We start from the raw sequence: 204,536 nt of genomic DNA, 5'->3' as shown, positions 1-204,536 counted from the left end.
TAGAGAAACGATAGTTTTGTATTTTACACAATTTAAAAAGTTAAATTACCATTTCCACTCTGAAGTGCTGCTTAAGGGGGCAGCTTTCACAGTGATGGGGGATATATTAAACATTATAAATTGCATTTTCTTCTTAATATAATTTCTTCACTTACAAAACTTAAAATTCAAACAAATTATTATGATTCCAAATAATTATAGGTACATAATACAAATGATATTTATTATGATGAAATCAATGTGGGAGTGCAGTCTCCATTTTATTCAAACCTATAGATTTTTATTGTATAAACACTAGAACATTACACATATAGTACAATAGGTAGCAATATGCGCTAGTATTAATATTTTTGTAGAATAATGATGATGCTTTGTAATAATAATTTGAAATAAAATATTTTTATTATATTAATATAACTTCTTTTTCTTCACTGCACAATTTTTATATATTTTTGGGATAAAAACTTAAATACTAATAGGTAGTGGGTACATCAAGTCTTTGTATGCCTACATATAAATACTTTGTTTAGAGATTCATTAATATAGTATGACTGTGGCTTGAATAAATAAGTACTCTCTTATCAGCCAACAATAATATTTATATGAGAAATGTACTATAAATGCTTTTTATCCATATTACCTATGAAAGATTAAGATAAACAAATTTATGTTCAGACTGGGACAGAAGGTATATGTCGTGTACTTGAGGGCCTCTGCAGAAAAGAAGTGTTATCCTGAAATCTTTGTTCTAAGAGAAATAGTGACTAAACATTTCAGTTGATTACATATCGAGAATATACTATTTTACACATATGATTATTAAATGCAAAAAGATTATTTTATCAATGGATTATAAAGACACAAAAAGAAATTATTGATATCATTTGTTTATAAAACATGTTTTTCGTTTAAAAAAAATATTTATTTAAAAACAAATACTTATTTCTGAAAGTGTTGTCGCGATAAATCTATATTTCACACAGAGGGGCCGAATTATTCATTTAAGAGAAATAAACAGAAATAGTGCCAACACATGTAGTAAGATTTATCAGAAGTAACTTTACTACATTAAGATTTTTAAGTATTTTACATCATACAATGTTTAGGAACATAACATAATAAAAAGTAAATTGGCAGACAGTTCAGTGCTATTTTACAATAAAACATAAAAAAATCATTCATTTATTGAAATTATGAGCTGTATTGTAACAAATAAATTTAAGTACTTTCATATTCAGTCTAAATTATTAAGTATTTAAAACATAATATATTGATTTAATATTGAGTGATAAAAATGCCATGGTGGGATAACGTCGCTATAGGAGTGGTTTGTCGAAATCGACCTTTTAATGCAGAATGATTTTTTGTATCTAAATGGACCAGAACCATCCTTTTCTTTAAATTCCTTTGTAATGAATACAGCATTCACATGCTGTAAAAACAATTTAAATACCTCCATGTATTTGAATATAGGATAATGAAATTTGTTTTTCGTTTCCTGAACATTTGACATTTGTTCTATTCGACAAACCAATCCTACTGCGACGATAAGTCAACAAATTTACGAAAGAATGTATAAATCTATCAAAAGTAATCGTCGGCAGGGTTATTACAGTAGCATAGGTATTACATAATTGATTTTTTTGGTAACAAATAAAACTAACAAAACTGAACTATAAAAAATATTTTAGGTATGTTGTGCTATTTAGGGGTGTGGAACCTTTTCATGTGAGAAAGTCACATCAAGTTAACTGTAACCAAATGCGGCCGCATTCAAGAAACTTAGATGGACTTCGAAATGTACACTATTTTGAAAAAATCTAATTACGATGTACTATGGATTTTTGGTTTAGGACTAATAAATACATAAATTAGTTTTTGCCTATGTTTATAATAATTATTAGTCATGTAATTATTACTACATAGTAACAGGATAATATTAATTAATTCCAATGTTAATTAACATTTAAATGATTGCTTTTTGTAGGAAATTGTTAAGATATATTTGGTTGCAGCACGTCAGCTGATCCTCTAGATGGGTGTCCATCATTTTTATCCTTAAGGACATCTCAATTTGACGTAGAAGGACATAGATTCGCAATAATAAGTAGTTGAAAAACAAGAAAGTATTTATCGTGCATGTTCCCAGAGGGGTGGGTATTTTATTGCATTTTCCATGTTTCAATTGAATTTTTCTTAGCGTCAAATATAGTTTTTAGGAACCTTGGAGACATCAACCATTACTAGTTATGATTTTCAGTCACTGAACCTGTCACTGTGTTCACAAATTAATAAATCTATAACAGTAAACTTTGAATTCATTCAAAAGGCCATACTAATCAATGGCCTACAAGACCACATGTGGTCTTAAGGCCATAAGTTCCACACACCTGTACTATGCTATTTATATAATAGAATAAGCCACAGAATTTTTTAAATTATTAATTCTAAGATACAATAGGAATACATATAACTTATTTTGTAAAACAAATTTAAAATTGAACACTGCAGCCCTATGTTCTAACTAGTGATATGAATACATATAACTTATTTTGTAAAACAAATTTAAAATTGAACACTGCAGCCCTATGTTCTAACTAGTGATATGAAGTCACCCGACGACATGACCTAATTGTGACGTCAGCCAATACACGCTCGAGGCAAGCCGTCCAACGCACACAGCTCACCATAGATATTATTATGCTGAAACACCTATTTGTGTATGGGGACAATGGATAACGCCCCTATTTTGGTAGCGTTATTTACTCTAATGCTATTATCACTCCGGTAGTACGTCACAATGATGTCATATGACGTCATGTCGACCGGGCGACTACAACTCGCAAGTTCTATCATAAGGCCCCTGGACTCTAAATATTATGATTAAAATTTAACTTATCTGCTATTGACATTCTGTTATTAATATTCAAATATATTTCAATGAGAGGTATATAAAATATGAATACAAATAAAAGGTGTTACAAAATGACTATGAATTATAATTATATAGTTGAGTTGTAAAAATATATTAAATTAATGTGTGCATGAGTATCACAATGGTATGTAATGAGCATTAACGGCACACCTGAATCCGAGGTTTCCTGCCGAGCTGTCAGCAGTATTTTGAGAGCGAGCTGCGCATCGATAACGATAGCAATAAGATTCATGACATAAGTATGATCCACCCTTCTTCACTCGTTCCGTGGTCTGAAAAATAAATATTGGTATATTTCTGTTGAGATGTCTGTGAAACTGAATATGTCACCTATTGTATCAATAAATAAGTCTTAATATTTATGAAGTCTTAAAAGCATAAATAAGCAAAGAATAATTTTGGAGGGGTGTAAATCGATCAATAATGATTCATTAGATGAAATTGAAATGAGTACATACCCTATCATCAACCCAATAATCACTTGTCCATTCCCAAACATTTCCTGCCATATTGTATAACCCGTATTTGTTTGGTGGAAATTCTGTCACTGGACACGTACCCAAATAACCATCACTGCCCAGGTTTTCATCAGGAAATTTACCTTGCCATATATTTGTCCTTAAATGATAAACAATAAAGTTATAATAGAACAAAATGAAATAATAAAAGACATTTTCTAGAAAGAAAGTAACAATCATCATGTTGCTATAATAATTACCAGTGTTTTCCTTGGGGCATGAGTTTATCACCCCATGGGAAAAGTTTATCCTTCCTTCCACCCCTACAGGCAGCCTCCCACTCAGCTTCAGTTGGTAGACGTCCTCTGTTAATTTTCCATTTGCAGTATGCGACAGCATCATTCCATGACACGTGGACCACCGGGTGAGACATACGATCTTAACATAAAACAATCTTATTTTAATCTTTGCAACTTTAAAAAACTATACGCCTCGAAGGATCCGAGTGAAAATATGTAAGTATATTGTGGATACCAGAGTTGAGGCGTCTAATTCCAAAAAGCGATAAGTCCACATTTGGTCAATATCGAGAAAAAATATGCACGTATTCTTTGTATAATTTTATACAATATGTATTGATCTATAAATTCCAAAACGCTACATAACCCTACGAAAAAAAATATTTTACGTCTCGATCTATTAGAAAAAGCGCCAAGTCCGTGTTTCATATTATTTAAAGCTTGGATTGTTCAATATTGGAAAGGGCGTCTCCTATGCTGTAACATCTGGTAAGCTCATGATAGTGCCACGGAAATATGTGCCTTTTGCGGAATAAATTAAAAAGTGAAGTAGAAGTAGCGCTACGTCCAATTTTATTTTGCCTATATTTGTTACATTTAAGAGTTTATCGGCTGAAACAAATTGCCATTTGGTTCTAATTTCGACATAGAATACAACGGAAAAAATAATCTCACGTTAAAACAAATAATTGAAGCTTGAAACATAAAAACGTTGTTACCCGAAAATATTCAATTGTGGACTTGTCGCTTTTTGTAATTAGATGCCTCAGTTAAAAAATGAGTTGCTTGTAACGGTTTGACACATTGTGCAATAAGGCTGAATAAATTAATTTGGATAGTTCATGTATTATTTGGTTGTACAACAGATTTGGGTAAAAAATAAGCCTGCACAACAGATGAGTGAGGGTGACTCAATTATATGTTGTAGATTGCACGTCATGTATGTGTTAAATTATAATAATTAATTGATATAAGAAAGCAATAGTCGATAAATTTGTGGTAAATCCATTATATTAAAATCATATAGGACAAAAAGTATAATTGAATCAATGTTCAAGGCGTTGGTGATCTGATGTGAATGTCACAAGATAGGAGATAACTGGGATTTGATCTCCAGTCCGATAAAAAACGGTACCCAAAGAAGATATTAATAAAGAGGAGTTTCATCACCTTAGATGAACATTGTCAACTCGTGAAAGAAAACCAATCAGTAAAATGGTTACCAAAGCATACAATTTTATAACAACTACTACTGCCACATACATACATCCTTATTTGATACCTAATAAGAGCATTACAATATTTATATAGATATTCAATTATTTGATTACATAATCTGGAAGCAGTTATTTACCAGAGATTGAAGAATCTTTGCCTTCCGGCTGTTTCCAGTGGGCCCCGGGAATTTTATACCACCATAGTGCGTGGGCAGCTCTAAAGTCTTTGTACTCTGCCTGCGTTTCAGCATTTAAGAAGGACGCAAACACAAAACTATCGCCGAAAGATTCTGCTTCAGTTTCATAGTTGGTTTGATCAATGAATTCCGCGAAATTTTCATTTGAAACTTCGTACCTGTCAATGTAGAAAGGTTTCAAATCTACTTTGCGAGATGGGCTTTCTCGATCAGCATCTATTACGGGCTTATCAGTGCCAATTGTGTATTCACCTCCAAGGATCAGAACCATTTTCGATTCCTTGGTGTTTCGACTATCAGGTCGATCTTCATTGAAACTTTTTGGTTTTTCTGGTCGAGAGCACTGGCCATTTTGATCGTTATTTGAATCAGTACACGTTTTGATATCACTTGAACGATCAACAGAACAGCCACATGACGAATCTTCTGTGCTCACATTAAAAATGCACAAAACCACAACAATTATACTTAAAGTATTATACATTTTCAAATCCCAATAAACTGGTTTATTTCTGAAAAATATATCACCAAATTAGGCGATAAAGAAGTACCAAAAATAATGAAACAGATATGTACAGACTATTATCATTAAGTTTATACATTTATAAGTAGATATGTATAATATTATTTATTATAAATTCGGCACCGTCCAATCTCTTTGGATCTAATCTTACTTTATTGTTGACGTCAATAGGTACGTTTTTTTGACATTTGACATTTGACGTTCATGCCGCGCGAACTTCACTAGTATCATAACTTCGTAACCAAAATATATTTTCAAATAAACCAGTGTTGCCAACCGTATTATATTTATAGTATTTGTACTATAATTTTGGTCCGCGTACTATGTAGATATAAAACAGGTATAGTACACCCAAAATATTATAATTTTGAATATCGGAAAAAATATGTAAAAAGCACTAAAATTTCAATACTTCTGTTCAATAAATTAGTGAAAAGTGCTATTATTTCGCAATATAAGAAGATTTGGAGAACTTGGAAAAAAAATTGTTTTAAAAACGTAAAACAATCCCGTGACTGGTTTAAAAGGAAATTTCTTGAAATCTTCGGTATGCATTTTTGGTCGGATAAGGTACCTAAATAAAAGGGGTCTTGGAGTTTCTGAAATTCTACGTTATTTTTTTTTCTGAGAAACAAAAACCTGGTACATTTTCTACAGATGACAACGCGTACTATATGTTTTTCTCAAATACTATAATTTTGTAGGCTCTGTACTATAATTTTACTTTGAAAAGATGGCAACACTGAAATAAACAAAAAATGTCTATGGTTTGCTGGCAACAGGAGTGGCAACCGGCAAGCCGTCATAATATTGATTTTTACCGCGTTCTGTCATAGTAGCGAGTAGTTTTTAAATGTGATTTTTAAATGATATATGACAGAAACATATAGTATTTTTATATCAATTCGCTTAAACTTAGTACAGTGCTATTAAGGATGACTGAAACGACCAAAAATGGTGTGACTAAGAACAAATTTACATCAACATTAGATGCCGAAAATGATGTCAAGTCAACGCCGACATCGCCTTTGACATCTCGATGGAAATTCCATTTAAACGGAGTAGATACGATAAAAAATTCAACTTCAGAACCAAATGTGTCTGTAAATAATGAAACTACTAAGACTGCTGCTGAAGATAAAACGTCGAAGCCGAAAAGAAACTCAAAATCTGAAGACTGCTTATTAGAATTAGATAAGTCTAGTGATAATCTAATAAACACTACTTGCCAAGTACAATCATCATGCGAAGAAACGAAGGTAGGATGAATTCACAAAATAATATATTTTTAAACACCTAGCCTATTACACAAATTACCATGATGCGGTAAGATGAATATCATTGGGAAATACTTACCACAACACAGTGACGTCCCTAGACAAAATGCCGCCCCTGGGCAATGCCAAAATAACGCCCCATTTTGTATACAGTATTTTTTATCATCCGTGCACGTGTCATTTCTGGTCACCATGGACGTCAAAGGGCAACGGAAGTAAACTAGACATCGCGAACCCGACAAAAAAATACAGCCATGTTAAACCTGTTATGTTAATTAATACATTTTGCTTCCAACCAGTGAACTGGATTTTTTTATGAAAAGATATTTTCGTTATTACGTACTAAGTTTAGGTAGCTATTTCTGTATCTATCAAATGATTCTCTTCGATTTTCCGCCCTTTGAGTACCTGCCGCCCCCAAGCGACGCTCAATCTGCCTACCCCTATGGGACGTCACTGCCACAACATAAAATTAACAGCTACGTATAGTTTAATTAACAAAACATCAAAAACATGTCATATTATGTGTAGGTACTTACTTCATGGCCCCCACAAAGGGGTGCTGACAGGGCTCTAGCCTGGGGACCCGGGCTCAGGAAGGGTCCAGCGTGGTGAATTGACCAGATAAGTGGTTTAAACACACATCATAAATTCTCTCGAATAGTATAAAAAAGTCGCCTGCGCTATTTATCTTTAATAATATTATTATTTTAAATTATGTGGTTGTATGATACAATTTTTAATTGTGTATCGATACTCGACAACTCCATAATTCAAATAGATGAATTCAAATATATAAAAAACACTAAATATACTTAGGTACACATTAATTTTACTGCGTACACCATTTGGAAACCGCTACTATAGAGCATCATACTGCCTTTATCTTTAGCGATAGGTAGGGGGACCGTCAAAAATCATAACCTGGGGGCCCGCTTCAGGATGTGGGTGCCATGACTTACTTACCTACTCAATTAATGTATCTAGTATGTATATCATGAAATACATGATGAAATACTACATGTATATCATGTAGTCTGGTATATCATGAAAAGATTACTTACAATATAAAAAAACAATCAGCACCTCTATAAATGCTTCAAAAAAATAATAATTCCAGCGTAAGGCTCAACGTTTAGAATTTATCACATTTCCCAACGTCAATTACTCTGTATTACTCAGTACATACATCATGCACCATTCCTCTGGAGTCTGGACCGGGTCTAGGACGATTTGGCACCGCGAACTGGCCTCCGCCGATTGGCCTCCGGTAATTGGCCGCCGGTACAATCGGACGCCGGCCCAATTGGACGCCGACCCAATTCGACGCCGACCCAATTGGCCTCCGGGAGGATTGGACGCCGCACAGTTGAATTAAATGCGCAAAGGAATAAACGTACGTTACGATTTGTTGGAGTAAATAAGCAAGTCAGTTTAATATGCTTCTATCTTCTCAGTAGTTGTACCTTATACATTTCACGCTTGACACATTTTTAATATAGATTGAGAATAATTATTATGTCTTATGATGTTTATTAAAAGAAAATAATTCTTCCCTCGTTAAAACTTAAAGATGTACAAAATCAATTAATCTATTGTCTATACATGGGTACTTATTTATATTTACAAAAAATATTAAAATAATGTTAGATGTTAGAATGAAAATTACATTATATTTCAGCGTCTTATTGACTTAATATTATAATAAAGCTTAAACATGTATATTATTATGTTTTTAAGTTTTAGCGAGGGAAGAATTATTTTCTTATAATAAACATCATAAGGCATAATAATTATTCTCAATCTATATTAAAAATGTGTCAAGCGCAAAATGTATAAGGTACAACTACTGAGAAGATAGAATCATATTAAACTGACTTGCTTATTTACTCCAACAAATCGTAACGTACGTCTATTCCTTTGCGCATTTAATTCAACTGTGCGGCGTCCAATCCTCCCGGAGGCCAATTGGGTCGGCGTCCAATTGGGCCGGCGTCCGATTGTACCGGCGGCCAATTACCGGAGGCCAATCGGCGGAGGCCAGTTCGCGGTGCCAAATCGTCCCATTCCCGTCTGGACCACCTCCCCCGTATAGATTATCAAAATAAAATACGACAATGTCTTCAAGGATGGTGAAATGGATCACTAACCTAACAATATATTTTTATGAACACAGGTATTCGCGAATTTAAATATTTTATTGCATATCCAACGCATATTCAGTAGAATAAAAATATGTTTATTCTCTGGTTATTTTTTCGCTCTCTTACTATGGTTTTATTCGGACAATACGTACCTCTACCTATGTAAATAGATACGTAATAATGCAAAAATAAAAATGGGTTACACCTAGTAGGTAAGTAGGGTGAGTAATGCCGTGAATTATTTGAGCAACGTGTTATTGTAATGTAATGTGTGTATACTATCTCACAATGAAACTACCTGCGACATCTGGTCAGATTTTTTTAAAATAATTTTAATATACTTAAACAACCAAGTTCTATCTATCAGTGGCGAAGACTCCATACTAGGCTATATTAAAGCTTACCTTTTAAGAAAAATATTGTTTAATTGCCTATTAAGTAACGTAGGTATTTCAAAAATAACTTCATTATTCTACAAAAAAATATATTGTTTGCCAACGATGTATATTCGTAGGCAACGCATAATACATTGATTGTCCATGCAATGCAAAATCCAATGCAATAAAAAAATGGCTGCAAATCATTTCGAATATTTCATGCACACAACACATACATTCGTATTGTAAAAAACACACACACAATGTCCAAACCAGTGCCATAATAGCACGTGATCTGAGGATGTAGATATTTAAGCCTAACGGGCCCTCCGCTGCTTACGGCGGTGTAATTTTTATAAATATATAGGTACATTCATTTCGACCCGCTGGACTCTATGCCAAATAATTACTCATTATTTTTAATGTGTTTAAAGCGCGAAAAGTCACTAATTTGTCTCTCCTGTACATTTGTCAATATGGACATACTATAATTTTCCTCTCGCATATAATATCATGAAATACCACCAAGTACCTAAACGCTCTTATTCTTTCTGTACCTTTCCATTATCGGACGTCTGCTACGATTTCGTTTAGACTATTTTTCCTGTCTGTCGCTAAATAGAGATGGAATATTGAGCTCAAACCGGTCTTTAAGACGTTCTTCTTCTTCCAGGGCCTTGCTTGCTGAAGACTTTCCTTTGAACGTCGAATGTTATTAATTATTATTTGATACATATTTTACCAGCGCAGTGTTCCACAAAATAATATGGTTGTTGGGAATCAAAATATGTCATAAGAATGATATAAGTACCTATAAATAATTTATATTTTATTCAGTATCTTATACACTTGCGCCACGATCGCGCAGATTTTAATGACTCAGTAGTTTTTTTCCTATTTATAATTATGACGATTCGGACCAACTCAAAGTCATGTATTTCATTACTATTTGGTACCTATCACAGATACAAATTTAATATTTACATTGATACACACGTGAGTAAAAAAAACCACATTCAATCAATTTATGTTATCATGTTAATTAGATTTTCTTTATATTTTTTACAGGCCTTGCAATTAAAAATAAGATTCAATTAATAAGAATATAGTTATAGTTTGGTAGGTACTAACTGATCTAGAAACCTACAAGTGTGTTTGCGACATAATTAATTAAAGGATTTCAAAGTCAAAAAATGTCAACGGCACACCATTATTCTCCGCAAAGGGTGCAGCTTATCGCGATAATAAATTGGAAACTGCGATTGGAAAAAGCAATTTCTCGCTAACAAGAAACTTCGACTACCTATCTCGAGTATATTCTATCGAGTTCGAGGTATTTTTTCGTGGTCAAACCTGCTAGCTTACTGGCCGCAGTACATACGAAGTTGCAACTATCTCCTGTAATTTTACTTGATATCAACTTATATTCTTTAGCACCCAACGATAATTTTATGACAGATAATGTCAGGTTCAAACATTTCAAGTGTTGTACAGTTGTACTATTCCAATTGAGGCGTTTTTTTGCGACCCGGGTTTCGCCTTTCGGCACGTTCAGGCACTAAGCGCATGCACTCGCATTGGTTAGGTACATGTAAATTGTACGTGAAATATTTGACCGTGGCACAGTTTGCCGTTAGCTTTCTTATCGGAAAGAGATGACCGTATACTATACGGTCTCCAATTTTATTAGATTCAATATTAACATAGCTGATTTTGACAAAATTCATGAATTCAAGAATGAAAACATAACCTAACCTCACCCAACCCTACAAATAATCCAGTATACCTATTCACTATTTTCAAAATTTGTTTGCTGCTGGCTTCGCTGGCTGGAAGGTATAAACCGACAAGAACCGTGTTTTATTTAGACATGAATTATATGTCAGTAGGTAGATACTATACAATCCAAAGAGGTTGGACGGTCTTTAATATACGGCCATATATTTCCGATACGACATTTCACAGTGAAGTGTGATACGGCAAACTGCTTACGTAGAAGTTTCCGGACACGACTCGGATTGGTGAATGGCCACATGAAATCACTTTGCAACGGTGTTAGTGTAATGAAATTTGAAAGTACACTATTCTACCTTTGAAATCTTCGCCTGGATAGAAAAAGAAACATCTGAGAAAATAATCCGTCAAAAAATATACTGTGTTGCGATGTATTGGTATTTGGTACCATATCAATATTTTCTTTCAGTATCGATCAATACAGATATTTTGAGATTTTTTCGAAAAATAATCCTCGCAGGCAGGTATCAATAATTAATACAGATTATATGGATAATATTATAACCAATTTTATTATTGTTGATTATGCTCAGAGACTAATATACTTATTATGCTGTATTATTGTGTAGGTACCTCTACACGTCATATAATATACATATCAACAACATGTGGGTGGTCGAAATGGTTGTTTACTCATTGCTCATAATTGGTTAAAGGTAAAAGAGTGAAGATATCCAGTTTATTCTGCACGTGCTTTCCTGATAACACGATTGTCAACTTTCCGTTTATTGTAAACCTGACCCCGAGACCCTCAGATTGTTTATGCGTCAATTAGATATATTATAATGATTAAATTTACAATAATGTAAACATTCACCTTGTCTAATTCAAGAACTTCTTCAATAACTTCAGGTGTGTAAGATTGAAAGTCAAGTAAAATAGTACCTAGGTATATCTCTATATCCACTACTACTTTATTATAGTCTATCAGCATGTCTAAACTCTAAAGAATATGTACTTTTGTATAAAAGTCATGCTGAATACTAATTTGAAGTGTGACAATTAGAAGCTTATAAAATACCAAGATGGTGGCAAAATTTAAAACATGCGATTTGATTGATTTCTAAACAGTGGCGGCTCTAAAAGTGCGGCCACACCGAAAACAAGTTGCGCGACAACTCGTTAAATTTTACGATAAGCATGATAATTATCGTAAAATTTAACGAGTTGTCGCGCGACTTGTTGCCGGTGTGGCCCCGGCATAACGCTTTTCAGATGATGGGTCCGCCATTAATACATTTTGTATTCTGCGTATTGTTATTATATTAAATGAGTATATACCTATTATCCGAACTTCATTTAAGTATATAAAAATAATATGTTAACATACCGAATTAAAGACATACTTACCCACGTAAGTAATGCTATTAAATATGCATAGGTACTATTTATTTTATAACGTGATAGGTCCACAACACCTAATGTAGTTACATATTTTTAAAATAATACTAAATTATTTATACTATATTTGTAATAAATACACATCATTTTAAGATTTTTGTATATTTCAATAATTGCATGACTGATTTGAGCTATGCGAAGGCCCTTCTTAAATCTTATGACGAATCAGCAAATATATAGACCAGGCTCCCATAGACTATTCGTACACACAATATTCGGAACGCGTTCTGACAATAAATCGAGATAGGTTCTAGGGGTCACAAAGATATATTATAATATCGATGTTTCCAGGAAATATTAGTAGTCAATTTTTTTTATTGAGTAAAAAAAGAATATAATAAAAACCAACCAAAAATTGTTCTGAGTTCTTCAATTAAAGTAAGACCGAAGCACGGATCGATTGGAAATGCGATAATTTTTACCATGCCATCAGCACCGTCGCAGGACGATTCGTCCCTTTGGAAAAATAAAATAGTCGGTAGTAGGTACAATGTGTTCAAAATTATCGATTCTTGGGATCATTCTTGGATTCAATTGCCTAATTTAGTAGTATGTGTAGATAATAACTCAATTTGATTTTTTTTACCACATCTATAAAATTACATTAGTTTTAGTAAAATGGTTAACCCAGAAATAGTGTAGGTTGCATGCATAGGTATAAGGTAGGTGAGTAAATGAATCAACGATAACTACACCAAGTACACAATTATTTAAAAAAAAAAAAAACAACAACAACAAACGAGCAAGTGTTCAAACTGCTTCAGTTCTTTACCACTAATATTTCCTGGAAACATCGATATTATAATAGGTAACTATATCTTTGTGACCTAGAATCTATATCAATTTTGTCAGAATGCGTTCCGCATAATATGTATACCACAGTGGCGAAGGCTCCATACTAAGCGATTATTTAAAGCCTACCTTCTAAGAAAACTATATCTTCAAGTATTTATTTCAAATTGCAATAAAAAAATATATAGAAAATTTTAAAATATTAAGAGTCATCTATTGTGTGAATTTGAATGTAGACTATGTAAATTAGCCGAGTTTAGAATCAAACAAAAAATTACAAGCGAGTGACGACATCTGTTGTTTTTCTTTGAATGACGATTGTCGATTATTGACTTCATAATCGAAAATGGTTTTCTATACCTTATATGACTCATGTCTTCGAGCAAGTCTACAAATTTTATCACGTCTTGGAAGCGTTCGAGTGACCGCCTTCCAACTCTTTTTGCAAAGTTTATTGTCTATGCCTGCCGCTTTAAATAATAATAAATAAATAAGATGATTTAAAAAAATAATGTCTATTGGGTTCAATCAGATATAATTATTAATTGATTTTAAAAATAACAAATAATTGTATCTCGTGATAATTATTTAGATTAGTTCAGTCATAGACAAACATAATTTATATCGTTTTAATTCAGTCAGATTGTTGTTCAAAACATGGTGGTATAGTTTTATTTTGTGAGACAATTCTGTGATTTATTGTATTCTGAATGTGGATAGATTATCTTTTTTTGTACCCTAAGTCATTCGTCAGTGCTTCAAATACAAATTATTTGTAAAAATGTCTAGTTTTCCAACTGAAATTGGTCATTGCTGTAGTACAGATCAAATTTTAAAAATATCATTTTCAAGTTTGACGTTTAACCAAAAATCAGAAATTATCAAAGCTGGAAGATCAACCGTTCATTTAAATTTGCATACAGCAAAAAAAACTTATGTTAGACATTTCCACAACAATTTATATGACAAATATTCGTTTTTGACTGGCAGTTGTCAATTAAATAAACTATATTGTTGGCCATGTATGCTATTTGCCACAGATAAGTCTGCGTGGAATTATTCTGGTATAAGTGATTTAAATAATTTGACAAATTCAGTGGTAAAACATGTGACTACAGAAAAACATTTACATTCAATCGTAAATCTGGAATCTTTTGGTAAAACTAGAATCGAATTTGCCGTTGATAAACAACAAAAGGCAATTGCTAGAGTACACAATGAGAAAGTCGACAGAAATCTTAATATAATGCGTAGATTGATAGATACAACAATTTTTTTGGGTAAACAAGAATTATCTTTTCGAGCACACGATGAAAGTGAATCATCAAATAATCGTGGAAATTTCATAGAATCTCTTCAATTTTTATCATCTTACGATTCTGTAATTGAAGGACATTTTAATTCATTAAAATCTTCGTGCGCCTTTTCTGGATTATCAGGTGAGATTCAGAATGATTTAATTTCGTCAATATCATCCGTAATTATTTCAGAAATTAAGGCTGAAATTGCAGAAGCTAGTTTTGTTTCTATAATGATAGATGAAACACCAGATTGATATTAGTCGCCGTGAACAGTTAACAACCATTTTGCGATACGTTTCAAATAATTCTGTAGAAGAACGATTTTTAGGTTATGTAGACGTAAGTTCAGAGAGAACTGCCATTGTTTTGAGTTCACATGTATTCTCCATATTAGAAAAGTTTAATTGTAGTGAAAAATTGGTAGCGCAAAGTTATGATGGGGCTGCAGTAATGTCTTCAGAATTAAACGGAGTTCAATCAAAAGTTCGAGAAAAATGTTCTATGGCCATATTTGTACCGTGCCATGCTCATATTTTAAATTTAGTTTTATCTAGATCCGTTGAAAATGTTGCGGAATGTAAAAAATTTTTTGGACACATTAATAAATTAGTGAGTTTTTTTAATACATCTACAAAGAGAAGTGCATTGCTCAATGAAATAATGGATCGCCGTCTTCCAAGTGTTGCATCGACCAGGTGGCACTACCACTCTCGTATACTTAATGTAATACATGACAATAGATCTGATTTCATAACGACATTCGAGACAATACAGAATAATTCTTCTAAATGGGATGAAGATTCTTTAACCTTTGCAGATGCTTATGATAGTAAATTTAAAGAATTTGAATTTAACTTTTACTTAGGAATATTCTCCGAAATCTATGCCCGAACGGATATTTTATTTAAAATTATTCAAAGTAGAACTGTAAACATTTATTATTCCATTAAAAAAATTAACGAATTTAAAAAATGGTTAGAGACCGACTTCCAAAATAGTTTTAGTAATTTATATAATAAATATAAAAACCTCTGTGAACCACCAAAAAAACGTCGCAGAAATGAATTAAATGATGAGCAATATTTTAAAATCATTTTTAAGGAGGTTTGCGATAACATTTTAATGCAAATGAACGATAGATTTGTTTCATTTGAAAAATTAAATTTTTTAGAATTACTTGAACCGACGCTATTTAAATCGTTTAAACGAAAATTTCCAGATAAACTATTTGAATCCCTGAAAAACAGTTATTCTGGTATTTTTGATTCAAGTCAATTGAAAAACGAACTTAAAGTCATTTATTCTTTACCAGAATTTCAAGATTCAAATTTAAGAGAGTTGTTCGAATATTTTAAAAACAAAAAATGTCTAGTGGAAGCTTTCTCACAGACTTATAAACTAGTCAAATTATTTTTAACGCTACCGACCACGACAGCGACGGCAGAAAGGAGTTTTTCTACTCTAAAACGTGTCCACACATATTGTCGAAATACTCAAAATCAAACTAGATTATCGAATCTTTCAATTATAGCTATTGAAAAAGAATTATTAATTAAATTAAAACGTGGGCAAACATTTTATGATGATGTTTTAAAAAAATTTCTGCAGAAAAACAGACGAATTGACTTAGAGTACAAATGATCATATAGTAAGCCTTTATATTAATTACCTACTGAAATATCTTGAAGTGTTTTGAATGGCAAAATGACAACAACGGCTTTTTTCAAAGCCACCAATGATATATTTTTGGGCGTATGTTACGTGTATGAATGTTTATGAAAATACATAATTTAAACTCATCGCTCAATTTTATACCGTCGGTGAGCTATTGAAATTTCAACGATTCAGTGTGGCGTTGTCATTAGTGTGCACATATTATTATTCATCAGTACTAATATCGTAAGTATTATCTTCTTATTTCCTGTAAGTATACCTTACAAGTGTGCTATTTTTCTCTGATCTCTACAGCTTACCTCTTCCCAAAAGTCACCCTTCGCCACTGGTATACCATACCAAAAGTGTATGGGAGCCTGCACTAATAGCCTCTTTAGTGTTATATTATAATAATGGTAGAAAATTGGTAAGTGGAGCACGATCTACATGAGAGACGACCCTTGAGTTCAAAGAGATTGCATACCCTTGTCGACCTTGATATATAATGAATACGGTGTCTCAATGCCCACTATAGTCAGACCGTGACACAAAAATACAAACATCGATGGTAGTGGTAGTTATTGCTCATACTACGAATGCAATATGGTTAATTACTATTTGTGGAAAATGATAATGGTTGCATATTAAAAAATAATAATTTGAACGAAATATGCAATCGAAAATCTTAATTACCGCATTACATTCGAAGATAATCAATAACTTGCACTACCATCGTATTTCTCAATTCAGTGCAACGGCTTGCATATATTATATTCGGCCTTGGCGGTGACCGTATCCTAAGCGATAGCGCTCATAGAACGCGTCGAGCGGGCGAAGTCGGCGAATACAGTGTTTATTCATAACCATAATCACACGTCTCTTCCCGCGCATTACCCTTCACCTATGTAATAAGCGGCCCAAGCAGCACAAAATAATTATTTTTACAGTGTCTCTCATAACAAAGCAATAAAAATATTATATTATTTCGAGGCTTGTCATTAATATTTACGACGACATTATTCAACCAGCGATAAACTGAACACGCAATAAAATTAAACAATGACTTCTCTGTAATTAAATAATTGCTTTTCGCCCGTCGATCGACGAGGCCTCAAGCAGTGTAATTTTGGTAGCCGTGTTCAATGAATGGACTTCTTTGTATTTTCATTAAATCGTATCGCCGAGAAGCGAAAAACGGTGACTCATGCGGCACGCGGGGCGCAAGGCATCGTGAAGTCCAGTGGGCGCTGGCGTATTTGATTACGTTGTATTTTTGATGATTTACGCGTAGAAATTTTGCGCGAGCGCCGCACTCGCTGCGTCAATGGGCTTTATGCCTAAGTAAAAATAATATACGTTATTAGGAGTTTTCTCAAGATTATTGAGTGTCCTTTTTTATATTACGTTCTAAGCAGCCAATTGAAAATTTTCTCTTCAAAATCAAATTCAATAATCTTTGTTGTCCTCTAAAATACAGACTAATGTTCGTAATCGTAAGTATGAGTCGACTCAGACATATCTGTTTATTTTAATACTTAATATCATTTGGCAATCTTCCACTTGCTGGATAAATGCTTCATACAGAAGTACTCGGTATTTTGTACAATAAATAAGCAGTCTGACATCTCATCCGCTAATGATGATCATTGAACTGATTGTACTCAATCAAAGATTCAGGCGATCCGATGATAACATCAAATTGAATACAATGCAGACATTATATTACAGTTTCCTTGAAATGGTTACACCAAACGGATGTTTTTTCGTGAACCGTCATTATATCATCTTCTTTTGTCTTAAGAATCGCATTGCATGTGAATTTTAAAACATTCCCGCAGCAGTTAAGCATATACATACTTATATAACTACTGATACCCATATACTTACTAATTTGAAACGTACCATCAAAGAATATTCATACGTCTTATATCGAAGGTTGGCGACCAAATTATTGCAGTAGATACATCTTCAGCGTTGCCAATTTAACGTTTTTCTTCCAGATCTAGAATTTTTCGATAGGCTTTCGATAATCTACATTGCAAAAAACGCATCTGGCTTGTGGCGTTTTTGATGCCTCTAACAGCTTTAAATGTGTTGAAAACACGCTAGATATTTATTTTATTTATTTTCATCCGCATCAAATTTCTGACTATCAGATATTTAATACAGGTAGGACGGTACCTATTTTAATCAGAAATAAAACAAGATAAAACAATTTCATGCATTATTTAATGTTTTTGTATATTACTCCGAATTTCCACGTATGTATATAAAATAATAATTTAACAATTATTCATATAAAAGGTATGTTCTTTAATTCTCTATCTCTGTCCTACAAGAAAGATGGTCTCGTTTTCAAAGCGAAATTGTTTGTTGTTAATTTTGAAATTGGTTTTTACACATAATGACATTTTTTGGATTTTTGCCCTTTTTCCGATACCCGAAAGGCAAAAGTAAAGGTATTGACTTCGTTCTTAGTAGAATTAGTAAATTTACTTGCAATGTTATTTTCACAAAACTAGCGTTTTTTCATGCCAAATAGCTTGTTTTCATACCCCGTCTGGCATACTTTTGACAGCCACAGTTGGCAACACTGCACATCTCAGCAGTTTTGCCAACTTATCGTATTCTCAAATTTACAAAATAAGTGTTTTCGATACCACAAACAGCATAAAATGTATCATAAATAATGTTAGAATATTACTCAAAACTACATATTATCCAGCACTTATTTAGGTATATTTACTTATTTTTAGAGTTTCAAGCAATTCCTGACGATAATTATTTTTGTGTGCAACAAAAACAGTTTCTAAAACGGTATACATGTTGTCCCAGTGTTGCATTTTATGTATACAGATCGTAGACATGTTTATTATCATGGTTACGTTACGATCGAGTGCACATGTTCACTGTGACTTGATCACGAGGTGTTGATATTTTTTTCTTAATGTATTTATCATACTAACAAGTTATACCTATTCATACGATGATGGTTTACTTGAGGAAACTTTCTGTAAACACGAACATTTGTGAAAATGCTCATGCTTTCATCGATGGGTCATCACACTTACTATGAATTAGCATTTTCTCGATCCATGTATCTATCAATCTTATTTAATACTTTGGACGCTGAAGACGCACATGCGCGTAATGATCAGGCGGCCGATCGATGTAATTAACGTGCATTTTAAAGGTGATAATTAAAAAATCATTATATAGTCAGCAGCGAATGAGACATTTTACTTACATGAAATTAATTAAATATTATTTTGAATCCGACAATTCAATATTATCTAAGATCGCTCCGCACATTACGACGGCTGGACACAGCCACAAAACGCAGGAAGTGGTATCAAGGTATTACAATATCCTAGGGATGGTCCGGACATGGGGCTATTACGGGGGTGATGCGGCGTGTCTCACGCCTATATTTTATCTGCGACGTGATCAAAATTACTGCAAATTGATGGCGCAGCCGCGGAGGGTAATCAAAATAGGTACTTGAGATTCTAATCGATTTAAAATACCTTCGGTCGATAGTTAAATTTAAGAATATTAAACATACTTGAGATTGAAAATGAGTGCATCGCCTACCAAAAAAATGTAATGCTTGCAATTTGAGACAAATTTTATTGATAATGTACATTTTTAAAGTGTTTTCGATTTTTGAAATGTGTATACTTAATTTGAAATCCCGTTTTCGAATCTAATTCAGTTCGTTTGATATACTTAAATAAAAAGGATTCAAGTTATACCTATACATTTTTATGTTCTTAGAAAAATAAATGTTTTAAAATCATCAATAAATAACAAACTTTTACTGGTAGGCGGACCATTCATTTATTAAAATTAAAATTAGTACATAATTTAATATACGTAGACATTAAAATAATAATTTATTCGAAATATGGACCTAAACGCGGAATTTTTTCTAACTGCGTGACCAGTATGTTTTTCTGTTCATATTCTAATGTGTAAAAGAATACTATTGAAATTCTAAAGTTAACTATGTATGATGAATGATGATAGTGCCAGTATAAATAGAATCATATCATATACTTTTTTCCATACAATCACAGAACAGATTAGGTCATGGTTTCCCAAACTATGGGTCGCGACCCACCAGTGGGTCGCGAGCGAATATTGAGTGGGCCCTCGCCACTTTTGGGGAAGAGATGAAAAAGTTTGATTCGTTGCGTTGGATTTGTAACCCATTTCAAGACGACTTACCAACTAGTATGTCAACAAAAGCAAGTGAAGAACTCATTGATTTATCAGAAGATACGTCACTGAAAAATAGTTTCAATCGTAAACAGTTAACGTAATTCTGGCTCTCAGTTGCTGATAATTATCCTTGCCTGTTCGATGAAGCTATGAAAATCCTCCTCCTCTTTACTACCTCATATCTATGTGAGGTCGGATTTTCGGCTATGGTTAACATTAAAACTAAATACCGAAATAAATTGGATATATCAAACTCACTGCGATTAAAAGTAACTAAAGTTGAAGTTGATGCTAAAACTGTAATGAAGAAAAATAAGAAACAAATACATCCTTCCCATTGAAATAACTTTGTAAAAAAACCTTGCAGGTGTAGGTATTTAAGTAATATTTTTTTTAATTTAAGTTGTGTTTCTTATTTCAACAGCCTTTCATTCATATTGGTAACACTTATAAAAAATATATTTTTTTATTTCAATTAGAACAAATAAAACAGTATTAAGTAGTTCCACGACTCGCCACTAGGGAATCTGAGCATTAGCAATATTTATGCCCTCTTTTCTCTAAGACAGCTAAGAGGTGGGTCCCAAGATTGGAAATTTTTGTTAGATGGGTCGGAGTCCAGTCAACTTTGGGAACCACTGGATTAGGTAATAATCTGTGCTTCCTGCATACAATGAATTCAAGACACTTCTTGTGAAAAAAATATTTATTCACCGAGGAAATCTGCAAACGAGAGTGAAAATATTTAAATTGCTTATTTATTTTCCACGTATAAGCAGATCTCTGTTAAATTTTAAGACGATAACATAATTGATAATAATATTATCGTACTTGTAAAATGTACATTCGTATATGAAAACATATTATTGTAATTGGCAATCTCAATTTCACAGAAGACTGATTTTAATTTGGCAGACGAGAGATCACATTCATAACCATACGCTGAAACGACAAATCCCACAGCATTTCGTGTCCGTTCTTCATACAGCAAACGATAGCTGAGTAAAAAATAAATATCATAATCCTTTTGAACGATTGACACATTCTCATGTATGATATATAAGTTGTCGTTGAGGTGTTATAACTCCGATGTGACAATTTTGGAATTTTAAAGGATATTAAGTACTTATATAAAAAAAACTGTCTATAAAAATGAAAGTCGACTTTCATTTTTTTTATAATCTCTGAATCCAGATGATTTATTTAAATAACACGTAATGGGTGGCTCCTAATTATCGATTATTTCTAATAGCTCCAATTTTATGAATACGTACATTGGAAGTATTACTGTCTTACTAAAATCAGACATTTTAAAGCGGAGATTTCTATAATTTATTAAAATATTTTAATTTTGGTTGAATATTATAGATTACAGTGGTTCTCACGTGAAATTTAACTGTGGCCGCACAATTGACACTGGCAGTTCTATGGAAACGTCTGGTGGCCGTACCAAATTTCACTTTAGTTGAGATTGAAAAAATTAAAGCTAAATTTTATTTACTTAAAAAATTGATCAATTTATTTATAGACAAGTCCATTTAATAAATGACATTTAAACATATTAGTACATAGGTATATATTTATTTAAAAATAATCCAAATGTAAATTCCTCAATACTCCTTTTTCTAATGCGAGCCGCATGACTGCTCCTAGTTTACATCTGTCAACTGGCTTCGATATTTGTTTTTTTATAAAGTGCATTACACTGAATAATCTTTCACAGTATACAGTAGTAGGAAAAATCGACAATATTAATAAAGCAATTGTTACCAATTCTTTGAATTGACTTGATTCTTGGTCAACGTATAACTTCGACCAAAATTGTTCAACTGTGGTATTATTAAAATGGTTTTTAAGTACTCGGTCATGACTCATTTCCAATAACGCAGATTTAACGTTAGCCCAGTTAATTAAATTAAATACTGAATAATTATAAGATAAAAAGAACTTTTTATATACAACGTTTTTAAATTTTCTGTGGAATCATATAAATTTGACTTGCTAGCTTAAACGATCAAAAAAAATTGTACTTGATAGAAATAATAGATACTGAAATTTCATTTTGATTTCCATAGTAACGCACGTATATATTAATAATTTAGTTGCTAGGACCCCAGACCCCTACCAACCAATAATAGTGGATTGGATTACGGATTTCTTCCGAAATAACTTTTCATACAAAACAGAATTAACTGAAAATGAATTCAATTCTACTTAAAGATGGCTAAAAGTATTAAAACATTCATTGGCATCGTGTTCTGATATATTCTAAAAGTTTCAAATGTCTAGCTAGTCGGGAAGTTAGTTAAAAATCGATTGCAAGATTTGTACCGGACAAAGAACCACCGGACAAATAAGAATACGAGCTAAGAAAAACATTGTAATAATAAAATGATGTTGGTGGCCGCATCAAAATCCTCTAGTGTCCGCACATGAGAATCACTGTTATAGAACATTGACGGTTTTACTAAACTAAGCACTAAATAAATTAACAGAAAACAAATTAAAAACCCCATTTTTATAAAATTATCATATCGAAGTTTTCAGCAGTTGAATTCAATATTATTTTGAATAATGTTTTCAAATTCTAGAGATTTTTAAAACGTCCGAATACTGAAATATTTTAACCTAAATACCACACATTTATCACCAATTGCTACCTACCTATTTTGACCACATAAATAAAATATTTACTGTCATTTTAAGGGGTTCCGGTTCATGGTTTTAAACATTCGAAAGCATTGGTTCCAGTTCCAGATTAATTAAAGGGTTTCCAGAATTCTAGAGATCGGTCCCGATTCCATTTCCAGTTCTGATTTACAAGCCGTGATAGTTCAATATTTTGCTACGACATTCTGACTTGTTTGTCCTAGCAATGTCGCTTTAGCAACAATATCGGGCAACTCTATAATACTCGTAACTTCACAAATAATAATATACACTAGCTGAGCCAGCTGGCTCTCGCCAGTCTGTCTCTCGCCAGTCTGTCTCGCTAGGTCTTGCAGACAGCTTTTCGTCATAGTGACTTGGTGTTGGATTTTAATATAATAATTGTAAAGTGTGTATAGACGGCGCCATAGTTTTCCCTTCGGGATGGATTTTCATTCACGTCAGACAATTGAAAATTTATCTGATTTGTCAGTTTTACGATATGCATGTCGTCACTGCCAATACAAATTTGGAGTCATGTGCGTAGTCTATTCTGGAGTCTGGCCTTCTCAATATCATCTGACACCATGTCAGGCTGCTAAGCCTAGCAGAACAGCTGGCAATCGCCGATTGCTACCACTGTCATTTTAATTTTAATACAATATATGTGTGTAGGTATGTGCATTTAAATATGATAAATAATTATACATCTCAATCGTGATTATCATAAATAGCGATCCAATATAACGCGAATATTAATCTCTTACGGGTCCCATTTACATAATAGAAAAAGGTTAGCAGCATAAAAAATAAATTTAAACATTATTTTGTTCTATAAAAAATAAATGCTTGGAGCCACAGAATAATATTTTAAAAATCATATTTTGTTTTATAAATTAACCTTAAACAATATAGTTTCCCGGTGCGGGACATTCATATCGAGACAAATGTTGATAAATAATGAAGCAATACATATCATATCTGATAAGAATAGGAATTTATAAGACCTAAAGATGTGGAATCAGCTTAAAAAGACCTTCATCCAGCAGTGGATTGATACAGGTTGATGACGATAATGACGATATAAATGGGTAGGTATATAAAATCACAACGTTTAAAAAAGATTGCAGTTTATATGACCAAGAAGAGTAGAATTAGGTTGGGATAACCTTCATCCAGCAGTGGATTAATCTTGGTTGATGATGATAATGACGATATTATGAATGGGAAAATATAATATCAGCAATTTTGATAAATATAGCAATTCATATGACCGACAGAAATTTAAACAACTTAGAGAGGCCTTCATCCACCGGTGGATTGATTCAGGCTCATAATGATAATGGAAATATAAATAGATATAATATCGTCACCGTTCAGGCAAAAGTCACCAACCCTGAAAATGGCAGTTTTGAGTTGAGTATGTCACCCGAAGCGTAAAATTATGTTCTTTAAGATACAAAACTCACCTCGGTACATTAGTTAGTAAAATTTTGCTTTAATCCGAATTATTTGTTTTTCACTAAATGACTTTCGATAAAATCTTAAAAAGCAAAAGTCATTATAGGTGAATAGACATTATTGACTCTATAAAAAAAAAAATCCTTCGTTATAAATATACAAGCAAAAGTCACTATACTATGGATGGTGAGTTTTATTGATCCTTCTTTTGGCTAACATTGTTCAGATTATTAACAAGCAAAAGTCACCAAACCATAATTTGAGCTACCTTGCCTCCTTCAAAACCTTCCAGATGTTTTAATTAGAATCAAAAAGTAAAAGTACCTTAAAGAAATTATTAAGAAGACATGAGAAAATAATTTAATGTAGATAAAACCTTAAAAACATTAAAATCTGATTTTTCCTGCATTTTCAAACTTTCAAATTGCGATATCTCAAAACTATGTTTTTAGGTTTGGTGACTTTTGCCTGAACGGTGACGATATAATATCACCGATTTTGACAAATACAGCCATTCAAATGACAGAAAGGAGTAGAATCAGGCATGGGAGGCCTTTATCCAGCAGTAGATGGGTTCAGGTCAATGATGATAAGGACGATAGAAATAGGTATAATATAGTAGTAGAATCAGGTTGCGGAACTCTTCATCCAGCAGTGAATTGATCCTGGTTGATGATGATGACGATATGAATATGTAGATAAATGTAATATCACCGATTTTGATAAATACAGAAATTCATATGACAGAAAGGAGTAAAATCAGGCTAGCGAGGTCTTTATTAAGCAGTGGATTGTTTCAGGTCGATGATGATGATAATGATGACGATATGAATATGTAGATAAATATAAAATAACCGATTTTGATAAATACAGCAATTCATATGACAGAAAGGAGTAGAATCAAGATAGGGAGGTCTTTATTAAGCAGTGGATTGGTTCAGGTCGATGATAATGATGATGACGATATGAATATGTAGATAAATATAATATCTCCGATTTTGATAAATACAGCAATTCATATGACAGAAAGGAGTAGATTCGGGCTAGGGAGGCCATTATCCTACAGTGGATTGGTTCAAATCGATGATGATAAGATGGATAGAAATATGTATAATATCACAAATTCATGTTATATTCATCATCACGTTATCTATGAAATGGCGAACAGTGGCGTACCCCGCTGTCAAAAGATATTATACGTAGTGAATTGTACCAAGATTATTGTTTTTTCACCGGAAAGAAGTGGGCCAATGCCTACATTACGATATTTGAATAAAAATAATCGAATCCGTTTGTCAAATAAAGGATTATAAAGTCTTAAGCGACGAAGACGTCATTCTGTGAGGCGTAAACAGTAAATATGGCGATTGTATACGGTGTGTAAGAAAATATCGGATATAAACGTCACTTACATGTAAAATCATGGAAAATTTCTGAAATGTGTTCAATTCAATCGGGAGATGAATCGGTAGCGCACATATCGAAGTGAAGATGTAAAAATAACAATAAAATGTCGCTTAAATGAGCTGTTAGTGCATTTTCCAAAATCTCTTAGGATAATAATATATAGGAGATACTTATCTACTAGATAGGTACCTACTAGTCACTTTAAATTTGTTTTAAGAGTGGCGAAATTTTTCTGTCAAAATTGCATCACTATTTTTTATCCTAATTTGTATGCATTCGCACGACTCATGGGACACCTGGATTGCATATCAAATGACTTGCATAATGACGGTGCTATGTTTTATGCACATCCATGTGATATAATAACTAGCTAGGTAGTTATAAACAAAAGTATTATTATTACATAGGTAATAATTACAACGTCTCTAATAAATAATATTTTATTCCACACTACTAGGTACCTACTAATAATCTGTCTGTTCACTCTGATGTGGCAAAAATTTTCACAGTCTGAGGTGCAATATTTTTCATGTGCGAATAGTAAAATATAATGCATACCTATATTTTGATATACTTATCTATTAATTGAATATTATGGAACACTAGCGATCATCCGTGGCTTCGTCCGCGTGCTATACGGAAATAAAAAGTAGACAGATATACAGGATGGAGAAATATACCGATTCGATTTGAATGCAATTGATCAGCTATATGTGTGCCCATCTATTCGCATATCACATCACCACTCTATCGCTGCTAACTATCTATTTCACTTACTCGTGATGAATTGTTTTCAAGAAGTTATATCTTAACTTCGTAATCTTTTACGATATCGAGATGAATTGGTAATAACAATGTAGCCTATAAGCTGTGCAAATTTCATCAATATTGGTCCATTATTCAGTAGCGGTACAAAAGCAGGTAAATATTTAAAAATCACAGACAGACACTTAATAGTATAGGTATTTATCTGTTTATAGATATATACTATATTATAATATACTTAGGTACCTGTCTACTTACTGGTATTTGCAAATTTCAAATTTCTCCCTAGATGTGTATAATAATTTGCTTAGAGCTCGTCAATATCAATTATTATTGATAATATTGCAAAGATAACAACAAAACATGCATACTATTCAAATGTTTCAATAATTATACGTACTTATAAAAAATAATTAATGATAATTCAACGATCTGAGTAGGTACCTACCTACATACAAGGCTTAAATTAAAATATTCGATACAAGTTTTTGTCGTTTATTATTTATTAATTTATGAAGATAAAGACTAAATACCTGACGATTGCAAAGACAATCATCTTAAAATTTTCTTCCATAGTTTATGGATCTCGAATACGATTTCAGTTTTTAGAGAAATTATTCCAACACCAAACTTTCAAGCGAAATCGATAACTAGTCGAAATACGCAAACAAGACGAATTTAAAATTCCAATATAAATAATATATTTTTTGAAGCCGATATGAAAATTTCAATGTTAGTAGGTAATTATAACTCAAAAACTAATAATGTCAACTCCACCGTCGCTGAAGAAAGCCTTCTCTCTATTTAGATATATCAGGGATGGCGAACCTGTGGCACGAGAATGTTTCATTTTGAAGAGAAAAGAAATTACTACTATATTATATTACATATAAAAAATAATGACGACATAAGCATGTGTATTTTCTTCGGTTTTTCATATTATGTTTACCAAACTATGCGCAAACGTAAACGACGAAATCATGCATAAATGACAAATCGCATTGTATAAAAAATAGCAGGCAAATCCTGTTCAAGAATAATCTTTACGTTTAATGTAAATTGTAAATAGTATACAATTGCATAGGTCGGTTCCTAGGATCGGGCAATTAAAAATAAAAATATTCAATCAACAAACCTTATGAAATTATTAATTATCGACATTCATTCAAATAATAACTGCTTGTTATTTTGCCTCAAACATAATCTCTAAAAATGGAAAACCGTTCAGTGATGGAATCGATGTGATAGAATATAATATTATGAAAGAAGAGTGTTTTAAATGCTTCCACGATATCTTCGAGAATGTTGAAAACAAGGAAAAGATATTCAAATAATAAAAGTTATGCATTCGGCTAGAAATACGGTGAAAGGTATAATATCAAGAACTCAATTGTACCTACTGTTTAAACTTTTTTAATAGAATTCTTAAAAACTGGTTTTTTAGAAAACTTGCAAAAATCTCTGTTTCGCCATTAAAAAATGCTTGGCACGTCAGACAGTCGAAAAATATTATTTGGGAAATTTTGGCACGCGTACGTAAAAAGGTTCGCCATCCTTGAGATAGATGAAGCATACATACTTAAAAGAGTAAAGCCAATAATTTAGTTAGCTGCAAGATATTTCGTATTGTACCTCCTACATTCAATTATTGTAGTAAACCGCACACTGTTATCGCCCGCGTCTGCCTAAAACTGCAACAATTTCAAAATAATTTTATATGGACTCTTATCAGTAATTTCCATGAATTGTTATATTATGTACCTACATACTTACAGAATATTGCGAAGATAAACCCAGAACTTAAATTTGTTAATCGATGCAGTCAAACATACCGACCCTACATTATCTTGAATATTTAGATGAACAATCACATATATCATGCGTACTGACGTAGTGTTATTTTAATTTAAAATTATTTGGTCAATCGGATTATTCTCAGTGTTAAAATGAAAGTTGATTACGATGATACAAATTTCATGGTATTGCTTACGGACAAACATGTTTTCATCGACTGAATATTATGCGGTAATGACTGTATCCAATCGGATGTCATTAAATACAATTATTATAATTAATAAACACTTATTTACAATAATTATTAACGTCCCACACAACAACATTATGTATGTACAGAAAAAATATAATGTTTATAATTAACGAGTAATAAATTATGCATTTTTTCATCATCATAAGCCTGGATCAAAACACTGCTGGATAGTAGTCTATCTCCACTGATTCTATTCCACTATACATTGTGCATTGTACTTGTAATGACACTCAGATGGGCTTATCACGTTGTTCAATGCTAGATATCTCCATAAAGCTTATGAAAGAACCGATGTAGTCACTTGGGCTGTGGCCCGGCCCCGGAGAAGATGGGCGGATAGTGTCAAAAGGGACGCAGAGAGGTTGAGTATGACCGACTGGATAGAGAGAGTTCAGGATAGAGATTCCTGGAGGACGTTTGTGGTATAGTCTGTAGCGTCAGGTTAAGTAAGTACCAAAAATTGACAGTAAAGTTTATATATTCCACCTACGTGAGGACGAGTATAGGTTGACGTTGTTTTATAAATTCTTAAAATAGGGTCTGCTTAGCTCATTCGGTGTACTTCCTTGTATCCAATTTATATTATTTTTTTTGTATTTACACTTTCTACTGTTTTAACTTAATACTGATCTATTTCTTTTTACAATGTCTTTCTTAGGACGTATTCTTATTTGTCCGGTGGTTGTTTGTCCGGTACAAATCTTGCAATCGATTGTTAACTAACTTCCCAACTAGCTAGTTATTTGAAACTTTTAGAATATATCAGAACACGATGCCAATGCTTTTTTTAATACTTTTAGCCATCTTTAAGTAGAATTGAATTCATTTTTAGTTAATTCTGTGTTGTATGAAAAGTTATTTCGATACCATTATTGGTTGCTAGGGGGTCCTATCAACTAAATTATTAAATAATAGGTATATACGTGCTTTACTATGGAAATCAATATGAAATGACATTTCATTATTCAGTATTTCTATCAAGTACAATTTTTTTTGATCGTTTAAGCTAGTCAAGTCAAGTTTATATGATTCAACAGAAAATTTAAATAAATGAGTTGTATATAAAAAGTTATTTTTACCTTGTAATTATTTATATAATACCTACTGTTTTAATAATATTTCTTTGTTTCCAAATGTCATATTGTGAACTTCTTAAATTAATAATTAAGTTTGAAAAAATTTGAAATCATTTCAGATTAATTCTCCCATGAACTAAGGTGATATTATAAAGTAGGTAGTAACTAATATTTGATAATTCTGCATGTTGTGAACATACTTACCCATACTTGTTTACCGATGAAAAATAAAACAGCAAATATAGACCAGACTACTGTGCTGTATTAGCTAAACATGGCGTAAGTAAAGTCACAAGGTACTACAGCAGTGAAATAAAGACGTAATAACGCATCTTATCTGAAATAAAAACTCGTTCCAATGTAAATTTGCCCTTTGGCCATGAAACGATGTCATTGAAAAGTTTCCATGCAAACAGAAAAGGGACTTGACATTGTGTTTATGGCGGGAAATAAGGTTGCCAGATGCGAGCTGGATTCATTATTTTTATTTGTACTTATCTCTTATTGCGTTCAATTTATAAATGGTAGCTTTTGTTCATTCAATAATTCAACGTCATGTCTGAGAAACGCAGATGTCACCACAGAGATCGCAGGAAAGCACTGAACCTGATAATATTACACATTGTGTATTCAGTCATAATAATATGGCGATATTTTATCAATGCCAAAGAAACAGAAACGCAGAAGAAAACTTTGATAGAAAACACACACCAAATCACGGCAGTCAAGACTGTGGTTCATTTTTGTATTACTTTTTATTACATCGCGTATTTCTGTTTATACTATAAAGTATACATGTTGTTTTTTTCAATGTGTAGTTGTTAATAAAGAGCAAGGGCGTAATAGGCTACCGTCCGTTCCCTGTAAAAATATTAACCATTAAATATAACCTTCAATCACCATAATGTCCATAATATTATTGTGATGTTAATTTGTTTTTTTTATCACCGTATTTTTTATTCAACGAATAAATCACAAGATTTAAGGATGTAACATTCCAATCATTGAACATACATAATTTTGAAAACACTTCTGAGAAAGTACCTATATTGTAACCAATAGAAAAAATCTTTTTGAAAAAAGTAAGTAACTCAGCAGGATCGAACCTGTATCTTTCGGGTATCGCGCCCATGCATATATATATAATTAAAAATTATTAGCAAGTTGAGAAGTCTCAGAAGTGTTTTCAAAATTATGTATTTTCAACCTCCGGTTCATTACTGAATGTCATTTATTTTAAATTCTTCTAGATGCCGGATTGTCGAATCGGAAATATTCCCCAAAATACCGGATAATATTGACCTATAAGTACCGGATAAAAATGTATTCTACTAACGTACAACCCTGTTTCAAATAGAGGTCAAACGAGGTGAAGGACTTGCCCTTGAGAACGGTCTGATGCCACATCTAGGCTGGCCTTCACCTGCCTCCGCAAACAGGGGGAGGAAAGCGTCCCTCCATCCCGATTATTAGATCCGCGCGTGCGCGAGGGATGCTGCACATCTACGACGCAGTAATTGCGGGACAAAGCCTACTTACCGACAGGGGAGCGAAACAATGAAAACCGGTTTATGGGACTCTTTGTTGTGAGATTAAATGAGATAACGGCAATACGGACTTTTCTGCTAACGGTTTTAGAGACTAATTTTAACGTCCCGGTGCGTCCGTTAAATTTTCAATCTAATATAAATGTAAAATTAAATAAATTGACGCAATAGACAAATTTGGTGCCAGGTCAATTATTGTTAGGTCACGTAGCAATACATTATAATATATATTATTATCTACTTGTTGAGTTGTTTTTAAATAATTCAGATTACATTGTCTGCAATGATTCTTTATAGAAAGAATTTCATATTTAAATAATGGCCATATTATAATTTACAAGTTAGGGTTAGTTAAGTAGTAATTTATTTTCTGAGATTAATAATATAACAGATTAATCAAGATATCATTTACTGTATCGCAAGATGATTGACATACATCACAACATTTTCGTTTGTAGCAACATTACCAAGACTATAATAATAAAAGATTTGTCCTTGCCTTTATTTTTTACATACAGAAAGAGACAAGATCTTCTTTATTATTCACGATAGTAATTATTGCAAACATAATACCAGTATTCCGGAAACCTTAGTAAACATTGAAATAGCTTATTATATATTGTTTACCGGAATTGATAGCTTTCTGTGGCATCGTGCATTTGCTATTATTAATCAGTAGGTCAAATAAAAACAACTATGGCGGAATCAAAATATTATTACCCACTTGACAATATTAATTATTGCCATTTTATTATCGTGAATGTGTTTATTTTTATTATTACACGATAGTTAAAGTATAGTCTACAGATGGTGTTAGGATTTATCGTCATCACGATAATTAATTCATCAGTATCAATCCATTATATCATAATTATTTTTTATCTCCTTGCACGCATGTATCTCAAAATTAGGGAAATGAAAATCTGTGGCGTTATTAATTATAATGTCATATTATAGGTATCACAAATGGACGGATTTACCAGTAGGTATTCTGGGCACGTGGAGGAGTAGGGCCATGCGCTGCCAAGGGGTCAAAAAAAATATTTAGCAAAAAATACTAGGTAAGTACTTAATAATGAAATTCTTGGCAAAAAACGTTTGAAGTTTTTTATAGATTGTCCTTGAGTAGATCAATGCAAAATCAATTGGTTATGTATATTAATATCTTCTCTCAAAATATCTATTGTCGAAATAAAAAATGATATTTTTAGTTATAAAGTTGCACTCTTTATAGGGTATACCTCGCATTACGACTGAGATATTATTATGTTCCTATAAAGTCGGAAATATAACGAAATCTATACTTAACAAAAATTATTTCAACTTCCATCGATCGGTTGCAATTTTAAAATATCGAAGCCTTTTGTTGAGATTTCATTTTATAGTCTTTACAAAAATAAATGCCTACTTTGTCAGGATCAATTTGAAGTATGATGTCCATTCCATGTTCGAAATGAGTAAGCGCTTTTGACAAATCCTTCGAGGTTAACTTTACTGCCGGCAGAGTATTTATTGCCACGTCTTAGTTGGTGAATTTTATTATGCAGGTGTTCATGGTTCATTATTGTACTGCATCAGGACGAAATATTTCCATCTCATATATTTTACGGGTATTTGAACAATGGGCCTTAAATCGAAGTTGCGCCAGAAAAGGCGATTACCTACCTTCTACCTTTATTTTGCATTTTATGACGTTACAATACTTCTTGGTCGTAACCTCATGGCTGAGGATTGTGACCATCTTTGAATTTTGCCATCCTTTGAACGACCAAGACTGTCCACCCCCCTCGATCTTCCGCTTCTCTCAGAGCAGAATGAATCCTGTCCCCAGTCAGCTCCTTCACTTGGTAGCTCCAGTGCGCCGACGCTCTTTCTCTGTTTCGCCTTCCCAGGATGCAACGCAAAACCACCATTCTCTCCAAGTTGTCCGCTCCGCGTCGGACAATATGTCAAAAAAACTGCAGAAGCGTCTCAGATATATTGTCGTTATAATACAATTGTTCAAAAATGCATAAAAATAAAAATCCACAAGTATAACTTTTTTAATTGGCTGTAAAGTAGAATTATTAAAAATTATGAAGGATATAGCTAAATCCGGATTATGAAACAGTATTTGTTGGGAAATCATGACGATTATAATTTTCTTCAATATATTGTAGGTAACCTAACCGACCCAAAAGTTCTTTTAATATGGTTATAAATAAATCTACCACGCGGGTAATAATTATTGACCGGCTATATTGTGTTTATTTACGTTTACAGTTTTATACGATTTAAATCTATACGAGATTCTAATTAGAATCTCATTGGAGAAATAATAATAGCATACTATGTACCTACTACCTAATCGAGTTTTGCACTCCTAACCGCGACATAGCCAATAGTTTACTTTTGTTTACATGTGAGGTGCAACATCAACGCACTTTTGTTGTTTTGGTCGATTTGAACATTTTTTGTGTCTGTGCATGATTCCACCGGCAGCGCAAAACCGTATAAAATGTGTTAAAATTCGCCTACCTTAATGCAAAAGCTACCATGGTATTATTAGAGTAATAATTCAGCATCTTCGATCTCGATTACATATTATTATTCTCATTTATTTTTCAATTTGTGCAAAAATTGATAACCCTTCCCGGAGACACTATTGATATGTGCATTTTTTGTGGCATCATCTCTAGTGTACTGTATCACATCAAGTTACAATACTTTATTAAATTGTATATGTACCGAGTGAGTGTTGCATATTGTTGTAGTTTCTACTTAATGTATATTTTCTTCTTCAATACTTCGGAAACTATTAATTTAAGTAAAATTACTTTTAAAAAGTTGATATGGACGTCCCCTAGCTAAAAAGCTTCTGCTTATTGATTAATAAACCGACCTGTATAATTTAATATATTTTATACTTACTTATTATTATTTTATAAAATGGATTGTTATGTAGGTACCTAATTATCAAATGAATGGTAATTTTCTTCATTTATTGTTTACGTTTATACTCTACGACAATAGTAACCACACTATTACTATGGCAAATAATAATACTTCACGTAGAATTCAATACATAACATTAAGATAAAGTATGGTGAGCGTTGCACATATATATTCATTATAGTATCCAATATACACTAATTTTGGAAGTCTTATATTTCCTTACCGTTCGAATGATTACGCTTATAAATACAATTGTTTTATGGTAATCATACTTACCTACAGTTTTATCCATCTGCTCAGAACTTGCAATCATAAATGTTGATAACTAGTATTCAGCGAGCGGCGCACGTTTCCAATCTCTATTTTAGCAGTAGTAGGTATTCAGTTTCAGTAACTAGAAGCCGTTGGGTCGCGCGGTTGCGTTCGCTCTCTGAATTGGAACGTTTTTGAACAATAATAATATTGCAGTTATATCAACGAAACAGGTGCGTGATTTTGACAGTTCCAAATTCAAACAGTTCTGTTTAAAAGTTTTGTGCACTATCTGGGATATCGTCACATCGCTTCCATTACGGAGCAGAAATTCCACCTGGAACAGTGGTATGATCTTTTTATTCATATTTAAATTATTTTGTAAACACGCACATTATGTACAACTTTTACTTTTTACTGGGTAGGTATATGACGTTTAACGTATTTTATACAAATATATCAATAAAGAAGTCAGGTTTATAATTTATAATTATAGATACCTAGATGTTTTGTCCAGTGTTTATATGTTAGATAGGGAATATTATTATGACATCAGCCCGGATCTATTCTTTGATGGATGGAGGCATCTCCAATCTGATTCCACTCGTCTAGGTCCTGTGCATTACGTTACCACGTATTTATGCAGAACTCGTACCTATATCTAATATCTTCTAAATAATCTAAATGTTAATATGGAGTTATTAATTAATACAAATATTGTATTTGAAGTATAGTTTTATGCTTTTTTAATGTTATATATTTGGCAGTTACTATTTGTAATGTTTATAGTAGGCAGTTAAAATAGTGTGTATTTTTTAGTAAACAGTAAAATAAACCCAGCGGTAAAATAAATTTAATTGCGTAACACCGTTTATAAAAATGAAGATTATCTGAATAAAGCAAGGGTAAAATTGCAATGGAGACTGCGCCGTTGCATTTTGAGTGACGTCATAAAACAGTTTTACGTTTTTATACGTTTTCTGACGACTTCTCGATTATCTGCTATTTTGTTAGGTGTTTTCTAAATACTCACTTATTGCAGTCGTTTAACTGCATAACACCGTATTATGCTACCACATTATTATTTATTTTAATCCTTACTAGGTAGTAACTCTGTCCACATGGCAATTATTGTATCAAAATGCTGTGACAGTCTTCTTGTCTATTATGAAATATTATATTTCTTTTTAGCATTTTTGTTAGGTACTTTAAGTTTTGGATATTTAGCGCAAACACGGTGTACCTACAATAATACTATAAAATTAATGATGAATCATACGTTACTGAGGAGTAGGGAATCCAATCCCGAGCCAAAATTCTGATCCCGGTATTTCAGGATTACAATTTGACAATCCCGGGATTCCGGGACTGGTCCCAGGATTGGCATTTTTTCCATAGTTAATATAATTTTTTTATATTTACAAATATCATTGATAAAATCGGTCAAAAATAAATCTAGTACTTATAATTAATACTATTTAAGACATTTTTATTGTTAATATTGTGTACGTTCAATCTTGAAAATACATAAGTTTAATGGAGTAAATAATATTATAATATAAATAATAATGTGAATTTAATATGAGATTGCTGTTTCTGATAGTAAAGACTTAATGAATGGGTTAGCGAGATTTAAAATAGTAAAGCAAATCGTGGTTATGGCCTTTCCGCTTCATAAATCTAATTAGTCAGCCAAATATGAAACTGCCGTAAAAATTATGAGATCATGGTGGATTTACTTTGTTAATAGTGCGAAGCATTGTTTTTTCCAATCTTTCGCATTTTTATTAATTTATGTGAAAAAATAAAATGAATCGGCAACTTACATATGGGTATAAATCAAACTTCACTCAAACTCAGTTTATTTCTAATTTAGTTATTTGTTATTAAAAGTCTTTTTTCTGTTATATTTTCGTTTTTATTTTATTTTCCATAAAAATTGATAAAAAAATCAATCCCGAAATCTTCTAGATTATGTTCACCAATCCCGGGATTCATAGGTATCGAAAATAGTTCGGGATCCCGGGATTGGAATCCCTACTGAAGAGTGAGGACGTAAGAAGTTTTAGTGCATGGTTGAGTAATTTGACTTCATAACTTTTTTAGACATAATCCAAATAAGGCTAATAGAAAATATTGACATTATTTTGTTTGTTAGTGTTTTAGGGTCGCAAAATTAATTATTATAATAATTAGACAGGTGATACAAGCGAGGCTAAAACTATACATTTCTATGAACATAAAACACTTCCTTCATTCATAGGGAGGTCGTGGAGGAAATCAATGTTACTAATGAATAAATCACATGGTTGTAAACATACCACATTAGCGTGAATTTCGCCAAATTTGACAGACAGCTATATAACGTAGTTAGAGCGACGCCGAGCGAGAGAAAACGATGCAATAGGCTTCATGTAAGAGCAGTCGGAAATAATATCGGTAACAATAATCAAACTTACTCTACGTAATTCGTGCGCAGTAGAAGAAATTGCAATCTGCGCAATTTCGAGGTTAAGTCGTTCCACTATACCTATATTATATTGCACTAATAATATTGTCGCCGCTGTGCTCTAATGAGTGTACGAATTATGCTCAAATTAGCTTACACCTAGGGGTACTACATATTATATTATAACATTACATTAAAAGCAGTTCCACACGCGTATCCTTTTTCCGAGTACAATTAAAATTATTCCAATATCCACCAATAAAGTGATAAATTCATTCCTTTTACCACGTTTTTATTAGCTCGTATTCTTGTTTGTCCGGTACAGATTTTTTCTTGTGCAGTACAAATATTTTCTTGTTTGTCCAAGATTTTTAACTAACTTCCCGACTAGCTGGATATTTGACACTTTTAGAATATATCAGAACACGGCGACAATGCTTGATACTTTTGGCCATCTTTAAGCAGAATTGAATTAATTTTCAGTTAATTCTGTTTTGTATGTTTCGGAAAAAAATCGTTAAAAGTAATATTTACTACTCACTATTATTGGTTGCTAAATGGGTCCTAGCAACTAAATTATTGATATATACGTGCGTTACTATGGAAATCAATATGAAATGCCAAAATGACATTTCTGTATTCTGTAATATTTATTCAGTATTTTTATCAAGTACAATAAAAAGTTTGTATTAATACATAGAATTATCAAGTTTATATGATTCAACAGAAAATTTAAAAACGTGGTATATAAAAAATTCTTTTTATCTTGCTCGTATTATATATTTACATGCACATTTACAAATCACAAGTTGGTGTTCAGAATATGTCAAGAAATATATAAACAATAGAAAAATATTTTAACAATGAATATATAAAAAAACAGTTATATAAAAATATGTGTAGTTATCTAGTGGCGTAAATAATAATTAGTATCTTACTTGTCACGTGTACCCCAGCGTCTTTAGCCCCTCAAATTATCGTTGATACGTATTTTTTTGATATCGCAATATTGCGTGTTGTTGTTTTTGTATTTTTTTTATAATATTGCAAAATAATGGTAACAAATCGTGACATAAACGATTCAGCCAACTTGCGTTTTCACTAAAGAATATGCAAAAAATGCTTCGCGAACCGGTTCGGCGGCGTGCGCGACATGCTCTTCTTATGAATATGTGTAAGTATTGAAATTTAATGCACATCATTATGCCACGCATCTACATAACATTGCGTATTATAAAAATTGTGAGGAGTTTTTTTCTCTCCTATTCGCATTGCATTTTTATGCAAGATGCGGTGTGAAATTATACCATAAAATTATTCAAATATTCTGCTATTCCTTATATGGCTTGTTATATAAGAAATTATTACCTATTCTTTCGTTTACGTAGCCACAATAACATTTATCGATCTAAATTATTTTTTTATTTATTTGACAGTTAATTGACTATATCTAATGAATATATTATATATAACCTATGAATATATCTATTATGTATATATATATCTATCTATGATTGTTTATGTAATATTAATTATTATTATTTTTTATATTTTGTATAATACATAATATATATATTAAGATGTTTTATTTTGTATATAATATTATTAGATAATGTTTATAAATTAAACAGTGATATATAATTAGTTTGTTTGGTTTGTAAGAACCCCTCTTCGGGTGAAGGCCTCCTCCAAAGAGTCCCACTGGACTGTTTTTGGCTATTTGTAGCCAATTTGGGCCCGCTGTCTTTATGATGTCGTCTTGCCATCTCGCATGGGGTCTTCCTCTATAGCGTTTCCCTTTTGGGCCGTTCCATGAAGTAATTATTTTTGTCCACCTCTCATCTTGTAGTCGCGCTACATAACCCGCCCATTTCCATTTAAGCCTTTGAGCATGGATTAGAGCGTCTGTGGCTTTTGAAATATTTTTTATTTTTGTGTGTCTTATTTTTTGTCTTTTGTTGATATTTAGCATACTACGTTCCATACCGCGTTGGCAGCTGGTGATTTTGTTCTTTACTATGCTAGAGTATCTCCAGGTCTGACAGGCATAAGTTAAGCATGGTTGGAGACATGAGTTCATCACTCTAGTTTTTATCTTTGCTGTCATATCGCCTTTAAATGTTACCTTTGATAGATATATAGATATAATTGGTAGCTATGTAATTATTAGACTTTCATTTAGTTATAATTAGGCTTAGGATTCTTAGGTATTTAAATATATTTTTTTGAGTGGCCCCACAACAAAATATCAAAAATATCTATCTGTTTCAGACAATTTTAAAACATTTAAGCCCTATTTGTTAGCACCTATTTTTAAATATTTTGGGATAATTACATATTTTTACATATTTTAGGTTTAAGCACATATTTTCACATAAACACAAAATTAATTAACACAATACATAACACTAGTAAGCACAATTGAAATGTTAGAATCATCTACAAAGTCACTAAGTAGTGGAGCAAATTAATATTTTAAACAAACAATACTGCTGCTAAAATAAAAAAATAATGTTCCTGGACCAATTGGAATAAAAATAAGTACAAAATTAAATAGTGTTTTAAATAAAAATATTCTTCAAACGCTGCAGAATAAAGCTGTTTTGGAAAATCCATCAGATGCCTCAGATGTTTCAATTTTTTCTACTTCAGAAATAGTTTAATTTATATACGCAATAATAACATCTGTAGAAGTGGAAAGAAGTTTTTCCATGTGTAAAAAATTTGCTATGATCAAAAAATCGTCAAAGATTCAATTTCGAAAATTTTAAGCATTATTTTATTATTTATTGTGATAAAGCGTTTTCTGTTTGCGAATAAATAATAAATTAAACTGTTGGAGTATAATATACTATGATTTATTGTAACACTTAAATTTTTAGCACCTATTTTTGTTTTTTACCACACAATTATGAAATTTTATTAACATATTTTCCAACTATATCTACATATTTTAGGTACCTATTATTCATTTTTTAGCACCTAAAAATCCTAAGCCTAGTTATAATATAAAACTTTCACGGGGTGTTAAAGTCATGTCAAATGAAATACTCGTATCAAAAGTTTTATGTCGACTATAGTACTATGTAAGTATATCGCAGTACATCGATGCATAATATTATGTGAAACGGTTCCGTTCTTGATTCACTTATAAGATAAAACACCGAGATGAGTGATGAATACTGTCAAAAATCACAAAAAATTTGCAAGATTTTTTCAAAATTAAAAAAAAAATTACCAATCAGCATTTCGTAATAATTATCAACATTGTTTTCACGACAATTTGCAATATAGATCGAAGAATGTTGCATTATATAAGGTATACAAGGCCAACATGTTGTTTTTCAAACATTTTTTATAGCATTTTTATTAAAAGTTATAAGTTTTTTGTGCTATCGAAAAACTTTATATTTTACGCTATACGTCAGATACGGATTTTGCAAGCTAGAAGCATGATTATTAAAAAATCTGGATCTGGCAAGTAAAGCGCTAAGTTGGCAACGCTAAACGAGACATTATAATTTATATTGCAATTTTCCCGGACTAGTTACCATGATGTATATCCGTTTCCGGTTATGCTGCGACTTTATGTTTATATCATCATCATCATCAGCCGGGGTCAATCCACTGCTGGATGAAGGCCTCCCCAAGCTTTCTCCAACTCTCTCGGTCCTGTGTCGTTCGCTGCCACGTATTTCCGCCGAACTTTACCAGTTCGTCAATCCAGCGGCTTTTAGGGCGACCCTGTGGCCGTTTCGTACCCCTTGGGTACCATTGGATGACGGCATTTGTCCAGCGGCCGTCCTTTCGGCGAGCAATGTGCCCCGCCCATCTCCATTTCAGCTGTTTGGCAACGTGTATTACATCGCGTACTCTTGTCTGCTTCCTAACCCATTCGTTTCTCTTACGGTCCTTTCGCGTGATGCCCAACATGCACCTCTCCATGCCTCGCTGTGTGACTCTTAACTTTTGGACATCTCTCGTGTTGAGGGTCCACGTCTCGCAGCCATACGTGAGCACGGGTAGCACACATTGGTTGAACACCCTACGCTTAAGACATAATGGTAGGTCACTCTTGAAGATACTATTCAGACATCCGAAAGCACTCCATCCCAGCTTTGTTCTTCGAGCAATTTCATCGTGCATGCTTCCGTCTATGGACACCTGCTGTCCGAGATAGATGTAGCTGCTGACTTGTTCGAGTTGGGTGCCAGAAATACAGATAATCGCAGGGTCCGAAAAACAGTTCCTCATCACTTTTGTCTTTGAGACATTTATCTATAGACCGACCGTTTGACTGACATCCGCGAGTTCTTGCATTCTACCTTGGAGGTCTTTCGGGTCTTGTGAGAGTATAACAATATCATCTGCAAAGCGCAGGTGACTGAGGTGCTCTCCGTTAATTGGAACACCTTTTTCCTCCCAATCAAGTTTCCTAAATAAGTCATCAAGACGCAGTCGGAAGCCAACAGCGGTGGAGTGAGGTTGTACAACTTCGCTTGCGTATTCGGGACGCTATTCGCCTGGTTACTCGCGAACGGTTATAAATACGGGATACAACAAAAATAATATTGTTTGTAAATGAATTTGACAATAAACTCAACATGTGTGGTCCCATGTGATTTTGACAATCAGTGCCAGTGCTTGAGAAAAAGTGAAAAATATTTATTGTTGCACGGATAGTGCACTTTGTGTGGGGAGTGCGTCAAACGCTGTGAAGCGAGGGGTTGTCCACACTGTTTTTTGTTCACACTGTTGCGCGAATTCCAAGACCGCGTGAACGGCAAAAGCAATAAAATGGAAAACACCACGATGGAAGTGAATGAAACCAAAAAAACGAAGAAGAAAAGAAACGATGATGAAGAGGAAGTGGTTGGAGAAAAAGAAGAAGAATGGCAGACGGTGACCTCTGGAAAAAAACCCAGAAGAGACTCTGGGGTCACTCCAAAGGGAAACCAAAACATCGTCATGATAGCGACGGGAAGTAAAATTCCATTAAAATTGAAAATAGCGCAGATGCTGCATAAGGCAGGAGTAAAAGTACAGAAAATTTACAATAAAAATTTAAAGACGTACATCCAAGTAGAAGACGAAAAAGAAGCAGATAAAGTGAAACAAGCTGGAGAACTCAAAGATCTCGGTTTTGTGACCAAAGAGAATGACTCCTGCTCTTATGGAGTAATAAGAAAAGTCGATATTGATATGGACCTCCAAGAACTGCAAATGGAAATCAAAAGTGATGCAAAAGTAATCAACCTTAAGAGGTTGACAAGAAAAGGTGATACAGGAGAGCTGACAAAGACCTCGTCAGTCAGTATTAAATTTGGGGAGAAAATATTGCCGAGAACAATTTACATATATGGAGTCTCTTTTGCTGTAGAACCGTATGTATTCAGGGTTATGCAATGCTACAAATGCTGGCGATATGGGCATATCGCGAACAATTGCGGACGTACAGTAGAAACGTGCCCTAAGTGTGGTGAAAACCACAAAACCTGCGAAAAAAATGAGGAAATTACGTGCATCAATTGCAAAGGTAACCACGCGGCAAACAGCCAAAAATGCCCAAAGTGGCAAGAGGAAAAGAATTGCAAAGAAGCAATGAAAAAAATGAACATACCTTTCAAGGAAGCAAAAAAAAATATGTTAAATAATAGCTATGCTGACATATTAAAACAAAAAAAAATCGTAGGAAGAGATGAAAGCGAAACAATTCAAAAAACTAAGGAAAACAAAAAGAAAGAAGAAGCGGTGGTAGAAGCTTCAGGCTCAACAATAATATCTACAGGTAGTAGCGTAAAGCCTACAAAAAATAAAAAAAATTCAAAGGGGAAGATTAACGCGATGGGAGAAATTATGAAAGTCTTGCTGAAAGGGGGAGACTGGCAGCAGATCATTAAACAACTAATAATTAAAGCAGTGGACTGGGTATGCAAACAATTCAAAGAAGGACACTTAAAGGAAATTCTAGGGGAGGTTCTGGAGCAAAATGGATAATAAAAAACAAATTAGGATTTTACAATGGAATGCCAGAAGTATGAAGCAAAAAAAGGATGATATAGAACTCTACTTAATAAGACAAAAAATTTCAATAGCATTAATCTCAGAGACTTGGCTGAGGTCTGAATTAGACTATCTGAAATTCAATGATTACACGATGTATCGAAAATACAGAAGGGATGGATACGGAGGAGAGCGATTCTGGTGCATAAAACACTGGCGTCTAAAGAAGAAAGAAAGAAAGACGGAAGAGCTAGACAAAATAACTATAAAGCCATTTAACAGAATAGGAGTGAGGACCTGATCGAAGGATCCCCTTCTAGAAGAGAAGAGGCGATATGACAGCGAGTCGCAGTCAAAGCCTCGGTAAAATCACAAAAAAAAAAAAAAAAAAGTCATCAAGAGTAGCGGTGAATAGTTTAGGTGAAATGGTATCACCTTGCCGGACACCTTTGTTAATGGGGAATTTACACGACCGTTTGTGGAGTTTCACGCATGCTGTGGCATCACTGTATATACTGTTCAATATATTTATGTAGCGCCTGGAAATTCCTTGGTTGCTAAGGGCGTCTATAATTGAGAATTTTTTGATGGAATCAAACGCCTTTTCATAGTCTATAAAACCAAGATATAATGGCAGTTTGTATTCCTGGTAGCGCTCTATGATTTCCCTGACTACCTGTATATGATCCATAGTACTGTAGCCTCTTCTGAATCCGGCTTGCTCTCTTGGTTGGTTCTCGTCTAGAATTGTTTCGAGACGGTTTGAGAGTAATTTCGTGAAAACCTTATACAGAATTGGCAGTAGACTAATAGGTCGATAGTTTTTCAGATCTTCAGTGTCTCCTTTCTTATGTATTATATTATATTATAAATGTGTTATGTGCCATTAAAATTCTGTAACTGTTAGTGAGTCAGCCAGTGGATTCGACCGGCTGAAATAATGAGTTCATTATTATTTTTACATGTTAAATCTTGTTCATTTCTTAAGTTTGTTGCATCATCTTTATTGTTCCTTTTTAGTAGTATTCCAGTATATAAAACACTCTTCAGCCGGACTTCTAACAAGAAACACACATTGTACCTAGTAATATTCAACCTTATATTAGTATACCAGTAATAATATGTTTGTGATTTTGTGTTATAAATCGGAAATAAAGGACAACATTAAATATAATTTATAATATCTTTTAATAATTCCAACCCATAACAAATGCAGTGCCCCGGTCCAGTTTAGTAGTAGGACACTTACCTACTCGACTTCTCATTTTCATGCCTTCTATTGTAAATATAACATATTAAAATATCTCAAAAACCATTCCGCAAACATTTGTCTCAGCACGTAAAAACCGATAAGAAAGAGCGATTAATTTAGATTTAGTAGATAAAAAATATTGATGTTTTACATTTACACTATGCCAGCGTGGTATGTATCGCTTTTGTATATATATAATTATTATGCAAACGCTAACTGGTAATGCACACGCATTTGTGACAGATATGAGGCGCAATTTAAAAAAAACCGATAAGTCCAATTTTCAATATTTATTTTTTGATAAAAGACGCTTTCGTGTGTCAATCGCAACTGGTAGGTTTTACATAGTTTTGTATTTTTAAATTACAATATTCCCATTTTTGGTTTAAGGGTTTTCAAGTCATACCTATTATAGAATGTGTAGCTACGTATTTTTTATTAGATTTTGATCATGCGTGGCGACCTATCGATTTTTCGAAATTAAACGCCTTTTATTAAATAATATGCGCCTAAACGCATATTAATTTTTCGGATTAGGTAATATTATATTGATTATGACTTCATAAATGACTGTTTTAATTACGCTGTGCGGCATTGTTGTGAAAATAAAATTGTATTTAATACAATATACTTAAATAGGAATTTATAATCAACTGTTCATTCATCATAGATAGCATTCATAGCTATAATAAATACATAATAATTGAGCATTCATTGAATACCTTTTATTGTATATTCTAATCTAATAATAGCTATGACCTTACAAAATAAAATAACCAATATTACGAGTTGGTATATATATAGTAGCATCAATGGTAGGTAGGTTCAGATACCTAGATACATTATGCTTACCAAACCACTTTATGTAGCCCATTATTCATTGTTTTAGTGGTAGTGATTTGATGATAACATTGTAAGCTGTTATGTGCTGTAGATATATACCTATTAAGTAAATTACAAAGTATATGTAAATTATTACCTACGTATTTATTGGTAAATATACTTAATTTGGACAATATGCATACCAGGTAGGTATATTGCAACTATTTTCCGTATACTGATAAAATAATAATGGGTACTTGTGTATTATACCGACACATGCAGTTATCTAGCAATTCATCTGTTTTACCTACATATTTCTTATTTAATATATACGAGTAGGTACGTATTCATAGTTTAAGACAGGTTGTATTTGATTTTGGTTTGAATTTAAGTTTCAAATTACATTCCATTGTAGTTTCGCACATAATAATTATTATAAAAAAATAATAATTTCAATAATATATTGCGAGCTTGAACACCGCAGGCACTGCAACAATTTTTGAAGTAGGTAGGTACCTACCTGCATACTTATCATAAAACAGGTTTAAAATTTGATAGGTATGGAATTTATAAAGGAATTTTGCTGAGTTTACCTTTTGTAGCACACTTGCATATTTTAACGATTTGTGTCATACCAGGCTCATCGAAATATTTTCCACAATAATTCAGTTGCGTTCAGGGACACCAACACTAAATTATTTTATAAAAAAATAATTTAATAATTATAAATTTGTATTATTTACCAAGAAACATCCTTGGTAATTTAAGTTAATTCCTTTGAAAAATAGGGAACTGTTTTAAATTAATAATATCTAATACTAAGCATGTAGGTACCTACTTAACCGTTTATTCAAATAATCATAAAATGTACTTTTAAGAGTCATAAATGCATTAGATTTGTATTTTATTATGTATCTTTGTATGATTATTTACTGTTAATTTACAATTTTACAATAATACCCCTTCACACGTGCATGGATTTACTGCTGACAGTACATATTATTATCGCGGCCATAACAAGAAAATGTACATGTAAACATATTAATATCATCATCATGCAAGTTGCAAGATTGCATGCATTTGCATGCACGAATCAAAAAACTTTGGAAGCTTCTGAATTTTCACGTGACAGTTAGTAGTATAACGATAGTGGCGAACCTACCAATAAAAAAACGAACTACACCGCACAGGGACAGATTTTTGAGGTTAACTGATTTTCATCACCTGTCAAATAGTACTATAAAATGACAACATCGCGTCTCGCTTACTCTTTAGAGCAGGGGGGGGGCAAACTGCGGCCCGCGGGCCGCATGTGGCCCGCCGGGTATTTTTTTGCGGCCCGCCATCATTAATTGTACTTCTGATTACGAATAACTTTTTTATAATTTTTTAAGAAATATTGACAATAGATTAAAATTTGAAGAATTTGTTGTTTCGTAAATGTGTTATCTCAGTAGGTACGTCTTCCTTGCGTCTCGTCTCACACTATGTAACCAATATTTTCGACGTTGAACATCGTGACATATTTAAATACTTTTAACTCCGCGTTGCAAGGAAAAAAAATATATGCCCATGATATGGTAAAAAGTTTGATTGGATTTCAATTAAAACTCAAGTTAATCCTTCGACAAATATCGAATAACAACGTGGACCACTTTCCAACTTTGAAGTTGCTGAATATACCAGAATATAAATTTGAATAATATGGTAAAATTATTAAAGCTCTGAATGACGATTTTTCACAAAGATTTGGTGACTTCCAAAAAATTGAGACAAGTTTAGCAATAGTACGCAATCCATTTTCAATAGATATTGATAGTGTACCGCATGGCCCCCACAAGGGGGGAGCTGACAGGGCTCTAGCCTAGGGGCCCGGGCTCAGGGGGGGCCCAGCGTGACGGGTCGACCAGATAAATGAGATAAACACACATCTTAATTTTGCTCTAATAGCAAAAAAAAGTCTACTTACTCTAGTACTAAAAGCTTACTTCTAACTTATTACCATTTTAAAACATATAGTTGTTGGGACGTGTTGAGAAATACTGTGTTAAAAAATCGCTAAATTACACTGAATTTTATTTGACCTCGAACACCATTTGAAAAACAATACTGGAGAGCGTCAGACTGCCTTTAACCATAGCGATAGGTAGGGGGCCCGCCCAAGACCCTGGCTTCGGGGCCCGCGTCAAGATGTGGGGGGCATGGTGTACCGACAGAGCTACAACTTAAGATTATTGATCTGCAGTGTGACACTGATTTAAGAGAATTGCATCGTCGTGAAGAAATCTCCAAATTTTACAAAGCCCTTAATTCAGACAAATTCGACCAACTTAAAGATTATGCAAGAAAAATGTTCGTTATTTTTGGATCAACCTATATCTATATGTGAACAAACATTTTCGATCATGAACCTCAATAAAAATTCTTTACGATCAAATATCTCCGATGCCCATTTACAAGCAGTTTTGAGAATATCAACTACAAAATTAACACCTGAATTTAAAAAATGTTAAAAAAAACAGTTTCGTTCTTCTAATTATTTTTTTTGTAATGTTTATTTTTCGTGATAATAAATAGTGTATATCTAAAAATGGTATTTTACTTGCGGCCCGCCACTCATTTTGAATTCTTGAATTTGGCCCTCCATCCAAAAAGTTTGCCCCCCCCTGCTTTAGAGAATGAGATTGGCGAGACATTCAGAATTTTTACGTGTAAACAGTTATTACCGCGACAGTTTAAAACACACACTATTGCTGCAGGTAAATCCATGCACGTATACAGGCGCTATAAAATTATCAAGATTAAATCTCTATCTTCTTTGATTGTCACCTAATCTTTGAGGTTCTTTATTTCTAAAGGTGGTATTGTATTGCAATCAACGCCCGGTATGTCAGGAATAAAATTAATTGACGACATGTCGAAAAAAGTAAAAACAATTTATATACTTACTTATTAAATTCTCGTATTTATTGCAAATTGAGTGAACTGTAAAAAAAAGGACAGTATGTACGTTTTGCAGGCGCCTAATAATATCTGTTTTCCCACCGTAAATTATCATTGAAAAATGATAATAATTATTTAAGTAAGTAGGGTACATAATAGTATACACATTGTTCGTGTACAAATCTATTTTATATTTTCGGAATCAATTTTCTTGCTACCTACCGGAAATAATAATTAGGGAGCGGATTTATATGCAACAAAAACATGATTATAATATGTATGCACATATGCACTTAAAATCAATAAAATATGCGCTAAAACCGAAGAAATATGCAGTTAAAAATTGTCATTTTTGTGAGAAAAAATTGTAAATACCCACTTTACCCAACATTACTGACAAAAAATTTAGTTAATAATTTTTCAACATAATACGATAGCAGAACAAAAGAACACAGACAATGAATATAAAGTTAATCAATTACAATTTTCAAAATAGTTTTTTCACAAGTACAAATAATTGAATAATAAATGCAATGTAAACCTAACATACTTAAATTAAAAAATAAAAACGACACTTAACTATTCTTAAATAAGTAGGTACTATTTTCTGATTTTTGCCTGAAAAAAAAATTACAATATTTTTTTCATTATGCTCTGGCATTACATTTTTCCGCATAGGTATCTGTCAGTATTTTGTTTATATGCGGAAAACGACCTCTCAACGTCCACAGAGGCGATTGGGCAAACTTTAAATAAAAGTGCCCGACTTGACTTCACTTTTTCTGATAAATTCACAGCTTGGAGATGGCATTAAAAATGCAAGTGTATCTAAATTATCTACCTTCCTAACTTAGTTATATTTCGATAAAATAATTTAAAAAAACTAAAATTATAAATTCAAAAGCTCTAAAATATGCAGTTATTTATGAAATATGCACAATAAAATTTTATTTTTTGATTCTGTGTCTTTCAAAACAGATTTCTGTGCAACTCTCATAGCTGTGCATACACCCTAACAAAACATGCATTAGCATATAAATCCGGGCCCTAATAATAATATATGAACGAATACATGCCGCTTTGTATTGTTCACTGCAATGAAATACATACATATAAGGTACACGTAATATGTAGAATAATAGTACTACATATTAAAATATGGTTTGGTAATAGGAATTCATAATATTTAATCAGTTCTCACGCTATATTGTTACACAATTAATTTTGTTTTCAAAATAATAATAAAAACGTACTGTTTGAATGTTGCATTACAATGATTAAAAAAATTATAATTGAAATGTTTTCGCCGGCGGGTATCAAATTATTTCAAATATTTTCTAAGAAAATTAAATAGCAATAATTTTAAAAATTGTAAGTATCACTCGCATTTTATTGCCTTACGTGTAAATTTCTCACGTTTTTTTCACACTGGCAACGTAATAATAATTATTATCAACACAGCAAAAGTAATAGACGAATTTTATTAACGATTATTTTCTACTTCTGTCTTATTTGGCAATACAATTATTATAAACATGCAACTGAAATATTTTTACAAAAACAATTTTAATGTCTACAATGTCTACATTATTGAGACCTGAGACATGCGTATAATTATTAGTTATGCCAATAGTTTCTATGTCAAGGGCTCGTGGAGGCAGTGTTGCCATCTTTTCAAAGTAGAATTATAGTACAGAGCCTCCAAAATTATAGTAGGTATTTGGGGAAAAAAATATAGTACGCGTTGTCATCTGTTGAAAATGTACAGGTTTTTTGTTTTTCAGAAAAAAAAATAACAGAGAATTTGAGAAACTCCGAGACTCCTTTTTATTTAGGTACCTCTTCCGACCAAAAATGCTTACCGAAGAATTCAAGAAATTTCATTTTAAACCAAAGTCAAGGGATTTTTTTACGTTTTTCGAGCAATTTTTTTCAAAGTTTTCCAAATCTTAGTAATTATATTAAGTATGGTAATTATAGTAATATTAGAAATTATAGTACTTGGCACCAATTTATCGAACGAAAATATTGAAATTTACATATTTTTTCCGATATTCAAAATTATAGTATTTTGGGCGTACTATACCTGTTTTATATCGTACATAGTACGCGGACCAAAATTATAGTACAAATACTATAATTATAGTACGGTTGGCAACATCGCGTGGAGGCTAAACAAGAGAGAGATAGCGAGCGCTATGCAGCGGAGCCTCACGTTAAATTTGTCGGTCTCTAGGAGATATCACGGAGCGAAATAGGCTTTCGAGATGTCGCTATATAGACGTACCCTCAAAATTCCTTGAACTAATATTTATGTACTTGCTTTTCCCTCCACTACCCGCCACGTTTCCACACCTTTTAGGCAGGCGTATACTGTGGCGTAACGAACGTTAGGCACGCTTCAAAGTTGTGCTGAGATTGTCCTAGAAGCAACTTCCTAAGACCTTGGTTGGCGTGCATTGAAGTGTGCGTGATTCCTGCTTTCGGTCAATTTTCGATGAGAAAAGACCTTCTCGCCCGCCGTAAAATACCGCAAAGTTTTTGAAAGGTATTTTACGGCGCAAATGCCCGACTGGTCTAACCGAGGGTCGGACCGACTGATAGACTAACAAAACATGTTGTCTTCAAAGAAATGGAAATCGGCCGAGAAGTTCTGCGTAACATCAAAACCAGAAATCTACAGTATGTTGACCACATTATGAGAAGTTAACCCCAACTCGTTATCCAAGGAAAAAATCAATGGTTAACATAGCAGAAGACGACATCGTATTTCGTGGCTTAAGAACCTTTGTGGTTAGTACGACTGCAGCTCCACCAAACTGTTGTGTAGCAGACAATAAAGCAAACATTGCTCTAACGGTGGCCGAGAAGAAGAATTAAGTATCTTATAGTGATGGTTTTACGTACCTACCTACGTAGAGTAGAGGCCCGTAGCGCTCAGAGGCTTGGATAACACCATTGAGCATTGAGTGTTAAAACAGTAGTTATTTTGCCAGTTTGCAATTCAGATTGTGTAAAATGCTCATCTTTTAAAAATGTTCTACAACGTTTTTTTACAACGTTTTTCTTAGCTCGTATTCTTATTTGTCCGGTACAAATCTTGCAATCGATTTTTAACTAACTTCCCGACTAGCTAGACATTTGAAACTTTTGGAAAACTTTCTGGTTCTGAAACATCAGAACACGATGCCAATGCATTTTTTAAATACTTTTAGCCATCTTTAAGTAGAATTGAATTAATTTTCAGTAAATTCTATTTTGTATGAAAAGTTATTTCGGAAGAAATTCGTAATCCAATCCACTGTTATTGGTTGCTAGGGGTCTGGGGTCCTAGCAACTAAATTATTAATATATACGTGCTTTACTATAGAAATCAATTTGAAATGTCAAAATGACATTTCAGTATTATTTCTATCAAGTATAAATTTTTGATCGTTTAAGCTAGTCAAGTCAAGTTTATATGATTCAACAGAAAATTTAAAAATGCTGTATATGAAAAGTTCTTTTTATCTTGTAATTATGTATTATTTATGTAGGTATATATTAAACTTATTTCTATATATGTCGATGTTATAATAATAATATACACATCCTATCCAACCGACTGCGATAAAATTTCACTTTCATTGAAGTGTTTGCGAAAGTAGTGGATTCTTGTTAAATTTTAATAGTTTAGTTTGTGTTTATCTTTACTTACCTGCTCAATATCAATAACTGGTTAGTTTACTTCACTCTATAAAATGTTAACATTACTTATTATGTATTGCTATTGTAAATAATAATGTAACATTGATTATCTTGTAGAATTTTAGTTTAGTCTGTCCTATAAAATTAATTACTAATATGCATAGATTTATCATACCGGTATACAATATTTACGTATTATTATTATACCAATGCTTACTAAATAATTGCTGTTTTATTGTTTATCTTGTTATATTTTTTAAATACCAAAGTTCACAAACAATAAAATATTGCAATGTAAACTATTCCACCCGTAAGTAATGAAAGTATTATAACGTGAGGAATTATCGACACTTATAAATTGTATAGAATTATTGGTCTATAAGCCCAACATTCCTAACACAAATTTGCATGTAAACAATTAACGGCGCACCGTGAAGATAAAAGATAGACTGAGAAGATTACATACAAAAATAATAATCAAAATAAACATATTAATATGGATGGTACAATCACTTGTGACTCAGGAATCCTCCTTACTTTTACGATAAAAGGAACCATGACTTTTTAAGGTGTTCCAATTGGGAATCAACGGTTCCAATTCTATAATAATCAATTTGTTTCACGGTTCGGTGCCAGTTTCATATCCACCTCTGATTCCAACAGACTGGTCATTGGCCACGCGTTATTCATATGCATACATAATAATATAAGATATTTTTTATTTTTTTTAATTTTATTTGTTAAGGAAACAAACAGTTACATATTGATTACAAAAATTTTAAATATAGCAATGAAAAGTTATTGCAACCAGCAAAGTTTCCATGTATACATTATAATAATATAGTTAAGCCTAACAAGATAGAGAGTAAGAATAACATAAATATAAAGAAATTACAAAAGAAAATTACATGAGAAAAATGAGGAAGAATGAATGAAGAATAAATAATTAAAAAAGTAACATAAAAATATATATATAAGTATATATATCTATTTATAGATACAAAATTTTGGAGATAGCGCGTTTAAATGAAATATGTGAATTATTAAAAGGATCGACGGTGGAGAAATACATATTATAATTTATTTAAACAGGAACGCCGAATAAGAGAGTTTTGTGTATAATTAGAATCGCTACGACTGACATGGTACTAAGTTTGGTTTCGCGTAAATCTTTATGGGCAATGGAATGGTGGGTACCCTTTCGAGTGAATTTGGCGAGTCAACAAAACCATTGATAATTTTAAAAAGAAAATATTGATCAGATATAGAACGTCGACTTTCCAAAGATGGTACCATAAAAGTTGCAGTGGTCGAAATAGAATTAGATAAATCATATTCATAACCATAACCATAAGATATACCTACTACCTCCAATACGTGGCCAATTCAATATATCGAAGAGTTATGTCTAGATCGGCATATTATATTTTATAAATATTTATATGACGGCTTATTTATCTAAATCTAAACATCCTTTTTGAATTGCCAGAAATACCTATGTCGTGATTCAGTATTTAAAAAATGACTCAAGCCGATACCTATCTACGCGAAGATGATCTATCGATTGTAAAAAATATAGAATTTTAAATGACTTCAATCATTTGTGTCAGATGATTACATAATAAAAAAAGTGATAAGTACGTAGGTTTAGTAATCACCATCATTAGTCGGGGTTGATGAAGGCCTCCCCTATTGCTCTTCTCGTTTACCATATGGGTTGTTTGAAAACAGCACACACACATCTTTATTGTTTTCTATACAAGCATGAATTATGGTATAAATATTTGACATATTTAGGTAGGTATATAATTTGGAAACCCCAAAAATATACGGGTACCGAGACTGACTGCATATGTTTCTCATCGTGTTTTAATCGTGCTCCAGCACAGTGTTTCTCAACCGACGGTCAGCAGAAATTTTCTGGTGGTCCGCGAATTTTTGGCGCCCAAATGCCTATGCTAAAAATTTCAATAAAATCTTCAAAACCCGTGCATCCGGTGCAAGTATTTGTGCATTGTGTTTTTTGTCCTTAAAATAGATAAATGTTTTTACGTGACGAAATAAACCTCAATCAAACGTTATTAAACGTTACGGCTCGTCTTAGGTAAGCGCAACTCAAACGTATAACCGTATAAACGTATAACCAAAAAAAGACTTTGTCTACGTCTACTTTGTCCACGGTTATTCGTTTGAGTTGCGCGCGCCGCTCAACGCTTCGCTTACTTCGCCCACGTAAGACGCCCAGTAACAATATATATATTATATTTTTTATTTCTGTCAGTGGTCAACAAAACGTTTCTCCTATTTTCAGTGGTCCGCATAACAATATACGTAAACATTAGTCGTAAAAATGAATTCATTACAAGTTTTTTTGTTGCATTCATTACTATAATATATGTAATATAATTATAATTGAGAGCCTTATTAATTTTGTAGATTCTGCAGAGCATTTGCGAACTTTAATCGTGCCGTTTCCAAAACACGTAGGTACATCATGAATTTTGATCCCAGTCTTTACCCACGATTAGCTCAAAACTAATAATACACCTCGTCGTACTATCTGAGGAGACAAGGTATCTGCGAGAACCCTTCATGTAATATTTAAATAAGTAAACGTTATTAATAATGTGCTGGACTTTTTTGTAGATCAATAATAATTTATCTCTCCATCAAAACACATGTAACGAATATGTTCATCTTACATACTAATTTAAACGAATTAAAAATAGTAGGTACTACATATCTATTTGTGATTTTTTTTTGCGAATGCTTTCTACTACCTACGTGCAGCAGTACACAATTAAATTATCGTTATAGGTATGTATTTTAATCCCACTGAACACTAATGAAACCAAATTTCAATCTCGATTGCCTATTGCATCCGTGATGTGATTTTTCTGGTGTATAAATAAATATAATTGCAATTTCAGCGGGAATAATTTCTCGGAAAAGTGATTCCATCTCATTTCGATAATACAATTCCAAACGAAGAATCGCTAACGTAGAAATAATTTACCATCTCTTTTGATGGCTTGTTCGATTTCAATTTATATGACTAACGAAAGTTTTGACAATTGATCGTTACTTCAAAATATTATGTATTATTTTTTAATGAGTTGAAATCCATAGAGCATGAGTTTTTTTGTCTGTGATTACTGATTAGTGATTACTTACCTACCTAGCAGTTTTCTTTTTGATCTCAACACAATTCAGTGACGAACAATAATATACGATTGACTTCTTTGTAATTATTTTGTGCTGCGTAGCTCTATGGCGAGATTATTTAGTTATAAATTAGTGAATGAAATGACATACTTGTTTTGTTTTAGAAATTCTCTTTTATATTGCAAATTTTAAAATAATATACTTACTTAAAATCTTTTTAAATTTTCGAATAGTTACTACTTATCGTTATATGTGTCAAGCCAATGGATATGAGTACATAATACCTATCTTTTTAATGAAACCAGTGGCGTCCCGTGGGGGTAGGCAGATTAAGCGTCGCTTGGGGGGCGGCAGTTACTCGAAGGGCGCAAATCGAGGACAATCGTTGGGTATATATAGAAATAGCTACCTAAACTTAGTAATAACGGAAATATCCTTTAATTAAAAAATCAGCTCACTGGTTGGAAACAAAATGTATTAATTAACATACATGATTTAGTTTTGGGTTCGCGATGTCTAGTTTACTTCCGTTGTCCTTGGAGGTGACGTCCTTGATGACCAGCAATGACACGTGGAGATTTTTGAATTATAGGTAGGTACACACTTGCCTAATTTTATCCAAATATTTTTGCCAGTCACTCGCGAATTTTGGAAGTTGTCAGGTGTATTTTTAAATGTATCTGAAACCGTAGACTCACAATATTTCTATTGGAGCAGAGATGGCATTTAAATTTGATTTAGTAGGTAGTTATTTTGTCGGTAATGTATCTATACAACACATTTCTTAGATATTTTAGTCATGAAAGAATAATGAAAAATAGGTACTGTATAAAAAAATGGGTCGGCATTTTGGCGCTGCCTAGGGGCGGCATTTTGTCTAGGGACGTCACTGAATGAAACTACCTATTCATGTTTTTATTTATCGTGGTGCGATAATAAGCTGCCATGGTGTAGAAGAGTTAATTGTGTAGAATTGTAGATAATATTTTCATCATCTAGTAATTAATATAGGTATTATTCTAAATGTATTATAGATAATTGAGTGTGGTAATGCTATAATAACTTGCACTCTACGGAAACCCATATGCTACACTTAAAACCGAATATTGTAAGTAATTTAATGATTAATGACTAACTTGATAAATACATCCTACTTTTTTGTAAGTAATATTATAAACTAATAAAGGCCAAACTGTAGGTACCAGTGTGTACCTATACAATTATGCTTTGTGTTTTAAATAAATCACGTTTCCAGAGTAGGTAAATTGATTTTTCTGCATTAAGTATAACAATGCTACCATTTTTTCTACTTTTAGTTTGATGTGATAATATGCAGCTTGCGCCTTATTTAATTCGACATGGAACATGAAAATAAATTATAAACATACCACATAAGCATGAAGTTCGATAGTTATGACGGAAAATATAACGTAGTTAGAGCGACGCCGAGCGAGAGAAAACGATGCAATAGGCTTCATCTTAGAGCACTCGGAAATAATAATTGTAACAATAATAAAATTTACCATATGTAAATCGTGCGCAGTAGAAGTAATCACAATCTGCGCAATTTCCAGGTTAAGTTGTTCCACTATAAAATATATATATAAAATTTTATTTTATATAAATATATAAAATAAAATTAGTAATAAACACTGTTGTGTTAGGTTCAACTATGATGGCCTAACAGTAACGTGTCGGCTTATAATGTGTTAGTGTTTTACGAGTTCGAATCCCGGGTCAGACTACTTCACACGTTGTTTTTCAATGTGTGTTGGGACCCAAAGTATGGACCTAACAGGTTGATTAAGTAGCTTATATTCATTTATCGTAAAAACAAAATTTTAATACAACCTTAACTCGGTGAAAGGCCATATTATGATCCTCACAGGATGGTGAAGTAAGTAAGTTAAGTTTTGGTTTATTTTTTGACCCACGTCGAATGAAACCTAGACATCACAGTGCACTCAAACTAAGAAATCCAATACTATTAATTATTATTATCGATTGATGACAATACTTTTCCAATAGTTTTACTTTATTAAACTTCACATTCTACAATATATATAGAATAATATTTTTAATATAACGATTTGTTTTTAGATGTTAGCTGCGACATTCTTTTATTGTGTTGCCTGTATCAAAACAACAATTTATTTAGCATAGTTCTTGGTGAAATTGCTTGTTTTGTTTACCGTCATATATTTCAAATTAATTATTTATCCAAGTATACATATTATGGTAAAGATGCAATCCTGCGATCGGCGTTGTATGCAAAATCGAAAGCGGAACAGAGATCTCCCTCCCACCCATTTTGAAACATGGAACACAGAAAAACGTTGGCGATATAAACAATTCAATAATAATCGACTGGCCGCGTGCACTATGCCAAACAAAACGACTTTCATGCTTTCCTTTTGGCGGGAAACGGCGACGTGAGACAAGCCATCTGACAGCTCGAACCGATCGCGACCTACACAACCTTTCGATTCAAGTGTGTGCTGCTGTTTACGCGCCTATTCGGACTCCACAATAAGAATATATTATTAATTTATGTGTTGGTCATCTTGTAACATCGCAACAAATTGAAAATATAATATTATGTAGGTACATTAAGCACGATTTAGGTAGTAATAATATTTGATAATTTAATTAATTACGGTGGCTTAGGTTAGCAGAAACTTTTTGTTTATAGCACACTAAGTATTATCAATTTTTCTATACATACTTATTGAAAGATGTAGGTATATATATGATATTTTTTTTAATAGTTAGTCATAGCATTTTCATCTTTCTATATTATAATATTATATTATGTACCTACTCAATGAAAGAATTAATTTTTTAAACATACTCCAGTAAACATTGTAATGTGATAATAAAATTATTTCTATTGACTCAACATGAGATATTATGAGAATGAGTGGTTAAATTCTATAGTTTATTAATTACAATGAAACCAAATATATTATGTAACTTGAAACTGTTCCGGAGACATACATATTGGAAAAATCCTAGAACAAATCTTGGACCGACTGGGATTCGAACATAATATAACGTTCGCTTGCCGGGCGAGTGCTAAAGAATCTCATATGTTCAATAAAATACATTTTTAAATCGTTAGTATATTCTGTATTGAATAAAAATTAATTAAATATATTGTATATTCTTCTTCTTCCACCCTGTCACGTCCCAACATTGGGGCATAATAGGGCAAGCACAAGTTCGCGCCATTTCCCTTGGTCCATCGCCAACTCTTGCGCCTCCCGCCATGCCCGCAGTACGTAGGTCGCTCCTGTAGCACCGCTGCAGGTTGAGGGAGGGCCGGCCACGGCGACGAAACCCTTGAGGCTGTGCTGTTGCACAAGGGTACGAAATGTCGCACTCTTTGGCGGCATCCGGAATACGTGTCCCAGCCACGTAAAGCGTCTCTTCGTGATAACCTCAATCACCGAAGGCTGCGTCTGCTCACGAACTCGGGTGTTTTTAACGCGGTCGTACCAATGTACCCCTAAGATTCGGCGGAGACATCGATTCTCAAAGCTCAAAGTATATTATAGGCACCTGAACTGAAATTACCTTCAGCTATTTTTGTAGGGAAATCACAGAAGGTTCCATATTATGTAAGAAGATTCGACATGTTTGGATTTCTGCAATATTCCATTTCAATTTCTGTGCCCGATTGGACCATATTTACGGCGGACAATTTTTCTTTCAAAAATTTTAGGGTTCGTTGATTTTGCAAGGTTTTCGACGCATTATTGAACACAACACAGCCTTTACAAGTGTGATTTTAGTTCGACGAGATAGTACCTAGTATGTAATAATGATAGGGACCGATTTCGTTCAGTCGCATGGAGGTACCTACATTGCCAAATGATACAACATAATATATTTTGTTTTATTTTAATTAATATTGGTTAAGATATTTCCACCAAGAACTTACAGTCAACACCATTAAAGTCAGAATTATTATGGTCATATTTCATGTTACTATAATGTATTTATTATAATGTTTAATAATATAATTCAAAATGGTTGTAAGAATGTGACTTTCCATTTTCTTTTGAATAACATTGGTATCTGAGCCATCATCGAATGGATAATATTTGCGTAAAGCCGTAAAACAATAGAAAAAAATGCAACGGTGAATCGTTTAAAAGTCACATCATTACAAATAGCTTTTTAAATAATAAGTGTACAAGTATTACTTAAGTTCACAGAAGACAATGATGAATCATGCTTATCCGACATTAAAATTAATGATTTAAAAAGTTCAGTTAGATTGTATCGTAAATAATATTATATTATATATAATAATGATGGGCGAAGCTTGCTTTCGATAAATTTTGCGGTACAATAGCAGAGAGTTGAAAATCCCGCTGTTTTCCAGTGCAATTTATTTATTATCTCCTAATAATGCAGCTGTGTGACTGAGTGCAAGTAATCGTATCTAAACATAGTGTTTTGCTAGTGAAACTGGTTGCGTGACATCTACCGTCGGCCTACGCAAACTAAAAATAATAATTATTTACACTACGTGAACTTGCCGAGGCGTTGCACCCACTAAAACCACTTCGCTATGTTGTTATAATTTTAATAAGCAACTTTTCTGCCAAGAGCTTCGTTTATAAATAGATATTGTATAAATTTGTGTACCTACGCAAACTGGTATGAAAACATAGCTTTGGATTCTAAGCTGGCGGTTTTTCAGTATCTCGTGACGAAAAGAAAGAATAGAAAATTTTCAACTGCAAATGAAAATCGTGATAATATAATTGCAAATAATTACGTGCGTCGCACAGTTTTATTATACGAGTATACATATTTATTCTAGTGAATGTTTATAACTCGCTTTTCCCTCCACCACCCGCCACGTCTCCATACCCGTTATACAGGCGTATACCGTGGCGTAACGAACGTTGGGTTCTCTTCAAATTTGTGCCGAAAGTGTCCCAAGAGCAACTTCCCAAGACCTTGGTTGGCGTGCACTAGAGTGTGCGTGATTCCTACTTCGATATACATAATGTATTACGGTCAATTCTCGATGAAAAAAGACCTTCTCGCTCGCCGTAAAATGCTGCAAACTTTTTAAAAGCTGAGAAATTTTTCCTCGTAGATACCAATTCGCAATGGCCGACTGGTTCAACTGAAGTTCGGACCGACTTGTGAAGCTCTTCCCTTTCAACCGAAATATGGGGACACTTCCAGATGATGTGATCGGCATCCTGCAATTCGCCACATAAGCAAGTCAGAGATTCTATTAGGCCAAGCTGAATAACTATCAGTTTTTAGTTAATTACTTATATGAGATTCAATTTAAAGTTAATAATTGATCTATAATTTTATGTGTCTAGTACATTACTGACCACGTTACTTTGGCTTCGTATCCTTTCAACAGGACACATCCTGCAGTAAAACAATTTTCAATTTGTTGCTAGGTTTGTCCCAGGACCAATTTACCAAAGGCTATTTTTTTCGGTGACAGCACTGTGTTTAAAACTGTATTGATATTGGTACGAGCACTGGTACTGATACGAGTACGTTTACTGGTTATGGTACTGATAATGGCACCGGTGTGGGGGCTGATAACAGTAACTGCCAAAGACTTTCCTTTAATATTTTCCGACGTGTTAAATTCTAGTTAAATAGTTTACTATTATTATTATATTTCGTTTTCCCGTACCTAAAACCGATTACTACGAAGTAGTAATAAACTCTCAATTTAAATATAATTACCACCATGTACCGTCTATTTGTAGATAATACTTCTTTTACATCATACTATGAATTTTAGAACTATACATAAATCGATACAATCAGTTTTCGCCGCGTTATGTTATTCATATCGAGCGCTGCTCCAATAAATCTATTCATTGCACTATCGGAGTGTTGCTAATGGTAGAAAACGTTGGATCTCATCATCATTTCGCTTTATTTTATCACTTTCCCTTTTAGCGCCGCGATACTGGGTTCGAGTCCGAGCCAGATATACTTGCAATGCAGTTATTGGCAACCTGTTTATGGATACTGCTTATTTGCTTCGGGTCAATGATTCTATCTTATAACAATTATTTATTGTCTGTATTATACCGGATTGTGAACTATGACCAATATGAACCCTTACAAATACACGGATACCAGTGTGAAAGTAATATCGGAATGTTCCATTAGAACCCTTAAAAACCTTTATCGGTGTCTACTAATGTTCGTGTGGTTCTTCTTAAGCTAATTCTAAAATTGACATATGTATAAGGTTTTTAAATGTTTTTCTAAAAGAAAATAATATGACGTATGTTTGATATATGTGTAATAAAACGCAATGTTTCTTATCACTGTTTCGATAAGTGATGTTAGTCAACTGAGCAGTTGCACCACTGCATGTCCAGCAATTTAAAGGTTGTCACTCTGTGTACAATTAAATTGATCAATGATTCATACAAGCGTGCATATTCGTACATGAGATGATGGGAATTTTCACAGTGATTAGGTTACATTGTTAAATATATAAAATTTGTTTCTATATACATACTATATTAAGTAGTATGAGTGAAGAGTATGTCATTTATCACGTTGTATGTCGTAAGATACACTGTACTCTCTGGGCACATGCTCTGTGGCTTAATTGATAATTTACACATGTCATTTTGGTCCACACTTTTAATGCATGTAGATTGTCTATGCATAGTCATAATTATTTTTTATTGGTTTGATGTTATATCGATTTAATGACATGTTTTATTATTGTGTCATACGTAATAAAGAAATTATGAAAAATCTCATAAAATGAGAAACTATTAATTTTATTCAAAGCAATTTTACATAATTATTTTGTCAGGATCCCATAAAAAGTTAATAAAAGTTGCTACGACATTAAAAACAGAATCACAATCATGGATTGCTATGTCGAATCTGCTACCGATTTGGAAAACCAAAAACACAACCGTTCCTATTACTAAAATGCGTATATTTAGATATCAGGAGGTATTTTTCGAAAGTGGTCAAACTCAAATGAAAAAAATATTATAGAGAAAGTTTCTTAAGAGTGCTTGACATTATATTGTGATATTCTGAACTGAAATCATCTTTTAAAAAACCCAATTAATATGGGATTAATTGTCAATAATGAACCTGCCTGGGGTTTACTCAGTGACGTCCCGTGGGGGTAGGCAGATTGAGCGTCGCTTGGGGGCGGCAATTACTCGAATGGCGGCAAATCGAGGAGAATCATTTGGTATATGTAGACATAAAGACTAAAATTATTTTCTTTACATGTTGTACCTACAATAATAGCATGCTAAAAATGGTATGGAACTAATAAATCTGTGTATTGCTAAATGGTACAAACCAAATATGTTAGAATATCAACCACATAGAACCTCAGACTGATAATTTGGGTAAGTATATTTATTCGCTTTTTATATCTAAATTTTGTATGTTTTAGTAGTACCTAAGTATATATTTTGTTAGTAATGTATCCATACAACACATTTATTAGAGTCGTGAAAGGATGATAAAAATACTGTATAAAAGAATGGGGCGGCATTTTGGCGCTGTCTAGGGGCGGCATTTTGTCTAGGGACGTCACTGGGTTTACTTTCAAACAACATCAAATACATTTCAACCAATGACGTCGTCGCAGTGGCAGACGTCTTGCTGAATGCCGTACATTATAAAAATGATCACTGATCAGAGAAACGGCGTGTATGTTTTGTTGTGAGTAAACACAAACTTTTCAGGAGGGAGGATTGAAAATATCTCATTGTCAGAAAATGGATTTGACCAAATTTGGAAACCACATCATGATATTTGGTTTCTTGTATATGCATTGTACTTATACCTGATAGTTTTAGAAGGTAAAGTCAAGAGAAAAATATAAAATATATGCATTTGATCAGTATCTACGTTACTGAAGCCGAATGCTGAGAATCTCACGGCTAATTAACAAGTCTAACATCCGCGACAGACTCCTTGGATAATCGGTGCTGGACTTGACAGCTTGGAAAGATCGTGGTATTTGGTCAGGTCGAAGGTCAGAGAGGACGATGAAGATCCAATGAGTGCGCACATGTTTTCCACGAACGCAAGCTTAGACGTGACGTTAATTGCGGAGAGACGTGGAGTTTGACCGTGTACAATGCTAATTATTGATGACCGAATCACCAGGGGCCCGATTTCCTAACTATCGTCTAGTGTGGCACCAGACGATAGTTAGGAAATCGGGCTGCAGAGTCGTGATCCACAGTCATGACATGACTATGACGTTCCGATGAAGAATTTAATTGATCATTTAACTTAACCCATTCAATGACAGGTGTAATCCAAACGTAGAATACCACAAAACGATAATAGAAGATCTATATAATATTTCGAGACCATGAAAGGCATGCAGATACTTTCATTTTTCAGAAAGCATATAGGCACACGTGACATAAAAGGCTTTTATGCTGGTAAATTAAAAAGTATATTCAAAATAATCTTAATATCACTGAGATTTTATTTTTGAAGATTTTTATGATGTTCTGTGCGTTTTAAATCCGTAATAAAACCTGAGAGCTTTTATGTGTGGTACTCTAAAATTTCTCTGCAAATGGCAACATTAAACTAAGCTTCGAAATATTGGTTTATTTTGGTACTTTCAATTCCATTTTGTAGTGAAACTGGCCATCTGTATTGTAGACGAAAATAAATCTTACATTAATTAAATTATTTTTTTGCTGACTATTTCCAATAATAATTATTGACTCACAACTCGGGAATTTGCAATAACGATACTGTTTTTAATAATAATCTTGTAACAAAACTATCTGATTTCGATTTAGATTCGTCATGCTGACTCGCATTCAACGATAAAATATATTTCAATTTTTAATATTTTTTTACCTGGCCTACAATATGATTTTTTATGTTTCTATGAGTGAGCTATAAAAAATATTAAATTTCATTTAATCTATCGAAAATTTAGTAGTATTGTCAACGGTCGGGATCAATCCACTGCTCTCCCCTACCACATCCCTCCCCCCAGCTCTAAGCTTTTCGCCACCCCAAAATTAATTCGTTGGTTCGCAGCTTTTAACTGTTACGTACTTATGCCTTTTTACTATGATTATCTACTCGTCGAATGACATGTCCAGCCAATTTTAGATTTCTTAGTGACGTTCAATTTAATAAATCGTCTATGTAATCCTGTTTACTTTCTCTGGCAATTGTGTCTTTTATTGAACTTCCGCGTTACATGCACCACAATACACTTCTCCACACCGTTCGACTTAGGCCCTCCGCCGACGCAGCAACTAAAATCCGCCAGAATTGAAACTCCAGTATCTAGAAACTGGCCTATGGGAGTGCTTCGCACACAGCGCTCTGATACTCTAATATCATAACCTCAAACTGTCAAACTGGGCCATCAGCTGTTTTGTACACGATGCCGGTGTTGCAAATCGTACAAAAAATCCGACAACACGCACGCTGACGCAATTACTGTAATACATCACTCTCTTTAGTTTATTATCCTATCCATCGAATATTTAATAAATAATGTCTTCGAGCGGGTCAAGTGATGACGAGGTTTTGGTACTATACCAATATTACAGATACAGGGCCCCGATTTCCTAACTATCGACTCGTGTGGCACCAGACGACATGACGTAATTGTGACGTCAGCCAATCCACGCTCGAGGCATGCCGCCCGCTCGCAGTGCGCACCGTAGATAATTATTACGATGAAACACCTATATGTGTATGGTGACAATGAATAGCGCCGCTGTCTGAGTAGCGTGATTTTCTCGAGTGCTATTATCACTCCGGTAGTACGTCACAATGATGTCATATGACGTCATGTCGACCGGGAAGCTTGCACTCGCAAGTTCTAACATAGGGCCCCAGGAGACAAAATAAAAGAAGATTTTGGATACATCTATTTTTCTATAATCTAAGGATACATCCTTATATTGTTGCCTTCTTTGATGTCTTGGTTTGTAATCTTGTATCTTGGTGGTTTATGTTTATGGCATGACGTTGTTAGAAGTGCTACCAATTTTGGTAAGAAAATATGATTTTTTTCATCGAATCTACTGATATTGGTACCACTGTTTAATGGATGACTGGCAACTGAGAGATTGGGAGCCTAGCATGTCGCGTTTCCTCAAGTTCAGTTGCAGATACTTTGAAACTGATAGACTCCAGTCTTACCGTCAGCGAGCCGCCATTGAAATACATGAGCTAGATACTGGAGTTTCAGTTCCGGCGGAGTTTAGTTGCTGCGTCGGCGGAGGGCACTCGGTAAAAATCTCTGCTATCTTAGAAATCTGGAACATCAGTTGTTTGTTCTCCCAAGATGCAGCACTACCCTGCCCACTGGTGATGCTTATTGGGAGGGCAATAATTTGCCCAACCGAATTGCTTCGGATATTGATATATTCCACCTACGTAAGAATGAGAACAGGATAGGTGGATGTTGTTTTATAAATTCTTAAAATATGGCCTACATAGCTAATTCGGCTTACTTCCATGTACCTATTTTATAATTTTTGTAAAGAATTTCTCGGACTATACGTATATACTATTTTTTTCCGACCATGTCCGATCCTAATAGAATCATATAGGCCTCCACAGAGTAGAGGTTTGTATTAACAGATTTTGTTTTTTTTTTTACGAGAAATGGATGTCAGCCACTTGCTCAACCTATTAGGTCCACACCCTGACTCACACATAAATTGAAAAACAATATGTGTACTTGCCAGACCCAGGATTCGAACCTGGGACCCACGGCTTTATAGTCCAACGCATAAGCCGCGCGCCCACCGTGGTGGTTACCGTGATAGGTATATACTATTATATAATATATATTGTTGATTAATTTAATAAAACGCAATTTTTTTTAATACTTATTCCACTTAACCGGTTTTGTCCACCTCAGAAGGACATTTTCAACAGAAAAAAAATATTTGCGTTTTTTTAAATTAATCAATAATACAATGCAGTTCCACCATGAATTGACAGTTAATACAATAATATATATTTACATATCGGTCCTTTAAACTACTTTTCACATATTTTCCGTATACCCAGACAGGTGCTAATGCGGTGATAATACAGTAAATTCGGGGGTGGTTTGGCACTCAAACATGGAGTCTCCTTATAACGTTCTAATGTTCGAATGTTCTACGTTCTAACGGTTCTATTGATCTTAACTATTTACTAATAGATTACTCGTGGATAGTTTCCTAATAAAAATGTAAAACAATGGGTGTCGATCTACTTTTAAAGATATTGGAACATTGCATTATTTGGCTACTAGGTTGTTCACTCGTTGATGATTGTTTTAATATTAAATGGTGGTTATTATAGTAAATACCTACCTGTTACAACACAGTGTCTTTTTATAAATTTATAAATGCTACTTAGCTGGTTCAACTTTCATTATCGTATTTACGTCACACTGACGTTTCTTTCCTTTGGACACCTTACAAAAGCCTCAAGTTTCTTTTATTGTTTTTTTTTTAATTATAATAATTCAACAACCGCAATTTATAGCATTATTTATATAGATAGCCGTTACAGTTTCCTGCACAAAAACTGGCTCTCGATTTTGCGGTCGGATATTGATTTAACCTAGTCTTGAAGTTTTTTTTTGTCTGACCACGTCCGATGAAAGCGAAAATTTTAACACTGTAATACATCGAAGTGTGAAACAATATTCAGCCTGCACTGAGAATGGGATTATTTTTATTACGGCGAAAGTATGTGGTTTCTTAAAACTTAATCATTTAGTTTTCATTTTATTCAATAGTGACTATAAACCTATACTTATTTAGTTATACAATTACCAATAGAAACACTGTTGGCTGTCCGACAAGTAATTTTAGTCATATTTAAACCATGGTCTAGTACAGCGATATCAAAACTGGGGCGCGGAGTGTTACGAAGGGAGGTACGAAAAGTCTCACACAATTAATGTAGCCACAGGTTTGCAGTTTGCAAATGCTTATTTTATAAAATGGCCGCTAGATATAAACTACATAAAACAGTCCTATAAATCCTTGCAAACCTGTCTGAAAATATGGAGACTAATTTTATAATACCTCACTTCTATAGTATATTATTAAGCGCGCTGGCTATCTCGTGAAAAACGAAATAAAAGGGTCAAATCATAATGTTGAAATTTGTGGAAAAATTGTTTAGGAACGATAATTTTGTTGTTAAACTTGTCTATTTGGTTTAACTTTTAAAAAAATGAGTGAATAAATCAATGCAATGACCACTAATGCATTCACTGATTTAAAAAGACGAAGTGAAGGCATTCATAAAATATTGGAGCTTTGGAAAACAAAATTACAAAAAAAAAAAAAAAGTTCGCCATGTTTCCACTTTTAAATGATTTGTGTGCCAGATACCTACATTGAAGCAAACAAAAATCTATTTACTGAGTTCTTGGTTAGTTTGCTAATGCGCTTTTCACGTTATTTTATTAATAGTAAAAAAAAGTCTAAAATATGTGGTTATGCGTTGCAATTTGATGTGCTACCTCTATGATGATAAAGATAATTTTTGATATATGATGATATTTAAAAAGGTGTCTGTATTATTTAATGAAATAAAGGGAGGGGGGAGGCGCCAAGATTAGATTTTTTTAAAAAGGAGGTGTAGTAACATAAAGTTTGGAAACCACTGGTCTAGTATTAATAAATTCATAAATACTGTTTGAACTATATTATGGTAACATAAGTGGAACGTTTAAAATGTGATACGAGTAGAATTGGTAGCCACAATATTTTGTAAGTTGGCGCCTTGAAACATGACGATATTGTTTATAATCGCGATGTTGACATTTCGGTAATATGTTTACGACGTATGCGATGTTTCTTGGTTGTTCATTTAAATTTATAAATTTTAAACTAATCTAAACAATTATTATAGTTCATCCCTTCAACCAGCTTGATATAATTCACTTCAATGGTCTTAACTATCCATTTTCAGTGGAAGAATATCAAATTTATTAATATAAAACACAATATTATATAGCATGCATTTCTCATTTATTAATAATGATTAGGGCGTTAGGCGACTCATTTGAGCGTGTCTTGAAGCGGGCGAAACCGGTCCTGTTCATCATTAAATTATCTGGAATACACGCAATATAATATTAATATGTTTTATTTTAACGAATATTTGATACAATAATTTATTGTATTATATCGTATGTATAGTTTGCCGTAACCTCAGTGGAGTAGTAAAAAAGAGCGTCCACTCACGACCCTCTAAATCTGAAAGAATGGCCAACAGTATTCTGTCTATTAACACAACCTCCCTTTTGTGGAGCCCTACGTTCTTCCTCCCCTAGAGAAAACATGGTAATTTACTTATAAAGTATGGAATAAACCTTTCCTACGGATCAGAACTACTCAGAATTTATCAGTATAATATCGTATACATAACAATAGTTTATGGTCAATATAAGAAACCACCTAATTACTTAGCTTTTTCTTTAATCTCTTATACCTATTGTAATTAAGTTAATTATTTCAATGAGTGATTTTTGTGAGACGATCTTCATACATATTATTCTAATAAAAATCGCGACCCAATCCATCTGTAAAAACATTCTGAACAGTTTTTATTTAAAGGTATAATAATATGTTGTTTCATAATTTATAATAATAAACTAATCTTAAATTACACATCACACACGAATCTACTTGAAATAGGGAATATTAATACAATATATTCTTCATGGCCCCCACATCTTGAAGCGGGCTTTGGCGGGCCTCCCTACCCATCGCTAGGCATAAAGCCCATTGACGCAGCGAGTGCGGCGCTCGCGCAAAATTTTTACAAGTGGCGCGTAAATCATCAAAAATACAACGTAATCAAATACGCCAGCGCCCACTGGACTTGACGATGCCTTGCGCCCCGCTTGCCGCATGAGTCACCGTTTTTCGCTTCTCGGCGATACGATTTAATGAAAATACAAAGAAGTCCATTCATTGAACACGGCTACCAAAATTACGCTGCTCGAGGCGTCGTCGATCGACGGGCGAAAAGCAATTATTTAATAACAGAGAACCCATTGTTTTATTTTATTCCGTGTCATTATATTTCGCTGGTTGAATAATGTCGTCGTAAATATTTATTACAAGCCCCGAAATAATATAATATTTTTATTGCTTTGTTATGAGAGACGCTGTAAAAATAATTGTTTTGTGCTGCTTGGGCCGCTTATTACATAGGTGAAGGGTAATGCGCGGCGAGAGACGTGTGATTATGGTTATGAATAAACACTTAATACGCCGACTTCGCCCGCTCGACGCGTTCTATGGGCACCATCGCCTAGGGTTAAAGGCAGTGGGACGCTTTACAGAACCGTTATATAAAGAATACAGTCAGGTAAAATTAAGGGTATTCGGTGAATTTTTAGCATTTTTTTGTATTGTTGAATAAGCTCACTTGAATTATGGAGTTGTCGAATATCGATACACGGTAATCAAAAATTGCATCACCCAACTATAAACTTTAATATGTTAAGACTCTATAAATAAAATAGCACCGCCGGCGACTTTTTATCCGTTACGGTAAATTTCTGATCGTATTTTGTCAACCCGTCACGACGCCCCCCCCCCCCCCCCCCCCTTGTGGGGGGCATGATATTCTTACTTCAGAAAGTAACCAACAAACTTTATTTCCAGTTAATTAAGTGATATTACTTGCATTACAATGTATTAACTATTAAAATAATATCCAGCCTATACACGTGTCAAATGCAAGTCCTTAATAGGCATTCATACTAAAATACATTTTATTACTTGGTGCAATAATAATTGTTATCGCCGGACAAATGATATTTTTACGATGCCATTCACCGGTTGCGGTTTTACCACAGTATCGGGCATTTAACTACGTTTCTAGCAAGTAAATGCAATTTCTAACTCCGTTTATACCGTCCAATGCGGGGGTGCTACTTACTGGTTGGGTGTTTCTGTTAGGTATTACTATCTACTGTTTCACTACTAGGTACTACACTATTGTTATTTCCAGTTGTAGTTTTAAAAAGATAAGAAAAATCCTTTCCCAACTGATAATAGATGTAAAATAATCTGGACGAATATAATACGAATATAGTCCGTAATATCTTTTTAAAATATTAGAGATGTGATACGTTATGCTGGTATTATTACGGGTAATCTGTTTTCTTTTATATAATCATTTTATACGGCCGTTGTGCTGGGAAAATAATTGAAGCCCAACACTTCCGCATGTAATCAATAGTGTAACCAATCCATATTATAAAGACGCAGTGCATGAATAAAAAAGTACCTTCTTAGTAATTGAAGATGGTTGCATCATGTGTATTTAATAGCACGTATGTGACACACAACGATGTAACAGTAAGTTGTAATTAATTTTTCTGTTGCATATTACGAAGTATTAAATTTAATATTATTTGGAGACGTCTCCACTCACCTCTGTCTGCCGCAAACTCCCTTCACTGCCAGAGTGTTTTTCTACTCAACCGCCGTAGCTTAGATACCCTGATCCTCCTCAGGTGAAGATGAACTTCTTGGCTCATTAAATGTTTTATATCCTCGAGAGATATCGTACCCATAGTAACGTAGTTGTCCCATGTCCATTTGTGAGGCGATAGTTCATCCTACATATCCCAATATTATCTTGTATATCTAAAAATATGTAGGAATATCAGTTGTATGGGTCTGGTGAATGTTTAAACAGGAATTTATTATCACTAGCTATCATCATTCATATAAATCGTCCAATATCGACCGTACAAACTCTGGTGTTCCTCAAGGCTCAAATCTTGGTCCAATTTTGATAATGATAATAAAAAGAATTTTCCGAATCGTTTTCTTTTGGATCAATGCAACCCTTGTCCACCCGAAGAGCGTTTGCTCTTTTAAAGCATTTCTTATACTTCTTCGTGGGTTCATTTACCAATACGTATATACTGGCAAATAATATTAATTTTCATGTTCCCACCAATTAATAGGTATCACCTTGTAACTCTGCGGTCTTCATGATACTCCGTCGCAGTACGGGTGTGATGTTTTATGATGCTGTCTATCGTACGATTAACCTGTTTGATAGCACCATACAGGTTAATTTATTTTTTTGAACTAAGTACCTATATAATATTCGTGGATGTGTTAAATAGGTTAAATTTATAATTGTTTTTATAATTTTACTTTAATTTTTACATAAAAACATACTTTCCCTTCTATTTTTTTTTTGTAATTTGTAATTAAATCTTTTATATATTTTATATTTATTGGCCAATCTCTGTATTAGCATAATACACATTTTTTTCTAGATAAATAAACAAATAAGTACAGGCATCTGTTAGTCCCATCACACGTTTTGTATCAGCTTTTGGTTGTCACGTGAGTTTTTACTTCCTCGAAGGACATCGATTTCTAGTTGAAACATGTCTCTCTATAAAACGATTAAAACCGTTTAATTATTCAAACTAATAGTGAAACTAGGAAATGTTTAAAAGTCAAAACAGCAATTATTCATTATTTGAACGAGTATGAAAACTAACAATCTGTTCAGGAATTCTAATTTCTTAATGGTTCTTTTGACAGTGATTAATTATGCGACCTGTCCCTCTGTGAGTGTCTGTGGTAAACTGTGATGTATTGTTAACATAAACGATTCGTAAAGTTCTGAGATGATTCATTGTTGGGCAATAATAATTATTATCAATTTGCGGCAGGCCAAGCCAATATTTGCAGTAAATTAACTTGGCACGTCGAAAAACCGCGCCTACAATGCGCTATTTCGTAATCATGAATGAAGTTGAAGAGCATAATAAACTGATTCCTAGAATCTTCGCAAAACTTTCAACATAACGGGGTAATAATTAATTAATCATGAAAATTCAGAAATAAAACGTACGTATTGTAGGTACTCATTCCGCTTTAATGGTAAGAGTGAACGTCTTGAATTTGTTTAGTTCACTATACTTAAGTAAATAAATAAATTTGAAAATAAATCTGTGAATGAAATGACATATTTCTTCAGTGTTAGTATAAATATAGTGTAATCATCTTATAAAGTAGCGTCTTCAACCCGCCGACCGTGTCCGCAAACTAGTTTCTCGCTTAAATTTTGCTACTGCGCACTAGAAGATTGAGTACCTGTGTAGGTGGTATACAAATCCATATACTTGACAATATAGGTATTTAGAGATATTAATTTATTATGATTTAGAAGAGAAACGTTTTATAGTTACACCCACGGTGGCCGCGTGGCTTAAGCGTTGGACTATCACGCCGTGGGTCTCAGGTTCGAATCCTGGGTCTGGCAAGCACACATATTGTTTTTCAATTTATGTGTGAGTAGGGTGTGGACCTAATAGGTTGAGCAAGTGGCTGACATCTATTTCTCGTAAAAAAAAAATCTGTTAATACAAACCTCTACTCTGTGGAGACCCATATGATCCTATTAGGATCGGGCATGGTCGGGAAAAAAATAGTATATACGTATAGTCCGAGAAATTATTTACAAAAATTATAAAGTAGGTACATGGAAGTAAGCCGAATTAACTATGTAGGCCATATTTTAAGAATTTATAAAACAACATCCACCTATCCTCATCCTTACGTAGGTGGAATATATCAATATCCGAAGCAATTTGGTTGGGCAAGTTATTGCCCTCCAAATTAGCATCACCAGTAGGCAGGCTAGTTCTGCACCTTGGGAGAACAAACAACTGACGTCCCTCTAAGTTTCTAAGATAGCAGAGATTTTTACCGAGTATCAGGCCCTCCGCCGACGCATCAACCAAAATCCGCCGGAACTGAAACTCCAGTATCTAGCTCATGTATTTCAATGGCGGCTCGCTGACGATAAGACTGGAGTCTCTCAGTTTCAAAGTATCCGCAACTGAACTTGAGGAAACGCGACATGCTAGGCTCCCAGTCTCTCAGTTGCCAGTCATCCATTAAACAGTGGTACCAATATCAATAGATTCGAAATTGGTAGCAATTCTATCAACGTCATGCCATAAACAAAAACCACCAAGATACAAGATTACAAACCAAGACGTCAAAGAAGGCAACAATATAAGGATGTATCCAAAATCTTCTTTTATTTTATCTCCTGTATCTGTAATATTGGTATCCCACCCTATCCCGCTCGAAGACATTATTTATTAAATATTCGATGGACAGGATAATAAACTAAAGTAATAAACTAAAGTAAACTAAACTAAAGAATTTGTGTTTGAGTCCAGGGTATGGACCTAATAGGTTTAGCAAGTGGCTGACATCCATTTCTCGTAAAAAACAAAATCTGTTGATACAAAACCTCTATTCTGTGGAGGCCCATATGATCCTATTAGGATCGGACATGGTCGAAAAAAAAAATATAAATACCTACATACTACGTTTAATTCAAAGCTGTTTTCGAAATATTAAAAAAAACCTTAAGCTATAAGCTAATAATGTCTGCTAAGTTTTTTTAAATATGTAGGTATATAACAAAGGCAATTTTAATTACAACCATAATCTCACAAAGTTTTAAATACTTATGCTAAATCCCGCGATACTTTTCCATCAATATTAATTTATAATCACCCAAATTTAATTATATCGCAGTTTCCATGGATATCAATATTTATTTTTATTTAGAAGCTGCCACTTTCTATAAATAATATTTTCAATCCGCGGATGTTGTAATAAAAAAATCGAGCGAGATCTCTAGGTTACTTCTTCGGATAGGATTAGATTAGAGTGATTAGACGGTGGTGTGAATCAAAATTAACGTATTATTTTTAACTATTTCTTTTATTCAACGAATAATTCACAAGATTTAAGAATGTACCATTCTAATTATTGAACATACATAATTTTAAAGAACACTTCTGAGAAAATTTATATTATAACCAATAGAAAAAATCTGTGCTTATCTAGTAAGCTAGCGTAGCTTGATTTGGAAGAACGCTGATGAGCAGGTATTAAAAGGCCAATAGTTAAAGTTTGTCGTCATTAGTACGTCACCTCGTAGCATAGTGGATAATGCGCGGATTGGAGCGTAAACCCAGGAGATGCAGGTTCGATTCCTGCCGGGTGTCTTACTTTTTTCAAAAAGATTTTTTCTATTGGTTATACTATATTTTCTCAGAAGTGTTTTTCAAAATGATGTAAGTATGTTTAACGTAAGATAACACCCTCAGCACATGGTAGAAGTGATATGTACTAAATGTGTTTCATTATGTTGTGATACCTTTTCTTTCAATACTCTATTACATGTGTTTTTATCACGCAATAGGGGCTTCTTATTTATTAAACTACCTTGTAACAATGGCTTTTACAGATTTACTGCCGTATTGTAAATCAGAAATGCACATAACTTGTGGTTAATTCATCAGCTGATGCATTATTACAAACGTTCACGCCTCTCTTTCACACGCCTTATTCGGGAAAGTCGTGGTATTCGATAACTTCCTCTTACGATAATGATCAAATCGTGATTTTAAATGAAACACAATCAATCAAAGTGCACAACGAGATTAATAGATAGTTAGCTACTATGAGTATCAATAACGATTGTCTCTCAATCGTTCGTTTTAGTATGCAGTCAGTAAGCAATAATACCTGCTTACTTCAATAGAATTTAAATTTCAGTAGAAGGCAAATTAATTTAAAGAAATATTTTTTGTACCTACTCGTAACTTTAAGAGATAGAAAATATAATTATTAAAAAAAAGGCATAGTTCAGTATTTCTAATGTTTATTTCTATAATATCAATCATAAATGTACAACACAAACTACAAAAATCTTTATGTACCTACCTAAATATAAAAATAATTACTATGATTAGTACTATAATTATTATATTCGAGTTTCAGTATTGGGACTAAACCTTAATAAGATTTGATATAAATAAAAAGAATTCCAAGTTATACATTTTTAAATTTTTATAAAAATCGATGTTATTTAAAATAAATATAAAAAATATTAAAACTACGAATTAGTCAAAAATCTCTTCATGACATTATAGAAAACTTAATAAACTAAATTGTAATAATAAATATGACCATAAAATAATATTTAGTAATAAGATGGTATCCTTTAACAAATGCACATTTTATATATTTTTTTTAATTGTAAGCTTATCTTTGATTTAAAATAAAAATTATTTTTCTTTTTAATGTTTTCATATACATATTTATTAATTAATACAGTTTAAATTGTAAATTATCAAAAAAAAATGTCTCAGATTGCAAGCTTCGTATTTTCCCACTAGGTGACTCTGGTAGGTAGAGACTTGACCTTAAAGGAATATTTCACCAACTTTGACATTTATTTCATTACGCACATTCCTATTCAATATGCGTCTTCCCATGTTATTTGCGACGGTTGTTTATTGACTGAAGTAATTCCAGTCCCTTCGAATTAGAGGTTCAAAGTTTATACAATCGTCAACGGTTTGATCGTAGACTCGTAGACATAAATATACGTATATGGCTTGATCAACGAATTCACACTGTACACAGAACGGGTTATATTATTTTATTTATTTTTTCACCACCATCTGCGACGCTTAAAGCCAAGTGATCATGTATACATTGTATAGTGTATACCAAATTATAATTAGTAATGTAATGTCTGGCTACTGTTTTGCAGCTGCGTGGTGTAAAAATGCATCGCCACACATGCACATGCGCTTCGAACTGCATCAGCGCATTGTTTTGGGTGTTAATGACAGGAAGTTGCTAATAACACTTGTTCCATCCCGCAGATCGACCCGACCGGAAGCTTCTTTTGTTTCATTTTTATATTCGTGGTTCAGCCGGGGGAAAGGGTGGCTGCTGATTAATTGTATCATGATTTTTAGACACGCTATCTCTTTGCGCAACAACTCTTATTGTACTAACAAATCCGTTATCATTTTGTTAATGTTATATTAAGATACACTTAATCACACCTTTGCACGTATTATTTAATTAATACACCTGTCAACATTGTTTCATGTTGCAATATTCTGGTATTGCACTGTAAGCATCTGTCTAACTATTATGAGAATATCCTATTATGTGTTTTCTTTCACGACCCGATTAAAATATACGATTACTTTATTTTTCAAATTTAGAATTTGCGCTTACGCACCTTACTCATTTTTATACGTCTTCTCCCTGTCCCGTTCTCTCCCACACTTTTTCGTGCGAAACAGATAATATGTAATAATTATCAGTTCTGGCAATACTACGAAAATATATTTATTGCTGGAGTGTGTGAACCAATGACTCAAAAATAGTCCCGAAGGTTTTTTATGGTACATACATATTATAAGGTAATATTTTTGATAGATTAAGGGTTTATTTGGCAACACATAATTTTTCAAAAATTAAATTCTATACCTTATTAAATTGGGTAAATATTATGAAATCTAAGTGCTTATAAACCAATACACCCCTAGACAACCGTGTAACATCTTAATATTCCGTGTATACAACGTGATAGCTCTGTATGGATGTAAGACCTGGAGCCTAACGGAGGAATAAGAAAAGACAGTTCATTACATATCTAACTATTCTGAAATATATTTTTTCGAAGGTTACCTACTCGGATTGGTAAATAAAAAAACCAAAGGTGGCGCAGCCGTAATGCAAAGGTGTTCGAGCATTTTAAATCCAAAGTTATTAATATGTTTAGGAATCGGATGAGAATAATTAGGAATCAGATGAGCAGGCCACGCTGTTGCATGCAATAGATCTAGAGTCAAGCGATGTCACCTGCCTGTACCCTTTTTGACATATGGTTCTTCGTCCAAGTCTTAGATAAGTACACCCCCGGAATTCAGCGGCATGGATTTAAAAACGATGGCACTCCTAATTTCGTCAACCATCTGTAGGGCGTAAATTTCAAATGACCATAATCATGGCCCCACACGGGGGGGGGGGGGCTGACAGGGTTCCAGCCTGGGGGCCCGGCGTGGCGGATAGACCATATAATTGAGATAAACATACATCACAAATTTGCTCTAATAGTAAAAAAAAGTCGTCTGCGGCGCTACTTTACTTCTCGATCATTAAATTTTTAAAATAATTACGTGACGGTGCGTTATAAGTAATTTTTGATTATTGTGTGTCGATTCTCGACAAGTCCACAATTCAAGATGATGCATTAAAATACAAAAATCGCTAATAATACACTGAATATCCTTAATTTTAACTTAAACACCATTGTAGAGTGTCACACTGCGATAGGTAGGGGCCCGCTAAAGAACCTAGCCTGAAGGCCCGCTTCAGGGTGTGTGGGGGCCATGACCATAATATTCAATTTCGTGTTTAATGTTGGGTACCAAATACTATGCGTTATAACTTTATAATATAGTGTAAGTACAATAAAATATTTATTACACCTATCTATTTGTAAATTAAGCCACACAAGGAAATAACTTAAAAAAATATGATTTCGTTTTTATGGGTCGAAAATATGTTTGCCGTCATATGATACCATTGTTTATGTTTGCTGTTCTAGTCAAATATGCCGCAATCCTATAAGATTTATTTTTATCACAAGATTAATCCACATGAAAAATGATACTATTTTTCTTATTTACCTTTCACGACTATACAAATATACTTACAAGTTACAAAAGACTATTTACGAATAAACTCAAGATAAAAAAAAGTTTATTCCATGTATTGGATTAGGCACACTATTTTGTAATTCGTATTATTCACGGGACAAGGAAGAAGATAAAATTTGGTTTGTTGAGAAATTAGAACGGCTTTGTCTCGGTGTATAGACTTTGCATATTTGTTTAGAATTAATTCTACATTTTATAATCTCATTGAGGTACTTGAAAACTTGTATATATATATATATATATAATTATATGTCAATGGTTTTCAAACATTTTTATTTTATTGTCTAAAGATTTTTTATGACATCCTAAAAATAATTGTCAATTAGTGGGAGAGCCTTTTGTTCATTATTACGAGGTATCTCAAAACTTTAAATCAAAAATAAGGGAAGTAAAGTTATATCCGATATCTACCTACCCCAAGGGCAATATAATGCGTTTGTGATCGCCTGCATTTGAATTTTGTTATTGCCTGAACTAAACAGCCATAGAAATATGCGAATTTATCTTTGTAACTGTGCATCAACACATTTATTTCAGATTACTTGGAATAGTTAAAAAAAAAATCGAATACCACGGTGCGCCTCAGGGCACTGAGCTACACAGTTTCAAAAAGTTTACAACACTTCAAATCAATTTAGTTGAACACAGCTATTACACTCTAATATATAGCGACAATGTGCGGGTTTATGTTACAGAAAAGAAGAATACATAATAATTAATTGGTTCTTCCGATAAAAAAATAGTGTGTGTAATCTCGATATGTGTAAATAATTCGCAGCAATCAGCTAGGCCCTAGGGCGTAAGATAACAGGCAAGACATATGACGTGCTCGCTGATTAATTGAGTTGGTGATGTTTCCGGATGCTTGGGGTATCGAACTGGAGAACGCCTACTCTAAACAGACACAAATGGGAAGAGTTGTTGGTAAATACCAAGACCCTTTAATCTGGGTAGTGGCGATCCTGGTGACCTTTAAAGTCTGATTAAAATATATGGTATGCATTATGACATTCTATTGTCTAAGTCGAATCATTGCTCCAGGCTTCACATAGTGGAGGCGTTTTAACAGAATATATTAATTTACTTAATGGTTTATCGTGGTCTATAATGTAATAAGTATGATTCTATAGGCAATACTTGTACCTACGTTAGGTAAATATAAATATTATTTGGGATTAATATATGAGTAAGTAGGTATTAAGTAAACATTACTTTCAAAATATATACAACTAAACTACTTACCAATACGAAGGTACATAATAAGTCTTTTTGCGTGGGTGTCGTGAGACTTTTGAAATTTATATCTTTGATATGGTAATTCTAGATCATTTTTTAATTCCAAGATACTTTTTCTTGATACTTACTGAATTTGCTGATTATTTTGTCATTCAATATTATCCTATCAGCAGAAGTCAAATAGGCAGTAAATTTTATCAATTTAAAATCGGAGATTGCCGCGTAAAGTTGTGACAGCAAAATCGATTCCGCTGAATTCATTTGACGCGATTACAAGCGCCTCGTGTTTCCGCGACGTGAACGAGTGTGATTTTTATTGAAAATGGCGCGCAATGTCACTTCCGCCCGCTGTTTTCACGCGGCGCTGCCCCTCAGGAAGCTGGGAGTTGGCGCGAGATTACATCGACTCTATTCCAAATCTGAATAAAAAATTAAACAGCATTATTCAGCGTAATGATAGAATACCGTAACTGAATTAATTACGTCTCGATTTGATACGACTAGTTCTGTAAATGCGCGGCAATAATAATTTATTATTTGTTGGTTTTATCATTGGCTATACGCTTTTTTATATTTCTTTTGGTGAAATTATACATAAACATTTACTTTTTTACATTTAATCCATCTCAATCGACCGTGCGAAGAGTGTTAAAAATACATAAACACAAATATGTCAATTCATTTAACATTATGTATGCTCTGTAACGATAATTCAACGGTTTACTCACGTGTATTTTAAATTTATCTTACAATATGTAAACATACTAAAAAGATTTACGAGGCAATAGTAAATATTTATATCGCTGGATAATATTTCCATCAGACTCACGTCATATCGTTTCACTTCTGATTTGATATATTTATTATCCATTGTCCATAATATCATATTATACAAAACCAACCGCATGTACCTATATTTATCTACATTCGGTGTTTTGGATTGTCGTATTTTTCCGTATTCTTTCTTAATCTGTTGGAACCCGTATGCTTTTAAAGCTCAGTTCCAGTGGAAAAATCGCGTAGGGGTTGGTTCTGTTGAATTAGACGTGTTTAGCAGTCTGGTTCTCAAGAGACGGAATCGAGGGTTCTGGTTTCGTTTACAGCGCTGATTCTAACTATTGATACATAATATTATTATTATACTACCATAGGTACACCTAACTGCTATAGTCTGTATGTTCTTTCCTGTATTCTCTGGTATTTATCCACGTGTATTGTGTTATTACTCCTATTCTCACTACAGTTGGGTCTCTTCAGATCTCTCTTGAGTTTCTTGAGCTTGAAACGTCGGGAACGGAGGGAGAACATAGTAGGTACCATAGAGGGGGGGGGGTTGACAGGGCCCTGGGGGGCTCGATGTGGCGAGTCCACCTGATAAGTGACATAAACACACTTCACAAATTTGCACTAATGGGAAAAAAGTCGCATATGTCGCTACTTTACTTGAATAGTATTAATAATTTAAAATATGTAGTTGCTTGATGCATTTTTTATTATTGTGTGTCGATTTTCTACAACTCCATAATTAAGTGGATTTAATAAACAATACAAAACATCGTTAAAGATGCACCGAATATCCTTAATTTTACTTGAAATACCATTTATAAAACGCTTCTGTAGAGCGTCCCACTGCCGCTAACCCGAGCGATGAGTATGGGGGCCCTCTTCAAGATGTGGAGGCCATGGTAGCTACATAGTGAATATAACATAATTAAAAGACAATATAATATAATATTATATTGGTTTAAGCTTAAAATTTTGCACCCATTTCGTTATTACAAATTTCCGTTAGTTCTTACCTAATGAATTTTAAGACGTATAGGCAAGATTAGTATCAAAAACATACTGATACAATCTTCAACTCCACTGAATTGATTACCTTTTACTCGTAAAGAGAAATAGATTATAACCTTCTTATTTTATATCTAATACCAGACCGAAATATTCTTAATTGGGTATATATAAAAAACAGGGAAAATAATCTAATTCTTAAATAATATTGATCGCATCGAAAGTTTTTATGTGCTTTTCACTTTTCTTTACTATTATAAAAAAAGTCTAGATAAGAATTAACGCATGACTAAACAATTCGAGTAAAGAGCACGCCTATGAATAGTAATAATAAATACTATTAAATTATAATATTTATTAATAATAATTTATTTCTGTGAAAATGATCGACGTAATGGTGAGTTAGAGCTTTATCGGCCCACTTTCACTGAGTTCTACTTTGCTTCGTTTCGTTTTCTCTGGTTCAGGTGTTTTTTGTTCAACTTTAATCTCTGCTTAATTAGCCGCTGCTATTATTGTGCAACTCCTTATGCAAGACACTTGTAATAGTGTCGGTAATCGATTATTTTGCAAAATCTCACCTGACTTAATTTAAAATGCGAAATGATAATTATTATTGGCCGCTGCATTGAAACTTATCGGTAATTAAGTAGACATTTATTTGTACCCAAAAGAGAAATTATCTGACTTTATGACTTTATTTTCCCGTTTTAATAAGGCAGTTTCTTTATTCAGTGTATTTGCAAAAAGTCAATCTAAAATGTGGCAGTCTTCGTAATAAGTTTAAACTCAAATTATATAATAAGTTTCTTTCATTTTAATTGGTAAGTAAAGTTTCATTGTATAATAATTGTATAAAGAAAATGTTAGTCTTTCTTAATCATACTAAATAAAATTGAAGTCTCTGTGATTTTGAAATATTTGTCATTTGGTCAGCATTTTGAATATTTCCATGATATCCAGCATTTACATTTAGGTACTGCATACAGTTTTCTTCTTATTTTTTGTATATTTGTCTATTTCCTCCAGTATAACACAAAAACTACCAGACCAATATTGATGAAACTTGCACAGATTAGGTACTTAGAGGTATAGGAACTTAATACATTGTTGGTACCATTTTTCATCGCAATATCACAAAAGTTTGCTAAGTAAAAATTTAAAATTCTAAAAAAAAACACCCTTACAATAATTCATCAATTCGAGTTGGTAAAGTGGGCAAATAGCAGTGGTGGAGTGGTGAGGTGAGGTGCGGGTAGATGAGCTCTCGTATAGATGCAACCGTTATATATATAGCTGGATAAATTAATTAAAAATCGTTTTTAAAATTTCTTCACACTTTATATTGTCTAATTTTTATTTCCGTTTTTTAAGTCGCGGGCTAACGTTAGTCTTCGATGTAGTTGAAATGGTTTTCGCCGCCTGAATAATAATGCCTGCAAAAGTGGCGTCCTATTACGTCGAAGACGTTAGGTGTTCAACCATTGTCTACTTCCCCTAATCTTATATATTATATATGCGTTAAATACCCTTCGTAAAAGAGAGCCTTAAGTAACTTATAGTTGAAACTGTCACACCGAAAGAAAAAATTGTCAATACTTGGTATCGGTATCTTATGGATACCAAAATATCGAAATATCGGTCATAAAGCATGGAGGACAACAAATATACAAGGGAATCAACAGTGGAAACAGCCTTACATGGAAATGGATGAATACACAGCTCGATGAAAAGACAATTCATTGCTGGGTAAATGTAATCATCTAGTTTTACCCAATAGGTATATAACGTTCAAGAAGGTATATTTATACCCCGTTTACACGTGTGTGGATATACTGCTGACAGTAAGTATTATCGCGGCCATAACAAAGAATGCATGTATTATCGTGCAAATTGCAAGATTGCATGCATGGATCAAAAAAGTTCAGAAGCTTCTGAATTTTCACGCGACAATTGGACCGTGCAATATCTACGCCTGCGCAGTAGAACTATAGTAGCGAAGCTGCTGGTAAAAAAACAAACTACACCGCGCAGAGACTCATTTTGAGGTTAACCAATTTTCACGACCTGTCAAATAGTACGATAATATGACAACATCGCGTCTCGCTTACTCTTGAAGAATGCGATTGGCGAGACAGTCCGCATAGTTATTATCGTGATAGTTTAAAATACACAGTATTGGTGCAAATAAATCCATGCAGGTGTACAGGAGCTATTAGAGACCGTTGGATATACGAGATAGTTAAGTTATGCGGAAGTACGAATTAACGACCGAATTAAACTTAAAGCGGTATTCATCGAGCAGTCGATTGGACCAGACTGACAATGATGATGATGATGTATAATAATTTTTCCAACTTTCTGATAAGTATAATTATTAATGACAGGTTATTGCATTTTCATGTTTTTCCTTTATCAGAGTTGTTTTGCATAAATTGTAATGCCTGGTCCACACCGAAAACAAGTCGCGCGACAACTCGTTAAATTTTACGATAATTATCATAATTGCTTAAGAAATTTTACGATAATTATCATGCTTATCGTACAATTTAACGAGTTGTCGCGCGACTTGTTTTCGGTGTGGACCAGGCATAATATGTACTTCTTCGCAGGCTTTGTTATAGGTATCTATCCAATTATTTATGATTATTCAAGTGTGTACTATAGATAAAGTTAAATAGCAAATCTTTTATCACTATTGAATCATTTAATCAATTAGCTATTTTGAATTCCATTTAGTTTATATTATATTATTTTGATTTCTAATAAAAAATATTTAAATGCCACGTGGCCCGGGAATGGGACGATTTGGCACCGCGAACTGGCCTCCGGCGATTGGCCTCCGGTAATTGGCCGCCGGTACAATCGGACGCCGGCCCAATTGGACGACGACCCAATTCGACGCCGACCCAATTGGCCTCCGGGAGGATTGGACGCCGCACAGTTGAATTAAATGCGCAAAGGAATAGACGTACGTTACGATTTGTTGGGAGTAAATAAGCAAGTCAGTTTAATATGCTTCTATCTTCTCAGTAGTTGTACCCTATACATTTCGCGCTTGACACATTTTTAATATAGATTGAGAATAATTATTATGCCTTATGATGTTTATTAAAAGAAAATAATTCTTCCCTCGCTAAAACTGTGCCGGACGAAATCCCGAAGGCATTGAGGCAAGGAATTCAATGATAATTTTGATTTTAAATAATTAATAGGTACATAGGTATCTAATAACATTTAAAGTAATTTTAAAACCGTATTTTTTGGAAGGTAGATTATTATTAGTTCATCGTATTCTATAGTATTATACTTTAATCAATAAAATAGAGTTTGATAGGCTTTACGATTACCTACACATTATAAAGATTTCGCCAAAAGAAAAAACCAAACTATATTTTAACATTTAAAATATTTATAAAATACGAAGTAGGTATTCAAAGTACTTAGACTTTCAAAAAACGTATATTTATGTTTTTTTTAATTTGAGAGTTTTTTATTTATCTATAAAAATGTGTTTTTAGACGTATATTGATTATTTACAATGAAAGTTACCAGTCACGAGTAAATGTATTAATTTGCAGGTTGTGCTAAAAAGGTTACTATCTACCTTAATTTAAGGGTTTTTTAAATACGCAATATTTATAATTTATGAAATCATTATTTGAATGCAAATATATTACTCGATATTGTATCTATATTGCATCTAATAAAGCTCTCGTGGATAGAATCGTTCGATACCTACCGAACTAATAGCGCCTGTACATGTGCGTGGATTTATAGTATAGGGCATAGGCAATAGTGTATATTATTTTAAACGATCGCGATGATAACTGTTTAGACGTAAAAGTGCGGACTGTCTCTCCAATATCATTCTTCAAGCGTAAGAGAGACGCGATGTTGTCATCGTGTAGTGCTATTCGACAGATTTAGACAGGTTCGGACAAGTTCATATATAATCGATAAACGTCAAAATATTCTGTGCGGTGTAGTTCGTATTTCTTCCAACAGGTTCGCTATTATCGTTCTACTGTGCATGCGCACCTACCATTCAAATACCAATTATTATGTGAAAATTCAGAAGCTTCCGAACTTATTTTAACCATGCATGCAATCTTGCAACTAGCACGATAATACGTGTTTACACGTGCATTTACATACTGTCAGTAATAAATATATGCACGTGTAAACGGGGTATAATAATTGTAAGTACCTATCGATAATTTTGCCGGATACCTCACGACATAATCTACTATACCGGCATTGAATCATACGATATTTTTTCTTCAATAAGGAAATCTGTTTCAAAAGGTTCTACAAGATTTTTTCATGTGAACGACATTATTTAAAGATCTAGCGAGATTTTTTTCTGTTGTGTAAGCAATGATGTTTTTCCTGTGATAGGTACAACATAATAACAACTAGGTATTGGTATTTTATGACATCCTTGAAAGCGATCAACTAATGATTGGCTACCGTACTCTGACGAGAACCGTAATTGTATTGTTTTTACTATTATCACGGCTAATTTCGATCACTATTATTTTATTAATGAACATAAAATGTCGATTAGTCAGCTTAGTGCACATTTAATCCATCAATAAACTGCAGCAATAATGGTTAGTGATTGTCTACTATAAATCGGTTATTAACACTCACTTTCTTGGCGATCGCGATGGTGTAATCATGTTGCTTTTATAACGGTTGATTAAGATTAGTTGCCACTTGCTAATTGTATGCAAAACTTTCTGCCATTCCGGAGCGTACGACCTATAGTAACATAGTTTGAATCCGTAAATGTATTTTGAGGAATTAAATTAAAGACAGAGGGTCACCCGATAAACTGTGCCGGATGCATGCTATTTGTCGATTCAGTAATAAATGAATAGTAAGTTGGTTTATGGTTGCCTAAAGCCAATTATGTAGGTATAGTGCACCGGTGATTTTTGTGTGAATGTGCTATAATTTGTTAAACTACAGTATCTAAGGATGTTACGAATGATTTATTGGTGAGTTGCCTATTCTCATAATCTTACCGCAACGTTCTAAATCCATGGGTCGCGAATCCTTGGGGGGGTCGACAGGTATTTTTTACATGTTCTCCAACTAGGTATTACCTAAACTAAATAGTAACCTGACACAATATTCAGAATGATGCTAGATTAATTATCAAAAAGTTACATTAAATACTTGTAGATAAGTATGTTGATGTTTAAATAATATAGACCGTCTTAGGACGAAATCTGATATTTATATTTATTTATGTGAAATCGACATCCGATTAAACTCATCTGCAAAATTCAGGTTATTCGGCAGAAAAGGGGGGAAAAATCTTTATAAATTTAATAATAGTACATCGGCAATTATGTAGGTACTCAAATAAAACACTCAGTTATCGGTGGAAAAGAAAAGAAAACAGATATGTTTGCGAATTCACATGTACGCACATAGGTATACAAAATAAGAGCGTCGTATGTCCCAGGTTCGATTCCTGGGTCTGGCAAGTACACATATTGTTTTTCAATTTTTGTGTATGAGTCAGAGTATGGACCTAATAGGTTGAACAAGTGGCTGACATCCATTTCTCGTAAAAACAAAAATCTGTAAATTCAAACCCCCACTCTGTGGAGGCCCATATGATCCTATTAGGATCGGACATGGTCGGAAATGAAATGAAATTGAGTTAAATGAATTTTATGCAAATGTGGCGGGGGTCGGCGATTTCTTGACTATATAAAAGAGGAAAAGAGGAAATATTTGGGAACAATGTGACCGAGAAATTGAGAACCATCAGTGGCAGGTGTGATTATATAACAATGAAAATGACAGGCAAGGTATATTATTAATTATTTTAGTGACTTGTTTTTGTTTTTCATTACACACTGTACTTAAATACCGTCACAAGCTTTCTTTTAGATATACCGTTGTGTAACAGCAGAATATAATACAAAAATGAATACAATTTAATTGGCATGAAATAATAATAAATTGATGGGTGACTTTTATTGTTTTATACTAATCGAGGTTCACTTGTTTTGGTGATAGTTGTCACGAGTTTCCCTCAAGTTTAATTAATAATATTATTGTTGTAATGTTGCTTTTCTTATACGCAGTCGAAACAATGCACCACTTTGTACGAAGCCATTTTCATTACTTTTCCGAAGCAACTGCGATCCATTGTTTGCGCAACGATTACGTTCAAACTGTGTTTACAATAATTTACAATAGTTAATTATTTATTGTACGCGATGTCTTCTCGCAATCTTAATATAGCTAGTGAGTATTTCGTAAGAATGCAATCTTGATTTTAAATTACGTCTAAACGGCTCATTTATATTGTGCAAACAATGTAATGTGTGCTCTTCTACTTAACCGAAAAACTAAAAAACTTTAGCTTTTATAATTTAATTACTTATAACGCGAACGTCGAAATACCAGCTAAATGCGTAGGTATATGAAGTTAGTTTTCTTCTATAAGACACGTACGTCCACCGAACTTTATGAGTTGGTCTATCCAGGGGGTTTTAGGACGTCCTTGTAGTCGTTTAGTGCTCATAGAGCATCACCGTATGTCACCATACTCGCCGAGTGACATTTTTTGCACCCCAGAACTGAGTAACTATATTAATTAAAATAAAACATTAATCTAAGTTTTATACTATTCCGTTTGAGTCGTTTTTTTGCGACCCGGGTTTCGCCTTTCGGCATCTTCAGGCACTGTCAGTGTATGGTTGCCTCTTCGTCGCTGTAGGATTGGTTTGTCGAATAGACCAAATGTCAAATGTTCAGGAGACGAAAAATAAATTTGAATATCTATATTTAAATACATACAGGTATTTAAATTGTTGTTTTTACAGCATATGAATGCTGTTTTCATTACAAAGCAATTTAAAGAAAAGGATGGTTCTGGTCCATTCAGATACAAAAAAATCATTCTACATTAAAGGTCGATTTCGACAAAATTGGATATTCGACAAACCACTCTATAGCGATGTTTTGGTGAGTGCACATAGTGCCTGAAGATGCCGAAAGGCAAAACCCAGTTCCCAAAAAAAAAACACTCAAACGGAATAGTACAAAACTTAAATCCATTAGAATTTAAATTAAAATTCCATCAAGTACACACCCTCGGTCGATAGTATTAATTGTATTATATTATGTAGTTAGTACTTATTTCGCATAGTTTTATAATACTGATGACCGGTTTCTTCCGTTTCAATAATATATTGTCAACTGACACAAGTATGATATTATTCTTCTTTGTTGTTCCCTCGTGGCTGAGGATCGTGACCACCTTTAAATTAATGATGGCATCTTTTAAACCACCCAAGACTTTCCACCCCTCTCGACCATCTGCTCCTCTCAAGCAAGAGTGAAGTGCCCCCAGTCAGCTCCTCCGAGAGACGCAGGTTCGATCCTGCCGGGTGTCTTTTTTTTTTCGAAAAAGATTTTTTCTATTGGCGTTTTAGTGTTTTCAGAATTATGTAGGTTTGTTCAATATTATAGTTGCTTAGAGATCCAGAAACAGAGTAGCACAACGTGGTATGAAGAGGTGCATGCTGGGCATAACGCGAAAGGACAGAAAGAGGAATGAGTGGATAAGGAAGCAGACAAGGGTTTGCGATGTAATATAGTTTATTAAAAGCCTTAAATGGAGATGGGTTGGACACATAGCTCGGAGAAGAGACAATCGTTGGACAAATCTAGTCATCCAGTGGTATCCAAGAAGTACAAAACGTCCGCAAGGTAGACCTAGAGGCCGCTGGATCGATGAAATGAACAGAAGTTCTGCGGAAGGACGTGGCAACGCAATTCACAGGACCGAGAGAAGTGGAAGCAGCTTGAAGAGGCCTTCATCCAGCAGTGGATAGATTCAGGCTGACGATGATGATGATATATTTTGTATCAGTTGACAATGCTTCATTGAAACTAATCAAATCGGTCCTTATTATGGAATAAATACTGCAGGTATATTGTATTTTACCAAGAATTAATCGTTAACACAATTAAACGAGCTCGGTATATAATATTGTGTTTTATGTTATTTATTATAAAAGCTTTCCACCGACAGTTGGGTACACAATTAAAATGTTACTCTTGTCAGAATTTTTATAAACCGGGGGAAAGTGGTCTCTTATTCAAAGTTATTTAGTTGTCCCTATTTACGTGAGCACATAACATTGCATCGCGTTGTTTATCCTCTCCCGTGATTCTTTTTGTATCGCATTACCAGCTTTTGAGTGCTGAGGTGTTTTGTCCTGCAGCCAGCCTCGTGCGAGTGCCTCATTAGGTAATGACGAATGCATATTGCACGGCATAAGTGTTTTTAATAACACACTGCAAATATGAAGGTAGGAAACATGGTGACGAAAACATCACAGAATAAAGGTATATGCCAACGTTGGTGAACATTTTTACATACGCGTGCCAAAATTTCCCAAATATTATTTTTTGACTGTCTGACGTGCCGAGCAGCTTTTCATGGAGAAAACAATGGTTTCTAAGAATCATATTAAAAATATATGATGTTCTAGAATCTAGATATTAGTCATAGCACATAGCATTTCGGTACACTAATTTTGAAACTGTCTGCCAGAAGTACCTACTACTACAAGCGCCACCCAGTTTTTGTTTATTATTTGGTACACCCATTTTCTGGATAGAAATGATTTTAATGTATTACTTAGTATGATTCTTTGCGCTCAAATTGACACCAGAATTGATCCCATGAGATCAGGTATTCTCACGCTACAGTGGTCTTAAACTTTTTTTTTTTTTTGTTAACTGTCAATTCATGGTGGGACTGCATTGTAATGTTGTTTTTATTTAATGTCCCACGGACGGACGACACGGACGAAACCGGTCCTAATATATTAATTAAAAGTGGAATAAGTATTATTAAATAAAAACAACAATAGTGGTCTTAAACATTGTAAATCGATCAAAATCAGAGGTTCGCGGCGTGGTTTCCCCCGCTTCCTGCCTGATGAGGCTAGTGCGATAATACTATATGTGACGTATAAAGCCTAAGAACCGACCTATCCAATTATATATTTACATTAGACGTTATGCGTATTGTCCAAGAGTATTTACCTGCTATTTTTATACAATGCGATCTGTCATTTATTGAAAATATAGGTATTTTTTCTCTTCAACATAAAACCTTCGCGTGTCATGCAAAATCATCTCGCATGCCAGTAGTGACACGCGTTCCATAGGTTCGCCACTACTGGTATATTATGCAATGGTTGTTTTTTTTACAAAAACTCCGCTACATTTTTAGGTGGATTTTTAGGCCGTGTTTTAATCACTTGACATATTATTTCTGTTTGTCTAGATGTGAATGATTTCTGAAACTTGATAAAAATTTTGATATATACAGAATTTTCTTATAATATGTACCTATATTATCTTAAATCTTTGACAATGAGAAGAATCTCTGCACCTTAACATTAGTTTTCCCCTGGATTCTACGCAAGGAGTATTTTTGCCGTATCTGTAGCTTAGGTAGGAATGTCATCCTGGCGCTCACTCAGATAAATGTTTTGAGGGAGTCCGTTTTGAAAAAATATTTCCATATTTTTTTATAGATTTTTAAAGATTCGGGAGGGAGCTAATGGTGTTCGCCTACGAGTCATTGTGACCTATCGCATCCACAAGTGTAAATAAATAAATATTTGGGATCGTTATTGTCCTTTTGTGTCGTCCGTGCTGTCTTGTCTTTTAGACATGATGAGTACCACGGGTTTTCCAGTCGCCACAGACCTTGCATGTCGTATTATGCCGAGATGGTTGAGGCCAACCACAATATGAGAGGTAAATCATCCGGGTCATGTTCCTCAGCTATGAGGTCCTAACTAAAACTAAGAAGAAGTAGTATTACATTTTTATAAATCACTTGTATATTTTCTATCGTATCGATACTGACAACGTATAGAAACAATTTATACTTGCATAACCTATTTATATAGGTACCTACGCCTACTAAAGTATTGAATAATCTATTAAAAGAATCAATACTTGATTTGATACTTGATACAATGATATCCCATTTCGCTGGACATGGGCATCCACTGCCTCGGCAGTTTTAGATAAATATTATGCTTATAGTGCAGGATCCCATAGACTTGTCGTATACATAATATGCGGAACGCATTCTGACAATTGGAATAGGTTTTAGGGGTCACCAAGATATATAATGTCGATGTTGCCAGGCGATATTAGTGGTAAATTTTTTTTTATTGAGGTTTTAATTTTTTTTTCTTATAACCCACCAAAAATTGTTCTGAGTTCTTCAATAAAACCAAGACCGAATCAGGGATTGATTGAAAATGCAATAATTGTACCATGCCATCAGCACGGTAGTAGGACGGTTCGTCCCATTTGAAAAAATAAAAATAGCGGGTAGTGCAATGTGTTCAAAATTATCGATTCTTAGGATCCTCCTTGGCTTCAATTATTTTATTTAGTAGCATTTTTGTATAGAATCACACAGATTGCTTTCTTTACCATATTATATGCATATGACATTAGTTTTAGTATTATGGTTAATACAGGAACAGTGTAGGTTGCACATATAGGTAGGTGAATAAATGAAATAACGATAACGACTAACCACACTAAGCACACATGTATTAAAAAAAAGAAACAAGTCAAATGTTCAAACTGCTTTAAGTATTATGATCACAGTTTTTACAAACACTACTTACACATTTGCACAATGATATACATGTCAAAGCCGATTTCTTATAATTCGTTCCGCATATTATGTATACGAAAAGTCTATGGGATCCTGCACTATTAATTAAAAGTTGTGCAGTGACGTAGTAATACTATAATATAATATTATGTACATATTTAACAATAAGCACGTTTTAACACTGAATTAAATAAAAACAAGTTATTATAACTCCTTAGATAGAAAAACAATAACTAAATTCAGTGGAGTATACGCTTACCCAAAAAAATCGCCTCAACAATAACAATACACAATACAATTAAAATAATAATTTTACGACAAAATTAGATTTAATTCTTCTGATCTGGTATAATAGTAACTACTTACTTTGGCTCTTTTGTATATGGCAAGATTCATTTTTTTTAAATTAGCTAATAATATTGTGAACCGTCAGGCACGCAGACATAATCTTGATTGTAGTGTCTCCTTTATACATTAACTTCCTTTACCTGGAAAAAAGACTTTCTTATCGATGAAATACCTGTGCACATTCCACTACATCGTCGCAAGCTTCGGGCTCCATAATGTTTCTCTTCGCAGTATCCTACTAATAAATAACATTCATTGATAAGGTGATACCGATGACATAGATAATAATTTTAATTACTTTGTTATCATTTCAGTCAGTATTCAGCTTATCACAATTTACGCCCAAAATATTTTAATGAAAAGTCATTATTTTTGACATTGTCATTTATTTATTTATTTAGATAATATTGTTGTGGCCATTTTTACCTTACTATACATTGGTATGTCAATTTCAATCAGGTGTTGAAAAAAAAACTTTATTCTATATCAGCGATGGAAAATACGTGGCATGCGTGCCCAACTTGGCACGATAAAAAATTTCAACGGCACGCCAAAAAAATAAATTGCTTTTATTTTTACATATTCAAAACGTTTATAGCGGAAAAATATAAAATCAAAGCTGGACAGTTGATGTTCTATTTATTGAATCATGTATATTCAAATTCAAAAATTCTAGAAATGGGTTGATAAAGGAAGATTAAGCAGCATGTATTAATTTTCAATCATCGACATATCAACCTGAAAATCTCGCAAATAACATGAAACAAAAAACCTCAAACAAAAATTAGTGTTATTAAATGTTTTTATATTTCCTTATTTTCTTTCATTTTATGCGTACTTATCATTTTTTTTATATTTTTAATAAACAATATAACAATATGTACGATTGGAACACATGAATGTAAAATTCGGCTTTGAAAATATATTTCCTCATCAATTTTGGTTACATGTAAGTTGTACGTATGCAGTTCATCGTGGGACACTTATTCGTGCGCCGCAGTACGTGAAACATGACTTCGTATAACATTTTATCAAATGACGAGTTCTTCGTTGAACATTTCACCGTGGAATACATTTGTACGTATCCTACAAAATGCGGCGATAGTTTGCAAATAGTACTGTTCCAATTAGATTAACCCTAACCTAACCTAGTAAAGACATCTCCACATGTTGTAGCATATGTACACATATACTCCACGTTGAAATGTTCAACGAAGAACTCGTCATTTGATTAAATCTTTTACGAACTCATGTTTCACGTACTGCGGCGCACGAATAAGTGTCTTGCGGTGAACTGTTTACGTACAAATTTCCGGATACGATCATTTTTATCTAGGCAGCGAAAAGGGATACAATAACCGTTATTTGAAAGATAAATAATACCGATAAATTCGTACGTAGGTTATATAAACACAGCGATAGATTTCAAACCAGAACTCGAGCTGCTATTTTGTTTTTGAAGCTGCCAATAGAAGAAGAAAATAATATGAATTTGTTACCAATACAAACACACGTGCAATAGTTCGATTCGAAAATCAAATTGGGTTAAAAATACCTAATATGGAATATTTCTACAGTCTATTGAGTCTAAATTTTTTGTTTCCAACTGTCTACAACTACAATTTTGTTATCTCTATACCAATGTGTACTTTTTTATATTTTATATTACAAGTGAGCAAATATATTGTTTAAGCAATGCGCTGTTATTATTATTCACTCTATCGAAGTCGGGAGATTTAGATATTGTCATTTCCACTTTTGGACATATTTATTGAGTAGGTATCTCTTTTTATGGCCCCCACATCATGAAGCGGGCCCCCAGACCACGATGCTTGACGGGCCCCTAACCTATCGCTAAGGTTACGGGCAGTGTAATGTTCTACAGTAGTGTTTCCTAAATGTTCCGTGTAAAATAAAGATTATTCCGTGTATTTTTAGCGATTTTTGGTATTTTTAAATAAATCCGCTTGAATTGTCGGCACTCAGCATCATATTATGAAGCAGTGATGGCGATCCTCCTTTATGATAGTCAAGTAGCATGCGATCCTCCGCCATGTAGGATAAATAGTCATTTTTATCAGTCAGGAAACACGCTAAAAGTAATTAAAATATAAAATTCTACTCGTTAAGTAGCGACAAATCAAAAAATGTATGGCGTAATGTATTTTAAAATATCAATATTCTTGAACTAAAATAGCCCCGCAGCCGACTTTTTTTTACTATTAGGGCAAATTTGTGGTGTGTATTTATCTCACTTAACTGGTTGACCTATCACGCCGGGCCCCTCCTAAGCCCGGACCCCAGTGCTAGAGACCTATAAGCCCTCCCTTGTGGGGACCATGATTGTGGTTTGTGATCATGTTTTTGTGTAATTTTGTATATTTATCGTTTACAATTTACACCCTGCCGAAGACTAATGAAATAATAGTCCATTGCATAAACAAGTAATATCACAATTTGATTTAAAATGTTAGACTAACAAAAAATATGTACTTATATGATTTAGCCGAATAAATAAATATGATTTATAAATAATAACATATTGACATCACGGAAGCTTCTTGAATATGTTTCTTGTTACCTAATAACATTTATAACAATTACTAATATTGTGAAAGACGCTAATAAAAATTCAGCAAACTTTCACCAATTTTGGCCTAACCTTATTATCCCGTGATTAATAATTCTGTCCAGGATTATAAGTCCTAATAAGGTACCACTTTGTCCCCCCCCCTTTCTGTCAATATTAATTATAACGGGTATATTTTCTATTATGAATCATTTTATATTAAATTATTTTGTTGACCGTTCATTAATTTTATATAATAATTCGTAGTGGTTCTTGTCCACACTGTGTACGTTATCACAACAAACATTGCCTCTCAGCTGTGCGCTGCGCCAGTTGGCTATTGTATCCCGGCCATTACGCTCGCGTGGTAGTCGGCAGTCGCCCTGTACAATAATAAGCTATCTCTAATAGATGATTCTATTGTAATTGTTACTTCTCGCGAATTAACCGAGACGTTAAAACGCACGAAGAATCACTTCATTTCGATCTGTCAAAGTCACGGAGAGTTACCTCTGTCAAACAGAATAACGCTGTATTGCTATATAATACTAGCGTTAAGTTATTACCGCTGAAGTCAAATTCACGGTTCAATAATTGCCTCAATTGCTGTTAGCGAATCGATCTAATTAGAATTGATTTAACTCTTCGAATACCTACTATAATTAACACCAGTTATTGCATGCTTAATAACAATTGTATAACATCAAACAGGTGTGTGTTGAAAAATTACAACAGTTTTAAAAAGTGAACAAGTTTTTCGCGCTGTTTCCAACGAGGATATTGGAATAGAACCAGTGGTTTTTTTGTGAGTAAATGTTTTCAATTAAAATCTTTTAATGGTTTCCTGATATAAATCGTAATATATCATTAATGTTATATTGCTACGGTATGAGTATAATCATTAATTTTATTATAAATAGTAAGTAAAAAATGCAAAAAAACCTTGAATTAGTTCCTTGTCCAGCTTATACTGAAATAAAATTATAGTATGTTAATATATTACTATTATATAGCCGTTGATTCTTGGTAGCACATACACAAATTCAAGATAACAATTACCTAAGTATATTTTTATCATATACTTAAACCAAATGTGATGTATAGATATTACACCGATGTATACAAACAACATCACATGACAAAAATAATGCCGCTAACGGCTAAATAGTGTATGGTACTTTTGAGTATAATATTAATTATCAATAATGTAATCATTTGAAATTTTCATAGAAAAAAATATACTTGAGCGTTCATGTTTTACAATAATATATGAAAAAATGTAAAGTTAGCTACGAAGGTAAGTACAGTTACCGATTTTTAAAAAATCCGTATGTATTTATAAACCTTTATTACCTTTATTTTATTTGACAGAGTTCTTGTAAGAACTTCAATAATTCTAAAGAATATTTTAATAATACTTAGTTATTTTATAATCTCCGCATTAAATATTCTGATTTAAAAAATATTAAAACCTATGAGTAGGGACGTCATATCGAAATAAAAATATATCGTTATCAAATGATACTTGTCCGCGAGGGATTTATTTCTGAAGAAATATCTCAAAATCAGTGTCGTATCCAAATACCAAAGTATCGAAGTATCGGGTAAAGAGTATCAATTTTTTTTGACGTATCTACCTATACAAGCAAATGCAACACAATCCGACTTTACTGTATTTCGAAAAATGACAAAAACTCTCCGGGGAATATTTATTGTCTGCTAACGCATTATTTTGAATATTTTTTAAGTGGAATTATCAAACTTGTTTATTCACTGATTTTGTCGTTTACTGAAGTGGTAGATATTAATATTATCAATGTAATAATTCGGAATGTTGGCATTTCGTTGAACGGATGAACTTTGAAACCAATATTCCGTGACTTTTTAATATTAATTGCAACCATGCTTATTTTAGAATGAATCATAATTAAATAAATAATAAAAAAACTATCAAAAAACGACTGAAGACGTAATTTCGATGGTGCTGGTGCGTTTGTTTTTACTACCTTCACATGTCTTTTACTTAGTCTGAGCCGTAATTCTTGCAACTTGGCTATTTTTAGCAATTGAGTTAAAGCACGGTCTTTCAATGCATCTTCCCAAATAACCGATCGACTCTAATTAGATTCTGCGTACTAATTATTATTTCCATTGTCATACTGTATCTATTATACCCGATTGTCTGCACAACATTCTACCTCACCGGGCTGTTTCAAGTTTGAGAACTTCCCGAAGAAGCGTTTTCTTGTGATGCCCCAGTTTTCCACGCGCCGCTAAATTGAAAACTCTCCATTATCTCAATGAGAAATGTGCCTCCCTCTTGTGTGAAAAATGTAAACTTTTGAGACTTTTCAATGATCAATGTTTATGTTTTTTTTTCTCTTACTCCGAGTGTTTTCAGTTCGTGTTTTTTTGTTCTTGAAAAGGCTTTACAATTTTTAAAAGTCCCACCTGCTTGTGACGATAAAGGTAATGCTAAAACTGGATATATATTTGACAAGAGACGTATTTCAAAACATTTACAATAAAATTGAAAAACAATCAGCTTCTTTCTTCGTTGAATTACATAATACTTTTAAAAAAAAAAAATGAAATCTTCTATAACAAACCACATTGCTTAGAATTTTTGAAATGCTTTGAATTCTTTGCAGAGGTACCTAAGATATATTAATTAATTTAACTGGCATTTACGTGGTATAACTCCTTTAAAACGGTTTTAAAACTAATTAATGTTGTCAATTCTTCGTCAAATGAGTCATTTATGTTGACGTTTACGACTATAAATAGTGAAAGTAGTATAATTATCTTGTTATGGAGATGTGCATGCTGAACACATCGCGTTAAAATATAGATAATAATTTCGATAAGGAAACAAACGAGGCTCTGTGATGTAAGGATAGCTAAAAATCTTAAACGGAAATAGGCAGTATACAAATCTAGTATCCTAGTTGTTCAGTGATATCCAGAAGATAGAAAATAGACTAGAGGGGGCTAGAACGGTGAAATAGTTGTTCTGCGGAAATGTGTGGCAACGCAATACGCGTGACCAAGAGGAATTCTACCAGTAGGGATTGAATTTCCATACCTCCTCCATTCCATATAAATAAAAGATATTTAAGGGGATCCTATATGCCAACAAAGAACCTAGCGGAAAAATACGAAGCTTGCAATTTGAGAATAATTATTTTTGATAATTTACAATTTCAACTGCATTAATTAATAAATATTTACATGAAAACATTAAAAAGATTTTTTTAAGTCAAAGATAAACTTACAATTGTAAAAAAATGTGAATATTTTCACATATTTGGTACATAGGTTACGTTATTATTATATTATTTTTATGGTTATATTTCTTATTACAATTTAGTTTAAGTTTTAATTTTTTTACCGTTTAGATTTTTGACTAATTCATAGTTTTAATATTTTTTATATCTATTTTTAGAAAAAACATCGATTTTTATAAAAAATATAAATGTGTATAACTTGAAATCCTTTTTATTCAATCGTCTTAAATTAAAAGTTCTGATTACTGTGCATTTTATAGTGCCAACTATTTTCTGAGATGCATGCATGCAAAAAAAAAAGTATAATGTAACCGAATCGTTTTAAAAATCTGTTGAGAAAAATATTATTATATTGTATTATTACACTCTCGTAACAGAAATGACAAGATTCCGTAACACGGTGCACGACTCAAACCTGTAAAAGCTAGTAAAAGTGCATAAAAACTCTCGTTTTTTCAAAACCATAAAATTTGTTACTTAATGAGATTTTACTGCGTCAGTTTTATATTTTTCAGATTTCTCTTGTAATTTGATTCGCGATTATAAACAACTAAACGTTAATAATTGCAGATAAACGAAAACAATATTTTATTAATTATCCAATCTAACTGTTAATCGTTAGAATAATAATATAAATAGTATTTTTAACAAAATATATTGCAATTTCTTACCTTATGCCAAATGACTTATACAGAGAGGTAGAATGGTTAGCTTATTCAGAATGACATCTCCACCGTCTTAAAATGTCATTGGCAAGAGCTATTTTTTCATGATAATCTTAGAAACTATTTTTGATGGTGTATTATAGAAAAAAATATATATAACGCTTATTTTAAATCACTCGCAAGAGTAATGCTTCACTTACGGTGTTTTGGCTTATCAAACTCGATTTTTGAAGGTAAATTGAAACAGTACAGTACAGTAGGTACGTAACAAATATAATTAATCTGTATCATTATGCATGCGATATCACATGGCGGCATATTGTCAAATACAAAATAAACAGAAACAAAATCTACATCGGTAAAACTTGATGTGTTCGATATTTTTGCTCCATTATGGATCTCCGTAGTGTCGAAGTTATATTAACAGATTAATACGAGTAATGGTTGTTAGACTTTCGCCCAATCCATTTAGCCAGTGTTCTGGATCAAACACACTTTATAAAAACAACATGTAATATTTGCCCGACGCAAGATTCGAACAAATACCCATGAATTGAGCGCTCCACCGAGTATTTCACCGTTAAGTGAATGTTACCTATTTCTTATTTCATCAATGTGTGTATTTCACATTACTAGAAGCTTAACAATTTTCATTCTGTCAAATCTGAAAAATATTTGAAACACTACTTTCGCATATTTTTTAATCATTGCAGTCCATGGTGCACCTATGTCACGATATCAGTATCTTAAAGAATCACAATATGTATTAAGTATACTTACATATAATTTTTTTCGTGTTTTAGAATTTTAAATTTATGTATGCTGTCATATAGTTAAAATGTCCCAGATTTTTTTATGCATGATTTAGGAATGGTTAAAAAATAAATGAATACACCATACCGTACTAAGAAGTATATATTAATGCTAAATTAAGTAGTAATGAGGGTTCATTACAATGTACCTCATGCATCCCTTAAAAATAACATGGCTATGGTGGAACGTGGCGCGACATGTTTAGGTCCATGCTGAGTCAGATTTTTGAAACTTTATAGCTTTAAAAAGTTAAGAGTTAAGTCGTCTTTGCGTATGTGATGGATAAAAAGATTGACATGGAAACATAATAATAATATACTGTACCGTTAGTATGTACTTCATAACCTGTGGCCGAATGTAACTTAAATGAGTAGGTAACTTAAATGAATATTTCATTATAAATTGTACACCAGCATTTACTTACCAACGCACAACAGTGCACATACGCGATGATGGGTGACAGATTCGTTCGGGTAAAGGCTCGATAGTTGGGTTTCCGGGAGTATTAATTTTGTATAAAATTTATGAATCTCTTTATCCGTAGTGTGGTGTTAGTTTATTTTTATGGCTCGTCAATCCACGTCTATTTTGTTAGCCATGACCAGCAAAACATAAAAGCAACTAAAAAATCCGGGTTCACCAAATTTCTCGTAGACTTCGTTTTCATTCTCAGTAGACCTAATAAATTAACCGACATAATATCGTCACTGTTCTGGCAGAAGACACTAATTCAAAAAATGACATTGAGTTAGTTATACCAAAATGTTCCTTATTTCAAACTTTACCGTCTGGAAACCTTCTTAATAAATAAACAGTCTTTATTTTAAAGTCATCTTTTTTATGATTACTTGATAAACTCACATGATAGACCATTTCAAACATTTTAACAACTTCAAAGTCAAATTACTCAAAACTAGTATTCTCCAGTTGTGTGTTCTGCCAGAACAGAGACGATATTATGACTGATCTTTTTAGTCATTCTTCGTTTTGATTTTCGGTTTTAGAAACTTCTCATGAGTGAAGTGATCAGTCGAAGACATGAATCTTCATTTTGTAATATTATTATGTAGTCATAAATTAGACTACAAATTATAATATAATTAATTTATCTCATTCATTATTAATTATAATTATTACATATTGCACCTTCGGACGTTGAAAAAACCCTTCTTTACATATAAATATGTAACTAGATACATATATGTAAGTGAAGCTGAAAACAATGACGAATGAAAAACGTTTAATTTTGCTTTGCGAATTAATTTATAGAAAACTTTACAAAAGTATTGCCCACATGAAACGCAGTTTTTAATTCACCCAAACAGTCAATTACCTAAAACATTACTGCAAATAATTACAAGATAAAAAAAACTTTTTATATACAACGTTTTTAAATTTTCTGTTGAATCATATAAACTTGACTTGACTAGCTTAAATGATCAAAAACTTTCTTAATACCGAAAATACCGGTATTTTGGATTTTTAAACCGGTATTTATCAATAAATAATTGAATGCCGGTTTTGAAATACCGGCATTGCAATCCCTAGAAAAGACAAACCACGTAAAATATCGTAGATGTATAGAAAGACAAACGAACACACTGAAATATATTTATTTAGAATATTTAGTTTAGTGGCTACTAATGCTGCACTAAAATAGTTCCAGAATGTCATCGGATGATCTAGTAGGTATGTATTAAAAGTTCACAAGGCTTTCTATGGTATTTATTTATTTTAAAAAGACACATTGAGCACATAACAAATTATTAATTCAAGACGTTCATATGACATTTAGCATAAAAAGTACAAGTTAATCAACTAGAGAAAAAAGGTAGAGAAAAAAACAAAGCAAAAAATAATTTTATAGAAAAGAAATAAAATAAAAAAACAATAATTAAAAAAAAAATACAAATTAAATAGTACCTAAGTCCAAGGTCTATGCTTGCGTACTTATAAATACCATATTATTGTGTCTAGATAAATTGCACTGAAAGTCTTTATCATGTTTATCTGCACAAGGGAAAGTTGTTAAGTTCGTTTATCATTTCGTTTATTTTGTATGAAAATCACGTTTGCCAGAGTGTCTGTGCACCGAGCCACGAAACTGACTCGGTCGTCCGGTTCGACTCCCTACAAGGCGATTCCAAACTGACGAGCGGAACTGGACCCTTATAAGGCCACAAATACAGACGAGAATCGCTTGGCCCGCGACGCAAAAACAATATTTTGGGGCTTGCTTATATCGCTGGATGATTAATTAGCTGAAACGGCGGCTTTGATCTTTACCTAATCAATAATCATTCACCTAATCACTAATCAGTCATTATTTTCTGTGATGGCGGCAGGTGTAAATAAATAAAAAATAAATAATACATACCACTTTCTTGATACTGCAATACAGTACTTTTTAGATTTTTTTTATTTACATTAACATTATTTTGTCATCCAGTCAGTCTACGGAATTTTGAGGATACGTATATACAACCTTATTTCTAGTTACAATTCTTCGTAATATTTCCTTCTTAAGTGCAATAGAAAAGGATTAACGTGATATAACAACGAACCGGATGCAGTCTCAGGTCCAAGTTGTGGTCTCCATTACTAGGGATTCATCTTATTTTCAGAATGGCACTCCTATAATACCTCCACCACATTCTCGACCATGTCCGAACCTAATAAGATCATATGGGCCTTTACAGAGTGGAAGTTCGTAATAACAGATTTTTGTTTGTACGAGAAATGGATGTCAGCCACTTTTGCTCAACCTAATAGGTCCATACTCTGACGTGTACATAAATTGAAAAAAACAATATGTGTACTTGCCAGACCCAGGATTCGAACCTGGGACCCACGACGCTTTAGGGCTTTAGGCCGATGCTTAAGCCGCGCGGCCATCATTATGACAGGACAAAAATAAAAAAAGATTCTACCATCCAAGTATTCAAGGAAAGATTAACGGTAAACATAGCAGAGAATGACTCCGCATTTCGTAGCTAAATAAACCCCCGTGATTGTTATATGGACAGCTCCACTAAACTGATCTGCGTAACATAATATAACAATCACTATATACCTAAATATTTTTTAAACACTTTAACATGGAATGACGCCCAGTTACAGTAGTGTAGTGAAATAGTAATTTAGTAGTATAAGTAAAACAATCAAACACCTAGGTCCGAGGCTTTGAGAACATCACAGTATATTGTGACCTCACCAGAAATCAAACCCGAAGCCTCCGGATGAAAGGCTAGTCTTACGCACTGAACTACAAGGGTCGCCGTTAAGCAAAAGCAAAGATCATACTGATGGTGGCCGACCTCTGATAGGGGATGTTGTGGGCCGAAAATATTAGTAGGGAGTATGTGCAGGTGGTGAACTTTGCTTTAACGATAAATCCTACTGCAAGAATAGGGCCACTAGTTGTAAACTTAATATAAAGTAGTGTCACGTGGGTCAAACATATCTTTCTAAGGTCACTGATGTGTTCTATAGCGCTGTTAAAAATTGACCTGTTGAATTTAGCGGATGTTACTATCAACATTTAGCGTAAAATTTAAAATTCGGTTCGCCGGTCAGGAAATGAAAGGAGAGTATCACAATAAATCAAACGAAGCTATTTTTATAGCGGTTTTTACAATCTGTATGAAATACTACTTTTTAAAAACAGTTTTACGGTATCTCACGTTTTATTTAACGCGCATCTCATTCAAATATAAGTACCTACTTAGTGAACAGAATACATCTGGCATGCGTATTATTTTTATTGTATGTCATATGACGCTTTAAAATACTTTTGACCAGATAGTTAGGTTTGTAAACGTTTAGTTAAACACAATATTATATTATATTTGGATGAGGGCATTCAAATAATAACGTTTGTTTTGATTTTCACCATCACATAGCATACTAAATTTCTTATTCATCGTGAAAATAATAAGTTTTGGGCACTGTCATATTCTATCAAGAGCATACTGCACGACGGTAAGGGGAACTACGCCTCAGTTTAAAAAGTGTGGGTATTCACATATTCTATAGGTATATCTCACTCTTGCGACAGGCTGTGAGTCATGTACTTAATACGAATTAAGTGATACGACGAGTTCAAGCGGGCTACCTAATGCCTGGTCCACACCGGCAACAAGTCGCGCGACAACTCGTTAAATTTTACGATAATTATCATGCTTATCGTAAAATTTCTTAAGCAATTATGATAATTATCGTAAAATTTAACGAGTTGTCGCGCGACTTGTTGCCGGTGTGGACCAGGCATAATGGTTAATTTGAAAATGAGTTTTACATAAGCTGATTAAAAAAAAAAATAGGAACGGTTAATGCCTTGTCTTCAAAATCTCGATAAACGTGTTTTAAATTTTCTAATAATTTTAAAGTTTTAAAACAATTTCTTTATTAATTTAATATCTACTCCGAAGTTGATTTTAAGTCGCAAAACTGAGCACAACCTTATTTTCAACACGCTAATTTCCAAAATTTGTCGCCAAAATAAATATTTGATTTTACCTTTATTTACACAGTGCGTTCAATTTCATCGTTGGCCTTCATACTAAAATAGTATTCATACCGTACTTAACTTCTATCAATATTTACCACGTTTTATAAGATTTTTTGCTATACCTATAATATTTCATGCGTTTTTGATTAACCTTGATAATATGTATCTATGTACATTATATTATAAATAATATTGTATTAAGTGTGTGAAACCGGTCTTGATCTTAATTAAATTAAGTGGATTAAATACTAAGTAAGTATATACTATTGTAATATATTTTATTGAATATTTTCACCGAGAATTTACAGTTGGCACCATCATTACGTTCGACTACTGACATGTTAAATACCTCCATTCAGTTAATGAAGCGATACAGTTTATATTTTTTTTTTTTGCTGGTACTTAACCTACCTTCTATATTTTCATTATTTCTAATCATAATATCTCATCATGGTATCAGCCACTTTCGATCCACTGTTGGATAAAGGCATCTCTTTATTGTCATACGTGTGGAGTCAGAGTCCGACCTACCCTCGGGGATAAAATAAATATCAAAAGATAATGGCCAGTCTCCCACCCGACACAAGCGTGAGAAGGAGGACACATTCACCGCACAGTATAAAAAACATAATGTCAAAACATAGATATAACAAAAGGAGAAAAGTATAAAAGAATAAATACTTCTCGATTGTATTGTATCGTTGGGGTTATGCCAATCTATTCTAAAATATCACTTAACATCAAAAAATAGCTAATTATGATAAATATATCGCATTTATCACTTTATGTATTCTGGGGGTTAATTATGAAAAATAAGTTAACCGTCTGAACTGTCAAAATGTGATATATTAATTAGCCCCTCTTTTGGCCGTGCTAACTTTGAGAACGAGACAGAGTACGCCATTTTTACATATTGAAAATTGAGATGCAAGACCGACTGTTTTGCTGCAATCGCAATGACATGACTAATAAAATTGTAGGTTATGTTGATATGTCTGACGTGTCAATACAAAATTCTTGTGTTCGGCTCATTACCGACTAGATGGCGCTGATTCGGCTTTTCCGCTAGTATTCGGTCTTATCCGATTGGGTTCGGCAGCACGAACATAATTATATCCGAATTTGACTGACCTAAATTCTCGCTGTATATATATCGCCGCCGATAATCGTTTAGTGTATAGAATCCCATCGGTGTTAATTTGTAACAATGAAAATAACGGAAACGTGCTAAAGTGTTAACCGCTAAGAATAGACCTGCAGAGACCTCCATCATCACAACGTACTGTCACGAAACAATCTGAATCTTGACATCACCATGTATTTTTGTAATTAATTTAAACCAAGCTTCAAGCTTAATCACCGCCCACACTACATATGAAGAAGATTAAAGGCCTAGGCTTAATGCTCCATAATATTAAAAAGAAAGCAATATAATAACTAAAAAAACTGAAACTACTCTATTCTTGATCATTTTTTGTAGACTTAATTATCTTCGATTTAGTGGATCTTTAAATACATTTCAGGCGTCATTGGATGATTTGATTTGTCCAGCGATTAGATGTTCTTTCGCACTTTTGTATTTGGGATGTAATACATAACTTATTTTTAAATATCAGAGCTTTGACATTAAAAACATACGAATTATTAATAAATCACTTTTAGGCTAAATTTTTATTATGTTTAAAATAAATAGTTTTATCTTTTTCTTCAAATGCCATCTTGTCTGCCATGGTATGCTATCATCAAGGCAATCTTCACTTTCATGACCGTTGACCGGAACAACGAGGTCGTATTATGTACTCCTATTATTTTACATTCTTTTATTTGGATTCTTCTGCCATGACATTCTTCTACTTCCATTCTTCCTGACTCCTTTATCTGTTGTAATCTTATACGTTATGCCGGTTTCCGAAAACACAGGTATGTCCCAGATTTCTGCATAGTTACCCACATTTTTTTAAATCTTTTATACGTATACTTACTTAATTAATGAAAATAAAACAATATATTACTATTATTGTAAATCAGAGCTAGGTATATAACTATTATTAAATCTAGCGGTTGTATCCATTCAGGGTACCAGATATATTGTTAAAGGAGATAAATTTAGCTAATTTCGCAAACATTTATGCATTCACTGTTTTTGACATTTACGACTGATTTTGACATACTATGTTTTATTGCGTAAGATAACAGGGTCGCCCACGCGATGTGCAGCCAATGGGATATTTTATTTCACTATTGTGCAGCTATCTTCATGAATGACTAAACTGAAAGTGGTCAAGAGTCAAGGTTCCAGATTAAGCCTTATGTGGTTTTCGTAAAAAATATAGTACTTCCTAATTTGACAGTATATATGGAAATTAGTACAGCGTTCCCCGAGATCCTTTTTATTTCCGTTTTTATAGAAGAAAGTTGTCTTCAATATATAAAATTTCATTTTACCCACCCGTTATATACCATACAATATACATAATAATAATTTATAGGAGGACCAAATAAAGTTGAGTGACTTAATGCAATACCAAATATTGGATCTCAGAACTGTAAAAACTATTAAAACAACTAAATTTTATAAAAATTTAAAACTTTTTTTTTCTCTTGCTGTAATTTGTGTGAATAATACCTAATATGCCACTATCATTTACAAAATCAAAATCGAGGTTCACCATTCGTTTAAGAATTATTGTCAAAATCGCATATTTTATATTTTAGGATTGTCAATTAGTATTATTATGGAAGTATCATATAGTTGCCTTCAAAATATCGATATATTATAGACGTAACATCAAAAATTCCTCAGACTAGGAAACCGTACCAAAATAATGTTAACGTCTCAAAATAAATTGAAAAGACCGACTTCAAAGTATTAAGAGCATACTTCAGTGAAACGGCAAATAATTTTCAGCAATAGGTGGGACGTAATTTCGCAAGCGTTGCCAATCGTAGAGCGATAGTCGACTTGTGAGCACGTCAATTTGTTTTGTGATGGGGTCGGAGGAATTAATTCTTAAATCGTGTAAAGATGACTAAAAAAAGTTACGTATTTACTCGAAAAACAAAACATGTCAATGAATATATTATTAGTATAGCTTAAATAACAATAAACATATTATTAAATGGACGCATGTTGAATTTTTGTGACAAATTATGTTTTTTTCGTTTGCACAATCTGCGCGTCGCGTAGTCACGATCGTTTTAGACCATTCCTCAGCTGAAGTATAGCCTTAATAGTTGGAAACGGACCGCATTATGACAGTACGAAAGTATAGCATTCTCATCAACCAGTGGCGAAGTGTGGAGGTAGGCTGTTGATATCTGACATAAATAGTGCACACTAAACTTTATCAGTCGAACGTATTTGTTTTCATCGAACTAGATAGTGTTTGTTAATTATTTAAATTCTATTGAAACTTCCCTAATCCAAACCATAGTAGATAACAGTCAAAAAATATTTGTTTATATATACTTAAAATATTTATATATATTTTATAGATATTATAATATACTATATAATAATATATAATAAACTACCCAAAACCATCTGTAATATTAGATATGTATTCTTAATTAAATGAAAACAAATAAGTATGACTGACAAAGTTTAGTATGCTCTATTTATGTCGAATTTTAACAGCCTACCTCCACCCCTCGCTACTGTCATCAACGGTATACGTGGTAGAGGAGCATCTTAGGAGCATACTATATGTTGTGTTTCATAATCTCTGTGTCTAGTACGAGTACAGTTCCACCGTACTGTTCCTGACAGCAGTAAATACGGTTAAGATCGCCTTGATGGTAGCTGATCTTCTATAGGGCATGGTACAAGAACGAGAATCTATTTTTTTTTTCAAAGTGGTTTATCTTAAAATATAAATGATCCACCCAGAATTTACGCCCAGCGGACGGATACAGGGTTTCGACCTCAACTTTCTTTATATTAATTTGATTAGTAATATTTACGGATTCAATCCGGGCGTCTCAAATCATTAGTGAAATTCATTCATGCCTAGACACAGATGTGGTTAGGTCAAACCAGTGTGCGTGTATTATTATTTGATTGTCTGATAATGATAAAACACCCTCGGGCGATAATTCTCGAATGTGTGCCAATACGAATGACCAGATATAATTCGCAGCTTTGTTTTTCGTTAAAACAAAATCGACAGGTTGTTTTTTGTTCGAAAGTGAAATCAATTTGTTTATTATTAATATGAAATTTATTCAAAGCCGCTAAAATAGATTTTCATTCGGACCGCTTTATTCTCCTTACCCATTAAACGCAGTCTTTTTTCGCTTTGCGGCGAAATAATCGAACTTTCCATATTCGTGAACCGAACGAGCGATTGATTAACTTTCTATTAAGCGTGGCTCCTCAGCACAATAAAACCAAAGTACATATTCTCTTAATAGCCACCGAACCGTATTCTGCTCAATATTTCGCATTAATATGATATTTATGTCTAGAATAAAACAATCACATATCTTCATGAGAATCTCAATACAGTACCAACATGAAGGTTTCTTTTAATATGGATGCCGTTTTTCTTCCAATATTGTCTTAACGTTAGTTGTTGTGACAGTGACTATATTGTGGTTTACACAAAATCGTTAACCGCTAAAAACCAGTAACCTTTGGACACATATTCCTAAAAATGTATTTTCATAATATGTAGGTAAGCATCTTCTTTTAATGAATTTTTTTTGTATGTATACACGCGTGCGATTAACGTGGCATTTACCTGGTTACTAATGCAATATGATTCCCTACTCATTAAACGAAAAACACCTGATATCTCTCAGTAGAGGCAGAAAGATAATAATGAATTGTATATTTCAATGCGGTGCCGTAAATGAACATTTTGTGTTGAGTAATTGACTTTTGCCATCTTTTTTTATCTAATTGTAATTATTACCTATTTTCTTTTACTTTATTATTTTTTTACGTCTGATTACTAATATTTTATTTATTTACCTAAACGCGAAAAGTAGTTATTAAACTTAACTGTAGTCATCATTGTTATCAGCCTGAATCTATCCACTGCTGGACGAAGGCCTCTCCAATCGGATTCCACTTACCTCGGTCCTGTGCGTTGCGTTGCCACGTACTTCCACAGAACTTAACCATTTCATCCTAGCTCTACCTTGCGGACGTTTTGTACCTCTTAGGTACCACTGGATTACTATATTTGTCCAGAAATTGTCTCTTCTTCGAGATATGTGTCCAGCCCATTTCCATTTGAGGTTCTTAGCGAACTCTATTACATTGCTAACCCTTACCTGTTTTCTTATCCAATCATTCCGCTTTTCGTTCTTTCACGTTATGCTCAGCTTCACTTCTCCTTACCACGCTGTACTACTCTAAGTTTCTGGATCTCTCTACTTAGGGTCACACGCATAATATGATTACGGGAAGCACATACTGGTTGAACAGTTTGCGCTTTAGGCACAATGAGAGTATTTCACTGTATTATTTTTATTATTATGTTGATTGCTAATATTTTTTTTATAAATAACTCTTAACTATGTAAACTTTTATTATAAGGTACCATTTGTCAATAAACAAATAAAATCGAAGTTTGACATATTTTCCCACCGCCATACGAGTACGTATAGTTCAATTTAAACGATCGTGAACTCCTAGTCTACGTCTATACCAATAATATTATTTATTCTTATTTTATAAATTCATACTGATAATTGTTTCGCTCATATAATTTGTCATTTTTGTATGATGCAATCTGAAGTTCGTGTGATATTGTTTATATTGATAACCCAAGTCTGCCTTGATATAACTGTTATTCTCTTCTTGATCGTTCCCCCATGGCTGAGGATCGTTACCACCCTGAAATTCAGCCATCTTCTGAGCGACCAAAATTTTTCACTCCTCTCGGTCTTATGTTTCTCTCAGGGTAGAATGAAGGCTGTCTCCAATAAGCTTCCTCTGCTTCGCCTTCCCTAAAGGCTGCCCTAAACCACCAGTCTCTCCAAGTTATCTAGATGGTCCGAGCCGAATAATATGCACAAAAACCTGCAGAATCATCTCATTGTTCCTTTATTTAAAGTAGGTATCTGGATGATTGTCTGGTTCGTCCTGTGCTTTGTCCAAGAAATAAAAAGTACCTATTCGTCGCCGACACTGCATTTAAAAGCTTTGATTGAAAGATTGCCTTTCCCTCTCCCTTGCCCTCATGACTCGACATCGTACAAAAATATGGAGAACACTAATGTTTGCCAGCATCATTTTTATGGATGAATATAATTAAAATTCTTAGATCCTTCCATACAATGGTAACCCGTATCATTGCAATTTTCGCAATCTCTGTGCGTCTTATTGTTTCTGCTTCACATCCGCCTTTTCCACTAATGGTCGTTCCCAGATCTCTATATTAATTAATTATATAATTATATTAATATAAAGGTACTTAATTATATAATACTAAAATTGTATTACCTTATATTTACCAATATATGCAAATAAATGCCTATTGCAATATTGAAACGTAATTATCTGCTGGATTCAAGTAGATTTATTAGTTCACAGTTAGCTTTTAAATAAGTATACCTACAGATATTTCGATTTAAAAATTTCTATAAATTGAATTTCTTAATAAGTACCTAGTAAATTTTATGAAACATGGATACGAAATATAGTTTTTAGAATTCCACTGCGATTTTTATTTGATTTCCCAATTCGATGATGTTCTGTTCGAAATATTCGAATGGAAAGTTAAGATTTTGATGGCATTCCGATTCGTTGAGAATGCAATCATTGTGCCGATGATAGCCGCCTTCGCCTTCGTAAGCGGATTAAACAACTTGACTTCGCGAAGTCAATTCAAATTTTGAATAATTCATCAAAGTACTTTAACGAGAATTATTTGTACTTGATAGTATAATTGAGATTGCATTATACAATCCAGTGATTTTACCGTTGGAGTTGGCACACACATAATAATGTACCCACTTACTACGTGAAATAATTGGTTAATGAATAATTTGTACGCATTTTGATTCGTTGTTATATTTCGTCAGTATAAAAAAATCCAATTTAATCAGGTACGTCATATCTACCACCGACAACTATATTGTAAACTTACACTAAAATAATGTCATTAATATTAATCCCAGCAGAGTGGCAAACAATAATATTATATAGGTATACCACTGAATGAAATATCATTTCGATTCACACGATGATAATGAGTAATGACATTTCACAATTTTACTAAATTAATTACTGACATTCTCTGACATCGTCCGCGTGCAATACGAAAAAAAAATATTTAGATATACAAAATGAAAAATTAGGCTCGTTCGATTTATTAATTTAATTATTACGTATTCGTTTCAATCAATGAGATCTACAACGGTTGAATTTAGGTACGCGCCCTTTACCTCAACTCACGACTCCACCTCTGCTATCTGATCAACCTACTCGCGGTGCATTTATTGTTGCAGGCTTGTGCATACGTTGCATTGCGTAATTTCGATTTTTTTTTTATTCTGAAATGAAGCTTTACTAAATTGGTTCCTATCAATAATGTAGTTTACTGTTATTTTTTTAAATTAATATTGATTAAGACAGATAACTCCTTCTCTTCCTTTTATCATCTCGTCTTTTTGTAGATATTCTTTTAAGTTTTATTAAAACTTTGTAGATAAACCGTATTGCTAGAATACCTGCAACCATTAAATAATATTTTTCTTAATTAACGCCGTGACAGACCACACGGGTACTGTCGACAGAATATAGTGAATATAGTGAAGTGAAACAGTCACAAAAACAGCCAGGCTTAAAAATAAAATATATACGTACCTATGTATAACTTACCTTACGGAGAATCGAACATGGAACCCCTAGTGTGCGAATCCAATTCTTTACGCATTGGTATAGGAAGGTCGCTAACTATAATACAAATTAAAAATAAAAACTACTAACCGGGCGGAAATCGCTGTATAGGTAAATGGGATAACATAACAATCTTCCATGTTCTGTATCCAATATGCAAATTGTGTGAAAATAAATGTATATTTTACCCATTCGACACCAATCGAAAAGGATATATCTGGCAGTAGCGAAGGGTATAGGTAGGCTGCTAATACCCGCCATAAATGTTACAAATTCAACTTTATTAGTCATACGTACTTGTTTTTATTGAACTAAGACAACAATTTACAGATGGTATTGGTTAGTTTTTAAAAATCAATTAAACCCGCCTAAACCAAACTACTCGTATAATAGTTTTGGTATTGTGCACAATTTTTCATTCATACTTATTTGTTTTCGTTGGATTAAGAATACATATTACACACATTTTTGTTTAAATTCATTACGCCCTGCCTAAATCAAACTATAATAGATAAAAAATATTATTCTATCAAAATGTTTGTATGATTTATTGCATAATTTTAGATATTTTATAGATAGACGAGTATTTTTTAACTGATATTTATTATGGCTTGGTTTCGCAGGGTTTCATTGATTTTTAAAAACTAACCAACACCGTCTGTAAATTGTAGTCTTATTTCAATGACTGCCAAAGTTTAGTGTGCACTATTTATGGCTGATCTTAATAGCCTACCTCCACCCTTCGCCACTGATATCTGGTATACGAACATCGTGGTATATTAGGGCTAGACTACGACATATTTAGGAAGAAGGGCGGTGGTGGGTTTGTTTCTATATGTGAATAAGTACATAATTATACCGTTAATATCGAGAGAAAATCGCTGCATTTTCTCCAATCTATTGCTGTGGTACAGCGGGAGACAAAATTATAGAATTTGAAAAAATCCTATAAAATTATGTTATGGTCCAATAGTTTTAAACTTCAATCGAAATTTTTATTATTAAAATAATCGATATTGAACGGTCGGTACGTAGTAAAATTAATCGAGAAAGTTATCCGATTAAAACTATTCGAATAAATTGGCTTTCTGTCGTTTTATTCAGACAAATCCTTGGCAGGTCGTAATTTTTTTTTAGATCTTAGTCGGCAGTCATGAGATAAAAATGTATGATTTCATAGTTCACAACAATAACCTTCTACTAAATAAAAAATAACGATTTAATTGGTATGTAGCTAACTCACGATGTGTACACAATTTTTATATTACATATTGCGTTGCAATTATCTTGATACTTTTTGTATAGATAATAATAATATGTTGTATATTATTAAATTTATTGTATTTATATACGTACATACACGTATAGAATAATTTGTTTTTTTTTTAAACTAAAATACGTAATGTATGTAACATGTTTATTGACACCACAAAAATGAACTTAATGTACGTATGTTCAAAACTCAATGTTATACCTACATACAGTTCTCTAGATCAGGGTTGGCGAACCTTTTTACGTACGCGTGCCAAAATTTCCTAAATAATATTTTTCGACTTTCTGACGTACCAAGCAGTTTTTCATGGCGAAAGAAAAGTTTTCTAAAAAAATGGTTTTTAAGAATTCTATTAAAAAAGTATAAAAATTACAATTGAGTTCTTGATTTTCTATCTTTCACCGTATTTCTAGTCTAAGGCATATCTTCTATTCTTTGATTTTTTTCCTTGTTTTCAAATTAGTCAAAGAGATCGCGGAAGAATTTAAACCACTCTTATTATATTCTCCATCACTGAACGGTTTTCCATTTTTAGAGATTATGTTTCAGGCAAAATAAAAAGCAGTTATTATATTTGAATGACTGCCGATAATTAATTTCATAAAGTTTGTTGATTGAATATTTTTTATTTTTAATTACCCGATCCTAAGGACCGACCTATGCAATTGTATATTTACATTAAACGTAATGATTATTCTTGAAAAGGATTTACCTGCAATTTTTAATACAATGCAATTTGTCATTTATGTATGAATTTCGTCGTTTCCGTTTGCGCATCGATTGGTGAACATAATATGAAAAATCGAAGTAATCTCTGCATGGCTATGTCATTATTATTTTTAAATATTATATAAGAAATTACATATAAGTATATTTATTTGTAAAATCTTTATATAAAAAAACGTTTTGTTAAATATATATAAAATAGTAATTTATTTTCTCTTCAAAATTAAAACATTCGCGTGCCATAGGTTCGCCACCCCTGCTCTAGATTTTAGGTTCAATATTTTCTATATTGGAAATTACGTAATTTATTAAAATCATACAAATACTAGGTATATTGCCATGAATGTCCACAACACTATATCATGGCGGTGAGAATATTTTACATACAACATTTTAAATAACTCCAGGAACATACATATTTATTAGAAAAATATGTATGTATTGAATGTCACTTGAACCCACATCCGTCGTAATCCGCACAAATATACATACTACCTATAAGTACATAAATTTCCTAACCGTGGCATTTGAGGTTTACGGAAATATTTTACTTGTTATTTATTGTACATACAATATTGTATTAATTTCTTCTTGTAAAACAATAACTTATTTTTTTAAGTTTCTGTTCAACAGAAACTTTGTTGAAACAAGAGGTTTCAGAAACAGAATTATGTGTATCATAAGTAGGTATCTATGCCAATCTTTGACATCACTTTTTTGTAAAATATTTTTTAACGTTTTCATTTAAGTACTTTATTTCTTTTTAATAACGTCACGCTAGTTTTTATTTTTCAGTTCATACATGCGCTAACAATTATGACTGGAAAATGCACACAATATGATCAAAGATAGAAACAAACAATTATTGCACCAAAAGTTAAGTGAGTGAAAGCTCATTTGTATAATATGTCATGTAGATAAACAATGTATATTTATAATAAAACCAGACGTGTGCTAAGCGCATTCAGTTATTCCTTATCTCTTACGTGGACGTTTTTATCGACTTCTGTTTATTACCATAATCTTTAATCTGCTTATGTGGATTTTGCGTAGTCCGATAACTTTGCCGGCGTTAATCCCTACTTTGTATTCCGACTTATTCAAACGAAGCGTCCCCATTTGCAAATCCCTACATAAATATAATACATAATATCGCACGCACTCTTATTATGTACCTACTAAAGTATTGCAATCATATTATTTTTCACGAAATTCATCTTTGTTGATATAACTATGCATGGCCCCCACACCCTGAAGAGGGCCCCCAGGCTACGGTGTTTGGTGGGTCCCCCAACATATCGTTAAGGCTAAGGGCAGTTGGATAATGTTCTGCAGTCATCTACAGTAATGTTCATGGCCCCCACATCCTGAAGCGGGCCCCCCTACCTATCCCTAGGGTTAAAGGTAGTGTGATGCTCTACAGAAGCGTTTTCCAAGTAATGGTTTTCCAGGTAAAAGCATTTTTTTATATTTTTGAATAAATGCACTTGAATTATGGAGTATTTGAATATCAACACACAATAATCAAAATTTATATCACACAACCACATGTTTTAAAATGTTAATATTTTTTAAGGAAAATAGCGCCGCAGGTAACTTTTACCATTGGAGCAAATTTATGATGTGTGTTTATCTCACTATTAGGTCGACCCGTCACGCCGGCCCCCCCCCCCTAACCCCGGGCTCTCAGGCTAGAGCCCTGTCAGTCCCCCCCTTTATGGGGGCCATGGTAGTGTTTCGCGGAAATTCAGGGTTACGTGTAAAAATAAAGTGTATTCCGTATATGTTTAGTATTTTTTGGTATTTTTAAATAAATCCACTTGAATTAGCGGCACTCGGTATCATAATAATAATATTATGAAGCACTGATCGCCACCCCCTTTTGTGATGATAGTCGAGAAACATGCCACCCTTCGCCATATTGGATAAATAGTCATTTTTATTAGTCAGGAAACGCACTAAAAATAATAATAAAATACAATTCTACATGGATGATAGCGCCGCGCGACTTTTTTACTATTAGAGAAAAATTCTGGTGTGTTTATCTCACTTAATCGCCACGCCGGGCCCCCAGGCTAGAGCCCTGTCAGCAACCTCTTATAGGGGCCATCTAACTAGGGACCTACTAGTTGGACTCTGCCACCTTGGCCACATTCGGTCTGGGGACTTCGTAATTTCGTGATCACTGTTATACTGTTAAGTATTTTATTAGTAGAGTTTTACAAAGTGTACGATAGAAGTTTCATTGGTTTACAGACAAACATTAAAGGTTCAAGCTCTTCTAATGAAAAATAACAGTTTTTCACTTATAAATTTACCAAGATCTGTCATTTACTTACACGTGTCAGAACTAGAATACCCGCTAGTAATTCCGCGCGTGAATACCGCAGCTATATTTTCTAAGTGTGTTTGGATCCAGACGAAATGAGTAGGTACAGTTAAGAATAGGGAATCCAGTCCCGGGCTATTTTCGATACCTATGAATCCCGGGATTGATAAACATAATCCCGGGATTTCGGGATTGATTTTTTTATCAATTTTTATGGAAAATATAACAGAAAAAAAACTTTTAATACAAAATAACTACATTAGAAATAAACTGAGTTTGAATGAAATTTGATGTGTAGGTTGCCGATTCATTTTATTTTTTCACATAGATTATTAAAAATGAGAAAGATTGGTAAAAAAACAATGCTTCGCACTTTTAACAAAGTAATTCCACCATGATATCATACGTTTTACGGCAGTTTCATATTTGGCTGACTAATTAGATTTATGAAGCGGAAAGGCCATAAGTACGCCATGATTATTTGCTTTACTATTTTAAATCTCACTGATCTATTCATTATGTCTTTACTATCAGAAATAGCAATCTCATATTAAATTCACATTATTATTTATATTACAATATTATTTACTCCATTAAACTTGTGTATTTCCAAGATTGAACGTATACAATATTAACAATAAATGTCTTAAATAGTATAAATTATACTAGATTTATTTTTGACCGATTTTATCAATGTTATTTGTAAATATAAAAATTTTATATTAACAATGGAAAAAAATCCCAATCCCGGGATTGTCAAATTGTAATCCCGAAATCCCGGGATCAGAATTTTGGCTCGGGATTGGATTCCCTAGTTAAGAACCATTCCTAGTAAAACGTCTGTAAAAATATATTTTCAATTCTGTGGAGTACGATATTATGTCCTACTTGTAATTTGCTTTTAACCCATGCATTTCATTACTGAATATTATATTCTATTTTTAACGTATCTTTAAAGGCAGACAGGTCACTTTGAATCTATGACGTTCAGACTGTTGACAATCTATCTGAAGAAGGTACACCAATTTACTTAGCTATCGCTAATACAAATAATTAGGTTATTATGTTTGTCTATAATTGCCCACATTATTAGCATCCATTTTTCTTCGTGTTTATGAATAGATTTTAATAGAAGAAGACACTCGTGTATATGTTGGCATGTTTCATGAATTCGAGGTCAGCACCGCGATTTCCTAACTCTCGTCTCGTGTGGCACCAGACGAGATGACGTAATTGTGACGTCACGCTCGAGGCATGCCGACCGCGCACAGAATAACCATAGAAAATTTTATTATGATACACCTATATGTGTATGGTGACAATGAATAGCGCCGCTGTCTGACCACTCGCTATTTTCTCGAATGCTATTATCACTCCGGTAGTACGTCATAATGATGTCATATGACGTCATCTCGACCGGGAAGCTTGCACTCGCAAGTTCTAACATAGAGCCCCAGGTTCGGTATACGACTTCCAGAAAACAATGCAACGGCATACTAATATGACATAACAACCAATTAGCGAAATAGTTGAAAAAAACCACTTTAATTGCTTGTTCGTTAGGCAAGACGGTATAAACAATTAACACTTTGTTTTTGTTTTAAGATTACGATTTTTTTTAAATAACCGGCGTCTCATCAGAGTTAATAAATTTAATTTACCACTCCGTTAAAATTAATTTTAACTTAGGTAGTGAGAACTAGGGATTGCATGACCGGTTATCTGGTTAACCATACTAAAATTAATCGGTAATTTATAAATATAAAATCTACTTGGTTTCCAACTATTTTTCAGAAGCTATTTTCCTCCGATTTTTACGGTCCTTGAATATTAAATTTACAATACTCTGATTGCGTCCACTCTGTTATAAACTATCTTATCTTCCACACCCTTGTGCGTGTTATTTTTGCTCATTGATTATACAAAAAATAATGATGGAGTATAATATACGCCCACGGTGGCCGCGCGGCATAAGCGTTGGACTATCATGCCGTGGGTCCCAGGTTCGAATCCTGTGTCTGGCATAACATATTGTTTTTCAATTTGTGTGTGAGTGAGGGTATGGACCTAATAGGTTGAGCAAGTGGCTGACATCCATTTCTCGTAAAAACAAAATCTGTTAATACAAACCTCTACTCTGTGGAGGCCCATATGATCCTATTAGGATCAGACATGGTCGGAAAAAAATATACTATGAGATTTGTTGTGCACCCAGGATACTTATTACCAGATACTACGCTTTTGCTGGAAATGTTGTATTGATAAACACAAAAATAATAATATGTTGTTCGGTTTTCATAATATTATACGAAGTTACATAGGAGTAGGGGAGCAAGGGGGAATTGGAGCCTACTAAAGAAATTGTTGAAAAAAAGTAACAAAATGTTCTAATCGTTTATTATTAAGACTTGAAATGAGTCCTTTGGTTACATAGTAATAATATTACTGCAATTTCCACTCAAAAATTATATAACTAAGGTACAAAAAAAACGTTTTCCCAAAAAACACATTTGGCTCCAATTACCCCACATGTAGGGTAATGAGAGCCAAAAATTTACCAAATATGTAATGGGAGCTTCATATTTTAATATGCTTACAAACACTTATACACATTATTACAGACATAGGTACAATAAAATGTTAAATATTTACTAATGTAATTCAACAAAAATATGCTCTAGTACTAAAAATATCAAAAGAATCAACACGTCATGTTATGGAACTAAGCAAAAAACTCAAATATAATCTTTCTGGTTTCGGAGGGGTTTTTCCAACGAAGTCACCGTCCAACCAGCCTTGAAAGTCGTCAGCTTTCTATTTCTGGGCATCTGGAACAATTAAAATCTTGTCTACTAGTAAAAGAGGTGTGAAATTTATATAGGGGTAATGGGAGCCACCTAGGCTCCAATTACCCGAATGTTAACCACTTTGAAGGTTTATAAATAACGTAACCAAACCATTTTAAACCTTGATTCTGAAACTACTAAACAAAAATACATGTATCTGGCTATACAATGGATACAAAATATGATGAAATAAGTAATATTTTAAGTACTTACGTTGATGTTTATGTATTGTAAATTGATATAAGCACCTAGCCCAAAACACACTTCCACTCGCCACGCGCGTGCACGTGCCACTAAGCAGCCGACAGCGATCGACGGGCTTAGCCGACGATTGACGAAGATGTTTTGGTTATTTCCGAGTCATTTTAGTGTTAGATGGTACCTGTTTTGCAGTCGCTCCCATTACCCGCAAGCTCCCATTACCCCTTGCTCCCCTACTAGCCATTTTTCCTCAGCTCGATCAAAACTGATATTCTTAAAAAAAAAAAAAAAAATAGAAAAACATTATTTTATGATTAATTTTTTGAAATGTTGCTACCAGGTCAATGGTTGATATCTATTTTTCTTTAACATTTAACACCAGTATCTACTATGCAAACAGCTGTTCTCGAAGCTCAGTATACGGTTGCTCTGAGCTTTCATAGGGTGCTATGATTCGTTACCATAAAGCAGCACCGTCAAAATGCAAACATCGAATAAACCGCATTTGGATTTAACCTTTAATTTTGGAGTACAGTCGTGCAAAGATATTTATTTATATTCCATTTTATTCTCCAGAGGACGAAATATATTTATGTATTTCTAAGAATACCGGTTTCAACTCTGGCAATATATTTTAACCACTCTACTGTCAATATAAATAACTCAAATAAATGTGTGTAAGTAAGAAAAATATTGTTTTAAAAAAAACATTCCTCATTCAGTTCTGTGTGTCGGTCATCTAATAATTCCTCTCCTACCAGAGGTTGGACACCATGATGGCTAACTTTACCCATCGAATAGCTGCTCAAAACAGTGTTGGTGCATCAATACTATTTCTTAATAAACAGATTCAATGATTTTGTAAAATTTCCATGTCGTACCGACCGTTGGGCGTCTTTCAAAGTCGTGCTACTGACGAAGTATTTTTTGTGATATAGTTTACATCGTCGGTGTTTTGTAAAAAAAGGGCGAATCAACCATTTTGGCGAAATCGAGATTTTAATGAAAATACAATACCTATGTACGCCACTAGCTTTGTTGTTGAATTTGTATCTCCACAGGAAAGTACTTAAAACGATAATCGTAAGGGCGAATATCCATTTAGTATTACGAATAAAAAGCGAATGTGACATTAGGCCTCTTAAAATATTATATAATAATGCCTATTATAATGACAGTATCCTTTCTAAGCTTTATTATAAACCTGTTAGATATTTATAATCATCCACAGGTAATTAACAAATAAATGTCAAAAGTTAAAAATCCTCCTCCTGTAAAATAGCATTTTGGTTAATTCGCCCTTTTTACAAAACACCAACGACTCATGTCGATGTTTTATTGTGACCAAAATATCCTCTTTATTATTGTATTACCGGCAATGACATTAACCGGTTTTTTTGATAACCCTAATGGCGACCGTTCCACGGCAGTTTGGTGCATCCCTAATATGCAATATTCTAACTGGCATTAATTACGATGACGTCATCTTCGTTAGGATGTTTCGTTAGTAAGACGCCACTAGCCAAAGAAGCACATTAATTGGCCCTATCAAGCGGTATCCATCAACTAACACGTTTAATGTAATGCCTCGACATATCCCGTGGATGCTTGCATTGGCCAATTTCCCTAGAGCAAGTGCGATAACGATTTTTATGGCCCAGATCAAGGAGATTTGAAATTGCAATTGAGAGAATGCAACGAATTTCAAATTACTCCGAGCATTATTTTGAAGGTAATTGCCTATATATTGTTCATTTGATGATTTTAATTACTCATTCATTACTCTGTCAAATTGCAAGAACAGCGTGATAAGAGTTATTACTATTTTATTACGTGACTAAATATTGTTAAACATTTTTTTATTATCGCTAATTTATGCATTTTACAATAATAATTTGATACAGTACCTACAGTATTTTGTATTGTCACTACAATAACGTGGTAAATTAAAAAAATACATTTTTAGTGATATATCATCTAATAACGATATATTTTTATTATTTTGGATAATTTTGCATTTTTGCAAATAGGGAGTTTTTTGGATTATCGGATCCAAGAAATTATGTTGCCAAATACATGATTTACTAGACAGATAGGTAATATTATCGTAATATAGTCATATCTAAGTATTTAAATCGTATTGAGTTATTATTTTCATTTTTCAGATATATGTTTATAATATATAACAGAGATTCGTTATATCTTACCATTGGGGTCTACTATCTTATGTGGATCATGCCTGCTTCACGAAGAGGTTTCTTAACACATTTTGTTTAAGAAATTGATGTTAGACATTTATTTAACCTATTGAGTCTATGCTCCGAGTCCAAACACCAAGTGAAAAACAACATGTGAATTTTCCAGACCCGGGATTACTTAATAACACGATTAACACGACTTAATAAGTATACACATTAGCGGTCGGCCATTGCGAGCGCCATTAGGATACCTACAATTATACCTACCTGGTTAATATTTGATGAAAAAAGATTTTCTTAACAAAAGAGTGTAACATTTGCTGTCGTTCGAATTACGCATTGCGTGGCGTGGGCGAGCTTAATTTTATTAATTTATTTTCAAATTATAATAATTCTCCACTTCTATTTAATATTAAATTCACTAGCAAATAGCAAGATTTATTTCCGTAATGAACGGTACCGGGCAGACAGTACATACCTAATTATTTATGTATCGTCACCTATTTCTTTGGAAAATAATGTAAGAACCTACGTATATAAACATAAAGATACTTAAACAGTATATTTTATTAAATTATTAGATTATAAAGAGAGCATTTTATTTAAATTTGTAAGTCCACAAAAATATTTATTCTTCCCCTTCTATAGATGCTAATTTTTTCGTCTACTTACCATGCAAGATGAACCATAAAATAAAAGAATTACACCGTCAATAAGACATATTTAGACCCTTGCTTAAGATAATAGAAACGGTCAATTAATACTCAGTTATATTTTCATAATTTCAAAAAAAATCATAACACATAATAATATTATGTATCTTAAAACCAAAACCATCACGTATGTAACTAATAATTTTTTTTGGCCAATATAATATATGGAAAAATAATATCTATATCCCTATATGGAAAATTGGCCATATAGGGTTGATTTATTAAACCTTTTTACTTCCTATACTTGGTTATATACTACATCTCCCATGTGCTATGACTCAAGCATGCACGCAATGGTGACTACGTATCTTGCTAGTTAGGTAGTTCTCAGACCAAACGGCTGTTTAACGAGCCAGTTAAAATCAAGCGTAATTTTAACGAACGCGTATTTTGTGTATGCTTTATTTTTAATTAAACGGTAGCACGATTTAGAATTAAAATATTTTTTAAGTTGTTAAAACATTAATCTATAATTAAAATGCGAATATAAATTTCACATAATCGTCCGACGTCACTTAATATTCTTAGATAGAAATCGCATTTATGTGCTTTAAATGTAGGCTATTTCTCTTACGTAAGTTTAAAATTACTTAATTATACAAATTTTAAGTGATTATTACGTGAATGTGTTTTGTTCTATTTTCAGTATGACCATGAGCTTATTGTATATACATTAATCATTATATTTTGCAGTCGTTTTACTGTTTTTTGTTATTGAAATCAAAACTAATAATAATGAAATATGGCATATATATAAATGAAGGCAATCTTGCATTAGAGTATCTAAATAAATTGTATTAATAATTGCAATAAAGCAAAACATACCTTTAATACCTATATTATAATCTATATGTATAATTTACTCGTGATAACAATCACCACTGGTTTCACCGCTTAAAGTAATATTGTCGACTTTACTGGTACAAAAAACCACAGTACGTTTTGGCAGATACTATAAAGTACTTTGGTGTCAGTTGATAGTGTACGAGCATGTCCGATCCTAATAAGATCATATGGGCCTCCACAGAGTGGAGGTTTGTATTAACAGATTTTGTTTTTACGAGAAATGGATGTCAGCCACTTGCTCAACCTATTAGGTCCATACTCTCACACATACACAAATTGAAAACCAAAACGTGTACTTGCCAGATCCAGGATTCGAACCTGGGACCCTCGACGCTATAGACCGATGCTTAAGCCGCGCGCCATCGTTGGTCGATAGTGTCTATGATATTATCCCCGTCTTCCTCTCAAAGTAAGTTTTTTTTAAATGAAAAATAAACTTTTAAGTGAAAGATTTAAATACAATATAGTGCACATACAACGTGCAAATTTTAAGCTTTTACAGTGGTTGATATCTAAAATGGTGAAGTACCTACATAAATACATGCTAATGAGAGATGTGTCCTGTTCTAAAATTCCATTCATGCTGGAATGTTGTAACTTGTTATAATAATGAAAATTGAACTTTCGATTATTTTGTATTTTTACCAGACATTATTTTTAGCTTACATTACTTGCACAAAAAAACATATTTACCCTATTTAGGGGTAATAATATACTTCTATAAAACCCCCAAATGCTGCATATCGCTGTCCATATTAGACGCCAAATATCAGCTAAAATCCGTTAACCAACGATACATTCGTCTGTAGGTACAATACGACTTCTACGCAGTGACCGGCACGTCAGAGCGCGTTATGCAATGTAAATGGGCATTATAGATCTACGCGAAGGGGTTGGAGGATTTTTTTAGTTCCCTGGTCGTATCGGCCACTAAAAAGAAGTCACACTATGTTTTTTTTTTAACTATTTCAAGAGATGCGTACTATTTTTAACATAACACAATCAATAATCAATGATAATATTATTATTAAGTATATTAAAAAAAAATTGGTGTAGGTATAGAAATTTCAATGTTGATAATGATAACACAGCGTAATATTACATAGTTATATATTATTTAGATGTCAACAAATATATTAGGTATATCTAGAAATTGCAAATAGTAACCATGTCATTATTTGACCTTAAAAATTGTTATCTCTCAAATCTTTATATCTATTTTTACGAGAAAAGTCTCAAGGGTGAATTTATATTAAGCCAACGCACAACTGAAAAATCTACAACGAAACAATGCAATGGGTTGTTATCTTATTTTGATTTCACTGCGCGTCCTTTGCCGGATAAAATAATAATTCAGCGGAATAGAGTCTGTCGTATCTCCCCTAGACACATTATTAAACATTCATTACTCGAATTAGTCTATTCATAAAAGCCGGCGGTTGATGCGGGGACCCTCCGCTCAGTCACATTCTCATATAAATTGATTTAAATCCATTCCCGTCACTTGTCCGACCCCCCGGTTACAATAATTTAGAGGTCATATTCGGATAACTCCACTGTGTCTGTATGCCTACGATTTGACATAGTGTGGTAATGTCAATTTTTTAATTATAGATCCTAATTCCTTTCCTAATTAAAAAAAAAGAGAAAGAAATATAGTTGTCAACATATATTTCAATATTAATACGTATTTTTTTCTTTGTTCAATTTTTTTACGTTATTCTTTCAATTAACCCACTTTTTACACCCATTTAGAGGTGAAACTCAAATAACCCCGGTATAGTAAATTTATTAATGTGACTTTTCTTTATTGCAAAAGGAATAATCATATTTTAAATTTCATTATTTTTTTAAATTATATTATTGGTGTTGTTTGGGCATAACCTGTTAACTGCAAAGTGTTGAATTTACAGGAGAGCAATTTTAAACTTTGTTCCATAAATCATTTTTTTGTCTTAACATTGAGAATACATTAAATAAATAAATGAAGAAAAATATATAGCAAAAATTATATTTTAAATTATTACACTAATTTATCAGTGATCAAAATATGTTAAGGTATTTGGTCATGCTTTGGCCAAACACACGTTTGTTTACATATCATATTATTATTACTGTAGCGTTTTAGGCATTTTCAAATGAAATATAGATACCAAGTTCTTACCAAATGGAAAATACAATACTTTTTTCCCCCGACCATGTCCGATCCTAATAGGATCATATGGGTCTCCACAGAGTAGAGGTTTGTATTAACAGATTTTGTTTTTTACGAGAAATGGATGTCAGCCACTTGCTTAACCTGACTCACACAAAAATTGAAAAACAATATGTGTACTTGCCAGGCCCAGGTTTCGAACCTGGGACCCACGGCGTGATAGTCCAATGGTGGCCGCGCGGCTTAAGCGTTGGAACATACAATACTTACCCAATTTTTACTCTTAACATAAAATTACTAAAAAAGCAGTTACTTATAAGGTTATGCACAAACAACACCGATATAATATAATAAGCTTCAAACGTTCATAATATGACAGAAAACTGTCAAAAAGAAATGACATGTAAGTATGAGCTTGAAAAAGGTAAAAATTGTATTATTATGTATGTATGTATTCATCAATATCAAACTTTAATGCACCTACATTCTAATTATTAGATGCCAATCACCGAATACATTTTTTTTAAATAATTCCAGCCAACTTTCAAAATTTATAACATGTAAGCACAACTCGACGATAGGTTAGCGTCTAGAATTTTCCACTGAATTTTATTACGCAAATGCCGGCATAACAGTATTTTTTCTGGCTTACTAAACATTATCAAACAGCGTTGGAAGAGCTCTGCGTCGATTTCCTCGCAAATTTAAATTTTCCGGTGAAAATGGCGCCCGCTCTCGCTAAGCGCGCACTGATGATGTTGTGATTGAATCACTCCTGCCGCCGCCTCTGTGCACGTACTGACGCCGCCGTCGGCTCTGCTAAACTCAAGCGTGTGATTCTCAAGTAATTATATTACTATAATATGTATACCAAATGTTTTTAAAGTATTTACCTTGATATAAAATAAGGTTATATGGCGAATAGCAGAATGCTAAGATCTCATTTAGGGGAGTATCATCATTCGACTGTAGAAAGGAAAAATAAGTTTACCCTCGGTTTTTTCAAAATATGTTGTATTGGATAACATTGAACACGACTAAACATACGCCGTGCCCAAAGAATATCAGCTGCAGATGCCGAATTATTATCTAAATTTAGTTTATATTTTTTTGAAAAGAAGGAATTGAAGTGGAAAAAGTGCTTAATCACCATTTTATTGTTTTTTTTTTACTTAACTCAATAATTAATAGGTATCAGACTGAAACATACAAATGAAAATAATGATCCTTTGCGCTTTATGTCTATTGTATACCTATTTTGACTTTGACCGAAAATCATAACAAAAACTTGTGTTCTGTAAAATTTGATTTGTGTGGGTTACGTCATTTTTCATTTTAACAGTCGAATTATTAATTCGGTTGTCAGGTTTCCACAATACACGAGGGATATGGTGCCTTCTTTTCTAGGCACGACCGAAGTCATAATAAGAATCCTGCATCATGGCCCCCACAACCTACAGCGGGCTAGGCCATGATTTTGGCGCCCCCCCCCCCCACTTATCGCTAATATTCTACATTAGTGTTCTCCAAATGGTATTCCGTAAACTTAAGGGTATTCCGTGTATTTTTAGTGATTTCTTGTTTTTTTAAATAAATCCACTTGAATTATTGAGCTGTTAGCACTCGCCATCGTATAATGAAGCACTGATCGCGACCCCCTTTTGTGACATCTATAATATAATAACATACAACCTTTCGCCGCATTGGATAGTCATTTTTATTAGTCAGAAAACACATTAAAAATAATTATAAAATAAAATACTGCCTGTGAACTTTTTTTGCTAATAAAGCAAATTTGTGGTGAATGTTTATCTCGCTTAACTGATCAAGCCACCATGCCGCCCCCCCCCCCCTAAGCCAGGGCCCCAGGCTAGAGCCCTGTAAGCCCCCCCCCTTGTGGGGGCCATGTCCTGCATATTACTCAAGCGCATGCCACTTACAGGGATGGTTTTGGAAAATTCTTCCTGGGACGCTGCTAGCCAAAATTTTAAAGGTGCTTCTCGTTCGGCACGCTACGGTATACGCATTCAATGGTGTGTGAAATTCTGTGTGTGACATATAAATACCAAAGCACTAAAAGATATTATATAAGTATAGATATAAAAAATATACCTTGTTCATACAGGAAAACCATAATAAGTTGGTACCTACAGTGATTCTAAAATATTATTATTATAGAATATATATATATAATATTATTTTGATGATTAAACAGTTTTCGTAGTAAGTGTTTTACATAGAGAATTAAATGTACCATTTTAAAATATCTTAATAATTAACCATACAACTAGAGGACTTAGGGCCGTTTCAGACGGGACACCGGTATCGCGCTCGTATATACCTAATAAGGAGGCCTTTGTATTCGAATAAAGGGGCCTTTGTATTATGTTTATGAACGCTCTAGAGCTAATGAGTCAACGCGTGCCCGGTACACTTATCCGTCGGCCGCTACATTCTCAACCCGCCTATACACTTGTTTTTATTACCGCAGCCAGTTTTATGTTCTAATTTATATCGCGAAATTATGCATTGACTCATTAGCTCTGGGCGTTCATAAACATAATACAAAGGCCCCTTTATTCGAATACAAAGGCCTCCTATATTATATCGAGCGCGACACCGGTGTCCCGTCTGAAACGGGGCTTACTCTCGGCCACATTATGAAACGACAAAAGTACAGCATTCCCCAAATTGTTATCCAATTAAAGATCAACGGGAAATGTAACAGGGGATGATATTTTGTAACATAAGAACCTCCGTGAAAGGTTCGAGTGTAGCTCAACCGAAATGTTTCTGGTAGCAGATGATAGAGCGAAGATCGCCCTGGTGGTGGTTTACTTGCGATAGGGGATGGTACGAGAAGAAGAAAATAATTGATGCTGTCATATAAATGACTTTCAAAAACATAGTTTATACTTACACGGCGAAGCGGAGTTAACCAGTTTTCTCTTTATTAATCGGCATTTATGTACTTAAAGAAATTATTAATTTTATTGCTTGATTTATAAAAAAAACAAATACTGAACAAAATGCAACCATTTTTTACAACGTTTTTATTAGGTCGTATTCTTGTTTGTCCGGTGGTTGTTTTTCCAGTACAAATCTTGCCATCGATTTTTAACTAACTTCCCGACTAGCTAGACATTTGAAATTAGAATATATCAGAACACTATGCCAAGGCATTCTTTTAATACTTTTAGCCATCTGTAGAATTGAATTCATTTTCAGTTAATTCTGTTTTGTATGAAAAGTTATTTCGGAAGAAATCCGTAAAAACTATATTGGTTGCTAGGGGTCCTAGCAACTAAATTATTAATATATACGTGCGTTACTATGGAAATCAATATGTAATGTCAAAATGACATTTCAGTATTCTATGTTTATTCAGTATTTCTATCAAGTACAATTTTTTTTGATCGTTTAAGCTAGTCAAGTCAAGTTTATACGATTCAACAGAAAATTTAAAAACGTTGTATATAAAAAGTTCTTTTTATCTTGTAATTATATTATATTTATCTACAAAACTTTGCATTATTTGTCATCATTCAAATGTAGATAAATAAAATATTTTAAACACAAAATGATAAAGTGAAATCATCATTATGAACCACGCTGACTTACTTCATTGCATCCGCAATTACGATACATTACAAATTATTGTGATAGTTTTAAATTTTTAAATTGGATGTGACTAGGGCTGTCAAAAAACCGATCCTACGTTACGTTGGTATCGATACCGATATTTTTATTTAGTGTTTTTTTGGGAAAAAATCCCTCGCGGACAAGCATCATTAAATTTGATCCCGACACTAGCAAGATTTCAATAATTTTTTAACTTATAACGTGTTTACACGTGCATTTTTTTGTTATGGCTGCGATAATACGTACTGTCAGCAGTAAATCCATGCACGTGTGAACGGGGTATTATAGACGGTCGACTACGCGGTATACTTATTCCTTAAAATGTGACGTTAGTTTTATTTACCAGCAATGATTGTGATTTAACATCATCGTATCAGTTCCAATTGTTTTCTAAAGTAACATATTTCATTATGTTATAAAGTTACCATCCTTGTCAGGTTGGTCAGCCTGAATATTAGTGTATATTTCTCTTGATATATCTATCCGTATGTCTGTCTGTCTGTCTGTGTTGACAATAATAATAATAATGATGTGCAATTAGAAATATGACGCCTTGGTTCATAAATAAAGCAGTGAGTCCAATTCCTTGAAAAACTAGCAATGTTTATGATTTTGATTACTTAAATACAGATAGTGAAGTTGTTGACCCGTTCTATACTATATGTCTATACAGACGGAGTTTTTCTACTTTTATGAAAGTGAAGCTGAAATAAATGTATAAATACCTAACCAGTTAATTATTTCGACAAAAGTAATTTTGCATTGCAGATTAATTTATATCAAACTCCACATCGTTATCACACTTATCCATTAAAAGCCACCAGCATTTCAATGAAATTTTAGATTCTCTCAATCAGTCAATTTCATGAGATACATATAAAGCCTGCAACTTGAATTTGATATGAGTGACAAAGGGATACAAATAACAATACATGCATTATAACAACGAAAATGACAGCTTTAAAGAAAGACTTTAACCTTTAACATAACTTTCAATATGCCAATGTATAGTTATAGTACGTAATTTCGTATGACTAAATTGCTTATACAAATAATAACATGTACCTATAAGGGATTGTTTATTATTTATTACTAATCATTAGTAGGTACTCGCACAAATATCGACACGTGTAAAATGCCGAATACTGATGACGTGTTGAAGATGAGTGATGATTATTACTAATTCACTCAGTTTACACGTGACGTATGACCGTGTAAACAAACCTTTATACAATATAATTATGCGCATAAGACTGGCGCATAATAAACAATAAGTTGTAATTGGTTTAAATAACTAATACTCAAAAATACAAGAAAATTTTACTGTTATTCAAAATGATAATATAATTTTGATTGGCCTAAGCCAAAACATTGTTAGTGACAATTTTCACTACCCTACCTAAAAATGTTGAAGCGTTGTCTTGGAATAACTTTTGGTGGCGCAGTTTTTGTTGTAATTGGTTTAAATAACTACTACTCAAAAATACAAGAAAATTTTACTGTTGTTCAAAATGATAATATAATTTTGAGTGGCCTAAGCCAAAACATTGTTAGTGACGATTTTCACTACCCTACCTAAAAATGTTGAAGCTTTCTTTTGGAATAATTTTTGGTGGGACAGTTTTGAAACGCTGAAGAGAACATTTGAAACAATCCAATCCCATAAATAACTAGTTTTCAAAAAAAAAATGTTTCTTATGCCTTTTTGCTTACCTCAGTCGATTAATAGTTTCAATATGAAAAAGGCAGTAAGTCACATTTTCTTGTAAACTATGACTTTTTAAAATTATATAAACGACGGCAACATTCGACTCCAATCACATTCATAACATGCAAAGTTTGATAGCCGTCGACTGTGCGATAAATTGGTGCGCCCCCGCCGCCTCCTACCCCTGGCGGGAAACCGTTTTCCCCGCCCCCGCCGACTGCGGCTCCGCCATAGTGCGATGCCGGCGACAGTAATGCCTCACTTTCGCTCGCCTCAGGCCGGGTTGTTTACCTTTTGACAGATTTTTGACATCTTATTCACTTTTCCACTATCAATTTAAGCGTAGCGGTATTTCTTGCGCTCCGAAAAGTTAAATTGAAGTGTAATTTTAGATGCGCCGCATTGATCTTATCACATACGCAGTTTATACAGACGACAAAGTTTTTTTTCGCGCGAAACTGCGAGGAAAAGTGCGGGAAAATAAACTTTGAAAAGTTTGTTTTGTGCTTCTGACGTTTGTGGGGAATTCTTATTATTTTGTTGCATAATTTCTTGCCATGATTGTGAACCGATGGAGTCGTTGGTGAGTTATATTTCTTGATGCTTATGCATGTAGTATAGAACTAATTTTAATATTGTGTAATGCAAGAATATAACATGTTATGAAAGTTTAAAAAAAGCTCGCTGTTCAGTTATTACTAAAAAAAGAATTACAGAGAACTTGCACAGCTTTTCGGCAATATGTTCGGTACCAAGTTATTAGAGTTTAATATTCTTATGGTGCGCCAGAGATGAGATCCCCTTACAACCTTCTTCCAAAAAAACTTAGGTACTTAATGACTTTGAACATTTTATTATTCGATATACATATTATTAAATGAAACAAAATAAATTTTAAAAATACAGAAACAAATGAACGCATCTGTCATTTTTTTCATCTATCAAAATATTAAATACTTACAAATATTAAATCACAGACGTGAAAATTGAGTTTATATATTTTTTAATGTACACACGCGGAAAAAAACATACGCTTCTGAAATTATACATGCGAATCCCGTGTCTTGGTAGTTTTACATGATGTTTATTCAACGTGTCTTTGACTTCAGAGCTTGGACTAGATGATGAGGAAACTACAAAAAGTACAAAAAAATGGCATGGTTTATTGACACAAAGATCTTATAGATAAAACAAAATAAATATTTTTTCGAAAGATTGATATTTTTTCTAATATGAATATAAAGGTGGAGCATAATGCTACTGGTGGTTTCTAATGACATAATAAAAAACTTGTAGCTTAATACAATTTTCTGATAATTTACATTTTAAGTGGTTCAATTATCTAATCAAAGTGTGTCTAAAACAGTAAAATCAAAATAAATATTTTTTTTAATTTCAAAGATAATCTTGTAAGTACTTAATTAAAAAATACGATTAAGCTGTACGTTATTTGAAATTAGATTTTTATTAGTATCTATCTACATCATATTTTATTAATAATATCGACTTCACATTCAGCATTGTCACAATACCGGCAGTATATTTTTTCAAAAACCAATTTCCAAAGAAACTTGCGTATTTTTTACTTCTACGACCCTCAAACACAAATAAATATTACTTATTCATGTTTCTTTTCTGCGATATTCCTCTTTAGAAAACCGGCAATAAAAGTTCGTTTGTGACGTAAAGGAAAATATTGTATACGTTCATGATGTAAACCAATCCGTTTGATCACAGAGGCTGAGATGTGTTTGAATCAGATTGTCAGCCGGTGACACTCTTATTAGCGTCCTTTTTGTTCAAGAAGCCAACCACTTGATCCGAGCTGAGAACGTCTCCAGTCTGCCACTCCTCTCCATCCACCTCATACTTGTACTCGCAAAGTAAACATGGCGACAGAAATATCACTAACTAGATATCGATCGAATAATAGTAGGACATCTCAAATTACGGTGACATATTACGCTCACGCCATAAATAATTATTATTAGAAGTAGATGGATAGTTAATACAGTGTTATTCGATCTTTTTTGTCCGCGTACGAAAAAAACTCGATCTTATTTTATTCGCTATAATTTTACTACAAGTAAACCGCTTTACTTGAATAAAAACGCGTTACTAGAAAATTACACATAATATTTAGCATAACACTCTCAATTATTATTGTTTTACAATGGTTAATCTCTTACGTACCCTGTTACGTTGTACAAGGTACGTTGAATTCATAGGTACCTTATTAATGTTTAAATATAAAAAAAATACTTAGTAATTTATTATTTTAAATCGTAAGAATATTGCATTCATAACCGAACATTATTACATGTGTAACATATTCATATTTATTTATTAAACTAACTATAAGTATAGTATAAATCAGTAGCGAAGGGTGGAGATAGGCTGTTAAGATCCGCCATAAATAGTGCACATTAAACTTTGTTAGTCATACGTATATGTTTTTTATTGAACTAAGGCTACAAATTATAGATGGTGTTGATTAGTTTTTAAAAATCAATTAAAACCTGCCAATAAATTTAAGTGCCTGAAAATTGTAGTCTTATTTCAATGAAAACAAATACGTATGACTGAGAAAGCTTAGTGTGCACTATTTATGACGGATCTTAACAGCCCACCTCCACCCTTCGCCACTGGTATATATTTCACATACTTAAATAATCCTCAGAACTGGTTTAGTTCGCTGAAAAATGACAATGACAATTACTGATACATTCACGATGGCCAAGTGGTAATGCATCGATTCTTCGGATTTGAATCTCGGGTTGGGAAAAATCACATTATATACCTATGTGATTGAACACAGAGCATAGTCCTAATAGGTTGAGCAAGTGACTAACGTCCATTTCTCGTAAAACAATCAGTTACAAAACTTCTTCTGCAAGATCCATATGGCATTGTAGAGCCAATTTATATCATAATTATATACCTACTCTAGTATTTAATTCACGCATTATGTAATAAATAATAAACACAACCAAATCGACCAATCAACACTGAAATTTCATTGGCACGTATATTTATTTATACAATACATAAAAAATTAATACAATTATATGGACGGCGAATTCGAAAGCGATAGTCCTGTTGTCTTGATCATTATTAAAGTAATTATTAGATTAATTACTGAATTTTTATTTTGCATTAATTTAGGAAAATACAATGTTTACTATGGAACATTGTATCGCTTCAATAAATGAAATTACATGGTAATTGAAAAATAACGAAGTTTGAAAATACTTTGATTCAACCCATTCATAATTTTTAAACCGTTTTATTGGATAACCTTATTATACCCATTGTACGAAGATATACTAGAGTTCCCCCATACTGGTACAATTAATTATTAGTATTGTAAAGATATTTAACTCAATCAAACGCTATATGGCACTTCTTGTCATCTTGTCTAGCAAGTGCATATCTCTACTCACATCTGATTACGGTAAAACTAGGGGAGTGACACACCACACGCACTCTCTAATTAGTCAATTAGTGAGGCTGTACAAAGTTTGTCTTAGTTAGTGGTAAATATACTTTTAATATTTCCATTCATTGAAAAAGTTGCATCTCGCAATCATGACTGGCATGACAGTTATAATATAATAATATATAACACACATGGCGTTTACATGGACTACAGGTTTTCCAATGTGAACGATTTTATTTTCAATTAATTAATTCATTATTCTTTCATAAATTATATACTATTATGCATAGGCAACTTTAAGACAGTGTTTTTCTATTATTGTTACATTGTTATATTATTAATATGCATATAGCAGTGGCGAGGGGTAGAGGTAGGCTGTTAAGATCCGACATAAATGGTGCACACTAAATTTTGTCAGTCAAACCTATTTGTTCTCATTGAACAAAGACTACAATGAGTAGATGGTGCTAGTTAGTTTTTTTTAAATACTATTAAACGCTACCAAAATCGAACCATAATGTTTAGGTATGCTATGGGCTATCCGACAAAAATAGTGCACACTTTTTCAATCATACTTATTTGTTTTCGTTGAATTACAGATGATGTTGGTTAGTTTTTTTTAATTCATTAAGCCCGGTCTAAACCATAGTCGATAAAAAATATTTTTCTTTCTATAAAATATCTTAAATTATGCATAGTTTAATGGCATAATATAATAATATTTTTTTTTACTCTTATCTACTATGGCTTGGATTAGGTAGGGTTTAATTGAATTTTAAAAACTAACAAACACGTACTTATTGTAGTCTTATCTCAATGAATCAAACGATTAAGAAAGTTTAGTGTGCACTATTTATGTCGGGTTTTAACAGCCCACCTCCACCCTTCGCTACTAGCAAATGGGTACTGTTAAATAAAATATATTTAGAAAACTTAACAATTCTCAAAATAATCTATTTCAACCGACAAGAAAAAGAACGTAGGTATTGCGGATACATATAATATGTTTACCCTTAATCAAGTCATGACAATATCCTTCCCACATACAATTTGGCTGTTTTATCGGGTAGGTTATGGTTAAGTATTACCCACAATGAGGCTATGGGAAAATAGTTTTTATACCAATTGAAATTTACGTATAAATAAAATATAATATATTTCACAAACCTACATAATTTTGAAAACACTTCTGAGAAAATATATTATAACCAATAGAAAAAATCTTTTTGAAAAAAGTCACCCCGCAGGAATCGAACCTGCATCTCTCTGGTATCACGCCCACGCACATAGACCACTATGCTAAAAGAATCATACTTAATTACGATCAATTTTAACTAGTGGCTTTTAATACTCACTGAAGCGCATTCTAAATTGAGCTACATTGGCGATCGGCTTTTGTATTTTAAATCAAAGTATTTCATTGAAAGAAATCATAATTATTGCTATAATAAGTTCATATGGCCTGGTTAAGGGTAGAAGAGTATATCCACCGTTTTTTCGTTTATATAGTCTCTAACAGGATTAATTAAGCTAACAATAAAAATTACAAGATAAAAAGAACTTTTTATATACAAGGTATTTAAATTTTCTGTTGAATTATTATGCTCAATATGCTCAAACTTGTACTTGATATGAAGTCAATAAAAAACAAACAAACAAACAAATATAGAATACTGAAATGTCATTTTGACATTTCATTTTGATTTCCATAGTAACGCACGTATATATTAATAATTTAGTTACTAGGAACACCCGCTTAGCAACCAATAATAGTCTTTTATTTTTTACGGATTTTTCTGAAATAACTTTCCATACAAAACATAATTAACCGAAAATGAATTCAATTCTGCTTAAAGATGGCTAAAAGTATTAAAAGAATGCATTGGGATCGTGTTCTGATATATTCTAAGAGTTTCAAATGTCTAGCTAGTCGGGAAATTAGTTAAAAATCGATTGCAAGATTTGTACTGGACAAACAACCACCGGGAAAACAAGAATACGAGCTAATAAAAACGTTGTAATAAATCCCCATTTGCCACCTATATGCAAATTACTTCAACATTACGCGAGCTTAATTCTAGTTGATATAATTAAATGTATGTATACCTCACACTTCGCAAATTTATTTATGCATCGAAATATTTTAATGTTTATTTTTACTCCATTAGCTGTGTTGGTTGATTTAATGTACGAAGATTGATAAAACCTTCCCAGTTTTTTTTTTGTAATATCGATACGACCTTTTACCATAAATATAATTTTCTTTCGTCGATAACATGCGATCGTTTCCTTCGTTGGTTCGATTTTACTCAGGCATGATTATGACGCCTGTCGATAAAGGAGGTTAGATATCGACTGGCGAACGTCGTTATCCGTCAATAATAATTATATTTTTACCAATTCACTCTGAATAAAGTACCGCGGCTTTTACCTGAAGAGTGGAGAGAGAGAGACTCCACCTTGCTATTTGTTAAATCATGCCAAATCTCATCACGCTACCTTTTATAGGTCAATTCATTTAGCGCATAACCCTAATGTGATTATTTTCTTGCAAAGGTTAAGTGGACGTTTTGAATTATAATTAGATATCTGCTATTCATTCTAATGACACTATAAAAATATATTACTTGGTGGCTAACTTTGGCCTTTATATAATATTGGCCAGTGGCGAAGGGTGGAGGCAGGCTGTTAAGATCCGCCATAAAAAGTGCACATTAAACTTATGTCATACGTATTTGTTTTTATTGAACTAAGACTATAATTTATAGATGGTATGCTTTTTTTAAATCAATCAAACCCTGCCTAAACCAATTCATATTAGTTTTGGTCTACTTCGGACGATACGACAAAATTGTGCACACCTTTTCATTCATACTTATTTATTTTTGTTGGATTAAGAATACATAATTTACACATATTGTTGGTTCATTTTTTTTAATTCATTAAACCCTGCCTAAACCGAACTGTAATAGATAAAAATATACCTATTATTATTCTATGTATAAAATATTCAAAATTATGTATTATTTAATTGCATAGTTTTAGATATTTTATAGAAAGACGACTATTGTTTGACTATTATCTATTATGGTTTGTTTTTCACAGGGTTGAATTAAATTTTAAAAACTAACCAACACCATCTGTAAATAATTGTAGTCTTATTTCAATGTAAACAGATACCTACGTATGCTTGACAAAGTTTAGTGTGCATCATTTATGACGGATCTTAACAGCCTACCTCCACCCTTCGCCACTAATATTGGCAAAGATTGAAATATTCTTTTTCTTTGTGTGTCGTCTCTTAAATGAAAGTTAGCTATTTTTATTTTAATTCTCCGTTGTACTCATTGCGGCTCTGTAAAGTGACAAGTGTGGTTCGTGGAACCACTGACACATCTTCAGGCAAAAAATGCATTTCACTAGTGATCTCTCCTTTATATATATGATGAGGTCAAAGTCTTCGAGTTCGTTTCCTCCCAATGAATAAGATTCTTAGGTTTAACCAAATAGAAAAACTTCTTAGCTATTTCTTTTATTCAACGAATAATTCACAAGATTTTAAGAATTAGAACACTAATAATTTAGAATACAAAAACCGATCGCCTACCGTGAGTCAATTTGGAGAGCGCTTATGAGTACGTATTAAAAAAACCAATAGTTAAAATGTGTCGCAATTAAGCATGGCAGTCGTAGCATATTGGTAATTCACAGGGCGCGATACCCAAGAGACGCAGGTTCGATTCCTGCCGGGTGTCTTATTTTTTTCAAAAAAGATTTTTTCTTTTGGCCATATTTTCTCATGTTTTCAAAATTATGTATGTTTAATATTCCTTCCTTCTGTATCTACATGCGTATTAATCACAAATAAACAATATTAACTATAATAACTTTAATATGGTGTTAACTGTCAATTCTTGGTGGAAATGTAGGTACTGTATTAGTTAAAATAAAAACACAATAACTGTATTAATTGCTACTTCAAGTGAGTGGAACTAGCTAGAACTAGAGCTACAAAAATAAAATTACTTTTTTTTGTTCTAGTCCCTGAGTAATTTATATGTTTGACTAAATTTATAATTTTACTAAGTATTACAAATAGAATTAATTTTTATTCATAACTAGCTGAAGTACCCGGCTTCGCACAGGGTCGCTTCGTGGTTATATTTATCTTAGATATTTAAAAAATAATAAGAGGTAATTATTTTTTTAATATTAAAATATCTGTGTAAGACAATATGGCAATATGAAAATAATTCTAATATGAGTAAAGGTCAAACAAAAGAACACTAAATTAAAATCGAATCCAAAATATGAAAACGTTATTAATGTTATTAATATGTAGTAAAAAAAAATCTAAATTGGATGGAACAAACAAACAACAAACTTTTTATTTTATTCACTGGTGTGCGCACAACAACTGACAAAAGTTTCATCGCAATCGGATGAATGGTATAGGAACGCATACGAATAGAAGAAGAAGATGATTTTCTAATTCAGAAATCTTCGTGGGCATGCGCACGACAACTCACCAAAGTTTCATTGCAATCGGATTAATGGTATAGGAACGTATTCGGGACAGACAGACAGACAGACATTCATTTGTATATATATAAGATATAGCCCATACTCTTCGCGCAAGTGCAAGCAATAAGTTGACAAAGTTTTATCGCAATCGGATGAACGGTACGGCAGCTCATAAAATACAAACAAACAAACAAATATTGATTTTTATATTATAGATAAATACACGGTATTAGAAAATCGATTTTAATTTACTTTTATTTAAAAGTTTTGAGGTTTTAGGCTGGAAAGGGTTAACGTGACTACAGTCATGTTCGATAACTTCACTTACTTACATAAAACTTATTTTGTATTAATTTGATTGTTTCAGAATCCGGTGGATGACATTTTTGCGCGCGCGTTGAAGGAACGACTTGGACTGAAAACGGACGGTATGAAAGCATGAACATATTTTCTATTCATTATTAATTTATCATTGAGAATATCAATCGATACATTGCCTGACCTGTATACGCTCTCATGAAAAATTCAGTATACCTATGTATTTTAAAATTCGATGTCACGCCACGGCATGTAACTATTACTAAAGTTACTCATATTATTTGACGTTACAAAAGCTTTCACATTTTAGTATGACGGTAAGTTTTAATCGCACGCCATTTGCTATCGCGATTGTTTGGGATTTTTTCTCGAGACGCCACACAGCAACTATGAAGGGGTATTTTCGTACCTTACGCTTACGCCATGGTATACCTACCAGTGGAGGTAGCCTGTTAAGATCGGCCATGAATAGTGCACACTAAACTTTTCCAGTCACACGTATTTGTTTTCATTGAGATAAGACTACAATTTACAGGCGGTGTTAGTTAGTTTTTAAAATGCAATTAAACGCTGCGAAACCAAACCAATAATGGTAAAATAATAGTAAAAAATATTCGCTTATCTATAAAATATCTAAAATTATGCAATTAAATCATACATAACTTTGTGAAATTTTATAGATAAAAAATATTTTTTTATCTTTTATAGTTTGGTTTAAGCAGGGCATAATGAATTTTAAAAAAAGAACTAACAATATTATTTTTGTATTAAGCAACGAGAACAAATAAGTATGAATGAAAAAGTGTGCAAAGTTTTGTCGTATCGCCCAAAGTATACCAAAACTATTATGGTTTGGTTTGAGCTGGGCTTAATTGATTTTTAAAAACTAACCGACACCATCTGTAACGTGTAGTCTTAGTCCAATAAAAACAAATACGATAGACTAAAGAAGTTTAATGTGCACTATTTATGGCGGATCTTAACAGCCTACCTCCACCCTTCGTTACTGATACATATCCATGAAAGACTATGGTGTCATTATGGGTAGTTGAGAGGACGGCTATGATGTCTTAATTATTTAAAATTTTAAGGATTCAAGAAATGACAAATAACATAAAGAAACCTGCTGAGAGTGAGTTATGAAAAAGTATCATGAAATTAATTATTGTAATTAATATTACATATAAAAAACCTAATTTCCTTTATAACCAGATCATTGTTACATCGATGACTCGATAAATTCGTTCATCCAGCAAGGGTTATGGTGGACCTGTGGTCCTTGAGTGTCTCTTAGGTACCGTTGTATTACATATTGTTCAACGTTTGTCCATACGCCAAGCAATGTGACAACCCATTGCCATTTCATCAGTTTGGTAACCTATATCATATCAAAAACTCTTGTCTACATCGTTTTCATGCTAGTTTATTTAAATCTCGTCAAACATAACCCGTCAATTGTCTGAGTAGACGTAGTTGTTGACTCGGTTGATTTGAAGACAATTGTTCGTCAGTAAAGCAGCAGTTATCGTTGTCTGATAATATAGTTAGATACCTATAAATTAATGCAATAAAGTCTAAATGTTTTTTTTTTATTCAATAGTGAATGGTTTTATTAAAAACACAAGGTTTAATAATGTTTTTATCCTTTTTGGAATTTGTAGTCGGTTAGTACCTACCTCAGTTGAAACGACGGTAGTTTAAAAAAATATCGGTGCGTGTACTTATGTACGCGCGTTAGAAGTTATACTTTGGCGTAACAAAACAAAATAAAACTTGTGATAACCTAGATTCTTCGACTAGCTCTTAATTATATTGTTATTTCTCGTTGTTTTTATTTTAAAGTAACAACTGTCACTATCACGTTTAATCGTTTGTTTACGTAAGGAATTGCAAATGGCCGACAGTAATAAATTCGTTGCCTATGCAACGGAACAATTATACTATCAAACTTGCGTTTGTATACAGCTGACTGATTCGCAGCTAGTAACTAGGGAATCCAATCCCGAGCCAAAATTCTGATCCCGGGATTTCGGGATTACAATTTGACAATCCCGGGATTGGCATTTTTTTCCATTATTAATGTAATTTTTTATATTTACAAATAACATTGATAAAATCGGTCAACAATAAATCTAGTATAATTTATACTATTTAAGACATTTATTGTTAATATTGTATACGTTCAATCTTGGAAATACATAAGTTTAATGGAGTAAATAATATTGTAATATGAATAATAATGTGAATTTAATATGAGATTGCTGTTTCTGATAGTATAAACTTAATGAATGGGTTAGCGAGACTTAAAATAGTAAAGCAAATCATGGTGTACTTATGGCCTTTCCGCTTTATAAATCTAATTAGTCAGCCAAATATGAAACTGCCGTAAAACGTATGAGATCATGGTGGAATTACTTTGTTAATAGTGCGAAGCATTGTTTTTTCTAATCTTTCTCATTTTTATTAATTTATGTGAAAAAATAAAATGAATCGGCAACTTACACATGGGTATAAATCAAACTTCATTCAAAATTAGTTTATTTTCTAATGTAGTTATTTGTTATTAAAAGTATTTTTTCTGTTATATTTTCGTTTTTAATTTATTTTCCGTAAATTTATGTTTGTCAATCCCGGGATTCATAGGTATCGAAAATAGCTCGGGATCCCTGGATCGGAATCCTTAGTCGTAACGGTGTGCGCGCGCAGCTCTCAATTTCACTCTCGCCTCAAAAGAAGTATAATTTAAAAAATCCGCATTAATCATAGCGTCAGCTAATTCACAATTGAAGTATTTTAGAAGGGAGTTTTTTGAAACAATATATTTAAATTGTTTATTATTTGTATATATTGTATACATAATATTTTATTAGAACCCTTGATGAAAATAATGATGCATAAAATGTGTAGGTATATAGGTATAAATAAAAAATAACTCACTCAACATAAAGCACTCGCCGGAAAGTTAATGATGTGAGTTTCGACTTCCAACTCATTTTACTAACATTTTACAACGTTTTTATTAGTTCGTATTCTTATTTGTCCGGTACAAATCTTGCAATCAATTTTTAACTAACTTCCCGATTAGCTAGACATTTGAACCTTTTAGTATATATCAGAACACGATGCCAATGCATTCTTTTAATACTTTTAGCCATCTTTCACAGAATTGAATTCATTTTCAGTTAATTCCGTTTTGTATGAAAAGTTATTTCAGAATAAATCCGTAATCCAATCCACTATTATTGATTGCTAAGTGGGTGGTCCTAGCAACTAAATTATTAATATATACGTGCGTTACTATGGAAATCAAAATGACATTTCAGTATTCTATATTTGTTTGTTTGTTTGTTTTTTATTTACTTCATATCAAGTACAATTTTGAGCATAATAATTTAACAGAAAATTTAAAATCGTTGTGTATAAAAAGTTCTTTTTATCTTGAATTTATTTACTATTTTTTTCTGAGGTTTTTAAAAAAATCGATGTAATTTTAAATTTAAATTAACAAATTTACTTAGGTATGTACTTTACATGCGAACGAACATTGTAAGAAAATGTGGCGAGTAAATGAATTTTCAAGAGTTCGCTTTTCTTTCACCATATCACATACCGGGTCTACTTTTAAACGGCACTTTATGATATAGCTTTCCTGCTTCGCTATCTTGAAATACGGCAAGAAAACTCCAAGTGGTCGCTGCTGGTCTCCCGCCTTCCTTCAGTGCCTTTATCTTAAAAACATTTCAAGTGCGTGTTTCCTTGTTGCGAGCACGAAAAGGCAGTTCGCGTACAACAGATTAAGAACAAAAAATCCCCCCAGAAACGTTGTTTTATACATTTTTTTTTTGTTTTTTTTTTTGGGCAAACAACGTGATAATGTATTTTACCAACAGTGATTACACCTGACTGTAATAATACCTACCTAGTTATTGAACTGTCGTTTAAACGTGTCTTATAAAGTACGAGAGCCATTCGTAAACTACGTAAAATGATAACTGCTAGTGAAATCGTAAAATTAAATACTTAACACATAATATCAACACTTAATAATTAATTACAAGATAAAAAGAACTTTTTATATACCACGTTTTTAAATTTTCTGTTGAATCATATAAACTTGACAATTCTATGTACCTATTTATAAAAACTTTTTATTGTACTTGATATAAATACTGAAATGTCATTTTGACATTTCATATTGGTTTCCATAATAACGCACGTATATATTAATCATTTAGTTGCTAGGACCCCCTTAGCAACCATTAACCAACAATAATAAATTTCCATACATAACAGAATTAACTGAAAATGAATTCAATTCTGCTTAAAAATGGCTAAAAGTATTAAAAGAATGCATTGTCGTCGTGTTCTGATATATTCTAAAAATTTCAAATGTCTAGCTAGTCGGGAAGTTAGTTAAAAATCTTCAATCGTCCAATACAAATCTTGGACAAACAAGAAAAAAATTATACTGGACACAAGAAAAAATCTGTACCGGACAAACAAGAATACGAGCTAATAAAAACGTGGAAAAATATAATATATTCGGACTTATAAAAATTCATTTTTTGTGAAGAAGTTTTCATGAAGTTCCATTACGTCGATTTCATACAAAACATCCCAGTAGGTACACTAATCGCGAAATTTTCCAAAATCTATCGGCGAACAAAACTTACGGCCATCAAATGCGCGATATACCTATGGGACGAATATTAATTGTAACGTTTTTTTCGAGTGCAAGCATAGAGCATTTACGTAGTTTTTTTAGCTTAAATCAAATAGGAAGTATTTATAGGAAGTATAAAAAACGACTATTTTCGCTTTTATTTCTGTGACTTTATAAGTAGCTTATATAACTATTTCTGTGACTTTATAAAATTGATATTTTGTTTGGAATGAGTGATAAAAAAAATCAATTTGCAGAAATATATCTTTTGTGAGAATCATATTTTATTTTATTCATAAGATGTTTCTTCTTAATTTTCAATTCTTCATAATATCATAATGAACTTATTTTCTGTAAGAGAACCTAAACAAGTTAATCACTCTTTTATTTCTTTGAGCAGGACATTTTGAGGGACTCCCCGGGCACTATAAGAGCTATACATTATTATTAATACCTACTTACTTATAAATTATTCAGTTCTTTTTTTTCAGTACTGTTTTAGACATATATATTATTAAGTTTTTTTTATATTGACATTGTCGTAGTTAATTATGTTATTGTTTCTATTTACATACATATCGAATTCATTTCAGAATTTCATATTCCCAGAACTTTCTACTATGAGTGAAAAGTCGTTTAATAGACCCCTTTATTTGACAATATAATAATGTGCTACTTAGTTCGCTCACAATTTTCAGTGTGATCAATAAAATTATTACATTAACATACCTACCAACGTCTCTATTATGGTATGGTATATGTTCCTCGAATAGTAAATATAATCAGTTGTTACTATTGATACAACTTCTATTTCACAATCATTTCAAGGGAAATTTACTATTTTAGTATATTTTCGAGGCCAAACGTTTTTCTCTTGGGCGTACTAAGTCAATTCTATCGAAGGTTTTATTTGCAAGATTTTATTACTTTCCGGCGCGTGACGCTCCCTTCGCTCAAAACAGTAGCGTGCTGCTTATTACACCCCTATTTCTCAGGGTCACCGATCACAACAACAAAATCATCTCTTTATGGGTCTCTAATTTATTACACCATTGATTCTTAATACTAATTTTATGAATAGTCCTTCGTGATTGCCCTCAAACCTTAGAACAATAAAAGCTTCTAATTATTGTCATGCAACAATTATGCAGGTATTTATTTATTAAAGAAGAAACAGTATTATTTATTTATTTGCTAATTAAGAAGTACCACAGCGAAATAAGAATAATCATTATTACTAGCAATACGTACATGACGTGTTCTTTCATCTGAGCTTTTTTCCCAATCCATATCAATATCGACACGATATACAGGTGTTTCTGGAGAAATAGTAAATATGTTGGTAGGTTGTAGTATCAGTTATTAGTAAAAAGGTCCTCCTGTTATTGTGTTACTTTTTTAGCAAAAGTTTTTTCATCTTAGTAATTTTAATCAACCTGTGTAGTTTGTTTAATATAATTGGGGTGTTGATATAATAATGTACAAAATCATCGAACAATATGGATATCGTGGCAAATATGGATCGCAAACTATTATAGCAGTTTCTTCAAAAATGCGAGCCAAACTCAAAACCAATGGAAAGTTTTATATTTTCTATATAATAAAACTATACAATTAATCGATAGCATGTTTATTCATATGATAAAAAAAATATTCAAAATGATTAAGAATTGTTTAGCAGAGATATTCCAAATCATTATTTTTCGACCAATGTAAAATACGTCCTTCAATAATAATATTTTTTTTTTTCGACCATGTCCGGTCCTAATCAGATCTATGGGCCTCGCCTCTACAGAGTGGATGTGTGTATTAAGAGATTTTGTTTTACGAGAAATGGATGTGAGCCACTTGCTCAACCTATGAGGTCCATACTCTGACTAGGGTCACGGATTAGGTCATACACAAATTGAAAAACAATATGTGTAGGTACTTTTCAGACCCAGGATTCGAACCTGGGACCCACGACGCTATAGGCCGACGCTTAAGCCGCGCGGCTATCGTGAGTGACACTAAAATATAAAGTTATAATATATACGAGGGTAGTCCCAAAAGTACCCGACCTAACAAAGAAAACACAACAAATTTGGGAAAAAATATTTTTATTTCTCTACGTAGTCTTCTTTTAGGTCGATACACTTTTCCCAGCGATGTTCAATAGCTTTGATACCCTGTTTATAGTGAGAGTCGTCGAGCTCCTCAAAATAGACATCAACCACAGATTCCATCTCTTCATTGTTGGCAAATCTTTTACCACCGAGCCATTTTTTCAGGTTTGGAAACAGAAAATAATCCGAGGGGGCTAAATCTGGCGAATAGGGTGCGTGAGGAAGCAATTCGAACTTTAACTAATTGATTTTGGCCATCGCGATAACGGATGTGTGAACTGATGACTTGTCCTGATGAAACGAAACTTTCTTTTTCGCCAAATGCGGTTGTTTTTTCTTGATTTCATCACTCAAACGCTGCAATAAGTTTGCATAATACACGCCGTTGATTAATTTTCCTTTCTGAAGATAATCAATGAAAATTACCCCACGTGCTTCCCAAAAAACTGACGCCATGACCTTGCCTGCAGATGGAACTGTCTTCGCCTTCTTTGGAGCCGATTCTCCCCTTTCAGTAGATTGTTTTGACTGTTCCGTCGTCTCAGGTGTGAAGTGATGGACCTATGTTTCGTCCATGGTTATGAATAGACGCAAAAACTCTACTTTATTGCTGTGAAACTTCGTCAAACACTCGATTGAAACATCCTCACGATGCTGTTTTTGTTCCATTGTGAGTAATCGTGGCACCCACTTTACGCACAGCTTTCTCATGTCCAAATTTTCAGTCAATATGTGATGTACAGCACTTTTTGAAAAGCCTACCATATCTGCCAGCTCGCGCAATTTCAGTCAACGTTCATCCAATACCATTTTGTGGATTTTCGTCACCATTTCTGGCGTGGTCACCTCATTTGGTCGACCACTGCGATGTTCGTCTTGGCAGCTCGTCCTAGCTCGTTTAAATTCAGCCACCCAATATGTTTCTGTTGTAAACAAAGGGGCAGGTACCCCCAGAGTAAAATCTAGCGCCGCTTTGATATTGGTTGGACTGAAGCTTTTCAAATGAAAGTATTGTATCACATAACCATGACCAATTTTTTCCATGTTTACAAATTCACTGAGAGCGTTCACTGTTGATGGCTGACAAATAATTACTGAACAACGTAGCGTCGTCAAACTTCAAACTTAGGCTTTATAAGGTTGGTACTTTCTATCATGGTCATTATTTTCAAACAACAACTGTTATCTATAAGTCAGGTCGGGGACTTCTGGGACTACCCGGTATATACCTAAAAGGCATTTTACCACCTGGTATTCGTCACATAGTAAAAAATATTTTTGAATACGTGTTTATTTTAGTTTATGTAAAATTATAATTTATCATCGTCATTACTCTGCGATGTATGTAGAAAAAGAACTATACACTGCAGGAAAGGGATAGTTGATAAAACTTCAAGTTGATTGAGAGGATAAATTGTGTTTTTATTTCTCGACACTTATTTAACTTTTGCGCACGCCATATTTTAAACATATCGACTGCCTACCATGGACAACAATCGCCGTAAAACACTCCCTCCGCACTCGATTCACAATCGCGTTAGTTAGGTATACCACACTTCTTACTTACCTGCGTGCTTTCCACCTGTTGTTCTATGACTAATGTCGAAGTTATTCGATAGGGAAACTTCCCTATTTGTAAACACACACATCTATGAATCATATTACTATACGGTTGTACTATTATTTGAAAGCATGACTTTTATTTTTGTTGTAAATTAACTACAAGTATTGAATTAATTAAAATAAACTAATATATTATATTACTTTTCCTAGTCTAGTCTGTTACCAATTCTTCTACAAAAAATACTCTCGAACCGCCTTGAAATTGTACTAGACGAGAGAAAACCGGGTTCAAAAGTGGCTTCGGTAGAATGAATCACATTCTATATTGACTATGTTTAGTAATTCCATTAAACAATTCTGAATTATAGACATGTCTTTATTTTATTTATTTCTAGGCTCTATATCAGGGGTTCCCAACCCCGTGCCCGCGGGCACCATGGCGCCCGCGGAACGATTCGTATGTGCCCGTCACTATTCGACAATAATTAAACGGGTCGTTTATTTATTAAGCATCTTCAAGACAAGTGTTAAAAAAACAATTTGAAGAGAGATTTTTGCAGTTAACAGATAGCGAGCCAATTGTTTCCTTCTGTATCAATTATTTTACTTGCCAAATAAATGTAATGGAAATAGCCGCATGTATTGCAGATTTTGTTCAAGGTAAGACCAAAGGTTGGTATGACTTCAGTGGGGTATGCCTTGATGCCAGATCAGGTGTGCTTCCATTTGAAATGCTGAGTATGTCGACTATCCATGATAGCTCTGCCAACAAATCCTACCTCTAACCTCTCCGTGGGGGTCCCTAGGCAATGCAGCATGCTGTAGCAGATAGAGGAGGGTGCAAGGCGAATCACCAGCGCCTAAAAACTGGTACATTCTGGCTACGGGAAGGAAAACCCCTACAGAAAACCAGGGCATGTTCACGGGCCCTAAGGTGGCAGCCCCACCAGTGAACTCGGGTGCTGTGGGATGATCACCTGCACACCCTAAAACAACAGATTAATCCAAGCACAGGGAAGCCTCGGACCCCCGTTTCCATCTTGACGACCTCGTCTGAATTCGGTAAACGATTTTGTTTTGGAACCTACAATATCCGTACTCTAAATGTCCCTGGAAAGGCCGAGCATCTAACAGAAATACTTTCTCAATACAAGTTAGATGTTCTCGGGATCAGTGAGTGTCGACTCACTGGCATTGGCGAGAAGTTTATTCGTGGGTTTCGTCTATTGTACTCCGGACACGCCACATTGCGACGTAGTGGAGTCGGATTGCTGATGTCCAAGGAAGCTTGCAAGTGCCTCACCAGCTGGGAACCTATCTCCGAACGTCTACTCCGCGCTACTTTCAAGACCAAGTCGGGCTCCATCACTTTTCTGCAGTGCTATGCTCCCACAGAGGCTGCTAGCGATGCAGATAAGGATACATTCTACGAAAGTTTGGCGGAAGCCGCTGGAAATATCCCCAGCTGTGATCATGCAGTTATCCTTGGTGATCTTAATGCCAAAGTAGGATCTGACCTCTCGCGTGGACCCTTTGTGCTGGGAAAACATGGCCTTGGCCAAATGAACGATAATGGTTCCCGTCTGGTAGATTTTGCCTCAATGAATGGTCTTGTGATTGGTGGTAGTCTTTTCCCTCATAAGACCATCCACAAATATACATGGACATCGCCAGACGGTAATACAAGAAACCAGATCGACCACATTTTGGTCAAAGCGAAATACCGGCATGAACTGCTAGACGTGCGGACATATAGAGGTGCAGACATCCACAGTGACCACGAACTCTTGGTCGGGAAATCCCGTATAGACCTCAAACGAGTCCCAAAACCCAAAAGGACGGTCAGACTCGATGTGGAAAAACTGAAAAGTACCCGTGTGCGTGCAACCTATGAGCTGGAGCTGCAGAAGCGCTTATATGATGCTAGAACTCTCACGTCTTCCATCGACTCGGATCCCTTAGAAGGAAAATGGATATTATTCCGGGATGCTATAATGAGCTCCGCAACTACTGCATTAGGAGAGCGGCATACGCACAGACCGGACTGGATGTCACCTCATACATGGGAGATGATTGAGAAGAGGAAGCTCCTGAAAGAATTGCGAGACAATGGTACATACGACCCACAGCGCAGCGCGGAATACCAGACAATGGACCGCGTGGTAAAGCGTTCTGCCCGCCGCGATAAGCGCCGACGCCTGGATGACCTCATTCGGGATGCGGAATATGCTGCCTGCAAGAATAATCCAAGTGCTCTCTTCCGCATCACCAGAGCAATTTGCGGTAAGAAACGTCCAGTGGTCACTGCATTACGCAACTCTGACGGAGTGACAGTCACCGAACCTGCAAAGGTCCAGGAGCTATGGCGCCAACATTTCAGTGATGTCCTGAATCGCCCACCTCCATTGCATCCCTTCGATATTCCGTCGGAGATCACTGCCCTCGGAATCACTACTGCATCGGGATTCTGCGAAGATCCTCCGACAACTGCTGAAGTTAAAGAGGCTGTCAAAAGACTGAAGCGCAGGAAAGCTCCTGGAGATGATGGCATCCATGCAGAATTTCTGCTCTGCGGACTGAGCGCTGTATTGCCGTCCTTGTGTGACCTTCTGCACGAGGTGTGGGAAAGGGAGCAGTGCCCCAAAGCCTGGAGGGATGGTACCGTTGTTACTCTGCACAAAAAGGGTTACCCACAAGACTGTAATAATTACAGAGGAATCACTCTCCTCAGCGTTCCCGGGAAGGTGTTGGCGCAGATTCTCCTGTACAGGATTAGAAGTCCCATGCTGGACGTTTTGCGTGCGCAGCAGAGTGGATTTGTCCCGGGGAAGTCCTGCTCAGAGCATATTTCAACTCTCCGAAGCCTTCTGCAACAGTACCAAGAGATGAATATACCTGTCGCCTGCTGCTTCGTGGACTATGAAAAGGCATTTGACAGTCCTCATCGTGAATCTCTGTGGCAAATTCTGCTAGGATATGGTGTCCCACGGAAACTGGTCGCCGTGATAAGTGCTCTCTACACCAATACAGAGTGTCGCGTGAGAGCAGCCGGAACATCCTCTGACCTCTTTGAAATCACGTCAGGAGTCAAGCAAGGATGTGTACTTGCGCCCTTTCTTTTTATCATCATGATGGATTTCATAATGCGTAAGACGGTTTGCCCCGACAGTGGGATACGCCTACATCATGATGACACAAGCGATCTATGCGAAGAAAGACTGTGCGACTTGGAGTATGCAGACGACGCAGTCGTGTTTGACTCGACGATCGAGAGGTTGGAGGTGACCGTGAACAGGCTAGCCGCGAACTCGATGCGTGTGGGTCTTCATCTGAATGCCGCTAAGACCAAATCCATGTGCAGTGCTGCTTGCATCGACGCCGACACTCCTCTGCGGGTTTCTGGTCTGCCCGTCGAGCTGGTGTCCAGATTCAAGTACTTGGGTGCCACGGTTGCCGATGATGGTGGTATTTCTAGTGAGCTTGGAATCCGCATGGGTGTGGCGGGCTCTGCGTTCAACCAACTTGGAGTCGCATGGAGGTCAAGGCTGTATTCTGTGAGGACCAAATGTCGTTTGTTTAACGCGTGCGTGCTACCTGTGCTCCTGTATGGCTGTGAGACATGGCATCTTACTAAGCTTCAAGAGTCACGGCTTTTGAGCTTTGAGAATCGATGTCTCCGCAGAATCTTAGGGGTACATTGGTACGACCGCGTTACAAATATCCGAGTTCGTGAGCAGACACAACAGCCTTCGGTGATTGAAGTTATCACGAAGAGACGATTCACGTGGCTGGGACATGTATTCCGGATGCCGCCAAAGAGTGCGGCACTTCGTACCCTTGTGGCACAGCCTCAAGGGTTCCGTCGCCGTGGCCGGCCCTCCCTCACCCTGCAGCGATGCTACAAAAGCGACCTACGTGCTGCAGGTATGACATGGCGGGAGGCACAGGAGTTGGCGATGGACCGAGGGAAGTGGCGCCAACTTGTGCTTGCCCTATGCCCCAATGTTGGGACGTGACAGGGTGAAAGAAGAAGAAGAAGAAGAAGAAAGAAGAACTAGAGTTAGAAATTTTGGAGCTTAAGAATGATATTTTGCTTAAATCCTTAATATCAGAGGACTTTTGGAATACAGTGGACAGAGAAAAGTTCCCATTTTTTTAAAAAGCGGCATATAACATTGAATCATTTTTCGGTTCGACCTATTTATGCGAATCATTGTTTTCAAACTTGAACTTAATAAAATCAAGATATAGATCTCGACTCACCGATGAGCATCTTTATGATTGTTTGCTAACAGGATTATCGTCATACTCTCCTAATTATGAGGCACTGGCCAATGATATTTATTTATTACTTATTATTAACTTATTTATTAATTAATTATGAATATAAGAAAATAAATTATGGAAAAATGAGAAGTTATGGAAGGAGTTTGTCGATTAAAAATAGGTGGTGCCCGCCAACCTACCGATATTTTAGAATGTGCTCTAGAGTACAAAAAGGTTGGGAACCCCTGCTCTATATAAACATTGTATATAGAGCGTTGCGACAGCGAGTATAATACTGCATGCGCCATCTTGTAGGTTTCCTATTCGTAAAGCTGTCAAGCATGGACCTCACCCACACTGTTCTCCAATAGGCGAGTACTCTGGGGAACGGTAATTTTCTTTCACGCAGATGATGCATTCGATTCGTCAGAAGATTTAAAAAGGGGCATCTAAATACTTAAATAACTAGCCAAGAAAATATTAAATTATGTCAAAATCTTGAATATCATTTTAATGTGATGATAAGTCAATGTGTTAGATCTCTACGTCACTAAACGTGCTACTGTCTCTGGAAGATCTATTCTGGTGACTTGATTGGAATAATAGATAAATCTTTATTAACTGATTTTACCTCAGTACTCTGCGTTGTGCAGATGACAAATATATTATTTAAATTTCTCCATAATGAAATACAGCAGATACAAACTGAATATATAAACAAAACTTTGCCAAGGTTCTGCTCTTCACAACTCTCACTCTCTAAATTCTATAATAAAGTAATTATGGTTACATACTAATTACAGACAAAATAATTTATGTTATTTTAAGATACCTACCTAGTTATTGCTTGCTTTTTGACATTTCCATAAAAATTAAGTACTGTCACGATTAAGTGATTAGAAATCGAATATACCTTTAGTGTAATGTCGATATCATTCTTATTGGTATTTTCATATTATCGTATCATGCTATTATTTGTTCGAGTATACTTACCCTTATTTTATCGTATTGTTTTGGTGTCGCTTAACTGAATATCTACTCTACCATCTCCCTCACTGCAATAATATTTAATCGAACATTTTTGAAGGGAAACAGAGGACTGTATTAGTAAAGAGGTGTAATTATGACTACATAGAAAGGGGTGGATGAGTGTGGAGTAAACTGATAGACAATTGTGCTGGCGCTAACCTTGAAGATGGACCGTGGCTCCTGTAGACAACGATAATGTCCTCATTACGTACACTCTAACTTGAACTCGTCACGCTTAATTGTTATACCTATTAAATGGTATTACCTCGTTTTAGTTCTGTTTGACACTTGAGCAGGTGTTGTTTTGGTGGTGTAAATTACACTATTTGAATGTCCGCTTGTACTGATTCTTCTCGGGTATCCAAGGGCCACTGCTGCATGCCCACGATAGGATGGAGCTAGGTTGTAAAAGGAGGACAAGACATTAATTATTGTCTCAAACATAATTGAATTCCACAAATTTAGGTTTCTAGCAGTGCACTATTTTGATTATGACTAATACCATTACCAATATTAACAATACGTACCTAATCTACTAAGTGAATCTTTTATCAATTAATCCACCGCTTACCTACTAAAACTTAATTTTTATTTCACCTATGATTAATGCTAATGTTTAATAAACTTTCATTCAAATCGTAATAATAGTTAACTGATCACTTTAGCCATTGAAGCAGAACGCATGCTGTCTATTTAGCCTTCAGCTGGTGAACCTATTCATAATATAGGTCATATCAAAACAAAACAATGCAGTTGCAGGTCGGTATACACTATGCAGCGTTCTATTGTACAGGTTATGTGTGTGCATATTATTTGTAGACTGCAACAGCTGACTAGCGAACCGGGATATAAGGTCGGCTCAGTCGATGTCCAGTGGCTTACATAAATTGAGGTTTTGTTTTGCAAAATATTTTATTTTATAGTAGCAGTAATCCGCCGGAACAGAATACCAATGATATACCGGTGTTAATTTTTAGTCATCAATCATTTATATTTAATAATAATATGCTGTAGCGAAGGGTGGAGGTAGGCTGTTAAGATCCGCCATAAATAGTGCACATTAATCTTTGTTATTCATACGTATTTATTTTTATTGAACTAAGACTACAATTATTTACAGATGTTGGTTAGTTTTTAGAAATCAATTGAACCAAACCAATCTAATTTTGGTATACTTTGGGCGATACGACAAAATTGTGCACACTTTTTCATTCATACTTATTTGGTCTAGTTGGATTAAGAATACATATTGTTGGTTCATTTTTTTAAATTCATTATGCCCTGCCTAAACCAAACTATAATAAATAAAAGATGTTACTCAATCTATAAAAAGTTATGTATTATTTAATTGCGTAATTTTTGATATTTTATAGATAGACCAATATTTTTTGACTGTTATCTATTATGGTTTAGTTTTCGCAGGTTTTTATTGGATTTTAAAAACTAACTAACACCGTCTATAAATTGTAGTTTACTTTCAATGAAAACAAATACGTATGACTGTCAAAGTATAGTGTGTACTATTTTATAACGGATCTGAACAGCCTGCCTCCACCCTTCGCCGCCATCATTATTATGAATCCACCCACCGCTGAATTAATTCTTTCTTTCACTCCTTAGATCACTAACTTCCCTCTGTCATGCATTTCCGTAAAATTCGACCAATTCATTGATCCACTGAACCGCATCCATTTAGTGCACCTTATCAGTATCACTGTATCCCGGTGTTTTCCCAATATATATCCACTCGCTGAGTCACATATCTAGCTAATTTTAACAGTTTCTAAATATATGTAGATCCTATGTTTAAATCATTCTGATGGTGATGATGATGCTGATTTTTCCGCTGATAATTCAAACATCTGTCGATCTAGCCACATGAATGTCGTCAATTGCTCTCTGTTATGTCCGGTATCGTAATAATTCTAACCAGAAGCATACTACACAGATGGCAGTCTAATCGATAACAAAGTAGGGGCAGCTTTTGTAGCCTACGAAAATGGAACATTAATAACACCCCGAAAATTTAAGCTCGAAAGCTACTGCACTGTTTTCCAAGCAGAAATATTTGCTATCAGAGAATCTCTCGAGTGGACACTCAAAAGATTAAAGTTCCACAGACACGACTATGTAAACATATTCTCAGATAGCCAATCCAGTCTGGTAGCTCTCCAAAACCCATCATCGACACACCCACTTGTAAGAGACATTTTAACACTGTCAACACAGCTTCGAATGATAGGAACAAACCCCAGATTCTTCTGGATTAGAAGTCACACAGGGATAGCCGAAAACGAGGAAGCTGATAAATACGCTAAACAAGCCACAACAGACAAAAGACCTTTAACCTATACACACTTCCCTCTGAGTTACGCAAAACAAAAACTAAACGAAGATACCATAGAGCTATGGAACCACAGATACACAACATCCGCCACAGGATCAATAACGCAGAAATTTATTCCAAACATAAACTGTGCCATCACTCTCGCCAGGAACCTAAAAATATCACACGAACTCACACAGATACTAACAGGCCACGGATCGGTGCGAGCTTATCTAAAAAGATTTAAATTGAGGGATGACGACTGTTGTCCATGTGACGGCAACACATCTCAAACTGTGTGGCATGTCATCAACGACTGTCCTATACTAGAAAGGGAGCGATGGACTCTCAGGACTCGATGTAGACAACATAATCACGAAATTGACCTCCAAAAGCCTCACGAAGCACTAAGCAATAGAACAACACAAGAACACTACACAAAATATTTAATCCTGGCCATAAAGAAAATTAAAGATATAAATGGAGGCACCTAATTAGCCCCACATCAATGCAACTAACCCACCCAACCACCTTGTACGAAAAAGCAAGGGTATGGTTATTATTAAAAAAAAAAAAAAAAAAAAAAAAACCAGAAGCATAAGTAAAGTGTTTTTTTTAGAGGTATAGAACTTTAAGTTGGCAGCACTTTTTTAATTGGCGGCCATTTTGTCAGCTGTTAAGTGATTTATGTTTAGTTTGGTTTGGCATTTCAACATGAATAGACTGACGCCTGAACAACGCTTCCAAATTGTGAAAATTTATTTTAAAACAAGATTGCCGTTGATCCCGATTTTCATAAGCGAATTTTGTTTAGCGATGAAGCTCACTTTTGGTTGAATGGATACGTCAATAAACAAAACTGCCGTATTTGGAGTGATAATCCTTACGTGTATGTTGAGACACCGTTACATCCAGAAAAATTGACTGTTGGGTGTGCTTTATGGGCTGGTGGAATAATTGGTCCGTACTTCTTCACAATTGATTTATTGAAGGAAACGTTTGGTAACCGCATAGTTTCACGTTTCGGACCCGTGAATTGGCCTCCAAGATCGTGCGATTTAACGCCGCTTGACTATTTTCTGTGGGGATATGTGAAGTCGCTAGTCTACGCCGATAAGCCCGAAACGATTGACCACTTGGAGGACAACATTCGCCGCGTTATTGCCGATATACGGCCACAAATGTTGGAAAAAGTCATCGAAAATTGGACCACCAGATTAGACTACGTCCGAGCCAGCCGTGGCGGTCATATGCCAGAAGTCATATTTAAATTATAATGCCAGAAGAGCATCTTTCGAATAAAGTAAATTTCATGTCAATATAAAAAGTCATCTTTGTTTTATTCCATTTCAAAGTTAAAAAAACCTCTAAAAAAACACCCTTTACAATCGACCTATTCTAATGCATTGATAGTACATTAATAAAAGTAGGTACGTTTATTCTTTAATAAATTACGTATGGTATTGAGTATTGTCAATCATAAGTATTTTTTAATTAAATACAATATAAATAATCTCACATTAGACCATTTTTAAAATGTGTGTATTCATACAGTTTCGAATAAAAAACTCCAGAAAGGACACTTGGATCGATAACTTAATAGTTAGACCAGTCACCCGACAAATCAAAGATGCGTGTTCGAATCTCACTTGGTCCGAACTTTTTTCTGAGAGTATTATGGTTTTAAACCATTTCATGGAGTATATTAATTTTCATAAGCCGAAAACAATTATTATGAACCGATTATAATTATAATATCACCCATTCCCTGTAAGTAGACACCATGCAGTTTTTGTTAGCACATAATTTTATATATGCCACGTACTGGAATTACGTCACTGCTGCAAATGCTTCGGAATCTTCCAGCATCAAACAGGTGTGATACATTACCTATGTATTAATAAATGAATCCTGCATTAGATACCAAAATATAATATAAACTTCTCATACTACTCGTACCTACATAATTTTCCAACTGTACTATATTATCGGGTTTACATGGATATTTTCTAATTATTATTAAAATTGATGTTACATATCTATTAGTTTTACCTGATTGAATTATTCCTTATATGTAATTATTTTTACTCATTTTCTCTAGCCTAAAATTTTCCGCTCCTTATGTAAAGAATATTTCGACTTTCAGTGCCCTCGTGGTTCAGACCACACTTAGCCTGCTGCAGTACCCACTTGCTATTTATATTATTGTACTATGTGAAACTTAGTTAATTTAATTTGATTATTTTTGAACAGAGAATATTCTTAGAATATTGTAATTAATTGGTGTTCATATTTTATTCTCAAATTTTTCCAAATGTAAATAAACTACGTTTTATCATTGCGTTCCGTTTTCATAATAATTATTGTTTTGTCATGACATTCTAAAGCTCGCCGAAAGCTTTCAAAAAAGTTATTATTAGACGCTGAATTTTCCATCTAAACATTTTTATTGAGCAGTCAAAGGCGGCTGTAGTGGTCTTTGTATTGTCCATTCCCCGTTTACCAAACGGCCTTTGCCATCCTGTGATTGTGTTCAAATACTGTAAAAGTCCATCTATCTACTTAGCGGGCTGCAGGGGTCGGCAGCACTACGAACAAATAACTGTTTATCATTCGTACAATGACTTTATGATTTGTGTATATTTATATGTATGAAAGCATAGATAAATTGCATAAACGTTGAAGAAAATAAACGTCGCCTAAATCATAAAATTGAAGATGTAACAAGTCTAATGAGTAAATTTGCTACAAACCACTTCGCATTGCAGATTAATTGCAGCAAAATTCCCACTGTTATCGCCCGCATCTTTCAAAAACCGATTGAAATGTTAAATGCTTATATATTGCTGTGATAAACCTTGAAACTTTAATTTAATGTGTTGTGAAGTGAACCATTATTATCAAAACTGTCTGCCGAATGGCGGCTAAAACAACAGTTTATAGCCATCATAGTTCGATGGGTTAACGTACAGAATATTAATCATTTTTTCGACCATGTCCGATCCTAATAGGATCATATTATGGGCCTCCACAGAGTAGAGGTTTGTATTAACAGTTTTTTTTTACGAGAAATGGATGTCAGCCACTTGCTCAACCTATTAGGTCCATACACTGACTCACACAAATTGAAAAACAATATGTGTACTTGCCAGACCCAGGATTCGAACGTGAGACCCATGGCGTGATAGTCCAACGCTTAAACCGCGCGGCGACCGTGGGTGTAATAATCATTAGCCGAGATGAATGAAGGCCTCCATTAGCTCCTTCCACACTTAGTTCGTTTATACATCGAGTTTTATGACTGTCCGGAGATCGTTCAGTGCCACACGGCTACCAATGTACCTATACTGTATTTTTGTCCAGAGATTATTTACTCACTTAGAGACATGTCCGGGCCATCAATTTGTTAATGAGTTTTTTTGTAGTCTGTCCGCACTATGCGCAACATGCACCTTTCCTTGTTACGTTGCGCCGGTTGTAGTTTAAAAAAATCTTACGTTAAGGATCCATGTTTCACATACATACACTGATATATTATATTGGCTGAACCATTTACGCTTTAGGGTCGATGGGAACTTGTATCCCTTATTTATAAAATATGCGGTTACATGTAAATTGTACGTAAAACATTTCACCGTGGCATACTCCGCCATGAGCTTTCTATCGGAAAGATATGACCGTATGCTATACGGTCTCCAATTTTATTTGATTCAATATGAACATTAATTCAATTTTCATATCTAATTTTGGCAAAATTCATGAATTCAAGAAGGAAAACCTAGGGGGTTGTTACTAACCTACCAAATAATTCAGTATATCGGCTATTTTCAAAAATTGTTTGCTGCTGGCTTCCTGTAAAGTGTAAACCGACAGAATCGTGGTTTATTTAGACATGAATTTTATGTCAGTACTATACGACCCAAAGAGGTTGGACGGTCTTTAATATACGGCCATATATTTCCGATACAACATTTCGCATACGTACAAGTTTCCGGACACGAACATATCCAGTTTTTTTTTAAATTCGGGATGCTAAAGTTGTTAACGTGTTTTGGCTCCGCAAGCAATCTTATAATATGTACATCCTCCGTCAGTACCTACCTATACATTTTATTATCCGAGCTAGGTTTTTAATATATTTGGCGTTCGTCAATAAATCGTTACTTTTTTGTTATGACTTTTTTAGCATCAAAATGTTCGATTAGTATAAAATAGAAGGTGCTTCAAATTAATGCATTTTTTATCTGCATCAAGTTTTAGCCTTCTAATTTTTTTCTAAATATTAATTCGAATATACTGTAGTCTATTTACCGCATACAATGTTGCCTATCCAGGGCTGATAATTGGTGACGTCATCGCGTGACTTTTCCGAGTAGTTTATTTTCATTGTTCAAGTCGATCAATCTGTGCGTACACTTTTGCAAGGCGATTGTCCACGAGGTGGAGGGAGGGGGTGGATTTAGACAGCACTAAGTCCCCGAATAGAAAACATAATTGACTTTGCTGACGTAGCTCTGACGTCATTATGGGCTATCGTTTACGCAGTTAATGAAAGTTTGTGTTGACTTACTTATTTGTAATTGTAAGTCTTCGCACACACAGACCTTATTCGCGATCGTAACATTTCCACTAGTTGAAAACGGTAATTATATCACTACGCTGAATATAGTAATAATATTATGTATCAGCTTAAAATATACGTCATCAATCCCTGGGTCATATTACTATTAAATCTTTCTCATTCTCACTACGCACTTACTCCATTTATGTAACAAGTATAAACGTGGGACTTTGTTGTCATCAAATAAACAAAATATCTTTATTTTTTTCAAGAGATTCGGTGCTTACGGTTTAGCGGTAATTCATGAAAATAATGTATGTGTTATCATTGAGTACAGCGTTCCTTTACCTTTCTGAGCCGTGACCCTCATTAGGTTAATAGTTTTGGTTTTGCGACCAGTGGCGGCCGGTGATAATAAAATTAGGGAGTGCAAATAAAGACATGCATTTTTCTTTTCATGGTATTGAAAAAAAATCTGCAATAGCCTTCGTGGTGGAGGTAGGCGAATGCTAAACGACGCTTACATTCACGAACAGCATTTATTTGTTGTCAAAGTTACAAAGTTCAAGCCTCTGGTATGATAAGTATGATGCAAAAGGCAATAGGTACACACATTTTTCGATTTTTATTGTACCTAATTACATTTCATATGTGCTGACATAGTTACCATGTTTGTCACTCGTAACTTCCATAAATCGTAACTGATGTACGTATTTTAGACGTGTGTCATTGAGAAAAAGCCGTAAAATCCTCATTTGTCATCCCACATCATTCTCATATGCGCGTTGTATCATTTTTATAAATACTGGGCATGGATCATTAATTTTCCAACGGGATATCACGTGTATTAAAAATTTGCCACTTTTGTACACCTCTACTCCAAAATTGCACTCCAAATGGGACTGATTTGAAAGACATTCAACATCAAAAATAATAGTAAGTATAAGTAGGTATATTGTATGTATTATGTTACTGACTTACTTTTCTGTAGATTTATTTATATTAAAATTATTTAGTGTTTAATTTTGATAAAAATTTAAATTATAAAATCGTATTTGTTTGGTGAGACGGCTGTACCTAACTTAATTATCACAATATTACTCTAATCGATATGTTGATTGATTCAATATTAATATGGCACATCAAACAACAGAGCATTTACCTCATAACGTCATAACGTATGAAATAATAATATACCTAGTATTTTTAAATACTGCGCGGGAACCTTTTACCTACTTCATACGTACGTACAATAATATTATTATAAACGCGCCAGTCAATGGCGACATCCATCGGTCATACTTGAAGCACTAAGAGGGAGGACATTGCTCAAAGCAAGGTAAAAATTGTACGTTCAGTGAGGTTACAATTCGGCAGCATGCAAAAAAATCGTCTACGGTCGGGCACTCGGGCGGTACAGGTCGTCTTTCGAACATTCAACAAATACTATGAAAGACGTACATTTATACACATCTCCAGCTCAGCGGCTGGTTAAAAATACGCCAGAAATACTTACGTGGATGCACTTAGCGGACGGGCGACAAATTAAAGATATTTTACAATAATTAATTATTACAATAAATGTAGTTATTTGAATACGTACATATTATTACATAATAATTTGGGAGATCAGTGCACATTTGCTCCTATACAAGAGCCGTCCCTGTTTGCGACCCAAGACAATATGAATAACATATAACATAACACATACAAAAACATATTTATTTTAATAATAGAAAATACAGTAGGTATTTGTAACAACATTAGATACTTATTATTAATATGAAATAGACAGGCTGCAGTCTGTTTCGAAATTTGTTTTGAGCTGAAAACTCTGACTCGAGCATATTATATGCTGTTGCAAAGGGCAGTAGTACGTTCAGTGCTTCATTTACTAATGTTAGTTTTTCATTTGTAATTCCAACTAGAATACACACAAGTGCCTCGTAACTTTGTATTTCAATGAATTGCTCTTCTAGTTTAATAATATTGACAAAATCGTCATGCAAGTCATTTACATCAAAAGAAAATGGCATTCGCATCTCAAGAATGTTGTTTTGTTGAGATTATTTTTCGACTACCAGAGCAAAACGCGTATCATAATAAAATATGTTTATATGCGGTGAGTAGCAATAATAATAAAACGCTCCATAATATAAATATGTATTATTCAGCTATACATGTATACATTCGTGGAAAACAATAGATGGCGTGTGTATATCAAAAGAAATTATTTACAGAAGGCGTTGAAGAAACTAACCAATCAGACAACTTTACTGATATAATGGTACTGAAAAAGGTTACTCAGGCTAATGATTGCGAGCCGCAAGTAAATTCACATTGCAGGTTAATTTGTAGTAAACATCACACTTTTTTGCTCTGAGCGGTACTGAGATAAAACCGGCTTGATGTATTGTTTGGTACAAACGTTAAAATAGTTTTTCTTTAGACGCCATATTTTAAAATATTTTTATGAACAATCATTAATAATTGCAGATACAATTCTATTCGTGCCAATTCAACCACACTATAACTTAATCTGATATTGTAATCGTATACATTGATTCAATAAGCATTTTTTAGTTATGGTAACCTTGTACCTACGCGATAATAATATTATCATATTTTTTAATTCAAGACTATAAGTATACATAAGATTTATGAATCTAATTATTTTTATTAAAAATGCATGTTTTAAAGTATTTTTTTTAAAACATGTTTGATCCTAAGATCACGTATGATTTTTGGGCCTCCACACTGAGTGAAAGCTGTATTAACAGATTTTTGTTTTTACGATACATAGATGTTAGCCACTTGCTCAACTCATTGGGTCTATACTCTGACTCTAAATACACATTGAAAAACAACATGCGTATCTGTCAGACAGAGTATTCGAACCCGGGATACCCACTCGGCATCCGTGTATGTTAACCGATAGTATTATTTTAGTCATTCTCAATTATTCGCAAGAATTACTGTTTTATAAGCCTCAGTGGATATAGCCGTCCCTCAAGAATTGAAAAATATTAGTTTGATTCCCTCAAAATACAGGTTTTTTTTGTAGGTGACTTTAACATGTATCATCATCATCATCATCAGCCTGAATCTATCCACTGCTGGATGAAGGCCTCTTCAAGTTGCTTCCACTTCTCTCGGTCCTGTGCATTGCGTTGCCACGTACTTCCGCAGAACTTTATCATTTCATCGATCCAGCGGCCTCTAGGTCTACCTTGTGGACGTTTTGTACTTCTTGGATACCACTGGATGACTAGATTTGTCCAACGATTGTCTCTTCTTCGAGCTATGTGTCCAGCCCATCTCCATTTAAGGCTTTTAATAAACTCTATTACATCGCAAACCCTTGTCTGCTTCCTTATCCACTCATTCCTCTTTTTGTCCTTTCGCGTTATGCCCAGCATGCACCTCTCCATACCACGTTGTGCTACTCTAAGTTTCTGGATCTCTCTTTTACTTAGGGTCCATGTTTCACACGCATATGTCATCACGGGAAGCACACACTGGTTGAACACTTTGCGCTTTAGGCACAGTGGAAGGTCACTTTTGAAGTTGATGTATAAAATACCATAAACGGTTTCGTCTCGCAAAATTATCAATTAGACAACATTATAATACTGTAATTAAAAATACTTAACTAACAGATTACTTATTATCAATAATCAAGTTACTATTTATTTTAAAGCATCAATTTCCACAAAGAAATAACAGTAAACGAAAATTAGTATTAGTGCTAAAAGGTTACTAAGTAAATGTATTTAAATATTACTTTTAATATAAATGGTACACTTACGTAATGGTTTTTATATTAAATAAAGGTGATTTGAAGGCATTCGTGTCTCTTAAGCAGGAAAATTAATTTGACGCTTATAGGTCAGTGATGCCGGTTCACATTAACCATTTTCACCTAAAATTGGTTTCACAAAATTGCTTACGGGGAGCTTTTTCCTTGACTATAACTACATTATAAATATCTATACATAATAATATACTGATATAAAAGAATACGTAAGAATAGTAAAAATAAACATTTTAGTTTCAAACACAAGTATTAGTAGATATATTTGCCAATGTTGGCTCACGTTGTTTATTTATTTACTTTTACATATAAATAAACTGATACCCTTAATATCTATAGATAACGATAAAATAATGTAGAGAATTATCATTAAAGTTTCTCGAATTGGCTGTATTTATAATTATAAGTGTAATTATAAAGGAGGCTTCGCGATCCGTTGGTGGCTGATTTGTACCGGGCTAGTGAATCAAATTTACATGTTGTACTTTTAACGCGTGTTCGTATCCAGCTTGGAGGGCCGTCAACCACGAATTTAATATGTAGATATCTACATTGTTTTCAATTTTTTAATTTCATTTTTTTAAACACATCGTGGACATTACAAATTATAAGCTTAAGATGTTCAAACATGACATGAAACATTATAAAGAAAAAAGTAATAAAAACGTCAAAAATGAAAATATAAAAAGAGAACATAATATAAACATACAAAAGCTGTGAAAATACAATTATACATCTATAGAAGTTCAAAGAAGTACACCGAGTTTGCTAAAGAGACCCTATTTTAAGAATTTATAAAATAGCGTCCACCTAATCTCACGCAAGTGAAATATATTAACACCCAATGGATTGATTGACCTCATATTTAAGTCATATTTCCTTGACAGTTTTTTCATGTGCGATAAATGGCTTTTATATGTTTTTTTCTGATCTTGCCGCTATATCTATATCAAGTTTTTAATATACGAGTATTACAATTATATATAAAAATATATGTAAGTACATGCATATACCACAATTTATATTTAATAAAAATCTGTTGGCCTTTCAGAAGCGAAAATATTTTTTTATCACAGCAGCAAATATAAAGAAAAAAAATTAAACTTGCATGATAGTGTATACCTAACGTTCTTGAATTTATTAGTTTTCCTTCAACTGAACATTTTCGTAAAGTCACGCAAAATTGAATACAGTATCGTGTATACAATAACAGCAGTGATTGAGATTTAACACTGGCCTCGCGTAAAAAGTTGATGGGTTCCCCATTAACCTTGTACTTTCCACAAGTTCTCTCGCATTTTCCCGCCGCCGAGTTTTCGCGCGCGACGCCATTTTACTGCGTCTTCGCGGGCTGTGTTGCCAACCTTGGCGCACTGTTGATATTATCGCGCGAAAAAATAAGTTTGTAGGTGACGCGATCGTTTCACACGTTTTTCTCTCCACACGCGAACTGTGGGGAATATTACCCATACAGCTTTTCCGTTTCCGCATAGCTAATAAGGGTCAGTGTATTGTTATCTACAGATTATTTTTTCGTCATTGAAGAGTGACATTGAATAATTTTAGGGTTGCCAGCTTATTCAAATATTTAGATTGATCGTTTCCTTTATAAGTATTTGAACATATAATCAATCACATGAAAAAAGCTATTGACAGTTTTTCTATCTTTGACTATTGACTATAAAATTAAAATAATTTTATAGCGTGATCCATTATCTCGGAGCTATTGCCGTTATAGGCAGAGTCAGTAACGTGGGGGTAGGCGGATTGAGCATCGCTTGGGGGCGGCAGTTACTAGAAGGGCGGCAAATCGAGTATAAACATTTAGTATATAATAAATAGCTACCCAAACGTAGTAATAACGAAAATATCTTTCCATTACAAAAAATCAGCTCACTGGTTGGAAACAAAACGTGTTTATTGACATAAAAGGTTTGAGAGGACTGTATTTTTTGTCGGGTTCGCGACGTCTAGTTTACTTCCGTTGCCATTTAACGTCATTGGTGACCAAAAACGACACGTGCAGATTTGCGAATAATTATTAGAGTCTAACTTATTAGCCAGTGCGCACGGAAGTTACGTTGGCCGCCGATACTAAAGATGCACACCCATATTACATAGCGTCCCACGTACCGCTCATGGTCCACGATGTTAGTCTGTATCGAAGGGTCGCATCGTCATTATATAGATTATTGATTTAATATTGTATAAACCTTTGCGATCGCAGACTAAAAATATCATTACAAATTAATAATCTTGCCAAGTTTTGTGAAGAAGAAAAGCGACACGGCCCGCATTTTAGTGGTATATATTGTGTTAGTCATGTATCCATACAATACATTTCTTAAATATTAGAGTCATGAAAGGATGATAAAAGACAATGCATACACAATGGAGCAGCATTTTGGCGCTGCCTAGGGGCGGCATTTTGTCTAGGGACGTCACTGGGCAGAGTGGCCGTCTGACTGTGAGTCACGGGTTCGAGTCCCGCGTTAGGGAACTTTACAGTATATAGTTTTTTTTTCAGTTTGTATTTGATCCAGATTATGGACTAAGTATATTGAGATAATGGCTGACAACCATTCGTTCTCAAAAAGGCGTGGTTAGATAACCACCACTTTACAGAGGTCCATATGCTCCGCTCAGACGGAAAAATGGCAATTCACCTATCAGCAAAATATCGCTTAATTGAAATCCCATTTAAAGTGTCACCGAAATATAATATTTTCCCTCACATATTTATATGTTTAAAAAAAAATAAGTAATTAATAGTCGGCTTATGTCCAGAAATAGCTGTTAATATTAATAGTAATAATAATAAATTGTAGAATTAACAAAAACTTTTTTCTAAACCGTTGAAAAAGTAAATATGAATAGGTACCTATTAATCCTCGTATCTCATGAGAGTCTGAACTAACCCTGTCCTTCCTTCAAACCAACCCGATTAGGGGGTCCTGGAAAATGCGCTAAATAACATTCACTGGATAGAAGAGTTACAGGATGATGGCATGACCTGGGAAGACGAAAAATATTGGGACAACGGGAATTATTGGAAGCCCCTAGTGGTGACCATATCATATATTCACTATAACGGATAAATAATTATTTTAAACAAATAACATACACTTATTTTTATTTTTATGACGCTGATGATAATAATCGCAATAATCGATAACGCCAGGTGTGTGCCCGGCCCAATCCAGATTGGCTTATCTGCCTATCAGTTTTAGCTGGAATCCAATCGAACTGAGAGATCTTGCCCGACTAATCTAAAATGAGATAAAACTCAATAAACCTGTCATTTTCCGTAGCTTTATTAAGATAGTATTTTAAAAGTATTTGAACTAAATTAGTAGAAGTTATTTCAATTCAGTTATTATATAGATCCGAATTCAAAATGGTACGTCTTGTAACTAAAAAAAATATACAGATGTTTCTATTATTTTTGACATAATATAATCTCCATCGTCAGGAATGGTCGATCCTTAGCTAGATGAAAGCCTCCCCTAGCTCCTTCCACTCTTATCAGTCCCTGGTTCTTCGCTGCCACGTACATTCGCCGAGATTGATGAGTTCCTCGCTCCAGCGAGTTTTAGGGCGGATTTGTGATTTTTTGACGATAGTACCTAACTATTATTATTTCAATGTCCATTATTTACCATTAAATAATTAATGCTAAAATAATTAGAGAGAAAAACTCGTTATAAAATAATTATATAAAGGTGCGATGATCAATCTTTAAATAATTTCTTTTAAGATACTTAATGTTTACATACATAATAAAAAGTGTATGAAAAGTGTTCTTAATAAGATGGTCTTTTGTTTTATATATTTTTTCATCGCTATCTAAATTAAAGAAGCATTACTATAAAATAATTGTCAATCTGTAGTAGATACTCGTATATAATATTATTTTATGATCGAGCGAATTTATTTCAAACTTTTTTTTATGGATTAGATATTCAACTGGCTTGAAAATATTTATTCAATATACATAATTCGAAAACACCTCAAGTAAGTAACTAGTAGTTTTTAATGAAATTCTTATCAAATTGCATTAATTTTGGCTATCTCTTTTTTTAAATCAAGGTATATATTAAGTGCCATTTAATTTCGTCGTAATTAGATTGGATGTCCGTAGCTTAACTGGTAAAGCATATTGGCGCGAATCCAGTTATTACTGGTTCAAGTCCCGTCAGGCGTCGTATTTAAAAAATCTAGTGGGTACACCTGAGTTTTTTTCAAACAATTATGTATGTTCAATATAAAGAATGTTACATTCTCAAATCATATTATGAATTATTTGTTGAATAAAAAAAATAGTTTATTAATTAACTGTTCCTTAGGTATTAAAAAAATAGTGTTTTAACGAATTGTTCATCATATTTCATTAATAAAATGTCTACTTTAAGTTTAAAAATCTAGGTTTTACGAAGTAAAAGTTTTTGCTATACCTACATATACAAATTTTAGGTCAAATCCAAAAACAGCTAATAACAGAAACGTTAGATAATTTATAAATTTTAAATTGTTACCTAAGATTAAAATAGAATCATTTATATCTATAATGTATAATAAATTGAAGTGAATAATGCGAAAACATTTATTTTCATCATGCTTGGAAGATACTAGTTTAAAAACAGCGAAAAGAACGTGCGAATCGTTTAATGTTTTTACGCGAATATTACATAAATCTATTTGCAGTGAGTACAATACTATTTCACTAACACTGACACAGATTACAATGCAACACACCGACTTATCAACACACATACGTTGGTATGTCACAATGTTTCACGAGTTCTGCATGTTACTTTTTTGTTGTTATTTTTTATTTACAGTACTACTTACATTATGAGGAATTGTTTCCGTTCTAGAATTCAGTAAGGCTTCCTTTCGCGACACAGTTTTTCCACCGGATGCAGGCACTACAGGGGACACTCAAAGCACACTGACCATTCAACAAACTTACGAGTTTTTCTTCTCATTAAATTGTCAATCTGACATTTTTAATTAGGTAACTACAAATACGACAGCAGTATACCCATTGTGTATTAGTTTAATTGGAAAAGAACACTTTTAAAGAGTTTAATTTATCAAATTAAATTTTTTTTATTTTTTACATATAGTGAACATTGTAAATTATTAATTTAATACATTGGACGCTAAAGACTAGTCTAGCCTAACGCGTAATGATTAGGTGGTCATTAGATATAATTAGCATGCTATTTAAATGTGGTAATTAAAAGTAATTATCTAGTCAGCAGTCAATGTGTTAAGACGTTCACAACATGACATTTAGAAGAAAATAAACATTAATAAAACAGTATAATATATATAAAAAAGATCAGCATTAAACAGTAAAAAAAGTGTAAATACAAAAAAACATAAATTAGATACAAGGAAGTACCTACACCGAATTAGCTAAGCAGACCCTATTTTAAGAATTTATAAAACAATGCCCACCTATTCACATCATTTTAATCGGACCATTTTTACTAGTTAAGCACTGCTTGTCAAGTCTAATATAGTAATTTTTTATTTTTTTTAGACCTATAACGAATCATGACAACTTCAACTATTTTCAACACCCACCGTTGAGTAGTGGGCCAATGTCAACATCTAAAGCCGTATGTGGTTTTTAATGTGTGTTTGATCCGGGGCAAGGACCTAATCGGTCATAAACTATGTACGATACCTGTTACGATAAAATACAGAACAAAATGGTAATTTACCTACCAACGAATTTACATAACATAATTATAATATGTAATTATTTAGTTGTCAATACCCTTAACTGAGAATTTTTGATGTAGGTAACTAAATTAATTTATAATTGGAAGTGTATATACTACTATAATGTGTGATGTGATAGTATATTTTAATTCGGTTATAAATTATAGTGACACTTTAAAAAAATGTCAGTTTATCGAGGCGTAATTTATTCAGTTGATAATATTACTTCAACAAACGAAACCTACCTTGACATTGAAACTAAAAATGTGCATTACTAACTTTATCTATTTGACGCGTTATTATTTATATTTATATTACCTTTTATAAGACATTTACAACAATTTATAAGAGTCTAGTAGTCTAGTTCTAAAATTATAATGTAATTTAATCATACAACGCTTTCGTCAAAGTATAACTTTTCAATATGCAAATGAAAATCGTAATAATAGTTAGTAGCGAGTTGAAAACACATTGTGATCGAACTATGAATTCGCAAGTTACTGTTTTGCATGAAAATTGACACAGTTTTCCGTTGGGACTGAAACTCGGCGGCTGCGATATTTTCTCTTCCTTCTACTGTTGCGCTTTTCCGATCGAACGTTTTTCCGGAAGTTTCGTTTTTTTGATACCAAGTATTTTTTTAAATATTAAACAAAACGTGACGTATTAATTCTACTGTTAAGTACGTATGAATACCATAACAATTGATAAATGATATGTATTTAAAAAAAATTGTTTTTTAAATTGGATTGTGACTATATTCCTTTAAACTTGGAAAACTATACTCCATTTACTGTCAGTACTAAGTGAAAATGATTTATTTTACTACTCACATAGGTACCCACTTTGCGTCGTTCACTGTCAATTAATTGTTGATGGGAAGATTGTATTAATTTAAATAAAACACAATATTATATAATAGGTATTCCACATAATTCATCTACGACCAGGACCGGTTTCATCCGATTAATAGCAGTTCAGAATGTACAATTGACCGAACGAAACTATTCCTTAGCATTACTAAATTATGTGGGATATGTATTATAATTTATCATGTTTTATTTTAGTTAATTTTCATGTGTCACCTAATTTGATTTTTTTAAAACATTAGGTACTTCTCTAAATTATATGGTTTTCATTTTAGAATCAAAATCAATATTAACACTTTACCTATTGCACCTGCCAGTATTCATTTACGTCGATTTTCACTGTATAAAAAAATGCTAAACACGATTGATTTTTAAATCTTTTCAAAAGTGAAATTTTCTCAGAAATGCTTGAAGGGAATGTCAAAAAGCCCGCTTGCCATAGGTCGCCTTCTATACTGGAGAAAATGTACCTTTTCGAAAATGGTAAGTTATTTTTTTATACAATCTGAATCTTTTCAAATTTAAATATTCTAGAAATCTGCGAGAATGATCAGTCATTGAAAAATTCACATCATATAAAATGTCACATATTTATGTATTTATTGAGTATAGACATAAGATTAAAAAGTAGTCAAAACTATGTGTAAAATAATATCTCGCCTCTAAAACAGTCTAAACCGTCATCGGCTTTTTCGCTTACTTCACGTGTGCCAAGAGACATAAACTCCCAATACGATGATTAAATACATAATACTATTATGTTTTTTTAGTTTTTGTTTATTATGTTTTAGTTGGGGGCGGTAAGAATTAACTTTTATGAATAGGTATATCGATCTAAAATTCTAAAACTAAGTCCAATCGCTGCCTCGTATTTGATCCACATATAAATCGGTTAAAGAAATGAAAATGAATAGAAAACAATGTAATACCATTATTACGTACAATCGACTATGCTGCAATACGCAAATAAATAATCCACGTCTATACTATGACGTATTTACGTTAGTTTACACATGTATTGTAGTTTTTAATTAATTCATTCTAACATTGTAATCCTACCAATAACAATAATTGAAAACAAAAGAAAAAATATTACTCTTTGCTCATATACATAACATATAACTTCGATAGTTTTGCCACAAAACAAGGCATAGTCGGAGCGGCACCGAGCGAGATAAAGCGATGCAGTAGGCTTAATGTTAGTACAATCGAGATTAAAAACCGTAACAATAATCACGTCGTCCTACCTAAAACATGCGCTTTAGAAAAAATGCAGCAAAAGAAACAGTTTTTTGCGTTTTCTCTTGTTTACAGTTGTGTTTTGATTGTCACACATTTACCTACACTGTATGAGTAAGTATTTGTAATGAAACATCACTTCCTATAAATTAAAATACTTCTAGAATAAATATGTACAACTACATTACTACATCTTCCATAACAAAGAAGAGTCATCATAAGGCGTCGTACTTCATATAAGGTTTGTCGTCATTAAAAGGTCGATGATTAAATTCCAGCAATATTATACACATACCACAAGATAGTAGATAAGTGGTTTCAATACAAAGATAACACGTAGTGCGATTAGGTAATAGAAGGCAATGTAAAATCGGAAGCCCGTTTTACAAAGAATTTACTTAAAGTAAGCATGTATATTTATATTATAATAAATGTACGGTAACCACATTTTTTTGGAAAGGGGGTCAAGTAAAAATATATTGTTGGTATATCTTTAAATCAATATACATATTATGTTGTATGGATATATGTCTACAGTTGGTATGTTTGACGACTTTATTAAAATATTAAAATTACATAATACAAAGTTCCAATATTATGATTATGTATGTATGTTAATAAAATCCACTTAAATTCGATGTCTCGTCTTATATATGCAGACGATGTTTTTAAAGATACAATATATAAATAATATATTCATGTAGTATTCAAATAGTAGATGTGAGTAGGATTGGTTACATACTGTCTTAAAAATCATATAAATGCTGCTATTAGTTTCAAATTCGATAAGATCTGTTTTTACTTTTCTGACATTTTTCTTGATTCTGATTCTGTAAGTATTTTTCCGTCGTATGTATATAAAAATATCAAATCCAGTTCGGTTCGTTAGTTAAATGGAATTAAACTGGAGGTTGATTGTAAAGTCGTTTATATTCATCAGCCGCCATTTTTTTATATTGTAAGACTAACTTTAAACAAGAGTTTTTTTTATTAATTTTAATGACGTTAAGGACATTTTATTAATTATTTACTAATATGTTTGTAAAAAAAACTCTGTTGGCAGTCCTAAGTGTGCTTGGCGGTTTTTTGCAATGTTCTCAAAATGGCGGAAAATTGAGATTGCCGACTTTGAAACTATCAGTCTCAAAAGCAATATCTGTTCTTATTTGTATACATAAGATGTATCCATTTAAATGCGATTCCTTTTTTCATATACTTACAACCAGAAAGATTATTTATTAATAAAATAACAGATATTAGAGAAATTCATTTAATTGCGATGTGTATTCTGCACAAGTCGATTCAATTAAGTGAAAAATCTGTGAAATTTGTTTGTAAATATTTGAAATCAATGCATTTATAGGGTTTTTCGCCTCTGTGAAGCTGTATCCATAAGTTCTCAAACGGATATTTAATGTTTAAATAATTACTTTTTTATTCAACGAAGAATTCAGAAGATTTAAGAATGTAACATTCTAATCATTGAACATACATATATAATTAGGTACATCAATAATTAGAATGTTGCATTCTAAATGTTGTGAATTATTCGTTGAATAAAAAACGTAATTAATAAAAAATATTAGCAAGTTCAAGTAAGCTACAACAGTAAAATATCTAGGAGTGAACCGTGACGTCGATTAGTAGTTAAAGTAATATAGTTACCTACTTTGGTTTAAAATACAAAAACCGATAGCCAATCGTAGTTCAATTTGGAAAGCGCTCCAGAGAGTATTATAAGAGCCAATAGTTAAAATGTGTCGTAAGTATGGCAGCTTTAGCATAGTGGTCTATGTGCGTGGGCGCAATACCCGAGAGATGCACGTTCGATTCCTGCGTGGTGTCTTACTTTTTTCTATTGGTTATAATAAGGTAATATATTTTCTCAGAAATGTTTTCAAAATTATATATGGATATTTAATGATTTAAATGACAAAGAACAAAATAAAGGAATACACTGTGGGTTTTAAAAAAGCAAATATATCTAAAGCATGACGCCAAAATAATAAAGGAATGTTCTCTATAATGAAGCACGTAATTATGGTCGCTGTAATTTAATGTACCTATTATTAGTCAGTAAGTCATAAGAGGATTATGAAAACCGCATTCTGGCACATTTTACATTATCCTTTTGACCGGTCGCGTAATAAGGGAAGTGTTTAAACCGAATTATTAAAATATTCATTTACAACGAATTAGTATTCGGCTTCTTTGATTTTGTCATACTTTGATGTCATAGTAAAATATCTCACACGAAGTATGTATGTAATAAATTGAAACAAATTTTGTTTTTCGGTTTAGTGTACATTTAGTTGTGGTATTTAGTTGGTGTGACGGACAGTGCGTTTTTAATTACATATTAAAAATAATCGTGATTATTACTCGTTTTGTAAATGTTTTCAAATTCAGATATCAGCCGAAGTGTTATTGAAATTAATAAAGTGTACTTAACTACTACAAACACAGCCAGAAATATTACCATATAACCAAGTCGGGTAAGAACATCTAAAAAAACATTGTTTACATTGTTACAATTACCTATCTTGTTAATGCAAAGATGTTTATTAATATGTCATAATCATAATATATAATAATCAAAGAGATTCTTTTAAAACAAGTTTCTATCTAATTTTAATTTATAGGTCAATCTAATTTCTATGTAAAACGAGGCGCAATCACAAGCGCACGTTGATGCAAGCGATAAAAAGCTTTATTTGCATGCTCGCTTTGAGTTTACCGTTTGCAGCTGGCGATGTGATTTGATTACTTTTAGCATTCTTTTTTTTTATTCAGGAATAGGTACTTTGAAAATTATATTGAAATGAAGTTTTCCCCCTTCACATGCTGTATGTACCAATACCAATTGTATAATACTTATTATTTCGCTCTAATGGTTGCCTTGATTTAATTATATGAAGAAAATAATGTCGTATTGTTAGTTACTTTGCTTTTGTATATATTTTTTTATTGTTTCAACTGTATTTTTTGGTACGTAAATACTTACGAAATACGTAATATTAATTTAAATAAAACAAAATATATAATATTAGTTCCACTTAGTTGGTTAGTAATAATAATCAGATTTCGTCCACATCAAAGAGACTTTGATATATAAACCAGCAATTTTTAAAAGGCAACATTATTCATTGAAGAGTATTATTTAAACTAAATGTACCCTAATTGTATTTTATTTGTATACACTGTTCGCAAAGATTTGATTGTTATTTATGAATTAATTGTTTGTATTTTCCCAAGTTTATATGTATATTATATGATTTTTAATGAATCTCGTATGTTAAACGCAAACGTAGATTATATTTGTTAAACGTCACTACATTAACGAAACACGTGTCTATACGAATTGATAAGTTTATATTAATAAAAATATCACGAATTAGTACTAAGGCGTTTAATATCTTGATAATGTTATCATTTCTGTTATCATCAATCCATCTAAATGTGGACATATTGAATCAAACACTATTAGGCCAACTATATATTTATTGATAATAGTGTCAATTTATGCAAACGGACAACACTGCGGTATGGATAATTAATAAAAAAAAAAATAGTAACCCCAGAAAAATCGTACGGCTAAAATTCAATAAACCGGCTTAATATATTTTACTATCGCAACTGGTTATGCATGTTAAATGATGAGCGTTATCACAAAATTACATAATATGCAACATATAATATTATTATCTCTAAGTTATCAAATTTAAGTAACCGGGTGCTACTAAACATTGACATGCACCACTATATCTATGAACCTTTCTAGTTGTGTTCCGAAAAAATGGGAATTCAATTTTTATGTCGTCACGAATTTTATGAACGATCAAATGAGTTCGAAGCCGGCTTGAGAGTAGGTTTTGGGCCCTACATCGGTTGAAGTTCAGCCTTATGATGGAGAGGGTTCAAAATAAATCTTTGAGTCTCCTTTATTCCAAGCTATATGGATTGGATACATCCGTGGCTTTATCCAACTGACTTTATCTTAGGTATGCTTACATACTACCTATATTTGGGCATGTTTTTTTCGACTTATACACGGTGTAAATTAGAATTCTGCCAATTTCGTAGTATTGACCCGTGTCCCCCTGGTAACTATCTGAGAAATCGAGAACAGCAATTGTTTTTTTGTATCAAGGACTAACAACCTGACATTAGTAATGCCGATCTGCGCATCTATTCTATACACAAGACTGCTATATAGGCCGCTATCGGCAGCTATCGAGGGTAGTTTTTCATTTTTTGTATCGAAGTATTAACACTTATTGTAACAATTACAATAAGTTAGCCATCTAATCAGTGAAAACTGTCTAGCTCGCTCTAAAATTTAACACAGCCAAGAGAGGTGCTGTTAAAACATAGCACTTATTGTAACAATTACAACTAACTTATTGTAATTGTTACAATAAGTGCTAATAATTCGATACAACAAATAAAAACTACCGCCGATAATAGTATTGTGTATGTATATAATAGATGCGCAGGAGGTCAATAACAGCGTTCAACCAAATCAATATATTCCACTTGCGTGACGATGAGTTTAGGTGAACGTTGTTTTTTATTATTTTTTTATTGGAATCTACGTAGCTCGTTCAGCGTACTTCCATGTACTTTTTTTTATTGTGTTTCTGTTTATTCATCTAATTAATTTGTACTCAGTTTTTTTTAAGTATTACATGTGTATTTATTTGTTCCCCTTCCCCCTCGTATGTAATTTTAATTTGAAACAAACTTGGTTCGAATACAAGAAAATCGAAGAAGTGAATACCACAATAAAACCATTAAAGAAAATGATGTTTATTTTACAATTATAAAAGATAAGTTTATCGGGTTTTCGCAATCCATGTAAAAAAAATTGGTAATGGAATCACGACAATACAAATTTAACCTCAAACTTCTGATAAACAAAGGTTGCATTGCGTTGGCGGTTGACGAAATCGCAAGGAAAGCAAGAATTCTTTATACGCTTGATCAATTATTGCAACCTCGATCCCGCCATGTTAGCTGGCCTATGCGTTGGTTGAATGAATACATAAAGTTAGTTTTGTGCAGTGTAAAGGTCGTGTTTTAACAATGCCTTTGGGTTAATTGCCCAGCGTGACACCCCTACCCCTTCACCGGCTCGTCTTAATTATTATCATTTAGGCTCTGAGTCATTTTTGTGAATCATAATTAACAATCTGGGACAATGACTTTTGTCCTTTCGTTGCTATAAACAGTATAAACTATCCTGTTGATGGAAGGGTTAATCAATTCACATCAGTATATTTTTTTCACTAAACGCAATATACCCTTATTAATTTATTGTGTATGACTTCACACGATTTTCGGTATTTTTGACACCCGACACAGGTACTCCGCTAAAAAATCTTTAACCCAGTCAAAATTACCCCAGATTTTTGAACTTCGTAGAAAATTATTGATTGTAGTATATATTATTATTCTTAGAAAAAATGTTGTAACAAAATAGTTTGTTGGTTTCATCACAAATCATCACATTACATCAGACTCTTTCCCCCTTAGATCATATCATCATTAGGGATCGCAATACCGGTATTTCAAAACCGTTATTCAATTATTTATCGATACCGAAATACCGGTTTCAAAAATCAAAAATACCGGTATTTTCGGTATTTAGAAATACACGTTTATATTGTGTATGCGATGCGAAGATGAATTTAATGTTATTTTTCAGTAATACCACTAGGTACTATATTTTTTTATAATTTAGTGTATAAGATTAATGATGCCAAAACGTAAATATATTGACTGAAACCAACAAAAGTTAAATAATAATAAAACAAAATCCCTCAAATATACTTACAGAATTGTCGCGATGAATTAAAATATTTCGAAAAAGAAAACATTCATGGCAAATATTTCCAATTATTCTATAACAATAATTGATCCAACGTTTATAGTACCTACATCCGACAAAATGTTGAATTTGAGAGAGATTTTTCTGTAGTACCCGGAGTATTTAAAAAAAATAGTGTCTAGTTCTAAAATATTATGATCTATACTCTATACATAATAAAGATCAACATAATAATCAATGTAGGTAGGTACCTACTTTACCTTGCTATAAAATAGTGTTTTAAATAGATTTTGATAGCGATAATTACTGGTAGGTACTTCTTTTTTCTATAATATATTTCGACGAATACCGGTATTCAATAAGAAATACCGTTATTGATATTATATTTATTCGGTATTGCAATTTCTAATCATCATAATATTATTATATAGGCGACACCATAATATGAATAAGTTGAGATTGAATCCCTCTCCTTTGTGTAAGTTTAGAGAAAACCAAACCACTAAACGTGTTGTTAAGACTCCTGTCTCCTTTTGCTGGAGGACTTTCTACCATCCAACAAACTAATGGAAATACGATGACGAGGTGCCCTCTAGTGATTACTTGAAACTACGCATCAGAAAAATTAATCATTCCATGCTATAATTTGTGATTATTTTTCAAGGGCATGTTTTATCAGTGAAATACTTGACACAATGTAACTGAATAAAATTAAGTTACAAACAATATCAATAATTATGACATGTATTCAAGTATCCAGAACAAACGCACATATACATGATACACATCAAATAATAATGGTTTTCTATGGACCAGACCTCTCAGTCTAAAATTCGCGAAGTTAAAATAATTAAGTACCTATAATATTTACATATTATAATGATTTAAATTACAGAATATTGGTTTAAACTCCAGAATCTCACTGTACAGTGTCACCCCTCCAAATTTGACCATTTGGGGAAGGTCTCCTCTAGATATCTATAGATTACGGAACCATTTTTGGGCGGACTCATTGTAGTATGAGCAGGGTCGATTACGAATGGATCAATTTCTAGCACGTAAGATCATTTTATAGCCACCGTTTGACAACTTAATGAATACTTATCATTTTTAAATAATAGTCATTCTTACTTACTGATAGACTAATAATAATGGAAGATGTCCTTACCGGCAGATATTATTAGTAGATCAATACTCTAATAGATATTTTTCTAATATTCATATAACTTTATTCAAAATGTATCAACCGTAATTGTATTCAGCAATAAACCTTGCCATTTTCTTCAAACCATCGCTGTGTTTTCTATCGCTCCCAAGACTACCAGGTCGCAGACGATGTCTACTGACGCCCAAACAATCGGGAGGGAGAACCTACACATTTCTCCCTCTCAAATTCGACCGGAAGTGATGACCTGAATAGTGTTGTTATGATCAGTGACGTCCCGTGGGGGTAGGCAGATTGAGCGTCGCTTTGGGACGGCAGTTACTCTAAGGGCGGCAAATCGAGGAGAATTATTTGGAATATATAGAAATAGCTACCTAAAATTAGTAATAACGAAAATATCTTTCCATTAAAAAAATCAGCTTACTGGTTTTATCGGGTTCGCGATATCTAGTTTATTTCCGTTCCCTTCGACGTACTTGGTGACCAGAAACGACACGTGCAGATTTGCGAATAATTAGTCTAGATATTTTATTAGTAATATATCCATACAACACGTTTCTTAGATATTGGACTCATGACAGGATGATAAAAACACTGTATAAAATGAGGCGGCTTTTTGGTGCTGCCTAGAGGCGGCATTTTATCTAGGGACGTCACTGGTTATGATCATAGTATCGTATGAATATCTAATATTTTATAATCATTAAAATAAAGAAAGAATAGTTATATAGTTATCATATATGATAGTAATATTTTTTTTCTGAGAACACGAATTTAGTCAGAGAACGTTGAAAATATTTATATAAGTACAATTTATTATCGCATATTTAATTTAAATCTTTTTCGTCTAACGTTGTGTCCTCAGTCCTTCATCATATATTTGCTCACGTAAACATAGACTTTTCTTAATACATATCCATTACTGGACAGTAAACTGATACAGGCATGTTATTTTTTCTGCATACGAGCGGTAATTGTGACGATTGTATTCATTTCCACGCGACAAGCGACCTTGTTGACAAATAAGCCTTTTAAAATAGTTCATCTATTCTATTCAATGATTTGCCTTGCCTTTAACTATGTCCATATTGATTTATACATTTATTTATAATATGTGCAATGGTAATGAGGTTGGAAAAATACAGCAATTAGCGAAGTTACTTAGTTAATTTTTTTCTGTTTGATTTACTTCTTTCTATGTTGCCTGAGTTCTTTGTAAATCCGTGCAGAAGTGGTTAATATCTTTGTTATTTAAATCAACGTCTGTGTGTACAAAAAAACATCATTTTACTTCCACAATAAATCCATTATTTATATTCGCAACCACGCGGTACATTTTACAACGTTTTTATTAGCTCGTATTGTTTGTCCGGTGGTTGTTTGTCCAGTACAAATCTTGCAATCGATTTTTAACTAATTTCCCGACTAGATAGACATTTGAAACTTTTAGAATATATCAGAACACGATGCCAATGCATTCTTTTAATACTTTTAGCCATCTTTAAGCAGGATTGAATTCATTTTCAGATAATTCTGTTTTGTATGGAAAGTTATCTCAGAAAAATCCGTAAAAAGTAAAAGACTAGTATTGGTTGCTAAGGGGGTGGTCCTAGCAACTAAATTATTAATATATACGTGCGTTACTATGGAAATCATAATGAAATGTCAAAATGACATTTCAGTTTTCTATATTTGTTTGTTTGTTTTTTATTTACTTCATATCAAGTACAAGTTTGAGCTTATTGAGCATAATAATTCAACAGAAAATTTAAAAACGTTGTATATAAAAAGTTCTTTTTATCTTGTAATTATTTATGTATAACTGAATGCATGTGAGAATGCGACAAAATGTAATCAATAATTGCAATGGCCGTTAAATTCAAACGAATAAGACATGCAACGCATAGGTTCTCGATATGTTTACGCAATTTAATTGAATGTAATAAAACCAAACAAAACAAAACTTACACAAAATGTGTATGATTAAATATTATATATTACTAAAATTTGATTGACTTATTACTACTCCAAGGGACTTCGACATCAGTCAACGTCTGGGTCATCCATATATCACAAACTAGGGATTCCCATACCGGTATTTGAAAACCGGTATTCCAGTATTTATTTTAAAATTTGAAAATACCGGAATTTTCGGTATTAAGAAAGCACACTAATTTTCGTTATTGAAAATGAATTATAAGCTATGTGCTGCTAAAATGCAAATGCAAAAGATGTTATATAATGAAAAAACAAAATCTATCAAATATAATATTAATTATAATTGTCGCAATGAAGCGAGTTGAGCGCGAAGCATTTAATTACCTTTTAATTACCGCATATAAATAACATGCTAATTATATCGAATGGCCAATTAATTAGTGCACAACAGGTATTCCGTCCGCGTGGATAGGATTAATATAATTTCGAAATAGTAAACAAATGTTCAATTATTCTATTATTATTGAAGCGTTGAATTTAAGAAGCTATTCCTGCAGCCGCACTTATTTCCACTTGATTAATTAGCCTTTTTGAGGGCTTTTATTAAAATCATCAATATATTCCAATTATTTGTAAAATAGAATATTATGAACAATAGATATTTTTAAATGTCAATATAATACATTTTAATTTGACATTTTAATAGATATAAGTATTACTTCTGTTTTTTAATGTTTTAACGAATACCGGTATTTAATTAGAAATACCGAAAAACCGGTATTCACATTTACATTCGGTATTGCAATCCCTATCATAAACCACTACTCGTCAGTTGACTGTGTTGTTGTGTTGTGTACTATTTAAAAACAAAGATAGTTTACGTCTTAGTTTATGGATTATCTTTATTTATATTTATTATCTATTATGCCATTTACAAATGATTATAGGTATACTATTAAAATGTTCTAATATTGTTCATAATATCTCAACTTATGTGATCTGAATATATTCATAACTATTTTTATTCGTTTATAGCTCAAGGAACTCCACGTTTTATTGCAGATGGACACTATTAAAAATAGTCGTATTATAGACATTGCTCAAAGCATGTATGTATGCGTTCCTAGTACCTATTGTGGACATGGTATTATTTTTATCATTCTAGATAACAGCGAATAGCCAAACATTACCATATATGGATATAATGAATAAATAAGATCACACTAATTATTACTCAATAAAATAATTGTTAACGTCCATTGTCTGGTGGAGATGATGTCAGTTTGGCCTATTTTATTCCAGTTCAATTTTGGATGTTTCTTTAGCTACGATACCGTAAAATTGTCTGAAGAAAGAAAGAATAAGAGAGAATAAAAGAGAGAGAAAGGAATGTAAAACAAATAAAGACATTTTAAATACAGAACATTCCAAACAAATGAAATGAATTTTTCTGTCAGAACAATGAATTGATTAAAATTATTATGTACCTATATTATTATATAGGTATTATATTACTATTATTATATTTCTTTGGTGTGAGAAGAAAACCATTAACTAGTACTAAAAAATACAAAAGAGTTTTCTTTCACATTGTATTTTATTGCTACCTTCAACTTGTATTTTTCGTCATAATTCAACATGTTCTAAATGGCTAATTAGCACATTAAAGATAATTATTAAGTTTTACTTCTGTGTCTGTGGAGATCACCCTATTTTTTCATCGTTTAACCTTACATACCTCAATTTTCCCCTCCATTATTAGATGCAGTATATTCTCGTATTTGTGACCGAGATCTGCAGTCTTACGGCACTGAATGATGGTGAGAAGTTATCTAAAAGAGTTTCATTTACAAGAGCGATTTACTTCATTAATTTGATTATTCAGATAACTTTAAGTGCCTACTTATTATTTATCATTATCATTATCAGACGGGTTCGACTCGCCGCTAGAACCCCTCCCCATTCCGTACCTATTTTCAATCATATCTGTCATTAAGGCTAAGGCCACATAGGCAGGTGACATATCCTAGCGAACGGACGCACACTATACTATCGCAACGGCCACACTGCACGCTTCGCGCCTCGCTACGTGATTATTAGTCACCTCGTGAGTCTCCCGGCGAGCAAACGTGTTGGTTATTTTTATTGTGTCACCTAGTGATTTTGCAAGATGGCGGATGTTTCTTCAGTATGACAAACGTCAAATACCGTATATTTTGAGGTTATGAATAATGACGCATGGGATGAATTGACATTATGCATCCAACAAGTTCGAATTTGAGACTTTCGAAATTTTAAACTTAAATTCTCTGTGAGAAGTAGCTTTCTGGTTAGTTTTGAGAGTAACATATCGTTGTTGACTTGAGCGCTCCCAAGTGTTAAATGAATTTGTACCTAAGCACGTAGCGTGCAATGTGGCAGTAGTATTTTTTGTAGATAATCGTAGCACCTAGCTCAGCACTAGCGAAGCACCTAACTATGTGGCCGAAGCCTAAACAAATTAATTGAATCATCAATATCCTCAGCTGTCCAAGTAAAAATAATATGTATAATATGTTTCTTGAAAACAATCGTTGTGCTGCTCAGATAGTTATAAATTAAATTATTGGAAAAATTATATTATTTCCTGACCGTATTTTCCTTCTTTCGGCCTTCCTACTAAATATGTACTGCCGATGCCTAGACCTCTTTGTAGCTGTAAAAGTGTAAAGCAATAATATTAATCGCATTTTTCTTTGATTACAGTTGCCTCTCCTGGCCGCGTGATGGTGCTGAATGATGGAGGAGTGACGGGGGTGGGCGGAACGGGGGTGAGCGGTGGCGTAGACGTCGGCGACGGCGGCGGGCTCATAGCGCCGCGACGCCTCGTCAATCCATGCCTCGAGAGCACCCCCAGGCAGGACCTGCATAGAGAACTCATGTTCAACCAGAAAATGTAAGAGTTAACGACGTCTGCTACTGAGTAGTGTGAATGCACCCTTGAAAGTGTAAAAGAGAATACTCGCTACTAACTGATGAGAAGGGGCGTGTTTTGAATTCAATTCTAGTTTCACGACTAGAGAAAATTGCGAAACTCAAACCTAACTTTTGAAAAACCTTATGACTTGTTAATATCCCCATATTATTCTTTTAATAATCTGGAAACAAAATTGTCAACTATTCAATATTTTCTCTTTACATCCATATTAATAATATCATCTTCCTCATTACTACAACTGAAATTTACAGGTGTTGCTAATAATCTTCTTTCGTCTGAAACGATCTTGATTTGGTTGGCCTAGTCATTGTTAATTCAGTCATTTCCTCGACTGTATAGCTATATCTGGAAGTTACACACCTCGTGACAACCATCTTTTGATGTTTTTCAAATCACTTCTAACAACTTTACTAATTTAACTGAATAAATTAACATTTTCTCCAGCATAAACAGTAGAATACGCATACATATAGTATAAGATCTATTAGTCAGATTTTTCTTAGTATCTCTAACTAAAATTCAATAAATAAAGCATATTGGAGTACTGCATGTACCAAAAATTACGTAGGTATATATAGAAGATAGAGCCTACTTTGAACTTCCATTAACAAGATAGCTGAAGCAAATGCCAGTTTGTCATATTTCCCAGATGCTATGCAACCAATAAATGATGTTATTTTGACATTTGAAATGTTTAATGAAAGTTAGTGGCAGAGGCGAACTCGTATATTTAAAAACAAAACAGCACTTTTTTTAAGTAAGTACTTACTATATTTACCACGAAAACTGAATGTTTATTATTTCTATATAAATTATAAATAATATTGTTTTTAAATTGTATCTTAATGTATCATCATCAGCCAAAGTCAGCAGCTGAAATACTATTATTGTTATTTTAAAAAGTATATCATCGGATTCTTTTTTAATCACAATAAACTAATTTCCTGTGAACGGTATCTTTACTGTAAAAATAAACCTTACTATTCTATAAGTTGTAGGTATTTCTAACTTTTATTTTCCCATAATGAATAATTTTCTTTTAATGCACACAATTATTAATCGAGTTGGCATTTACTTATAATATTAAAAAACCTGTAGAATTTAATATTATTTATATTTTCATTTCTTGTCACACAATTATTATAGAGAAAAAATAATTCAATGCTGGTATTGAATTTTTTCAACTTCATTAGGGCTTGCAAGACTCTGAATGTCTTTTGCCTGTTGGAAAATTTTCGGGATTGACTTGTAGCTAACTTAATCACTAGACTATGAGTCCCCTTTTTTACTTCAAATTCATATATTTAGGCTCCATCTTAATTGAAGAAGGTTTTCTCCAACATCTTATTTACTTATATTTTAAACTTATGACAAAACATATCGTTCATGGAAAAAATAAGATATTCCAGAAAATCTTATTCATTGAATTTATTTGTGGAGTGCTATTAACCTGTTAGCTGTTAACTCAAATGTTAATAAAAAAAATATATTAAATTAATGTTGTGTTATTTTTGTTTTAGTGGAAAAAGTGTTTTGAATCAAAAAAGCGAATTAGAGAAAGCCCTTTCAAAGCACAAGGAAAAACAAAACATTAAACACGAAAAGGATCTGAATGAAACACCAGGTAAAGGGAAAACTCGGAATAATATATTCCTATATCTATTTTCATACTACTGTAGATAAGTATCGAAACATTTTTTTTATATTCCAATCCAGCTTAATATGAATATTGACAGTCATTGTCTATCAATAATAATTATTGCAGTATTATCTTGCGAATGAACATTTATTATTATAGTACGGTATAGTTTGCACTCACCGTGTCTGATAATATTATGTTGAATCCTACAACTGGTCAAAAAATGCATGTGGATTTTGTCAATACATGTTTGATTCAGTTCAAGGACCCAATGGGTTGGGCGGGTGACTAATAACCATTCCTGCGCATCTATTCTATACACAAGGCGGCTATCGAGGGTAGTTTATCATATTTATAATTCAATATATTATATTGAGGTATTATAAATATTACAATAAGTTAGCCGTACAGTTACCTCCTCAATACATAAATATGATAAACTACCCTTGATAGCCGCCTATAGCCGACTTTTCTACAGAATAGATGCGCTGTAAAAAATAAACCGAAAGCAGTCACTCAAAGAGTGAAAGACATGAGTTTGATAATAAGTGTGAATGTTTCTGAATCATATTTTTTCTATAATAAAGAATCTAACATTCTTAAACCTTGTATATTCAGTATTAAATAAAAGAAAAAATTACTATATGAAAATATATAAAACGCATAGTGCAGTCTGCTACGCTCTTACTGGTATTTGCAATATTACACAATTGTTTATCTAAATGATAATGGGTAATTTTATAAATCAAAACTTTCATTAGGCTCAGAAGAAGGTTTGTCGTCAACATCTTTGCTTATGATACTATTTTTTGATTACAGAATTAGAGAGAGCCATTGCAGAGAGAGCGAGGCGTTTAGAAGAATCGATGAATAATAAAAATGGCGGCGAAAAAATTGAGGAGGCAGCTTGCAACCCGCAGTACATAGAAGCGCGAGCCCGCCTAAGACACGCAAAGTAATCTAACACTATTTATTATATAACGGGGGCCTGAGAGACGGCCTGACAAAATGCAGCTGTACCATGCATTTCAAACAAAGAGATATAACCCTTGCTGTGATGGCAGAAGAAGCTTGTGTTCATTACGCTTTGGATTACTGGAAGAAGACATTTTTTATTTCGCAAATAGATATATTACACTTTGATGAGATATAATATACAAAAATCATTCATATTATTATATATTTATACAACATTGAAAAATTAGCTATCTTGAGTGGCAGACTGTACATCAAGATGACTAAATAATACACATATTTTAATAATTTAATATAATAATTATTAATTTATGCCAAAATGAGATTAATGCTAAGAGGCCATCCATAGACGGAAACTGTATGCGGCTTAGAGCCATGTACTATGCTAAACTTATGATTTATATTCATGAAAATATATTTTCACTATGTTTGTAAGTGTAAGTGTATTGTATAAATGGATACCGTCAGATGCTTATAATGTACTTTGTAAAAATATATTTCAATGAACAGAAATCATAAGTTTAGTATGGCACACGGTTCTAAACCGCATACGGTTTCAGTCTATGGATGGCGTCTAAGTTAATAAATTAAAGTGGAGCATCTTCCAACAGAATATGTAAGTTGCAATAATTCACATTTTAGCGTATAGCGATATTCAATTACCTAGTACAATCTAAAAGAAAAAAAAATGGTATGGTCTTAATACCAAAGATCAATAATTATTTGATATAAATAAAAAGGGTTTCAAGTTAAACACATTTTTATTTTGTACAATAATTAATGTTTTTTAAATGAAATTTAAAAATACATCACTTAATTTAAACTATATATGAATAATCCAAAACTCTCTTCGAAATCTTCAAGATGTAATAATAAGATGAATGTGTTCAACGAAGGGACATCTTATAGCAGTTTTAATTGTAATTTAATAAGAATATTTTACGTTCTTTTTAATCTCTTTAGATATCTATAATTGTATTGATTCTTTAAAATACTCTAAAATGTAAGTTAACAATAAGAAATTACAACATTCTTATTCTGTCACTAGATGCCCCTATAAAACTATATTATTAGCACTGCTCTACGCCGTTTATGAAAAAAACTCTTTCTTCAATTAATCTTTTTGACAGAAATTTTGTGAGAATCATTTGCCAATTAATACTAAATGGATTATTTCTTTGAGCTATTCTTACAAGTTTGAATAGTACAGCAGTTTTCCTGTATGAGGATTGATAGGGGAGGGGTCATGTGAGTAGATTATGTTTGGCTTGCCTTCAAATTAACATGGCCACTTTTTCCTACTGAGTTGTCTCATCCAAGTGTAATACATCTATAATATATTATAAAGTGTGAAATCATTTCGATCACTAGTTGTGTAATCCAATGTGCTGTTGAATTTGTATTTATAAAATTTATTAAAATATCGCCACAAACTGAAAATGTCATTTAAATTGCGCAAAGCTTATATGCGCATCTACAATATAATTATACCTTTCAGGAAAAATCTGTTTATTGGACTACAAATCTAGATATTCATAAATAAAAATTATAACTACTTATATCAAATTATTTATTTAAATTTTCTTTCATTCTACATTAAATTTGGGCAGTGATATTAAATTTATGTTGTTTTCAAATTCAACAATTTTGAGCACAATTGTTTAATAAATCCCTTAAATATTTTCTTTTATAAGCTTATAATATGTAATTTGTAATGTTTATGTATAAAATTAATCTTACTTTAGTCGATAATGCAACTATTTGTTACATTTATTATTTATTGTACCGCTCACAATAACAATATTATTAATTATGATTCATCTATATCTTTAAAATCCTAAAATTTCCTTTGCAATAACAGTTCTCAATTTAAATTTACTATAAATATAAATAGTTTTAATAATGAAAATATGGATCTTAAGATTATGTTGAAATGTTTATTCTCTTATTATTTAGATGTTATTCTCATTCATTTATGTTCTATTTAATTTAATGTTTACTAATAATAATGTTAATACCATGATCAAAGATTGACAAGAAAAATAGCTACATTCGAAGAATAAATGAATTATTATTGAGTATTTAAAAATGTGTGCCATCATAATGTTCAGAATAATAATATGTATTTTTTAAAATAACACAACTATCATAAGACAAAATCAGTGCAGTATTGAAATAATCTTCGTTTGTATTTTCTGTGCGCCGTTTATAATAATATCTTTCTGCTTGTTTATTATTATTTCACAGCCTAATTGTATATATATTTCAATTCTTTCAAACCATGTTACATTGGCCTAATTTGCAATACATTGAATGAAAAAAAAGTATGTAAGTGTGTGTGTATTAACTATTGTCATAATATCACAATACTTATCATTACATCTGTTATAAAAAGATATTCCCTTTAATTATAAATCATTGAGATTATTATAATCAGTAGCTCAAGTTAATAATTGTCATTGTTATGTAAAAGAAAAATAAATGTACTATTGTCACATATAAGATATTATCTTTATATAAAATGCATACATCCCAGAACTACTTCACTAGAAACAATAAAAGTTAATATAAAATAATAATTATTATTATAGATGGTATTATAATATATAAAAGGCATATGAATATTGTAATGTTATAGAAATGTTTATCAGATATCTTAGTAATTTATATTTAACACAGTTACGATAAAAATGTTTAGCAGCAATCGAAATCAACTTTAACTATCCTTCTTGCATTGCTCATTCACCTGTTATCGATGAATGTAATTTTTGAAAATCATTCAATATATTTTTACAAGTCAAACGTTTCAGATGTCTCATTAGGGTAGGTTTATGTCAATATTGAGCACTCTATTTTTGTAATTCCAGTATTCAAGAATATACACACTTGTATTGAAAATGTTCCCAGAGTAAGAAGTAGTCGACTGTCGACCCTCAATTCGGTCCAGTAGATCGTGCGATATGACTGAAAAATGTGATTTGAAAAATCAAATGATGATTTTGTAACCTACATTTTTACTGAAGCGTTTTAAAGGTGTAACTGTATAGATATAGTGGGTAGTTAGCATTCGACATCTTGTCATTGGAACAAATCATTTGAATTATGTGGTCTTGGAATAGTTACCTAATAAAACTTACCTATGTCCTTAGAAAGGTTTTTATTGAATATTAAATAGGATTTAAAATTAGATACGAACCTATAAATAATAATTATTATAAAGTATTCATCAACTCGAGAAACAGAGACGTTTATTCTTATTTATCTATGTACCTAACATCAGCTATTGGCAATATGTAGTGTTGTTAGTTAATTATAATTATTGTGTATTTAAACATCGAAAAATTTACTTTTATTATTATACTGCATGCAACCACTCTAGTAATGTGTGTCACATCTACAGAGATAATCGTGTGATTTCTTAAGAACACCACATCGGACAAGCATTACTACAGTAATGACATTGTTATTGGAAAGATGCCACAGTTGTCGACTAGTATAATGTAATGATAAAAATCCATATACAAGAAAACATATAAATACTACAGTGGCGGCTTATCTCACAAGAATAGAAGCCATCCTTCAAAGACTGTACCTCACAAGATGGCCGGCGTCAAAGACCCTTGAAAATCTCAACAGACAAGTTGCTTTTACTTTTACATCTGAAGCCATAGACAGATTCGAATGCAGTGTCAGACACAAACACATGTTCTTTTCTCAATTTTTATTTGATCCAGAATGCGAAACGCAGTAAATGGCCGACGACCAATTTTTTAAAGGTCTTTTAATGAAATCAAAATCAGCTGTCTGAGGGTTAAAAATGGTAATTTACGAAGCTGTTGATAGGTCATCTTCAGTTTTTTACTAGTCATTTTTACGGTAGGACCTCAAAATCATTTTAAACCTGGGCCCTCCCTCCAAGTGTATTAAGCCGCCACTATTATCTATACATTGTTGTATTTCTTATAGTAAAACATGTTGTGACCCCCCAATAAGAGCTTATTGATTAATTCGAAATGAAGGAGCAATATATCTGTCAATGTATTGTTGTAATGCAAAGAATAACCATGTTAATTAACCATAATGACTGAACTGCGTTGAATTTCACCACTGACTTGTGGATTCACATTATTCATATTATTATTATCAAGTGACCTTTGAATTCCAAATAAATGTAAATAAGTATTACTTATTGGAAATTGATTGCTTATTTGCAAAGTTGAATGATGAAATTCATCGCTTAAAGGGTTGCCCTTTTAAAAAAACTGTCTTTCAACAATTTTTTTACTGCAATTCATAAATTAATGATTTTTAGTTCATACTGAATATACAGAACATTTAAGATAGCAGTTTTTCTTTTATTGAAAGTACATATTTTGTATCAGCCTCGGAAACATTCCCATCTTCGAAAATCCTAGAAAAATGTCAGACCAAGCTTCTAGGCTGCGACAACTTTAATTAGAAGATTGGCAATTTGACATTAACACCACTGCCACGCTTCTTGGAAAAGTTTTCGTAGTCGAATGGGTATCGTCATTGAACAAATTTAAATTTTACAAAAAAAAACCTATTCTATATGGACAAACATGGAGGTAGAAACATTTTTTTGTAAGTCTGTAAATACCTTGATTTATCTAAATAACAGGTAGTAAATAAGTAAAGGGCTTATCATCATTAAGCGTTTGTAATAAATGTGATGTGATAACTCCGTAAATTAGAGGTTTTACGGAAATGAGATGTCAAAATCTCAGGATTGTTTAAACAATTAAATTTTAATTTTTCTAGTACCTAAGTATATACTTAGCACATTGAGGGTTACTTAAACTATAATGATGTGGTGTAAATGAATAGATAAAAAATAATTACAAAATTGTCACATCCAAGGTTTTAACAGGCTGATGACTATGTTTCAGAGGCATCGCGTACTCACTAGGTATGTATTTTCAATAAATAAATAATTACTTTATTAGAACAGCGCTAAAATGTATATTTGCCAATTGACTATTAATAATTTATACCAAAGAAGCTTTGGAATTCAATTATAATTTATAATACAGTCACTGTTCACAAATTTGAAATTTAAATTGTCTATGTCCTCAGTTGACGATATTTTCAGATTGTATGTATGTAAAATTTTACAATGTGTTAAATTGATTTTATGTAAAGCGTTTGTGTTGTTTGATGCTTTTATGTTTGTACGGATTTTGGCAAGCTGAGTATATAAATGATTGATATACTAACAATGTAAACCTGTACCTGAAGGCTTAAAAACAATCTCCGAAAACTGTATGCAGCGGACAGATTCGATTTCACAAAAAATCTGTGTATTGATATAAATTTAAGAGTTGCTTGTAATCGAATAAAATAAACCCCTGATTATGAATATTATTTTTTGTTTCATTTAATAAAAATCTACTTTCTCAAAGACATTAAAGGAAATCTACTAGATGCAACCTAATGAAAATGAACCCGACAAGGACTCATGGACTACTATTTAAACTAACTAAAACTTTATTCAGCTACGATTCCTTTGAAATAAACTTCACTATTTTTAATAAAAACCGATTGCATTTCAACATAATTTTAGGCCTGGACTAGAATATTATAATATGTTGTGAATACTCAAGAAAAATGTAAACAATGTGTATTATTAAATTGATATTATTTAATTGACCATGTATACTGCCATCTATGCGAAAGATTACACAAATAATTTCAGAAGTTTTAGAATGAAATGATTTTCTAACTTATCAATAGAGCTTAGTATTAGGTAAATATAATAATAATTATTTATTATAATACACCTACTCGTACACAACAAATTATATGACAAGAAAAGTAAATACCTAATAACATTACACCATTCAGAAGTAGATATACCTCTATTTTAAAATAAATATCTTATATAATTTAGATTCAAAGATTAGACTGAGTATGATATATTTTTTTATTTAATTCAAAAAACATCAATTTTTATAGAATATATGATTTGAAATCCTTTTTGTTTATCGAAACGAACTTCGGTATGGTAACAATAATGTAACTACCACAAAAAATATATAGCAATTAATGATAACATAATATTTTATAGATGGGTGTGATGCAGTTGCACCTTTCTGAGTTTTCTCGATTTTTGGATACACACGAGAATTATAGAATAATATTATAATCAACATAATACACTGAATATAATTTATTCCATTCCTATCAGTACTATACGACAAAATATATCTATCACACGTAATCATTTATACACTTGAGGGTTTCGAATGGCATAACTCGGGCCGTGAATAACAATCTAAATTAGTATTCTATAACTATCATAGTTTTGAATAGTTTTTAATTAGATAAAAAGAATTCCCTGTTATTCAATTTGCAACATACCTTTTTTCGAGACATTTCTTTTTAAAAGTGTAAGGACAAAATCAATTGAAACAAGGAGAAGACAATTTTAAAAATTAATAATCATTATACGTACCTACTATATGATCGGAAACACTAAAAGTAAGTAGACTATTATTAATAGGGATTGCAATATCGGTATTTCAAAACCGGTATCCCAGTATTCGATAGGTACCGTCATACCGGTTTTAAAAATCACATAATACCGATATCTTCGGTATTGAAAGTGGAAACAAAATGTATTATCATAAAAGGTTTAAGAGGACTGTAAATTTTTTGTCTGATTACATGATATCTGTTGTACTTCCGTTGCCTTTCGACGTCCTTGGTGTATATTTTTGCATTATAGGTAGATACTTACTTCCCTAATCTTTAATTAATCCAAATATTTTCGCCAGTCGCTTTAGGGTTTTAGAAGTAGTCAGGTGTATTTTTAGACTGTTTGTTTGTATAATCATTATTCATTAGTAACCTCAATCGAAGTGGCGAATATTTTATGATGAAATAATAATTACAAACTATAAGTCCATACTTTCCTGTGGCTAATTTATTTATGTTAATCTACTTAAGAGTAGCTTATACAATAATGAGAAATATAATTTTTCTGAACAAAAAAACGAAAAATATTGTGCAATAAAATATAAAATATTAGGTGGAATTACCAGTGGGCACATACATAAATCTAAGGACACTTTATGTCTTATGATATAAATTATCGACAGATCATTCGAGTGCCATTACTCCATTAGTTCAACTATATACTACGTAGGTTTTGTAAACATCAGTATCTCTACCATATCTTACCTTTACCTATTTTTAAAGGTTTACATTTAATCAGCGGCGACTCCTATAATACCATGCAAGTGCTACGCACTGCCTGGATTTTTGAAGACATCGCTCAACTTTTCATTGTTATTCATACGTGTATCACTCACTTCGCAAAGTAGAACATGTAGCAGTATTATGAACAATACTCCATTCATGAGCGCAAAGCGGTTGCAATCCAAATAGAATTTCAATTTGCACAGGATTACAATGAGGTCATTGTATACTACTTAAACGGTGGTTGATTGTTCCTGTAATGGCGTTTTGTGTAGAATTTTTTACACACTTTTAGATCGGCGCACGAAACGAAGGACTCTAGAAACAAATACGCCAGTTTCTGTTTTATAACAATGTTGGCAAGTTAATTTTTAACAATTTTACAGTTAACATATTTAATGAATCGCCAACATTTTACGAAGATACAAACTGCTGCGCTTATTTCTAAACCACTCAAATACATTCAAAATAATAAAAAAACACATCAGCGGTTATTTATTTGGCTGAAGCATTGTTCGCTGGGAGCGTAAAGCCATAAACTGTGACATTTATATTTCTTTATTGATATTAAATCATTCTAGCTGTTCAAAAACTTTTTCGAGAAATAGTTTAAATAAACCAAGACATATTTAATTCACCTTCTGATAAGTCGGTAAGAGAACAGGGCAGTCTTCGGTGATTGAGGTAATCATGAAAAAACGCTTTACGACCTTACGTGGCTAGGATACGTGTTCCGGATGCCGCCAAAGACTGTGACACTTCATACCCTTATGGCACAGCCTCAAGGGTTCCGTCGCCATGGCCGGCCCTCCTTCACCCTGCAGCGGTGTCACAAAAGTGACCTACGTGCTGCAGGTCTGACATAGCGGGAGGCGCAAGAGTTGGCGATGCCGATGGACCGATGGAAGTGGCGCGAACTTGTGCTTGCCCTATGTCCCAATGCTGGGGCAGGGCGAAAGAAAAAGATCTTCTCTTTATAGAAGGTAAACCATTCGTTGCGCACTACCGGAAAATGCTATTCTGAAGACCACCGGCCGCCACTGAAGTACACATTTCGATACTTTTTATATAAAATATTAATAATTTAAAGAGATTTATATATATTTATTAGTAGATACTTCTATTTTTTCATATATTTCACGAATACCGGTACCTATTGGTATTTTCATTCGGTATTGCAATCCCTAATAATTTTATTATGTACCAGTTTTACAGCCTTTTTATCAATACGCCCAATTTATGCGTGTTCAAATTTAATGGTTCACAGGGTACGTGTAATATTTATTTTATGGTGCATGGTAGAAATGCATTGTAATAATTTAAACACAACGCAATTTTCCTCAACTTCTATTAAATATAACTGAACCGGTTTAATCCGCCCCAGAGGGACATTTTCAACTAATCAAAATGAAATTTATTGTTATCAGTAACGTCTCTAGATAAAATGCCGCCCCTAGGCAGCGCCAAAATGCCACCTCATTTTTTAAATACAGTATTATTGTTATCCTTTCATGTGTCCAATATATAGATATACCTATATATCTAGACTAATTATTCGCAAATTTGCACGTGTCGTTTCTGGTCACCAATGACGTCGAAGGGCAACGGAAGTAGACTAGACATCGCGAACCCGACAAAACCAGTGAGCTGAATTGTTTAATGGAAAGATATTTTCGTTATTTCGTTTAGGTAGCTATTTCTATATATTCCAAATGATTCTCCTCGATTTTCCGTCCTTCGAGTAACTGCCGCCCCCAAGCGACGCTGAATCTGCCTACCCCTACGGGACGTCACTGATTTTTATCGTTTTATTGTAATTAATAGTACAGGTTTAGTATTAAACTCACGTTTGTCATCTTTGAACCGGAAAGGAATCGGACAATACTACAAATAATTTGACCCCCTTCATTCATCGTCACATTATGCGACACGCAAGTTATAGCGAGGTTACTTAATGTGCCCTCACCAACGATATGTACAACATATTTTTAATTTATATTTATGTACCCTTATGGATTATCAAACGTTGTATTGTGTCCACCAATATGAAAAGATTGCTGATCGCTGGTTTAGGTAGGTATTCTTTAAAATCACAAATTTCATTCACATAGTGAGCTGCAATAAATACACAGATGGTCACATACATGCGTGCCACGGGTTGTGCACCAATGCTATTAAGTATACAAACCACATAATAATATTGTATGATTCTGTTATGTACGAGTGTGTGAATGTGCAAATATTATATGAAATATAATACTTACTGTCTATGATTTATTACTGATAAATTCTACAAGTTTCTAGAGCATTGCAATTAGTCTAAGTGGGTTAATAAATCAATACACACCATTGACGCCGAGATACAATGATCGTGAAGAAAGTAAGAAGAAAAATGCATCGATCAGAAAAATCACACAGCTGTTTTATGCGTAAATAATTAGTATTAATTTCTATCGATACATATTTATAATATGCAACCACAATACTTCATTTACACGTGAGACGTCGGTATCTTGTGGAAAATTTTAATAAAAGAAACGTGAGTATAGTGTAGTTTATTTTCAGATATATATATATATATATATATATATATATGGTATTATTGATATTATCAACAATTATTATTCTAATTACCTAAGGTCCTAGAGTACCTACATATTATAATATACGGGGTTGGTCCTCTTAGCCCCACTGATCACATGAATGCTATAGCTTTGGTGCTACAGGAGATTTTTGCGAATATCATGGACTGAGCCACTCAAAACAAAAATAAATACTTACTAAAATAATCCTCCTAATGAAAATAAAATAGCCTTCACCCCTTCGGATACTTTACGCAAAGGCCGAAGCATAAGGGTAAGTAATATGAAGGATATGTTTGCCCTGATTATGCAAATAAGACACTGGACTCACATTTTAATTCCGATGAGGATCTGTTGGAAATGAAAAATACCTACTTCCAGAAAATTAACGTAACTTCTTAATCGGGCAAGATATAGAAATTATAGCATTTAATTATAACTACCTAGTCTAATGAGTATTATCCCCGAACGATAGAATATTTATTATAGAGGTTAGTCATTTACAATAAATAAAAATCAATGTAGATAATATTATGTTGTATGAAGATCCAAATAATACATACAAGAATATAATAATTCATTATATTTCAACAATATTTGAAATAGCATGTGTATCTATGTTAGAATAGAATACAAATTAGCGTATTGGGCCCATATTCTGTAAACTTAGATCCTTTAAAATATTCGTTTTTTTTTACAACGGTTAAACAAAGATATGGCTCCATCCCCAACTCATCATGAGGCCGGTTATAACAATATGATCATACAAGACAAGGCATGGATGTTATGTTCCACATTAAATTTGTCCACATATTGTCACAAACGCATGGTGTTTGGGCGTAGGGTATTCAGAATGACGATTTGACCAATTTGTGTAAATTAAGTATAGTGGTGCTAGTTTTAAATATCCAAAGATTCCTCTGGATGGGACACGAAGAAAGAATGAACGACACATCGTCGTCGAAGTAAGGGAATGAATGGTAGCTTTTCGAGAGATACGATAATATTAATTGCAAGACAGTTTTATAAAGAGTTTTTTTTAGTTTTCCTTGTGAGTGCCTTATTTTTCAGAAGCTTTAGAGACCAAAATAGCAACCGTTGACGAGGTCGATCCTGCGATATATAATTTGTAATGTAATGTATAATTTTGTAAGACAGACACGAGATCACATGTAACTCCACTCCCTGGAGAATTGGCATGCATTTTTTTTTACTTTTGTTTGTTTGGAGTACCTTGTTTATAGGAGGTGAATTTACTGAAATAAATTCTGCTTTGAGGGGATCGGGAAATGATATCAGAATCATCAGCATAATAATTGAATTGGTTTATGTAACATTAAGCAATCGGCTTCCAATTTTACTTCACGGATAACAGTTCAAGGGTTATTTAAAAGCGTCCCCCTGTCTAAGATCATTATGTTGCAAGTAGAGATGATGAAAGACTATTTTGAAAACGCATGCCTGAATCAACCCCTGTGGGTCTATTCTATACTTATCGACCGCTAAAGTGATAAAGTGATAAATATTATCAAACTTAGGGTAGGTTTGTATCAAAATATTAGCACCTATCTTGCTGCTGTTAAAATATCGCACTTATTGCAACAATAAAAACCAACTTCGTGTAATTGTTACAATAAGTGCTAATATTTTGATACAAACCTACCCTAAGTTTGATATTATTTATTACTTTAGTGTTCGATAAGTATAGAATAGACCCACAGGTATACCTAATTAATTTTAGCATATTCACCAGTTTGTGTGATGTATTTGGCTCCTCGCGGTGGTACTATTGTTTTACTGTGTGTTATGCACCCTTAACATCTATAAATAGGTGATGACTTAGAAAAGTAAACTCTATATTTAGTTTTTATTTCTAAATGTGTTGCAGAATTGGTTTGTCGTTGATCTGTTTTTTTCGAAATCACTTCAGAAAGGATCTTCGAGGAGACCTTACAATAGTCTTAATCGAAAGATTAATCGTATTTTATTAAATTGTATCGCATTGGATCTACGTACATCCAACGAATTTTCTGACTTAGTACGAGTATCTTGACAACATTCTTCAATAAATTTGTATTAATTTCTAATGGAACATAGTCATTCTATAATTCATTATTAATATTGTAGGATCGTACTCAAAATTCTAAAAACAACATTAAATAATAATCTATTTCTTATTTTTTCAGTGCCAAGGTATGTCATTATAATTCCATTTTGTCTTTATAATGCAAATGCCATACGAATTCTACTTGTATTGTATGTTAAATAAGTGGCCGCGTTTTTCGTCTAGTCGATTGTTTAACGAAAATTCTTTGTTTCATGGTATATTAAAAATGTACCTACCTGCAATAATAAAATTTCACTTTCAGTAAAAACGCTTAATGTCAATCATATATATATATATATATATATATATTAGGCATATTTAAACGATTTCGAAACAAAGTTATTGTTTGGTTTCGAAACAATTATAATGGAGTCTACCGAGTAAACGCCAGTTCAATTTATGATAATTATATATATTTTTTAAATAGTCTCTTATTGTTATCCATTTGCAATATTTGGATTATCGTTATACAGTGGAAAAGGTTTCATAGCTCTTTCGTAAATTATGGACGATACGCAGTTTTCAATATGTACTAATTCGAAAGTTGGATTTAGGCTCAAAAAAGGTGGTGAGAAAAAAAACCAAAACAATTCAGTTTGCGAAGGGAAAAGAGAGAAAAGTTTAGGAGAACTAAAAAATATTGATTTGTAAAGAACTTTGTATGTGAACTTCTAAGTTTCAAAATTACTAATTTACTAATTCAAAAGCGTTAATTTAAGCATGTACCTGAGTGGCGAAGGGTGGAGGTCGGCTGTTAAGATTCGATATAAATAGTGCATACTAAACTTTATCACTCATAATTATTTGTTTTCATTGAATTAAGAATACAATAATTTGCAGATGGTGCTGGTTAGTTTTTCAAACCTTTCTTAAATCGAACCACAATAGTTTAGTGGTGCTATGGGCGATCCAATTAAAAAGTATGCACTTTTTTAGTCATTCTTATTTGTTTTAGTTGAGTTTAGAATGCATATTACAGATGGTGTTAATGTTTTTTTAATTCCTTTACCCCTGCCTAAACAAAACCATAATGGATATAAAATATTCTTCTATCTATAAAATACCTAAAATTATGTAAGGTTTAATTGCATAATTTTAGATATTTTATAGACAAACGAATATTTATTGGCTAATATTTAATATAGCTTGCATTAGGCAGGATTTAATTGAATTTTGAAATCCATCAAACACTATCTATACCCTGTAGTCTTAATTCAATGGAAACAAATACGTTTGACAAATTAGTATGCACTATTCATGTCATATCTAAACAGCCTACCTCCACCCTTCGCCAGTGCAGTATGCACAGTGCATTATAGTTAATTTGGCATAAATTATTCAACTCATTTTTCAAGATTTATTTTCCTTCTCCTTTTGTAAGCAGATTTATTTATTAAAGTATGGGCACCAAGCACAAAAAACAATTAAATTTTAAATCTAGATTAGTAGAAAAGCTACAAAAATTTCCGGTGGATAAGAAAAATTAAATAAAACGGACGAGATTTGTGTTTTTATGATATTATTTGAAATACACCATTTTGTATCTGACGACTCATATTTTCTACAAAAATAACTACAAAAAATGAAGATAAAGGTTTCAATTATTGTATTTATCGGTGGCGAGGGGTGGAGGTAGGCTGTTAAGGCTCGATATAAATAATGCACGCTAAACTTTATCAGTCATTCTTATATGTTTTCATTGAACTAAGAATACAATTTGCAAATGGTGCTGGTTAGCTTTTAAAATTTAATTAAACCCTGCCTAAACTAAACTATTATAGTTTTGGTATGCATTAACCGATCCAATAAAATAGTGCACACACTTTGCGATCATATTTATTTGTTTTCCTTGAATTAAGAATACATATTACACATATTTTTGGTTAGTTTCTTTAAATTCATTAAGCCTATATCAAACCATAATCAATAAAATATCTAAAACTATGTATAGTTTAATGGCATAATTTTAGATATTTTATAGATAAACGAATATTTTTTTAATATCATCTATTACGAGTTGGATTAGGCAGGGTTTAACTGATTTTTGAAAACTAACAAATACTATCTACATATTGTAGTATTAGTTCAATGAAAACAAATACGTTTGACTGACAAAGTTTAGTATGCACTATTCTACGATGCACGATCCTAACAGCCTACCTCCAGCCTTCGCCACTGGTATTTATTGTTTACAAATAGTGTGTTTATTCATTACCCCTACATCATGTTTTAACTTTTATTTATTTTTATTTATTTATTTATTTTATTTTTAAGATACTTCTTTTCATATTATCTTTTGCCTCATTACTGAGGATGGTGATCAGTGAATTTACAAGCGTTGCCAACAATCTCCTTCCATCTTGAGCGACCATGCACTGAAAATGTTGCATCTGTTATATTGGTTTAAGTTACCTACCTAATATTTATTTAAATATGTACCTACTAAAGCATTATAGATTATAAAATCATAATAAACGATGATTTTTGCAAGCTAATGAATTAAATCTTATTGTACACTATTTAAAAATATTTTTATAAAAGTAGTTTCAAAAGAAATCAATGAAGCTTTTACCTATGCATTTTTAAATAATTAACAGTTAAACAGAAATAATTTTAATAAATTAATTGAATAAATTTCTTTTGTAAATATATTTTTATCAGGATTCGAAGTTTATTTATTACAGTTAAATAGTTATTTATGATACTTCACTTTTAAAATTCTGTGTTGTTTGCGTAATTAATTAAAAGATGGACATTTAATGACAATCGACATCAAGTGAACCAGGATCTAGAATTAATTAAATTTAATCTCCGAACTCTTATCCGGGTGTTTTAATTTTTTATTTACTTCAGGCGGAAAATTACATTCTTTGTCGTACAACAAGTTACAAGAATTATGTAATAATACAATTTTTAATACTGTGGCACGTTCCATAAACAGCTTCTGTTTTATTTTAAGCTTTAAAAAATATGAAATTAATTTATTAAAACCACCAACAATTAACGTTAAAGTCGGATTAAAATATTTAAGGCATTTTTTTAATGTAATCTTTTATTTATTCGACTATTATTATTTTGATCGTTTCACATACCGAGTGTTATGTTTCACAAATTTGCCTTAATCCCGGATGTTCTAATTCTGATCCTTTGTTCTCAAAGTTATATCTAGATTATATTACATTACTTATTCAAAAATACTTAGCTCGTATTCTTATTTGTCCGGTACAAATCTTGCAATCAATTTTTAACTAACTTCCCGACTAGCTAGACATTTGAAACTTTTATAATATATCAGAACACGATGCCAATGTATTTTTTAATACTTTTAGTCATCTTTAAGTAGAATTTAATTCATTTTCAGTTAATTCTGTTTTGTATAAAAAGTTATTTTGGAAGAAATCCGTAATCCAATCCACTATTATTGGTATATACGTGCGTTACTATGGAAATCAAAATGACATTTCAATATTATTTCTAGCAAGTACAAATTTTTTTGATCGTTTAAGCTAGCAAGTCAAGTTTATATGATTCAACAGAAAATTTAAAAACGTTTGTAAGTATATAAAAAAGTTCTTTTTATCTTTTAATTATTCAAATATTCGTTCCAGCTTAAAATTACATGATGTAACAAAAATTTAATTTTGACATTATAATATTATGTATAATATTTATAGTATTACCCACTCTTAAATGAGTAAATATCCTCAGTAATAAATATTAATATGAAATAAATTATTGCGTATATCTTTGTGTACTCTATTTCTTGTAATGCGTTGGTGTAGTGTGCGGGAACCGAACCGCACTTCTCGGATGAAGAGGCAAACATTCGCAGTGAAACTATTTTCACCGCGTCATCTTGTCTTCCCTCTTTCTTGACGTGTGAGAGGCCTAGCTTCCAATCACCACTTTCTACCCGCTGTCGACATCTCAGCTAGTTCTTGTTCGATGTCCAATTAGATGGGTTGTGTACTAAATAGCCCTCTATATTTACCGCCAAATAGCATACAATTTGCCTTTTTATTAGTGAAGTTAATTAATACCTATATTAGTGCCTAAAATGTGTAAATAAAATGAAAAGTATCTAATCTCTTTATTATAAAATCAATAGCCGTACAAAAATTTAACAATGAAAAACTTTAAAGTGCTCTCAATCGGTTTGAGTCTTTATATAGTTTTTAGTTGTTTTTTAAACGAAATAGATTGTCAAAATGTGACTATGAAAAATTTGGCGCCAAGTAAAATTACATTAAATAATAGTCGGTCAAGTCGCGATAATAAAAGATTAATCGGTAATGGGCAATTCAATTTAGATAATAAATCGAATAAACGCACAATGGTTGTCGACTCTCCGAATTCGAGGGCAGTAAAAATCGGAAGGCCAAGAAGACCTTTGAATTTAAATGTAAAACCAGACGTCAGCCACGAAAGGAAAGGTTATATTGACTTTGAAGACTCGTTCGAAGATAGACATCACAGGTTTAATGATGAGAGCCGAGACCATAAACAGCAAACAACAGGATTCGAGCATTACTTTACACATATCGGTGGTGAAAGAGTATTTAATCAAGATGATATAGATGACGTATACTTGAATGGAAATCACGAATACAAAAAGCTTGTCAAGGATTACAATAAACAGATTTTTCACCCAGAATCAGGCTCTACGTACAAGGGTGGTGATTTAAGTAATATCAAAGATGTGTTTGGGGTAACAGGAAAGGGGCAAAAAAAATTACATCCAGTCGCTAATTTTGGGAAAAACACACAAAGTGAGGATGGTGATTATAAAACTCTTGCTAACTATGACAAAAATCAGTTTGGTTTTAGTAAATCTAATGGCTATGAAAGCTTGAAAAATAGCTATGGTGATTTGATTGGAGACGGTGGCGGTTGGAGACCAGAAAAACTTCCTGATTCCATCTTCAAGCAAGAAGGATTATACGGACAAAAACTTGGTTTCAAGCCGATGATACCTGACTCTGAAAAGTACTACCATTTGGACAGTGGCGAGACATTTGGCACAACCGTGAATCCTTTCAAACCTTTCGACTCTCCTTTGAAAAGCTACGCGAGTAAATTTAATTTTGACACAAAACCTTTCCCAGATATTGAGCCAACCAAATATAGTACACCGTATAATTTTGGAAAGTATTCAAACAAAAATACTGGGTTCATATCAGAGTTTGATCCGAAAGGAAACCCGTTAGGTTTATCGAGTACCTTATCGGAATCACTTTCAAATAAAGGACTGTTTAATTCAAATAAAGAAACGAATACAGATTTCGCGAAGGCATTCTACGATCTTAACAAGACGCCTTTGCCAAATGGTTATGGATCGAGTTTTAATTTCGCAAATGTTCAACCATCGAATGCAGAGTTAGGCTCAAAGCTTGGATATAATAAAGGTTACGCTGCGACGTTTGACTATCATCAGCCATCGTACGGAGCGCAAGGATTGAGCGGCGCTGACTCCATATTGAAGAATAATTATGACTTCAGTAAATACAACAATTTTCAAACATTCCAGAAAGACGGCCAATATCCCGGATCTCGTCCTTCGGTAAGTGTCCGTTTTAAAATAATTAAAATTTGTATATACGCATGGGCTGTAGAAGAAGGAACCCAGATCTCGTCGGGCACATTGGCGTATCAGATGATTAATTAACGTAGATAAAAGAACATTAGTAGGTTATTTATATTGCATTTATTTTTTCTTAGTTGAATTAGTATCGAAATTTCTAAAACTCTATATATTTTATATTAATACTTGTTATTCTCTTCTGATTTCCCATGTTTATCATCCTGCATGTAAAATAATATTACCTATCTAAAACTATTTTTTTATACATGTGACTTCATTTTTGATTTAGAAATTATCTGTATTATATTCTACATGATTCATAAAAACTTAGAGAATTAACAAATACCTACATAATAATAAAAATGATACGAGATACGAATGTACAATTATTATTAACATATTTAAAAAAATCTAAAAACCTCTGTAAGATAATAATATGTCCTTCAATCTCCTGGATACCTCAAGTATACCTAAAACCGCGACTCCGTTACAGTATACGCTTCATAACTTTGCACTCCGGCTCTAGGATGAACATGATGTAATTTATATTATATATTTTTTTTACATATTATTATCTATTTATTTATTTATTACTAAATATATTAATACAAGTGAATATCATTTGATCTAATTTTATGCGAGGCAATCAGGCAAAGAGGCGGATCAGTGTAGTAAAAAGTGCATAGTTATAATACGTATACTCTACCTATTTGGATTCCATTTCTTATTCGATGTCCCATGTACCCAACTGGGTTGTTATAATAGTCCTTACCTATCATGTTAGCCAACTGACAACCCATCGCTACCATAAATTAATTGTAAATAATCTGAAATAAATTATAATATATAAACTTTTGATCTACGTAATTATTTCTACATTTCAAGAACTTTTTTACCTATGTAAATTATTTATATTATAATCGATGTTTAACTACCTTTTAACATAACTACTAATATAATCCCTGGGATGGGTTTTTAAAAGAATGTACATACATTTCTAACTACAAAATCCGTAAATTTCAATCAATAATCTATCGTAGAGAATGAAAAATACGGTAACCCTTATTGTCGAATCCAAAATGATATAACCATACTAATACAATATGGAATTTTATCTACGTACATTTAATTATTAATCCCATTTTCACATTCAATTTGAGAAATCAAAGATTTTTATCAAAAGCGGATTGCGGATGCCTCAGTAGAAAAATAGTTACATTTTTCTTTCATTACAATTACTATTGATTGCAAATAAACACGCGAACTCTTTTTACGGCTGATGTAAAGCAATTTGTATAGAAGCTCTCGTCTGTCGTGAACAAGAAGTATTTATTAGAAAATAATAACCTCATCGTGCATATATTTTATTAACAAAACAGTAAATAGATTACAACTGACATCAATCATTAATAATGTTTAATGAGCTTCTCATGTTTATTGCAATTAATCCTTACAATAAACAATATAATAATTACTGGACAAACACAAAAACATTAGTGTATAAGTATTTTTGTAGATTTTAATTAAAATAGTCAATGTAATAGGTACTTAATTTTAATATGAATGTCGTTTTTAATGTTTTGGTCCAATAATATTGCAGGCTTAATGAATCGCTTCGAGTGCAATAGTTGATATTATACTTTCATGACATTACTTCAATAACATCACAATTAGAAAATAGGGTAAACAATCCCGAATAACATATATCTTACTTATAAAAAATTTAAATATACGGTTACATGTAAGTTGTACGTATGCAGTTCATCGTGGGACACTTATTCGTGCGCCGCAGTACGTGATACACGAGTTCGTATAACATTTTATCAAATGACGAGTTCTTCGTTGAACATTTCACAGTGCAATACATTTGTACGTATCTTACAAAATGCGGCGATAGTTTGCAAATAGTACTGTTCCAATTGATTAACCCTAACCTAACCTAACCTAACCTAGTAAAGACATCTCATAAAATTCGCCACATGTAGCATACGTACAAATATACTCC

The 204,536-nt window shown here is 33.0% G+C and overlaps 2 protein-coding genes across 6 annotated transcripts; one reads left to right on the top strand and one right to left on the bottom strand.

Moving 5' to 3' along the window:
* Positions 1 to 429: 429 nt before the first annotated feature.
* On the bottom strand, positions 430 to 5,888 carry LOC147067740 (formylglycine-generating enzyme). Of its 2 annotated transcripts, XR_015071364.1 has the most exons (5): positions 5,047 to 5,772; positions 3,654 to 3,831; positions 3,394 to 3,553; positions 2,580 to 3,207; positions 430 to 2,505 (listed from the first exon to the last, which is right to left on the bottom strand). XR_015071364.1 is itself a non-coding variant. In XM_085952751.1 (4 exons), the coding sequence occupies exons 1-4, from the start codon at positions 5,588 to 5,590 to the stop codon at positions 3,052 to 3,054; spliced, it is 1,038 nt and encodes a 345-aa protein (XP_085808877.1). In that variant the 5' UTR covers positions 5,591 to 5,888; the 3' UTR covers positions 1,609 to 3,051. The 2 variants fall into 2 exon arrangements, 1 of the variants encoding a protein (XP_085808877.1); XM_085952751.1 differs by having other exon boundaries at positions 1,609 to 3,207; positions 5,047 to 5,888.
* A 688-nt stretch (positions 5,889 to 6,576) lies between these two features.
* Positions 6,577 to 185,715, top strand: LOC147067739 (protein FAM107B). 4 transcript variants are annotated; one of them, XM_085952747.1, is made up of 5 exons: positions 6,577 to 6,888; positions 138,395 to 138,455; positions 182,195 to 182,384; positions 183,947 to 184,050; positions 184,885 to 185,166. In XM_085952747.1, the coding sequence occupies exons 3-5, from the start codon at positions 182,215 to 182,217 to the stop codon at positions 185,022 to 185,024; spliced, it is 414 nt and encodes a 137-aa protein (XP_085808873.1). In that variant the 5' UTR covers positions 6,577 to 6,888; positions 138,395 to 138,455; positions 182,195 to 182,214; the 3' UTR covers positions 185,025 to 185,166. The 4 variants fall into 4 exon arrangements, with proteins under 4 accessions (XP_085808873.1, XP_085808871.1, XP_085808872.1 ...); XM_085952745.1 differs by lacking the exon at positions 6,577 to 6,888 and adding an exon at positions 34,858 to 35,078 and having other exon boundaries at positions 184,885 to 185,715; XM_085952746.1 differs by lacking the exon at positions 6,577 to 6,888 and adding an exon at positions 94,629 to 95,105.
* Positions 185,716 to 204,536: the final 18,821 nt, after the last annotated feature.

Source organism: Rhyacophila brunnea, unplaced genomic scaffold, assembly GCF_057557595.1.
Source record: "Rhyacophila brunnea isolate RB1 unplaced genomic scaffold, BYU_Rbru_1.0 scaffold_3, whole genome shotgun sequence".
Lineage (NCBI taxonomy): Eukaryota > Metazoa > Arthropoda > Insecta > Trichoptera > Rhyacophilidae > Rhyacophila > Rhyacophila brunnea.
Note: the sequence above shows the minus strand (reverse complement) of the source record. Positions and strands in the feature narration are given on the sequence as shown.

Bases quoted from the DNA above. Each gene is read 5' to 3' on its own strand.
- LOC147067740 (XM_085952751.1), bottom strand. From the start codon at position 5,590: ATGTATAATACTTTAAGTATAATTGTTGTGGTTTTGTGCATTTTTAAT. The intron at 3,832-5,046 runs GTAAATAACTGC...TTTTATGTTAAG, and splicing joins CAAAGATTCTTCAATCTCTG to ATCGTATGTCTCACCCGGTG. The intron at 3,554-3,653 runs GTAATTATTATA...TTATCATTTAAG, and splicing joins ATGCCCCAAGGAAAACACTG to GACAAATATATGGCAAGGTA.
- LOC147067739 (XM_085952744.1), top strand. The intron at 138,456-182,194 runs GTATGAAAGCAT...CTTTGATTACAG, and splicing joins ACTTGGACTGAAAACGGACG to TTGCCTCTCCTGGCCGCGTG. The intron at 182,385-183,946 runs GTAAGAGTTAAC...TTTTTGTTTTAG, and splicing joins CTCATGTTCAACCAGAAAAT to TGGAAAAAGTGTTTTGAATC.